The sequence below is a fragment of the Hemicordylus capensis genome, chromosome 3 (genome assembly GCF_027244095.1).
Source record: "Hemicordylus capensis ecotype Gifberg chromosome 3, rHemCap1.1.pri, whole genome shotgun sequence".
In the NCBI taxonomy this organism is placed as follows: Eukaryota; Metazoa; Chordata; class Lepidosauria; order Squamata; family Cordylidae; genus Hemicordylus; species Hemicordylus capensis.
Window position 1 is genome coordinate 267,032,910 of NC_069659.1, and position 239,566 is coordinate 267,272,475.

The 239,566-nt window shown below is 43.4% G+C and overlaps 6 protein-coding genes, 1 long non-coding RNA gene and 2 other non-coding genes across 22 annotated transcripts; 7 read left to right on the plus strand and 2 right to left on the minus strand.

The window, feature by feature from the left end:
- Positions 1-558: 558 nt before the first annotated feature.
- Positions 559-9,706, plus strand: PRDX3 (peroxiredoxin 3). The gene is made up of 7 exons (XM_053308989.1): positions 559-597; positions 1,549-1,684; positions 2,220-2,361; positions 3,565-3,700; positions 5,102-5,205; positions 7,147-7,312; positions 8,492-9,706. The coding sequence occupies exons 1-7, from the start codon at positions 559-561 to the stop codon at positions 8,540-8,542; spliced, it is 774 nt and encodes a 257-aa protein (XP_053164964.1). The 3' UTR covers positions 8,543-9,706.
- Positions 9,707-12,405: 2,699 nt separating this feature from the next.
- SFXN4 (sideroflexin 4) lies at positions 12,406-41,123 on the plus strand. Of its 5 annotated transcripts, none has more exons than XM_053304217.1 (14): positions 12,409-12,588; positions 17,437-17,502; positions 19,569-19,643; positions 21,318-21,344; positions 21,442-21,496; positions 26,675-26,700; positions 27,407-27,460; positions 27,553-27,618; positions 27,708-27,770; positions 29,908-29,998; positions 36,551-36,666; positions 37,572-37,657; positions 38,346-38,463; positions 40,793-41,123. In XM_053304217.1, the coding sequence occupies exons 1-14, from the start codon at positions 12,550-12,552 to the stop codon at positions 40,868-40,870; spliced, it is 960 nt and encodes a 319-aa protein (XP_053160192.1). In that variant the 5' UTR covers positions 12,409-12,549; the 3' UTR covers positions 40,871-41,123. The 5 variants fall into 5 exon arrangements, with proteins under 5 accessions (XP_053160195.1, XP_053160194.1, XP_053160196.1 ...); XM_053304218.1 differs by lacking the exon at positions 12,409-12,588 and adding an exon at positions 14,116-15,323; XM_053304219.1 differs by lacking the exon at positions 27,553-27,618 and having other exon boundaries at positions 12,408-12,588.
- Positions 41,124-42,397: 1,274 nt separating this feature from the next.
- On the minus strand, positions 42,398-65,520 carry DENND10 (DENN domain containing 10). 10 transcript variants are annotated; one of them, XM_053304208.1, is made up of 11 exons: positions 64,923-65,520; positions 61,194-61,360; positions 58,230-58,381; positions 56,975-57,171; positions 55,008-55,087; positions 50,329-50,477; positions 48,530-48,641; positions 48,222-48,322; positions 47,365-47,472; positions 46,456-46,550; positions 42,398-44,484 (listed from the first exon to the last, which is right to left on the minus strand). In XM_053304208.1, the coding sequence occupies exons 2-11, from the start codon at positions 61,250-61,252 to the stop codon at positions 44,308-44,310; spliced, it is 1,230 nt and encodes a 409-aa protein (XP_053160183.1). In that variant the 5' UTR covers positions 61,253-61,360; positions 64,923-65,520; the 3' UTR covers positions 42,398-44,307. The 10 variants fall into 10 exon arrangements, with proteins under 10 accessions (XP_053160183.1, XP_053160181.1, XP_053160182.1 ...); XM_053304206.1 differs by having other exon boundaries at positions 56,975-57,191; positions 65,427-65,463; XM_053304207.1 differs by lacking the exon at positions 64,923-65,520 and adding an exon at positions 62,512-62,637.
- Positions 65,521-65,570: 50 nt separating this feature from the next.
- Positions 65,571-119,334, plus strand: EIF3A (eukaryotic translation initiation factor 3 subunit A). Its single transcript, XM_053304204.1, has 22 exons — positions 65,571-65,726; positions 70,605-70,795; positions 71,159-71,295; positions 72,543-72,706; positions 80,158-80,357; positions 80,693-80,901; positions 81,568-81,739; positions 82,728-82,832; positions 83,937-84,035; positions 86,922-87,038; positions 94,462-94,647; positions 98,118-98,465; positions 98,597-98,701; positions 98,813-98,926; positions 99,218-99,340; positions 107,655-107,808; positions 108,062-108,246; positions 109,296-109,384; positions 112,075-112,856; positions 116,069-116,243; positions 116,698-116,885; positions 118,071-119,334. The coding sequence occupies exons 1-22, from the start codon at positions 65,678-65,680 to the stop codon at positions 118,304-118,306; spliced, it is 4,128 nt and encodes a 1,375-aa protein (XP_053160179.1). The 5' UTR covers positions 65,571-65,677; the 3' UTR covers positions 118,307-119,334.
- LOC128352694 (small nucleolar RNA SNORA19) lies at positions 83,373-83,499 on the plus strand. The gene has a single exon (XR_008320588.1). It is a non-coding gene; the product is annotated as a small nucleolar RNA SNORA19 (small nucleolar RNA).
- Positions 86,596-86,727, plus strand: LOC128352693 (small nucleolar RNA SNORA19). The gene has a single exon (XR_008320587.1). It is a non-coding gene; the product is annotated as a small nucleolar RNA SNORA19 (small nucleolar RNA).
- An 8,262-nt stretch (positions 119,335-127,596) lies between the features above and the next one.
- On the plus strand, positions 127,597-129,533 carry LOC128351084 (uncharacterized). Its single transcript, XR_008319580.1, has 2 exons — positions 127,597-127,681; positions 128,090-129,533. It is a non-coding gene; the product is annotated as an uncharacterized LOC128351084 (long non-coding RNA).
- A 2,782-nt stretch (positions 129,534-132,315) lies between these two features.
- Positions 132,316-134,225, minus strand: NANOS1 (nanos C2HC-type zinc finger 1). The gene has a single exon (XM_053310212.1). It carries the CDS (start codon positions 134,081-134,083, stop codon positions 133,253-133,255), a length of 831 nt encoding a protein of 276 aa, XP_053166187.1. The 5' UTR covers positions 134,084-134,225; the 3' UTR covers positions 132,316-133,252.
- A 174-nt stretch (positions 134,226-134,399) lies between these two features.
- LOC128351082 (uncharacterized) lies at positions 134,400-138,740 on the plus strand. Its single transcript, XM_053310211.1, has 2 exons — positions 134,400-134,561; positions 136,359-138,740. The coding sequence occupies exon 2, from the start codon at positions 136,411-136,413 to the stop codon at positions 137,359-137,361; it is 951 nt and encodes a 316-aa protein (XP_053166186.1). The 5' UTR covers positions 134,400-134,561; positions 136,359-136,410; the 3' UTR covers positions 137,362-138,740.
- The last annotated feature ends 100,826 nt before the right edge of the window (positions 138,741-239,566 follow it).

Sequence of the window (239,566 nt, forward strand, 5' to 3'; positions counted from 1 at the left end):
TCTGTTCTCTTTTTATTTCCAAATGTGGTAATTAGCTTTAGTGATTTGTGAGAAACTTAGGACACAATCCAGGCAAAATCAAGCACTTTTAAGCCCCATTGATCATTTTAAACAGGGCGATTAAGCAAGTAATGCTGCAATCCTTCTTGGAAACAAGTTCCACCGAACAAAGTTGTAGGCCATTTTTCATACCTTCATTGGGTCTTAATTTTATATTTCTTTAGAGAAACCTTCAGTGTGTGAGTGAGACCTAGGGCAATAGCGGCACCAGGAAAAACAAACTGAGTGGGGCACAGCGAGAGGGCCCAAGTGCATTCATGGATGGGCGAGCGAACGAGCTGTGCCTAGTCCACAACATATTAGATTTATGAAACAGTTACAGAACGCGGGGCGGGGCGATTACTCCCTTCCCCCCTCTGGAGCCTCCCTTGCCTAGGGGCGTCCCACAGTTCTTCTACCGCAGCCGCGGGCTACAGGCTTTCGTGGTCCCGCCCTGGCCTCTCCATGTGGCTCGCACAAGCCGGGTCCGCCCCTTTCATTCACGCACTGAAGCTGAAGATGGCTGCTGTTGCATTAGGAAGGTTACTGAAGCCCTCGGTAAGTGCAGGCTCCGTTTACCCTGCTGGGACTGAGCAAGCTCGGGAAAGCGATCCTCAGCGTTGCAGCCTCGACGTCCTTCGGGGATTTTTGCTCGTAGCTCTGCCTACACCTTGCAAACGATTTCTCCGTTGTTGAGCGGAGGCTGCAGGCCCGCTCACCTTTCCACTGCAAGGATTGAGGCTGTTTTATTTCTGCGTGCATAACTCGTACGGAAATGTCTACACAGCCAACTCGGGTAGATCGTTTCTCGTAGGAAAACTTGTTTCGTTCCCGGCCGCCGCCGCCCCCCCCCCCCCATTTCTGTATGATTGGCCTTTGTTGAACTTCATTCTTGGGGAATGAGGCCTTTTTATGTGACTATTTATTTACAGCCCACCTTGTCTCGAGGGCTATAGGTATGTAGTACTTTAGACTCACACACACTGAACCAGAGTAAACCCAAGGTGTCCCGTTGTTGTTGCTGCTGCAGTATTGGAAACGTGAGTACAAACAAGATCTCCCTGTCGTTCTCTTCCTTCGGAATCCGTACTGAGCTGGAGGCATTTTCGCTCTCTACTTGCAACAACAACGTGCTTTGTGCTTCCCCTTGCTTAGCTAATGCTGCAGATCCTTCTCCCTGTTAATGAAATGTGTGGGATCCTCCTGATCGTACCAAATTTGAGAAACCCTCTTCTCGCGTGGCACGTGGCAGGAGTTCTACGGGGCTACACTACGCTCCTTTTGCTTTTGATTAAGTGTGGTCGAGTCGGTGTCGACTCTTAGCGAACACATAGACAGATTCTCTCCAGGATGACCCTTTTCCACGGTGAAAAAGACCCCGCGCCGAGTATACGGGGCTGTGTACCCTAGCAGTACATACAAGACAATCCCTCCCGATCAGCGCTCTCTGCTGCAGTGCACTCCCCTTTTCTGGCCTGTATCAGTTCTCGGCCTTCTGCTTCCTTGCAGGTTGGCTGGACCGCGGTCTTCCCCTGGAGGGCGTGCGCAGCTGCCGGAAGACCCTTTACGACCGCGGCCGCAGCAGATGGGCGGAAGCTTCGAGCCCGCGCGGCACCGCTTCTTCCTCGGCTTCGTTTCAGTACTAGTGAGTGCGTCTCCTTGAGCGGGCTAATATTGGGTGGAGGCTATGTTGGTATTCAGGCCCCCATAGCCTTCAGCATTTCACAGAGGAAAATGGAGGTCCCATTTTCATAGTTTTCACTTCTTATAGTTGGTGAGGTTAGTCGTAAAGACAGGCTGGTAGTTTTAATTCAGCCTCAATGTCTGTGCATTTCCTAGAGACAACATGTGCGCACACAACACCCCTTGAGAAAGTTAACTGGTGGGGAGGGGAAGCTGAAGATGACTGTTATTGCTCTTCACACTAACCAATCTTTTAAAAAGATTTCCCTAAATCTCCATAAAAGGCAGAATAGGGATAAAAAGCAGACAGGTATGTATGCTGGTATAGGTCAAGTCAGTCTGAGTGTCAGGATTGCCAGCTGCCTATTCCTATTGTGTGTGCTATTCTTGCTTTGGGACAAAGTGGCATGAAATGAGAAATTGGGCTTGTCTTATTATATTCTACATTATTATTCCATACAATACCCATATCACATGCGATATCTAACTTCTCAAAGGTTCTTCAAGGTTTGTTCCTGCTGTCACCCAGCATGCACCTTATTTTAAGGGTACAGCTGTCGTTAATGGGGAGTTCAAAGAGCTGAGCTTAGATGACTTCAAAGGGAAATATCTGGTCCTTTTCTTCTACCCTTTAGATTTGTAAGTAATGTTTTTATATTCTGTTTCCTTAAACAGAAATAGCCTGCACATATCTTAAGTGGCAGATTCCTTTATCTCCAGAAAAGTTAATTATATGCTTGTATTCTGCCTGTCTTTCTGGAGGATACTGAATGTCTAGGCAGCTCTCTTTAGATAAAAACTGGGGATGCTATGCATGCATATAGCATCTCCAGTTTTTATAATGTCTGAAGAGGCCTTTTGTGTTAAGTGTGATAAACTGGCAACAGCCATATATGGCTGGTATATTATAGAAAATTAATTGTAACTTCATATTTAGTGTGACATCTTCAAATGACAGAGATGGATTAAGCAGGTGGATTGTTATGAAGGCAAATCAAGCTGTTGTCTTGTATGTCTGTATAAAATTGGATGGTGGCCCTTCATTCCAATTATTATTTAAATTATTTCTGACCAAGGTGAAAGTAGTGTGCTTCACAGTGCTGAGCTATTGAGTGACAATGTCTTTGAATGTCTTTTTCTAAAAGTATAATTAAGCACATCATAAAATGTATAATTTATACAAAATTATATAATTAAGTTTATTTTAAAATGCATCAGTCAGTAGTATTAAGTTTTCTAGAACAGAAAAAAGTGCAGGGACAAAACTAACAGCATTGAAAAAATTATTTATTTGGCTCCAACAATGTACTCTCTGGGTATCATAGAGGCAGTTGGGCTATCATTCTTGGTTTTTAATTACCCAGCTGAACCAAAATGAACATTGACATGTGGGAGCTCTAGGCCAGATGGTAGACTTGTGTGTGTCAGAATGTGTGATTCTCATAAATTTGTACCATCTGCCCAGTGCTTCATAGAGACAGCACTTCCACATGGTCAGCTCCACATAGTGTCTGCCCTTTCCAGTTCTCTGAGAGCTGCTTCTATAGATCTGGAACCCATGGGGACATCACTGATGTGACTTAATCCATTGGAAAAGTGCTGAGAGGAACTACATTTCCTAAATGTCCTTGCGCACCTTCCGGATGTCTCCTTGGGCTCTGGCTTCATAGAAAAATCTTCTGAGCTTGGTTCTTCATTCTAGATTTATATATGGTTTTGTTTTGCAGCACTATACCCAAGACAAGTACCTCCCCCCCCCCCTTTGCAGTAGGAAAATGTGTATTCTTATATCAAGGTTGGCTGGCTCCTCCTTTTCATTCTGGCTATGTTTCTTTCCACTAGCACTTTTGTATGCCCTACAGAAATAGTTGCTTTTAGTGACAAAGCTAATGAATTCCACGATGTGAACTGTGAGGTTGTTGCTGTATCAGTGGATTCTCATTTTTGTCACCTTGCCTGGATAAATACACCACGAAAGGTACAAACTAGATGTGTTGCTTCTTCTCATTAACATCCTTTCCTATTTTTTCCATTGGAAGGGGAGATTAGCACTCTCCCTTCACTTTGTTTAGTATAATTATATAACGGTCTAGGGTATTCTACAGCCTTTCTTTGCATCAGCATGGTAATGAGTTTCTCCAGCTGAGAAATTGGTTGCCACCATCCAAATCTAGATGTAGCAAGTTGTAGTTAGTGACTTCTGCTTACTTCCTAGACCGGAAGGTTTAAAGTTTGCTTATCCTTTGGAAGTGGAAATATCTCAACCTGACTGTTGCTGGCTTTAAGAGTATCCAAGAACAGTGTTTCCTGTCTCTGAAAGCCAATCTGCACATTGCACATGCTATTTCTAAATAAGATAGTGTTCTGTTTGCATATTGCTGTAGAGGTCAAGGGAAGACAGTAGCTTATCTGAAGCTTATTTGACATTTATATTAGCAATCATATAAGTGAAGTGAATTTTTAAAGCAAGAATGTAATGATCTATGTATGAGTCTCTCTTGACATAAACTAGTGTTGTTGTACAACTTTAGTTTTTACCTGATTGCTTTTAGCATAATTTTGCCCTGCAGCAGATGTCCCTGAACATTTTCAGGGTATTGGTTCAAGTACATACTCCAGAATACTCTGCCACAGTGCAAGTAAATTTAATTATTCCTTTAGTAGATGGGGAGGTAAGTTAGACCTGATGGCTGCATGCTTCTGTAAGCAAAGTTTTACTTTGCTTACGCATTCAGTTGCCTTGAATCCAGCATACTCATGTGGGTAGATTTATGCATGTGCAAAAGTGTTTGCAAAACCTAACTTGAAGTGATCACCAAGGCCGCCCGAGAAGGACCTTGGATGGTTTCTGAACACTAATGAAACTCATCAGCCTTATTTCAAGGATAGGCCGTTTATCTTCTTGGCTGTGAAAATGCCATGAAATTCAGTCAGTGCACACATCTAGACTGATATCTATAACGCTGCACCACTGCAGAGTGATAGTAGGCTTACACATTTTTAGTCCAGTCCTGTGTGTGTCAGAAGTAAATCTCACTATGTTTAGTGGGGCTTATTCCCTACTAAATAAGTTAGTATTGCTATCTCACATGTGCATACCTAATACCAGGATTGCAACCTTGAGGTACAAAAATGTGTAGCTTTAACCTTACCTATTTGTAGGTATAATTCACTAAACATAGAAGAGAAATATGATTTATTTTTATCTATTTTATGTAGTAGTCTGATAGAATAATCACACCCCAAATCTTAGCAGTATTGCTTCTGATAGGATTTTAACTGAATCAGTTCTGTGTTCATGGGGGATGGAGAGAGAGAAAATAGGATGGCATGGTAATAACCTGAATATATCAATACATTCCTCTTCCTATTTTATTAGAGTGGTGGCTTGGGGAATATGAATATCCCACTTCTGTCTGACTTAACAAAACAGATTTCCCGAGATTATGGTGTACTTTTGGAAGGACCTGGTCTTGCATTAAGGTGAGAACATATTCATTATTTATATTTCATGTTTTTGTAGTTGAACTGTGCTAAGACCAAAGCTTCCTGAGGCTTATTATTAAAGTGGGCCATTTAAAATTGCCAAAAGCTTTGAAGAGCACTGGGATGGATTTCTAGGTGTAAGATTCATTTCTCATCAAATTTAGAGGGAAGTTGCATTGTGTAAGGACTGCAGCATACAGTCATCAGACTTTTATGATGCATCTAGCCTAATCTTATCTCTGGCATTCTCGTCTTAAATGTACAGGGAGCTTTTTATACAGTGAGAATTCAAACCATTTCCCCTCCTGAAGAGACAACACCATGGTCCACTTCAGACAACCAAACTGTGATTTGTTTAGTTGTGAATATAGTAAAGGGCGATCGGAGGCCCGGTCTACCCAGCGATCGGAGGCCCGGTCTACCCGGCCCTTTCCCGGCGGGTAGACCGGGCCTCCGGTGAACGGCGTGCTTTGCGGCGCGCGCATGCGCGCGCAAAACACCATTCTGCAGGAGGCCTTCTAAACGAGAGGAGCTCTGTGCCGGAGCTCCTCTCGTTTTCTATACGGTGAACGGTGAGCGAGCCGGCGGGAGGGAGGGCGGGCGGCCAGCTAGCTGGGAGGGAGAGAGGGCTGGCTTGGGGAGTTCTTTCGCCGCCGCCGCGGCGGGGGTTGTGTGTCTGGTTTCCAGCGCCCCTATACTAGGAAATACGGGCGCTGGCGGGGGCAAGGAGGCGGGAGGGCTAAGCAAGCCCTCCCGCCCTTAAGGGCATACCCCCCACCCGGACCCGAACCAGGCAGGGCTGGACCGGTCTGGCAGTTCGGCCATTCTTTGGAATGGCCGCCGGACCGGTTCGGGCACACCACTAGTTATACCACAGCTCTGCAGCTCGTCCAAATCCAGAAGTGTTGTCTAACTCTGCAAACCGCAGTTAAACCACGTTGTGAAACCAGAGTTGAATCTTGGTTCCACATCCTCATTTCATCATGGACTGTAAACCACAATTAAATAATAGCTTCAGGTCCAAATGAACTGCATAAGTGTGGTTTAACAAACCCTTGATTCCCCTATGGTGCAAGCGAAATTGGAGGAGGAGGAAGCATGTGGGATTTGGAGCTTTTAAGACCATGTTCATTTTCTGAACTGGCTCCATATGAGTCTACTGATGATGAGTTTCGTCTATAAACGTGTGTGTGTGAGAGAATCTTTATTTTTTTGCTTGAGATAGTCTAAAGGTGGGGCTTAACTGAAAAGTGGCTATTATCAAGAACAGACAGGGTATGTTCTTGGTAAAAGACAAAATCTAGAAGGATCCCTCCACTAACATTAAGCCCCACCCTTACAGCCTTTTTAGTTCTGTGCCTTCTACTAAGAGTGAAAAGCTGGCATCTATTAGAGAGGTTTAATATTTCTTGCCTGTTTTGAAAAGCTCAGGGTAGCCTATACTTGATACAAAGTTACCACTTTAAAAGAGCAACTGAAGTGGCAAATCCTAGGAATATTGCCATTCAGACTGACACAAGCACAGAAGAAAGTTTTGTGTGTGCAACAGGGGAGGCATGACTTTAATCAACGTCCTCCCTTCCCTTTGCAGTCCTCTGTGTCTCCCAAAAATATGTCTTGGAGGGTTCCACAATGCTTTGGGACACATTTTCAAGAGAAGAGGGCTGCAGAGGCATGGATTGTTGGTTTCTTTTTTGTCTGGCATATTTTTCTATGCATGCATTGTTAGCCTGGATGTTAGCCCCTGTATCACCAAATGTATTGGATGTCTGTGATTATAAAAATAAACCCCGCTGTCTCTTAGCTGCTAACTAGTGAAATGATATGAGGATGATCCATATGCAAAGCCAGGGTGTGCTGAAAAGCAGTTTCTGTGAGAAGTGCTTTTTGGTACTGAACTTCTTAAAATGTGTTTATTCTACTTTTATTTCTCTAAAGAGGTCTTTTTATTATTGATCCCAATGGAATCGTCAAGCATTTGAGCGTCAATGATCTCCCAGTTGGTCGCAGTGTAGAAGAAACACTTCGCTTGGTGAAGGCGTTCCAGTATGTAGAAACTCACGGAGAAGTCTGCCCAGCAAATTGGACTCCCCACTCTCCCACGGTGTGTTTTTGTTTGTTTTTAACATTCTATATCCCACCTTTTCCCAAAAAAGATTCAAGGTGGCTAACACTTTAAAATGTAAAACTAATACCGCCATATAACCACATGATATGTGCTGGTAAACCTAAAGCTTCTAAATGTGAATGATAGCAAACCTGCCAACTAGGGATGTGCACGGAACCGCAGCGGGGCGGTTCGAAGGGGGCGGGGGTCTCCCTTTAAGAGTGGGAGGAGGGTGCACTTACCGCTCCTGTTGTTGCTCCTCCCCCGGTGTCGGTATTTTTAGCAGCTCATCGAGACAACAGTGTACCTTCCTGCTGCCCTCCTCTTCTGGATATGATCGGAAGTTGCTCACGCGCCGGCATGTCAGCAACTTCTGGTCATATCCAGAACAGGAGGGCAGCAGGAAGGTACACTGTTGCCTCGATGGGCTGCTAAAAATAATGACGTATGTGGGGGGAAAGCGGCGGTAGGGATAAGTGCACCCTCCCCCCACTCTTAAAGGGAGACCCTGAACCGCTGGTTCTGTGCACATCCCTACTGCCAAACTCAGTATGAAATAAGTTAATTTCTGGCTTACTAAAATTGCAACTTACAATTACAGATACCTTTCTGAGATTCATTGCACAATGTAATAGAAAAGGCTGTTGTGTTGGCCTTGCATTGTGTTGCCTATTCCAGTTCCAGCCAATGGGAGACATCTGCTAGTTTTTGGTCTTAATCAGCTATCGGTGAACTAGACATCATGATGTCATAATCCAGAAAATTACATTTTTCAATCTGAACATATGTATTTATTAAAGCAACTCCTATTTGCTACTCCCTTGACAAGACAGGATTGGAAGTGGAGTCTGTTGTGTCAGTAAAACACTGCCATTTACTATGTTACAGTGATAAATATATAGTGTTGCTGTGTCAGATCAGCTGTAGTGTGCAAGCTCTTGACTGAGGTGTGTGTGCATGCGGATCCTATACGTACAGTATTAAGAGAACCAGAGTTCCCCTTGCATTTCTACAACTCTGCAGCTCCACTAATAGCACAATTACCAATGCTTTGGTAATCCACCAGAGGTATATGATTCAACTTGACCTGCCATCTTAAAAACCTAAAGGAATTTAATTGGCATCTTCACAGAAAACAATTCAGTACTGATCCATACAATTTTATTTCTTTTGCAGATCAAGCCAAGTCCAGAAGCATCAAAGGAGTATTTTGAGAAAGTAAATTGAGGAGTTTCTTCAGATCAGAATCTAATTTCCTAAGAGAGCAGTCATGATTGTAATAAGTGCAAAAGTTATTTTAATATTTGTTTTGAAAGAATTATCTATTTTGAAGGGCTTTCCTCCCTTTCCCCTAGGGATGACTAATTCTTGCCCCAGAAAGATTTAAGCAGGGCTCATAAACCCTTGACTCTCCCTGTATGGAACAGCATACAAAGAGGCCTTCTCATTAGAAAATGTCTGAAAGAAAATGATGTCTTGTCCCATAATCAGTCAGGGATGAATTGATGCTCTTGGATCAGTCACAAAGGAGTATACAGAAAAGTTGGTTGGCTTCTAAACATATATAAAAGGATCTCTACACAACAGCATAACTTAAGAGGAAGAAGTAAATTAATGCTGAAAATTAGTTTTTGTACTTACCCTCCATGTGCTGAAAATGGATGACAGTCCATTTCACATAGGCTTTTAAAAGGCACATAGGCTTTTAAAAGGTTCACTAAGTTGAATTACTTAAACTTAGTTTAATTTAATTACTCCATCCCCATATATAAAACATGTTACTTGGTCCAAGGCTTTGTTTCATGTCCTATGCATGTTGAACTTAAGAGAGTATTCCCTACTCACCTGATCTGTCCCTGGCTTCCCCCCGCCCTGCCCATGGCCTGTGTGGGTGTGACATACTCACATGCAGAATATGCAGTACTTGTTGGCACAAGATCACCCAACATGTTTGACAAATGGGTTGTGTGTACACATGCATGAACCCAAGACCCCAATACAAGCAGAACCAACACACTGTGCCACTATGGGAATTGGCCTTAAGTGAGAGTAATAAACACCTGGCATCTGTAATTAACATGCTATGTAGGTGCTAAATATGTTGAAACACATAATAGAGAAAAATGAAGGATTAATGCATTTACTATACAATAAAGAAGGTGAGTTGTGAACCAAACCTATTTGGCAGTGAGTCCCATGTACTTTTGGATATTCTGTTAATCAATTTTTTTTATTGCTGCTTTGGATGCAGACTTTCAAATATTGTACTTTGGGGTATTTGTAATTATGTAGAAGATTGAGTCTGTGTGACTTAAGAGCTTATTTCCAAATGTTTTTGAATATCTGTATTAAAGTATGCAACTATGAATAAAAAGCTTCAGGAAAAAAATGTTTGGGTTCTACTGTAGTTGACTTCTGGGAATCAAGTACATGTGGCTTGTTCTATTTGTCATAGCTCTGGGCTCCTATTAATGTGAGAATTTCAGCTTTAATATTTTTGTAAAACAAAGGTGTGTTTCCTGCTCCAGTAGGGTCAGTACATGGGACCTATATGTGCTGCTGCTGTGGTATTCAGTACAGCAAAAACTCAGCAAAAGGATTTCTGGACTATGCAAATTATGGTAGCTGCATATATAGGCCCCCACCTAAAGGTTATGGTAGATGAATGGTGCCTCTATGATCTCTGCTGAGTTATAAACCATGCCACTGCCCAGGACAGTTGAGAGGGCTATTTATCTTACAAAACAGATTGTGAGGAGCTTTAAAATAATCTCTTCAAACTGGGGAAGTGAGTAACAGAATGGCAAATGCGGTTCAATATCGGCAAGTGTAAAGTGATGCATATTGTGGCAAAAACGCCCAACTTTACATTTACACTGATGGGCTCTGAGCTGTCAGTGACTGACCAGGAGAGAGCTCTTGGGGTTGTGGTGGACAGTTCGTTGAAAGTGTTGACTCAGTGTGTGGCAGCTGTGAAAAAGGCCAATTCCATGCTAGGAATCATTAGGGAGGGAATTGAAAGTAAAAATGCTAATATTATAATGCCCTTATATAAATCTGTGGTGCAGCTACTTTGCATGCAGTTCTGATCACTACCTTAAGGACATAGTAGAACTGGGAAAGATGCAGAAGAGGGCAACCAAGTTGATCAGGGGCCTGGAGCACCTTCCTTTTGAGGCTAGGCTACAGCATCTGGGCTTCTTTACTTTGAAAAAGAGGAGACTAAGGGGAGACATGATCAAGGTGTATAAAATTATGCATCGAGTGGAGACAGTGGACTGAGAATTTTTTCTTCCTCTCACAGCACTAGAACCAGGAGTCATCTCATGAAACTGAAGGGAAATTTAGGATCAACAAAAGGAAGTACTTTTTCACACAGCCCATAATTAATCTGTGGAATTCTCTGCCATGGGATGTAGTGATGACCACTAGTTTGGATGACTTTAAAAGGGGTTTCGGCAAATTCATAGAGGACTGGTCTGTCAATGCCTACTAGTCCCATGAAGGTAAAGTGTAGGCCACCTCTGTCCTCAGAGACAAGATGCCTCTAAATACCTGTTGCAGTGGAGCAACAGGAAGAGAGTCCTCACCTCTTGCCTGTGGGCTCCTTGGGCTCATCTGGTGGGCCACTGTGTGAAGCAGGACACTGGGCTAGATGGGCCTTGGACCTGATCCATCAGGGCTGTTCTTGTGGCACTATGTTGTAGGGCCCATAACCCTAGAGGCAATCCTGATTCAACCCTAACAATGCCATCATAGCTGCAACAGCAAGCAAATCTTGAAGGAATGCAGCTGGGAAGGATGTTAAAGAATCTGGGAAGCAGCAGGATGTGGGCCACAGCAACTGGACTGCATATTCAGTGTTGCTGAGTTCTCAAAGAGAAAAGCACCATCTCCAGGTGAAGACCTGACAACCTTAGATGTCAGCAACATCAAACATCTGTGAAACAGCAATTGCAGATTAAAACACTCCAGATTGAGCTTTTGTTATCCCACAGGTTCCAAATGCAATACTTTTCAACCAAAGTAATTAACATAATCCTTTGTTATGCTGAGGTACTAAGCATATTTAGATCAGACTTGTGTGCAGGATTACAGCCCTAGAAATCTACAGGGGGGGTGGAATTCAGAAAAAGGTAATTTTTGTGTGTGTTGCATGATTTAGATCAGAGGAACATAGGAAGCTGCCATATGCCCTATCTTGGAGAAGCCAGGGAGGGAACTTGAAACCTTCTGCTCTTCCCAGAGCGGCTTCATCCCCTGAGGGGAATATCTTGCAGTGCTCACACTTCTAGTCTCCCATTCATATGCAACCAGGGCAGACCCTGCTTAGCTATGGGGACAAGTCATGCTTGCTACCACAAGATCAGCTCTCCTCTCAGATTTAGATGATGGGGTGAGGGATATAAAAGCTGATACATTTTAACTCTTTAACAAACATGTTGAATAGTTAATAGGAGATGCCAAGAGAGATTCTGAATCCTGGAGATTGCACTGAAGGATACTTTCAAGATTGCAATTATTTGAATGCTTATTCTCTAAGATGGACCTGTGGCCTGACTCAGTATATGGCAGCTCCATATAGATATCATGTATTCAAAGGTGCGATTTTTTAGAATAATTTGATAACCTGAAAAATTGGTAAATTATTTCTGGCAGAGGTTCTGTATCTCGAATGCATAACAGGCAGGAATCCAACAGGTAAGGGTTTCTGTTGGATCTCTTCAGCTGTATCCCTGTTTTCATTATTGAATTTCTGCCTGTAGTGCAGTTATTAACACTTAAAAACACCAAGAAAAGAAATGTGGCAACTATGTTGCTCGATCGTAGGCATATTTGCTCCAAAGTAAATGCTACTAAATTTAGTAAGATTCACTTCCAAATAAGTGGGCACACAGAATCGCAGCTCTGTTTGCATACTGATATGGTTTTTGCTTAGTTTCTACGATAAATGGAAAAGCAGTAACACATTAGTGGAAGCACTGATTAATGCAATGGATCTTTTACGGACAGGATAGATATTAAGATTAATCACCCACTGCCAAACACACCGTCGTTACGGATGCAGAGAATGAACAGCGGGCAATAGCAGTCAACCAGCAGACCCTGCTAGTGACGTCTAATGCGAGAGACACAGCCTGAGCAGGGAAGGGAAGTCACTGCCCTGCCCTTGCGAGCGGCGGCCGGAGCTCTCCGGAGAAGACGCATTCTGGCGCGGCGCATTTAATTTCATCATGGATTTGAATTTTCAGTTTTGGAGAAGCGAGGGCGAAGTAGGACTGTGCTACGCTGGGTTTGCAGGGCAGGGGTGGGTGCGGGGGACGTTTGGAGAGCGGAGTTGCGGTCCCGGGGCAGAAAACAGCCCTAAAGAGACAGGCTGGGAAAGCGACGCTGCTCTCTCTGTTGCTTTGAATGGAAGCAGCAGGCGTTCTCGTGCATAGAAGGGGCAGGTCGAACTGTATGGAATCGGGTAGGGGCGGTCGCTTATTCATTTGTCCCACCAGCCCTCTGCGTTTCTGTAGTTGGGTGCGAATGACCACGCAGAGAAGCAAAACCCCCAAACTATAAAATGTCAGTTAAAACTGGAAATAAGAGATTTTAGCTATTGCTTGATTTTAACAATTGCTGCTCAAACCATGCCTCTGAAACCATGCTGCCCAAACTATGCATCTGAAACAGTCTGCCCAGATTGAATGAGATATCATGCACCCAGGGGTGTAGCTATAATTGAGCAGATGGGTTCTAAGAACCCATCCCGCCCACCTCCACCCCCTCCCTATTTTCTTCATTATTTCCCTCACTTCAAGGGGCCACGGTGAGAGGGGCAAACATGAGTCCTCTTTCCCCTAGCTGCATCCCTGGATGCACCTGAGTTCTGATAAGAGAATTGCTGCCTCCATTATTTGAGTTGTCCATTCTGAGCATCCATGGGCAGGGGTCAGGGGCAGTCTGTAGGGTTGTCCATTCTGTAGGATGGGCACTGTTTTAAGCTGCTTCCCTCATAAACATGAAGTAGTCTTGCGTTGGTTTAACTAAGACTTTATTCAGAAACAACTTCTCCTCCCTCCCTCCTCTTTTCTGCCCCCCCCACCTTACTGGATCCCCTCTAGGACAAACAAACTTCTAAAATCACAAAACATAAAAGCCTGCTAAATAGAACACAACCCATCCCTCATCTTTATAACAACAAGAATTAAAATTCAGTAACAAAGTCTTAAGAACATAAGAACAGCCCTGCTAGATCAGTCCCAAGGCCCATCTAGCCCAGCATCCTGTTTTACACAGTGGCCCACCAGATGCTACTGGAAGCCTCTCTCCTGCTGTTGCTCTCCTGCAACTGATATGGAGAGGCATCGTGTCTCTGAGGCTGGAGATGGCCCACAGCCATCAGACTAGTAGCCATTGATAGACCTCTCCTCCATGAAGTTATCCAAACCCCTCTTAAAGCTATCCAGGTTGTTGAAGTCTTGTCACGCACACTTCAAATTCTTGGGGTCTGTTTGTGGGGTGGTTTTTTTGGTACTGAGGATTGGTTATTACATCATCATTAACTACTATTATTATTATTATTATTTTATTTTATTTTATTATTTATTACTTTATTATTACTTTCATCAGCCTCATTTGTGAGGTCAAAACTGGAGGCAAGATTCTTCTCCAGTCCCTGTCTTGAGATCACTCCCTTCCCTCTTTTCTCATAGTATGCATGCTTGAAAGTCTTGAACTGTTTCACCTTTTTCCATCATCCAGTATGATAGAATCTCCTTGGATTTTGATTATTTGTTTTGGTACAGAATATTGGGAATATCCCTTTCTCACTTTATAAGGCAACTGTACTCAAACAAAGTCCACCACCTGAAATGTGCTGTAGTCATAAAACGTGTTCTAACCTCTCAATGGGAAGAGATTGCTTTGAAGTGCTTAGGTACACATGGAAGCATAATCTAGTTTAGTACAGTAGTTGCTATATGTGGATATTCTCTGCCCCTGCTATTCCTCCTTTATTTTTCATGTCCTGAGTAGTAAACAGTATGATTTTCTGATTGAAAGTGTCCCATTCCAGTCCATTTCTGATTGAAAGTGTCCCATTCAAGTCCTGCTATGCTGCCTCATCGTGGTGGTGGAGTGTTCGTTGGAGGGATGAGCAAAGTATGCCGGGAGGTATACTCCCAGGAGGGTCACCCAAAGTGCAAAGGTCATCCCAGCTGCCCAGCTAAAGCAAGCAGGCACCTATATTGGGCAGCAGCGATATAGGAAGTTGCTGGAGGCAGATGATCACTTCAGTGACAATGACAAAGGCATTGTTTCATACTGTGTGGGAGAAGGCAATGGTAAACCACTCCTGTATTTTTCCAAGAAAACCACATGGATAGACAAAATGGAATGATTGTCGATGTAGTGCTGGATGATGGGCCCCTCAGGTCAGATGGTACTCAACTACTGAAGAAGAGCTGAGGATCTCTCAGAGTACCAATGGCGTTTATGACGTGGTAAGACTAAAGCCTTTTGGACGTCTAGCAGCTGATGTTGCCATGTGGGAAAATAAAATCTGAAGCTGCAAAGACAAAATTACAGTGGGAACGTGGAACACAAGAAGCATGAATATGGGAAAGCTTGACACTGAAAGATGAAATGAATCGACTACAGATTGACATCTTGGGCATCAGTGAATTAAAATGGACTGGAATGGGACACTTTCAATCAGAAAATCATACTGTTTACTACTCAGGACATGAAAAATAAAGGAGGAATGGTGTTGCTTTCATAGTCAGGAAGGATATAGCATTGTCAGTACTTGGGTACAATGCAGTCAGTGACCGACTAATATCAATTAGACTTTGTGAACAACCCTTTAATATGACAGTTCTTCAAGTCTATACCCCAACAACTGATGCAGAAGAAGATGAAGTTGATGAGTTTTATGCTCAAGTTCAGTCTGAAATTGACAGAACATGCAAGCAAGATGTGATGCTGGTGGTTGGAGACTGGAATGCCAACGTTGGAAAAGGTAAGGAAGAAAACACAGTTGGCCTATATGGCCTAGGAAACAAAAACGAAGCAGAGCACTTATTAGTTTCTGCCAAGCCAATGATCTCTTCATTGCAGAGAAGAGATCCCAAAATGGGACTACAATAAAATGTAAAGAAGACTAAACTAATGACAACGGGTACAGCAACCAGCCTCAGAATTGACAATGAAGACACTGAAGTGGTGGATAGCTTCTGCCTTTTAGGATTGACCGTCAACTGTAAAGGATCCAGCAGTCAAGAAATACACCACAGACTAGCACTTGGTAGGGTTACCATGAAGGCTTTGGAAAGGATATTTAGATGCTGTGACGTGTCTACACCTACAAAGATTAGAATCGTCGTTCGGACCATGGTTTTTCCTGTGACACTCTATGGATGCAAAAGCTGGACTTTGAAGAAGCAAGATAGAAAAAGCATTGACGCTTTTGAACTTTGGTGCTGGAGAAGACTTTTGAGGATACCATGGACAGCCAGGAAAACAAACAAATGGATCATAGAACAAATCAATCCAGAATTTTCACTCAAGGCACAAATGACCGGGCTGAAACTATCATACTTTGGACACATTATGCAAAGACCCAGCTCCCTTGAGAAGTGCATTATGCTGGGGAAAGTTGAAGGAAAGAGAAGAGGATAACCAGAAGCAAGGTGGATGGACTCAATTACGGCAGCAATGAATGCACCACTGAGAGACCTTAAAGGCCAAGTTGACAGATCATTCTGGAGAGAATCTATCTTTGTGGTTGCTAATAGTCAACACCAATTTGATGGCACTTAATCAATATGTGGATATTATCACATTAATATTCCCCATGTGGATGATGGAAAAATCCCTGTGCAGCAATGTTTGAAAATGGTTCATCAATTGCATGAAGCATCTTCATGTCACTAGCTGTTAAAAATGCATGGCCTTGATGTACAGAGTCTCCACACAATTGGGGATATCCAGCTGGTGAGATATTTTTCCAAGGGTTATGGCGCAACTCCATGGTGACCTCCATGTGGGAACCATAATATTTTAAGTGACCTTGCTATGCAGTGTAACTTTCAAGAAGTATGTCAAGAACATAGTCTAGGTTTGCGGCTTGGTACAAATGGATTTTTGCTTTGGATTCATTTTTGTAAACAAAACCTCTTTTTAGTGCTAATAGTTGTGGATCTTACTCCGCATCGCAATCCTACATGTGTTTACTTGGATGTAAGTCTCACTGTGTTCTGTGAGATTTATTTCTCCCCTCAGGGGATGGGTCTGCTTTGGGAAGAACACCTTCATGCTTGTATGCAGAAAGTTCCTAGTTCCCTCCCTGGCATCTCTAAGATAGGGCTAAGAGATCCTCCTGCCTGCAGCCTTGGAGAAGCTACTGCCAGTCTGTGTAGAAATACTGAGCTAGATGGACCAATGGTCTGATTTGGTATAAGGCAGCTTCCTATGTTTGTATTGGATTGCAGCTTTAGATCTGCTTTCTGAACTAAAGCAGAGTTCAGAAATATCTAACAAATGTATCCGAAATGTTTGCTTAACAGATGATTGATAAGGGTCTGCCCTGGTTTGCATGTGAATGGGAGACTACATGTGTGAGCACTGTAAGATATTCCCCATAAGGGATGGGGCTGCACTGGGAAGGGCATCTACATGCAGAAAGTTCCAAGTTCCCTCCCTGGCATCTCCAGATAGGGCTGAGAGAGATTCCTGCCTGCAACCTTGGAGAAGCTGCTGCCAGTCTGTGTAAACAATACTGAGCGAGATGTACCTCTGGTCTGACTATGTATGAGACAGCTTCCTTTATCCCTTTATTTGGGTTCTGCCAGCAGAGCTACAGTGTTTGAGAGATGCTGTAGCACTATGTCTGTCCATGGGGCACACCCCAATCTTAAGGTGCTGATTTCAAAGGATGTGTGCATGTTGCAGTAGCCAGAGGAATTGGTTTAATTCATTGGAAGGCAGTTTAGGTACTAGAAATAGATGAGGTTGGTGTGCAGATAGTACAGGGCACAGATGGGTACCTAGCTACGTTTGCTAGCTCTATTATGGCAGCACAGAGTAATTAAATCTTAATGCTTTTTAAAAGTGAATTTCTTCTTTTTCTTTAGACTTTCCTCCAAAGATTTTGTCACTGGCTAGATATTTTGGACCCCCTACTCTTATTTCCATCTTATGTGAGTAGCTTGCTTACATATTTGAGTTTTGTGCCTTGACTTGTGTATGTGGGTGATGTGAGACTGCAAAATGCAGAGATTCAAGCTGTGCAGACCACTGCTATACATGTTTATTCAGAAGTAAGTCCCACTGAATTCACTGGTACTTATTGCTTAGTAAGTATGTGCATGAGTGGTACCTTAAATGCCTAATCCTCATGGACTCTTTAAAATGAGCTGCTTTTAAGTGATTTGTTTTTAGTGTGAAATGTACGTAAATTGTTTCTTCTTCCAAGAAGAATAATTTTTCAATTGAAAGTGTGTGTGTGTGTGCGTGCGCGCACGCTCCCTCCCCGCACTGCCTATTGTTCAACTGCAGTTTTTATACTGTCTAATTCATAGTGCTGTTTACATGTATGAAATTGCTATTAAATAAAGGTATTTAAGACTGCACTTCATTTAACAAATGCCATGAAAGTAAAAGCAACAGAATGAAAAAGTATAAATGATTGTGGTATGCATATTACTCCTGCACGGCCTGTAATCTTGGTAGGAAAAGGAATGGTGTTTTAAGTTAATGTAAGTCCAAAACGTCATTATATGCATAAACAGGGGTCAAGAAATGTTGGCTCTGTTCACCAGCCAGATAAAATATTTTATTCATCAGATGATTCCTCGATGAATCATGTTGGTACTTTACTCGTCTGGGCCTTTTTCACTTGACGGCATCATTTTTCACTCATCACAGACTAGTAGACTAGTGGATTTCCTGAGCTCTGTTCATAAAAACAAATATGGTATACAAAGCACTAACCCTGGTGATTCAGACTGATATATGCAGCCTGGAACTACATGTTGCAGTGAACACAGACTGCCACCAGAAATAGTAGTCTTGTGTTTCTTTCTCTTCTTGCCCCTGTAACGTATAGGGATACGCCATGTGTGATGTCCCATTATTATGTTGTATTTTTTTCTGTCCTCTGTCTCTGTTTGGCTTCTGCACCATGATGATGCCACATCACACTGACTATCCCTGAACTGCAAGACTGAAAGAGAGAACAATACAAAGCTACTGCTTCTTTGCAATAATGCTAGATCCAGTCTTGGCTGCCAAAAAGAAAGAGGTAGTAGTGTTCAGTGATTATTCACACACTTGCTAGATAGAGATTAAAAGCAGATATTCCACATGTGTGACTTTCAGTTTGCTTAAGGCACTTAGGCCTGAGCAGTGTTCTAATTTTTTTTAATCTGTGTGCAGAATGAGTTTTGTTCTGGGCAGGGTGGTTTTGATTTAAATCAAACTGATTTAAATCACGATTTAAATCACTAGCAGGGTGGATAAAAATAAAAAAAATCCGATTTAAATAAAAAAAAATGGATTTTTTTGATTTAAATCGGATTTTTTGATTTAAATCGGATTTTTTTGATTTTTATCCACCCTGCTAGTGATTTAAATCATGATTTAAATCGTGATTTAAATCAGTTTGATTTAAATCAAATCCACCCTGGTTCTGGGCGGCAGTATCAAGGCAGTGTGTGCACACAAGTTTTCAGAGTGGGGCCTTCCTGATTCAACCTGAGCGGGATCTAAAATTTACTGAGCGGACATCAAAAAACTTGTGAGTGTGCACGCCATAGAGGGAACACGGCCTGAGTGAGGACCAGTGTTCCTGTTAACGGATTCCCAAATGTTGACTGCAACTCCCAGAATCTCCAAGGAAAAGCCATTGCAGCTGGGGATCCTGGGAGTTGTAGTCAACAGCATCTGGGAATCCCTGTTGGAGGGAACACTGGTGAGGACCAAAACAGACCATGATTGGGTCTTCTGGCCCATCCTCCCCCCACCCCACACCCAGAAGGTAGCTGTGAGGAGTTCCAGTGTTGCTTTCAGCAATGGTTGGGGACTCCCTCCTCCATTTTTCTCATTTGAATTGCTCCCCTGAAACTGTTTTCCCTCTGCCACTGAATCAAGAGAATCAAGATCAAGAGAAAGTGGTGATTTTGTTGTTCACTGAGCAGTAGAATATTGGATAAGAGAAAGTGTATGACTTGCCTTGATTTCTGTTGGTGCTTTCTCAAAAATATAGGTGGAAATTGACAAATCGAGAATGCTTTTAGAAACTAGTCGAGAAAATATCACAGAATCCTTGCAGGACAATAAGGTATTTTACAGTAATAACTGTTAGCATATCTGTTTGTACTGTACTATTGTTTTAAATTGTCTGTTTAGGATGCAAGGGGCTTATACTCTTCTTTGCCTCATTCTGTTAAATAGGTTGGCCCTGAGGTGGTGAGTCCATAATTGACCTATAATTTTTTGAACATCTCCAGAAATCAGTCTCAATAGTTTGGGTACTTTCAAAAGTGACCCAACATGACAAAAAACATTTTAAAAAATTGTGGGACCAACATGCCTCTTCTTTGAACTTGTAAACATGATCTTCACATGGGAAATAGCTGTTTTCAAAGAAGAAGAATTCCTGCCTATCTATATATTTAATTTGAATGGCTTAATGGATATCTACTCCTCAATGCACCTGAACTTTGTACAGGTGTATTAGTAGCATTACAGGTATACAGTAAATGCATACATGGCTAGGGCACAGGAAACATCCAGCTTGCTTCCTTGGGGAGCAGCTTCTTCTAAACAAAAGTATAAGAACAGGGAGAAATTTATGTGAATTTGAATAATACAAAGACTTGTGACACCACTGTGAAGAGAAATTGCAGAGATGCAATTTCTTTATCTCCTAGGAAAAATGTCTTTCATCCACTTGACTATATTAACTCTGAAAGATGGTACATTATTATCTTTTTAGTTGTCTCATGGAAATGCTGTTAATTGTAGAAAATATTTTTAGTACTGAAAGTAGCTTACAAGGAACGGCTTACTAGGTTGCATAATGGAAGACAAAGAGGGTAGCAATTTTTGTTGATCCATTCTTCTCTTGGCAGCTTTCTGTGTCACATGACATCCTACTCTGGAGGGTCACTCAACCTTCAGGGGTGAATTTGTGGGGCTTTGGCTGTACAGCAGAGGGGCTGTGGAAGTCCACTTTTGGGAACTTTTTCTGTCTACATGTCTTAGGATATAACCCATTGTTTGACATGAATGCATTGTTAAGGGACAGCAATATTTTTTTGAAAAAGTTGGAGCACAAAAAACATATTTTTAAAAGCACTTGGCACAGTGAGTACTTGATTTCAGAGCAAATACCTCAGTGGAGGCTCCTTTGCCCCCCGCCCCCCCAAAAGAAGAAGTTTTAACCTGAAGCTTTCTGCAACACTATTGGCCAATCCTCTTGCAGACCAGGAATGGAGCTCATGTATCTTCTGGCACTGGGAGAGAGTAACATCTCAGTTGCTTTAGGAAACTGCCACAGACTTGTGAGTTATCCAATGGAATGTCATCTCCTTCTTAATATTGAACCAGCAGGCAAGGTAACTTGGGACATGAGAACATCTTAGAAGTGTTGTCTAATATTTGTATCATTGTCTACCCAAAATATCAACTGCTGTTTCAAGTGTATTTTTATTCATGTCCCAGTGGTGGTTATATGATGGGAAAAACTGTCATGAGGGCAGAAAAGCAAAATAACACAACTGAAATGACATGGGAAATGTTCTAGATGTAGGTATTTTAGTGGTAGGTATTGTGGGCATGGTTACAAATAATCACTGAAAACAGTTCTTGGAAACCTTAAACATTTTTTTCAACTGCCTAGAATCATTTGGGTTTGGTGATATAAAACAATGAATAAAAAACTCTCAAATGTATTCAGCTATAAAATATACTCTGAATATTATTTCTAAAATTTTGTTTTTCACTTGTTTAGCTAAAAAAAGCCTGGAAACTAAGTCTGGTGAGTTTATGAAATATTTAGAAATTATTTCAATATATTATTTTTTAGTAGAGAATTTCTAATTTGGGGGATTTTGTGTTTGCTTTTCTCCTTGAAGGCTTCTGTTCATCCTGGTACTGGTGATATAATTCCTCCCATGTTTAGGCCACCAGGTCAGTTTGCATATATACATTTATTGAAAACCTGTTACACTCCTTTTAAACATTTAAGATCTATTATTCTGAGTGGTATTAATACTGTTCAGTTAACTATAGTACACAACTCAAGCATTTTTATGCCGTCCGTGGGTGCATGTTAGAATGCGAGGTTCTCAGTTTTGGTTTAAATGTTTCTAGTAGTTTTGCTTACAATGACATATTAAAAGTATGAAAGGAATTTATTCCAGAAACCCAAGCCCATCTCATGATTTTTGCAAACCTGTCAAGCAATGTTTTTGGATTTTGGGGGTTAGTAATAGTTGCCTTGCTATTGCTTGCTTTCTGTTCTTGTTTGTTTCTTAATTTAAATAATTAATAATAGTTGCTAATAGATCTTGCTATTGTTTTCCACTCTGGACTCCTTAGAGAAAGAGTGGAATAGAAATGTAGTAAAAATAAAATTAAGAAATAAATTCTGTGTGGATGGAGCAACGTCCTCAAAATGAGTTGGAGATTTTGTTGCTTACTTTGGGAAATAACGCATTTAGTTCCTATACAATAACAATTTTCACATTATAGACTGACCGACTGACTGACCTGAACAGCTGCCATTTCTAGTCTTGTGGCAATAATGTAGCTTCTTGTGCTGGGTGGGGTTACACTCCCCCAGAAGGAAGAGGTACGCAGCTTGGGAGTGCTCTTGGATCCAGGCCTCACTCTGGTATCTCAGGTGGAAGCTGTGGCCAGGAGCGCTTTCTATCGACTTTGGCTGATTTGACAGCTGTGTCCATTCCTTGAGGAGAATGATCTCACAACAGTGGTGCATCAGCTGGTAACCACCAGGCTCGACTAGTGCAATGCGCTCTATGTGGGGCTGCCTTTGTACTTATTTTGGAAACTTCAGTTAGTTCAAAATGTGGCAGCCAGACTGGTCTCTGGGGTAACCTGGAGAGACCATATTATGACTGTTTTAAAACAGCTGCACTGGCTGCCGATATGTTTCCAGGCGAAATACAACGTGCTGGTTATTATCTTTAAAGCTTTGAATGGCTTGGGTCCAGACTACCTTAGAGAGCACCTTCTTCGGTATGATCCCCATTGCATGTTGAGGTCATCTGGAGAGGTCTGTCTCCAGTTACCATTGGTACGTCTGGTGACGACTCGGAACTGGGCCTTCTCTGTAGCTGCTCCTGGACTATGGAATGCACTCCCAGCAGATATCCGCAGTTTAAGCTTGCTGTCAGGCTTTAAGAGAGCCCTAAAAACTTACTTGTTTGGCCTGGCCTTCCAAGGTTTTTAAATGGTTCTTTAAAGTATTTTAATTGGTTTTAAATGGTTTTTAATTGTGTTTGAATTGTTTTTATATTGTTTTTAGCACTGTGTCTTAAATGGTGTGTGTTTTTATGTCTTTTTGGATGGGATGGTTTATAAATGTAATTAATAATAATAATTATAATATAATATTGGAAATAGAGGATGCCACTGTTGCTGAACTGTTTCAAAATCCAAACCAGGCAACCTCCCCTTTGCCTTCACCTCAAAAACCCAAATGCCGTTTAACAGAAAAGCAACAAGAACTAAAGCAAAAAATAACTGCGCACATGAACCAAACAACCACCAGGGTTCGACTTCCAGCTCTAAAAACAGTTGCCAAAAAACAACTTGCTCAGGCATTAAAAGATGTAAATGCTGCACTTGCAGAAATAACAACCAATAATTTGCAAGAAACAAACCAACTAATGTACAGTGCAGCAACAATAACAACACAAGAGCTCGGATATAAGATCAGTGGACCTGTAAACAGTATCTGATCCCAAAATACCACCTAGATTCAAGGAAAATTAGAGAAGTCCTGGAAATAATCAAGCAGCAAATAACAGCAGTGTCAAAGAAGATTAGCAGATATGAAGCCAGAATTACACAACACAGGCAGAATCTCCCATTCCAGTCGAATCAGAGACGTTTCTACCAAAGCATAGAAGGAGAAACTGCAAGAAACCTAGAAACATCAAATAAAGAAGAAACAGTGCAATTCTGGCGGAAATTAGGGGACAATCTAATAGATTATAATAAAAAAGCAGGCTGGATGAAAGAGGTCAAAAAATGTAACCAACAAATGCAAGATCTAATAATAACACCAGAATTAATAAGTGAAAGAGCAAAGAAAATTAAAAATTGGACTGCTCCAGGTGACGATGGACTGCATGGCTTTTGGCTTAAACACCTAACAAGCCTTCAAAAACAACTATCAAAACAGTTCAATCACATTTTGCAAGGAGGTGATATTGAACAATGGCTAACAACTGGGAAAACTGATCTCATCATGAAAGACCCAGCAAAAGGTGCAGTTCCAAGTAATTATAGACCGATAACCTGCCTGCCAACCATGTTCAAATTATTAACTAGAATAATAGCAGATGAAGTGATGCAACACTTATTAACTAACAAACAGCTTCCAGTTGAACAGAAAGGAAATTGCCCGAACACCAGAGACACAAAAGACCAGCTGCTGATTGACAAAATGATTTTAGAAAATTGCAAGAGAAGAAAAACAAATCTAAGTGTTGCATGAATTGACTGCAAGAAAGCCTTTGATTCATTGCCTCACACATGGATACTAAAATGTTTAGAAACAACTGGTGTCAGCAAAAACATTCAGATATTTATTTTAAAAAAGCAATGAGCATGTGGCGTACACAGTTAACAATCAATGGCGAGACACTTGGACAGGTTAGCATTAGAAGAGGCATTTTTCAAGGGGACTCACTATCCCCTCTGTTGTTTGTAATCGCCATGACCCCACTTTCACAAATACTAAACAAAACAGGCCTCGGATACCAAACATCTAAAACATCAAGTAAAATCAACCATCTGCTGTACATGGACGATACGAAGTTGTATGGAAAGTCCCAGTCAGAAATTGAATCACTGCTAAACACTGTCCGTATATTCAGTAGCGATATAGCAATGGAGTTTGGACTAGACAAGTGTGCTGCATTAATAATGAAAAGAGGAAAAATAACAAAAACAGAAGGAATAGAACTGCCCAATGGAAGCAAGATCAAGAACCTGAAGAGAAAGAACATTACAAATACTTGGGCATTCTCCAGGCTGATAACATCGCACACACTGAAGTTAAAAGAAAAATTGGAAGTGAATAAATCAGGAGAGTTAGAAAAATCCTCAAGTCCAAACTCAATGGCGGGAACACCATACAAGCCATAAACACCATGTACCTGTTATCAGATACACTGCAGGAATAATAGACTGGACCCAGGCTGAGCTAGAGATGCTAGATTGTAAGACCAGGAGAATAATGACCATCAATCATGCTCTGCACCCCTGCAGTGATGTAGATAGGCTATACCTCCCTCGCAGCTCAGGTGGAAGAGGAATGCTGCAAGTCCATCAAACAGTAGAGGAGGAGAAAAGAGGCCTTGAAGAATATATCAAGGACAGTGAAGAAGATGCACTTCAAATGGTCAATAACGTGAAACAATTCAACACCAATGAAAGAAAGCAGGCCTACAAGAAAGAACAATCAAGAACCGAGCAGAAAAAGTGGAAAAAGAAGCCACTGCATGGTCAATATTTGCACAATATACGTGGAAAATCAGACATCACCAAGACCTGGCAATGGCTTAAGAATGGCAACTTGAAGAAAGAAATGGTTTAATATTGGCTGCACAAGAACAGGCACTAAGAACAAATGCAATAAGAGCAAAAGTAGAAAAGTCAACAACAAACAGCAAGTGCCACCTTTGCAAAGAAGCAGATGAAACAGTGGACCACCTAATCAGCGGTTGTAAAAAGATCACACAGACTGACTACAAACAAAGGCATGACAAGATAGCAGGGATGATACACTGGAACATCTGCAAAAAATACAAGCTACCTGTAGCCAAAATTGGTGGGACCATAAAATTGAAAAAGTTGAAGAAAATGAAGATGTAAAAATATTATGGGACTTCCAACTACAAACAGAAAAACATCTGCCACACAATACACCAGATATAACTATAGTCGAGAAGAAAGAAAAACAAGTTAAAATAATCGACATAGCAATACCAGGGGATAGCAGAATAGAAGAAAAAGAAATAGAAAAAAAAATCACCAAATACAAAGATCTACAAATTGAAATTGAAAGGCTGTGGCAGAAGAAGACCAAAATAAAACCAGTGGTAATTGGCGCCCTAGGTGCAGTTCCAAAAGACCTTGAAGAGCACTTCAACACCATGGGGCCACAGAAATCACCATCAGCCAATTACAAAAAGCAACTTTACAGGGAACAGCCTATATTCTGCGACGATATCTATAACAACAGCAACAACATTGACAATAAAATTCAGCCATCCCAGGTCCTTGGGAAGGACTCGATGTCTAGATAAAACAAACCAGTCAATAACACCTGTCTTACTGTGTAAATAAATAATAATGATTTTGCAAATAGTATCCAACTGTTTGTAGTGATTTCATAGAAGATATCTCTGTGTCCTGGCATCCTCCATGTTGATTGTAATGTAAAACTGTACAAATTAGCCACACCGTTGTGTATTTCATGAATTTCCTGTGCTGTGCCTGATGCTGAACTTATCTGTTTCTCTGAAATATTAATACATTTCATATAATCTTGCTGCTATGGAAAGAAACACTCTGGATAATCAACAGCTTCTTGCATGAAATGACCCAAGTCCTACTTCCATTTTACATATAAAATGCTCCCTTCTGCATATGCTTGCTTCTCTCCTGGCATTACCAGTGCATTGTATACTGTTTAGACAGACTTGTTCCTTGTGGTTAAATTCTGGTGGATATGAAATATAGATCAACAAAACTCAGAGTCTGGTTTAAAACGGACATCGTTTCATGAAGTCTCTCTCTTTTCCTTTACTTGGGATAACTTTGTGGTGGTCATCAACCATGTGAGCACGTCAGAGTTGTTTCTAGAGCTCAGTTCTGTAGCTCCCAGTTAACTTTCTCCACATAGATGGTTGCAAGGGTCATGTTGGCCACTGAGTTGAATTGTATATCTGTTTTATCAATTTGACGAACAAAATGAGTATTCTAGCTGAGTTCCTTTTTTTATTTTTTTGCTTTTATAAATTCTTGGTTTGCTTTTCCTGTTAGGACCCTCAGAAATCACTCTAAATCTATTTGGTTTCTAAAAAAAATATGTACATTTATCTTTTAAAGCTTTGATGCCCTTTGCTGCTCCATTGGTGAGTAATAATGGAAGCTTCCAGTGTCTCTGTGGGGACCAGAGTTGCCATATGTCACTTGCTGTATTCCAGAATCCCACCATTCCATAGCCAAACTGGAATTAGGACTGTAATTCAATTAGAGAAATCTTAGCAGATTGTTTTTAATGGGTTTTAGTTAGCTAATTGATTAAATTTGCATGTAAGAACAATAGTTCTAATGGGAAATGCTTGTGTGTATCACCATATGCAGCATGTCCAAAGAGTCATTCCCCTTTCTCTCTTTTGGAATGTCCTCTTTTAAATATTAAGATGGCGCTCGCTATCTTGACTCTTGTACATATTTTCATTAGATTTCACTTTAAAAAAAAACTGCAGTCCAGCTAATTGGAGGCACCTGATTGTGTTGATCATAATGATTTTTAAACTGTCATATTAATAGTTCATACTTCACTAGGATGAACAAAGAGAGCCAACCTCCCCTCCCCTCCCCTTCCCTCCTGTGCCTAAAGGCTGTGCCTCAGTGGCTTCCACACCATGATCTGTAGCAAAAAGCAATTGGGCCTGAGAGAGCTGTTGCTGTGTCTGTGCTGCTTCTAGAGCAAAGGGCTATCTTTAAAATACTGTGATATCACAAATATCATCTTTGTAATGTACATCACTGGTGCTGCTATGTGTCCTTTTGATAATGTCCAGCCTCTCTTGCCTCATGAGGTTTTCTTTTCAGGCTTTTGCTACTTTCTCATTGCACAGAGGAGTGAAACAAGCATTTATTTGGCAGGTAGGAAACCGTCTCCTTTTTTGTTTTAAACACTTTGACGTCTGTTTGGTAAACCCAATTTACACTTATGTTTGCAATCTCAAATTTTGCAGTTCCTTTTCCATTCCTATACGGGTGCATTCAGCTTGGCAAATGGAAATTCTACAAAAATGGCAAACGTATGTGCTAAATATCATGTCACAAAGTTACCTTTGCATTGTAGAGGATGAATATTCTCTTATTTGTTGTTGTTGTTGTTTCCTTTTAGGAGTTTCTGTACAAACAGTTACTTCCCACCACAGGGACAGTCTTATATTCTTCATGTGTTGGAGTAAGTATTTCCATGGTTATTTTCTGATTATTATGCTTTTATCAGGATATAGCTCAGGACATGGGTAGCAAAACATTCAGCACAGGAAGCAGGGAGATGTAGCACTTCTGGAGAAATGTGGGAGGTTCTGTGAGCCTGGCTTTGCATAGAGCAGGGGTGCACAACTCATTGTAATTGTTACATTAAAAATAATAATATTAATGAAAGCAATTATTAACTACTTGTGGATACTGTCAGGGACTCACAATTTTAACCAAAATAGACCTTGCCCCTGTTCAGTCAGTGGGGTATCTGGAGTGTGCATGCCAGTCCCAAACAAATGCCACATCCTCTCTTCTCCCTAAATTGCTGTTGCCTTCAGGCAGCAATCTGAGACATGTTTACTTGAGAGTGAGCATTACTGGGTGCCCTATGGAAGGAATGTATTTCCATGTAAACATTCACAGGATGGCATTGTGGGAAGAGCATCTAGGTTTCAAGTTCCCTCCCTGGCTTCTCCAAGATAGGGCTGAGAGAGATTCCTGCCTGCAACCTTGGAGGAGCCACTGCCAGTCTGTGAAGACAATCCTGAGCTTGATAGACCAATGGTCTGACTCAGTATATGGCAGCTTCCTCCTATATAAGGCAATTACTGAAGAGAATGGCCCCCCTCAGAGAAGAGGAACTGACAGAGTAAAAGGATGTTAGCCTTTCTGGGGTGCTCTGCCTGTGCTCCTCTGCCGCTGCTGCTGTTCCAGCCCAATCCATCCATAGCTGCTGCTCTCTAGCAACTGGCTCACTTCCTTGCTACTTGTAGCTCTGGTCTCAAGCAGTCAAGTACATTGAGCTGCTGCTGCTGCTGCATGTCAGCTGGACAGGCCAAGAGCTCTTCATGGCTCCTGCTGTTGCTGCGGGATATTCCAACCTGTGTGCCAGCAAAAAAAGCTCCTGTGGGTTGGATCCGGCCACTGGGCCTTAAGTTGTGTAGACTTGGTACAGCAGCACATCTACAGTCCTATCTGTCTGTCTGTCTGTCTCCTTCCCTCCCTGTGCTGCTGTTTGTTCCAGGGCTTAGTAGACTACAGACAGAAATACCAGGCAAGGAGGGGGCAGGAGGTGACTATATCCTGTAGTAAGCAGTAGATTAGTATTGTCTTGTGCTTTGAACTTGTGAATTTACAGTGGAAATGTATGTCTGAAAACAAATTTCAAGATGTGGAGAATGGTGATCCCACATTCACAAGACGGTTTTATCACACTAAAACTGTGTGGAACGAGTCACCCTGCCATGCCAATCTCTCTTTGCCACAGAAGTGAAAAGATAATCAGCCATGTCTCTATATTGGCTCCAGTGTTCTCTCTAATTTTTTTCATCTGTGTGCAGAATGAGTTTTGTTCTGGGTGGCAATATCAAGGCAGTGTATGCACACGTGCATTCAGAGTGGGGCCTTCATGATTAAACTTGAGCGGGATCTAAAATTAACTGAGTGGACATCAAAAAACATGTGAGCGCACACACAGGCGCAAGCCTTAGAGGGAACACTGATTGTCTCTATAAGCTTCCTCCTTGTGTTCTTGCCTTATGTCATTTTGTTTGTAGTGATCCTTCTGTATGTACTATTTGTCTGCAACAACCAATATCCTCATTTGCTAATGATAAACCAAAGGATGACTCACAAGTCTGTCTTAGGAACATAGGAAACTGCCATATACTGAGTCAGACCATTGGTCCATCTAGCTCAGTATTGTCTTGTTCAGGTGTGTGTGTGTGTGTGTGTGTGTGTGTGTGTGTTATATTTTATTTATTTTTAACTGTGTACACCACTTGGGGAACTTTTTGTTAAAAAACGGTATATAAATATTCATCATATTTGAATATGATGAATTCAAATATAATCCCTTCCTAAAGTGGCTCAGGCTGGTTTGTTATGTGTCGATTGCTAATATGCAAATAGAAGCACAGGAATCTACAATGAAGGGTAAAATAAAATGTATAGAATTAATGAATTTTCTTCAGGATAGCTAAAATAATAAGAGCCCTTTATCGTTTTTTTAAAATAGGGATTATTTTATGGATGGCACAGAAAATGCAGCTGTGCCATTTACTGTACATAATACAACATTTTATGTAGTCTTGGTAAAACTTTGTTTTTTCTAGGCTCTCCCTCAATACTTTTTAAAACGCTATAAACTATATAATCCTATTGCACAAGTATTCTTCAAGACAATTGTACCAGGTCCACTTACAGGTGAGTAAATCAAAAGTATTTGAGGGCCATTGAAGTGGAAACCTGTCCTTTCTATTATTCTGGTGCTAGGACTAGAAATTGCCTCTGATTTACTTAAATTTTGATTTCGGCTTGGACAGTACTTTACAATGTAATTTTGTCCTTCTCTGTATGCTGGAGCCGAGAACATCTCTGATGGGATTATCCTTCCCATGTGCTCCCAGGCAGAACTAATTGAAACATATGACAAGCCTTAAGAGCCCGGGATGGATAACCCTGCCCAGGGCTGGATCCACTGGACGAGGAGGAGAGGGAATGGTCTGATGAACAGGTCGACCTAGTATCTACCTTGTCACAGAATTTGTTCTCCCAGGAGACTTTACACCTCTTGTGAGCAGGGCCATTAATACTTTGGGAATTCAGCCCACACTACCTACAGAGTCTGCCCCTCCCACTAAGGGAAATAGAGCATACAACCAGAATCAACAGAATTTCTCTAGACAAGGGGTCTTCTTACACAAGTGGCAGACTACCACAGATCAGTGGGTCCTAAGTACAATTGCTACAGGGTACAATATAGATTTAATAACTGCTCCTCCCAACAGATTTATACCCACGCCAAGGTCACGTTGGCCTGCCAAACTCAATACAACATCTGATGGAAATAAACACAATAGAGTTGGTTCCACCCTCTCAGTTTGGCAGGGGGATTTATTCAGTTCTGTTCACTGTACCCAAGAAAGACAAAGGTCTGTTCTGGACTTGAAGTTCCTGAACCATTGGGTTCCAAAGCACAGGTTTCGTATGGAATCTCTTCGCTCCATAATGCAATCCTTGCAACACCTAGACCTTTTATCATCCATAGATCTAAAGGAGGTCTACTTGCATGTTCCAAAACATCTCAACAGTCAAGGTCTACTAAGGTTCAAGTACCTCGGGGTACATTATCAGTATAGGGCCATTCCGTTCAGTCTGTCATCAGCCCCAAGGATATTTACCAAGGTGCTGGCAGTCGCTCACCTGAGCCTACAAGGTGTTTGCGTTTTTGCTCACCTAGATGACCTGCTTTTGAGGTCACCATCCATGTTAGCAGCATCAGTGGATTTTCAGTTAACGCTGTAAATGCTAGCTCAGCATGGGTTCGTTGTAAACATAGAAAAGAGCCACCTGATACCATCATGCCGGATCTTACAGCTAGGTGTACTAATAGATACCTGCAAGGACAAACTCTTCTTGCCAGAAGAGCGACTGCAGGTTCTTCAAGGAAAGGTAGCAGAAGCAATTTGGGCTCAGGAAGCAAAATTACTGTCATTGGCTTGGCTTAATGGTTGCCACCCTAGAATTGGGCCTTGGGCCAGAATCCTCTTCAGGACACTTCAGTGGTTCCTACTACGGTTCTGGAATCCTATAGCCAAGAAGACCAACATCACACTGTCTATATCTCAACACATTCTGGAGTCTCTCCAGTGGTGGATGATGGATTGCAATCTCCGTCATGGCAGGGAGTTCCTAGATTCACCCCCAAATAATCATCACAACAGACACCAGCAAGACCGGCTGGCGGGGCTCATTGTCTATGCAGAGCAGCCCAAGGATGTTGGTCCTCAACATTATCCATTCACAGCATCAACTGGCTGGAGCTACGGGCTATTCATCTGGCATTGCTGGTGTTTCAGTGTTTAACTCACAACAGACATGTGTTGATTAGGACCGACAACACAACTGCAGAAGCCCACATAAACACAGGGGGGACCAGGTCGAGATTGCTACAGACAGAAGCAGAGCTGATCATGGCTTGGGCAGAGAAACACCTAGCATCAGTCATGGCCCACCCAGAGACGTAAGTTTTGGGCGGCATAAAATATGTTAAATAAATAAATAAATTTACAAGGCACTACAAGATTGATTTGTATGCTTCCTCTCATGCAGCATTTGGTCGCAGAGTATTACAGCAGGTTCTTCCCCCGGAGTAGGCAAGGACACTCTCTCCCAGAAAGCGTTATGGCTAGAGCTGTGGTATGTCCCAATCAGAGATATCCTCAGCTCCAGAATACAGAGCATTGGTTCACTTACCATGAAGGCTCCTTCTTGGTACTGGAGCCAAGGACATCTCGGCCCTCCCAGGTGGTGTCCTGGCCTACTCCATGGGAATTCTAAGCATACCATACTGCAAACTGGTGTGTTTCTTTACTGTTATTTCTGTGTTACTCTGTTAATGGTTTCTATACTTATTACATAAGAACAGCTCTGCTGGATCAGGCCCAAGGCCCATCTAGTCCAGCATTCTGTTTCATACAGTGACTCATCAGATGCCACTGGAAGCTTACAGGCAAGAGTTGAGGGCATGCCTTCCCTCCTACTGGTACTCCCCTGCAACTGGTACTCTGTGTTTCGTTTCTGTGTTACTCACACATTCGGCCTAAAAGAATTGGGTGAGGTTATTCGTCCTGGGCTCTTAAGGCTTGTAATATGTTTCCATTAGTCTTGCCTGGGAGCACGTGGGAACGATAATCCAATCAGAGATGTCCTCGGCTCCAGCATTAAGAAGGAGCCTTCATGGTAAGTGAACCAATGCTCTGTTCTTCCACTGTATGTGCCTGGCAAAGTAGCAGTGACGTATCATGACATGTTCTCATAATGTTGGGTGGTTGGTTGTGATATTTCAAATAATAAATTTCCAACATGGTTTACAAATAAAATAGTACTAAAGCAGTTTTAATAACTGATAAAACAACAGATTAAAAACTGGCAGTTAAAAATGAAAACATTCAGAGGTCTGGGAGAATACAAAAATATTTGCCTGGCACCAAAAAAGGTACAAGGTGGACTTCTCTGGAGAAGGAGTTCTACAGACAAAACCACAAGAATATCATATTTACCTGAATTCAAGACTAGGTTTTCCGCAAGTTTTTTGATATTAGAAACCAGGAGGTCATCTTAAAATCAGACTTCCTTTCAAGTTAATGCAAGTATAACCTGTATTTAACTTCTACCTTTGAAGGGGATCATCTTAAATTTATGAGATAAGTGCGTGTATGTGTGATTATATTTTTTATAGATATTAATTTCATCAAGCAGTAGTGTAGCGGTTTATTGAATATATAGTTTTTCCTATGTCAAAGGCTTGTTTGCCTGGAAATATGTTTTCAAAATAATTCTCATGCACTCTACTAAGATTCAACATGGTGCCTAATAGTTGATATTACTTTCCCATACTTTCTGTGCTGGGATTTAACTGCTTGTGATCTCCTAATCTTGGAGGGTTTAGGGTATATTTGGTGAGAAGGACCACAGTGATGCCTACAAAGTCTGCATCTTAATGCCATAAAAACCCAAAAGGGAATGTCCTCGAAGTTTTGGATACAAAATATCCATGTATAATACATTTCAATCTCTATACAAGTTCTTCATCAGGGAATTCTAAAATTGCTAGGAGAACAGCCGGTGTTCTTTCCTTCTCTCAACCCTCTGGGTTCTATCAGCCTTGAGCCCACAGCTGGAACCTCAGTGGTAGGGATGTGCGAATCGATTCAGGTTCAAATCAATTTGTACCCGAATCTAGCTGATTTGGATGATTTGGAGACAAAACAAATCACCTCTGTGGTCCATTGGCTAGATTTGGGTACAAATCGAATCATGCCTGATTTGATTCGAATCAATTCGAGATTCAGATTCCTCCCATTAATTTCCCCAGATTCCCAGCTTTCATTTTGTTTTGTTTTTTAAAGTTAAGCTCTAGCCCTTGTCGAAGTGGAGTTATGGAGCAAAATGTGTGGTCACTATTTTTCAAGTGTTTGGATTCTTTGGTGTATAATCCCTCAACGAATCCCTATGAGGATTCATTATACACCTTCATTTCTTCTATTCATTTTGACTGTCTTTTGTACAGTGCCAAATGTCAACTGCCATGTGCCAACTACACCCCCCTCCCACCCACAAGGCAGTGGGGTACTACTCAGTTTATGTTCTAGGAATTTTAGTGTTTAGGCTCTCTGGTGTCTAATAACCTTTCCTCATAATGAATCCCTTTGAGGATTCATTACACACCAAAGAATCTAAACACCTCAAAAATTCCTAAAATAAAAACTGAGTACCCAGTGGCTTGTGGGTTGGGGGGTAGTTGGAGCATGTAATGCCACTAATTCCCCACCCCCACCAGCAAAGCAGTGGGGTCAAAATGGAACAGAAGAAATGAAGGTGTGTAATGAAGACACCAAAGAATCTAAACAATTCAAAAATTCATCAACGAATAAACTGAGTACCCCAGTGTGTGTGTGTGTGTGGGGGGGTGTAGTTGACACATGGCAGTTGACAGTTGGCACTGTTCAGTTACAGGCAAAATGAACAGAAGAAATGAAGGTGTGCAATGAATCCTCATAGGGATTCATTATAAGGAAAAGTTATTATACACCAAAGAATCCAAACACTTGAAAAATAGTGACTGCACATTTTGCTCCATAACTCCACTTCTATGAGGGCTAGAGCTTAGCTTTTTAAAAAAATGAAAGCTGGAGATGAATATTAGGGTTAGGATAGGGTGACTTTGAATCCCCTTATTTCCGATGGCAGAAATATACAAAATCAGTAAAAACTAATAAAATAAAATAAAATCACTAAATATCAACCAAGTGCCCCACTGCCTTGAAATTTGGGTGGGAGGTGGCTCCCATGGAGACCTACCCACCATCCAGATTTGGTGCCGCTAGGACCTTAAGTGGTCCAAATCGATCCTAATCCAAATTGAATTGAATCAAATCCAAATCAAATCAAATCTGGGGGTAGATTTAGATACAAAACGAATAGAATCAAAAAGACCGATTTCTGCACATCCCTACTCTGGGGCTATGAAAGCAAGGCTGACCAAGGAGACTGAAGGCAAGACAGGATGAAACGTAGGGGTTTTAGGACCATCTTGCTCCCGATAGGATTATCTTGCTGACTTGTTACAGCTGGGAAGGGCATGCCCCATCCAGGGGCATGAGTGATAAGGACATGGACAGGCAGAGAGAGTATTTGATCCAAAAGAGAATAAGTCAGGGAGGAGGGTGGCCCAGTGGGCTGTAGTGGAAGGAAATACGCCTCCCAGGAGATCTTGTGTTTCTAGGACTAACTGAAAAAGGAGTGCTTCCTGTTAGGATAGGCTGAGGATTAGGATAGACTGAGGATATGGGAAGAGGCCAAAAGATGCACCTAGGTAATTTTGGAGCCTGGATCCCAAGGCCTGTGGAGCCTCCCCACTCAACCCCTGGCTGCTTATATATATATATATATATATATATATATATATATATATATATATATACACACACACAGAGAGAGAGAGAGAGAGAGAGAGAGAGAGAGAGAGAGAGAGAGAGAGAGAGAGAGAGAGAGAGAGAGACAGTATAACATGGGTTTTTGAGGGCACTAACAGTAACTGAACTCTCAAGAATGTAAGAATATAAAACAGCTATATTCATGCAAATATGCATTAGCAGAAATATTTCAACATGCAACTTAACGTATTCCCACCCCTCTGTCTGTAAAGCACCTGGCGCAATATGGGCCGGCGGCATGGCGCAGCGACCACACCACAGGTGTGGATTTGGAGGCCCCCAGGGGGTGTGGATTCCCTGGACTTCAGCCCTGAAGTCCAGGAGTAAGGGCACCTCTGGAAGAGGCCATGCTGTAATGTGCCTAGAGCTGCCTATTCCAGATAGGCATCCCCAAGTGTATCCCACAGAATTGCCATTAAAAGTAAAGAAACTGCTATTACCATGTATGTGTACTTTTTGAGATGTGGGAATTCAGTCTCATATGATGTAGAGCTGCCCCTGTGAGATGGGACTTGACAGGCAGTAAGCCATTCAGAAGGCTGGGAGAAAGAAAGTTCTATCAATATTCCTGCTCCTTTGAACTTACAAAGCTGCCTTATATTGAGTCAGATCTTTGGTCCATCCAACTCATTGTTGTCTGTTTTGATTGGCAGTGACTTTCCAGAGTTTCAGACAGGAGCCTTTTCTAGCACTGCATGCAAAGTACATGCTCTGTCACTAAACTGTGGTCCCATCCATTTTGTCTTCTCCCACCTTAGTCTTCACCAGAAATATTTTGGATTTTATTAAAATTAAATCTGAAATGCAGGAAGGTTGTTTTGTCAAATGTGTACTACTTGTTCTAGGGATAGAGCTTGGGTTTAATTAACACACTTTGGGATTGGCTCCATTTTATTGATATTCATGTGAAGCCTAATCCTTGGGAGCTCTTGGTGTTTTGTTGTGGTTTTCTTCCAGCAGCATGTTATAGGCCAGGGTTGCTCAACTTCGGCCCTCCTGCCAATATTGGCCTACAACTCCCATAATCCCTGGCTATTGGCCACTGTGGCTGGGAATTATGGGAGTTGTAGTCCAAAAAACTACAACTCTGGGGGCACAAAGTTGAGCAAGCCTGCTATAGGCAGTGGCAACCACAACTGGTAAGTTTTACATTCACAGCTGATGCTATGATGATCAGATGCTATCTGATATTCAATAAATCGATTGTAAACAAACAATGCTTATTATCCTTACCAAACCTGTTCTTTTTCTTTTACAGCCCTCCTGTGCATGATGAACGTGATGGTAATAAGAAGCACTGAGTTGGTAAGTGGGATTGAGGTTGTGGACAGCAACGGCAATGTCATTGGACTGTCACGGAAGGCGGGAGAAAAGGTAAGCAAGGCCTTGTGTCTTTTTACTTGCATGACCCCCACTTGCCCCCACCCCCAAATCCAGCAAAGCTGCCTTCATTGAATTGGTAGTTCAGCCAACCAGTGGCTTTTTGCATACTTGTGGAATTGTGGGGCAGTGAGTTCCAGCTGTCTTGTGTCCTACACTGAGGCAATCTCTTTAACCCTGTCCCAACAGCTGTCCTTAAGTCTTCACATAAAGGAGGCTGCACTGACTTGCTTCTTCATATTTTCTCAAGGATCTTCCTCAGCTCCCCGCCTCCAGTTCTTACGACAGTTGTAGTCATCTTCTAGCTATTATTCTCTGTTCATTTGCCCTGGCTGTCTGGCTTTCTTTAAAGGGAGTGCAATTGCTGTGCTTCCCCTGTAGAGACAATTTTTGGTTTTCTTGTTGAGGCAAGGAGTTTGGCTCTTTTCAGTTTAGAAGTGCTGGTTGCTTTCCTGATAGCTAATTGTGGTGATGATTCACTAACCAGGCTGGTCTTAAAAGATGCCTGCAGCTCCTAGTATGTGTATCCTTTCCACATAATGAGGCTTTCCCATTTTGTCCCAGAGTCCAGTACAATATGATGGCAAAGGAGGCCAAGGGGCATCTCAGCAGAAGTACATCTCAGCAGAAGTGCAATTAGGATAAGGAGTATTTCTAGTAACAGTTACAAGAGGTGGTTTAAGTAAGTCATACTACAGCGCTTCATGTTACTGACTTTAAGGTTTCCCATTGGCTTACGTGGGGCCATTTTTGGTCTTTTGTAGAACAAACCTGACCTACATAATATTTTTTTCTTTTCTTTTTTTGGTCGGGCTGATAAAGGTCCAGGATCAATACAGCTATTGCCACCTAACAGGGTTCAAAGCCTAATTAGCTTTATTTTAATTTGTTTTTCCTAGGCAGTAAAAGAAACAGCATGGTTAAGAGCAGCGTTGTTTGGGACTGCAGTATTTATTCCAGATATTGCTGAGCACTACTTGAAACGGTAAGAGAGTTGCCTTGGAGCAAAAAGAACCTAAAGGGAGAAAACTGAGAGTTTTATTCATGTGACACATTTCATAACTACAAAACTACCATATCTTCTGTGATGGTTAGGGTGGGGTGAGGGGTCCCATAGGACAGCTATTCAAGCCACAAACCAACCCTCTACAATCTTGCTGCTGCAAGGGTGAGCTGGGCTGAAGTTACTGTCTCTACAGATTGCTGACTCAACAGATTGCTTCTACAAGCTGCTTCAAGAGAGAGAGGTGGCTTGCTTCCATTGGTTTCTGCTTCTTCTGCCTGCACTATTAATGTAGTCTCAGACCTCACATTGTGCACAAATATCATGGAACTCCAGTCTAAAGGATTCTTCCTTGGGTATTGCTGCAACATAAGCAAGGAACTATAGGACTGGAGGTGGCAGAAGACCCAGTGCAGGATTTCTGATCTTGTAGAATGCCTGTTGAGAGAATCCAGCAACTATCATTTGACAGCATTAGGACCTAATGGATCCCTTCAGCCTGAATCTCTGAAAGGGCCAGCCATTCTGGCAAAGTGTTAAGCTAACAGGAACAGCTTGTAAATTTCTTCCTCAGTTCCTAGTTTGTTCTTAATGCCGCCTTTTCTATCTCAACCTAGTTTTCTGCATATGTATCAACTACAGTAACCTGTCTTTGTAATCTCTTTGGCAGCACAAGAATTTTACTTCGAAATCCACATGCTTTGCCTCTACTGAGATTGATTATGACGACTGTAATCATTGGAACAATGATACCAGTTTCATTTAGTTGGGAGCCACAAGTAGGGAAGGTAAATATCATGTTCTGTTCTTTCAATTTTTAATGATCTTTGAAGGGCAAGTGGCAGTTCAACAAAGAACAAGAAGTTTTGGTGAGAACTAATCTGCCTACTTTTATTTCATGATTATCTTTATTAATAGTTTGGCCTCAAACATTTACACAGCAGCCATCTTGAATCAGGGTGGATGATGACATTACAAACTATGCCATTGAGGCATCCTTGTGTGTCCCAACAGCTGTAACACATTTGGTTCAAATTGGTTAGGCAGTTCACAAATTAGCCCACTTGCACCTCAAATGTTCACACATCCGCCATCTTGAATTGGAGTGGATGACACCATCAAACTATGGATGGTCTCCGGGAGAGGAGAGCTGGTCTTGTGGTAGCAAGCATGACTTGTCCCCATAGCTAAGCAGGGTCTGCCCTGGTTGCATGTGAATGGGAGACTTGATGTGTAAGCACTGCAAGATATTCCCCTCAGGGGATGAAACCGTTCTGGGAAGAGCAGAAGGTTTCAAGTTCCCTCCCTGGCTTCTCCAACATAGGGCTGAGAGAAATTCCTGCCTGCAACCTTGGAGAAGCCACTGCCAGTCTGTGAAGACAACACTGAGCTAGATAGACCAATGGTCTGACTCAGTATATGGCAGTTTCCTATGCTGTTGAGCCATCCCTATGTGTCACTCACTACAACTGTACTAAATTTGGTCCAAATTGGTTCCCACTTGTGCCTCAAACGTTCACGCATTCACCATCTTGAACTGGGGTGGATGGACATCTTCACAAACTATGCTGTTTAAGTGTCCCTACAACATCCAATTTGGTTCATATTGGTCCAGGCATTGTGAAGTTGATAGGGGGACTGCCAGGTGATCTGATAAGTTTACTTTCTTTAAGTAGGTTAAAAAGGTAAGATTAGAATATAGCTCAGCCAGGTTTTCAAGTGCAAGAGACATATATGACTATTTGGGCAGCTCCCAGGGTCACATATTGTTAGCCTTATGAGATCACTTGGTTGATGAGATCACATAAGCTTATGAGATCACTTGGCATTGTGTGCCTGTCCCCCTATCAACTTTGTAATGCCTGGACCAATATGAACCAGACTTGGTGCAGTTGTAGAGACACATAGGCACACCTCAGTGGCGTAGTTTATGATGGTGTCATCCATCCCGATTTGAGATGGTGGACATGTGAACAGTTGAGGCACAACCAGGTTGGGCTAACTTATGGACTACCTAACCAGTTTGAACCAAATTTGGTACAGTTGTAGTGAGTGACACATAGGGATACCTCAGTGATGATATCATCAACTCCAATTCAAGATGGTGGACATGTGAATGTTTAAGGCTGAAGTGGGCTAACTTGTAAGGATGGTAATTATCAATTAAGATGATAGTGAAAGGAAAGTAGGCAGATTAGTTCTTACCAGAACAACCTGTTGTCTTTTGGAACGGGAGTTTCTGTGAAGTAAACTTAGGTGTGCAGCAAGGGGTGGTGAGCATGAGTTTTAAATGTCGCCAGCTCCAGATGTCTAGATTCTGCATTTGTAAAATTTCTGGTTCTAAATGCTGAAATAATAAACACATTTCAAATTTTAAAAGTAAGAAAATAGGGACTTTTTTGGGTCGGGGAGGGTTAGAATATATGTGGCTTTGTCTCTGGTCTCATAGGGTAGAAGAGTCTGCATTTGCTAACATGCAGATTCTTCATTACCAAGATATGATGAGTTACCAAATTAAAGGCCCTTCCTAAGCACATTTCTATTTGTTTCAGGGAATTTAGGCAAATGTGAGTCAAACTTGCTGTTGCTTACTGAATAATTATCTTGGCTTTACTATTAGTATTTAGATTAACTGGTTCAGAGTTTGCCACCTAGATGGCAATACTTCAGCTTCCTGTGATTACAACATAGTTTTTTGTGTGATGGTTGACAAATGTTCACAACTGAACTCTAGGGGTAGCATCCAGACTAAGGTTGCCCTCATGGAAGTACGTTATTATCCCCCTTTCCCTTTGCTGTCTCTGAGGCCCCTGAAAATATCTAAGGGTTTCCCAACCTACAGGTACATTTTCAGGGGGCAGCAGAAAGGAGAGATAAGCTAAAACCATGCTTCCCGCACCCTGCATGAGTAGAACCTACTTCTTAGAGGGCAGTGTTTCTTTCTATCATATTTTTATGCTGCCTGATATACTATACTATAGATATACTTACTATAACTGCTTTGGAAACTTTTCTTGAAAAGCAGAATATAGTTGTTGTTATGTACATCTCTCTGGATGCTGTCCAAGTATTATGAAGCTAGCAATGGCTTGAAGTTGTCATGTTTGTGTGTTTCAGATACAACGAAGTGAACTTGAATCTGAAATTGTCTCCTCCACAGAAGAAACAGAATTATTTTACTATAGGGGAATTTGATGACAAGAACATTATGCTAACTTTTAAGCACTAGGGATATTGGGGTTTTTTTTAGGCTTGAACTATCATCTCAAGTATATTTATCTGAAACAGTGAATTATACAATGAGATATCCTGATCTATCTTCTGTAAGTTACTGTATATATATTTTGACACAATTATGTGAATCTAAATTATATCTAAATTTTGTTGGAAGAAAATCAATGTGCTATCAACTTATATAAACAATTAAAAGCCCATGATAGACAACTAAGGAACAGTTAATCTTATTTTTCCGTTGCTTCTTACTATAACTTAAGTGAAGAGAACATTAATTTCTGAATGAATGAATTCAAACTACTATACGGGTTGAGAAGAGCTGGATGCACTTCAGAAAGGCTGTGCAAATTATGCAATGGTTTATTCTGTGAAGAGGATTTTCTGTAACTTCCAGATTATCTTCACATGCCCGTGGGGCATCTCCCATCTGCTCCTGCATGTGACGCTGGCATGCAATGGCTGCTGAGTATGCGAAGGCCATGTGATCCCCATCGTCCACTGCATACATTAGGAGAGACTCGTCTGTGGCTACCTTCATGTCGCCTGGTGGCCACCCAGGGACGGGCCTTTTCTGTTGTCGCCCCGAGACTTTGGAACACGCTTCCCGTGGGAATGAGTTCCCCCGTCTCTAGCAGCTCTGTAGAAGTGTCTGAAGACTAATCTTTTTACCCAGACTTTTAAACTTTTTAAATTTTTGATTGTTTGATTTGTTTTAAACTGCATTTAATTGATTTTAATGTTTTGTTTAGTGTTTTGTTGGGAACTGCCCCGAGACCTTGGTTTAGGGCAGTATACAAATACGTTAAAAAAATATTTGCTTTGTAGAAGGAAATTCCAAGGAACATATATCCTGACAGAGGTGGTGATAAGCGTTTGGAGGTAAAGATGATGGTTTCTAAATGCACTTACCCTTTGCAATCATTGTACGTGTAGCCAGTGGTAACACATGCATACTTGTGAAAATGTCTGAAAGCTTTAGTGTTGAATGATCTCTAACCTTTTGCTTACTTCCAGCATCTTTTTGTTTGGTTTCACAGGAGAGGAACAGAAGATTATGGGGGGGTGGACAAAATCTTTCCTTGCAATAGGTATTCCTTAAACTCCATCATGACTTAATCTACCTGGTTACAATAGTCCATGTTAGTCACATAACTGGATCACACATGAATTCTTGGCTGCATCTGTTAGTCTTAAGCAATTCTCCAGGGGTTGCATACTGAGGAATCTGCTTTGCTGCTTAACATTCTGGAAATTGAACCACTTCGTTTGTCCTATATCATTCCTATGATCTCCCACTTTGGAATTTATTCCAGGCCATTAAAACAATGCAGATGTACCATAAGCCATCAAGCGGGTATGAATCGCATTCCTGTTGGGGTGTGGGCTGGCTTACTGTGACTCAACATCTACAGGTATAATCCTCGAGCACCACCACCTTTTTTTTTAAATTCTACCTTGTATAAGAGAGAAGCTCTTTTGTGATTGAACTCAGTGGAGGGCTCAGTTTAATATCTCAATCCATAGTTGAATCTGTATATGCAGCATTGCACATTACAATGAATATAAGCAACTGTTGGGCATGGCTGCATATTCTTTTAGAGTGCTGAATATTTTAAGGGGTACAGGGTACTATACATGTCTTTGAAGGGTTAGAAGTCAAATATTACCAAGATCCCCTCTAACAGCTATTCATTTGGGGAAAGAAAAAAGGAATTAGCCCTCCTTGAGGTAGATATAGTATTGAATCAGAGACAACCCTTTTTAAATTATGTAAACTATGTACTTTGAGCAGAGGCTAAGATATACCTATATTCCTACAAAGTTGCTTCCAGAGATTGTTAAACTCATGCTTGCAGAGAACAAAAGCCCTTGCCGGAACAGTTAATATTTTGTTCTCCTCCCTCTCTCCTTTGCAACTACATACTTATGGGCTAACTTAAACATGAGAGGTATATAAAAAAACTTGTGTAGTATCCCATGATTGGCATTGTTTCAACTGGGTTGCCTGGGCTTTTTAGGTGCTTGGAATGCTGTGCAGGTATCATGTTTACAATGAGGGGTTTTTTTTGTTTAAAATGCTACTGAGAGGAGAAATACACAGTACTTCATCTACATAATGAATGTGTTACTTTGTTAGTCTTAAAAGCTTTAAAAGCAAAATTAGTCAAACCAAAATTTAAAAAGTTGGCTTTGAGATGTACTGAAAAAATTATATAAAGAGAAATGACACTCCTGAAAATAGGGGAGCAGTAGTCAAGTTCAAACACATTAGTACTAATTTTTTATGTAATCGTCAATCTTGGTACTCTCCATACTATAACTAAGTCTAGATTCCTTAGTAGAAATACTGTTTCTGAAATTAATATTGCTAGCATACATCAGTGATTGTTGGATAATCATTTCAAAATTTATATTTCAAAAGTATTAGAAATAAGGATCTTACCCCCCCCTTTTTAAAACAATTTAAAAAGTTTAAATATATGATCTATCATATGCTAAGGCATACTGTTAAAGGTTAGAGGGGGACAGGTGATGAAAAGGTACATATAGCAAAGTGCTGTGGCAGAGACTTTTCAGTAGTTTTGTTTATAATATCTGTACTTTGAATTAAAGAATGTAAAGGGCTAAGTTCCATGTTACACCACACATATGTACTGTATTCAAATTGCTGCTTCAAGGGAAACATGATTTCAGTAGGAGAATTTTACAGGAAATAAGTAGCAGCTGTTTACAGATACAATTAACACTTGGCTTCCCAACTAATATCCATTCTGTGGGGTGGGATTCAGCTGCATGTTTAATCCTCTCAAATAAGTATCTGGAGCCAGTTGCAACATGCCCCTCTGTGACAGGTGTCCAGTCATCCCTTCCTGCTGCTGTTTTTCCTTAAAAGCAGCCACCAATGAGGTGCTTTAGATACACATCTGTGTAAAACAGTTTAGCACTTAAGTCTCTCCAGAAGAGAAGACAAAGCTGGCCTCAGGGTGGCTACTGGATATGAACAGTTACAAAAAACCTTTAATCTTGCCAGGCTTTCAGATGTCCAGGGTTTTTTTTTTTAAAAAAAGTCCTGTTTGTCTATACTATGTTCTTCCACCTGAATGCACAAGGTAATGCTTTTAGCTTGAGATAGCCATGCCCTCACTGCTTTTGTAGGAAGAACAGTAGATAAAGCTGCCATTTTGGCTGTGAAAATCTGCCCTATTTTTATAGAACAAGTCAGGGAATGGAAAAACAGAAGTGTATCCTACGATGCACTTAGGTGGTCCACCTGAAGACTTATCTTTACCATATCCTTGAAGATATTCTTTCCTATGTAGAATGCTTTACACATGTATGGGATACTCATTGTATTAAAGTTTGTTTTTTAAGTGCTATTCTGCTGTTCATCCAAGACATCAGATCTTAAGCATTTGTTCAGCAGCTGCCAGATGATAAAGGAAGTTCTCAGTTGCTGGTGGAAATCGCTTCTGTTTCAGTGCTTCAAAATTAAGTGATGGCTTCTCACCATCATGCAAGACCTCTGTGAACGAGGCAAGATTTGACAAAATTTCTTTCGTCTTCTGTGAAATATCCTATAGACATGAGTTCAGAAGAGAGAGCAAGAAAACATGAATAGTTATGATGGCCAAAGGTGCTTCCTATTACTGTGTTTACCCAACCCCAAGATGAGCCCCCCCGGTCCTTTCCTTTAAATATAGAGGGGTCATCTTGAATGCAGAGTCTTCTAACTTTTTGGCAAGTTTTATTCCACTCTTATACTGCCCCTCCTGAAGTGACTCAGGGCAGTGATACAGGTATAACCTGTATTTAACCTCTATCTTTTAAAGGCATCATCTTCAATTCAGAGTCACCTTCAATTTGGATGAATAAGGGTAATATATTTGGGTGGGAGAGGAAGGAGTTACAACAGTTTATAGGCACCTTTAGCATTCTTCACTTCTACAGTTGCAAGAAGACTGTGGGTGCTGTATAAGTGTCTCAGATGCTCTGCTACCTCAAATTAGGGAGAAGGTTTTTCTCCCATATCCTCATCTGTAACCCTCCCAATTTGCCTAAATATACTCCAAAAAGGAACTTCTAGTCTTGAGTTTCAAGCTCTTGTAAGGGGTGGCCTAATGTTCACAGCACATGCCCCCCACCCCCCACACGCTATCAACCTGCAATGCTACATGCCAGATGCTGGAGTCTGGGTGTTGCTGTAGGGCCTGAGGTGCGGGCTCCCATCCTCCTCTTGTGCATCTTTAAGCAATGAACTGGGCAAGTCATTGGAGATGCTGCTGCAGCTGGAGGTAGCCCTGAACAAAAACTACTGGGTGTATTTCCACTATATGGTCACAATGATCATGCAGTACATACGTGCCCTTGAGAGGTCACAGTGTCATCTCTAGTGCCAGAGAGAGGCTATATCGACATGAAACCCAGGCATGTGATCCCTAGATACGGTGTCATGGCTTCTTGCAGAGCTGAAGGTGTGGACAGTGCTCTCCTTTCAACCCCCCCCTCCCCACTTGTGCAGTCTGGTTGCATTTACACTGTACTTAAGGATTATGTTCAGTAAGTGCTATAGGATAGCAGCTGAAGTTTCCAGTCCAGCCTGGCCCTTTATTCACTGTTGCCAGTTGAAGCCCTGGTCACTGCCCAGTAAAAATGGCTGCCAATCCATAGCCCACAAGCCACTGCTGCCTTTGGAGTGAAAGGAGGCTGTCAGAGGAGGCTGCCTCCCTCATTGCACCTGAAGGGCTCAACTGCTAAATGAAGGAAGCATTCTGCAAAGATGCACATAGGCTTATGATGTAGAACAACAACAAAGAGTGAACAATACACCCTGCATTGAGGAAATACGTCTTCAGTTCAAAGCACTTTGGTTATGGACTTCCATAAAAGCGCCAGGCCAGCTGTGCTGTTGCCCTCAGTTTCCCGCCTTTGCAATAGGAGATGGGACCTCTCTCACATGACTTCTGTGAAGATAGATGACAAGTTTGCCGCAGCAGGCAGACAGCCACGAAGCTATTACCTCATTTAAAAGCCAATTGGATGTAACAAGATATTGTTACACACACACACACACACACACACACACACACAGAGTTAGCTTTACACAAGCTTGGTACCTTGCTTCTCAGAAGCAAGGTCAGGTTACAATGGCTTGGATCCAAAAGCTGCCCTTCCAGTAGTGGAAGGCCTCTTTTGCTCACGGTGGGGCTGCTTCCAACTTCCAAGAAATAAGTTGCATTAGAAATAAGTGACCCTAAATTCAGAGGCATTTTTCCATTTACACAAGCCTCTTTTCAAAAACCTTTATACACTAGAGTCTCTGTGCTACAGCTCCTATCTTCCTTAATAATCATGTTTCTTGTACTGCAATGTACTGCAATGTAAAGCCAGATATGCTGTGGCTCTGTAGTGCAAGAGTTCAGCAAAAAAGCACCAAGTCCTTTCTTCTCCACACTGTTATTTGGATCCAAGCCAATATTTTGCAAATATTCCCTCTTTCCGTATGCCAAAAAGTGTGTTAAAGATTAACATTAAATAAAATGCTTAACCTTAACAACTTGGCTGTTAGATTTGTCTGGATCTTCTGCAGACTGAACAATGAGTTGACCAATTTCCTTGTGCAATTTCCCCATTGTCATTGCCTCTGGGGAGAAAGAAAAGACATAATAATTCACTTCCATCATCGAGTTCAGTAAAAATGCACTACTATCACTCCTACCACCAATATTTATATACCGCTTTTCAACAGAAGTTCTCAGAGAAGTTTACATAAAGATTCCTTGTCTCAAAAGAAGCTCACAATCTAAGAAGTAAACTACTAATGATACAGTACCAGGAACCTAGTGAGAATATGGCTGTGAACAGATGCTAGAGATATCAGAAGGATCTCATCACCACAAAGTAAAGGCAAACTCCTTCTCTTAGATCAGGGTTTCTTTATACCAATATTCAGTAACTATATTGTTGCTGTGTTTGTCAAACCACAGGAGGACTGACAGAACCCCTCTTACTATGTTTTAGCACCCAGTCATTCTTGCTTCTTAAAAGTTTAAGTTTCCTTTTCCAGTCAAGAGGAGTTTTCTGAGTTGCAGCCTCACTTCGCTCATCCAGACTGGATAATCCTGGGGATTAGAAGAGCTGCTCTGTCTTCCTCCCACCACCTCCCCTTCTTGTTGTAACCTTCATTCCCTGTGCCTTCTTCAGCCATGCTGGCCCATTTAATACAACAGTTGAAGAGAAAACTGAACATTAGCTTTGGCAACAACATAAGCACTGAAGGTCACAAGACATATGAGTAACAGATCTGGAACAGAGAGGTATATACTAGCACACTGTCATGGGACTGATCTAGAGAGTAAGGTTTTACTCCATTTTTCAAGGTTAGAAATTTGCAAACATCTCACATTTAATTCTGTCAAAGTGCAAACAAGTTGAAATACAAAATGACATAACCAAACCTTTTGCTTGTTGAGAAATGGTGATTTCATTTTCAGCCAAATTCACATATACATCATAGAGGTCTGGTCTGTTGCTCACTTCAGAGTCTATAAATCCAGCAATGTAACCTAATTGGCAAAGATTTACAATGATCACCAAGTAAGAAAATTTTGTTTGCATCACAACTATTTTCTTGCCTTTTAACTAACTTGCATGCCAAGACTGCATTTCTACTAAATTTTACTGGGATGTAGCCAAATAACATTAGTTATTCAACATAAGTTAGTTGAATTCAACATAAGTTAGTCGAATTCAACATAAGTTAGTCATGATTAATTTGTCTTGTTGATTTCATCGATACTCAAGTCATGACTGAGTTTCTTTGGATACAAGCCTTTGGAATTTACATCATAAGCATTCCATCCCCTCCCAGGAGAGTTCCAGGAACAGGGACACCAGCCACATAACTGAGAATTCCATTACAATAATTCATTTCAAATTAGGAAATCTCCATTTAGTTTTTCCACCCACCTCCCTCCCTAGTTCCTAAAGGGAAGATGGATTGTTTGTTTTTAACACCAAGGGAAGTGAGGACACACTACTTGAACATGATGATTTCCAGATGCTTGATAGGGATCCATCTGAAAATCACAGCTAGCTCATAAAGTTGCTGGTCAGTGCAGCATTAGGGTACCTTCTTTGCAGGTCTAAAGTTAGGCTCCAACAACTATATTTGAAAAGCAGAACATCTGGAAACTGCAGCTCTGAGATCAATATTATAAAATTAGTAGCCATCTGTCCTTTGGTGCTGTTCAGTTCCATTACAGCAAAGGAGAATTCATCCACTATGTTTAGCTGATTGTACCCATTGTTATACCTGGGCACATTTTCAGTGCTTCCAGTTCATCATCATTTAGATGTACGTATGAATGAAGGATTGACCAATCTTGCCGATGCCACACTAAGGCAGGTAGAGTTCTAAAAACAAAACAAAAAAACCAACCTACAGTTCAGACTACCATTTTGCACTGCATCAATAATACAAGAACTCAGATGCATACCACAAGCATTATTGGTGTGAGTCACAGACCAAGAAAAGAAGTTGAATATAAGACACATGCCACAGACGAGACCTGAACACAAAAGAAAGTACGTCTAAATTTTTATTTCATCTGTATGTTGTACCTTGTAAATTCCTGGATGGCTTCTGTTCTAGGATGATACACTACAATTCTTTTCTTTAACATGAGTGCAGTATAGAGGATTACTGTCTCCATTCCAAATTGAGATATTATATCTGGAACAGATAGGGCGGGAATCAGATTTTTATATTATATGACAGCTGATTTCTATACATCTGGCAACATCATAAGCAACAAGTATTTGTAATAACTCTTTAGAATTCTGGTCATATATTAAGGACATTGTAGAACTGGAAAAGGCACAGAATAGGGCAACCAAGATTATTAGGGACCTTTTTTAGTTTAGAAAAAAGACAGCTACAGGGAAACATGAAACAGGTGTACAAAATTAGACTTTGAATGGAGATAGTGATCCCCCCCCCCCCACTTTCTCACAACACTACAACAAAGGGTCATCCCATGAAACTGAAGGCTGGCAAATTTAGGACCAACAAAAGGAAGCACTTTTTCACACAGAACATAATCTTTGGAATTATCTGCCACAGGATCTGGTGGTCCACTGTATGAAACAGGATACTGGTCTGGATGGATCTTGGGCTTGATCCAGCAGAGCTGTTCTTATGTAATGTCATTTTGATTTTGTTTGGCCTCTTAGTTTCCCAAACTATTAATTTATTTTTAGATTGTGAGTCAGGTCTAACAACTTTTTTTTTTAATGCTGCAAGCCAGTCCAAGTCAATGGGATAGAGTAGGATCTGAAACAAATAGTCCACTCACATAGTACAGTGAGGTAGAAGACTGGACTGTACCACTCCAATCTGAAGATGAGGAGCCACATGTTTGGATGTCCCCACACATTGAAGAACTCTTTGCAAAAAGAAAACCAGGAAGGCAAGGAGTTGGGCCAGAACTCTTTTCCTCATGTTTTTAATAATTGTAGAAAGCCTATTTTATTTTTAAATACAGGATTCAAATGTAGTATGCCCTACCTGTAGTTTGAAGTAGCACAGTCTATTCCACCAGCTTATAGTGGTGCACATAGCTTGGGTGTGGTGCCACCACAACTATTTTCCATTGAGAAGTGTCCATTTCTCTAAGACCAGACTAGTGGGAAACTACACCTCCAGACTAGGAGCATGATCCTTTTTAAAACTGTAATGTTCACATTGCAAAATCATTCTTAGCAACATGTTATGCAGAGATGATAGACTGATGTGGTGGAATTCTGGCCTGTACCACTTCAGAGTATAGGTGGGGAGTGACATTTGAGTATTCTCCACATAAAATACACCCTGCATTGAGGAAATACATCTGAGAGATGTATCCTCCCGAGGCGATCGTTTCTGCCAAGCAGGGATTACAAATACACACACATGCGCGCGCACACACTTCTGCCTTCAGTCTTTGAAGTTCAGAGTTCTCCAACTTCGTTCCTTAGGAGGCCCTTTCACAGCTGTATGTGAGAAGTGATCCACCATGCTACTGACTGTGCAGAGGTCAGGACACATCAGCAATCGTGACAATGGTTTCACTCTCCATGCATTTAACACACACTGGGCAAGGAGGTGAACATGTCCAAGGGACATTGATGGGCAGATAATCTCCAAAGGGGTTTCCAGAACAAGGAGAAGCCTCCAATGCTGCTTTTGACCTAAGGACCAAGCATTCAAGATTACCAGGCTACAAAATATGCAGCACAACCCTAATTTTAATATTGTTCACTTTTATTTTGGGGTTCAATTCCAAGTAAACTTACTGAGAAATAAATGCAATCAAAACAAACTGAGATTAGGTCCAAGTAATCATGTATGAAATCACGCCTTTCGAAGAATTACCCCTCACCTTTGATCGAGCCTGCAAGATAAGCTTTTCTGACATCAAAATCTTTGCTGAGAAAAGACCCATTTTCTTCACTCTGGCAGATGCCCTTTGTAAGAACAGAAATATAGCTCTCCATCATTTTCACAGGACTCCCATATTTCAGGTATATTCTGAAAAACACAAGTCTCCATCTTTTTAATTTACATAAACACATGTTGTTGTTTTTAAATGGACTCTCTAGGACAATTGTCCTAGAACAGAATCACTGTTGAGTATCCATAGTGCTTGCTCAAGGGGAGCTCTCAGGAGTAGGGGAAACATGGAACACATTTTTGGGGGTGGATGGGGTGGAGTTTACATTAACTGAGCAGAGGCACCTCCTACATTCAGTTGGGACTGCATACAGCTGGAAGGTGCCTCCACCCAGTTGCCAGGAATTTCCTCTTCCGCCTGCAACTAGCCATGCTGCATCCCATGGCACTGCTGAGAGTTCATCAGGTTCAAAAATGCCTGGGTGGGGGTGGTGCTGCAGTGAAGAGAAGCGAGCAGAGAAAGTGTCTTGCACAATGGTCCAAGTACCTCTGTGGATGCTACTTAGTGTTCATTTACGTGTATCACAATTCAGCACTTTGAGATTCACACACAAGCTTGTCTTTCTGAATTCTATGGCTAAGTTGTAATCCTCTTTGGATTTCCTGCTTTTCCAAATCACTTGAGACTATACAACGGAAAGCAGCAGTCTGTAAGAACCTAGAGATCTTGGAGGCTTTCAGGTCCAAGGATACATATCCCATGGCTAGTTGGAAAAGTTATTTTAAAATGTACTGAAAGGAAGTCACTATTTGCTGCACATACTTGTTTGTAGCCTAGTTCTCATTCAGAAAATAAACCTGTGTCCGGGCAATGTGACTGAATGCTCTTCTATATCATTGCCACCCTTGCTACACACATGTGCACTTATGCTTTTAGGCCAACATGGAAATTGCTCTAAACTGAATTTGCAAAAATGAACAGATAGACCACGGTCTAGACAGAGGCAATGTCAACATTATGATACCACAGAAGCACAACAGAATCAGAGGCAAGGCTCTTGAAAAATGAGAGAAAGTTGATTTGTAAAATGCAGAGGCACAATGTAAAGTGTGCCAATTAGCAACCTTGATACACTCCTGGTTGGGCAGGTAGTGAAGACAGCTCCCAGAATGAGATAAGGAAGAAGGAGAAGTGAGCAAGTGAAGACTGCGATATCCTGGAAGTAGGCGGGTATTGCAAAGTAGACAGAAGAGGGGAGAAGAAATGGGAGAGGGAGAAAGAGGAGAGAGATTAAAGAGAAGCTTTGACTCCTGTCTTCAGAATGCTGATTCCTGCACAGTGCCAAAAAGGTGACTTCCACCCTCTTAGAGCTCCCAGCCACAAAGATTCTACCAAAGCAGCAGGCAACGGGTTGCTGGTATAGCACCAAATTTCAAGCTTTGTGGCACTCTGCATGCCCACAGCTAGCAAAGGGAGCACTGCATTTCCCCTAGTCATCAGGCAGAGAGGCTGGCTCAAGGTGTTGGGGTCGAGTGCTCCCCTTTTAAAGCTAGGGTGGGTGTGGACTCAGAGCTCTGGCCCTTGTGGCTCATTGGGTCTGGTGCCTGTTGCCTTCACAGGAGCTCCAGGACAGCTGCCACCGCTCCTGGTCTCTATCTTCCAGGGTTCCCTCTTCTGGGGCAGCCCTTGCTAGTCTGGCCCCTCATCATCAGCCGGCCGGTCTTCATATAATACTGAGATCTTGCGGGTAATCCTGTGAGCACTGTTGATCTCGCGAAAGTCCGCCGCGAAATCTAGCGAGGCAAACCTGCATCTCGCAAGACCTCTCCTTCCCCAGATGACGCTAGGTCATCTGGCCAGGTAAGCCAGAGTGGTCTGCTTGGGCCTCTGAGGGGCCATGTTGGGAGGTTGGAGGCATGCCAGACGCCCCTGAGTGAGGGCTAAGGGAGTCACTGCTGCTTCTGGATGCGGGCAGGCATCAGGGGCTATCGGTGGGACCCTGACACAAGGATTCCTTTCAGAACTCCAGAGACTCTCAGGCAGTCAAGCACAGGGAGCAGCCTGTGGCAAGCTTACTCAGAAAGAACGGGGTAGTCTTCAAATACTGTGTCAGGACATCGGGCTTCATCATCATCATCATCAACTGCTACAAATATTTATTTACTGCTTTTCAACAAAAGTTCTCAGAGCGGTTTACATAGACAAAATAATAAAGATGCTTTCCTGGTCCCAAAGGGCTCAACATCAAAAAGAAACATAAAGTAGATGCCACTAGCAGATACTGTAGGGATGCTGTCCTAGGGCTGGACAGGGACAATTGCTCTTCCCCCGCTAAATATAAGATAATAACCACTAAAAGGCATTTCTTTGCTCAGTTAGCAAGGGTTGAAGTACCAGGCGGTACGTCCGGTATTTCCAGCCAAAGAAGAAGGGGCAGCAAGGAGGTACGCTGCTGTCCTGAGGCATTTTACAAAACTCCAGCACCAGCCGGGGGGCGGGGGGGATTAGGGGGAGGGGGAAGTGCACCCTCCCCCGCCCTTAAAGTCCTACCCCCCACCCCTTCAAGCCACCTCCTCCTGGTTCCGTGCACATCCCTACTGCTTTATATCCAAGCACAGGCCAACTTCCCTCCTGGCACCTAGTGCCTGTCCATGCTTTCTTCAGCCTTGCTTCTACAGGAAGAGAGCGTTTATGTACGTATCTCCCCAACTAGAATATCAGGGAGAAGGTTTTTACCCAGCCTTCTCCCCATGAGATATGAGAGACATCCCCCCCATTCTCTGAAATGTCAGCTTGCCCTGTCTGTGTGTGTGCTCGCATGGGAATGGAATGGGAAAACAGAGCTTAGTTCCATCAGAATTCTCTCCTTGAGCATTACACTTGACTAGCTAGAAGTCCATGCTTTCTAGATTTACTTTATTAATATACAGAGCAAAAAAACACAATAACCATGGCACAAATTAGCACAGCAGAAGAGTACTAAAATAACAAAAGCCATACATGCTACTTCTAAAATTCTAGACCAATAGGAGCACATGCTTTCTAATTTTTTAAAATAAAATGCAATATATATATTACTTTATAAAAGCATTTGATCCACAAAACATACAATTAGTTTATAAGCAACTCTTAATATGCCAAGTGCTTTACAATTCTAATTTCATCAAAAGGTGATCATTTACATTTTCCATATATGTTACATGAATCATGGGGTTGGTAAGGAAACTCTCAAAAGTCACTGTTCTGAAGCAAACCTAATCATTTAAACTGGCTTAAAGTTGTCCATTATATAGAAATAGGGAATAAATAATTCCAATTATTTCTACACCTAAATACTGTTTGCAATAATATATCTTGGTATATTTTCATATCATTAAGTAACTGAAAATGTGATATCATTTTGGCAAAACAAGGAATTCTCTTTTTAAACTGGCACCTGATAAGACACATACATTGAGGCATGCCCTTTTAAGATAAAAGTTCTCTCTCAAGTCAAAAGTTATTTAGTGGCTGCTCCATAACTATTGTTCTCTGGGCAGATATGTGGGAGTGTCTCCAAGATAGCATTGGTATGGATACTTTTTGTAAATACATTATTAAAAATAAGCCAACAGTTCATTTAAAGATCTGTTGCACACTTCAGGAGCGCCGTGGTAGTGGTGGGGACACACTTTTCTAAGTGAGCTGGTTTGGACAATATTGTTCGACCACTCACATAAGAGTGCGAGGAAGAGAATATGCATGCACATATTCCCCCTGTGCAGTGTACCATCCCCTCTACTCACCTGACAGGCAGAATATCCAAACTGCTGCTAATCTCACAGTAAAAATACTGTAGTATATAAGGCTTAGTCAGACTAATGCCCTCTCATGGAAGTACATTATATTCATACGGTGGGGGTGGGTGGATTTTTTGCCAGTTCGCCCTTCTTTTTGCTGTCACCAATGCTCTCCAAAAGAAAAGAAAAAGTCAGCGATGAACATTGCCTCTCCTCCTTCATGCAAGCCAAATGTACTTCTACAGGAACAATATTAGTCTGTATGTGGGCCTTATTATTTTAACCACCTAGTTAGGAATGGTCCAAACATTCCACTCCCTCTGACTATGCAGGGATGAGAAAATGTCCTAACTTGACAAAGAGGCACCTGCTGTGACCCTGCTAAGTGGACAAAGAGGCACGTTTCAAAGTGGTGATTCTGTTATCTGTAGCAGGGGAGGAGTAACTGGCCCTATTGAGACCCAGCACAGTGCCTTCCAGTGGCTGTTGCTGGTGTCAATTGTGTGCATCTTTTTAGACTGTGGGCCCTTTGGGGGAAGGGAATAATCTCCCCCCGCCCCTTAAACTACTTTGAGAACTTTTTCTGGTTGAAAAAAGTATACAATAGTAACCGTTACACATGTTGTGAGCCACCACGAGCAGTAGTGTACTCCAGGGGCAGGGTATAAATATTTTAAATAAATAAAATGATCCTCTTCGTGCAATGGACTCTTCGTGGTCCATGGATTAAAAACCTTTTGATCAGTCAACTAAATGTAGCACCTCCTCTAGTATACATAGGAAGCTGCCATATACTGAGTCAGACCACAGGTTCATCTAGCTCAGTATTGTCTACACTGACTGGCAGCAGCTTCTCTAAGATTGGAGAAACAAACCTGATATACATACCTACAGAGTATCCTAGTGAAGGCCGCGTATTTCTCTGGGTTAAAGTCTTTGGTTGTCAGGACAATGGAAAAATGGGTGACCTATCAAATACAGAAGGATATAAAGAGTTACTTTATATACACTATTACTATGTTGTATTACATAACCGATTACAAGATATTACAGCAATGCCAGGAGCATCTGACAGATTGGATAGCATGGAAATATAGCAAATGAAATAGATTTGTTCTTCATCCATTTTCACTGAATTAGAAGTTCAGTGTTCTGAACTATATAAGAATAGCTGCTTTTTCCTATCCTCCATTAATCCCACAAAAACTGCAGGAAAGGGAGAAGTGGAGGAGGGAATCACCTGAAAGATGGGAAAGCGTGGCAGTTTTCCCCTTTGGGACAAATGAGCAACACAAAAGGCTACTTTGTATTTCCGGCTATGAAATAAGCCACAAGCATCCTGAAATGGGAATGCGTCTGGGGTGTTGGAGGAAGCCAAACAAGCATCAGATGGAACTTCCACAGACAATCCTGCAATGGTCCTGAAAGCAAGTAGCCAGCAGGAAAATAACTACAGACCTGTACAATAGTGTTCCTGTCTATGGTCAATGTATATTACATCATTCTTCCTTCTCTCCTAACAGTACTTTATTTCCTTCACGTTTGTTTTTAAGAAGTCTTGCTTGTGGAATAGCTTGTTGGAATTTTTCAGTCAGTTTTTTCAGGGGACTATTGTAGTACAATCAGTTATCTATTAATAGATTCAGTCATACATTATCTTGAAACATCCAACTACTTTGGAGCCAAGAGAGTTATTTAGGTGATAATCAGGCTCTCCCATCCCAAGGTCTTAACCTCTACAAACTGCCTATGAATGAGTGGCTGGAGAAGCCTGGTAGCTAACTTGTGCCCCTCCCCACCAGCCCAGGCAGTCATATTGTAATACTGGAGACCATATTATGCTTTCCACATTGCACTTTGAATTTCAGGCAGGTTTTCCATGAAAAGTATACACTGGTGGAATGATGCTGCTCCTAAAGATCTGAGAGGAAGAAAGCGTACTGTGGCTTTTATTATCGTATATACCAGGGGCTCCCAACAGTGGGTGCTAGTACCCCAGGGATACTCGAAGGGTTCCCAGGAGGCATTCAGAACCCTCCTGCCTCCCCACAATATTTGTTCCCCCTCTGAGAACTATCGGCTTGAAGCTGATGCATCCTCAGTGATACACATGCTGCAAAAAAAGGGGGAAGGAAGAGAGAGTGAAGACCCTCTTCTTCTGGTCCTGATTGGCTGGCTACATAAAATTCAGCACACCCTTCTCTTCAGCTTGACTGACAGGATTAAAAAAATAAGCACCGAGTATGCCCACTGAAATTTATAGGATAAACTTGTTCCATTAATTTCAATAAGACTGCTTATGTGTAATTTAATATGGGAGCCAGTGACTGTAGTAGCCTGTCTCCCCAACTGTAACCATGTATATATATGTATAGATACAGACACTCACATTCAAATATTACAGTTACGAGACTGGCTATTCCAGTCACTGGCTGTTTTACATCCAGATTGTTACTAATAAGAAATCTGAATGAAAATGTTGTGTCAAGTTTATTTGTCCTATTAATTTCAATGGGAATACTCAAGAGTAACTCAGTCTAGAAGTAATCCAGTGACTGGAGTATATACACATACACCCCACAACTTTTGGGGGTACCCGAGCTGAAAGGTTGTGAAAGAAGGAGCTCACTTTTTTTTTTTAAAGAGTGAGAACTCCCAACATACACAGTAGCCACATTAGGCATGTATTTAGAATCTCTTATTTTTTCATGAAATGCATACACACACACTTTTTCAAGTTTACACAGTTCAGACATCAGCGTTATCTGCCCAATGCTCATAAATCTCATTAGTAAGCTTATAGGCAGAGTGGAAGGATGTACAGAATAAGATCCTTCTATATCAAGTTCACTTACCTTGTTCAATGTTGAAGAATCTGTAACTTCCATGGTTGTAACATAGAACCACGTCAGTCTGTACTGCCCAAATACAAAAGTGTGAAGCTCTTTGTTTTCATCTGTAAGGCAGCATTTTCTTAACAAGAGATTCCTTCGTTCAGCTGATGTAGAAGGGTAACACCAGACCCACAGAGCATCTCCATTGGTGTCTTTTTCTATGGTGGAAAGATGTTCACTGTGAGAATGCCAACAGTAGCAAGTTGATTGGTTAATCAGATCAGTTCACTACAATCACTGCAACACCTGCATTCTACACATACTAAATATATTAGTTCTACTCACACCTGTTATTTAAAGCTTAAACCAGTGCTACCATTTTAAAAAGCTATATTGCAATTTATATTATTTACAGATATATGAAAATGATACTCACCCCAGATATTCTGGAGTAACCTTATTAAAAATTGAAGCTACTCTTGAGTAACTTCCATATTTTTTTTTAAAAAACTATTAACTAGATAAAGAATTAATGGACTTCCTAAAATGTCAGTGTAGAAAAACTCTACATTCTGACTATCAGACCACATTTATCTAGAAGCCAAAAGTGCTTATCATTACAAGAATGTGTATACAACTTTTCACTATAAAAAGTTCACAAAGCAGTTTACACAGAAAAGGAAATAAGATGGTTTCTTTTCCCAAGAGGGCTCATAAACTAAAGATTTATATTATAATATGTTACAGTTCAGTTAGAAAGCGGTCTAGTTGTCCATACACAACATTCAGTTTTTTTTGTTTTATAAACATGACAAGGATGAGACGAGGATTGCAAATATATTTATCTAGATACCCATGATTTTATAGGTTTTTTTTAAAAAACGAATAAGCAAGAGAGACGACAAACACACACCCTGGTGCTCAATATTACTGAATCCAGAGTAGTTAACCTGCCCTTATCTCGAATCACAATCTATCTGCAGCTTTCATTCGTAACTCACTAAAAAGGTGGGAAAATCTACCCTTTGATCGCTCGCCCATCAAAGGGTCTTGAACAGGCCGCAAAGGCAACGTCCATTCTCTAGTCCGAGAAAAAAAGGAGAGAGGAAGACGAAAACTATCCCCTCCCTGTTGTTCCATCAAGACACGAGCTACCGCCTGCTCTCAAAAGGGAAACGGGATACTTCAATGGGAATGTGCGAGGTTGTGGGGAAATAATACCATCCTAACATTCATTTTCCTACAGAGGGTGGTAGGAGACAGAAAGCGAGCTTACCAATCAGTCCCACACCCAACAGCAGCTGAGCCTCCGTCTCTGCCATTTTCTGCGCCCTCCTTCCAGAGAGCCCGGCCCTCCTCTGGGACCCCGCCTCTTGCCCGAGAACCTTGCTTAGCCCCATCACGAGCCACATAGACAGCGGAGAAAGTCTAGAGTAGCAAAAACATTCCGTTTCCGGTTTGTATTGATCTCCATTTTAAGTGGTGATGAGTGGTGAAAGCCCCAACGTGTTTGCAAAGCGACTAGAGCACAAGACGCCTACACTTTAGCTGAAAGCTGGCTTTGTCTTTTTTTGAAGAAACGATGGAGGTGGCAATTCCACTTGATTTACCTTTCCTGTAATCCATATTTTTTTGAGTAGGATATATTTTGCTGTACTCATGTTACCCAGTTTTCAACAGGAATGTGTGGTTATTTTAGGCGATTTAGGGACTTAAAGACATTGTTAAGAGAAATGAGTTCACTTGCAACATCAGCATAACTTACTAGGTAATTGTTCCGACGACTGCCTCCATCTTAATAACAGATGTTTTCTGCCTAGTTTTGCAGTGTCTGTGGCACAGTCTTTCACCAATAAAGATCAAGGAAGTGGAAGGAAGCTGCCATATACTGAGTCAGACCCTAGGTCCATCTAGCTCAGTGTTGTCTACACAGACTGGCAGTGGCTTCTCCAAGGTTGCAGGCAGGAATCTCTCTGTCCTGTCTTGGAGATGCTAGGGAGGGAACTTGGAACCTTCTGCTCCTCCCAGAGCGGCTCCATCCCCTGTGGGGGATATCTAACAGTGCTTATACATCAAGTCTCCCACTCATATGCAACCAGGATGGACACTGCTTAGCTAAGCGGACAAGTCATATTTGCTACCACAAGACCAGCTCTCTTCTCAAAGTTCTTAAAGCCTTTATTAAACCACTATCATTTCCAGCTCCCAACTGAAATGTGAGGATCAAAGAGGGTAGCTGTAATTTCATTTCAGTCTGTACTATGAACATACTGGACAATACTGCAGTATTGTTTGTCATAAGCCTCTCTCTCTTTCAGCCTCCCATTCTGCAATATGGGGATGTAAACAGTGGACTACATCACATTACACGGTTGCCAATTATTCATCCTCATAAGTGAGCAATATGGGGATAAGAAATTGGCATAGGCCTCTCCAGATCTTAGATCTTGCGATATGGGCTAGATAACTCATTTTATTTTTTTATAATATTTACTTCCCACCCCTCCAGTGCAATTCTGCTTGAGGTGGCTCACAACAACAAAATAAAAAAAAGTATAAAGTTAAAAACAAAACAGTAAAACAAATAAAGCCAGACAGTATAAATTTAATACATCAATTAAAAAGAAAAGTTTGGGCGGTAGAGAAGTTCAATAAATAAATAAATAAAACAGACCCAATTAAAAACTCATCAAACTGTAGTAAAAGATATTAAAAAGTCTCACTAAACAAATGAAGCATCTCTAAACAAACAAGATATTTTTCTTTTAGAAAATCTTTTTAATAGAGCTCTCATATCATTTGCCATGTGGCAGCTATTATACTAGACAATTAATTCATCCACTAGGATAAGAGACATTTTTATAAACTCTCAAAACAGTCCTGTTTCCCCCAAACAGGAAAATTTTAGTGTGAAAGAGCATGAGTTTCTTCTCTCTTTTTGTTTATACAATGGAGAGTAAGGTGACACACTACTGCCTAATCACAGTAATGATTAAGAACTAGATTTCTGCATTGTCTTCTATGAACAACTGTTATTCTTACCTAACAAGAGGTAGTCATAAAACCTGAGATGAAGATAAAGGAATTAACAATCTAGTACTTTCTTGTACAAGTGGTTGGCCCTATCTATTATTGTTATTATTATTTAGGATAGTTATGTACCATTTTTTAACAACAACAAGTCCTCTCTGGGAGTAGATCTAGGGTTCTTACAGGCAGCAGTGAAAGTGTGATATTAAAGACCCATCTTTTTAGCCTGGCTTTTACTGATATTTAGTTTTAATGTTAATTTTCATCTCCTTTTAAATTGTTTTTGATTTTAATCAGTATGTATTTTTTGTTTTAGTGTAAATCGCCCTGGGCCACTTTGGGAAGGGCAGTATAAAAATTGAATGAATGAATGAGAATGAATGAGTTTATTTAGCAAAAGAGATGAGAAGATGGTTTCCTGTCTCAAAAGGGCTCACAGTCTAAAGAGCAATACAGGGGAGACACCAGCAACAACCACTGGAGAATTGCTATGCTGGGTTGAAAAGGGACAGGTGCTCTCCTCCTGCCAAATATAAGAAATCTACCACTTTAAAAGCTTCCTCTCTGACTAGTGAGCAGGTTAGACTGGTTCTCAGTGTTTTATTAGCCTGCCCAAAAAAGAGCATCCCATCTTGTTGAGGCTGGGCAAAAAAGCAGTGGTAGAGCTCAGCATGAATGTTCAGGCCAGTCATTACATGGATTTAATAGTTATTCCCTCTCCTCAGGGAACTGCAGACCTGTGATAAGATGAAAAGGGATGGTTCATAATTGCAGTCTGGAGGTACTTCCGAATCTGCTGCTACGGTCGGATGCTCATATGGGTGAGATGGCAGGGGTGCCTTTTACCAGCGGAGTCTGCTGTGGCCTTTTTTGGAGAACAGACCTAACCAAGGTCATTCATGCCTAACAGCATCCAGTTTGGACTACTGTAATGTATCCTGCAAGGACTGTGAAATTACCGATCTCCTAGCAAAACTATATAACATGTCCCTACAATCGGGCTCTGTACCAGAGGACTGGAAAGCAGCCAATGTGACTCCAATTTTCAAGAAGGGATCAAGGAAATTACAGGCCAGTCAGCTTAACTTCAGTGCAGGGTAAATTGATGGAAAGCATACTTAAGGACAAAATTGTTAAGCATATAGAAAAACAGGCCTTGTTGAAGGAGAACCAACATGGCTTCTACAAAGGAAAGTCCTGCCTCACTAACCTTTTGGGGTCCTTTGAGAGTGTCAACAGGCATGTGGATAAAGGTGATCCGGTTGACATAGTATACTTGGACTTCCAAAAAGCTTTTGATAAAGTTCCCCATCAAAGGCTCTTGAGTAAACTTAGCAGTCATGGAATAAGGGGACAGCATCATGTGTGGATCGGTAACTGGTTGAAGGACAGGAAACAGAGAGTAGGAATAAATTGACAGATTTCACAATGGAGTGAGGTAGGAAGTGGGGTCCCCCAGGGATTGGTACTGGGACCAGTGCTCTTTAACTTATTCATAATTGATCTAGAAGTTGGGGTTACCAGTGAAGTGGCCAAATTTGCAGATGACACTAAACTATTTAGGGTAGTGAAATCCACAACGGATTGTGAGGAACTCCAAAAAGATCTCTCTAAACTGGGGGAAGTGGGCAACAAAATGGCAAATGTGGTTCAATGTAAGCAAGTGTAAAGTGATGCACATTGGGGCAAAAACCACCAGACATTCACAAATATGCTGATGAGATCAGAGCTGTCAGTGACTGACCAGGAGAGAGATCTTGGGGTCATGGTGGACAGCTCATTGACAGTGTCATCTCAGTGCGTGGCAGCTGTTAAAAAAGCTAATTCCATGCTAGGAATCATTAGGAGGGGGCTTGAAAACAAAAATGCTAATATTATAATGCCCTTATACAAATCTATGGTGCGGCCACATCTGGAGTACTGCGTACACCTTTGGTCACTGTATCTTAAGAAGGACATTGTAGAACTGGAAAAAGTGCAGAAGTGGGCATTCAAGATGATCAGGGTCCTGGAGCACTTTCCTTATGAGGCAAGACTACAGCATCTGGGGCTCTTTACCTTGCAACAGAGGCGACTAAGGGGAGACATGATCAAAGTGTATACAATTATGCATGGAGTGGAGAGGGTAGACAGAGAGAAATCTTTCTCCCTCTATCACAACACTAGAACCAGGGGTCACCCCATGAAACTGAAGGTTGAAAATTTAGGACAAAAAAGCGGAAGTACTTTTTCACACAGCGCATAATTAATCTATGGAATTCTTTGCCACGGGATGTGGTGATGGCCACCAGCTTGGATGGCTTTAAAAGGGGCTTAGACAGATTCATGGAGGGCAGGTCTATCAATGGCTACTAGTCTGATGGCTATGGGCCATCTTCAGCCTCAGAGACACGATGCCTCTCCATATCAGTTGCAGGGAAGCAACAGCAGGAGAGAGGGCATGTACATAGCTCTTGCCTGTGGGATCCCCAGAGGCATCTGGTGGGCCACTGTGTGAAACAGGATGCTGGACTAGATGGACCTTGTACCTGATCCAGCAGGGCTGTTCTTCTTCTTCTTCTTCTTCTTCTTCTTATTTACATTTTCTATCCCGCTCTTCCTCCAAGGAACCCAGAGCGGTGTACTACATACTTAGGTTTCTCCTCACAACAACCCTGTGAAGTAGGTTAGGCTGAGAGAGAAGTAACTGGCCCAGAGTCACCCAGCTAGCATCATGGCTGAATGGGGATTTGAACTCGGGTCTCCCTGGTCCTAGTCCAGCACTCTAACCACTATAGAAACATTTTTCCAGATGAATTATTTTCTTACAAGGAACAGATTTGATTTTATAGTAGTTTAACCTTCATGGCTTCTCCCAAAGAATCTTGAAAATTGTACTTCAATGAGGGAGTTAGGAACTCTGTTAGCATTCTTCCTTATCTATTCTCACAGAGAATAAGTCATTCTTAGAAAGAGGGAGTGATAAAATCAGTGCAGTTCTATATGTAGGTATGTTTACCTTGCCTTTTTATTTTTATTTTTTAGAATGACTGAAAGGGGGTTTCTGTCAGTTTTGGATGCTGATTATCTGAATCTATTTCAATCTGGTATTAGGCCGTTTTGGGAATGGTCTTGGTCATCCTCGTCAGTGATCTGTACCAAGAGTGAGACAGGGGAGCACAACCCCCACTCAGCAGCTTTTGATACCACCTGGCCCCAGTCATAGGAACATAGGAAGCTGCCATATACTGAGTCAGACCATTGGTCTATCTAGCTCAGTATTGTCTTCACAGACTGGCAGTAGCTTATCTAAGGTTGCAGGCAGGAATCTCTCTCAGCCCTATCTTGGAGAACCCAGAAAGGGAACTTGAAACTTTCTGCTCTTCCCAGAGTGGCAGCTCCATCCCCTGAGGGGAATATCTTACAGTGTTTACACTTCTAGTCTCCCATTCATATGCAACCAGGGTAGCCCCTGCTTAGCTAAGGGGACAAGTCATGCTTGCTATCATAAGACCAGCTCTCCTCTCAGTCCAGAAACGAATTTCAAAAGCAAACCATTGTTAGAAGGTCAGGGATTCTCCCTGTGTTCGTTTTCTTGGTTAGGTAGTTTACACCAGGCAACAGTATCACACTTTCAAACAGAGCTTTATTAAAGTTTGCTAGCAATCAAAGCTCACTGGATGCGGCTGCACACTCTGTAGTTTCTACATCTCTTTTATATTAAGATAACAATACATTCCACACTTGCGCATTGCATACAAGCCTATATATTCGCTTTTAACTCAAAAGGTCTCAGATGCTTTCAAGTGTGACATCTCTCACCCACACTCCTCAAGGGATAGGCTTGTTTGACCACAATCTACAGGTGAAACTCGGAAAATTAGAATATCGTGCAAAAGTCCATTAATTTCAGTAATGCAAATTAAAAGGTGAAACTGATATATGAGACAGACGCATTACATGCAAAGCGAGATAAGCCAAGCCTTAATTTGTTATAATTGTGATGATCATGGAGTACAGCTCATGAAAACCCCAAATCCACAGTCCCAGAAAATTAGAATATTACATGGAACCAAGAAGACAAGGATTGAAGAATAGAACAATATCGGACCTCTGAAAAGTATAAGCATGCATATGTATTCAGTACTTGGTTTGGGCCCCTTTTGCAGCAATTACTGCCTCAATGCGGCGTGGCATGGATGCTATCAGCCTGTGGCACTGATGAGGTATTATGGAAGACCAGGATGCTTCATTAGCGGCCTTCAGCAATTCTGCATTGTTTGGTCTCAGGTCTCTCATCCTTCTCTTGGCAATGCCCCATAGATTCTCTATGGGGTCAGGTCAGGCGAGTTTGCTGGCCAATCAAGCACAGTACACTGTATACTTTTCAGAGGTCCGATATTGTTCTTTTCTTCAATCCTTGTCTTCTTGGTTCCATGTAATATTCTAATTTTCTGAGATTGTGGATTTGGGGTTTTCATGAGCTGTACGCCAAGATCATCACAATTATAACAAATTAAGGCTTGGCTTATCTCGCTTTGCATGTAATGTGTCTCTCTCATATATCAGTTTCACCTTTTAATTTGCATTACTGAAATTAATGGACTTTTGCATGATATTCTAATTTTCTGAGTTTCACCTGTATTTCTACCCTCCCCATAGCCGAGCACCTTCAAGGCAAGGGACAGAACATACCAGATATGAAAGCACCATCTATCTTAGCTAACAACTTCTTTTCACTGCTCAAGCACATTTTCAAATATCTTCTTACACCACGATCTGTGGACCAGTGTTCTCTCTAATTGTTTTCCTCTGTGTGCAGAATTTTTGTTCTGGACGGCAATATCAAGGCAGTGTGTGTACCCATGCATTCAGAGTGGGACCTTTCTGATTTAACCCGAGCAGGATCTAAAATTAACTGAGCGGACAGCAAAAAACATGAGTACGCGCATATACTCACGCCTTAGAGGGAAAACTGCTGTGGACCACCAATCATGGTTTCCTTTTGAATTTTGTTTCTGGAGTGGAGCACCCGTTGTAGTGGTTTCTCCATTCCTTCTTGGGGGCTAGGCTCCACAAGGTGATGCTGGGAGACTAGACTTGCTTCTCATGGGAATTGTTCTGTGGCTGCACCAATCTCTGGCTATCACAAGATTTAATGAGAGAAATCACCAGCATTTTAAATATATCTCGGAAGCAGCCAAGATTAGTCACTGTCTGAACAACATTCATGATGTGAAAACACAACTTCAAATCCCGATTCAGCCACGAAGCTCAATGACTGGGTGCCTCTGGGCCAGTCGCATATCTCTCAGCCTAATCTACCTCACAAGGTTGTTGTGAGGATAAACATAACCATGCACGCCACTCTGGGCTCCCTGGAAAAAGAGTAGGATATAACTGTAAATAAATAGAATAATAAGAAACAATGTAAGTATATAGCGTTAGGAAAAGCATTACAGACCGAGAATCGCAAGCCTAAACATACAGATTACGGCCGGTCAACACAACTACAGATCTGGCTGGGCTCGAACTCGCCAAACGGCCACTCTCAGAGGGGACCGCCGGCGCCGCGCTTTTTGTACGCCAAGCGCCTCCACTTCCGGACACGTTTGTGCGTGTGGGTCACGTGAGGTCCTTCCTTTCCGGCCTCGCTGCCTGCCTGGTTGGGCGCTTCTTGGGGCTCGTTGCCGCGTGAGGGGAGCCGTCGCCATCATGCCGGTCTATTTCCAGCGGCCCGAGAACGCCCTAAAGCGGGCGAATGGTGAGTGTGGGGTTCCCATCGCCCGCTCGCGTCCCGTCAGAGGCTGTCTCTGTCTGCTGGCGTCTCTTCGCCCCGCCCGGGCTTCATTATGCCCAGTAATGGAGGCTGAGGCCTAGGACGCTCCCGCCATGCTCAGAGCAACCCCCCCCCCAGCCCGCTCGCCCGTCCGTCTCGGTTTCTCCGGGCGGAGGACAGCCTCCCCTCTACCTTCTCCAGGGCCGGCTGGTGGGGTGCAGGACTAGCCCAATCCCGGCAATTGTTAGTAGGAGCCGAAGCCTGCCTGCGCCTCCTGCTTTCCTGCTTCTCTTCAGCGTCCACCCCGGGGGCTCCTCCCAACTCTTTCACTGCCCTTGGAGTCGGGGCCTGCGATGCGGAAGTGTGTGGGGTGTGTGAGGGAGACAAGGAATGTGCGTGGCTCTTCCCATTTTCTGCACTAATAATTTATAATTTTGCAAAATGCTTTTTCTGCGTGGCCTGGTGGTGCCCTCGCTGTCCCATCGGTGCAGTTCTTCGAGATCTTTATACATCCTGTTTCGAAATCCTGATTGCCCTTACACACAAGTCCTCTTCTTTTCTTGAAAAGTGGTGTGTGCTAGATTTCTCAAGTCTAATTACATAGTGTTGTGAATACAAGGCATGTGAATATGCCCTTCCTCGTTAAAATGCAGGAATAGAGTTGATCCATTTAAAGCTCAAAGTATAGGAGGCTGCCTTGCCTTATGTGATGAAATAAAAGAAATCATCTGGTGTACTTGATAAGGAATTAAGCATATTAAACAATACAAGATGTTAGGCAGGACACGAATAATCAACAATTCTTGTTTTCCAAGAATTCAGAAAGTCCTCAACTGCCTAAGATCCTTAAGATGATGCATAGAGGAAGGCTTATTCAAGGGACTGGGCCAGTGCTCCCTGTAGCATGGGTTCCTGGATGTTAACTACAGTTCCCATAACCCTAGCCAAAGGCAGCTGGGGATGATGGGAGTTGTAGCCAACATCTGGGAATCTGTTACAGGGAATACTGGATTAGAGTTTCTGAACCTCTGCGCTCACTTTATTTGTGTGTTGCTGGGACATAGGGAGATAGAGTGGGTTCAGCTGAAAGAACGAGCTCTATGCCTCTATAACTGTATGTGTACTTGTGATTGGGAATGTGCCTCATTGCACAGGCAATCCATTCTTGCCTTCAAAGTGTGCAAAAGTTGGGGACAGTGCCAGCTGGTGTAATCCCCCCTTTCCTTTTCATTTGTTCAGACAACAAGGTGAGAATAGGCTACTTCATTATGCAAAGCTATGGATTGTAGACATGTTCTTGAACATTTTAAATAGCTGAATAAGACAGTGTTTGATGACAGACAATAACATCTTAAAACAATATGCGGAAGGTTCTTGGACAATATACAACACATCTCCCCTGACTTCTGAGCCTCTTTAATGTGCTGAAAATACAAGTAAAGCGACTCATTGTATATGTAGAGAAGTGGAAACACCCGCTTTTAAAGATAATTTAATAAGCAAAATTGCTGGTAAGAACAAGGTTTACATGCTGAGGTTGGCTGGAGTATTAATGACGTTCAACCACATATGGTATAACTACAGACTGTATCCTGCACTTAATAAATATGTAATCCATTTTGGAATCTTCACACTCAGAACTAGGTTCTGACATTTCAGTTGAAACTATGTAGTAATGTTAGGATTTTTTGAATTGCTCAAACTTACTGCCTAATTGTTGTCATATCCTGCATTTGAAGGGCACTCCTTGGGGCTGTTCAAATGCTGTGCCAAACCGTGGTTTGTGTTACAAGAATAAGTCGCAGGCTCACACACTAATAGTTCTCCCTCTCATCTTCAGCAATTAATAACTTCCATCCTTTTGCAGTTAATCATAGTTTGCGTTTTGGGATGAAGTAGCAAACTATGGACAGGAAGGTAGTAATCACAGTGTGCAAAGAGAAGAGGGTGTGCGCAAGTCAAAGCTTTGTTGTTGTGATTCCAAACTGGTTGGCGTTAATGCTCCTCACTTAAACATTCTGGAAATATATACACTGTTAGAATGCCCAAATCTTAATATCACTTCATTACTTTGAATGCTAATTTACAAATGGTGACCTCAAAATTAAATTTCTAGGATCTTGAAGTTGTTTTGGAATCTATAGTATTATTACATTGATTTTTCTGAAAATAATTTCCTGAGCAGATCAGTTAAAGGAAATATATGAATTTCAAAATAAAATTGATTTAAACCATGATTTCATTCATTCTGTTTCTATACTGCCCTTCCAAAAATGGCTCAGGGTGGAGCCATTTATTTACTTACACAGAGAAATAATAAATAAATAAGATGGATCCTTGTCCCCAAAGGGCTCACAATCTAAAAGACCCGTAAGATAGACACCAGCAACAGACACTAAAGGTATTGTGCCGGGGGTGAATAGGGCCAGTTACGCTCCCCCTGCTAAATAAAGAGAATCACCATGTTAAAAGGTGCCTCTTTGCCAAGTTAGCAGGGGTACCATAGGAAAAGACTGGTTTAACTCAAGTTTCCCATTTTGAAATTCATATGTTTTCTCAGCAAGTTTATGTGTGCAATCAAATATGTGAAACCAAATAGGGCCTTTATACAACCCAAGTGTAATTCAAAAGCTTTGGCCATGCAGCCCATGTGTTCATTGCATTGCAGAATTATGACTGCTTAGAGATAAGGGTCAAATTTTTGTTACACATGCAAGAATACCAAGTAAAATCACTGGCTGACATTCTGACCAACTAATCAGGCACTTCTTGTTGTGATGTGTTCTGATCTTACAGAGCTCTCCAGAATGCAGGGAACACTCTGAACTCTAAGGGACTCTGGTACAACAGCTCACACATAGGGGGACTGGGACAGTTGTGTGAGGGCCGTGGCACGGCCCCATAGTTCTTTGAAGTGCACCTGCTTTGTTAGGTTATCAGCTGCTTACTTGAAGGCTAAGGGGCAAGCTAAATGTATGGGGTAATAGGTGTATATTAAGTTCATGTTTGCCTCATTTATTTATAGAGCCCCTGGTGGTGCAATGGTAAAACTGCCGCCCTGTAACCAGAAGGTTACAAGTTCGATCCTGACCAGGGGCTCAAGGTTGACTCAGCCTTCCATCCTTCCGAGGTCGGTAAAATGAGTACCCAGAATGTTGGGGGCAATATGCTAAATCATTGTAAACCGCTTAGAGAGCTTCCAGCTATAGAGCGGTATATAAATGTAAGTGCTATTGCTATTGCTATAAATGGAAACGAGAACCTACTTTTTAAATGGAAAGGAGCAGTACTGGACATGATCCAGCACAGAATCAATTGTTTAAAGCTGTGAAGCATAGTGGAGTAAGATGGGGGCTTGGTTTTATTCCCCTCTCACTCACACTTGGTTTTTGTTTTAATACTAGATACACACACACACACACACTTTATATGTGAATGGGGCATACGTGGGGCTATCTTTCACTTGTTCACCTTGCATGCTGAGTTTGGTCCTAAGCCCATGCTCACTTATTTGTAACTTAAGCCCCAGTGAACAAAGTGAGGACTGACTTGTGAATCAAAATGGATCAGGCACTAAGGAGTGTCCAGACAAGAGACAGTAGTTACTGGCAAAATAATGTTTCTCTGTGGGATGGAAGAGTAAGTTTCTATGCTTCCTGATTATAAATTTAGGCTCGGCAATTCTCAGGTGCTAGATTACCATGGCACCTGGAAATTTAAGTGTAGAACCTGAGCCAGGAGATGGATGAATGTGACCATGAGGAGAAGTAAGCAAACCGTGTGAGGGTGGGTTGCTCCTCTTCTTCCTGGTCACAGCTGTGTATCTTAGGCAGGCAGTGGACCAACACCCACCCCACCCAGTGATTTCCTAGTTGTCCATACCTTTTGAATTTGAGGTTGCAGATAAGAGATCACAGCTCATACTTGGTTTCCATGCATGGGGGCAGGAGGACTTGTGCAAGGAGCTAGAAGGGACAAGTGTTCAGATAGCTGTACTAGGATTGGCAACAACTCCCTTAAGAACCGTTTGCAATACTGAGGTTGCATCATGGCCATAAGCAGCCTTGCAAATTTGAGGTAAATCAAATCAATCTTTATTACGGTCGTGGACAAGCATAAAGTGTGAGGAGTGATTACATATTAAGAGTAAGAGTAGATAATAGAAGCCTAGGGGGTGACTAACACAATACAAGTATATGATAAAACTATACAAATCAGAAATAGAAGTAAAATTTAAAAGAAAACTATGGCTGGCTAAGACAAAAACAAGACCGCAAACTTTATTTTTATTCTGTTGTAAACTGCCCAGAGACGCAAGTTTTGTGCTGTATAAAAATATTTTAATAAATAAAAATAAATAAATGACCCTTAATGGCCAAAATCTGAAGATTGAAGTTAACAATAGTTAATATAAAAGATTTATAATAAGCTTCATTAAAAATACATAAAGGCATAAAAGCAAAAAGCAAACATGCATTATAAAGTTATATGAAAAGCGTGGAGGCATAAAAAGACATAAAATTATTCAAGGGCAACTATAGGCATAGTAAGATTTTTATAAACTTAAGGCAAAGTAAAAAGCCAAGGAGCTGCAAATTTGAGATAATTTGTGGTAAACTTGGGTTATGTGTTGAAAAGGACATAGTTTTGCTTGTTTACCAAAACTTCATTTTTGCTTGTTTACAGAAGCTTCTCAGTCTGGTTTTGTGCTGGTAATTCTTGCTTTCCACATGCAATAGAACATGTAGCTGTTTGTCCAAGCTTGATCATAGCTACTGTCCCCTGTTTCATTCAGGATATGTCTTGACATGAAAGTAGTTTGCGCTGGAAGTGTGCCTTAACCACAGCTTATTTTTTTTCCAGAATTTCTTGAGGTTGGGAAGAAGCAACCTGCTCTTGATGTTCTTTATGATGTTATGAAAAGTAAAAAACACCGAACATGGCAAAAAATCCACGAGCCTATTATGCTGAAGTACTTGGAACTCTGTGTGGATCTCCGCAAGAGCCACCTGGCAAAGGAAGGATTATATCAGTACAAGAATATCTGCCAACAGGTAGAGGCTTTAAAAAGTGTTAAAATTCTGATGTTTAACTTCATATTAAAAAGTTACATATGTATAGATGTTTTGAGAAAATGTGCCTTTTGCTCTCTTACTGTGTATGAGGTTTGTTATTAAAACAGCTTGGTTGGATTGGACTGGTTAGGAAGATTCAATGTAACAATTTATCCTTAATATGATAGGTTCCTCTGGAATCTGAAAAATAGAAGCGTTAACTCATTTGTTCTTCGATATTCTGCTCTGTTCTGCTATGCTTCATTGCCATAATATAAGCTTCCCAAAAAAATATCGTCTCCTGTTTAAAAAAAAAAAAGAGGAGGAAAAGGCGATACTTCATCTGTTTCAATTTTGGTATAGGTGAACATCAAATCCTTGGAGGATGTAGTTCGGGCTTATTTAAAACTAGCTGAAGAGAAAACGGAATCTGCTAAAGAGGAGTCCCAGCAAATGGTGCTAGATATAGAAGACTTGGATAATATTCAGACTCCAGAGAGGTAGGAGCTGTGCTGTGGTTTTTTTGTAAGGTGTAATTTTGTTTTTATGAAGTGTATGTATTGATAACATTCTTATCAGCTGATTTATGACCCAGAATTCCATCATATGAAAGCCTTTAACAAACTGAGCTTTTTCTGAACAACTCTCTGGTTCAGTTGGGTCAACTTTCAGCTGGAAGAATTGTGGCCTGTATTATAAAGTCCATAATGGGCTTAAAACAATCATTGGGTTGTACCTAAGGAATGCTAGCAGTATGGAAATCCATGCTATTCCACAAGCAGCTGGTCAAGCACATGTGGAGGATATTGCTTGACACATCATTGTTCAGCACTTCTACTCAGGTAGAGGAGGGAAGAAAAGGAACACATTGGCAGCTGATGGTTTATTATGATATGATGATACACATTAAATTAAGTCACATATCTTTGTATTCTGTATGACATTGATCTAGCCATACACATTAAGGATGTGTCCGAAACATTTCGGAGGCCATTATAGAGGCCTCTGAAATGTTTCGGCCAATGGGGCTGTTTCGGAGGCGGCAGGGGAGCGTGCACTTACCCCTCCCGCCACATTTCCCCCACCGGCGCTCCATTGTATCAAAGCCCCTTGGGGTGGCAGCGTACCTCCCTGCTGCCCCATTGCTGTCCTACCACTTCCGGCCGAGGAAGGCAACGGGGCGGCAGGGAGGTACGCTGCTGCCCTGAGGGGCTTTGATATAACGGAGTGTCGGTGGGGGAAATGCGGTGGGAGAGGTAAGTGCACCTTCTTCTGCCCCTAAGGGAACACCCCCACCGCTTCTGGAACGGTTCCGGGCACATCCCTAATACACATTAAGAACCTAGTGGATTTTGTGGCAATTAGACGATGGGAAGTTTTTTCTCAAATACGTAGGCAGAGTTTGATAAATTCAGGTATATGATAGCAGGCAGTTACTGACATCAGCAGGCAAGTTTTGTGTAAGATGTTGCTCTAGATCTTGTGCATGGGCAAATGAAAGTCAGCATTCCCTTTTGTGTGCAGTGAACTTGCAGAAGCATTTCCATGCATGCAGGAGCTGTTACATGAGCAGAAGGGCACCTTTGGACCAGACCATTATATTCCCATGACTTTGAAAGATGCTTTCAAAATATGCTGAGGTCTTGATAATAGTTCTTCATTGTGTTGTCTTACAGAGTCCTCAGCAAATGAGGAGTATGAGAAATAGGAATATTTTGTTCCATATAATCTTTCTGTTTCTTAATAGTGTTCTCTTAAGCGCTGTAAGTGGGGAAGACACTCAAGATCGTACTGATCGGCTACTGTTGACTCCCTGGGTTAAATTTCTGTGGGAATCATACAGGCAGTGTTTGGATCTTCTCCGAAACAATTCTAGAGTGGAGCGCCTCTACCATGATATTGCACAACAAGGTAAAATCCAAATTATTGTAGGACTTGTATACCCTTTCTAAAAGCAAGAGGCTTAAACCTGTTCTGTCTCTTATTAGTTGCTAGCTTGTACAGGTAGAGGGATGTCACAGAATTTATAAAACCAAATCAGAAACCTTGTTAGTTTAAAACAATTACCTTGTTACTATACCTTGTTAGAGTAAAACAATTCACATAATACTTGGCTTTTCATTAAGAAACTGTGTGGGGCTGGGTGGGTAGTAAACATTTTTTAAGAACTATGGACAGCACCCACACTAAGTTAGGCTTGATCACCTTGCCTGCTGTCACTGCTGCTTAGTCTGGACTAACTAGTTTAAAAGCTGTCCTGTGAGTTTAGCATGTTAAATTGTCTTTCATTTTTTACATGAATCCTGTCGGAGATGCAGCAGCTCCTGATGGCATCAACTCTTAGCACCAGCAACCCTATTGACCACTAGAGGTAGAGATAGTGAGCAAGGCAATTCCCTCTTTGACTACACTTTCTTTACTTCCTCTTTGTTAGACAGATAGTCTGAGGTTTCATTCTCTCATCTGGAGAGAGATTGCTGTTTTCTCCCCTCCCCTCTTCCTCTATGTATCTAGCAGTAAGGCATGTAGGCCTTAAGCTGTCTCCCTGATGGCTTTCCTAAATAAACTACTTTATTTAGAACTTTAACTCCCATGTCTCCTGACAATATTAATTAGCAGTGCTCTCCTTACCTGTGCAGTTCTGCTGCAGCTGGGTTAGATAAAGAAATCTCTCCTCCAAGCTTTCTAACAGGTTTATGGGCCCAGCGAACCCAGACAATGTACCCAGAGGCAAACAAGGCCCAGGGGAATCAGACAAAAAGGCACAGTAAGTAAGTGGAAAGCCTGCTTGATTGGAAAGGGGTTCAAGAGAAAAGACAGGGAACATTTTTGCCATGGAGACAGCGGCACAGGGACAGCCAATAATCCTGAGGCTGAAAGGATTAAATTATGAAACATGGTCATTCAGGATGGAGTCCTTTTTCATGGCTCAGGAACTGGAAAGCGTCCTGGAAGAGGACAGACCTGAAGCCGCTGGAGAACAAGCAGCATGGGATGCTAAAAATAGAAAAGTCTATGGACTCATCTGCTTGCATGTGAGTGACCCAATCATTGTTCATTTGAGAAAGACCAGGATAGTTAAGGAAGCTTGGGAGACTTTAAAATGCCTGTATGCTAGAAATCCAACTAATACTAGTGTTGATCTGATTGTCAGACTGTGTAATATTTATTTTATTTATTTATCATATTTTTACACCGCCCAAAACTTAAGTCTCTGGGCAGTTTACAAGAAGATTAAAAAGTAAAACAATTCAAAACAAAAACAAAACAAAAATTTGAAAGCAAGAAATGTAAAACACAATTTAAAATTTTTAAAACAATATTCTAAAAACAACATTCAAAACAATTAAAACAATATCAGTTAAAAGCCTGATTATGAATATTGAATTATGAATATGAAACTCAGAGAAGGAAAGAATTGAACTGAGCATGTTAATCAAATCCTAGACATTACAAGGAGTTGTGCACAAGAAAATGTAAGACCTTCCAGATGAAACAATTGTTGGATTTATTTTGAGTAGTCTGCCTGAGAGATTCAAGTGATACATTTTCTTTTGGAATCAAAAGAGGAGATTGACTTGGAATCAATAGACTTCAGGATTTTGATATGAGATCAGATGCAGCCTGATGCAGGTTACACCATTTCAAACCAGATATGAGCAAGGTGTAGGAAGCTTCTTAGCATTGTAGGTCACCAGGCCATTTGCATGTCAATAGTCCTCAGAACAAAGACCCTGGCCACAGCAGAGCTGCTGAGAGAAATTCCAAGAGGGATGACCTAGAATTTCTCCAAACCAGAAAAACAGGGCTAACAAGGATTAGAGCATAAAAGGAGTATGGAATAAACTCAGAATTTTTTTGAAATTCCTGAACCTTCTGAAAGTGAAGTTGAAAGTAATTGCAAATGTGACTGTGAAAATCTAGTTAATGGTGCAACAGCAAATCTGATTAAAGACAAGGAACTGTTAGGGAGTTAGACTTGAATCATAAACCCCCAGTAAGCCTGGTAGATGACAGAAAGATCATTGCAAAGAGCAAAGGAAGAGCACAAATCATGCAAGATGCCAAAGTTAAGGAGCATAACTTTGAGAACTGAGGAAGCTCTTTATGTCCCTGCACTTAATTTCAGTCAAATATGCCACTTTCAAAGGCTTTGAAGAAAAATTCAAGAATGATCACTGCTACATTAGAGACAAGCAGGAATTGTTAATGAGAGGTTATTTAAGAGAAAGTGACTTGTTTGAGATTGATTGCATTAATGAGAAAGCCAATGCTGCAAAAGAATGTTTGCATAATATGAAAAACTATGGCACAGAAGATTTGCACATAGAGAAAGCAAAGGAATCAGTAAAAGCTTTTACAAGAAAATAGTTGCAGCATCCCCTAAGTTGATTCATAGTGATGTCCGTGGACGAATGCAAGTTGAATCATCAGGAGGAAATAGATTATTATTATTATTATTATTATTATTATTTACATTTTATATCCCACTCCTCCTCCAAGGAGCCCAGAGTGGTGTACTACATACTTCAGTTTCTCCTCACAACAACCCTGTGAAGTAGCTGAGAGAGAAGTGACTGGCCCAGAGTCATCCAGCTAGTATCATGTCTGAATGGGGATTTGAACTCGGGTCTCCCCGGTCCTAGTCCAGCACTCTAACCACTACACCATGCTGGCTCTGATATTTCTTGAATACTCTAGATACACTTTTGCTTATACTCTAAAGAGAAAAGTCAAGTTCTGGAGAAATTTGAGGAGTATTTTGCAATAGTGAGCAACAAGTTTGGTAGAAAACCTCAAAAGACTAAGAAGTGATAATGGGGTTCAGTTTACATCAAAGGAAGGCCAATTATCTAAAAGAACAAGGCATTGAACATGAATGAATAGTGCCTTACATCCCACAACAGAATGGCATGGCAGGAAGAAAGAATCATTCCATAGAGTTGACAAGGTACATGTTGCAAGATTGGCAAGCAAATTTTGGGGAGAAGCAGTCATGACTGCCAATTATCTACAGAAAAGACTGTTGACCAAAGCAAGAGATGTCCCACCTTTTGAATTATCAAAATCAAATCTTTTATTGTGGTCTTAAACTAGCATAAAACATTAACTTATACATTACAGTACAATAATATTTGTAGTAAAGAGAATTCAAAAAAGCAAGATAAAAACAAAATAACAGACAGTGATACTTAATTGAAGTTAGCTATTAATGTTAGTTAGTTATTAAGTTAGCTATTAGCAAATATTTTGACTGTGGCCCGCCTTATTTTTAATGCTGCTGCACAGAATTTAGCATCTTGAGTAATATAAGGGCTTAAATCAGATAACAGAAATTCAACCATTTGGTAAGCAGCAGATTCCCCACGCACATCCAATAAAGGTGTAAGAAAGGTTGACCTAACATTGTTATATAGTTCACAGGAAAAAAATCACATGCTCTAGCGTTTCTACGTGATTAGCATTACAGGGGCAGAAGCATAGATGGTATGCAAATTTTTTATATTTACCCTCTACTAGAGCAGAAGGCAGGGCATTAAATCTTGCCAAAGAAAATACTCTACGATGGTGAGGGATATGTAGATGTAAGAGATAGGCGGCAGGGGTTACATATAAGGTCAGCATAGGGACTATGGCTAAGTCCACTTGACACTCAACATCAAGTATACACTGTTTAAGTAACGATTTAGCCCTCTCCAACCCTATAGATAAAAGCTGCTCAGACGAAAATCCTAGTAAAGAGAGCTTAGATTGAATTGCACTTTCCCAAGAAGAATGGAAGTCATCAACAAGTATAGAGGCGCAAGACTAAATGGGGAAAGGGAAAGCTTAAGCCAGTGAGTTAGCATAGCTAACCAAAATTTTGCGGAAATGCTCACCAAGATGGCTTCTAAGCATAAGGCCATATTAGAAACACAGCATGGGACCTGGAAAATAGTCCTCAGGAATTTTGACTGTATTCTGTCTAAAGTAGCAATATTAGGGGGTAGACCTTATTGGGCTCCATACAGAATCTGGTCGTTTTGATTTATGGTATGGGAACAAACTCTGCTTAGGATATATTGGAGTATTTGGGTCATAAGCATATACTGTACAATGTGTTCCTAAAGAGAAGAGAAATAAACTGAACTGCAAATATGAAGAAGGAATACTCTCTGGATATACAGTAGGAAGAAAAGAACCCTTGATGTGCTACTGGAACAGTGAGAGTATGCAATGTAATATACTTTAATGAAAGACAAAGGCCAGTCACAAGTGAAGTGCCAGAAATTGGACCAGAGATCCAGATGGAAAAAGAACAAAGAAGAAGAAATCCCCATAAGCCTGGAGCTAACCAGTGAACCAGAACTAGAAGGGGAAGCAGAAGTTGAGCCAGAAATGAGATGCTCCCAAAGATCCCACAAAGTGGTTCCACCCAGGAGACTCACCTACATGGCCATAAAGGAAGAGATCCAGTAACCCTGCCCATGGGAAGACTGCCAATACATCAAGCTAAAAATTGGAGAAAAGCTACAAAAGAAGATAGAATCTTTACACAAAAATAAAACTTGGACACGTGTGGAACTACCTGCTGGAAGAAAGTCAGTAGGATGCAAATGGATCTTCAAAACCAAATACAGTGCACAAGGAGACATCAAGTGCTACAAAGCCGGATTAGCAGCCCAGGGGTACTCTCAAAAGTATGGTGAAGACTATGGCGTTTGCACCTGTCATAAAGCGTACTTCTTCTCAGCATAGCAGCAGCAAGAAAGATGCAACTTGATCACCTAGATGTTAAAACTGCATCTTTGCATGGAAAAATAGAGGAAGATATGTACATGGAGCATCCACCAGGATTTGAAAAACCTGGAAAAGAGGCTAATATGCAAACTCCAGAAAAGCATCTATGGCTTGAAGCAAGCTGCTAGAGCATGGAATGAGAAGCTGAACCCCTGCTAACTTGGCAAAGAGGCACCTTTTAACGTGGTGATTCTCCTTATTTATCAGGGGGAGAGTAACTGGCCCTCTCCACCCCCAGCACAGTACTTCCAGTGACTGTTGCTGGTGTCTATCTCATGTTTCTTTTTATAGTGTGAGCCCTTTGGGGACAGGGAGACATCTTATTTATTTATTATTTCTCTGTGTAAACCACCCTGAGGCATTTTTGGAAAAGCGGTATAGAAATCGATGAATGAATGAATGAACCAGATGTTATTCAGGGAAGGGTTCACACAAGATAAAGTTGACCCCTGCCTATATATTCAAGGTTAAACAAAAATGATACATGGGTTTACATTTTGACTTACGTTGATCACTTGATTATTTACTATGAAAAGAAACAAGGCAGTCATGAGATTGTGAAGCACTGAAGTAGAAGTGAAAGAACTAGGAAATAGGGGTGTGCACCGGAACGCGGACCTGCGGCTCGGCACTGGGGTGGGGGGTTCCATTAAGGGCGGGGGGGGCTTTACTCACCCCTCCCGCGCTTTGCTGCTCTGGCGCCATAATTATTTTTAAAAATGCGCCGCAGAATTGCTCGTTGCTCGCCGCTCCTTCTTGACTTCAAAATCGGGCGGCAGGATACTTCCCTGCCGCCCCCAAAGCCCCCTCAAGCCATTTGAGCTCTTGAAATCTCGCCCGGACCGAGTGCTAAAGCGCTCGGGCGGGCGGCGGGGAGATGTCTGTCCGTCCGCCCGCCCCCTTCCCTGCCTTCTGCACTTCGCAGAAGGCAGGGAAGGGGGCGGGCGGACGGACAGACATCTCCCCGCCGCCCGCCCGAGCGCTTTAGCACTCGGTCCGGGCGAGATTTCAAGAGCTCAAATGGCTTGAGGGGGCTTTGGGGGCGGCAGGGAAGTATCCTGCCGCCCGATTTTGAAGTCAAGAAGGAGCGGCGAGCAACGAGCAATTCTGCGGTGCATTTTTAAAAATAATTATGGCGCCAGAGCAGCAAAGCGCGGGAGGGGTGAGTAAAGCCCCCCCCCGCCCTTAATGGAACCTCCCCCCCCAACCCTCCCGAACCAAAACCACCCCTTGTCCGGATCGGTTCGGAGGCCAGTGGAATGGCCTCCGAACCGATCCGTGCACACTACTACTAGGAAACATTTCCTATTATCACGGCATTCAGATAGAAAGAGGATGGAAGTTACCTTCTTAATCAGAAGCAGAAGATAAAGGATCTCCTAGACTGCCTGAAACTGACAGAGGCCAATAAAGGCAGTACACCAATGGAGACAAACTTCCTGAAGCAAGATCAGGACAGTAGCCATTATCAGACAACAGTCTATACAGAAGAGCAATTAAGTAACTTCTGTACATAGCCACAGCCATAAGGCCATAGCTGCAGCAGTGGGAATTCTGAGCAGAAGAGTAAGTGCACCAACCAAGAATGATTGGGCTGCAGAGAAAAGGCTGGGAAGATACCTGAAGGGTATGGTACACTTCACTCATGATACCAGCAAGCAGCAACCCCAGACTAGTGAGATACATGCATGCAGATTGGGCCAAAGACAGAACTGATCACAAGTCCAGAAGCAGACACCTGTTTTTCTATGGAGGTGGAGTCACCAGTTGGACTAGCCGGAAGCAGTCAATTGTTGCGCTTTCATTGACAGAAAGAGAGTACATATCAGCTGGCCAAACATGTCAAGAAGCCACATTGCTACACAAGTTACTGTTAGACCTTGGAAATGATGAGCCAAAGCTAACGAAGATGTTTGAGGCAACCAAGGGTGCATCCAACTCTCTTATGGAAAGGACTTTGTCTTGAACAAAGCACACAGATGCAAAGCACCACTATGTTTGAGTGGCTCAAGAGAATGGGCCAGTTAAGCTGAAGTACTGCCCAACTCAGTACATGATAGAGGATGGACTGACAAAGCCGCTATCAAGAGACCAGTTCCAGATTCTTCAAGAGAAGATGGGAGTCGTAGATTGATTCACCAGATGATGAGAAGGGGTGTTGGAGATGCAGCTCCTGATGGCATTGAATATTGGCACCAGCAACCCTGTTGGCCACTAGGAGTAGAGAGAGTGAGCAAGGCAATCCCCTCTCTGACTATACTTTCTCTACTCTATTTCCCCTTTGTTAGATTGATAGTCTCCTGGTTTCATGCTTTCAGCTGGAGAGAGAGAGAGACTTCTGTCTTCTCCCCTCTCTTCTTCCTGTATGTAGCTAGCAGCAAGACATGTAGGCCTTATCTATCTCCCTGATGGATTTCCTAAATAAACTACTTTATTTGAAATGTTAATTCCCATGTCTCCAGACAATATTGATTAGCAGTGCTTTCCTTACCTATGCACTTCTGCTGCAGTTTGGGTAGAGATAATGAACTCTCTCCTCCAAGCTGTCTAATAAATCCAAACATTGGACTCTTATCTTGCAGCTTTCAAGTTCTGTTTGCAATATACTCGTAAGGCTGAGTTTCGCAAACTCTGTGACAACTTGAGAATGCATTTGGGTCAGATCCAGCGCCATCACAATCAAAGTACAGCCATTAATCTCAATAATCCAGAGAGTCAGTCAATGCACCTGGAAACAAGGCTTGTGCAGCTGGACAGTGCGATCAGCATGGAATTGTGGCAGGTATGTGCTTACACAATGTTGAGGCGCTGTTTCTTTAGGTCTTCATTCTCCAAATTTATAAAACTTTGCTTTTGTTTCATGCATTAAGTGATCTTGACGTGGAGAACTGTACAGATGTAGACTGCAATTACAGTACAGTCCTATATAAAAGGAATATAACAATGTATTAAAGGGGTTTTCCAGTTGCGAGGTTAGATTCCCAGCCTTGGTGAAACAAGTTATGTATATAGTTATATATCAAATATGTCTGTAATACTGTGCTGTGCACATTTCATAGTTCTCTTTCCCTTTCTCTCACCCCAGTACTGTAACATTCAATTCTCTTCTTCTTTTAGGAAGCTTTCAAAGCAGTGGAGGATATACATGGACTATTCTCCTTGTCCAAAAAACCACCAAAGCCCCAGCTGATGGCAAACTATTACCACAAAGTTTCTACTGTTTTTTGGAAATCAGGAAATGCACTCTTTCATGCATCAACACTTCATCGTCTTTATCACCTCTCAAGGGAAATGCGAAAAAATCTCACACAGGAAGAAATGCAGAGGTCAGAAATTTTGTGGGGTTTTGTGCACATGTGTTGAAATAATATACAGTCATCCTTTGCCAACCATGGTTTTGAGTATATGTAAATGGGAAACTCTGACAAGTCTTGCCAGCCGTGACCTGAGTATCCGTGTTGGGTGAGGTTTTTTAGTTATTTTGGAGGGTTTTCAACGATTTGGGTCAGCGGGGGGTGGGGGTTGTCAGAGGTTCGATCTGCTAATTTCTCTTGGTGACTCTTGCTGGACTTGCTGTCCCTTGCCAATTTAAAATGCCTTTGAGTGAGTTTGCGGGGCGGGGGCGGAGGTGGTCCAAAAAATTTCCAGAGGTTTGATCTGCTCATTCATCTTGGTGATATTACAGGATTTTTTGGTGAATTTTAAATATTTTTTTCCTTTATTTTTAGGTCTTTTTGCAGCCGTGGTTTCCCTAACCCTGTTTCCCATAGACTTTAGTGCCTTGCCAACTGTGAATTTGCCGATGGCAAGGTTTTGCCAGAATGGAACCCTAGTGGTTGGGGAGGGATGACTGTATTACAAGTAGTTGCATTTAGAAGTCCTAAACTAGGTCATCCTATTTCATTCCAGTAGACAAATGTAGTTGGGTATAACTCCTTCAAAGTGGACACAGGGATATGATTTCTTGTTCATTTCTTATGTTTTGTCTGTAGAATGTCAACAAGAGTCCTTTTGGCCACTCTCTCAATTCCCATAACTCCTGAACGAACAGACATTGCTCGGCTTTTGGACATGGATGGCATAATTGTTGAAAAGCAGCGACGATTAGCAACACTTCTGGGCCTCCAGGCCCCTCCTACGCGAATCACTCTTATTAATGATATGGTAAGTGACATTTAGTATAATAAATCTTTTTAATATAGTTGGTTGAAAGTAGTTTTGGTGAAACTTAGAGAAGAAACACAGAACATTGTGACAAATGTATAATAACAGTAAGAACCAAAGGTTTCATTAAGGTACTTCACAAATAGGGGTGTGCAAGGTTCGGAGTCCCCCCCGGTCCGGAAGGGGGGGGGACTGTGACTTTAAGCGGGGGGTGGTAGTACTTACCCACCCCCGCCGCGCTTCCCCCTCCGGCGCTGTTCCTTGTTAAAATCTTCTTGGGGCGACAGAGCTCCGCTCTGCCGCCCCTGCCCCCGTCGTCGCTTGCAAGGCTTTCAGAAAGACGAGCGCGCGCACTGCGCAGAGCGCATACGCGCCACTAGCGCTCGTCTTTCTGAAAGCCTTGCAAGCGACGACGGGGGCAGGGGCGGCAGAGCGGAGCTCTGTCGCCCCAAGAAGATTTTAACAAGGAACAGCGCCGGAGGGGGAAGCGCGGCGGGGGTGGGTAAGTACTACCACCCCCCCCCCCGCTTAAAGTCACAGTCGTCGTCCCCTTCCGGACCGGGGGGGACTCCGAACCTCCAGACCGGTCCGGCGGTCTGGCCAATGAGGCCGGACCAAAACCGTGCACACTTCTATTCACAAATATTACTTTATCTCTACAATCCCAATCTAACGTGAAGGTGCAAGAGCAGCTCAAGTTCCTTAGAGTTGTACATCTACAAGGGAACATAGTTTGTGATTCTTGGCTTTCTTCCCCATGTAATTTAAGCTCTAAAGGTGACATTTTTAAAAATTGTTGCAGCATCTGGAATAATATGTTTTTGTCACATTTCTGGCAGATGAAAAATGTATTTCATAAACAGATATCTATCTGTCATATCTGGACTTTTGCTGTTACAAATATATTTAAGCAAACTTGTTGATATCCATTATTACTCTTTACAGCTGCTTTGATATTTAGGTTTTTTTTAAAAATCATATCTTATAGGTGAGATTCAATGTGGTACAGCATGTTGTCCCAGAAGTAAAGGAACTTTATAACTGGCTTGAAGTAGATTTTCATCCACTGAAGTTATGTGGTCGTGTATGTAAGGTATGTGTTTTCAAGTTTGTATTCAAAACGTCTGCAGATGATGGTTCAGTCCAAATGTTGATTTATAGGGATGTGCACAGAATGACATTTGTGTTCTGTTCTGAGTTCTGAATGGAATGGAAATGGCTGGAAACACTCGCAAAGTTCCAAGCGCCATTTTGGAGTCCCAAATGGTGCTTGGAAAATTTTGAGTGTTCGAAGCTCGGAATGGGGTTGTTCTGTTCCAAGCTCTGAACAGGCCCTTCATTTGAAAGGCACTCTGTTCCAAGCTTGGAACACTCAAAACAGACATTCTCGAAACGCTTAGAACGTTCTGCACTCTTAATGCTCTGCACATCCCTATTGATTTATAGCATAAGCACATCAGTCATACAAATTGAAGATTCCCTTTCTTTTGTTTGAAGGTAGTAAGGTTTTCAAGTTTGCAGTTAAGTAGGTAATTTATGCATCTGTGTTGAGATGGTATTGTGTTGCTGTAAAATGGAATCATGACCTCTTAGTGGACATGAATGATAAGTAATTCCTCTGAGGTGCACAGTGAAGCACATTTCATTGTCTTTTTCTTAATACTGTAAGAACAAAGATATTTCTGATGTGCAATAATAGCTGAAGGAAAATTAGCAGTGTGGAAAACCTATCCATCACTGTCAGTCACCTTCAAACAAAACTTAACATGACATACACATTGTGAAAAATTGAAACAAACTAGTTATTGAGAAGGCATTTTAAATGGAGGTGGTACTGTGGGCTTTACAATAAGTTGTATTGAAAAGATTTAAGGTTTGCCTTCGATTGTATTCATCTTCTCTTGCTTGAGCCTTCCCATGCTTCCCAAAGTATCTATGCACAAGAGCAACTGAAGCATATGAATTAGAAACATCCATTTCTTTACTGTAGAGATTCTCACATTTTTGGAATTTGGAAAATATACTTCTGATATTACAAAGGTTGCATTGGCCAAATATGAGTTTCTGATGCATACTGTAGTAACTCCTGCAAGCATACACTTGGGAATAAATCGGAAAGCTTCAAGCAATAGACTCACAGAAATGTATTGTCTGAATTAGCCATGCTACTTTACAGGCTTTAAATTATTCTATACAGGTTTTAAATTGGGTGAGAGACCAGTCTGAAAAGGAACCAGAACTGCAGCTGTATATTCCCCATCTGCAAAACAACACCATCCTCAGACTGCTTCAGCAGGTATGATTACAAAACAAAAACACTGACTGGAATGAAATGCACTGTTGGGGTGAATCTTACTAATTCCTTTTATCTTAAAATAATAATAATAATAATAATAATGTGTAAGAGAGATTAAAATCGGTTACAGATTTTTACACAAAACATGTAATCTAAAACAAAACCACGCAAATGTGTGGTTGTGATACACCATCCTCAGTATTCTCTTTAGCATGCCAGCTGATGGCACTTAAATACAGAAGCTGAAAACTGAAAGTGGCAAACAGACCATAGATAACACTTGAGGGAAGAGAAAGCAAACATTTTTTGCCAAGAAGATATCCATCTTTTCAGTGACTAATGTATTCCATGGCTTCTTTTATCTCATCATTAACATTAACATTAGGTCTCAATTGTTCTATGAACATTGCTTCCTTGTTACATTTTTAATTTTTTTAATTTTATTTTATTTCCATTTATATCCCACACTTCCTCCAAGGAGCCCAGAGCGGTGAACATGGTTATGTTTATCCTCACAATAACTCTGTGTGGTAGGTTAGGCTGAGAGAGATGTGACTGGCCCAGAGTCACCCAGTGAGTTTCATAGCTGAATGGGGATTTGAACTCAGATCTCCCCGGTCCTGGTCCAGTACTCTAACCACTACACCACACTGACTCTCTTCAACAGCCAGTATTGATACTTCTGTTTTGGTCACTTTTCCACTGTTTTCTTTCATATGTATTGCCCACAGGTACAGAAAACATTGAGTAGATGCAGAGTTAAGGCTAATGCAGGGGCGTAGCAAGGTTGGAGGGGGCCCAGAGACAAGATTTTAAAATGGGCCCCTCACTGATATACACACACAAACACACTTCACAATATATAGTGCACTCACACGCACATCCCCATTATGAAAACGGTGAATATCTAGTTCACATAAATTCATAGGGGGTGCAACATGGGCGGGTGGGGAGTCATGTGATGTGCCTCTGGGGGGGGCCCTCAAAGCAGTGGGCCCCCAAGACAACTGCCTCCCGTTGCCTAATGGTAGTTAGGGCTAATGTTGTTTGTACAGCGCCTGAAACTTTAAAACAACACTTAGTTAAATCCCAGTTGTATGATAATTGATATGAAGGAAGGGATTGTTCTATCTGTGGGGAGTCTGAGGGTTGGTGTAAGGTGAAGGGAGTAGTGTATACAATTGAATGTGTATAGTGTGCAGTGTTCTATATTGGAACAAGAAGACCACTAATGGAAAGATATAAAGAGCATTTGGCTGATATACAGCACAATAAAAGTCAAACAAAATTCTGGGTGATACATATGAAAGAAGAACACAATGGAAAAGTGACAAAAACAAAAGTCAATATTGGCTGTTGAAGGGAATTTAATAAGATTGATTGATTGATTGATTGATTACATTTATATACCGCCCAAACTTTCATCTCCTTGATGTAAGATCAAGGAAGCAATGTTCATAGAAGCCATGACGTAGTGTTTGTCTGTAGTGCATGGTATTTTTTGTGCATCCAAAATTGTTCATTTGTTCCTTATACCTGCCAAGGTCACCTTAAGTGACGCAGTGGGGAAATGCTTGACTTAGAAGCAGAAGGTTGCCGATTCAAATCTCCGCTGGTACTATATCGGGCAGCAGCAATATAGGAAGATGCTGGAAGGCATCATTTCATACTGCACAGGAGGTGGCAATGGTAAACCTCCTCTTGTATTATACCAAAGAAAACCACAGGGCTCTTTGAGCACCAGGATATGTCAAGTCAAAATTGATTTGATGGCACACTTTACCTGTCATACTTATTTTAATTATAAAAATGTATATTCCACCTGTCCCATCACTTGACTTCCTGAGGTGGCTAACAATGAAATTAAAAACCAATAATTCAGTTTTAAAAGGGCAGATAACACATTTTAAAAGCCTGTAGTTAAACATCATTCAATAGTTGGTTATGCCAAAGGCATGCTGAAATAAAATGGTTTTTAGTCAGGATCTAAAGGCCGTCACTCAGTTCTTCTGGGGAGGGATCTCCATAGCCTTGGTACTACAATGGTAAGGCCCCATATCTCTGCTGACGAAATAATGGAACTAGGCCTCTGACAGCTTTAGCAAGCAAGATATGTGGAGAAGATGGACCCCGATAAGCATCCAGGTCCTAAGCCACTGAGGGTTTTAAGAGTAGTGACAGGCAGCCCAAATTGGGCTTGAAATGGACTAGAATTCAGATAAGCTGGCAAAATAAGTCAGGTACATTGAAGAAACAGCTCTGGTCAAGTTAAACCACACTTTGCTGGCTGAAGCCTCCAAGCCGTCCCTTTCCCAGCAAAGACCGCTCTACACAAAACACACCAAAGCAATCCAACCTTGACACAGCTGCAACATACATTACTATGGTTGAGTCCATTCTCTTTAGGAATGGGCACATTCTGCACACCAGGTGAAGTGGCACAAAAGTAATCCTGGCCAAACAAGCTGTACCCATATCCCTGAATTGGTGGTCCTAGTAATCAAGACCATTCTGTCTTTTTAATGTAAATATGTTTGTTGTTAATGCTACTGTTTTCAAAATGCACATATCATTGACCTGCTTCCTTTGCATTGGTAAGCAGTGTTATTTCTGATGTGCTAAAGGAATAGTTGAAGGCTAATTAGCAGCTTTGCCCCATGTAGTAACTGCTGCCAGTCTCCTTCAGACACAATTGCTATTCCAGAGAACAGCCTGTTCTTTTGAATACATGTAAAAAGCATATGTTTAACATTCCTTAAACATGAGTTCATTATTTGTAATGGTTAAGTTGTCTTGAGTGATGATCACGCTAACTTTAAAAACAAACACTTATTCAGTGCTTGGAAAGATTAATTCGAAAGAGTTGAATATTCTTGTGTTATGCAGGTGGCCCAAATTTATCAAAGCATTGAATTTTCTCGCCTGACTACTTTGGTTCCTTTTGTTGATGCTTTCCAACTGGAACGTGCAATAGTAGATGCAGCCAGACATTGCGATTTGCAAGTAAGTGTTATAGAAAAAATATTTTAAATGTTTATATTCATGTATTTTGCTAAAGATAAAAGTTTGCTGGAACATAACCAATTCTGAAGAAGCTGTGACATGTTCCTGATCTTAGAGAGTACTTTTGGAGTGCAGGGAGCGATCCAAACTCTAAGATACAACAGTGTGTGTGAAGGGGGACTTGGAAGAGGTGTGTGAAGTAGGGATGTTGACCCTTTACAGGCCTCCGAACCAGTTTGAATGAGCGGCGGCTTTGCCGGTTCAAAGGCAGGAAGGGAATACCTTTTGAGGGTGGGGGAGGGTGCCCTTACCCCACGCACTGCATTTCCCCTGCTGGTGCTCCATTTAAAAAGTCTCCGGGGCGGCAGCATATCTCCCTGCTGCCCCAGTGTCGTTCTTGGCTGGAAGTAAAAAAGGAAGTATCCGGTACGTGTACATTGCACGCGCTCGCATGCCAGGAATGCATGCGAGTGAGCTCAGCGTGCGCGCACTCGGTACTTCCTTATACTTCTGGTCAAGGAGGACACTGGGGCGGCAGGGAGGTACGCTACCGCGACGGAGACTTTTCAAATGGAGCGCCCTTGGGGTAAATGTGGTGGGAGGGGTAAGGGCACTCTCCCCCGCCCTTAAAGGTATGCCCGCCCACCTTGGGGACCCCCCCCGGCTGGTTCCATGCACAACCCTAGTGTAAAGTCTCCTCATGTGTCCTCACAGGCCTTCAAAGTATAAATTCTTTGTCAGGATGTCAGCCAGTGTAATTAGCAAACATTTTTTTTACTTAACTAGGGATATTTAAAATAAGCTGGAAATTGTATGGTAAATTCATGTGATAGCTGCAATAAGCACTTAAAATAAAAATCAATACTTGGTGTACTTTGTTTTCCAAGTAAAGGTTTTTGTATAGTCTAATAAAATTTGCATTTGATCTGGATGTCTAGAATAAAATATTGCAAATTGCAGGGTATGTTTATTAGATAATTGTGAAGTATACAGAACATCTTGAATATTCTCAATTATAAAATTTTAACCAGAGATCTTTTATGTTTGAGATCTTCTGACTAGTTTGAGTGCAAGAACATTCAGGTTGATTTGTTCATTTCAGAGAAATGGACAATTTTAGCTAAATGGAGAAGTCTCCTGTTTTCCAGCATGGTGACTTTTCCCAGTTTGAATATGTTGGGAATTTCAGTATGTTCATCACAGCTATTGAATGAACATACCCTGCATTTTTCAATTTTCGTTCTAAACATCTGAGTCACATGCTAATTTCATTGGTTTACTTAGTGGAGGAATTGGAGGAGTACCCCATTCTCCCTCAGAAGAGGGTTGTATCTACCAGTAGTATGGGTTGTCTCAATCTCCTGCTCCAGACAGGGCCAATCACAGAGTTTTTCTCATGATCAGGAGAGAGGAGCAATCTCCTCAACCTCAGTTTTTTGCCCTGTCTCACAGGTTGCTAAAATGTTTGCTCTGTGAAATTTTTGGCCTGTGCTGAGGGTCTGTGGACTTAATTTCTCCCTCCTCTGAGCCTCTCCTTTTGTTGGCTAGTGGCAGTCAGGGGGAACTGGGGAGACAGCTGCGAGAACGCACGATGGAGAGCCTGCTGACAACCTACACTGTGGCACTTCGCGGCCTCTCTAACATGGCCGATAGTGCCCCGTGCAGTGAAAGAGAGGCACCCCCCTCTCTTTCGGAGGACTCGACATCTCCATCAGTCTGTCTGGCCGAATGGGTGGCGACGACTTCTCCTGCCCCCTGGCATTCAGAAGAAGAAAGCCGATAAAACTTAAAGATGTGGCAAGAAAGAAGGCGGGAAGCCACAAAAGTAAGACCCCGGGAGAGCTTGCTGGCGGGTGCTTCAGCTGTAGCTGAGCAGAGCTCATGCGGGACCATGCCTGGTGGAAGGACAGGCAGTCAGGAGGCAGGAGAACTAGCCCTGCACTCAGCCGAAGGTCTGGCCACCAAGCCAGACCTTTGGGTGGATCTGCATGTGAATGATGGGGGGAGGATGATATACCCCCAAGCTTTGTGGCCTTGTTCCGCCGATTCATGGTGGAGGAGCTCCAGAAGTTGCCCTGGCCTTAGGTTTCCTTTCTCGGTTCCTGCCATTTCCCCTGTGGTGCCCTTAATGGGTATAGGAGATAATTAGGGGAATGGGGGCACAATGCAGACAGCGGGACCCCAGACCCTCGAGTTTCTGGCACTTCCTCCAATGGGGATAACAGTGACCCACCACTTCTTTCCCTACATGGTCCTATCGCAGTTCTATCGCTGCCCACAATGCCCGCATTGTTGACTGAGCCCGACTCTGATTCTTCATCAGAGCCTGATTTGGAAAAGGAGGAGGAAGAGCTGTTGGGGTATGAGACAGTTGGTTCTCAGTCCACATCATATAGGCTCTTTGATCAGTGTGACTTCCCAGTTCTTCTACACAAGGCTTGCAAAAGCCTCTGCTTAGAGGGGACTATCCTGCCAGCACCTGAACAACAGGACGAGGATCCTGACATCCTTCCATCCATGCAAGCGCCAGAAGTCAGCTCCATGCCCAGAGCTTTTTTCTTATCTTATCCAGTCTGAGTGGGACAGACCTACAGAAAGTAAGGGGCTTCCCCTTACTGTTAGGTGATGCTATACTTCAACCAAGCCAATGATGGAAAAGTTAAAGGTGCCCCCCCCCCTCACATAGATGCCGAGGTGGCTGCCTTGATGATCGGGGCCATGCTCCCCAAGAATCGAGATGAGGTACTTAGAAATCAGGAGGACAAGAAATATGACACTGCCTTGTGCAGCCCTTTTGATGCAAACCTCAGTGACCAGCTCCATTTTTGCAAGGGCATCTATTTTGTGGGTGAAGAAATTGTTGCCACTCGTTCCACCTGAACTCCCTAAGTTACACTGGGGTTAAACAAGCTGGGCAAGGCAGTGGCTTTTTGGCTGATTCTTCATTGGAGTCCACCTAGTGTTCTGCTAGATCTCTAGCTTTGAAAGTTACCGTTCATAGGATGCTATGGTTAAAGAACCGGAAGGTCAATCAGAGGTCTAGAAGTAACCTAGCCAATTCGGCCTTTGGGGGTGGGGGGAATTGTTCGGTGAGGCATTAGAGCCCCTTTTTGATAGAGACAAAGGATAAAAAGAAGTCAAGGTTCTCTGTTACCCAGAAGGAAGAGTGCAAGTCCTTTCAGTCCATGCCTTCGTACTCCAGGGGGTTTGAGCGAAATTATCAACGTTTTTGGTCCCCAAAGGGTAGACAGGACAGGTTTGCCTGATCCAAGCAAAATTTTTCCTTTTGAGACAATGCCTCTCACAAGTCCCAGCACACCGGTCAGTCCAGCAAGCCCGGTTTCAAGTGAAACCTAGCCAATGACTCTCTTCAGTCCCAGTCTCTGGACCCTATGCTGGTTGGGGGCAGGTTGCAGGCATTTGCACACATTTGGAGGTTGGCATACAAGGATGCCTGGGTATTCCAAACCATCTCACAGGGGAACTCCTTGGAACTTGCCTCCCAACCTCCAGATTGATTTCTCCCATTTCTGAGGTTGCAAAGGAGGGCCAAACATTCCCTGATGTGTGCCATTTGCTACTTGCTACAGATTCCCCAGGACCAGCGGTTTCTTTGCTTTTCTTACTGCAGTGTTCACTACTTGTATTGGGTGCTCTCTTTTGGTCTGTCTACTGCACCACTAGTATTCACAAAGATCATGATGGCGCTCATGGCACCCTTGAGGGGATTCACACGTATCTTTATCTGGACAATTTGTTGATCAGGTCTCAGTTAGCCCAGAAGAGCCTAGGGGACATTCAGAGCACTCTTTCAGTGCTCAGGTCCCACAGTTTTGTAATCAACATCCAGAAGAGCTTCTTGTAACCCAGAACCAGGATCCTACATCTGGGAGCGGTTATAGACACAATTCAGAGGGTGGTTTCCCTTCCAATCACAGGAAGAAATTGGTGGCCAAGTGCCAAGTGCTGATTCAGCGGCCCAGGGTCATCTTTCTCCTCAGCCAATTGCAGGGGATAATGATTTCTACCATTGGGATGATTCTATGCACGTCAACTCAGTGGTTATTCATGCGATGGCAGCAGCAGGGAACGGTTTAGACTCAAGGTCACCCTGCTAGGATGCGTACGGCGCTCTCTAAGGTGGTGGATGACATTGGCCACCCTAAGGGGTGTCATGTTCCTTCCAGTCACTCAAATCCAGGTCACAACTGACTCCAACCTGCAGGGCTGGGGGGCCCATTGTTGGAATGTGCATGAACCGGTCCGGAGGGCATTTTAGTGTCTTTCCATTTCTGCGCATATACTATCCTGGCCACCATGGTTGCATACATAAAAATGTTAAATTTCTTCTGGAGAACTCTCCTTGAGTTATTTCCAGCAGGAAGGATCCTGGCCTCTTAGGAAATGTCACTTTAAAGATTTTCTTCAACTCATTATATATCATATCCCAAAAAGCCTTTGCCTTCCCGCATGACCACCAGATATGGAAAAAAGTTCTTTCACATTGTCCACATTTCCAACATTTGTTTGAAACATTCTTATACATTAATGCTAATTTTTTCGGTGTCAGATACCACCTATACATCATCATATAACATGCAGTAAACTTTAAATCAGTTTTTGACAATTTTTCCCCAATCAGCCATATCTATATTATGACCCACATCTTGAGCCCATTTTATCATAGTCGTTTTAACCACTTCATCTCTTGTCTCCTCCAAAAGCAACAACTTATACATCTTAGAGACTAATCTTTCATCATTTTCACACAGCTCCTTCTCAAATCTTGACATTTGATCCACAAACCCAACCCTAAGAGCGTTTTTATAAATTTCATTTAGCTGATGATACTGAAACCAATTACTAACCAAATTTTGTACTTCATTTAAATTTTTGAATTTACAGCCCTTTTCTTGAAAACATAACAAATCTCTATAAGTACCCCAATCAGATTGCATATATGTGTCTTTACGTGTCAGAGCATCAATCGGGGATACCCATAGTGGAGTTTTACACTCCAACCATTTTTATATTTTGCCCATACTCCCATCAGACTCCTCCTTACATAGTGATTAAGAAAGTCTTTATGCACTTTGCTTTTATCATACCACAAATATGAGTGCCAGCCAAACCTTCTATCGAATCCTTCCAATCAAGTATTCTGGGATTTCTTAATGTTATCCATTCCTTCAGCCACGTCAAACAAACAGCATCAAAATACAACCTTAAATCAGGCAGGGTAAGACCACCGGCGCTTGTTTTTTTGCAACTTTTTGGGGCGGCAGCATACCTTCCTGCTACCCCTGACCCCGTTCCTGGCTGAAAGCGGCCAGAAGTACCGTCTGCACATGGTGCACGCATGTCACGCGTGATGTGCATCTGTGTGCTGGGCGCACATGCAGATGGTACGTCCAGCCAGAAATGGTGTCAGGGGTGGCAGGGTGGTATGCTGCCGCCCCAAAATCTTAGCAAAAACTGAGCGCAGGCAGTGGAAGTGTGGCGGTGGGGTAAGTGCACCCTCCCCCGGCCTTAAAGAACCAACCACAGAAGGTGTGGACCCGTTCCTCCATGGTTCCATGTACATCACTAGCCCATTGTCACACCTGCTGGCTCAGGGGCTCTGGTCCAAAGCAGAGAAAGCAAATTCCATAAATTGGCTAGAGCTATGGGCAATAAGTTATGACCTTCAAGAATTCTTACTGGTTCTCCAAGGCTGTCACGTTCTGGTCCGAACGGACAATGCGACTGCAAAGGCCCACATCAACCACCAAGGGGGCACAAAGTCCCAAGCTCTGATGAGGGAGGTGACCAGGCTGCTGTCCTGGGCAAAGCTCTGTTTGCTGTCTCTGGAGACCCAATCACGTCGGGGATTCTTAATATGGTGGCAGACTGGCTGAGCCGGTCCCAGTTAAGCCAGGCGGAATGGGTTCTGAGCAACCCGTCATTCAAAAAGATCATTCAGAGGTTCAGTTTCCCGGTGCTCGATCTGTTCGCCACTCAAGTCAACAACAAGCTACCTCGGTTCCTGTTGAGATATCTGTCCCCGGGGGTCAGAGGGGTGGATGCACTGACGATGACTTGGCCAGAGGGACTAACGTATGCTTTTTCTCCAGTGGACATAATTCCCCAGACAGTTCCCAGAATCCATCAGGGGAAGGCAGAGGTAATTTTAGTGGCTCCGTATTGGCTGTGGTTTTCGGACCTGGTGGTGTTGTCCCTAGAGTCACCAGTGGCTCTGGGGTTTTATCCTCACCTTCTTCACCAGAGAGACCAGTCTTCCACTCAGAGCCCAGATAGCTCAATCTACACACTTGAAAATTGAGCGGGAGGCTCTAGTGGCTACTCGGGACAGTCCGGAATACAATCGTGGCCTCCTGTTGCCCCTCCACTGTTAAAATCTATCAGGCAGGAGTTGAGGGCATGCTCTCATTTCCCTGCAACTGGTACTTAGAGGCATCCTGCCTTTGAGGCTGGAGGAGGGCTATAGCCCTCTGACTAGTAGCCGATGATAGACCTCTCCTCCATGAAGTTATCTAAATCCCTCTTAAAGCCCCTCACGTTATTGTGGTTAGTGTCTTTTTCTGTTTGTAAGTTCCTCTAGCATTTTCTGGTTAAGGAGCATCAGAGTGCTGGCTACATACTGAGGTTGAGGGGATTGCTTCTTCCTCCTGATCATGAGAAAAATTCTGATTGGCCCTGTGTGGAGCAGGAGGTTGAAACAACCCATACTATTTGAGGATACAACCCATACTTCTGAGGAGAACGACCTTTCAGATAAGTGCCAGCGATTCATTATAGCATATCCTCTGCCTATCAAAAGTAGATCATGTTAAGTGAGGCCTTCAGCTGGTGCAAATTTAAAATATGTACTCATAAAATAGCAAATTCATGGAGTGCAAAGCCACCTTTCTGTTAATATACTTAGAAACTCAAGCTGCAGTGTTTAATTGGTTAAACCGGTCAACTAATGGAAAAACACTTTGCATGATTAACATGGTGGTTGTTCCCGATTAATTTTGTTACTGTATGTGTATTGTCATTGCGCTTAACATAAAATTAATACATAGAATTGTCACAGACTTATTTCTTGCATTTCATGACTATTTGGCCTCGCTGTTGAGATTTTTGTGTGTGGGCTTTTGTTTTTAGTTTACTAACTGAAGATAACAGTTCATGCATCTGATGAAGTGGAATGCAGTCCATGAAAACTTAAAATTGGTTAAGATTCACCAAATTGTTTGTTTTACTGTTCTTTAGTTTTCCATTGCATATGAGCAAGATTATTCAGAAATCTTTGTATATGCAGTTGCAGTAATTTGGGGGAAATAATAGTTGATCAGGAAAACTTCTAAAAATTTATAATTATATTATAATTAATGAAGAATTAATAATGAAATTCTCTATTTACTTTTCATTTTTAAAGGTTCGCATTGATCATACTACTCGAACATTGAGTTTTGGATCGGATTTGAACTATTGCACTCGGGAAGATGCTCCTCTTGGACCTCAGCTGCAAAGCATGCCCTCTGAGCAGATTAGGAACCAGCTGACAGCTATGTCAGCTGCTCTTGCAAAGGCTCTTGAAGTGATTAAGCCTCCTCACCTACTGGTAAGTCATATGGAATGACTTAAAAGAATACTTGTGTTTCCTGGAAAACTGATTTGCTCAGTTTTGGTTTGAATATTTCTTCTCTTCCCATTTTTAGCCTTCTTTCCTAGCATTGTGTGTGTGTGTGTCCGTTTATCCCGTCCTTTCAGTTTCACAACACCTGGACCAATATGAACCAAATCGGGTACAGTTGTAGGAACACATAGGGTCACCTCGATAGCGTAGTTTGTGATGATGTCATCTACTCCATTCCAAGATGGCTGACACGTAAACTTTTGAGGCGCAAGTGGGCAAACCTGTGAACCGCCAAACCAATGTGAACCAAAATTGCTACAAATGTAGGGACACATAGGGATGCCCAAACGGCATGGTGTGTAATGATGTCATGCACTCAAATTCAAGATGGCGGCTGTGTGAACAACTGAGGTGCAAGCGGGCTAATTTGTGGACTCTCTCACCAATTTAAACCAAATTAGGGACAGTAGCAGTAAGTGACACATAGGGACACCTCTACGGCGTAGTATGTGATGATGTCATCCACCCTGAACCAAGATGGCAGACGCGTAAACTTTTGAGGCATAAGTGGGCTAACTTGTGAACTGCCTAACCGATTTGAACCAATTTTGCTACAGCTGTAGAGACACATAGGGATGCCCAAATGGCATGGTGTGTGATGATGCCATCAAATCCAATTCAAGATGGTGCACATGTAAACATTTGAGGTGCAAGCTGGCTAACTTTGGAATCGCTTTACCGATTTACACATAGGGTGTAAATCAGCGTAGTTTGTGATGATGTCAATTACCCCAAACCAAGATGGTGGGTGCATGAACGTTTGAGGCACAAGTGGGTTAACTTGTGGACTGTCTAACTGATTTGAACCAAATTATGTATAGTTGTAGTGAGTGACACACAGGGACACCTCAGTGGTGTAGTTTGTGATGATGTCATCCACCCTGATTCAAGATGACGGAATCATAATCTTTTGAGGCACAAGTGCACTAACTTGAGGACTGTCTAACGATTAAAAGCAAATATGATAGCTGTAGTGACTGACACACAGGGACACCTCAGTAGTTCTGTTTATAATGATGACATCAACCCTGTTCCAAGATGGCAGACACATGAACATTTGAGGTGCAAGAGATCTAATGTGTGGACCTCGATCACCAAATTTAGTCCAGTTGTAGAAACAGTAAAAGGAAAATAGGCTGATTAGGTCTTACTAGAACAACTTGTTTTTTATTGTTCCCAACTTATTTTTGTTCATTCTTGTCTAATGCAATACATGCTTGAATAAGTCTTGTTTGTGTATTGTAGTACCTTTTAGAGATCAAGAGAGAGAGGCTGAACAAATAAGCATATGAGCATAAGATAAATACCACTGATGCCATTGGAATGGAAGAAAATCTTTTTAACCCCTTGATTAAAAGTCTGTCTTCGTGTCTTTAAAAGGCTGTCTTTACCATTGAACTAAATTGAGAACATACCTCAGTGTTCTTTCTAAGTTATTTAGTGCTGTCATAATCAAGAGAAAAAAAGTCTAGTGATGAACTGTACTTAGAGAGTAACTTTTTGATGTCTACAAAACCTCTGATTAGTCTGGCTAAATCTCATGCTTTTATCAGATCCACCTTTTATTATTTAATTTCTGCGTGTTAGAATAATAAAACATGTGAGTACAATAGTAGCAGTATTCAGTGTTTCAATGACAAGTAACTTAATTCTGTTATCATTCAGAGTCAACACTGAATGAAACATATATATCCACTTTATATAAAGCCTTTCTCTGGTAGTGCCTCTGATACCTAATCATATTCCTTTTTGTTCCCACCCTTCATATTTTTACTGTGCTGTGGTTTCCTCCTGATCCCTTAGCTTCTTTAGTCATGATGGAGTCAAGTGTTCAGCCTTAAAGAATTCTATTCTTCTGGGTTAAATACTGCTTGGTGTGTAGGATTTATACAAATACTTTTAGAAAATATACACAGTACAACAAGAATAAAAACAGTTATAAAACAGGAAACAGAAGTCACAGACAATCTACTACAATGAAATCAGCTTTAAAACGATCAACAACCAGAAAGTCTAGAAACCGTATGAGGCAAAGGCCTGTCCAAAGAGAAGGGTCTTATGCTTACAATGGAGGGCCAATGGAGAGGAAGCATGGCATTTTTCTTTTGATAGGAGTTCCACAACAAGGGCACAACCACTGAGAAGGCCCTCAGTATATATACTGGTGTTTTCTTTTCAACACTGATATTCTCAGTAATTTTCAGTTGTAACTAATGATGTAATCAGGGACTATATTCCTTGTTGGGAGGGAAGGAAGGAGAAGAATGACTAAGGAGAATACGGTAAGATTGGGGCTGAACCATCTTACGATGCTGCTTATCAGCTATGGTCTCCCATCCCTCTTAGGCGTGGATTTATCTGTTTAAATATAGAGAATGTTAGGAATGAAGGGCAAAATAAATGGGCTAGGGGTGAACTAGACCTTAACTTACAGACATTTAAGTGTGATTACTCTTACAACTTGATGATGTCCGAAAGTGTTGTTAACAAGCCAGTTAGTATTGGAAAGAGAGACTTTTCAGTTAATCAATTCTCTGTTTGTTTAAAATTTTATCTTGCCTGTCTGTTGCTTAAATATAGAGTTCTTCTGGCAGCTTAGTTCTGGGCAACTTATTTTCAGATCTGACACTGTTTCATTTTTCTTAAATAAGCTTTAGGCTGTAAATGCTCACAAGCTCTTCTCTGTGGCTAATATCTTTTACCAGCTTTGATTTAAATTCTTATATCTAACAGTTTAGAACTTGAATTTAGGGATGTGCATGAACCACAGTTCTAGCACCAGTTTGGTGCTGCAAGGAGCAGAAGCTTTAAGAGGAGAGCAAGTCCTTACCTGCTCTCTGCCACCCCATGTAGCTTCCAGCTGGGGCACTTGGCCCAAGTACCCCTGCGCAGCATCAGCACGCACAAGGTGTCCCGCATGCACCATGCAAGGGTACTTGGGCTATGTGCCACCCCAGCAGGAAGTTGCACAGGGAAGTGGAGAGCTTGCTCTCTTCTTTATTAAAGCTCCCTCTCCCCTTCCCATGGCACCAAACCAGTGCTCGAATCAGGGTTTGTGCACACCCGTTTGAATTAATATTAGAGTTTCCCTTTCAAATGCCTGTACTGTTTACTTGAGCCTTGAGCTAATCAGTTTATTGTAGTATGTTCTGATAACTTTGGATACCACAAATTTTGGTGCTCTGATTCTGGAAATATTTATACATGTGACTTAAAATGCTCTGGGATAATGTTTGTTCATGGGGTGATAGTTGTTTGATTTGAATCTACATTGATAAGCAGTTATAAGCACAAGGCAAAAACTGCATTAGTAATTCCTCAGAATTCAGCAAGGCTTTAATTTTTCCTGGCAGTTGCATTTAAAGGATATCTGTTTGGCTTTAATTTTTACTCAGCTGGAGAAGGAAGAGCAACATCAACTGGCTGTTACAGCTTACTTAAAAAATTCAAGGAAAGAACATCAGCGTATCCTTGCTCGCCGTCAGACTATTGAGGAAAGAAAGGAGCGCCTTGAGAGCTTGAACATTCAGCGTGAGAAAGAAGAATTGGAGCAGCGTGAAGCTGAACTCCAAAAAGTTCGCAAAGCTGAAGAGGAAAGATTACGTCAGGAGGCAAAAGAGAGAGAGAAAGAGCGCATTCTGCAAGAACATGAGCAAATTAAAAAGAAAACTGTTCGTGAACGTTTGGAACAGATTAAGAAAACTGAACTAGGAGCCAAGGCTTTCAAAGATATCGATATTGAAGTAAGAGACTTGTTAACCTTGTATTCATTAAGGCTAAGTGTGAGGCCACAGAATAATTAAAATATAGGATGTGTTTTTATTAAGAAAAGCAGTTTGCTTTTTATTTTTTAACGTCTAATGTTTGCTTGTAGGATCTTGAAGAACTGGACCCAGATTTCATTATGGCAAAACAGGTTGAACAACTGGAGAAAGAAAAGAAGGAACTTCAAGAGCGTCTTAAGAATCAGGAGAAAAAGGTATAAGAAAAAGACTTGTTAAAAGCTGAGAACTGGATGAGAAAAAAGCATCTATTGATGTAGTAAAAAGTGCTTGTCCTGCTATATTTCAGTGTTTCTTCTTTTTGACAGATTGACTATTTTGAAAGAGCAAAGCGCTTAGAAGAAATTCCATTAATTAAGAGTGCCTATGAAGAGCAACGAATAAGAGATATGGAGCTTTGGGAGCAACAAGAAGAAGAAAGGGTGAGGTTTTGAAATAGAAGTAACAGTGAATATCTTCTTCTCTGTATAAGTAAGGTTTTGAGTTCATAATTTATTTCATTCCAGTGGTCAGTAGTATTTTTTTTGCCTGCATATTGATGGCAGAAGTAATTGCTGTCATAAGGAGTGAATAGTGTTTGTGTATGTATCTCAATGGTCAAGAAATTTCATCTCTTTAACTGCGCTTGGTAGAGCTCTGAAAACAAATCATATTTTAATCTGATTCTGACGTGTGTGTGTGTGTGTGTGTGTGTGTGTGTGTGTGTTGTACAGATCACAACCATGCAACTGGAACGTGAAAAGGCCCTTGAGCACAAGAACAGGCTGTCAAGGATGTTGGAGGACAGTGAATTATTCGTAACTAGGCTCAAGACAGCGAGAAAATCAGTTTATGAGGTAAATCTGATTTTTCTTCACATTTTCTGCATGCTAAGGGGTTTTACCTTGTAAGATCATAAATCAGAACTTAGAAAAGTGATTGAGAGGTGATATTGAACCCTCTCTTTCTCATTTTAGCATGTGTGTGCACCTCAGGCAGGAAAGATACCCCATCAGCAGAGAGTTTTTCCTAAAGAAAGAATTGGCTTAAAAACCCTCATTTGTGTCAGTCAATGGTCCTTTATCAGAGGGCGGGTTATCAGAAACTAACTTCAACCCTCTCATTCAGATTTCAAATTCTATGAAGAAAGTACTTAATAATAAGCCGAGATTGGTGGGATTGGATGTTGTGACCAATATCGGCTTATCCCAACCTAGAAAGGAAATAGATGCACAAGGATGGAAGTGGGGGATGCATGCTTCTAGGGCTGAGGAATGTCACCTGGATCTTCAACTGCGGTTTTGCGCTCTGTCTGAACCTGCCCTGTTTCATTTGTATCATACTCTTCTTCCAAGGATTTCAGGGTGGCATACATGAGATTATCCTATTTTATAAGCTGCTTCTAAACCTTTGAAAACATAATGTTTGACACCTGTGCTCCTTATGAGTTACATTTTTTGCTGTAAAAATCAATAAAGGAAATAGGACTTTTAACTTTCCTTGTAATGCATTCAGTTATTTGGAAAACAGATATTGTTGGCCTGCCTGCTGTTTTGTGTAGCATCAGGGATTTTAAACTATTTGAAATGTTACTAACGTAATAAAGGTATAAATAAAATATGTGTTATATATATACTAGCAAATCATTGCTGTATGATGGTTTAATATAAACTATTAATTTTCAGGGCCCCCCCCCAAGCTTGGGGTGGGTTAATATATCCAAAATCTATTCAGAATATCTCTCTCTCTCTCTCTCCAAAATCAGTTCAGATTACAGTAATTAATATATCCTAAATCAGTTCAAAACTAATATATCCTAAATCAGTTCAGATTACAGTAATTACAGCAAACACAAATCCTCTTAGAACAAACCATTTAAAACTAGTTCAGGTCTTGTAACAGTTCTGGCAGCTTGTGTGTTGCTGATGTGAAACAACCTCACTGCTCTTGTTCATGGCAGCACACAGGAAGTTCTGACAATTATTTTTGTTTGTATGAGGACTTTGAATTTAGCACTGTTTTATAAGGAGAATTATGTATTTACAATCAGAACACAGAACCAAAAGTAGACCTCTTCTCTTTTGTAGAGCAGTGTATATCTTCCAACTAGCTGTTATAAAGAACCCTGTTGATCTGGATCGAGATTGGTCGAGATCCATAAGAATGGGTAATGTGCTTGCACATGACCCTCACGGTAGAATGCTGCAGCTCACCGAGCCCCACGCCTACAGTGTGCTATTTAAAGGCAGGCCGGGCACCTGTTCTACAGTTCTTTTCCAAGTGCTGTTGCATTCAATCTTTAGACTGCCGCTCCTTGTTGGTTAAGCACATTCTTCTTTCTGAGTTCATCTATAAAATAAAATATATCCGACTATTTATCAGTTTTCACTTGGAAATGACTTCCAGATTTGCTGGTTTTTTAACTACAATTTGGGATGGATTTTAACTACAAGTTGGGATATCCCTAAAATGACTGAGGAGAAACGGAGCTTCAAGAGGTACAGAAGCTGTAATGCCAAGCTTCCCTCAAAAGATCTCCATGACCTATGCTTAATCTGCCTGGGAGAGGAGCACAATGTCTCATTGTGCAAGATATGCTTAACTTTTTCAAAGCAGATGAGAAAAAAAAATCAGGCTTTGTGGTTTCACGCTGCCATTTATAATGAGATGCTAAGTCCTTTGACATCAGGGGAACCCTACTCTGCGTCCTCATGTTTAACTTTGAAAGCTTCAATGTCAGCATCTATGCTGCCTCCTACAAAACCACAGCCATCAATATCAAGCTTGATGTTGGCATTGTTTTGAATTCCAAAGATCTCTTCAAAGTCTTCTCCCCCTTCGACACCGGAGCATTCGAAGTTGAAACACAAATAGTCAGGATTGGAGGATCCTTCCTCTTCTCCAAGACCAAAGAAATCCAAAACAGTGGATTTGACAAGGGATAGGACACCATCTCCATCAGGCCTACAGATCCTGCCCTTGAAATTCTCAACCTCTGATGTCAGGGTTGACAGACATCATTTGACATTGAGAACTTCGACCTCAAAGGAAAAGTAACAACCAACATTGGAAACGCTGGGAGTCCTTGATGTCGACCACTCTTCGATGCCAAGATTGTCAGTTTGGAGATCACGCTGTCTCCAGCTCCCAATAAAGTGTTCAGCTCCGTCGACACCTACAGATTGACGTCAAGAGGTCAAGAGACCTCTTTGTTACCAACCCAAATTCCATCGACTCCAAAAGTGCGAGTTCCATTTCCAACTTTAAATACGCCAGTGCTGTCGGTATCGAGGTTGGTGACTCCATGATGCCAAGCCCAGATACTGACTTTCAATGTTGAGGAGGAGGACAGGGATGCGGTATTAGATTCTACCACTGTCCAACCTTGCTTTCAGTACTCTATTCCAGCTCCAGCACTCCCTCAGTATCCACATTTACATGGATGTTTTCCTCCACAAACATTGGAAGTGGGAACTCCAAGGGAATCAGTTGCAGCACAGTACTTGGTCCACCATACCACAACACCAGGTACACTGCTGCCTATTTGGCAGACTTCTCACCATGGCATACATGTAGCTTTGCACATTCATCGGCTGCTGGGGCGACACTGGCATCGGCATGTATGGGGATTAGATCTCCTGGTTTCCCTTACAATTTTCAAGGGGACCAACCCTGGAAGTGCTCACACACTAAACCATATCTACCGCTAACGGCAGTGGTGACTCCAATCCGTACTGTACACACCCTGGCTGGGGTGATAATTTAGCCATGCCATCACAACCTACAATTAAAACTGTTTAAGTGGCAACACAAATGGCTTCTTGGCCTCCTGTCAAAGTTTTAAAAGATACGGCTGCAAAGACTGTTTATAAAAGCCTGGAGGTTGGGACACAAACACTGAGTATTCCCACTCCGCAGAAGACAACTACTGTTGAGATACAAACATATGTACCATCTTCCCCATCTCATTCACCCTCTGATCACCATGGCTCCTCTGACTTCGAGTCTGTTCCAGATGATCCAGACAACAGAGTGGGTCCTGCAGTTGATGTGCCCCCAATTACCCATGTGTCCCCTAATGAGGAAATGAAAGCGTATCACCATCTCATTAGGGAGATGGCTAAAGTGCTACGTCTAGATCTCAAATCTGAACTATCCACTATTGATGACCCTGTCTATAATTTTATGACTACCATCTCATTAGGGAGATGGCTAAAGTGCTACGTCTAGATCTCAAATCCGAACTATCCACTATTGATGACCCTGTCTGTAATTTTATGACTAAGTCTGAATCAACTCAGCCTGTGGCTCTGCCTGTTCTCCCAGTCATTTCACGGGCTACATAATGTGCATGGGAGGTAATACACACCTCAACCCCCACATCTAAGCAACTGGAGAGTTTATATTGGGTTCAGGTGAAAGACAATGAATATCTTCTGAAGCATCCCACTCCTAACTCCCTGATTGTCGATCCCTGGTTACTTCATCCTCCTCTAAGTCTGGTCACAGACATACTACGTCTGCAGACAGAGGGGAGAATAATGGATTTTGTGGGGAGAAAGATTTATTCCACCTTGTGCCTATCTGTTAAGATAGTGATCTATTTGGCATGCACTGCAAAATAAACCCTTGGCTTATGGGAAGATCTACAAAATGCCCTGGAGGTCCTCTCTCCAGAAGAATTCAAAAAGCAATTCCAATAACATTTGGATAAGTCAGCGGCACTTATCTGCCGGCAGTTGAGCATTGCCAAGCATCTGGCAGAGTCTGAATCGTGCTCCTTGGCAGCTGCACTCTCCCTGTGGAGGCACTCGTGGCTTCGCTCCACCAACCTGCAGGGCGATATGAAAGAGAGAATTGAGGGCTTACTTTTCGATGACAAGAGCCTTTTCAGCGAGGATACCAACTCCGTGATGGAGAAAATGAACAAATCTAAATTCACTGCCAAAACTTTCACCACGTCAATGTCTACCTCTTCCTATGGCTCCAAATACCATCCTTATTCGAAACAGAGGACCACATTCAGATGGCAAGAGCTCAGTGACTTTAGGAAGCAGTACCAACCTTGTCACAAATGCCCTTTTCACGGCAAGGGGAAATCAAATCAACCCCAACATACAAAGCAGCCTGAGCCTCAGAAACATCTTGGAAGTTCAGATCCCCACCCACTATAACCACTACACTCCTCTCTTTTCCTGCCACCAGGGGCCACAACATCTTGGCAAGTGAGGGACAACACCAGTATCACGTACTCTAGTGTCCTGCAAGTGTCCAACATCAAGCTGGTGTGCCATGCCCCCGCATGGCACCACATAACATCCGACTGCTGGGTCCTGAAGTTCATATCTTCAGGCTATGCTATAGAGTTCAGAACAACCCCGAGATTTACAGGGATGAAGTTCACTCAACCCTCCCAAGAGTTATTGGAGGAAGTGAAGGAGCTTTTAGCCAAAGGAGCTATTACCTCGGTACAGTGGGTACATAGATGGGAGGGGTTTTATTTCTGTTACTTCCTGATCCCAAAGAGGGATGGCGACATACGACCTATCATGGATCTATGCCACCTGAACAAATTTGTCCATGTGTGAAAATTCTGCATGATGGTGTTACAAGAGATGCTACCTCTTCTATACCAAGAGAACTGGCTTGTGACGCTGGATCTCAAAGACATGTATTTTCACATTGGCATTGGGTCACGACAGAGAAAATATTAGAGGTTCACAGTAGGAAATCACATGTACCAATACACAGTCTTACCCTTCGGGCTTGTCACCACCCCAGGGTATTTACAAAATGTATGGCTGTATACCTGCAGACCAAGGGTATGTTGGTCTATCCATACTTGGACGACTGGCTCCTGACTTCCAAAGACAGAGAAGAGTTATGTTCTCAGACGAAATACGTACTATCCTCTGAGACTTGAGGACCCAAGTCAATTGGAAAAAATCCAAACTGGAGCCATTTTGTGTAATCAACTACATTGGAGCAGTCCTAGACACAGAAACTAGGAAAGCGTACTTAGCTCGGGAACGCTTCTAGTGTGTCAGGGACCTGGTTCTCCATTTCCAGCACCATCCATCTTAACCAACTTGACTCATTCAAAGACTCCTAGGTCTTACGGCATCCTGAAACACAGTAGAGCAATATGCCTGGTTAACAATGCACAAGTTACAACTTTGGTTTCTGCCGGTCTTCTGCCTGAATGTGGAGTGTCAAGGCCTACGTCTAGTGCTCCCAGATCAAATTCTACGCTCATTTCCTTTTCAAATGATGACTTCTATCTGCTTAACAACGGACACCTCTCTGGGCTCCACTGCAGAGCACATCAGGTTTGGGGCAAGTGGACCCTTCAACAAACATAATTACATATCAATTTCCTGGCGCTTCTGGCTGTCTTCAAAGCAACGGAAGCCTTCCTACCATTTCTACAGAGGGAAGTTGTACAGTTGCAGTTAGACAATACCACTGCCCTGGCCTACATCAACCGTCAGGGAGGGACAGTGTCTTGAAGTCTTTGTGCACTCAGCCTACAATTATGGCATTGGTTCATCCGGCATCAAGTCTGTCCAATGGCCATACACATAAAGGGCCTAGGCAACATCCTGGTGGTTGACTGAAGTCAAGTTTTCCCACAACAGCAACAGCACAAATGAGAAATTGAGACAGAATATGTTACACCTCTCTTCACAAATTGGATACGTCCAACTATAGATCTCTTTGCCACCTCAGAGAACACAAAATGTACTCATTTCTACTCCAGGGCAGGTCACGAAACACGCTCACTGGAGGATGCCTTCCAGCTTTATTGGCAGCAGGAGATCTCGTATATGTTTCCTCCATGACCGCTGATCAGCTGAGTGGTTGCCTTTTGACTGTCCCAACATTGGGTATCCTGGTGACTCCATGGTGGCCAAGACAACCATAGTTTCCATAGGTACTCAAACTGTCAGGGAACTACTACCAGAGGCTACCACAAGAGGTAGCTCTCTTAACACTGGACAATGGCAACATACTGCATCCAAGTTTTCTCACATTCCGCCTAACAGCATGGTGAATCAGCTTTTGAGTAAGATCCTTCAAAACCAAAGAAAGTCATCCACTGGATCTAATTATAAAGGCAAATGTCTCCGATTCAAATCCTATGGAAGGATGTATGGTTTTCATCCTACCCAGGCCAAAATGAAGGATGTTCTCCTCTACCTGACTGATCTGAAATTACAAGGACTGGCAAATGTATCTTTGAAGGTACATCTAGCAGCACCATCTTCAAAACATCCAGGCTATGATGGAAAGACAGTCTTTTCACATCCAAAACATTTGAGCTATGATGGAAAGACTCTCTCTTTACATCCAGATAGTAAGGCTTTCCAAAAGGCCTTTTGAATTTGTAACAACCGATTTGCACAACCATTGAACCATGGAGCTTATCCTTGGTCCTGTCAACTTTGTCAGAGGATCCATTTGAACCTATGGGTTCTGCCTCTATCAAGCTAGTAACTTTGAAAACTGCCTTCCTACCAGCCATAACTACGTCTAAATGCGTTAGTGAATTGACAGCTTTGCAGATAGATTCACCACACACCAGAATTTATCCTGATAAAGTGCTAATGCGTATGGACCTGGACTTCCTACCCAAGGTGGTGTCCGACTTCCACCTCAACCAGGACATTGTTCTTCCTATGTTCTTCAGGAGTCCATCTACCCCTTTAGAATGTGCAATGTACTCCTTGGATGTGTGGAGGGCGCTTTATATTACTTGGATCACACTAAGGACTTCAGAACCACCAAGTGCTTGTTTGTAGCCCAAGAGGGCCCAGTGAGAGGCTCCTGCATTTCCAGACAAAGAATGTCTAGATTCTAGTTGAGCATATCATGCTGGCCTACACAACACAAAATATATAGCCACCTAAAGCAATCAAGGCACACTCTAATCGTGTCTACGCTTCATCAGCTGCACACCTATCGTGTCACCTTCACGGACATCTGCAAAGCAGCAACTTGGTCCACTGAGTTACCCTTAGTGAGACACTGTGCCATAGACGTGCGCTCTGCTGTTGAGGTTAACTTTGGGAGAATTGTTTTGAAGCAGGTGTTACAATAGCACTCTCCCTTTTTGGGGAGCTAGCTAAAAACCCTTTCTTATGGATCTCAGATCTTGATCTAGAGAGCCAGTGTGGTGTAGTGGTTAGAGTGCTGGACTAGGACCGGGGAGACCCAAATTCAAATCCCCACTCAGCCATGAAACTAGCTGGGTGACTCTGGGCCAGTCACTTCTCTCTCAGCCTAATCTACTTCACAGGGTTGTTGTGAAAGACAAACTCAAGTATGTAGTGCACCGCTCTGCGCTCCTTGGAGGAAGAGAGGGATATAAATCAGACCTTCCCTGACCACCCCTCTGCAGTAGTGTTGCGCTATGTGCGTACTGGGTGTATATGCTATTCTCCTGCGATGCTGATGAACTCTCCTACTCTGGATGATCGTCCTCCACGGCAGTTATCCAAGAACTGAACGGGCACCTGGCCCGCCTTTAAATAGCACACTGTAGGCGTGGGGCGGGGCTCGGTCACCTCAACGAGCTGCAGCATTCTACCATGAGGGTCCTGTGCAGGCACATTACCCATTCTTGTGGATGTCAACAGATCTTTACCAGATCAATAGTTACAGATGAGCAACTTGTTTTTGTTAACTTCAGCTGCTAGCAGTTGAAAGCCTCTTAAAATTGTGAAGTGGGCATAGAAGTAACCTGATTTGAGAAAAAGTTGCTCTTGGGTTTTAAAACTAGAAGATACATACTACTACACATGCTACCACACCAGCGAATTGGTAGTAAAATGGCTGGTTATAAAACTGCTTATATACTCATGTATTTGCTTTGTGCGGGGAGGCAGTTCTCCCTAGCAACTGGCTATGGTTTATCATGCATCTTCTGCTCTGCATTTCTATGCTGTTGAAAGGATATGGTAATGCTTGCCTTGCTCAATATAGATGACTGATTCTTTGGTTTGAGCCAGCATTTGGTAAGTTTATAAACAGCAGCCAAGCTGCAAAACAGCAGCCAAGCTGCATCTGAAACCACACTCCTGGGTGCTTCAAGGCATGACCAATGCTCTGTAGGTTGCTTGTACCATTTCTAGTGCTTAAGATTAAGTATGCTGCTCATACATATTTCAGGAAAAACTTAAACAATTCCAAGAGAGACTAGCAGAGGAAAGATGTAATCGTTTGGAAGAGCGAAAGAGACAGCGCAAAGAGGAGAGACGTATCACTTACTACCGAGAAAAAGAGGAAGAAGAACAAAGATTGCAAGAGGAGAAGATACTTAAAGGTAAACTCTGAAAGGCTCTCACTGGTGAAGAAAAACTCACCCTGATCTTTTTGCTTCTACTGCACTTTGTTTTCCAACAGCAGTTTGCCTGGATAAAGGTGAATCTTGGTTGCTACTGGTAGAATTAAATTTGCTTCTTTTAAGATCATGTAAAATATTTGATGTATGAAATGCAATCTGTACAATGTCATTCGTAGTAGGCATTTACAAGCAGGTGATACACTTCTTAAATCTGCATGAATTGTGTTGACAGAACAAGAAGAAAAAGAACGCGTTGAACGTGAAAAACGTGAGCAGGAAATGCGTGAATATCAGGAACGTGTCAGAAAACTAGAAGAGACAGAGCGGAAGAAACGCCAACGAGAACTAGAGATTGAAGAGAGGGAGCGTCGCCGAGAAGAAGAGAGGAGAAATCTTGAAGATCCGCTTTCAAGGAAGGTAAGTGCTATTTCAAATAAATGGAACTCTCTGGATATACAATTTGTAAACAATGGTAAAACTGAATTAAAACCAACATTAAAACAAGTAAGCCCTACAGATTTACTTGTTTGGCCTGGCCTTCCAAGGTTTTCAAATTGTGTTTAAGTATTTTAATTGGTTTTAAATGATGCTGAATTTTTAAAAGTTTGTTTTTACATTGTTTTAAGAGGCTTGTTTAAATGGTGTTTGCCGTTTGTTTTTTACTTGTTGTGCACCGCCCAGAGCCTTTGGATGCAGAAGCAATTTAAGATTTAAATCTTGTCAGATGGTTTTGTGGTGAACAAAGCAATTGGCCTGAAATAGTTCTAACAAGCATTAGTAAAATTTGGTGTGTGTCTCTTTTAAAACACTTAAGAATTAAGACTAGGAAAACATAGGGCCTCTGCTTCTTTTAAAGGAACACATTGAAGCTGTTCTCACATGCACCCAGGCTAGGGAAGCCCACCCAGGGTTAGGCTGCGCGTGAGAACCACTGGGACCGGCACCAATCCCAATGTTGCAGCACCACCTAGCCCAGCTTTTTAACCCAGGTTTTAGCCGGGGTTAAAGGCTCAAGCGAGCCCTTAAGCTGGGCTCTGGGGTTTTGTTTTCGCTGGGGCTGTGTTCAGTCTCAGCAGTCACAGAGTCAGGCCTCTAGAGCTCCCATCTTCTGCAGGAATCCCCCAATGCACCATGCATGTTCTGTGGTGCATTGTGGTCTATCCAGAGGCTGGGATGCACCATTCTGGCCTCCGGAGCTCTGTGCTGCACCACACACAGATCGACTGGGAGTATTATCCGCACTCGCAGCAACATTTCATCTGTGTGGATGGTGAGTTGGATCAGCTCCCCCAGCCCGGTCATGTGAATGGCCCCTTGACAAAATGTACATGTATCACCCTTTTATATTTTTGAGACTAGTTTGACGTGCCCATGGCACAGTTGTATACAATAAAAGCTTGAAGTATATACAAACCTTTTTGGGACTGTTCTTAAAGATGATTCTTTCTGATTTGCTTTACATATAGGAATCTCGCTGGGGTGATAGAGACTCTGAAAGCACCTGGAGAAGAAGTGCAGAGCCAGAATCGGAACGGAGGCGCGCCCCACCAGAAAGGTAGTTATTGAAAAATGTTTAAAGAGTCTATACCTTGTTAACACTTTTGTGATTAAGGTGTTCTGTGCAGGACTGAGAATTGTTACAGACTTAAAATTATTTGGTTGGGTAAAGGATTATTCAACTGGCAAAATGTGGTGTGCTGCAATTATTGCTTTTCAAGCTTCAAAAGTTCTTAGGGCGGTTGGTCTCTAACCATTCACTTATCATTTGATAATGCAAAAAAGGTCCCGCATTCAGGTGTTTATATAAACAGACTGGATGTCTGGTATGAGTTTTTGGGTCTGAAATAAGTTTGTGGAATGTCCATTTCTTCTACGTTGCCACCCCTGTACCCCCACACACTTCATGGTACCTTAGGAATCAGTGTCTGACATAATGCAATCTCCCATTGACACTAGCGTTGGTGGGAGGTTATGCATCATGTTGGTTGATGTTTTTTGACCTGTACCATCGCAGAAAAGATTGTTTAAAAAAATAAATCAGCTTCATCAATTCTGATCTCCAGGCCACACTTTCAGTAATATGCACTTTGATAGAACAAAGAATGCATGGCATTTGCTCCTCCTTCATTTACCAAGAATTCTGACAAAAGAAGTACTGTTAAGTATACCTTGGACAAAGAGTGTTTCTCCAATAGTACTTTAACTCAGGATGAAAAAAGCTCCTAGTTTCTACTGATAGACTGGTTCTCGAAAACAGCTTATTGTTTTCAAATAACCATAATTTGTTAATAGAAACCAGCCCCATCCAGGTGAAGCCACTTGTCCTTATAAAGTACCATAAAAGACAATGATGGAGAGCTACAGTCTTAAAATCAAGATCCTTTCATAAATCAAATCATCTTAAGTCTAACGTAAGTTGTTTTGGTTATTTTAGGGATAATTAATCTGAATCTAATTACTGTGTCCCCCCCATTGCTAAACCATGGAATAGAGTGAAGAAACATTTCTTTTAGATAGACTTTCACCACTGGCAAGGTCAACCCCTTTACCTTCTATGCAGTCTGTTGAACTTGGCACATCAAGGACCACCTCTCCTCGGGAGATCCTCACTAAAGGCAACAGTGGCAAACTCTGCCACTGGTCATCTCTAAGAACCCCTTTGGGCTATTATTTGCCATTTTCTTTCGACATCAAATACAGAGGTCAAATTATTGAGTAAATTCTTTCTTCAAAGCAGTTTGGAACATAGAAGGATGGGATTCCGAGTTCCTTCAAAACCTGCAGAAAATTGCTATTTGGCTGCTATAGTGTGTTATAGCCAGGTTTGCCTTTGAAGACAGCTTAGAAAATGGTATCGTGCAGATATTGGACTATAACTCCCATCATCCCTGCCTATTGCCCACTGTGGCTGGAGATGATGGGAATTGTAGTCCAAAAATAGCTGGAGGGCCGAGGTTCTTCAGCCCTGCTCCTTTTGTGACTGATTACTAAAGTCTTGACATCAAATGGTATGCCGACGCATTATGTGTTCTGTGCCTTCTATAGCTCCACATCTAGCTTAAGCTTTAGGATTCCAAGAAAGTTTTTTTTTTGGGGGGGGGGGGAGGAGGGCGATCTGCTTTGCTCAGCAGAAAAGAGTTGCCAGAAAATAAGATGGCAAAAACCCAACAGCTGCAACCTACTCTTCTTAAAAATGCTTAAAATACAGTATGTAATTCACATAAAACTGCAATGCAAGCACTGCAAGAATATTTACCCTGCCTCCAGACTGTTGGCATGAATCCCAAGAGGAGGGCACGGGGCACTTAAAGCAACCAGCTTCACTCTCCTCAACTCCAAAGTATAGCACACTGCTTTTCTTCTCCCCTCTGTCTTTCCACCGTCTTCTCTTCTTTGTCTGGCAACAGAGCTCTTTGTACCACCTTAGCTCTTCCCTCTTATCTATCCCTCTTGGAGATTTGTATCTCTCTCTAACTGTGTGTTTCATAATTTCTCTGGCTTGAGAGACAACTTTATTCCTCCACCTTGCTAGGTCATTCTTGCATGGGTTCATTGTGTTGGTACAGAGAGAACGCAGGCTGCAGTGATTAGCTGTTGGTTATGAGAGGTGAGAACAGGGAGTTCCTTCTCTGTTAAGTGCAGAACCAGACAGAGATTTTGACAAGGAAAATGCTTGTTCTTGGGCTTAAAACCTTTCAAGGGGGAAAGTGAGCAGGGGGCAAGAGAACTGATTGATCATTTGGAATTTGGAACAGGGTATCACAGTGGTTGTGGTGATTCATATTTATCCAGTAAAATCTGTTGTGAAAAATATTTATGACCAACACAACAGAATATGCTCTGAGCTTAGAATGTGCCAGGACACTCAGTGCAAAGAACCACCAGCTGGTTAAACATGTCCTTGTTATTTAAATTAGGTGACATGTTACCACACTTCTGATTTTTTGGTAAATGTATGACACTTTTTACATCTCTCTTTAGATTGCAAGCCCTTTTAGATTGTAAGGAAAGCATTTTTCTTGTTCATTTTTCTCATTCCTTTTGCTGTATAAATGTTTTGTAAGCAAAAATGTTAGAAATCCAACCTGCCAGCTGTGGGGACAAAGCCAAACCCCGTGATAGACTTGAGATCAGATTGGAATCTGACATGTTGGGCCATTCACAGGCCTAGCACCAAGTGGCTTTTGGAAAACTGAAAACAAAAAAAATTGTTTTTCAAAATGGGTTGTTCTTGTGTTTGTATAGAGAGTGGCGGCGTGGAGAAGCACGTGATGATGACAGACCTTCCAGAAAAGATGATCTGACTCCACGTACCACTGCAGAAGATGAAGCACAATCTCCCTCTGAAGCATCGGAAGACAAAGTCTTGAGGCACGACCTTGATGAAGACAAAGGTCCTAGGAAAGCCCTGGATGAAGACAGAACAAGTTGGCGCTCAACAGCTGACGACAGGGGCCCCCGGCGCGGCCTGGATGACGACAGGGGCCCCCGGCGCGGCCTGGATGACGACAGGGGCCCCCGGCGCGGCCTGGATGACGACAGGGGCCCCCGGCGCGGCCTGGATGACGACAGGGGCCCCCGGCGCGGCCTGGATGACGACAGGGGCCCCCGGCGCGGCCTGGATGACGACAGGGGCCCCCGGCGCGGCCTGGATGACGACAGGGGCCCCCGGCGCGGCCTGGATGACGACAGGGGGCCCCGGCGCGGCCTGGATGACGACAGGGGGCCCCGGCGCGGCCTGGATGACGACAGGGGGCCCCGGCGCGGCCTGGATGACGACAGGGGAAGTTGGAGAGTCACAGATGAAGATAGGGGCCCTAGACGTGGGCTGGATGATGACAGAATCACAAGGCGCGATGAGGATAGAGGACCATGGCGTAACACAGATGACGATAGAATCTCAAGGCGTGATGACGATCGTGGACCAAGACGTACTGGTGATGATGATAGAGGTCCTAGACGTGGAGATGATTCCAGGCGTGGGGATGATTCCAGACCTGGACCTTGGAGACCATTTGGTAAACCAGGTAAACTGGTGAATATGATGAGCCAGCATGGTGTAGTGGTTAGAGTGCTGGACTAGTTCCGGGGAGACCCAAGTTCAAATCCCCATTCAGCCATGAAACTAGCTGGGTGACTCTGGGCCAGTCACTTCTCTCTCAGCCTAACCTACTTCACAGGGTTGTTGTGAAAAAGAGAAACTCAAGTATGTAGTACACCGCTCTGGGCTCCTTGGAGGAAGAGCGGGATATAAATGTAATAATAATAATGATAATGATGATGATGATGATTGCTAGCTATTGGTCAGAACTACATATATTCTATTTAATGAGTTGTCCATTTAGTTTTGCACACAGATAAACTTGGCAGTCTTGGGATAAGGGTCAATCATGGGATAAGGGGACAGGTTCAATTGTGGATTGGTAACTGGTTGAAGGACAGGAAACAGAGGTTAGGAATAAATTGACGATTTTCACCGTGGAGGGAAGTAAGAAGTTAGGGGCCCCAGTGATCTGTTCTCTTTAACTTATTCATAAATGATCGAGAAGTTGAGGTAAGCAGCAAAGTGGCCAAATTTTCATATGACACTAAATTATTTAAGGTAATGAAATCCAAAACTGATTATGAGCAGCTCCAAAAGGATCTCTCCAAGCTGGGTGAGTGGGTGACAAAATGGCAAATGCGGTTCAATGTCAGCAAGTGTGAAGTGATGCATATTGGGGCAGAAAACCCATATATGCTGATGGGGTCTGAGCTGTCAGTGACTGACCTGGAGAGAGATCTTGGTGTCATGGTGGACAGCTCCTTGAAAGTGTTGATTCAGTGTGCAGCAGTTGTGGAAATGGCAAATTTCAAAAACTAGGGATAATTAGTAAGGTGATTATAAAAATTAAAATGCTAATATTGTATTATGCTCTTATACAAATCTATGGTGCGGCCACATTTGGAGTACTGTGTACAGTTCTGGTCACCGTATCTTAAGAAAGACATTGTAGAACTGGAAAAAGTGCAGAAGTGGGCAATCAAGATGATCAGGGTCCTGGAGCACATTCGTTATGAGGTTAGGAAAAGGGGCAACTACAGGGAGACATGATACAGGTGTATAAAATGATGCATAGAGTAGAGAAAGTGGACAGAGAAATTTTTCTCCCTCTCTCACAACACTAGAACTAGGGGTCATCCCATGAAACTGATGGCCAGGAAATTTAGGATCAACCAAAGGAAGTACTTTTTCACACAGCCCATAATTAACCTGTGGAATTCTCTGCCATGGCATGTAGTGATAGCCACTAGCTTGGATGGCTTTAAAAGGGGCTTGGACTAATTCATGGAGGACAGGTCTATCAATGACTACTAGTTTGGTGGCTATAGGCCACCTCTAGCCTCAGAAGCAAGATTCCTCTGTATACCAGTTGCAGGGGAGCAACAGCAGGAGAAAGGACATGCCCCCACTTCTTGCCTGTGGCCACTGTGTGAAATAGGATTCTAGACTAGATAGGCCTTGGCAGGGCTGTAGCAAGGTTGTAGTGGGCCCAGAGACAAGATTTTAAAATGCACCCAACTCACTGAAGCTGAGCTCATGAAGTAAACAAATCTTAAATGTAAATTGTGGATGATGCAAATCATTTAATGGTGGTAGAGAAAGACATGCTGTTCTGGTAGCTCTAGGTCTTAACACTCACATCAGTTTCGGAGGATGAATACAACTGAAGGAAGCCCGGGTGGGTGCGCAGCTGGGGGAGTCATTCATGTGACGTTCTTCAGGGGGGGCAGTGGGCCCCTAGGCAACTGTCTCCCCTTGCCCTATTATAGTTATGCCCCTGGGCCTTGGCCTGATCCAGCAGAGCTGTTCTTATGTAAGTGCATACGTTTTCTGAGATATTACTGCATTAAATTCAGATGGATCTCATTTCAAATGGTTCCGTTTAATATTGCCTGAAATTTAATGATAGCCATACACAGTTATTTAATCTGAGAGCCAAAATGTGTCAAAATTGCATTTAAAGTTTGTCCATTTGTTTTGAAATTCCTTTAAAAAATAAGAATTATTATAAATGCGTGTGTTAAATGGATGTAATTAAATCTGTAATATGTAATTTGACTCTGATTCCAGAATGAGTGTGTGATTGCTGGATGGTTAAGGGGTGCAGTGGGGGTGGAATCCATTTCCCCCCTTACATATAACTATATAAACATGGATCAAGTTGTAACACATTATGATTCATTTATGCCATTCATGTTTCTAGGAACTCCAGCTTAGAAATTTATTTTATTTGTTTGTTTGTTTATCATTCATTCATTCATTCATTCATTTAATTAACATTTTATATCCTGCTCTTCCTCCAGAGCCCAGAGCAGTGTACTACATACTTCAGTTTCTCCTCACAACAACCCTGTGAAGTAGGTTAGGCTGAGAGAGAAGTGACTGGCCCAGAGTCACCCAGCAAGTATCATGGCTGAATGGGGATTTGAACTCGGGTCCCCCCAGTCCTAGTCCAGCACTCTAACCACTACACCACGTTGGCAATAAACAAAAGGCTGTTAAACCAGAGTAAGAAAATATTTCACATTCCTCAATACCATCATCAGATTTCTAGGTCTCTTGGCAAAATTTATGCAGTCCTGTTGGTGATAGTGGCTGTCCTTCATATTGGTCACCTCCGTGGCAAGCCAACTAAGAAGCAAGGAGCTTACAAGCCAATTGGAAGCCAGTGCCAGAAAACCAATAATCAAGGACAGAACAGGTCTCCAAAACGGCACTCGAAACATCAAAATGTTTCAATTGGAACACGGTGGTTCTGCTCCAAGCTCAAAACAGGCTCTTTATTACAGGGTGTTCTGTTGGTCCATTGGTCCATCTAGCTCAGTATTATCTACGCTGACTGGCAGTGGCTCCCTGAGTTTCAGACCGGGATCTTTCCCAGTTCTACCTGTTGATGTGAATGATAGAACCTGAGACCATCTGCATTCAAAGCAGATGCTCTAGCATTGTGCTATTTTTATTTCCACTAGTGTTTTTAGTAGAAGAGGACTTCATGTTCTTGATTTGTTTGAAAGCCTCTTTAGTTGTGTCAGACATTTCAGTAATAATTTACATTCAGCACTCCTCTGAATCTTTGATGCATATTGTGCCACTAATCAGGAATAGTGGCTTTCGTCACATAAGATACTTGCACACCTTATGTGCATTCTTATAAATTTGAGATTAGTACACACAAATTTGACTTGCTCTTGGTAGGTGGATGGAGAGAACGAGAAAAAGCACGTGAAGACAGCTGGGGGCCTCCACGAGACTCCAGACCTTCAGAAGATCGCGAGTGGGACAGAGATAAAGAAAATGATGAGAATGAAAAGGACCGAGACTTTGATAAAGACCGTGATCTTGATAGGGAAGATCGTTTCAGGCGTCCTAGGTTTGATTTAATTGCTTTTTATGATGTTCATAGATTATTTTGTCTTATGGACCAAAAGACGTTTTCCTCACAAGTTAGTATAGCATCCAGTACCTTAATATAGAGAAATCTTGGGCACCACATTGTAACATGTAGATAATTTCTAAGAGTCAGTCAGCAGTCCAAAATACATGATTTTATTTGGTTGGTGGATGGAGTTTAAATGGAGACTTTAAAAACTTCACATCTTTGATTCAATAAAATTTTAATTGATTGCTGTGAAGATACATATTTTAACTAGCCATTATTTTTAATGTGTCTTCTAAATCAGTTTAAATTTTATTTCAGTAATAGTTTACATTAAGGTAGCCTCTCGATTGTATAGTCCAGTATTACTGCATTCTCTTGCTATATTAAGGGGGTTAAAGACTTCTCGTTACTAAATATATATATATATATATATTTATGACAAAAGGGATGATGCTGGTTGGAGAAGAGGACCAGCTGAGGAAGTTTCCAGCTGGAGAGATTCAGGTCGTCGTGATGAATGGGATCGAGGTGGTCGCGACTCTAGAGATGACCGGGCCACCCGTGACCTTCGAGATCGGCGTGGTGAAGAGAGAGAAAGGAGAGGACCACCTCCCAGAACAGATCGGGAGGAAGGTAGAATTGTTTCCGTTATTCAGTTCCCCACATACAACCTAGGGGTGTGCAGGTTTGGTGGTTCAGTTCAAATTCAAACCAAACCGCCGGCCTATGAGCCGGTTTGATTGAACTGGCCAGTCCTTTCAGTCGAATCGAGTTGACCCGATTCAACGGCTGCTAGTAAGGGGAAATCCGGGGAACGCTGCCTTTAAAAGGATTCTAAGGGCTGCCAGAGGGAGCGGTGAGAGGGCACCTTACGGCTGCTGGCTCCTCTAAACCCCACCAGTGCTTTCTCCCAGCAGCCACCAGCCTGCAGTGCTGAGGGGGAGTTCTGGTGGTGTTTAGAGGAGTTGAAGCCGGTAATGTGCCCTCTCTCCAACACCCCCCGCCACCTTTAGAACCCTTTTAAACGCAGGGTTCCCCTTATCCTCAACAGATTCCTTTTTACAAGCATAACCCTCGAACCAGTCCATATCAGACCAGGCCCAGTCCGATTCGGTTCTGCACACCCTCTGTCAGAGAAACACTGAGAAATGGCACTCCTGTTGTTCAGATATGTAGATGGTTTGCATGGTTGGATTATTGTGCAGATAGGACAGATGAGGGCAAAACTTTAAACATATTCTTTTTAGAACGAATACAAGTCAACAATGCATTTAGAAGTGTCCTAATTTTGAGGAAAAGAGAGCATATTTGCCAGAGTCCAGATACCAGCAGATCAGAGACCTTGTACTCTTGTTTGAGAGGATGCCGCGGCAGCCGGCAGAGTCCATTCAGAGGCTGCTAGGGTTGATGGCGTCCTGCAACTCCACTGTAGCCTATACCCGTCTTCACATGCACGACCTCCAGTTATGGTACCTGCGCAGTTTTCATCCAAATTTAGACAATCAGAAGAAGCTGTTGCTCATGCCAGATTATGTGTTGGAATCACTTCAATGGTGGACCCAGAGCAGCAACTTTTCATTATGTAAAGATGTTCCAAGATTATTGTGTCCTTGCCTTTTCTTTTCTTTTTTTAAAGTTTACATTTTAGGACGGTGTTTTATGTATTACAGCAAAACATAGTCTCTGGCTCTCTCTTGTGAATTGCTATAAATCTGTGTAGATGACCTGGATTCCAATGTAGTTAAGCTTTTTCTGTTGGATGGTGATGGTACAGGATAGTGAATGAGCCAAAGTTTGAGTATTGTCTGTTATTTTTAGTGAACTCTTGGCGACGTGACGACAGAAAGGAGGAACGTGAAGAACGTGAAACAGTAAGACGACCACCTGCTTCTGTTGCTGCTCCTGCAACTGCTCCTGCTCCTTCTACTTCAAAAGAGCGGGAAAAAGATGGTGAGAGAGAGAAGGGGGCCTGGAGAACAGAAAAAGACCGAGAAGCTCTTCGGCGCATGAAAAGTGAAACTGATGAAGATGGTTGGACCACTGTGCGACGTTAAGTCCCGAACATAAACATGGTTTTTAGTTGGTGTTTAGCATTGATTTGATAACAGATTGTTAATATTGGTGCTTTAACGCTTTGAATTGGAATTCTTTAACAAAATTTTCTAGGTAATGTGAAAGCATGAAACTCTATTACTCGTATGTAGACTGATCATGCACAGAACTTGCAACTAAAAGTTGGAAATTAAATACTGGTTATCTGAAATTTCAATTTGTTGTATATGTCACAGATCACTTGATGGTAAGAGATAATAATCTTTAAAAAAAGAACTCTGTAGGTATCTTTCAATGTGTATATCAATCAAAAACCAATCTGATTTTTATTTTGACTAGCTCTTCACTTGGAAATTGTATGGTCTGCAAAGCACACATGTAAAACGATGTTTCTAGTTATATTAAGTGATAACTTTGTAAGACCATACTATCTAAAATACACATGAGAGAACACTTTTCCGAGTTGGGTGTTTTGATGGCGATAGGTTTTTGCTGGTGGTATTATATGAATTCAGTATGTTTTCATTTGAACTGCATACAGTAAATGTTACGGACACTTTAGCTACACTGGGGTTCTTTTTGGTAGATTTTACTTGAATGCATATACTTATCAAGCCATGTTGAAATTCTCTTTCAACAGTGAATGCCACTGCAGTGTCAAAACAACAAAACACAAGGCTTTAAAAATGAAAGCATTTAAGTAAGCATATTTCCGGGGTTTCCCCCCACTGTTGCTATAGACTCTGCTTTTTTTGTTTATGATAATTCATGCCTTTGAAAGCATTTATATATAGTGTCATATTTCAAATATGTGAATTGGAGGAACTGCTCGCTCTTCCCTTCCTTCTTTCCCAATTTTTTGTCTTCAGGGTAAGTGCTTTGCCTTTAACCAAGTGCTTTGTAGTAAGGGCTGGGTTGACTTCAATTTTAGTGGTGAAGTACCAATGTTAATGATCGTTTTTAATTGAAGCCAACACAGAACTTGCTGCTGTGTGTTAACTTCAATGATAAATAAACATTAACAAAATAAGTGCTGTTTTGTTGTGGCTTCTTAATTAACATGGTAGCTTTGTGTAATAGTCCACCTGGGCAAAACTGTGTCATTGTCAGTTGACCATGCTGTTATGATTAAAGCATATGTGAAAAATTCATATGTGAATAATACTTTAAAAGTATTTAAAGCTTTTAATTTGTTCCAAGAATGTGGCTTCCATTGGCCATCTCTGTCTGATGAACTTCCTTTCAAAGTCTAAAGCTTTAGTCCTAACTGTAGTTAGGGATGTGCACGGAACCACAGCAGGGAGGCTCAAAGGCGGCAGGAGTCTCTCTTTAAGAGCAAGGGAGGGTGCACTTACCTCTTCCACTACTTCCCCCCTGCTGGCGTCCATATTTTGCAAAGCCAATCGGGGTGGCAGCATACCTCCCTGCAGCCCAGTTGCCCTCGTCTTCCGGATATGACTGGAAGTCACCGATGCATGTGTTCATGTGCATCGGTAACTTCCGGTCATATACAGAAGATGAGGACAACAGGGTGGCAGAGAGGTACGCTGCCGCCCCAAAATACAGATGCTGGCAGGGGGAAAGCAGCAGGAGGGGTAAGTGCATCCTCCCCCGCGCCTAAAGAGAGACCCCTGCCGCCTCCGAACCGGTTCTGAGCACATTCCTAACTGTAGTTTATCTGTAATTGGGTGGAATTGCAGTCTCCAGAAAACCTAACTCAGGCCTTAACCATTTTTCTTTGAATCTAGGAGCAAGCAATTTGGGAACTAGACAATGGACACTTGACAAAATTACTTGACCTTGTTGACAGACATTGTTGAAGGAGAGGGTAATCAGGCCCCTCTTTATTCCCTTTACAAGCAATGGAACAGAAACAGGTTTGCCTGGGACAAATACTATTTTTATCAAATAACCCCACCTCTGAATATCCTAGTCTAGGCTCCACAGTTAAACTTCTAAGTGCCATGGCTCCCTGGCACCAGGAATTTATCAAGCCCTGACCTAACCAGAAGCCCTTATAACTCAAATTTTGAATGGGATAAAATAGTGGCGTCGTCAGGAGAGAGCAGCAGAAAAATTTTCTCTGCTGAGCTTTGGGAGATAACAATCTGGGGCATTCAATGCATTTTTGAGATGGTTTAAGTACAAGTTAAACAGGATTGGGCATGAATGCAGCCCTCTGGACATTAAAATGTCCTCAGTCAGCTACCCCAGAGCACTACATTGGGTCCGGAGAATACTGTTTCCATCTTAAAATGGAACAATCTCTTATCAAGTCAGGACTTCGTCAGGTTTCTGCCATAACTTGTTTCTGGAAATAGTATCAAAGCTGCCTTCATATCCATGAAGGCTGCGGAAGGTTTACCTTGTAAAACATGGAATATTGTCTGTTACTCAGAAAACCAAAGCATATGGTTTTTTCAAAATGGATATTAAACTGATTGACCTGTAATTACCAGGGTTATCTGCCAGGCCTTTAATAATGATGACAATATCTATCTATCTATCTACACGCACGCACACACGCGCATGGGCACACACACACACACAATTGCCTGATTCCAACTTGTGGAAATTGGACCAGAATTATTAATTGTGGTGAATAAAGCTGCTAAAAAGAGCGTCCACCAATGTATGTTCAATTTAATTAGCTCAGTGAGGATATAATTACTCCCAGGAGACTTGTCTCATTTAAGTTGTTGGATTGTACTCGGAACTTCTCTTATAGTAGCTGTTGACCATTAGGAGATGACAGAAAAGTTTCTTCAGAGACAGCTTCCAGAAAGGTAGATAAAGTTCCTTATGAATCTAAAAAGATAGCTCTACGGCAAAGTTCCTACAGAACTTCTCAAACCAGCATCCGGAAGGTTCCAGAATCATTAAGGAAGTGTTTAACAATAAGGTCCTGTGTCGAGTTTTGATGAAACAAGCTTTGTATTCTTTTTGAAGATATAAAGGAAGTTTACTTGACCCTGTTATTGTATAACAGACATACAGGTCTCTTAAAGCCCCCCCCCCCCCCCCGTTTTGCCTTTGCACGATCAGTGTCAAATCAATTAGGAGACCCATTTATATTTGAATGGGAAGTTTTATTAGTAGAATTTAGATCTATTATTAGAACATCCTTGAGAAAGACTTCATTAATGAAGAAAGTTCTTCATTAGTCGTGCAAACCTCAGCTGGTGACTTGCTTACCAAAATACTGAATCTCCATTGAACTATAAAGCCAGAACTTAGGAGATGAGAGCTGATCTTTTGGTAGCAAAGCATGACTTGTCCTCTTAGCTAAGCAGGGTCTGTTCTGGCTGCATATGAACGGCAGACCTGATGCCTGAGCACTGTAAGATGATGATTTTATTTTACATTTATATCCTGTTCTTCCTCCAAGGAGCCCAGAGCGGTGTACTACATACTTGAGTTTCTCCTCACAACAACCCTGTGAAGTAGGTTAGGCTGAGAGAGAAGTGACTGGCCCAGAGTCACCCAGCAAGTATCATGGCTGAATGGGGATTTGAACTTGGATCTCCCCGGTCCTAGTCCAGCAGTCTAACCACTACACCACGCTGGCTCCCTTGGGAGATGGAGCTGCGCTGGGAAGAGCAGATGGTTCCAAGTTCTCTCCCTGGCAACTCCAAGATAGGGCTGAAAGAGATTCCTGCCTGCAATCTTGGAGAAGCTGCTGCCAGTCTGTGTAGACAATACTGAGCTAGATGGACCTATGGTTTGACTCCGTATATGGCAGCTTCTTATGTTCCTATGTAACTCAGCTTAGCTTCCACAGTGACAAGGCAACACCCAGTCTGATCATTTTAACTCTATGTTTATTTAAATAATTAGATGAAACAATAAGTTTTAACTGAATTACTGACTCTGGAATGTGTAACTACATTACACTGATGATTGCTGGCAACTTGGAAATCAACCAGAAAAGGTTCTAGAGACCTTTTTTTTAAAAAGCCCACTATGCTGGCTGGAAAAACGTTCTCTCTACAGGTGAAACTCGAAAAATTAGAATATCGTGCAAAAGTTCATTAATTTCAGTAATGCAAATTAAAAGGTGAAACTGATATATGAGATAGACGCATTACATGCAAAGTGAGATAAGTCAAGCCTTAATTTGTTATAATTGTGATGATCATGGCGTACAGCTCATGAAAACCCCAAATCCACAAATCCCAGAAAATTAGAATATTACATGAAACCAATAAAACAAGGATTGTAAATAGAACAACATCGGACCTCTGAAAAGTATAAGCATGCATATGTATTCAGTACTTGGTTTGGGCCCCTTTTGCAGCAATTACTGCCTCAATGCGGCGTGGCATGGATGCTATCAGCCTGTGGCACTGCTGAGGTGTTATGGAAGACCAGGATGCTTCAATAGCGGCCTTCAGCTTTTCTGCATTGTTTGGTCTCATGTCTCTCATCCTTCTCTTGGCAATGCCCCATAGATTCCCTATGGGGTTCAGGTCAGGTGAGTTTGCTGGCCAATCAAGCACAGTAATCCCATGGTCATTGAACCAGGTTTTGGTACTTTTGGCAGTGTGGGCAGGTGCCAAGTCCTGCTGGAAAATGAAGTCAGCATCCCCATACAGCTCGTCTGCGGAAGGAAGCATGAAGTGCTCCAAAATCTCCTGATAGACGGCTGCGTTGACCCTGGACTTAATGAAGCACAGTGGACCAACACCAGCAGATGACATGGCTCCCCAAATCAAAACAGACTGTGGAAACTTCACACTGGACTTCAAGCATCTTGCATTGTGTGCCTCTCCATTCTTCCTCCAGACTCTGGGTCCTTAGTTTCCAAATGAGATGCAAAAGTTGCTCTCATCAGAAAAGAGGACTTTGGACCACTGAGCAACAGACCAGTTCTTTTTTTCTTGAGCCCAGGTAAGACGCTTCTGGCGTCGTTTGTTGTTCAGGAGCGGCTTGACAAGAGGAATACGACATTTGAAGCCCATGTCCAGGATCCGTCTGTTTGTGGTGGCTCTTGATGCACTAACTCCAGCCTCGGTCCACTCCTTGTGAAAGTCCCCAACACTTTTGAATGGCCTTTTCCTGACAATCCTCTCCAGGCTGCGGTCATCCCTGCTGCTTGTGCACCTTTTTCTTCCACACTTTTCCCTTCCACATAACTTTCTATTGATGTGCTTTTATACAGCACTTTGGGAACATCCAACTTCTTTTGCAATTACCTTTTGAGGCTTTCCCTCCTTATGGAGGGTGTCAATGATGGTTTTCTGCACAACTGTCAAGTCAGCAGTCTTTCCCATGATTGTGATTCCTAATGAACCAGACTGAGAGACCATTGAAAGGCTCAGGAACCCTTTGCAGGTGTTATGGATTGATTAGCTGATTGCAGTGGGACACCTGGAGCCTAGACTGTTGAACCTTTTCACAATATTCTAATTTTCTGGGATTGTGGACTTGGGGTTCTCATGAGCTGTATGCCATGATCATCACAATTATAACAAATTAAGGCTTGACTTATCACGCTTTGCATGTAATGCGTCTATCTCATATATCAGTTTCACCTTTTAATTTGCATTACTGAAATTAATGAACTTTTGCACGATATTCTAATTTTTCGAGTTTCACCTGTAATTGTCATGTGCTATACCATTAAGAATAGTCAAATCCAGTCTATATAAAAACTTCAGCATACAGAACCCTATGAAATTAGATTGAGGGGCTTTAGAATTCCTTCAGGGGAAAGATCAATCTTCAAGTTCTGACAATATAGCACATTTAGCTTCAATGTGTGGATCGTTTGGGCCCGTCTTAGCATTAAAATTGCCAGAAACCAACAGTTGTGTCTCTGGATGACTGATAGGAATATGTTCTTCAACTTTCTCCCAAGCCCCGAAAATACAGGTTTTGAGCTTAAAAGTTGAAATTTATGTTAGGTTTTAAAGCAAGATTTAGTTCCAAAATAAATCCAAGGGCAAAGAGTTTGCAGTCTTCAAGAACAGTTAAACTGGCAAGTTTAACTATATACCGCCCAAAGACAAAAGTTTGGGCGGTATATAAATGCGATAAATAAATAAATATTAATCAAAAGTGCCAGACCAGAACTAGAGTTACTTTTATTAACTGCACAAATGGTTTTAATAGAGGAGGCTGAAAGCCCTTCCCTGACAATCACTCAAACCCAAGTTTTTTGCAACAAAATATTAAGAGTTTAAAGTGTTTTAAAAGCATTATATTTCTGTTTTTTAAACCACCCTGTAATATTCCAAGAAAGAAACTTCAGTTCGGACTTGATCTGCAAAATCTATCAAGTCAAGATCTCCTGTAACATTGGTAAAGATACTGCTATTGCCAACTGTTATCCTATTTCAGCAGCTGCAGCTCCCTGATCTGCCACAGAAATGGGGGAGCTCAATTCTTGTGAATCTAAAAATCACAGTTAAGGTTAACAGGTAAGAACCTTGGAAACAGCTGCCACCTGGACTTTATGGATCCAAGGTCTGTTCTTTATGGTCAAGTAAAGGAAAGGGAAAGCCATTAGACTGCCCAGCAGTAGCTAAATTAATCCTAGGACACTAGCTAATTTAAGCTGATTTTCCCCCATTTTTAAAGGGGTAGTTGAAACAAAATCAATCAGGTCTTGATTGGCAGATCACACTTCCATTGAAACTGGCCAGTTTAAGCAATCTGTTCTCTAGGGATTGCAATCTATTTAATATATCTCAATCTCAGAAGGAAGTTCAGAAAATGTTTGTTTAATCCTCTGCAAATTCATCAACAGTTCTCACTATCACGACATAAGATTCAGCAAATTTAACTTGTTTGGGAAGCTTTCTGTAAATGTTATTTGGCAAAGTATTCTGGGACAAAACTGTTTTCAGATTATATTTCTTCCCATTTCCTTCTACCCAAGAGGAAGGAAGGAGGACTTCATCTTGGGAGAGCTCCAAGAGAATCTGTGGAATACTGTTTTACTACTACTTAGGAAACAATGGCTTTAAAGTAAAATCAAATTTTTAAAAAAAACTTACTGAGAAAATACCAAAGGACTTAAGAAACTCCTTGTTCTTGTTTAAAAGAGGAGGAACAGCTAAAAAATCCAACCTCAGTAAAACGCTGACAAAATTTGCTGTAAAAACTAGAAGCTCAACATGGTTTAAATCCACAAATTTCATATCCAAGAGTTGTCTTAAGTTTTGTTTTGTACTACCAAGTGAATCCTAACAAGGAATGTTTCCTTGAGAACAAATGAGAACATTCAATACTATATGACAAGCTTGAAACACCAGACAATAGTCTGCCTTGCTAATCGGTTATCATTTAAAAGATCGTTATCCAAAGCTGAGATAGATTTAGCATCAGAGGTATCATTTGCCAGATTGGATTAAATGATTATTTAATTTATTTCCATTGGCTACATCTGTTATATATTAAATACACTAAATGATTGAGTCTTCACAACAACATATATTTGGGAATATATATGTTTGAATAGATTGAGTTATCAAAATATATTGCCGAAAGGTCTAATATCGAAGAATGATATTTATTTATTATTCATTTATTTGCTTTCTATATGATAGCGGAAGAACCTATAGAAACTTCTTAACAGAAGGCATTTTGACACCTTTGGACACAGACAGTGACTTGTCAGAGGCAAGTAGTGAGAAGCTGTTTGAAACTGGGATTGAGTAGACAGATTCAAACTCCTGAGCCAACTGTCTGGGGAAATCAGTTTTGTACTGCTTAAGGTTTGGCAAACCTGGCTCTCAAGCTGTTGTTGAACTACAGTTCCCATCATCTTCCGCCACAGGCAGGGGATGATGTAGTTCAAGAACAGCTGAAGGGCCAAGTTTGCCCACCTCTGGCTTAGGTAGAGGTTAGATCAGGCCTGCTCAACTTTGGCCTCCCAGCTGTTTTTGGACTACAACTCCCATAATCCCTAGCCATAGCAGCCAATAGCCGGGAATTATGGGAGTTGTAGGCCAACATCTGCAGGAGGGCCGAAATTGAGCAGGCCTGGGTTAGATGGTCCAAGATCAGGCAGCCAACTTTCAGGCACCTTCAGATTCATCTGGCCACGGCACCCAAATAGTTAAATGGATTTATAAATGGCCAACTGAATCCTATCTATTTATCTATCTCCTGGGTGTGCCAGGGAAAATGCGTCCCAGCAGCCCAGCTGATTGGCTGGCGCAGCACACCCAGGAGAATTTGACCAGCAGCAGGCCAGGCTGCGGGCAGCGACGGTGGTCGGAGGCCCGGCCACAGAGGTGGGCCTGGCCACAGCAGCGGGACTCGGCCCGGCAGCGTGGGGGTGGGGGGGGAGAGGTAGCCGGCCTCAAAGAGGCCGTCCGTGGAGGCTAGCAAGCGGCGGCAACGGGCCTGGCAGGCTCGATTGCAAAGGCGGCACTCGGCCCGGCGGTGGGCCAGGCCGTGGAGGCGGCTCACGGCCAGGCGGAGAAACCGGCTGCTGAGGCCAGTCGCCCGTGGGAGGCTGGGGTGGGAGGGAACCGGGCAGTGGGACTTCCATGGTCGCTGCCTGGGCAGAGGAGCAGCGGCTGCCGCCGCCCAGTAAGTACTATAAAATGAAATGCAGGGGGCGGGGAAAGGGGGAGGGCAAGTGAGTGGGGGGAGGGGGAGGGCAAGAGAGTGGGGGGAGGAGAGGGCAAGAGAGTGGGGTAGGGGAGGGGAGGGTAAGAGTGGCTGGAGGGGAGGGGAGGGTAAGAGAGGGGGGAGGGCAAGAGAGGGGGGGAGGGAGGGCAAGAGAGTGGGGGAGGGGGGAGGGCAGGAGAGGAGCAGGGGGGAGGGTGGGAGAGATGGGGAGGGGGAGGGCAGGAGAGGAGCAAGGGGAGGGCAGGAGAGACTGGGGCAGGGAGGAGAGGGGTGAGCAGGAGAGAGGAGCAGGGGCGAGGGCAGGAGGGAGGGGGAGGGAGGGCGAGAGAGGGGTGGGAGGGGGAGAGTGGTGAGGGAGGGAAGGGGGCAAGAGAGTGGGGCGAGGGAGGGAAGGGGCAAGAGAGTGGGGTGATGGAGGGGAGGGGGCAAGAGAGTGGGGTGCGAGGGAGGGGAAGAGGGGCAAGAGTGTGGGGCAGAAGGGAGGGAGGGAGGGGGATACAGCTGGCCCCAAACAGAGCACAGATGCTCTGTGCGGGTTGGCTAATCTATATATATAATTCTCCTGGCTGTGCCTTGGAATGTATGTCCCAGCGCCCAGCTGATTGGCTGGGGCGGCGGACGCACGTGATTGGCTGAGGCGCACCCAGGAGGATTGGTTGCCGTGGCAGTGGGCCTGGCCTGGCCGCAGAGGCAAGGAGGGGGGAAAGAAAGGGGGGGTGCATAAGTGGCAGTGGGGAGGAGAGGCAGCTGGGCCCGGAAGCAGAGACTGGGGCAGAAGCTGGGGGAAAGAGGTAACCTCCGGCCCCAAAGAGTGCACAGATGCTCTGTGCGGGGTTGGCTAGTTTATATTTATGCACAAATTCTGTTCTTTGATTCCCTCATTCTTACACTGCTAGAATTGGTTTAAGGGAATGATTTATCCAGTAAAAACTTTGCTTTCTTTTCCTTACTCTTCCACTTGCAATTTCTTCAAGATATCGCTCTCCTCCCCCACCCCCATATCTTTGGAAGAATAAATAGGAAGGTTCCTTCATAGAAATCAGATACAGATATATTGAGTTGCTTTTGGGATTCTTAGTAGATTTGAATTTATATCTTACCTACTTATGAACGTTTGAGTGGCTTGTAATATATTTAAATTACACTAAGAAACAATCGGGATCTTAGAGTCACTCATTAGGCAACTTTTTCTGTCTTAGGCTGCCAGTGATGTCTTATGGTTCTCAGTCTCAGAGGACATCTACAAGACCTCCCCGCCAGCCCTCAGTTGTTCCGACTGCCACTCTGCTCTGAATCTCTTCAGCCACAATTCATAAATTATCTCATCTGGACATGGCTGATAAAGTCTTTCACAGACTGGGCTTGCAGTGTCTCATAGCTCCTCATGGCAGGTTCAAGAATCACTAGGTGTTTCTAAGCCTCTCTTGTATCGGATTCACAGGTAAACCCACATGTCAAGCTTTCCCATGCAAAAAGAGTTTTTCCATTTGTGACAGTGGCAAATGTAATACTGGTAGTTCTACCGCTAATAATCTAGAGTGTTGCCACTGCTTTTGGGTCTGCAGCAGCAGTGCTGCAAGTTCTAATGGAGATGTTAAAACTGTGATCATGTTAGCCATTCATACTATGCAATGTCTTTTAGTGGGTGAATGGTGGGATGTGAATGGCTTTGCGTAGGCTATGCCTAGTAGTTGAGAGGTAGTATGATACTTTTCCTGACACCCCTCTTCAGTCAACTGAAGAAAGATTTTGGGGCTAAACTTTGCCTAGTCATCAAAATGGACTGTAGATTCTGCAAGATAAAAAGAGCAATTGAATCATAGGTTCATAACATTGCTTAATAGTATTCTGATTAGCAGGCTTCCCCAAGTGTCAAATTTTGGAAAAATCAAGCTATCTTTTTGAGTGTCTCATTTCTCACCATTCTCAAGTCTGTATCTCAGCCAGTGTTCCCAGATGTTGACTACTGCTCCCAGCATCTCCAGCTGCAGTGGCCTTTGGCTGGGGATTATGGGAGTTGTAGTTAACAGCATCTGGGAATCCCTGTTTCAGAGAGCACTGATCTCAACTACAGGATTTTAAAAACTGTATTTGTTTGAACATAGTGTAACTGTAGTATTTTAAATACTTTTCAGTATTAAGTGAGCTCTGAGTTAATTTCACAGCTCTGTGAGCATTTGAAACAGGATCTATCTTTCAAGTTTGATTTTTTTCTATACTAACCAGCTCTATACTTTGAAAATGTCATAAAAAATTAGACATGTGTCTACCATTTTGGCATTGAAGAGAATATTCCTGAAAATGTTACTGGCTGACATTGAGGAAAATCACTCAAAATAGTCCCATTGAAATTGGGTTAGTAATGCCAAATTTTCTTGGGACTATTTTGAATAATTGTTCTGCAATACTGTATGTTAGCTGGTGGATTTAAGGAAAGTAATAATTACTGTGTTATGCTGTTCTAGGAATTTTCAGTTTTCTTCTTTTAGGCAATGGCCCCTTCTAGTATTGTGAAATGAATCACATTACGGTATTAGAACACTGGCTTGTTAGGGAGCAGGAGACCATGAAGTTCAGAATCATGGCTTAAAACTGTGAAGATGTAGCAAACCACTCCTGGAATAAACCAACCAGCAGCTGTCATTTTGATTGACTCCTGAATTTCATTACTTTGATTACATGCAAAGAAAAATGCTGCTATTTAGGTTTGATACTTACATGATTGGTTAAGCTCAGTCATCAGGTAGCCACTTGACATTGTTTTTGTGCCTGAGTACATTAGTGGCTATGGGAAAGAGCTTTCAGCTCTGTGGCACAGGGCCAGATTCAATGTGTTGGCAGCAGTTCATATGTTTGAACAAAGGAAAAGGGGTGCATGAGAGAGAATACTCTGGAAGTGATGTCAGCTGAATGAAATGCCTGTGGGGAGCTAAGCAGTGACTATAGGGAGGATTCTGCATCTCCACCCATATTCTCCATTTACTGTTAAAATGCTCTGTTCTGTGTTTATGCTCAAAATTGCCACCATCACATCCAAATAAGCTCTACATTGACTTCCATATCAGAATGGGAAATAGAGGCAGCCCCACCATGGAGCAGGGTGAAGGAGGCAGCTTCAAGCAGCAGACTCCATGACTGTTCTTAGGTATAGCACATAAGCTGCCCACTTGTCCCCTCCCCCATGATGGTGAGCAGAAGGCGGCAAAATGGCAGCAAGCTGCTTGTTCTCAGCCATGAGAAAAACATCTTTCCTATTCATGTAGAATCAGGAAGCGGAAAATACAAAAAATTTAAATACTTTAAATACAAAAGGGGAGCTGACCCCTCTCCCATATGCTCTGTCTCTGCAGCCCTTTCTCCTAACCCCTCTCCTTTATCAGAAGGGTGAGAAATGCTTGAGGCAACAGAATGAAATTAAGGTCTTCCTAGCCACATCAGTTATACTGTAAGAATTAGCTCCACTCACTACCTATTTTAGAGGAGACCAAGACAGACTCAAACAAGTTTTCATTTTCATCAATAGCTCAATGTATGGATTTCAAGTGGTTTAGTTTTGTAGAAAAGATCAGCTGTTTGGTGTAGTATTTCACTGGAAGCTACATACCTGTTCAGCTCTAGCTTGGAATCCATAGTAGTACTATATCACACAGGCTGTACCTAATCACAGGCTTGTCAACCTTGCTCTGAAAATACCACTTTGACAAGCACCTCTGCTGTGCAGAGTGGTACATATGTGTCCAAACAGTTTCCAGAACCCCAACAGGGTGATGCTACAATCCCATGCAAACTTAGTTGGGAATTGCTGCCACTGAATTTCATAGGACTTGCCAGTAAGTTTTCCTAGGACCAGACTACAAGTTCTTAAGAAGTTCCTCCTCAGGTCCTCCTCGAACACTGGACGTTTTAAGTGTTATTAAATGCCACGCTACTTTTCTATATCATAAGGCATATCTGCCGTGGAGTACTATTAAAAACACGACTGCTCACTCATGTGCATTTTGCAAAAAAAAGTCTTATTCCCCACAGATAGCCCTTCTTAGAAGAACATTTATGGCTTTGGGAGGGAGAAAAGCAAGAAATAATTTTATTTTGGCCTATACTTAAAATTTAACTTGGTTTTGTGCTCTAATTCCTCCCACAGAACACCCCCAGCTGCTTTTAATTCATCTCATTCTGTGGGACCCAAACAGACAACCTGATCTATTGTACCCACATAGCTTTTAAATAAGGTACATAAATTCCAGTTATGTTTTCTCCTCCAGTAAAAAAACCCCATTTTGGTAGTAAGCCTTTATCAACAAAACACACTAAGCAAGCTTCACATACACTCAGAAGTTCCAGTAGAACTTACTTCAGAGCAAGCATGCAAGTGTACCTTTAAAAATTTTTTTTTATAAGGGCTGTAAAAAGTATTCACTAGTACATACTATACTGGGTGAAGAACCATGCTATTGTCCATTTTTTCACGTTCTGGAATCTGCTGCACACTGCAGCATCCAAGCAGATGCACGATACTGCTTGCATGTAAACAGGCATCATGTGTAGCATGCATTCCACATTAGCAGAAACAAACATCATGAAGCAGCCATTCTAGAAGGCCAACTGAAGCACCCACAACTGTTAGCCTAATAAATCCATCTAAGGGACACTTTATCCCCTTTGCAAAGTTAATGGGAAAGCTTTGTGTTTCATTTACATGTTTTTAAGCCTCTTTTCCAACTTAGACTAGTGTACACATTATGGTTTTTATTAATAAAGACCAGAGAGCCCAAATTAGGCCTATCTTTGAATTTTTACTTATTTTGTATGGTTAAGTATGGACTGGTGACCTGCTGCATTCCATCACTGTAATCCTCACTCTTGTACTAACTTGGTCATGAGATCTTGATACATTAGACAGCTACACTAACCAGTATTCTTTTCAAGCTGTCCCATAAGACAAAAGACTAGAAATAAGACTTAGAAGTTTAAGACTGATGTAGATAGCAATGCTGTTTTATTGTCATTAATGTAGGCATGATCATGCTTGGGTTCATTTTAGACACTGAATTGGATCTAAACTTTTTGCTCAACTCACAGAAGCTTCTTCCATTCACAGAAGGAGCTTGCATGAGTGTAGCAGTAATTCTGGATCCAACCCACTGTGTAGGAAGAGGAGTTTTTGCAATTATTGCCTTTGCTTTGAACTCCAGGTTTCTTCAGTTTTTTGCTACACAACTATAATATGGGAAAGGCAGTGCAGGTCACCTCAAAGACATCGACAGCAACTCAAGAGGATTTCTTGCTTCTGGTAAACGGACATGCCTTCAGATCTTTCTACCCAGTGCTTGCTCCCTAGGGCTACTAGTTTTGAATTATGGGTGCAAATGTCATTGTGCAGGGGAAGGGGAGAGTGTCAGGATGAAAAAAATAAGCACAAGTCAGATCTCTGTGACACCTTTACTTCCACTGTCAACCAGTTAATTAGAAAGTATCATCAGCTGGGCTACAGGGAGATAACTGGCATTTAAAATAAAGGCAAAGACAAGGCAATGGAGAAACTCATTGTAGGAGTGGCAACAAAAAGACACACTCCAGATTGAATATGAAAGACTTACAAAACCACCAACTCCTTTTGTACCATAAGAAATCCCCCCCCCCAACATAACAGTAACCGCCAGTTCGGACTTGTACAACCAATATTGCTTATAGACAAACTAGTGAAGACATCAATAGAAACAAATACCAGTCCAATACATTGAATTCCTCAGTACCCTTTCAGCCTTGCCTGAACCAAGGTAGGGCCCATCTATTTGATAAGAGTTAAAAGTGTTTGGGGGTCACATACACATCAAAGTCCACCTTTCATGGCTAGAGGAGCTCTTTCAAGGACCTCTTGAAAGTTTTTCTTTCCAGCCAAGAATGTAATATTGAAGAAAGCCATACTGATCAGAGCATATACCTAAAGGATAACCCTAGTCCCATTTAAAAATTTGATATGCTTTACAATAAACAAATACAGTACCTCTAAAACGGTATGTTATAATTCTTATAGAGTTAATTCAGAGGCCAGACTTCCTGGCCACTACGTATACAAACTATAAACTATACTCGATTATTTGATACATAAATCAAGACCATTTCTCTGTACATTCTACCGTCTTCATGTTTAAATATATTAAGTGTTAAAGAGAAACATCATTCAATTTAAGATAATTATTTTAAAAAAAAAATCCAAAAAGAAATGTCTTTCTTTTCCCCTGTAGAGGGCGGACACGCGCAGAACTCCCCCCACCGCCCCAAATTAAAAGATTTGTGTGTTTATGATCCAATGTGTCCGCAGTCACTCCAACGATGAAGCCCAGGGACTCTAGGCGCTCCCCCTAGCGGAGCTTCTTGCCCAGAATATGCCGGGCGTTTTTGAGCGGCTGTTTGGGTGCGCTGCCGTGCATTTTGGACAAGGGGCAGTACTTGATCGTGTGAGCATTGTCCCCGCTCGCTCCGCACAGCGGACACGTGTATCTCCGCAGCACTGGGCACAAGACCCGGCCGTCGGGTCCCTTGAGGATGTGAGTGGTGTACAGGGCCACGGCTTCCTTGTTATTCCTGCAGAAGACGCAGACTTGCAATTCCGGCTTCAGCAGCCGGGAGCCGCTTTTCTGGGGAGCCTGAAGCCGACTGTCGACCACCAAGCGGCCGCCCCAAGCATGGGGAGAGCGATCCCTTTCCAGGTGATCCGCGGAGCAGTTGAACACAACAGAGGCTGGGCTAGAGCGCCCAGAGAAAGGGCTGAAATCGGCAAAGCGCTCTTCCAGTAGGCTCTCACCATGGTTAAGATGGTGGTGGTGGTGGGTGCACAAGTCGAAGTCGTGCAAATCCAGCGAGTTCTCGAAATAGGGGGTCCCCACATCTTCTTCTTCTTCCTCCTCCTCCTCCTCCTCCTCCTCTTCGTCTTCCTCCTCCTCCCCTTCCTCGGCCGCCTGGACCTGCTGCACGGTCGCCGCCACCACCACGGAGGAGGGCCCGGTCCTGAAGCCCTTCTCCTGGCTCACAGCTTTGGTGATCAGAGTGGCCAGCCCCAGGTAATCATTCCACGAGTTAAACGCGTTCCCGTAGGCGCTGTGGCTCTTCGCGCTGTACCTGCTGGCTCCCTGCAAAAACTCCACGGGCTGGTGATGGTGCTTCTCCAGCTTGCTGGGGTGGAAAGTCTCCATCAGAATCGACGCCGATCGCCTGTCGGTGCCACCGACGACGCCTCGCTCTTCCAAGGCAAGCAGCTTCGAGACCAGCAGCGCGACCAGCCTCCCGTTCACCAAAACAGCAGCCTCAAACTCCTCCTCTGCGAGCCCTTTAGTGCTTGCAGCTGCTGAAATAGATACAGTCGGGGGGCGGGAGGGACGAAGGAGGCGCAGCCCAGGGGCTGCGCTCTAATTGGCCGGCAGCCAAAGCGGTCCCACCGCCCTGGCCTCCTATTATTGGCTGCTTAGTTTTAGCACCCTTCCATCTCTTACGGCGGGGTATAGAAGGCGGTGATTTGATGTTTGATCCGGAGCACGTAAGAAATCCAAAATGCTCGAACCTGGTGATGTACAGCTTTCTTGCGCAATGTATATACTTTTTTTGGGGGGGGGTGTCTTGCCAATAGGTAGCCTCGGAACTCGTTTCCAGAATAAAAGCTCCACCTAAGACTTGGTGAGTTATAAATATGAGAACAACAGTCACTTAGGCATGTACAGAGTGCTTTTCTCTTACCATGGAGTAATCACAAAGTAGCCCTCACACATCTGAGATTAAATACCGCTGATACCTTGCCAGAGACCTTTCTTAGCATTCCCAGAGTAGTCAGTAATACAGGGCATGGTGAGATCTAGAAATTTCCACAGGAATTAATGGTTTTTGCATATAGATGTGGTCAGTGCTGTTACTTTTCAATGTTTTTAATAGACAGTGACTCTTATTTTAAGAGCTATATAATAGCTGAAAGTCAACAGATGAAACTTCCTCACACTGCGATGCAGGAGTAGAAAAAGCATTACCTGTTGATCTATGTCTGTTATGCAGATGTTAGGGCACAAAGCCTCCATCCAATTAAAAAGGAGTGGTACCCTAACAAGAACCTGCTAACCTTGTGGTTCATTATTCTAGGGCTAAAGAGACAGGTAATAGGGCAAAAAGCACAAACTGTTTGTGTGTGCATGCATGCACACACCTGGAGTGCTTCTCCCTCTCCCGGGTGGACTGTGCATAATGTGCATAGCTTTTGATTCTCTCTGTGCATTTGCTGTATGAGCAGAGGTGGGATGGGATCTCTGTGGGCTGCATAGGGGAGCTATGTGCTTTGCAGGGATTGGGTGCACCCAGAAGTGCCTACTGACAAACAGTGCTGGCCCAAGGTAAGAGTGTGCGTGTGTGTGTGTGTGTGTTTTGCTCTCAAGCAATAAAAGTCGAGTCCTCTCCATCCTCTCACCCCTAGTATGCTGAGGAGCATGACCATAGCACATTAAGTGATTAAAAGTTGATCAGCTATTATGTTCTTCTTTTTCATTTTGATTGCTTTTTACTTCTTCTGTGCACAACTGTGCCTATGCCCTGGGGGGCTGATGAAGTTCAGAAGGCTCTTGGATCACACTTTGGAATTTCCTGGAGTTTTAATACTCCAGAAAGTTGCTTAGTTTGCATCTATGGTTAGGCCGACCCTGCTGTTCAGGCAACCACTGTGTTAAAAAATAACCAGGGATCCAATTGCATGGTCCTTATATACAGAAGCATACAAAAAACCCACCCTCTATGTAATATTACATAAAACATATTATATCTTGAATGTAAGAACCTAGTATTTATTTTCACTATGTATCCAATAGCCTGAATAAAACCAATAATCTGAACTTGCATTAATTGCAATCTGAAATCTATATAAAATCACAATAATGCTTCCAATGAAATGTGACTACATGAACCAATCATTCTTCCATTATTGCCAAATAGTTCATTTCCCACAAAGTTCATGTAGAAAGAACCCACTGCTGTTGTATATAGTTGGAGTTCATCTGAAGAATGCAGATTTCTGTGTAGCTTGTTAATCTCTGCCAAAATGCGTTTCCACCTTTTTGGTCTTCCTCAGTGGCATTTGTAACAATGTTCATGCAAATTCTTCCTCTAAAGTTTCAACAACAGTATCAAAACCCCTGCTGACTGGGCAAAGAGGCACCTTTTACCATGGTAATTCTCTTTATTTAGCAGGTGGAGAGTAACTAGCCCTATCCAGCCCCAGCACAGTACCTCCAGTGACTGTTGCTGGTGTCTATTTTATGTTTCGTTTTAGAATGTGAGCACTTTGGGGACAGGGAGCCATCTTATTTATTTATTATTTCTCTGTGTAAACCACTCTGAGCTATTTTTGGAAGGGCAGTATAGAAATCGAAATAATAAAAATAAAAATAAAATAATGAAAAGTAACCTTATATTGTAAAACTTTTTGTCTTGCATTAGAAGAGGCATTTTCCAAGGGGACTCACTATCCCCTCTGTTGTTTGTAATCGCCATGACCCCACTTTCACAAATACTAAACAAAACAGGCCTCGGATACCAAACATCTAAAACATCAAGTAAAATCAACCATCTGCTGTACATGGACGATCTGAAGTTGTATGGCAAGTCCCAGTCAGAAATCGAATCACTGCTAAACACTGTCTGTATATTCAGTAGCGATATAGCAATGGAGTTTGGACTAGACAAGTGTGCTGCATTAATAAAGAACAGAGGGAAAATAACAAAAACAGAAGGAATAGAACTGCCCAATGGAAGCAAGATCAAGAATTTGGAAGAGAAAGAACCTTACAAATACTTGGGCATTCTCCAGGCTGATAACATCGCACACACTGAAGTTAAAAGAAAAATTGGAAGTGAATACATCAGGAGAGTTAGAAAAATCCTCAAGTCCAAACTCAATGGCGGGAACACCATACAAGCCATAAACACCTGGGCTATACCTGTTATCAGATACACTGCAGGAATAATAGACTGGACCCAGGCAGAGCTAGAGACTCTAGATCGTAAGACCAGGAAAATCATGACCATCAATCATGCTCTGCACCCCCGCAGTGATGTAGATAGGCTATACCTCCCTCGCAGCTCAGGTGGAAGAGGAATGCTGCAAGTCCATCAAACAGTAGAGGAGGAGAAAAGAGGCCTTGAAGAATATATCAAGGACAGTGAAGAAGATGCACTTCAAATGGTCAATAATGCGAAACTATTCAACACCAATGAAACAAAGCAGGCCTACAAGAAAGAACAAGTCAAGAACCGAGCAGAAAAATGGAAAAATAAGCCCCTGCATGGTCAATATTTGCACAATATAAGTGGAAAATCAGACATCACCAAGACCTGGCAATGGCTTAAGAATGGCAACTTGAAGAAAGAAACAAACAGAGGGTTTAATACTGGCTGCACAAGAACAGGCACTAAGAACAAATGCAATAAGAGCAAAAGTTGAAAAATCCACCACAAACAGCAAGTGCCGCCTTTGTAAAGAAGCAGATGAAACAGTGGACCACCTAATCAGCTGTCGTCCAAAGATCGCACAGACTGACTACAAACAAAGGCATGACAAGGTAGCAGGGATGATACACTGGAACATCTGCAAAAAATACTAGCTACCTGTAGCCAAACATTGGTGGGACCATAAAATTGAAAAAGTTGAAGAAAATGAAGATGTAAAAATATTATGGGACTTCGGACTACAAAAAGACAAACATCTGCCACCCAATGCACCAGATATAACTGTAGTTGAGAAGAAAGAAAAACAAGTGAAAATAATCGACATAGCAATACCAGGGGATAGCAGAATAGAAGAAAAAGAAATAGAAAAAATCACCAAATACAAAGATCTACAAATTGAAATTGAACGGCTGTGGCAGAAAAAGACCAAAATCATCCCAGTGGTAATTGGCGCCCTGGGTGCAGTTCCAAAAGACCTTGAAGAGCACCTCAACACCATAGGGGCCACAGAAATCACTATCAGCCAATTACAAAAAGCAGATTCACTGGGAACAGCCTATATTCTGCGACGATATCTATAACAACAGCAACAACATTGACAATAAAATTCTGGCATCCCAGGTCCTTGGGAAGGACTAGATGTCTGGATAAAACAAACCAGTCAATAACACCTGTCTGACTGTGTAAACAAGAAATAATAAATAATGAAAAGTAACCTTATATTGTAAACCTTTTTGTCTTGCCTTCTTCGAATAGTACTAGTAGTATTCACCGTATTCATATTCCCAATCCTAGTTTAGCTTGTGGACTACTATATGAAGGACTGTGTAACATTCCCTTTGCAGGAGCTATTGCCAATTCCCTCAGGCCTCCAAAGATTTTCACGTAGGTCTAATATCCACAGACCTATATGTCATTTCCTTTGTAGATTCAGTACCTGAGTAAACAAGATGAGTATCCCTTTTGGGGGGTTGAAACCATCCACATCCGTGTCTCCTGAACTTCATCCCAGCATGTGGTTTGCAAGAAGTTGCTTGCAAGAGGCCATTGCCCAGCTGAGCAACTTCTCTCACTTCAGCAGCGTGCAGTTATTAGCATAGCACTTTGTAGTCAAAGGCATTGAGAGCCTACCATGATAAATCTAGGAAATGGCTGCAAAAATAAAGTTCATTGATGCAGTTGGTCCAGCAACCTGCTTGGCAACCCTCTTGGAATCAAGACACATTTTTAACACTAACAGCTGGCTGGTATTTTTAAAGCTTTTCTTAACACTAACGTGACAATTATAGGATTTGTTTGGTTAAAAAAATGTATGCCTTATTTTATATTAGAGAAACAATTGGTTTAACTATTAAACCACCTTTTTTGCATTAATTGTAAGCACGGGAAAGGCTTTTATTTCATCTTGTGTTTAACTGAATTCACTCAAGTTGTGAGTTGTGTGTGTGTGTGTGTGTGTGTGTGTGTGTGTGTGTGTGTGTGTATATATATATATATATATATATATATATATATATATATATATATATATATATATTCTTAGCAATGCTACATGGAGCCAGGAAACTTGCTTGCTGGGTGAGAAAAGACAGAATTATTGGGCCAAATTCACAGCTGTGCTAGACATCTGTCTAATCCCACAGGACAAGCTCATAATGCAAGCTGCAGAACCAGCCACCGGGAAGTGAGGACTGGAGATGTTTACAGCTTGTGGGAACCTTGCCTCTTCCCGACTTCCTAAGGCAGCCCTTCTCCTGAGGAGACATCTGGGTCGATTCACCCCTCTTCCTGAGGAGACCAGTCACAAAGGAAGCCTTGAGTAGCCAAGAATGCACTCCACCATTGAAGTATACCTGCCAACATGTCCCTATTTTGCCATTCAGGTGAATAGGAAGAATAGGAAAACTGTGACATTTGGGCAGGTATGTTGAAGCTGGAGCTTGGCTCTGGCCTGGTGTTGCTCTGCTCTTGGGGACCTAAGGGCAATGGAGAGGCCTTGACAGCAGGGAAGGGATCCTCTGAGCTCTAAGATGACTTTGAGGGGAGTGGCTCTGACTGTTCTGCACCTAGTGGTTCTGCGGGGCTGCTGTCAGGGGTGGAGAACTGGGCTGGGACAGATTCTCCTTGATCCTCAGACTTGCCATTATCTGGGATGGTGTCTGGTTAAACCCTGAGAAAATCACAACAGTGGGGTGTTGTGCATGATGTGCGTCCCTCCCATATTCTTCATCACAGGCAAACTCCTGCCATCTTTGGAGTCAGGACTACCCGACTATGCAACTATTGGTAACATTCATTGGAGCAGCTATATCAGCCCCCTCAACAAGGAGGCCTGGGCCTCGCTAGGAACTGTTGCAATTGCTTTGACCATTTGCAACAAGGCCAGGAGTTTCATGGATGGCTGCTATGCTGCCCTCAACCCCAGGGATGGCTGAAGTTTACATAGACTGGTGCAAGGGTGGAGTTATGCCAGAAGCACAGCTAGCCCAATCCCCTGTTGGACTCTTCATCCACTTGTAGCACCTTCCAGAGGTGCACCTAGGTAAGTTTGGAGCCTGGACCAAGTACTGCACAAAGAATACAGTACACCAAGTACTGCACAAAGAATGTCCTACAACTACACAAAATACAGGTCTTGCAAATTCATCTGCACTAAAGCAAGAGAATTTCTTTCTAAGTATTTCCAACACATCAGCCAATATATACTTATATGCAAATTATACTTTTGAAGATAGGAACAGCCCTGCTGGATCAGGCCCAAGGTCTATCTAATCTAGCACCCTGTTTCCCACAGTGGCCCATCAGATGCCTCTGAGAAGCCCACAGCAAGAGGTGAGAGCATGCCCTTTCTCTTGCTGTTGGTTGCTCCCCTACAACTGGTATTTAGAGGCATCCCACCTCTGAGGCTGGAAGTGGCCTATAGCCACCAAACTAGTAGCCATTGATAGACCTGTCTTCCATGAATTAGTCCAAGCCCCTTTTGAAGCCATCCAAGCTAGTGGCCATCACCACATCCCATGGCAGAGAATTCCATGGATTAATTATGGGCTGTGTGAAAAAGTACTTCCTTTTGTCAGTCCTAAATTTCCTGGCACAGTTTTGTGGGATGACCCCTGGTTCTAGTGTTGTGAGAGAGGGATAAAAAATTCTCTCTGTCCACTCTTTCTACTCCATGCATCATATTATACACCTATATCATGTCTCCCTGTAGTCGCCTCTTTTCCAGATTAAGAAGCCCTAGATGCTGTAGGCTTGCCTCATAAGGAAAGTGCTTCAGGCCCCTGAACTTCTTGGTTGCCTACTTCTGCATCTTTTCCAGTTCTACAATGTCCTTCTTAAGATACAGTGACCAAAACTGTATCCAGTACCCCAAATGTGGCTGCACCATAGATTTGTATAAGGGTATTACAATATTAGCATTTTTAATTTCAATCCCCTTCCTAATGATTGCAAGCATGGAACTGGTCTTTTTCACAGCTGCCATCCAGTGAGTTGACACTTTCAACAAGCTGTCCACCACAACCCCAAGATCTCTCTCCTGGTCAGTCACTGACAGCTCAGACCCCATCAATGTATATGTGAAGTTTGGGGTGGGTTTTGTTTTGGTTTTTTTGCCCAGTGTGTATCACTTTACACTTGCTTACAGTGAACCCTGTTTGCCATTGTGTCGCCCGCTCACCCATTTTGGAGAGATCCTTTTGGAGCTCCTCACAATCTGTTTTGGATTTCACTACCCTAAACAGTTTTAGTGTCATCTGCAAATTTGGCCACTTCGCTGATTACCCCAACTTCTAGATTATTTATGAACAAGTTAAAGAGCACAATAATTTGGAAATGTAAATGAATTTTTAAATAATAATAAGTAGTCACTCCCCTGTAAAATGTATGAAGCAATGTCAAATAGAAAAAAGGAAAGAAAGAAAAAATAGCCCAAGCCAACCAAGACTTTTGTGTGCCACAAGCAGAAAGCAAGGGTGATCAGGATGCTCCAGGGATCAATAATACATTTTACAAGGCCAGCTCAGTTTTGAATAATTTTAATCACATTTTTGTATCCAGTTCTAATATATCAAATACTATTTTTGCTTTCCAGCTCTACTGGACGGCTGGCCATGCGCAGCAAAGCAGGCTCTCAGAAGTTAGATTTCTTTTCTGTTGCTAGGACAACCTTAATTCCTAGGCCTGACACAAGTGTCCTTTATAATCAAATACAGATTACTGTATATTATTGGGCTCTAATCAACTGAAATATCAAACAATGTCAAATAGGACAGAAGTCTAAGGATAAAGCGTGATTACTGAAATAATTGAGTTTTGCAGAGGAACTTACGAAGCTGACTTGTACTGAGTCAGAGCACTGGTCCATTTAGCTCAGTATGTCTTCTCTGACTGGCAGTAGCTCCCCAAGGTTTCAGGCAGCAGCCTCTCCTAACCCCATCTAGAGAGGTCAGGGAGTGAACCTGGGACTTCTGCATGCAAGTATGCAGATGCTCTTCCACTAATCTATTGCCCCATCCCATAAAGGGAATATCTTACAGCGCTCACATGCGCTGTATGTCTGCTGTCCATCCAAGTCACATGTTTTGCTGTCACAAGTATGTTGTCCATCCATCATTGTCCATCCAAGTGCAAACCAAGGTGGACCCACCTTAGCAAAGGGGACAATTTGTACAGGGGATAATTTGTACAGCCACAATACCAGCTCTTTTTATCCAAATTGCTAGAATAATTTCCTACTACTTTAGCAGCTACAAAGTTAAGTGTGTGTGTGTGTGTGTGTGTGTGTGTGTGTGTGTGTGTGTGTACACGTATGCACACGTGCGCGTGCCTCGGACCCAAACCCAAGCTGCTTCAGTTGCACAGTCAGTTTATTCCATCTACATGGACTTCCAGCTGCAAGTCTGGAAATAATCCTGCTGGATCAGGCCCAAGGACTGCCTAGTCATGGCATGAGTCATGGTTGTGGGCTTCCCAGAGGCATCTGGTGGGCCACTCCATGAGATTAAGGCATGCCTTCTCTCCTTCTGTTGCTCCCCTGTTGCCATCCCTAGACAGAGAATTCGATAGATTAATTATTTGCTGTATGAAGTACCTAGAATGCCCCCTGTCCTGCTGTTGCTCCCCTGCCACTGGTATTCAGAGGCATCTTTATTATTATTTTATTATTTTTACATTTATATTCCGCTTTTCCTCCAAGGAGCCCAGAGCGGTGTAGTACATACTTGAGTTCTCCTCACAACAACCCTGTGAAGTAGGTTAGGCTGAGAGAGAAGTGACTGGCCCAGAGTCACTCAGCTAGTTTCATGGCTGAATGGGGATTTGAAATCGGGTCTCCCCGGTCCTAGTCCAGCACTCTAACCACAACACCATGCTGGCTTTCTGAACCTGGAGGCAGCTTATAGCCATCAAGACTTGTAGCCATTGACAGACCTGTCATCCATGATTTTAATTTTTAAATGATTTTAATTGTAAACTGCCCAAAGATGCACGTTTTGGGAGGTATAGAAATATGTTAAATAAAATAAAAAATAAATGAATGAATTTGTCTAAGCCTCTTTTAATCCATGAATTTTCTAAGCCCCTTCATCCAGGCTGGAGGCCTTCATCACATCCCATAAATTAATTATGTGCTGTGTGAAAAGGTGCTTCCTTTGTTGGTCCTAAATCTCCTGGAAATCATTTTCATGGGATGACCCATGGTTTTGGTGTTGTGAGAGAGAGAGGAAAATTTCTCTCTCTCCACCCCATGCATAATTTTAGAAACTCTATCATATCTCTTGTTGTGCAAGAAGCAGTTAGAGATGTGCCCGAACTGGTTCGGTGCCTCCTTCGGGAAGCACCGAACCGGTTTGGGTGCCGGCATTTGAACCAGTTCAGCGGGGCAGGGGGCAGTTCCTTTAAAAAGCAGGTAAGCAGGAGCTTACCTGCTCCTCTGCTGCCCCCCTCTGCTTTTCTGGGTATAGTGCTGTTCAAAAGGCTGTGCATGGCTGCAGCACTGCTCCCAGCAGCCTGTGCCTGCTGATGCAGCACACAGGCTTCTGGGAGCAGCACTGCAGCTGTGCGTGGCCTTTTGAGCAGTGCTGCACCCATAAAAGTGGTGGGGTGGTGGAGGAGCAGATAAAGTCCTGCTTACCTGCTTTTTAAAGGAACCCGGTCCCTGTCCTGTCGAAACAATTGCACAAGCTGTCCGTGCACATCCTTAGAAGTAGTGCACAATGCAGAGCTCCTCCATCACACCAAACTACTTCTGACTTGCAAATAGGTACTATTTATATAGGTACAAAAAGGTACTATTTGCAAGAACAACATAAAAACATCTGCAAGTCTGGAACTGGACACTGGGCACAGCTCTTTCCCTGCTCCCCTACCTGGTAATCACTTCTTTGTCAGCAAATGATAGTCCATGATTTGTGACATACCACCTCCATACAAAAACTGGATATCTTTGCCAGCATATGCCTCGTTTCCAAGTTGTGGCATTGCGGCATGGTCTTGTAGAAAGATAGTCAGATTCCTGCTAGATGAAAGGGGGTGGGCCACAGGTCTCTTCCTGAGAGTGTAGACCTGCTGGTCTCTTGCCTGGGGCCATTAGATATGACAGTATGTAAGTATATCATTATACATTTATAGGTGTGTTTTTTGTTTAAAGGAGTCACATAGGTGGCATTTGTCTTCTTCAAGCACACTGAACTTTAGAAAGGATCATCACTTGTAAATTGCCCTGTTGTCAAGGTAAACAAAAGCAACTCTGACCAATCTGTTTTTTTGACAACTGCATGTATCACAGCAGCATTTTCTCACTATCTTTTTTCCATTTACACAGGTATTGATTTACAGTCGGTTTGAGGAAGCGAATGAACTTAGACATATAGAAAAGAAGTTAGAGAAGAAAAATCTGTCACTGGCTCTAAATCAGTAAATCAAGAGGAGCTCAAGCAATACAGAGCATCATAAAAGACATCACTATGATGAAATATATGCTTTGGAATTATATATCTGTCATTAATGCTGACAGATGTGGGAGTGCTAATGTACAGACAGGGACAATGCAGTTATATTGGAATATTAAAATATTATTCCACTGACTCCCTCTGTCTGTATTTTAATTCAATAAGCTATCATGTATCATATAGTGAATGAGACACACTTCCAGTGATATGTGTTACTGGAGTGCCAGTACCACTCATAAGAATTTTCCAGTTCACCTTGAGTTGGTTACCTGGGGAGATGTTAACTATTGTGTGAATGTAATGACTCCACCAATGTTGACTCTGATTTATTTATTTTTTTAGACCCATGAATATTGGATCTTCAATAGCTCTATCAATTTTCTCCATGCTGCTGATGGAAGGGTCATGCTGAAAAGTAGTTGGCGGGGCAAATAAGTACTTTCAGGAATTATAAAAAGGAAAGTGCCAGCTTCTAAAACAGAACAAAGATGTACTAGGCCTATAACAAGGTTAAATTCTTGAGACATTGACATATCCTACCCAATGGAGCACACATGCACCCACCAATACAAAACCTAATCTTTGTAGTGTTTTTTTTTTAAAAAAGCTTAAACTATTAAAATAATTCATTGTACATATGACTTTTGAGGTCTTGAAGTCTTTGTGTCCAAACCAGGCACCTCAATCCTAAATTTTGATTTCACTGTTATAAGCAAAGTTTTGGTATTGCTTCATCAATACCCCACCAGGGGCAGAGGGAGGCCAGCGGCCACCTGGGTCCAGCCCACTGCAGCGGCCCCCTAGCCCCACTCCCTGCCTCTGATGGCAGACGCTAAGCCATGCCCCCTGCATTGGATGTCAGATGCAGGGGGCGTATCTTTGCTTGCAAATGGGGCCATGCGGCCCCATTTGCAGGCAAAATCCCTGGCCAGCTCAGTGTTTGCAGAGTGGCCGGAGTGGTTCTCCCTGCCAAAAAGACGAGTAGAGTTGCTCCTGGCCATGCTGCGAACGCAGCGCTGGTTAAACTCACAAACAGGGCCACACAGCCCCGTTTGTGAGCACAATCCTCGGCCAGTGCTGCATTCGTAATGTGGCCGGGAGCATTTCCCTGCCTTTTAGGGAAGGCATTTCCCTGCTGCGAACGCGGTGCTAGCCGGGGATTTTGCCTGCAAAGGGGGCTGTGCAGCCCCATTTGAAAGCAAAGCTATGCCCCTTGCATTTGACATCAAATGCAGAGGGTGTGGCTGGGGTGCCAGACACAGCCCCTGATTCATGGCAACCTGCATTCTTTGAACCCTTTCACTCAATGGTGGCTCTGCCCAGGTGCAGAGCCTGACCACCAGTGGCCCGTGTGCAACCACGGTGGTGACCCCGCTGACCCCACCCCCTGCATCTGACTGCAGACACGGGGGCTAGCCACGCTCCTGTGTCTGGCGTCAGACATGGGGGGCGTGGTCTGGCTCCTGAATGGAGCCTTAAGCCTCCATTTGGGAGTTAAACTAAGGCTGGTGCTGTTTTTGCAGCACAGCCAGGAGCGGCTCTTCCCTGCAGGGAAGAGCCGCTCCTGGCTGCACTGCGAACGCAACGCTAGCCTTTTAACTCCTGAAGGGGCCGCACCCCACCCCACCCCCCCGTTTGGGAGCTAAACCAGCACCCCCGCGCCTGATGTCAGACGCGGTGTGTGTGTCAGGGCCGTGAGGTGCAGCCCAGGTTCTTTGAACCCGTTGGCCCAATGGTGGGTCCACCCCTGGCTCTGCCTCGTGGCTCACCAATGAGGCCAAGTGAGCCAATGGCCTTACGTGGCACCTGCAGATGAGTGGTGGTGGGGTAGAATGCCCCAGATGACATGGTTGTTTGCTTTAGTTGGCACAGGCTCTTGAGCCGGCCCCGCTCACAGGGCACCTCATTTTAATTGACTGTGGAAAATAACCCGGTACAGACTTAGAAAACCTGCTCTCCCTCTCCTGACTGAAGTAAAGATATGCTACAGTTTTTGCTGCCACCATAGAAGACACTTCATGCAACTATAGGTCACCTTTGTGGAAAAGCAACCAAGGAGAATAGGAGAGCCTCATGTGTATATAGTGCTGATGCTGCAATGCTGACCTGCACTATCTGCTGTGGTCAGGAGGGTGCCAGGATGGGCAGTGTGTGTGTGTGTGTGTGTGTGTTTGTGTTGTGCTCGGGTGGGTGATGGGGCAGGTAGGGGGTGCCCGGGCAGGCTACACCTGAGTTGCCCCTCACCCTTGGGCCGGCCCTGAGCTATAGAGCCTAGCGAAAATACACTTTCACCAAGCTATGCAGGCTGTGTTTACTGAAAACAAACCCCACTTGATTTTACCAAGCTCTACAGCTGGTTACTCATAAGTAAACCCCAGTTGCTAGCAGCAACAAGCAACCCTTCCGCTCCTCCTCAGCCTTCCTCCCCTTCTTTCTCTGGTTGGCCTCAAGGGTCTGGGGCCTGAGAAGGTGCAGGCAGCAGGGGCTGGATGCATGCAATGAGCAGAAGGGGATGGAGGCGTTGGCTGTGTACCATGGGCAAGAGGGAGGGCTTGGCTGGGCAAGATGAGTCAAGAAGCAAGAAAACGAGCTTGAAGTTGCTGCAGGAGAGGTTGGGGGTAATCTGAAATTCGTGGGGTGTGTGTGTGTGTGTGTGTGTAAATCAGTAAAACAGCAGTGGGGTGAGGCATTTCCACACGGTCTTCACCCTGGCCTTGGAGACTTCAGCAGAGGGCAGCCCTTGTGCTGCTCAGGCATTACCAGGGAATCTGGGGTTTTAAAAGCAGGGTGCCTCTTGTCCACAGCAGGTACTCTTGTACAATGAGGATGGTGGACATTTTCAAAGTAAGATTACTTCATTTTATTTTGTCTAGAGAAGGCCAATTAGATTTGATCTCTCCTCCCCATGCTCTGTTCTCTCTTCTCTGCAGAATCCTCTGTCCTGTCCCCTAACACCAGGAGGGTACACGGTGGAAGCTGCCTTTAGAATGCCTCCCCAAAGTGGTTTATCCACTGCCTCTATAGTAGCTTTTTTTTTTTTAAAGGAAAAATCCCTTTGTGAACATTCAACATGCACACAGCTGCATTTGCACGTATTGCGAAACAGAGGTTAAATGGGGCAGAAGTTTGAATTTGTGGATGTCCGAATGTGGCCAACCATGATTTCGCAGCAAAAGCGACCTGAGGTTTGCTTCACCAGACTCCAGTTTGAACTTTCGGTTTGTATTGAGTCTCGCCGCTGTAACCTGAGATTTTTTGGAAGCAGCATTATGGTATTTAAATGCCCTTTCACTGCTAAGAGTAGGCGAACCATCTGAAAAGGCATGATCGTGTTTGGCACCCCCACGTTTGAAGATCGTGGCCAATGGCTGCCACCCTGGAGACATGCTGATGCCTTGCCCACATCTGGCAATGCAAGCACTACGGAGCTTGCTGGGATAAGGCCTTGGTAGACCAGGAAGTAGAAGAGGCTCCCCTGCTCTGAAAACAGGGATTGCCAGACTGTGGTTGGACGAATGTCTGCAATGCGATTCATGGTTAGAAAAATTAATCGTGGTTTCGGCAACCTCTGGTTTCACACTATGTGTGAAAGCAGCCAATGAGATGCAGCATGAGAAGTGCTGGTGCTTCTGAAAGCACTCGCAATCATGTGGGGTGGGGAACATTTCTTTATCTGCAGACTTATACCTTTATTGTATATTTATTACAGTTACCATAAGTAATTAAAAAAACTTTGTGTCCAGTATAAGGTATTCTCTTTTGGTGGTGGTGGTGGGGGGTCACCCTAAATTCAGGGTCTTCTTCCCTTTGGATAGATACAAGTATGACCTTCCTTCTTAGGGGAGTTGAGTCTTACTGTAAATTCTGAGTCATCTTAGATTTACATAAATATGGTAATAGGGGCCCCTCCTCCCTGCTCCTTATTGGTCTGGTCAATAACCTCACAGGCCTTCATCTCTTCTTTAGCTGCTCAGCATTACAGCCTGAAACTAAAGTGCTATCTGGGAACTTAACACCAACATATTTTTAATTTAAATTGGATTTTTCCTCCTTTAAAGTTCACAAAAGCATTTAAAAAATCATTTTCAATTTAATTTTTTTTTATTTAGCTCTTTGGAGATCTTGCACCTGTTTCAAGGAAGTGAAAAAACTAGACTGATTAGCTTCACTTCAGACAGCTTACAATGTGAAATTAGTTAATTTTTAAAGGGTTTCTGGTAAGTAAAAACATTTTAATTTAGGATATCACAATACACAGATATTTAGAAAAAGGATTTTTTTGTCAACATGCAGCAAGTCCATCTATAGGATATGCAGTTTGCTGTCTTTTAAATGAAAGACACAAATACAGATTTTGAAGGGTAATAGAATTTCAGCTTATCATTTGGAGCTACATTGCCCTGAATATGAGTGCAATCCAAAAGCTAACGTTTGTCATGAAAACACTGGGTTTTTTTCCAAGAGGAGACTATAACTCAGATAGCTTGGGGGTAAAGTGAAAGTGGCATAGATATTCATATATTCTCTTTAGATGGAAACCAAGCAGCCTTCCAAAAAATGAAATTCCAAAGGCATCTTTTATTTAAGAGTCATTTGTGTAGATTTATTTTGCAAATATGTCAGAAGAGCAGGAATACGACATGTTCTGTAAGAATGTCAATCTTCAGATGTGGAAAGAGATTTTCATTTTACCAGAAAACTGATCAGAGCATTCAACATGAAGAGCTGTGTACTCCCTGTTAGTCTGCTTGGTCTTCAGTAGACCCTGGCTTCAGGCAGTTAGATAGGGAAGGAGAATATAGTACATTTCCTCAAAGATGCTATGTGTCCTTTACCTCCTGTTTACCCATTTTGAAAGACCTGGCCTGGGCTGAACTCAATGTAAACTGCAGTTTTTTCTTGCCTTTCCAGGACAAACCCTCAGAAAGGCAGATATGAATGTACGAAGCTGTCAGAACTATATGTGTCCTGCTCCTGGACTTCCTAGAGGTATTTGGTTGACCACTGTCAACCTTTGGTCTGATCCAGATCAACCTTTGGTCTGATCTTATGTTTTTAGAACATATGAGTCCACTGCCAAATTCCTAAAAAATTAAATGTTCTATTCTTTAGAGTACATATGCTGCCCTACACAGAGTCAGATTATTGGACTGTGTATTGTCCACACTTACCAGAATTGACTTTCCACAGTTTCAGATGGAGGTCTGTCCCAGCCCTACCTAGAATTGTCAGAGATTACCTGGGATCTTTGACATGCAAAGCATGAGCTCTGCCACTGAACTATCCTTAACAAGGATACTCCCACAATTCCATGCTTTGCACAGTGCTAGAGGTCAATGAATACAATGAGTGTGTGTGTGTGTGGGGGGGAGAATTACCATTATGGCCACATTTGCACATAATGCAGAACTCCCGCCCCCGCACTCCTGTCCACATTCAAATGAAACGGAAAGCTCCCTCTCTGCAGTCAGTGAGACTGCAGGGAGAACTGCCTGTTTGGGCTTCCTTCTTGCTTGAAAGACAGCCCACAAAGCCAATCACACAAGGAGAGAGGGAGGAACTTCCTCTCTCAGCTCTGGTCCAGGGGAATGCAGCCTCCAGTGCTACATTCGGATGCATCGGAGGCCCCATTGAACCCCACTTTTGAGCAGTGAAACTCACTACAAACTGAGGATTCAAACTGGAGTCTACAGAGTGAAACTTCAGGCTGCTGAAGGAACGGGAGCTGAGTTGCACTCATTCAGATGTCACGGTAGGGAAACCTGTGGCCTCTGCAACTCTGGTTCCCCATTACATGTGAATGTGGCCTAGGTGTTCTGACAGTATTCCAGACAGTGGTAATGAATATTGGTGACAAATACTGCAGATTAAAGGGAGGGGCAAGGTCACCACTAAAACATCTGATCCCGGACAACTTTCTTAATTCAGGCATTCTTATTTATTTAAGAAATCTATATCCTACTAAAACAAACCAGAAAATCACAAGACATGAAAGCCATTGAAGTTAATGAAAGCTTGGAAAAGGACAGTCTTAGCCTGGAACTGAAACAATAGTACCAGCTGAACCTATGCAGGGAGAGTGGGCCAACATCTGAGTTCTGGTACCCAGTCACCTGCTTCTGGATGAAGGAGTCAGAGAAAGCTCCTCCCACTTCTGGAGGCACCCAGAGAAAGGCCTCAGCAGCCGCTAATCTTAACTGCTGGGCAGGTTCATACAGGGGAAGACTAGATTAGATTTCCTCATTCCTTCTATCATGCCTTTCTTCCAACGCACACATTTGATGCCTATATTCTTCCCTGTGCTCACTGAATGCAGGGTCTTTGCCTCCCTCTCCAGTCTCCAGATCAATAGAGTCTGTCTTGAAGTCATACCTTCTGAGCTGGAAATTGTGCCCCTAATCTCAGGATGGGCTGTGGTTATTTGGTGACCAGGGATAGCACTCTGTACTTGCTCAGAGGTTTCTTGGCATTACTACATCATAGTCTGAGCTCCAGTGTAGATTAATAACAACAGTCATTACCATACTGAACATTTTTCTACTGCTTTAGAAAAAAGAATGTTGAAAGGCGTTAAAATTTATCGCAGTAATCATTGTGGCAGCTCTATATGGTCAGTATTATTAAGCCCTTGCCTTTGACCCCTTGTGCTTTTTACTAGGCTGTTTATGTTCAGAGAGTTTGTAATTTTAAAAAGTCTTTGGAAGTATTCTTCCCAAAGACTAGTTGAAAAAGAACTTGGGCAATAAAATCCAAATTCATTTTATTGATCTGTCCTCTATGAAAATGAGACCCTTGGAGTATTTCTGGGAGGTTTAATGCTTAAATTGGGAGTTATTGCTGCTGTTAGTTTCAGACTTCTGTGAATGCTAATGCAGATTTCCTATGTCTTCTGGGACGGTTGTGCAGATTTTCTCAGCTTTGCATGACTGTTTAAGCCCTGTAGGGACTCCTGTAATGCTCCAAGTGGAACCAGTCAAGGTAAAGGATGTCAAGAAGCAAGTAGATTTGGATTTAGCTTTTAAAATGGACCCAGTCCTTGGGAACAGAAGACCATTAATATATGGGGCATTTAGTAGGTGACTATAGATGATCACTTGCCAAGTGGTAACTGGGACCAAACTAGACATGATGAGAAATGTGTCATTTTATTTCTGGTTTTTTGAATCCACCCCCACCCCACTTTATTTATTTATTTATTTATTTATTTATTTATTGGAGCCATGGGGCATCTGAATCGGGACTGCAGCATGGAGTGGGATGGAGATTGCACATAGCAACTGTGAGAAGGGAGACAATGTTTGCCATGAATATGGTGCAGAAGGAAAGAGTTTACCATGCCTGCTATCAGCATGGAGCAGCCCTGATCTAGATGAGGGCTGGGTTTGTAGCGTCTATTTTAAAAACAAGTTCAATAAGATGAAATGCAATGATGCTTTTCTCCTTACGCCCAGTTTGGCCTTTACCATGTGAGGAGCTGATGGTAGCATCCACTCCTAGGGTGAAGTATCAGGTCTGGGAGTACCTGATACTGCAGCATGCTGAAGTTAAGTAGGCATGAATATGACTTGTTCCTTGGAAGACCTGCTGTCAGTGGTGTAAGAGCAAGAGAGAATAAATACATTATTTTAAAAATTGAAATTGAAATTGAAATTCAAAAGTTTCAATGGGTTTCCACCTCCATATTTTCAATCAGTGTCTGCAACAGCATCTACATGGCAAACTTGTGGGGTCATACTTACAATATGATATCAAGCAGTAATGCCTCAAGCAGAACACAGGCAAAGAGGAAGGACCTTTTCAATGAATACTTAGGGTGACATTGGTAATTGACATGAATGGTTTTAATGAGCAAGTGTTGTGTCATTCAAGACTAAACAGCTTAAGCCTTTCCTAAGAGTTGTACTTAAGTAGCTGTGGCTTATTCATTCAGGAAAAAAATTGTGCAGTGGCAAAGCCTCCACAAAGAAACAAACAATAACATTTTAGGGATGAGATACTAATGCACAGTAAATTTCACCCCAAAATGACCCCCCAATTTTTATGCAGTGGTAAGGCCAAGGCAAGAAATGATTCAACAGGGGAGGGAATTTTGAAAATAAGTACTGTGGGCCACAGATCCAATCATAATACAGCAGTGCCATGGCCAAAACACACCAGATATAACAAGGATGTACAGGGCACTTTCCATATTGGACACTACAGTAGTGTCCAGTAAGTGTGCTTCCGTATTGCCTGTGTATTAACATTGCAGTCCCTGCGCTGTCAGCAAGGTGCCATTCACATTTCTGATGCCTTCTTTTGGGTTTTATTGCTGTGTTACAGTCCTACAGCGTTGTACAAAAATAGCTGTATTTTCCAATTGTAGGATGGTTCATGGATGCTAGAAAAGACTGCTCCCCCTGCTGGTGGCTTTGTGTAACATCCTTTATTTACGGTTTCAATACAATTCTGCCAAGCCGAAGTAATGCCGTGTAATCTGGAAAGTACCCTGGTGACTAATGGCTTCAAACACTGGAAGAGATGCATTTCTTTAGAGAGCATGGAAATGTTTAATCATTAAAAGGAACTGAGGTTATGGATCTGGGGCAATACAGTACCTAGCAGTACAATACAATACAATACAATACAATACAATACAATACATACAATAGTATTGCCTCTTGTGCAAGCAGTGTACAAACATTGTGAGAATGATGATCTGCTGTTGCAGGCATATACTGCATATCAACATGTACTTGGAAGTAAAACTCCAAAGTTGGAATGCAAGCGTATTACAGAATCAATAGTGAGCAATGCATCACTGAAGTGAAATATAGCTGTGACTGCATCAAATGGAAAAGATGTCAGAGTGGTAGAAATATTTAAACATTGTTCCCTTCCCTTCCCTTGATACTCGAAGAGGACCTGAAAGTCGTTTGTGACACAGAGCTGTATTACTATGTTAGATCTCTTTGTGAGGACTTAATAACAGCTGCCAACTTTGCCATTATGGAGTGTGACTGATGAATCTAGGCATAGTCTTGGGAAATATCACAACATAGCGTTGCAAGGAAATGGAAAGATGTAAAGTTATTTTATAGTATGTCCTGATCATTTGAAGTCTCATAATCTCTGAAGGTCAGAATTACTACTAAAAGGAAACAAATGAGATTTAATTAATTCTCCTTGAAATAAGCCAAATGAATGAAATTCACTTGATCCCACTAAGTGTCATCTCTCGTGGTTATGATGTGCTTGCAGGATGTTCTTTAGTCAGAATTTGTTACTGCTGTGGGAGTTCTACAAAAGGTTGGCTATAAATATTTGAACATAAAAAGATATGCATACATGCCGGCTTCTGGCCATGGAATCTATCCAATGCTCTGTACATGGTGGCTGTTCCATCAAATACTTTTTTGATTAGTTCACTCATACACAAAGTGTTAAAACACTACACTGCGTCCCTACATCAGTTGGTCCTTTCCTAACTGAATCACACGTGTTACTCCATTTTACATGTATTACATAGATTTTTCTGTGGACATATACAATTGAAAATGTGGATTCCTTTTACAGATGAAGACCAAAGATCTACAATCATGTACTTTAATTTCCAAAATGTTCAGGAATCATAGACAAATGTATTATAAGCTTGTGTTTCCTACAAGACTTCTGTCTTTTGTATTTTGCGGCTTTAATCCCCCCCCCCCCGCTTTAATGAATATATTAATGGCCCTAACCATCCCCAGCACAGTATCGCTCCAGTGACTATTGCTGGTGTCTATCTTATGTTTCTTTTTTAGATTTTGAGCCCTTTGGGGACAGAGAGCCACTTTATTCATTTATATCTATGTAAAGCGCTTTGGGGACTTTTGTTGAAAAGTGGTATATAAATATTTATTGTATTCATATTAATCTTTCAAAGGTTGGAAGTCTTGTGACATCACCAAGCCCTGCCTAAGTAATCCCAAGGTTTGGGATGCATTTGACCTGATAATTCTATACCCTCATCGTGGCATGACAGTTTTTGACTTAAGGAACTATTTTCCCAAAATGTTGTGATTTATCTGCATGTGTGTAGCCACATTCACACGTAAGGTGGAACCAGAGCTGAAGGGGCCAGAGGTTGTCCTAAAGTTATGTGCGAATGCGTGCAACTCCAGTTCCACACGGTGATGGACCTGAAGCTCTGTTTTTCAAACTCTAATTTGAACCCTTGGGTTGTAATGAGTTTCATCACTGCAACCCGAGGTTAGATGCTGCTCACACAGTCAGTTCCCCCTCCTCTTTGCAGTCTCACTGACTGGAGAGGGACTGCTCTCTGTCACATTCAAATTCGGACAGGATAGCAAGGGTGTCGGAGCAGAACCATGAATCTACCGGACCTGTAGTTCCGCATTACATGAGAATGTGTCCAGAGTGTTAGAGGGTTCATACTTCTGATTTAATATGCCACAAAAGTTCATTCAGTTTTACTTCTGCTATACTACAAAACTGTTATGTGATTCAGTGACACAGAGATGTTGGTCTCTGCTCTGAGGCACCAAAAGGGCCCCAACAATAAGTAGTATATCAGAGAGGATGTGTAGGTGACAAAATATTGCCTACAGGAACATTCTTCTAAGCCTTTATGATGGCGACCAGTTTGACTCAAACACAGAAGCAGGCTTTGTCAATAAATCCTACACAAGAGAACATTTTCCTGGTGTTTTAGCTATCTGGAATTAAAGCTCAGTGGAACACATTGCAGATTCTACAGGGACATTTGTCAAGTAGGTTAAGCTTAAAAAAAAATAATTGACCCACATTTAGAGGAAAAGAAAAATTGTCCTGAGGTTAAGTTGAAGGAGATAGAGCTGATAAAGCTGCCTGCATAAAACAGGTGTGTTGCAAATTTCTTATGGAATATATTATTTAGGTCATATTATTCTTTAAAAAACCACAAATATTGGGTACGTGCATTGGAAGCTTTCGTCTGAAATATGAAAGAGAAGGATTCCGCCAAGGCTGTTTCTCATGTAGCATTCTCAAGGTGTCAGGTTTTAAAAATCATCCCTGAATCAATAAATGCCTAGTGGGAGAGTGACACTATACACAACTGTCTCAGAAGGAAGACTGGTGAATGGCAAAACAGGCGGAATCTGACAGGATGTTCATTTTCTCTGAGCTAGAACATAAGAACAGCCCTGCTGGATCAGGCCCAAGGCCCATCTAGTCCAGCATCCTGTTTCACACAGTGGCCCCACCAGATAATCATGTGAATTGTCATTCTAAAATTACAGACACGATCAAGTTATGCGCATCTGATGCCATTGATTTTTGTGAGAGAATTCGGCACAGAGAAAGGTGCTATTCAGGGAGGTCAGCAGCAGCGCCCAGGTGTGGGGGAAATGAGGTCCAGGGGAGCATTAGCCCAGATCTAGGCTAATGCTCATCACTCTGAAGAAGGGCGGGGGGGATGAAGCTGCATTGTAGCTCATGCTTGAGGACATTTATGAAAACGTATTCCTTTTTCTCATATTTTAGATGTCCAGATTTGGTGAAATTGCTGGAGCTACCCAGAAGCAGTGTACAGTTAGCTGAATAGTTAGCTGTTGGCCCAGCTGAGAGAGAATGCTTGTAGCTGCAAACAAATATGTTTTAATTGTTTCTAGTAAGTAATCAGTTTGTAGGCAAGCTTGTTCAGTAAAACATTATACCTGCCAATATTTCACAAATCAAAAGAGGGACAAGCCTGTGAATCTGTGGGAGGTATAGTGGATAGTTCTGATTACAAGCATGCCACAAATGGAAAGCACGGTAATCAAATGCATGCCAAACAGATTATTCCAGATGTTCCAGGGTCTCTACAAGTGCACCAGACTATGGACAATGCAGGGCCAAGCAGAGCAACACGGCTGGGTAATGCAACATAGAATAATGTAGTTCTAGTGAGGACTAGCAGCACACAGTGAAACACTGGAATATAAGAAGCTTCCATATACTGAGTTGGACCATAGGTCCATCTAGCTCAGTATTGTCTACACAGACGGTGGCAGCTTCTCCTAAATTCCAGGTAGGAATCTCTTTCAGCCCTATCCTGGAGATGCCAGGGATGGAACTTGGAACTTTCTGCTCTTCCCAGAGCGGCTCCATCCCCCGGGGGGAATATCTTACAGTTCTCACACATCAGGTCTCCCATTCATATTCAACCGGGGTAGACCCTGCTTAGCTAAGTGGACAAATCATGCTTGCTACCACAAGACCAGCTTTCCTCTCAAGCAGTTCTTATAGTTGCTGCCTAGGTCAGGTGACTTGGCCCCACCCCTTTCCTTGGAAATGCTCAGATCCTTAAAGGGGCACTGAGTGATTCCATTGATGCTGTCTGTGTCTGTGTCTGTGTCTGCTACAACTGGCTGGACCTCAGGGAATTCCTCAGAGTTGAAGACAAAGGCAGGACTGTATCTGCAGGACAAGGTATGGGTGCTAGCCTGCGTTGCACCAATTCTCTTAGAGTGTGTGTGTCTATGGTGGGGGTGGGCGAGGCCTTAGTGGCAAGGAATTACCTGCGGCCTGGATCCTTGGTTGTTTCCAGCTTGTCACATCCCCTGAACTCTCCATGCCATCTCCCAAATGGAGAGAGAATACCTCGATCTGGGGCATGACAATTACCAAAGCAGTTGGCAATTACCAAAGATGAACCAAGCCCATACCCTTGAATATTTCACAAATGAAAATAGAGATAACTTGTAACATCCAGTTCTCATACCAAGGATTATTGCAAAAGCTCCTCACCCGTTATTACACATAACTAATGCCGGATTTCACCTGCTATATTTTGTGCACTGCATAGTATTTTAGTGTTGTGCATCCATTTACATGTAAATGCACTAGAGATACGATGTATCACCATCGTATCTCTAGTGGCTTTTATTTCTATGTATATGGGGAGGGCAGCAGACTTCTGAAGAATGACAATGCTATGTTCACAAAATATAGCAGGCATCTCCAGGAGGTAAAAACAGGAACAAAAGGAAGACAGTGGCTCACATTTGCTGCAGCCTTATGAGAGCAAACGAAGAACAATGCCCTTGCATGGAAGCAAGGACACTATTTGCATTGCAGGCTTGTGGGGAGGGGGATTAGGAATCAATTTTCACTTCTATGTCTTAATAAGAAGCCTTATTCACAACCAGGAGTATGTCCCTGAGGGTCATGCGTCCCTCAGTACCATATTTCTACAAGCAAACAGGGTAGAGGAGAGAAGCAAGAATTGATTCCTGATCTCTCTCCCCACACTCTGTAAGGCAAGCCTAGAGTGCAGCTAGTGTCATGGCTCCCACTGAGGGTGGAGCTTTTGCTCTGCCTTCATAAAGCTGAGGAGAATGTGGCCCTAGAGGTGAACCTAGGTAATTTTGGAGCCTGGACCTAAAGGCCTTTGGAGGCCCCCTGCTGCAATTTAAGCATCATTTTTTTAAACACATAGGTTCTTGAGGGCATAAACCATACAACCCAGGACAGACTAAAGAGTATTTGGGGGCCCCCAGTAGGTGTGGAGGCCCTGGACTTTGGCCCCGAAGTTCAGGGTTGAGAGTGCCTCTTTGTGGGCCAGTGGTTTACCAGAGACAGACTCTGGAAAACAGTAAGAGCCTATGAAATATATGACCTAGAAAGTTTGAAACTTGCTTTAAATCAGTGTTTGATTATCAACTTCTTTTCTTGGTGATTTTCATTAGTAATTTAAATAGCTTTGATTTATATCAGTTCACTTAAACTGTGTTCCTATTATCTACAAGTAAAGGACTTAGGCAGAAAGACAGAGAAACACCCCTGGAAGCGTGGCTGCTGGTCTGGGTAGACTATGGCCTCGTTCAGACATTTAGTTCAGGCCAGTGTGTGTATGTGTATTGGAGAAATGATTACAAGCATGCCACAAATGGAAAGCAGGGAAATAAAGTGCATGCCGAGTAGATCGGATCAGACATTATTCTAGATTACTATCCTGTTCCAGGGTCTTTGTAAGTGCACCAGACAATGGACAATACAGGGCCAAGCAGAACAACAGGGCTGGGTAATGCAACCTTACCCAGGGCTCCTTCCTTCCTTTTTATAGATAATATCAGATATGATGGACACCTGATCATATGAATACCACATTTGAATGATTCTTCCCCTGGTTGTGCATCTGCATGGGAGTACCTACCTCTACTGAGTTAAAACAGTGGGCAACTAAGTCAAAACACTGGGCAATGAAGGTTGCCAATGGTTTGAATCAGTGGGTTGGTTCACACAGTCATTTGAATCTAGGTTTAATGTGTGAACCCACAATCTTCCCTCCCTCCATAGAGATAACATCAGATAACATAAACTACCTTGGTGTGGGTAGTTTATGGCCTGAGATAACCTCAGAATTCAGCTAGGTTCACACAATCATGCTAATGTTGGTAAACCTAGATTCAAACGATTGTATGAAACAGGCCAGTATTAGGCAACTTCAATGTATTTTAAATGTCTCAATATACTTTCAAAATGCTAAAAGACCTGCAAACATCTGCGGTGCTATGAAAATGTCTGCACTGTCCACTCTTTCCATTTTAGTTTCTTGCTTCAGAAACAGCCTGCAAAGAAAACCCGGCTAAACTCTAAACCCTAATCCTAGAGCTGTGGCAGCTTCCAAGCTGCTTATGAAAACACAAAAAAGTAAAACAAAGAAAATCCATGTTGGCTCTTTGTTCTATAGAAAAAACAGAGTAATTGAAGGGGAAAAACTGCTGAATGAGAGAACAGACAAGAAAGGCACAAAAATATTATATCCCAGTTTCAAAGGATCACCAAGCAGGATTAAAAAAAAAAATAATAATTTTTTTTTTAAGTACTGCAGGGCTTGTACATTTGAGACAGGCTGTCTTGGTCCATTGCAATCAATGTTAAACTGGGTTATTTGCAGATGTGACTTTGCTAATGTAGGGCAGACCCTAGTGTTTCTCTGGAGAGGCCTTTCTCACTTCACGACTTGGCTATGGCTAATGGGCCTAGTTCCTGGTTGCTTTCTGACTCTTTTAAGTGTAAATGACCTAGAAGGAAACACTGGCACAAAAGCTGTTGGAAATGCAGCTCCTGGGCATTTTCCAGATAACGAGGTTTGCGCCGGTAAAAAGTGTTGTAAGGTGTGATGATAAGGTAAAATGGCTTGAAACTGCAAGTAAAGGGTGGCTTCAATGCTTCATGGTAGGGTTGTGGCCATTCATATTCCCGTCCACAGCAATGTATTTTACAGGCAAGGGGGTGTCCATATTCCTCTTGAAATGCATTATCTGCTTCCTCCTCCTGTTCCACTTTGGGCTAATGGGGTCACGGAGGGGGTGGGCCGATGAAGTGACAGGGTTTTTAAAAAAAAAATTCTCGGTGGTTTTGTGCAAAGCCACCAGCAGAGGGAAGTGCAGTTCCAAATCAATAACAATAAAATTCCAGTATCGCACCATTGCGCTAGCGCTCCTGTGTATGAAATCCTCCTAGTACTGCTGCCTAAATGTTTTCCTATAGTTCTTGTGAATGTGAAAAAAATGTGAATTGTTGCTTGTTGTGTTGCATCTATTCTACCACTGCATGTACCTTAGAAATTATCCGTAAGTCTTGTTGTAGTCTCCCACCCCTCATACAAGATGGTTGCAGAGGAGTAACAGCAGGAAAGAGGGCATGCCCTCAGCTCCTGCCTGTGGCTTCCAGCGGCATCTGGTGGGCCACTGTGTGAAACAGGATGTTGGACTAGATGGGCCTTGGGCCTGATCCAGCAGGGCTGTTCTTACGTTCTTATGGCTTATTGTGGTGACCACTGATATACAGTGGCGTGTATATCTGTAAAAGATGCCACATATTGTGCATGCTCCCCACTTCCCTGACTGATGAGAAGTTCCACTAGCAGCACTGCTTGATTCTCACTTCCTCAAGATCACTGGAGGGTTATTGTGTGTCTTTGTACAAATATACAATTTGACAATTTGAGCGTTAGATGGGGCTGAAAAAACAGAGCACTCCCATAAACAGAAACCGCTTACATCAGATTTGCAGAGAGAAAACTCAGCACTCAAAGATGCTTTCCCTCTCTCCTCAGCTTCTCTATTCCAGCTTCTCCAAACTTAGTCTATTTCTTTTGCTGTTTCACACCTAGCTTGTAGCACTTGCTTCCTTTGTTTGTGTTTACACAAGGACTACACACTCCTTGTTCCTATTTACACAAGGCAGAGTGGGGGTGGAGGATGAGTTATCTTACACTTCTCACATCAACTCCTTTCATCAAATGGGTACGTTGCACTTTACAAGGCTCAGATGACTTCTCACGTTTGGATAGGCCATCCATACTCTCCCATTCAGAGACATTCAAGGGCATTATGCTAAATAAAGAGATGGCCAAGTAACATTACCCAGTCTGTTAACACACATACTTACTTGTCTTCTTCTATTAAGGTCAGTTATATATCCATGAAGGGATACCATATCCAAGAACAGACGAGCCTTTAGTGCTGTTAGAGCCTAAAAAGAGCCCTGATGGATCAGTTCAAACAGGAGTGTAGCGAAGCTGGCGCCAGCCTGTGTGCGGCCGCCGCAGCCCCTGGCCCCGCCCCCGCATCTGGCGTCGGACACAGCCCGGCTAGCCCCTCCCCCGCGCCTGGTCTGACTCCCTCACAGCAAATCCCGTGTTGCCCTCCTGTTCAACCGTCCCAGACCAGCTCCTGTGCACAAGCCACATTCCTTCTTCCACACTGACCAGCCCCAAGCACAGCACAGCGCCCCCCCCCCACAGCAACACAAACCCACTTACATCCCCCACGCAGGCAGGCCACAGGGAGCTGCAGCCTGGCCCAGCCCCCTTCAAAGCTGACGGAGCCGCCCCCCCCCCCGGATTCCTCTTGCTGGCCAGTGGCTCTGCTGCTTCCTAGGGGCTTCAGCATCACAGGTGTGGGGACCAGGGAGAAGTCAAAGGCTTGAATACAAGCCCAGCGATTCCCATGTAAATGGAGAGAATTGAAATGATAGTTTTGTTGCAGCTGCCCCCAGCCCCCTTCTGATTTCTCTCTTAATTCTTACCACCAGAAGAGTAGGGAAGTCGCAGATCAATCCTGGGCTTACTCAGAAGTAAATCCCATTCTGGTCAATAGCGCTTACTCCCATGTAGGTGCATACATGCAGCTTTAGCTACATAGGCATGGACGGATGACAACCTCCTCGCCTTTCCTGGGGATAATCCCTATTGAACTCGGTCAAACTTACTTCTGAGTAAACCTGCCTGGGACCAGGTTGCCACCAGCTCCTTGCCGCCTAAGTTTCATCTCGTCTTCCCGGGATCGGGTGGGTCCTCCTTCCCACAGCGGGAAGGGGTGGGGGAAGCTGGCAGGCATGCGAGGAAGATCCACCCATAAATGTGTTTATGGACACATTTCAAACTTAGGGTTCATATCTTAGTTTCAGAGTCCAAAATAAAGCCTGGTTTGTTGCCTGATCAGGTATGGACAAGCAACCCAACCCATGTTTTATGAAATAACCTTGGATTTGGCATGATGCCTGCACCTGCCTACTGATATACTTGGACTCCATTAATTTGTCTGATCCCGCTTTAAGGCCATTTAGGCTAGTCATTACAGGGGCGTAGCCAGGGGAGAGGGGGCCTGTGTTCCTCCCTCTCTCTGGCGGCCCCCCAAAGTGAGGGAGATAATGAAGAAAATAGAGATTGGTGGAGCTGGAGGGCCCTCAGGAGCTGGGAGCCCGTGTTCTTTGAACCCTTTCGCTCAGTTATAGCTACACCCCGAGTCATTACACCATTTCCTGTGGCAGCAAACCCTGCCTGAACAACAGGTTGTGTGATTAAGCACTAAGCTGAAAGTCCAGGACACACAGCTCAGAAAGAACAGAGGCGGGTTTTGTTTTTTTAAAGGTAGAGCTTTGTGTCATAATCCTGCATTTGCACTACATCTCTCATGCCAACCCTGCTGATTCCATGATCTATCTTCCATATTATCAGGTAACAGAACAGGCACTGTCTGTAGTTGGTTGCACAAAACCAGCATGCCTAAAACCTGAAAATCCTCCACTGCTGCCCTATATAGGTGCTTCCCATAGTCTGAGAAACATACCAGTGGGGATTCAAACTGGCAACCTCATGCTTACTAGGCAAGTCATTTCCTGCTGCGCCATTAGGTGGCTTATCTCTTGAATAGTATCGTAACTAAATATTGGTCTTCTGAAACATGAAGCTTTCTAGTCTGGTTAAGATATGGTGCAGTTTTTGAATGATAACATGCTTTTTGCTGCTAGCTTTCTTTCTGCATTAGATGCTTGCCGGTTGCAACCCAGAGATTCCCCTGTGCCTTTTCTGCAGCTGAGTCAGGAGATGAAGTGGCACAGCAGTCCAGCACCTGTTTCCCTTCCCCCATTTCCACCTGGTCCTTTTGTTTGCCCAACCTGCTGTAGAAAGCAGGACTCCAGGTGTGCTAATGGAGGAAGGAGGGAGACGGATGAAAGGACGGTTGGAAATACAGGTGGGAGAAGCCTCAGCTCTGAGTCCGTGGCAGATTTAAGGTTACAGCACATTTCTGCAAACTAGAAACATTAAGCTAATTGAATATTCAGTTTGCCTATACATTTGTTTTCTTTGACAGGTGTATTAATTTTTACATCTTATCTGCCTGCCAGCCAGCTAGCCACTTTATAATATGTTTAAACAATAGGGCATAGAATCCAGAAATTCAAAGCAATAGCAAAGAAAATAATTGAAGGGACAGTGATGTGGACCTGACAATATACTCAGTGGGATCTTTCACAAGATTGTGCAGGCAGGCAGGCGTGTAGGTGGGAGGGGGGGAAGACAGGGTTAAACCTACCTTTCCTGTAGACAATCTGGACTGGTCCCAGCCACACGGCACCCCTGTGCACACAATTGCCACAGCAGCAACCAGCATGGCGTTCCAGAGGCCGGGGGAATCCCACAGTGCACCACATGACAAGCGCGGTCTGTTGGGAGATTCTCTCGGGAGACCGGTGCTCTAGGTGCTTGTCCCTGTGTCAGCATGGGTTGCAAGCATCCTGCGCTGACATGTGATCCCGGAGCCTGGGTTAATGGTGTACTCAGTCCGTTAACCCAGGCTAAGAGCTGGGCTTCACCGCTGGGTTTCATGCCACAGCACCACTGGGACCTGTGTGGATCCCAGCAGTTCTCATGGGCAGCCAAGCCTAGGCCCAAGCAGCTAAGCCAAGCCTAAGACTGGGCTTGGCTGCTTGTGAGAACAGTTTCCGTATCTTTTATGAAACCGACTTTCATGCAAACTGCTTTTGATTGAGGGTATGTTTTTCTTTTGGCTGAATAGGGGCTCTTTTGAGTCTATAATGAAAATGAACCTTCGTTTTTACTCTGAAGCCTAAGCTGGTTGCATGACTGAGATATCACAAGATCTGGATTATAAGCTTCTCTGCAGGACAGAGTAGGGAAACCATAGCTAGTGATTAACATTCTTAATGGAAAACCCTAGTACCTTAAAAAAAAAAAAACCAACGTAAAAAGAGGCAGCGTATATTATTCAAAGTGACAGGAGAGTGGATTTTACTTTCTGAAGTCTTTGTTCACATCAGAGTCTTTCTTAGCATCAGGGACTATAAGAGGGAAGTGGAAAATGCAGCTTTTCTCAAACTAGGGAAGCAGTGATGATAAAGGTTGCACATGGTGAATGTCTGTTTGTCATGAAGAATTAAGAACACAGAGCTTCTGCCCTCTCTTTGAAAAAGGGTGGCAACCCTTAGCTAGAGAGGAAAGGAACACCACATTTGACTCTGAAACAATATGTTCTCCTTGGATAGTATTATGAGAGGTGAACACTATCTACTTCCTCTACCCCATACACAGTTTTCTAAACTGTAGACAAAAGGTGGGCAGACTGAAGGCTTCCAGGAGCTAATTCTTCTTTCTTTTTGTCAAAGCCAGCACAAAAGAGCAGCTTCAGGAGGAGGAGCCAGTCACAGAATGGCAGCTTGTACAAAAGTGTACATCAAAAGAATGAGGGATTTTAACATCAACCCCCCGGAATTCATGGATAATTTTGTTGCAGGACAGGAGGAAAGCACATGAGGCTGCTTTGTGGGAGAAAAAACTGGAGAGAGAAATGAATGGAAGAGAAAGTAAAGGTAGCCCTTTACTTTCACTCAAAGAGAGAGAGATTAAAAGTGGCATAGCCATGCCACCACTCATGCAGTCAATCCGATCTGCAGTATTGGCTGGAAGGGACAGGAGGCATTTGGACAGCAAGCCCAAATGCCTGGAGAGTGACTTCAGTTAAGCCTGGGAGCTACTAGTACCAGACTACCAGTAGTTCCGAGCTACCTAATGTCTGCCCCTGTGTAGGCCTTTGAGGTAGCTCATTTAACCAGTTCTCAAGGACTCATTCAGTTTAAGGAATAAACAAGGTTTTGAATCCTGTCCACACACATCGTTCACGTGATGTCCAGTCAGATTCTACACATTCATAGTACATAAGAAACGGTCTTCTACTAAGGCAGACCACTGGTCCATCTACCTCTGTCTTGTCTACTCCAAATGGCAGCAGTTCTACAGGATTCCAGACATGCTTTTCTCAGCTGCTGGGATCAAGGACATCTTTGCATGGGTTATCCTTCCCAAGTGCTATAGGCAGGACTCTGTAAATTAGCTAAAGAAAAGCCTATAAAGCCGGGGGTGGGGGGGAATAACCCGCCTCAGTTATTCCAGTCCTGCAGTGCTCCAAGCAGCTTCTCCAGACTTCTCCAAATCTTAGCCTTTACCTTTTCAATACATATCCAATCTCCTCTCTATTTTCTATAGCTCTTCTCTGGCTCTCATCCTTACTTCATTACCTATTTTTTAAAAAAGATTTCCCTTTTCCTGATCTTGCTTTCTTTCCTGCCTTCCCCACAAATGGAGCATGTAGGAAGGACTTGCATGTTTTTAGTCCCTAAAGGGAAGGGACAGAGGAGCTTCCCTGTGGCCTTGAGGACCCCAGGAGCACTGCCATCTGCCCAGGCGATGCCGGCCGCTTCCCAGCCACCCAGCTGAGCCCAGGACGCTCCAGCGCTTGGTTTCCCACCTTCGGGCTGCAAAACACACAGTAAGTCAGAGCGATGCACATCCAAAAACGGAGGCCAGAGGGACCAGGGGGGATCCTCCCAAACCGCCTCCCTGCTAACAGCGTGGCTTTGGCAAGCCGCTCGCCCCTGTAGTCCAGAGGGCCATGGCAGGTGTGGAAGCCTCTCCCGCCACGTCCAGAGAACAGATGCTGGTGGAGCAGCTCCAGAGCGAGGAAGAACCCTCTCAAACAGCAGGAAACTCGCAGCTTTCCACAGCGGAGCTATGCGCCCAATTGCTCCTGCAACCCACCTAGGGAGAGGACTGTGTTTCCAGTGACACACAAGAACTGCTGAGATCCACCTCAGCGGAGCAACCCCCCCCCCAAGACTACTCCCCTTCCTGCCCCCCTGCCTAGGTATATTCCTGCTGAGTGGCAGGATTGGTTCAAGACTACAATTTCAGAGACTTTGCAAAACTTAAGCACACCCCAAAAGCATTCCAAGAGGCGCAAATCATGTAGGAGGGAGACCTCTTATTTGGAGAAGTCATCTTCCCCTGAGCCCAGTCCTCCGCCACCTAAAAAGGCAAAAGGGAAAAAACACAACATCTTAAGGGGTCTAAAGCAACTAAAGAAGGCATCTCTGGGGGTCCAAAATGCAAACATAGAGAGCCTCACTCAACAGATCTATCTGGCCATGATTTGGATGACCCACCTATAATGCCTAACCGCACAGTCAGACCCGATAGGCCATGCAATCCCACCAATCCCATTATAGACCTAGATGTAGACCCAGATGTGGCACCAGATGCGGAGGAGGACTCTAATCAGGACCTGGACAACTGTCCTGACAGGGAAGAGGGTGAATGGTCTCCGGCAGAAGACCCAGATGCTGCTGGCACATATTCTCAACGTTTATTTGTGCCAGAAAACCTTAACCCTTTATTCACCAGAACCATTGCCACCCTTGGGTTGCAAGCAAAGCCTGCTGCTGAGATACCACAAACTTCAAAAGAAGACCTGGTGTTTCCTAAGCCAAAAAGTTAAGACATGCTGCTTCCTATGCCACCACCACCACTCAATGAAGCTGTCAAGCAAACAGAATGGTCCTCTCTGTAGCAAATAAATTCTACTCCTTTCAGGAGGAGCCATCCAACTTACACAAAACACATCTGCTGATGCCCCAGTGGTCCAATTGGTATCAGGCTCCCTGCTCCCTAGAGATGGTGAAGCATCCCTAAAGGATCCTTCTGATAAAAGGGTGGAGTTTGCCTTTAAGAGAACCCATGATAACTCATCCCTAGCTACCTGGGTATCTGCCACAGCCTCGATGGTAGCCAGGGCTGCACTACTTTGGGTGAATGACTTCCTTCAAGACCCTCCTTCATACCCCACCAGGTTTATTAATTATTATTATTATTTAAATTTTATATCCCGCTCTTCCTCCAAGGAGCCCAGAGCAGTGTACTACATACTTAAGTTTCTCCTCACATCAACCCTGTGAAGTAGGTTAGGCTGAGAGAGAAGTGACTGGCCCAGAGTCACCCAGCAAGTATTATGGTTGAATGGGGATTTGAACTTGGGTCTCCCCGGTCCTAGTCCAGGACTCTAACCACTATACCATGCAGGCTTAGGCAGCAACTGGTTAAAATTCAGAAAGTACAAGCCTTCGTAGCTGACACCACCCTAGACTCCATCTGTTTTTCATCTACGGCTTTGGCTGCCTCTGTAGTAGGTAGATAACACCTGTGGCTTAAAAGCTGGCAGGTGGATGCAACTTCCAAGGCCAACTTATCAGCAGTGGCCTTACAATGGGGCTAAACTCTTTAGGGAAGAGGCACTTAAGGACAGCCTTGTGGAGTCCAAGAAAAAAAGAAAAACCATGCCTTCGGCACCCCAAAAGCTGGACAAAATACCCAGGAGGCCCTTTCTATCCTTTTGTGCCTCCAGACCCCCTCCCAGACTTAGAGACAGGGACTTCAGGTCTCAGCGAGGCGCTTGGAACAGACAATGTTTGCCCTCCAAAAAGTTCAGCCAAAACAGGCACTCCTTCCCCGCTCTGGCCAAGCAAAACAAACAGGCCTGACTTGGGGCTTCTCAGGCTGGGAGGGCATCTGTCAGCACACTTCCATGCTTGAGAGGCGTCAACCATGGACAGATGGTCTACATTACGCAGATTTTCTTTCATCTATAGACCTAAAGGAGGCATACCTCCACATACCTATACACCCCAACAGCAGGCAGCAACTTCAATTAAAGTACAATGAGATGAATTACCAATATGTGGCCCTACCCTTCGGCCTCTAGTCCACCCTGAGGGTCTTCACCAAGGTCCTTGCCCCCCAATAGCTCGTCTTCACCTACAGGGGATAAGGATTTTCACCTGTCTAGACAATCTGCTCCTGCAATCACTGACCTCACAGGCAGCCAGGCCAGATCTCCAGACTAGGGATATGAACGGAACCAGTGAGTTGACTGCCAGTTCGAAGATGGGGGAAAGGATAACTTTAAGGACTGAGGAGGGTGCTTTTACACACACCCTGTCTCCACTGCTGGCTGTCATTAAAATCGGTCCCAAGGGGTTGCAGCATACCTCCTTGCTGCCCCGGTACATCGCGGACTGGAAGTGGGTTATCCCCAAGGAGGATAACCCATTCAGAGATGTCCTTGACTCCAGCAGCCAGAAGAAGCCTTCACGGTAAGTGGCCAATGCTTTGTTCCTAGCCCTGCATGGAGATGCCAGGGATTGAATCTGGTACCTTTTGTATTCAAAGCAGATGCTCTATCACTGAGCAATGGCCCCATCAACTCTATGGTTTATTCATAACGTGAAGCCTTCTGTTCTTCATCAAGGACAATCGTAGCTGCCACCACTTTAGCCATCAGGAGCCTTGCACCTTTTCAACAACTGGAATTCATGCTACTTCCCTCTTGTTTCAGTACTGAACATATTTTGTTCTCATTCCTTCATAAAAGGTTAAGAGAGAGAGAGATGGAGAGAGAGATGGAGAGAGGGGCACAGAAGAAGTGGGTGAAGGAAAGTGGATTAAAAATTGGGAACAAATGATAGCCAGATCACTTCTTACAATTTCTAGTGTGCAAGCCCCACCTTTCTATTGTCTCCTAATTCATTGTCCTGTAAAATTGTTTTGGCTGCAAGACAACTATGGCAAAGAAATATCTCAAGATCTCATAGTGGTTTGAGAATTCAGTTCTTTTAACAGAAACGTTTTCTGTTCATTTTCTGTTGACAGTACCTGCAATCAACTTTAAATCCATACAGTGATTCCTAAATTACAATGGCTCTCTGTGCCCACAGTAGATATGTAAGGGATGGGGAAAATTATGATTATTTGATATTCCTTTTCCTTCTTTTCATTTGGTTTCTGATCATGTAACATCTAAATAAGTTAAATAGGCTAGCTGTTAGAACGTTTCGTTTACCATATCTAGAATCTTTTCCTGCAGTTTCCTAGTACTTAATCACTTGAGAACTCACATCACGGACCCTCTAATGGAATTCTCAAATAGCTATTAAGTGTCACAAGATACTAGTATTGACTTGAGAAACTGTAGATTATGAAGTACAATTGATATTATTCATACATCTAAACCAAATGTATATGTTCTATTTTAACTTACAATTAGAAAGGAAAAGAACCAGTGTCCCACTGTAGGGTTTACAAATGCTTTTTGTATCAGGATAAAACACAAATAAAACATGGGCATGGTCCAATAAAGACAGGTGGGGCATTGCCCACCCTGCATTCTGCCACCATTCCTCTCTCTCCCTCTCCCGTCTCCTACTTGATGGAGTGGACGCTTCCACTGGTTTCCAAGAGAGGGCTTCCTTCTCTCTGGCTCCTTGACTGGATATTTCAAAATAAATTTGTGCAGGGAGAATGGCTGCCTTCAACACCCCCAAATGGCAGTAATTAGCATTCTTACTCTGCCCAGTTAGTTATTCACTGCCCCAGAGCCAAGGAGGATGTCCCTTTATTGTTGTTCTAGGGATGTTAGCTTGCCAATCCTAGCCAATCAGAGAAGTAGGCAATGCTCCTAACCAGTCAGAGAGGTAAGCAAAGGAACCAATTAGTGAGGTAGGCAGAAAGGTACTCTTGCACCCTGCCCTTGAGGCAGGCACAGGGCAGTGTTGTATTCCATCTAGTAATAAAAACATTTTGTTTTTGTTGTTTAGAAATTTGTCCTAGTGGGGATTCTCTCTCTCTCTGTGTGTGGTGGGATGGGGGGTGGAGTCAGAAAGGGAAAGGGAAAGGGAGGAGGGGGGGAGGAGGGGGGGGAGAAAATTGAGTTGTTTTTGAATAAATCTTTAGTTAAATCTATATAAGATGATTTTGTGATCTATATTTGGCAATGAGATTTTGAACCAGCTAAGCGTGTGAGCCTGCAAAGCTTGTGAATGTTCTTGCAACCTTATTCCATTGCATTACTGGGTCCACATTCCTGAATTGCTTTCCCCTGCCGCTGCTGCTGATTCTGTCTCCAGCTTCCTGACCTGCACAACCCTGGGACACATTTTCCTTATCAGTCCTGGACTCTGTGGTTCACTGGATGCCCACTGCACCATGGCTCAGATCCCACCACCACCTTTTCCCTTGTCCACCCCAGAAGAACCTGCTCTTCCTTGGAAACAATGGAGGTCCTATTTCGGCAATTACCTCTTCACCATGCAGACCCCCAATTTTACTCCAGCAAAGCAGAAGGCTATATTGCTTCATTTTTAGGACTCGGTGAGTATTATTCTAAACTTGTTAGACAATTTGCCTCCAAACTTGTTCCATTGCATCTTCTTTTTAAAAAGAATGTAGCACTTAACTGGGCTGCATCCTGCAAGGCTAGTTTTCAAACTACCAAATTGGGCATTGCCGAAATCCCTGCTCTTACTTATTTTGACATCAACAGGCACACTAATGCAACCACTGATGCTTCTGATTATGGTGTTGGTGCTGTCTTGACCCAGCAAAAAGAGAACAGGGAAGTTCCAGTTGCCTTTGCTTCCAGAGTTCTTACTGCTTCAGAGGCAGGGGCGTATCTAGGGTGAGGCAGGCAGGGCACGTGCCCCGGGCGCCACTTGAAGGGGGCGCAATTTTTCTAAAATCAAAAAATTTAAAAAAATGGCTGCTGAAAACAAAATGGTCACTGTGCATGCTCAAATGGCCTCTGTGAGGCCCTAGGCCATGCCAGGCCACACAGAGGCCATTTGAGCATGCACGGTAGACATTTTGTTTTCAGTGGCCATTTTTTTAAAAAATATATATTTTAAAAAATGGCCATCACACATGCTCACATGGTCCCTGTGAGGCCCTAGAGGCCAACAGGGGGAGGGGGAACCTTTGCATGCCCCCCACGGCCTTTAGGAAGCCCCCAGAAGGGGCTACAAGTAATTTTTTTAAAAAATTAATATAATATAAGTCATTGTACACATATTCAGTTTGGCACTATGTACAGGCTTGTGAATAATGAGCTGAAGCTTATGTGCTAGAATTGTATTCATTTGCTCTTACTTTGCTTCTTGTGATAAGTGAGTTAAATGTGATGTCTTAATAATATGGCTGTTAATGGTGAGTTTGTCTTTGAATCGGTGTGAAATCCTTAGTATTAAGGCACACTGGAAGTTTCTTGCTCTCTTTCTCTCATTTTAACTGTCTTTCTGAAAGACTAGAATATATTCCAAGCAGAGACACAGTTTACTTTGCATATCCTTTAATTATTTCCAGAGTATCTGGGGAAAGTCAAATTCTCCATTTATTTTTAAAACTTATGTAATAGTGATGCTACAATGCATAGTGGAGAATTAGACAGGCACTTCTGTTTAGTTTTCCAAGTACACCTCCACATAGTATTTGGGTATTTCATGAGCTCCAGCATATTGAAATTTGTAGTTTCCCAACATTATTTTGGTCTGGCTACATCCACAGCTAAATAGTTTTTGAAAGATTAAAAGATTAGCGAGCTTGACTTGTATTTTTCAGCTAATATTATTGTAAAGTTATCTGAAAGATGTGTGTCAGATGTTTGGACAGGGGGCGCAATTTCAGTGCTTGCCCTAGGCGCTATTTTCCCTAGATACGCCTCTGTTCAGAGGAGATGTATTCTGTCATTGAAAAAGACTCTCCAGTATGTTTCTGGGTGGTGAGGCACTTCAGGACTTACTTGTGGGACAGAAAATTCACTTTAAAGTCAGACCATAAAGCCCTATCTGCTTTACTACTACTTGGGGATTAAGTTGAGCAACCCCAAGAATAGCCAAATGGATCACCAGACTTATGGATTTTGATTTCCAAGTGGAATATCTGCCAGGTCTTTGGAATACAACTTTAGATTATTTCTCTCGACTTTTACTTCCAGGCCAGGAGGAGATCCCAGAAGACAAACATGAAGGAGTGGTAATTGTGAAAATAGCTTCATCTACTCATTGAGTGATCATGTCCTATGAATGGAAAACAGCCCTCAGTGCTGATCAAGTGCTTATTGAACTTAAACCTTATATAACTAATGGATGGCCATGCAAAAACAATCTACCTGAACATCTTCAACCATAAATGCACATAGCAAGTGAGTGGTCTCTTATTCATTTATTATATTTATATACTGTCTGATATGCATCTCTTTAGTTTAAAACAACAAATATAAAATGGGGTAAAAATAATTAAAACAATTCCACAGAATAAAATGTTAAAACTATTAAACAGTTTAAAATTCATTTCAGTCAAATGCCAGAGAAAACAGGTGTGTTTTGAGGGTCTTTCTAAAAGCAACCGGAGAGATGGAGATGCTCTTATTTTGGCAGGGAGCATATTCCAAGGCTCTGGGGCAGTCACAGAGATGGCCCAGTCCCATTCTCTCTTCTCAATGAGCTGGTGCTGAGGACTGATTGTTGTTTGGTGTTGCCAACATCCTTAAAAGCAGAAGTGATCAAAATTGCTTATGAAGGTTGCAGGCAGGAATGTCTCTCAGCCCTATCTTGGATAAGTCAGGGAGGGAACTTGAAACCTTCTGCTCTTCCCAGAGTGACTCCATCCCCTGAGGGGAATATCTTGCTCACACTTCTAGTCTCCCATTCATAAGTAGCCAGGGCAGACCCTGCTTAGCTAAGGGGACAAGTCATACTTGCTACCACAAGACCAGCTCTCCTCTCCAAACATATTGAAAATGTAATTAGGCACTATATGGCTTGTGTTGTATCTGACAAATTGCAGAAGACCTTTACCACCCCCTAGACTTCAGTAGAGTATCCCAACGGTACCTGGGGAAAACTTGCTCTGGATATAATGGGGCCTTTTGATAACCAACCCACAAAACAAAGATTTGTCATAGTGATGGTGGCTTACTATTCCAAGTGACCAGAGGTTTCGTTTGCTGTCAACATTACAAGAAACAAGGTGATCCAGTTCATGGCTGCAGTTTTTGCCAGAGACGGTTTTCCTAAAGAACAAGTGACTGACAATGGGACACAGCATACCTCATTTGAAATGGAGCAATACTTGCATAACTATGAGATAAAACACAATACTATTTCCTTGTACCATCCTCGAGGGAATGGCTTAGTGTAAAGAATGCACAGGTTAGTGAAGGTATGTTTACAACTGTCTACTTTGCAACAAGAACTCTGGAAAGAGGCAACCTGTGAAACTCTATTTGTTCACTGAGGAACTACTCCTCATTCTACTACAGGAAAATAGAGGATGCAAAGCTACCACCAAACTTACCCAATGGCAACAACTGATAGGGCTTTCCGTGCCATCTCACCCTGAGGATGTAGAGATTCATGACTGGGTAAGGGAGAAGCAATACAAATACTAATTGTATGTGAATCAGAAACAGTAAATATTTCAGGTACTTTGAGTCAGGTGTGGCTTATGAAAGCACCTCCGGGGGGTGAGCCCCCGCCAGTGGCCAGGTAAGTGGCAGAGGTGATTCCCTGCTGCGGGGGCTGCTGGGCGGCATGGAGCACCGGCTCTCTTTACCTTAAAGAAGCCGCCTGCCCCCCCCCGAAGAGAGTTCACGAGCTGCGCCTGCTTTGAGTATGGCTGCTTTATAAAGTGAGAAAGGGATTAGTGTTCCCTCTAACAGGGATTCCCAGAAGTTTTTGACTACTGCTCCCAGAATCTCCAGCTGCAATGGCTTTTGCTTGGAGATTATGGGAGTTGTAGTCAGCAACATCTGGGAATCCCTGTTAGAGGGAACACTGAAAGGGAGGTTCCCAATATTCTGGACCAAAACAAATAATTAAAATCAGAGGAGATTCTGTCATATTGGATGATGAAAAGAAATGGAACAGTTCAAGACTTTCCAGCATGCATACTCTGAGAAAAGAGGGAAGGGAGTCTGATCTCAAGAGAAGAACTGGTGAGGACTTGATCTTGCCTCCAGTTTTGACCTCACTGAGGAGGTTGATGAAAGTGATGGACAATCCTCTTTACCAGAAAGATCATCACTAACAGCTCGTGTGCCAGAGAACCCCAGGATTAGGAGGTGCATGATGGGAGACCACCTAAAAGACTTCAAAAATTTGTCACTTCAAGACTTTGTTAATTCAATTCTTGTTATAAAGGGGAGGGATGTGTTGTATTGTATCTAGTAACCTTTTAGTATCTAGTAACCTTTTATGTTTTGTTGTTTAGAAGTTTGTTCCAGCGGGGATCCTGTAGAGATATGGGGTTGGGTGGGTGGGGGGTGGAGGGAAAGGAGAAGGAGAAAACTGAGTTGTTTCTGAAGAAAACTTTAGTTAAATTCATAAAAGATTACTATGTGTTTCTGAGGGAAGCAGCTATAAAACAGGAAGTTACTCACAGTCTCTTTGCTGGTGCACCATTGAGGAGGGAGGCAGCTGGTCAGAGTAAAGACTTGGTAGCACATCACCACCATCATGGTCATTTTACTGGTTTTTTACACTCTCACATTTTTTAAACTCTCACATGCAAACATTAAAACAATTAAAACAAGTATATAATGTTTGGTCTTGTTAAATGACATATAAACGTCTTTTATAAATATAGACAATGCTTTCTTACAGTGTTCTGTTAAGTTCTGCTCCAGTTCCAGCTGAAGTTCACAGAATACCTCCCTCTGACTTGGAAACCTAAGCCGTCTAGCAACGAATGATGGGTGGCATGGGCTGTCATCCAGGGAACAGCTGCTTATGTCATGGGCACAGGCAAGCTGGCACTGGTGCACTGCTGATGACCTCAACTCTCAATCCCACCCTGAGAAAGACATATGTTAAAAGCTTTGACATGGTGCATTTTTATTGCACATGCACAGTTCTGACGTCTGTCATTGCCATTCTCAAATGCCAGTTTGCTTGCACATAAATAGTGGATTTCACTGAACACCTGGGGTACTCCATTGAAAACAATGAGCCAGCCACACATGTGCAGGAAGGGGGTGAACAGACTGCCATTAATGCATTCCTATGAAAGAGAAGTCAGTGTGCTACCTGTTCTCTGAGCACCTGCATATTTGAAAGGGAGGATAGGAGTGCCGTTCTTGGAGGCAGCTCTTGTGAAGGCTGACTAGCCAATGAACAGGCCATGCCATTTGTTTAGGCACCTCTGCAGGCAGCGGAGGGAGAGAGAGCAGGCGGCGTGGCTATTACTGAGAGGCTTCCTTGCTGAATTTCAAGCAAACAAATGTCTGATGCTTTTGGGGGGGGCACTATATTGGGGGTTATAAAAACTGTTAGAGCTCTGTTGAAAGCTTGGTACAAAACACTCAAGCATAATAGCATTTGGACCACAGCCAATGTGCCTGATATTCTATGCACTCACAGAGTTCACATTATCTCACAAGGATCAGTTCTCTCAAAAATAATGAGATACACTGAATAGAAACAAGAGCAATGTCAATTCAGTTCACTTTGGGGACACCCAGAGGGGCTGGATTCACAGGTGTTCAGATAGACACAAGAGCTGCCTAGCTAAGGTTTGTATTCCTGCTGATCTTGATTGGCAGAGTACAACATGGTTACATGTGATAGCACCCCTAGTCTTCCACTCAAGGGCAAACAAATTCACAATCACACCTGCCAATGACACATCAGGAAGGCTTTCCCCCTGTAGTCTCCTGCACATATTACTTTGCCCCTTATAGGGCGTGGCTGAGATGAGATTCATCAAGGCTGAGCTATGAACACTGATTTGAATGCTGGGTCTTGGATCTGAAACAGAAAGTAAGATTGGCTTGACTGTGCACAATGCCTTATCCTCACAACCTCACAGCCTTCTAAGATGATAGCCACTAGTTTAGGAGGCTTTTAAAATTAGACAAATTCATGGGTGACAAGTCTATTGATGTCTGCACGCTGGCTGCTGCCTCCAGGTTCAGAGGCCGCCTGCCTCCAAATACACCCATTGCTAGGGAGCCATGGTAGGAGAAGGAGCGTGACATCCCCCTTTAAAACTTGTGCGCAGGCCTAGTTCAAGCCCCTCCTGGTGCCTGGGGCAGAGTGATGAGTTTGCAGAACCCATCGTGCACCAATCTCATCCTCACACCTGATTTTCCCCTTTCCCTCACACATCTAATCCCACCCCCCACACCTGCAGCATGCATAATGCAGGTCACATCACACTGCGCACCATTTACCTGGTGGCAGCCACTGCTGCTCTTGTGTCTCCCACTTCCCCCACCTCCTCCTGCTTTTTCAGAAGCCAAAGAGAAGAGAATAGGGTGGAGTGGTGGGCTAGAGTATGTTCCCTCATAAAACTATAAGAGGAGAGCCCAGATAGGCTGGGAAGCTCAGACAGCAGATGGGCGGAGGTGGTTGGGGCACCCTTTGTCGGTCTCCTCCACCAGCTGCTTCACATAACTTCACCAGGCTGCCCTGCTTCTACTCTAGATAGTAGCAGCAGCACCAGGTAGGGAAGGGGTGGGTGACCCAGTGAGATGGTGTAGCGGCGAGGCAGCCAGTGGATGCAGGTGCTGAGCATCTCCTCCTCCACCTTGACCAATCCACTGCCTGAGGCAGGCACTTCACCATGCTTCATTACTGCATTGGGCCTGTTTGTGAGTTTTCCAAGAGTCAACTGGCTGACCACTGTAGAAATCAGGATGCTGGGATAGATGGGCCTATGTTCCCTATGGGCCTCACATTTTAATGAGGGAACATAATCTAGCCCACCACTCTAGGACGGAACAAGCATAAGCTTCAATTGTCCCTATTTACCAGGGACAAACTCAGGGTTTTTTGGTGTGTGTGTGTGGGGGGGGGTTTAGGACTGCCCCTGGTAAATAACTGATCCTTTTGCGACTATTTCATCCCTGATTTCATCTGTGAAATGTGGGGGTACTATGTATATGGCTTCAGTGTATGAACGAATGTCTCCCTTTTGCTGTGGCTGCTGCTGAGAGCAACCTAGGTTGGAAAAGTGTGACACAAGAGTCATTGGTTTGCTGAAACCCACATAAATAGCTGGAGGCAGATCTGGGATGAAGAAACAGCAATCTGCCTTATGCTTTTATCACAGGCCCTTCCTTCCTTTCACATTCAGGGAATGCCTATGAATGCCTTAGACATAACTGCCAGTGTGACTCACTGCATTTGTGCCTGAGTTTGTAGACCTTCTGCATTAAGTAAGTCACATGCTCTTTTAAGCACCAAGCCAATTTTTCAAGCATTGTGATTATTCACTGGAAGTGGAATGTTGATTTAAGGGGGCTGGGGAAGTGGAAAAACTCAGTTGTCATAACCAGTTGATTCAGACTGGATAATCACACTGAGATGGTGAAAGAATCTGCAACTATCCAAAACCTGGTAGGCAGGAGGTATTTTTTTGGCAACACATTTATCTATTTATTTATCTAACATATTTATATACCGCCCAAAACTTGCATCTCTGGGTGGTTCACAATTAAAAAGTAACTGGCCCTATCCACCCCCAGCACAGTACCTCCAGTGACTGTTGCTGGTGTCTATCTTATGTTTCTTTTTAGATTGTGAGCCCTTTGGGGACAGGGAGCCATCTTATTTATTATTTATTTCTGTGTGTAAACCGCCTAGAGCGATTTTTGGAAGGGTGTTATAGAAATCACATAAATAGATAAATAAAAAAAAATAAAATCATTTAAACATTAAGATCAATTAAACAATTAAAATCATTAACATTAAAAAATTTATTATGCTTTTTATAGGTCCTTACTTTCATAAGAATTCTGCTGCTTATTATGGACACATCCAATCTGAGAACAAAGATTCTGATCAGTTTCAAAAGCATGGGCTAACTTGTCTTCTTAATTTCAGTGGGATAACTTTGAGTGATTTTCCTCATCATGTCAGCCAGTCAAACCCATCTGCTTTGTAAAGAATTCTGATTTTGGGAAAAGATTTGCATGGGTGGCTCTGCATTAAAAAAAATCTACAAGCCATAAAATACATTTGTGAAAATTCACTATTAATCTTTAAATTAAAAAAAAAAAGTTTGAAAAAACTGAATTTACTAACTCTACCAAAGAACCACCATTTTTGATTGATTTCCAGGTTAAGTGTTGGGAATCATAGCCACTGTATTGGTTCATCCAGGATATCTAGAACTGGGGAGGGGGGATGAGGATGAGGGGGCTACCTGTATTTTTACAACCTGAATTTCAAAAAAGTTGTAAAAAACTTTTACTGAAAAGTTTACTGAAACTTTTTTTTTGTTTACAGAAAACAGCAACATAAAAACAAGTACATAAGAAGACCTCTGCTGGACCCCTGCTAACTGGGCAAAGAGGCACCTTTTACCGTGGTGATTCTCTTTATTTAGCAGGGGGAGAGTAACTGGCCCTGTCCACCCCCAGCACAGTACTTCCAGTGACTGTTGCTGGTGTCTATCTTATGTTTCTTTTTAGAATGTGAGCTCTTTGGGGACAGGGATCCATCTTATTTGTTTGTTATTTCTCTGTGTAAACCGCCCTGAGCCATTTTTGGAAGGGCGGTATAGAAATGAAATCAAATAAATAAATAAATAAATAAATACATACATAACCAGGCCAAGGCCTATTTAATCCAGAATCCTGTTTCCAACAATGGCTAACCAGATGTGCCTGGGAAGCCCACAAGCAGAAGATGAAGGCATGTCCCCTCTCCTACCATTATTCCCCTGCAGCTAGTATTAAGAGCCACACTGCCTCTGAACCTGAAGAAAGCATAATTTTATTGATATAGACTTCTTATCCTGTTCCAGGCTGAACTGCAGCCTCTACTAAGGCAAGGATCCAGAAGGGACACAGGGAAAGTAGGTCAGGACAAAGCAGGCAATCAGGAGAGCAGGATACAGCAAGCATGAGAGGGATACTTGGGGCTGAATGCTGATTTTTATCATTGTTGTCTGGGTAGAGTGGATTAGAGTGGTTATTTAAAGGTACCCTTGTTCTCCTGTTGTGGGGGTCTTGATGATGTGCAGTCTCCCAGAGTCTGGATCATAGGGTCTTCCCACCTTGTCTAATCCTCTGAACTGTCTGCCTCATCCCCCAAATGTTGGGGTGAGGGTGTCTTGGATTTGGGGAAGTGGCATCAGTGTTCCACAGAGTTGTATCTTCCCCTTTGAAAATCATCTACGCTAATGGCCATTACCTGATCTTGTGGCATCAAATTCCATAGCTTAATTATGTGATATTTGAAAAAGTACTTTCTCCCCCTCAGATTTCTCTCCCCCGCCCGCCCAATTTCTTGATGCCAGAACAGGGTTTATGTCACTGCATTATGTAACATAATGTGCATTATACCGTAGTCTCAAGAAACTGGTACCAGAGTTTGCTTATTTTCCATTTTCCTCCTCAATGCTTGTGTACCTTGGCTCTTAGATTGGAAGCTATTATTATAATAAGTAAACTTTCTCAAGTGCTTTGGAAGAAAGGCAGTATGTAGATGTAATAAATACAAAAGACACATTGATTTATTGCCACTGTATGTGAGCATGTATGCTACAGTGCTCCATGGGTCAAATGCTCCAATATGTTGTTAAATAGTTCTCCATACAGTACCATGAATAAATCCATGCATAATGGCATACTGGCATCTGCTTACATCAGTGAAGATATACCACCACCACCACCCCCACTCTCCTCCTGACTGAATACATGATAATACTTCTTGTTTTACCATGCCTTAGTATTCTATTTGTATATATATTTTAAAAGTCTTAAACAGGACTGGCAAAGATTTAATGAAGTTTTCCATGAGCTCACCTGGCTATGCACCTACAGTTCTGTTTCATTTTCAGCAATAATACTTCTAATGGTTGTTAGGGGAAAGGAATAGAATGACCCTAGCTAAGATGTAAGTATTACATTAAATCATTTCCCAAAACAATTTAGCAAGCTTCTAAAGCTCACCATTTCAAGAAGCAAAGGTTTTGTCATCTATCAGTGATCTGTGGCAGAACATCACTAGCTGAATGTTTGGCTCCTGGGAATGAATATATTTAGGCTGGGTCCAGAACTGCGTGAGGAAAACAATACCTCAAGAAACAATACCTCAAGAAAAAGACAAACTAGTACTGTGCTAGGTGGTGCCAGGGCTAGTTTGGATTGGGCCATCTCTACTGGACTGGTGGCAATGAGCATGTGGATTGGCACAATTCCTGAGGGCTTGTGGGTGTCAGGTGTGCTTGTGGGATTCAGTGTGCTTGAAATTCGTAAGCCACACATCTTGAAATGCTCTTAGGACCATGTTTATATGAGACATGTTGTACACTGATGCAAGCACAAAACACATACATATCCTATCAGTTATAAAGGCCAACTTTGGATGTAATGCTGAACCACGGGTCCAATGGCCCTGTGGTTCTGTGCCCCTCCCCTGCTCTCCCGTCCACATTCAGACGAAATGGAGAGCGCTCTCTGTGTGTGCAGTCTTGCTTACTGCATAGAGGAGGGGGAACCATTCTTTACTGAAGGAAAGCCCCGGCAGACAATAGCAGCTGGAGTGAGGGAGGAGCTTCCTCCCTCAACTCCATTTGCAGAAGGGGGAAACTGTGGTGCCGGTGTTTGGATGTAATGCTGGCACCGCAAAACTGGAGTGGAAGGCAGCAAAACATTCATTCAGACCAAAGGTACAAATCGGAATTCGGGGAGAGAAACCACAGTCCATTTTTGAATAAAACTGAAGTTGGCTTCATTCAGATTTGAATCAAACCCCACCCCACCGGTTGGTCTGGGGGTTCTAACAAAACCTTAAAAAAAAAAAACTCACTGCCTCTGGGGTGTGTGACCGTTGACATGCAGGTGTCTCTGGCAGTGTGCCCCCCCCAGCCAGCCTCTCCCGGTCTCAATTTGGCCTGCATTGGGTGGTTTTATGGCCATTTCTGGCTGATTTTGGCCCATTCTGGGGCTCTTCATGCTGGCAGCATTTTGGAGGCTGCCGCACATGCACCCTGGCCATCTGCATGAGCTGAACCAGGGGTGTGTGTCTGTTTGTGGGGGGAGGGACCTAACATGCCCAGTTCTGTTCGAGTCCACTTTGGACTTGAACCAAACCGGGCATACTGGTTTCATGAACATCCCTTGGGGTTATCAGCATATGTCCAACTGTTTTAAGATCATTTGCCTCCAGAAATAGGCACAGATGACATAGCCAAAGCTGATAAAAAGTGCCCCTGGCCACTTCCTCAATCTGAGAAACCAGAGAGAGTTTGGGATCCAGGAGCACTCCCAAGCTATGTACCTGATATTTCAGGGGGAGTGTAACCCCATCAAGAATAGGGAGATCTAAACCATCTCAGGGATCTTGAACCACCATAATCAGTAAAGGTAAAGTGTGCCATCAAATTGATTTTGACTCCTGTTGCCCACAGAGCCCTGTGGTTTTCTTTTGGTAGAATACAGGAGGAGTTTCCCATTGCCTCCTCCCATGCAGTATGAGATGATGCCTTTCAGCATCCTCCTGTATTGCTGCTGCTCGATATGGTACCAGCAGGGATTTGAACCAGCAACCTTCTGCTTGTTAGTCAAGCATTTCCCCGCTGTGCCACTTAATCAGTACCTCCATCTTATTTGGATTCAACCTCAGTTTGTTATCCTTCATCCAGCCCATTACTGCCTCCAGGCAGACATTTAGGGAAATTGTAACATTTCCTGATGAAGTTGATAGGGAGAAATAGATTGGGATATCATCAGCATATTGATTCCTTTATAAAGAATTAATTGTTAAATCCATGTGTTTCAATCAAAGTTAAAATGTTTTATATGGAAAGGAGAATATATTTTTAAATAAATAACAATAAAATAATAGTAAAATAATAATGTGTGGATTAGTATAACACATGGATTAACCTATTGTAAGTAGGATATATAGTACAATATTGGATTGTTATCAGCTTTAGATGTCAAGGACTACAATTATTACTTACACATACAGGTGGTCTTGGCACCTGCGGTTTTGTGAATCTGCGGTTGGGCAATGGAGGCCCAACCTTGTTATCCGTGGATACAAAAATACTGAAAATGTGCCTAGCTACAGTTCCTGGGTGGTGGGAAATGATCTCTGAGGTAATTTCCAGCCACCATTTTGCTGAATAGAGCCACGTGGTGGCTCTTTCTTAAGAAAAGAAAGAGCCACCACATGGTGATTTGGGGGGGGGAGGAATAGTGGAATTGGGGGCTTGGGGTCATTGCTGGACAGCTGGAGACCCAGAGAGCATGGCATGGTATGTTATTTCACTTATTTCTGCCTCCCTGTTTTTGTTCTAATTTTTTTTTGCCCTTTTTTGACCCCAGGGAACCTAACTCTTCAATTCCCATTGCCCTCAGTGTCTTGTGATCTGTGGTTTTGTTATCTGCATTGTGGCCCAGAACAGAACCCTCACATATTATGAGGGCCACCTGTACCCAGTCTGAAATGCCAGGAGCCATATGACAACCAGGGTTATAATTAACAGGAGCAATTAGGGAAATAGCTCAACTGTCAAAAACATCACATCATAACAATGAGCATTTTGCTAAATGTTTATTGCTATTCTGATTCATTGTTGTGCAAGCTTTTAGCCTCACAGAAGGAATAAATCACTGCACCAATTTCTTTTCTACCATGAGAAAACAACTCAATATCTCGATGGAAAAATATGTAAAATGAGGGAAAAGAACACTTTGCACCTGTTCTGCTTATTGAACAAGAATCACAGCCTGGCTTGAAATTTTGCTCTGCCTTACAAAAGCATCTTTTATCCTTCCTATTGCTTTGGAGGTCTTCCTCTTTTAGTGAAAAGGTGTCCTTTCCTCATCTACCAGTACTTACATATTGCTTCAGAATTAAATATAGGTAATGCGAATTTTCCTTTAGGCTTTAATTTTCATAGCATCCAAGCAAATGGAGTGGGGGATTCATTGCTATGACAGTCAGTTGCTTTAAAATAAACTTTTGCAGATGGCAGGCAAAACAGTGTGTGGAAAGAGAAAGAGAAAAGTTTTTGCTTCTAAGTGTGAATGCAGCCCATTTCTTCATAAAATAGTACACTGTAGACTCTCAGCGAGGTTATGTTGGTTTTTTAAAATTCCTTTGTCAGATGGGGCTGTCTTGAGACTTTCAATTTTTTTTTTAAAAAAAAGAAGACGCTTACAATAGTATCAGCAATTTGCAGAGAGTATGTGGCTCTGCTCTGGCTCCCTGTTCGCTAGAAAGTGCTGGCTAGTTAGAAATTATTATTACAGGCAGATTGAGAAAAATATCCCTGCAGCTGTAATGTTTCCTTACATACTAATGAGTTATTACAGCAGGTTTTCACCTGGGCAGCTAACCGGTCTCTAGAGGAGCATTCTCCTTTGAGCACTTGTGTAGAGGTCATATTTTATATGAATATTGGATCACAGAAATGATATGATGCTTGAGAGGATATTTTGCTTTTTGACCTATGCTTTTCTTTAAAATGGAGCCGGTGTTTTTTTTCCAGCCCAAAGAAAACAACAATTGAATGTAAGTTATTCAAATTTGACTCCTCTCAGTTTTGCTGGCATCAGAAGCCAGATTCTAAAAGGTGCTCACTGGACATGATGACTGATACAAGCAAAATAAATGAATGGCCAGAAAAATGAAATGGTTGCAAACACATAAGTCATGTGGCGTTACACAGCATGGCTCTTTTCTGGTTGTTGGCCTGTCTCTCCTTCACTGTCTGAATCCTTTTGCATTCCGGAGCAACATCCATTTAGCCCAGACATCTTGTTAATTTCTTGGTATAAAGTGCTGTTTCTGACCCGGCTTACTTTAGTCCTTTCTTGAGGTTGCTTTCTCCCTGCTTATATATATATATACACACACACACCACTGTTTCTGGGTCCCAGAGCATGATCTAAGGGTATACCTTGCTCAAGCTAAGCAGGTCTTGGAGTGATCAGTGTCTGAATGGGAAACCCATGTATGCCACCTTTGCAGAAGGTCCCACGTTCACTCCCTGGCATCTCCAGATAGAGCTGGAAAGACTCTTGCCTGAAATCTTGGAGAAGCCATGGCCAGTCAGTGAGGCTCTACACACGATCTGTGTGTAGAGTCTGGGAGGGTTCTGCGGGGAGAGTGGGCTTAGCCTGCTCTCCCCACAGACGAGCAGCAACTCATTGCTTGGTGGCCAGATCGGCCGCCCACATGACTACCCCTCCATCACAGACTTGGTAAGGGCTGCAGGGATCGGGGGCCTCCTGGCCAGAGGCGTATCTAGGGAAAATAGCACCTAGGGCAAGCACTGAGATTGCGCCCCCTGTCCAAACACCTGACACCCATCTTTCAGATAACTTTACCGTAATATCAGCTCTATAATACAAGTCAAGCTCGTTCATCTTTTAATATTTCAAAAACTATTTAGCAGTGGATGCAGCCAGACCAAAAAATGCTGGAAAACTACAAATTTCAGTATGTGGGGGCTCATGAAATACCCAAATACTATGTGGAGGTGTACTTGGAAAACTAAACAGAAGTGCCTGCCTAATTCTCTACTATGCATTGTAGCATCACTATTATATAAGCTTTAAAATTACATGGAGAATTGGACTTTCCCCAGATACTCTGAAAATAATTAAAGGATATGCAGAGTAAACTGTGTCACTGCTTGGAATATATTCTAGTCTTTCAGAAAGACAGTTAAAATGAGAGAAGGAGAGCAAGAAACTCTCAGTGGGCCTTAATACTAAGGATTTCACACTGATTCAAAGACAAACTCACCATTAATAGCCATATTATTAAGATATCACATTTAACTCACTTATCACAAGAGCAAAGTAAGAGCAAATGAATGCAATCCTAGCTCATAGGTTTCAGCTCAGTATTCACAAGCCCTGATTCTCTGTACATAGTGCCAATGTGAATATGTGTACATCAATGACTACCAGTCATTATGGCTATATGATACCTCCATGACCAGTATGCCTCCATGACCAGTATACCAGTTGCTGGGAAGCAACTGTACAGGAGGGCTGTTCATCCTCTATTTTTGAACTCCCCAGATGCATTTGGCTGGCCATTGTGGAAACCAGAAAGCATGACTAGATGGATCCAGCAGGGATCAGACCAAACTTTGTGCCTAAGAACCTCTTCTTAGGTTCTTATACTGGTGCAATTGCACCAATTCAGCATTAATTTTTGTGTTTCAGGCGGTGGAACCCTATGATCACAATCTCAAAATGAGAAAGTGTGTATGTATTGGAAATATATGAAGACCAGTAGCAGGACAATGAAAGGCAATCTGAAATAACAAGGAATTCTGGCATATCCTAGTCCCATTTTTTCTTCTTCCTTGAGCCAATATAATTATGTCACATAAAAAAGGTACATGTAGCTAGATGTCCTTTTTGTTTCAGAAAGAATCAGGGCTAATCACACTTATCCGCATATCAATTTATTTCTTAATGTCATTTGCTTAATATATTCATATTTCACAAATAATCCTGAAAATATTCATGTTAGATTGATTCCACTATTTGGGCAGGCAAAAAGTACAATGAAGCCTATTTCTTACTTGGTGCTCAAAGTTACATCTGCCATAAAAGCAAAGCAAAACAAAACAAAAACATGAATGGAGTATCTAGGCACAAAAATTAAGTCTCCTAGGAAGACTTAGAAGCTGTAGCTTCATAACAGAAATCCTGTCCTGTCTTTTACTTCCAAAGCGCAGAGAGTTATACAGATCTTCCTCGGTTGCTTTTAAAAAAAAAAAGTCAAACAATGTTGCAAATATAACTGATGATAACCAGGAAGGAAAATCTGTACTGTCATGTCTTTTCAGGCCATTCTCTTTGCTTTTACGATATCATGTCATTTAAAAGCACGGCCTCAAATATGAAAATACTCAAAGCCAAATCTTTGCTTTGTCTTATGTTGTTGGAAAATGGAGGCAGTTGAAACAAGAGGAACTTTTTGGTTTGGGGGCATATTGTGAATGTTCTGTTCTTTCCCCTGAAGAAGGGCATCAGTTTGAAAAAGGCTGGATTCTTCAATAAATTTTTTCACAAGAAAAATCTCATTTTCATACATCCTTTGAAACAGTTGATCTTTCTTCTTCTTCTTCTTCTTCTTCTTCTTCTTCTTCTTCTTCTTCTTCTTCTTCTTCTTCTTCTTCTTCTTCTTCTTCTTCTTCTTCTTCTGTTTTATCTTTGGTGCTGCCCTCTTGTTTTCCTTATGGAAAATGGAAGTTGCCTGTTTACCTCTAATGCTTTCTGGTTTCTGTAAGCAGATGCCCTGCATATTCCCATTAAAGTATTATCTCTCATCTTAGTTTAGGAGAGTAGAGGTAAGATGTCTGTATTATTGAACTCTCCAGTTACACCAGCGCTTTACCTCTGCACTTTTAAACTAAGGCAGGTGAGAGATGATAGTTTTTCTTAGGATGAAGGGTATATGACACAGCCATTGTTATCCACAATGCACACACTCACCCTGCTATCATCTGGTATCACAGGTGGAAGGGTTTTGTTCTGCTTCATAGACCTGCAAAACTTGTTTGATCAGAGCTGACAGGAGGGCAAAAGAAATGAGCATATATCAACCAACCAAGGCCAATAATGGCTATATTATACAGGGGCGTAGCAAGGTTGGAGTGGGCCCAGAGACAAGATTTTAAAATGCCCCCCCCCACTGAGGCTCAGCTCATGAAGTAAAGAAATCTTAAATGAGGCTGAATAGTGGTAACTATTTATATATTTATATATAAGTTATATATAAACCTATATATAGAACATCAAATTGTGGATGATGCAAGTCATTTAATGGCACTAGAGAAAGACATGCTGTTCTGGTAACTCCAGGTCTTAACACTCACATCAATTTCGGAGGACGAATACAACTGAAGGAAGTCCGGGCGGGTGAGTGGCTGGGGGAGTCAATCATGTGACTTGCCTCTGGAGGGCCCCCCAAGGCAGTGGGCCCCCAGACAACTGTCTCCCCTTGCCCTATTATAGTTACGCCCCTGATATTATACCACCTTCAGTTCTCTTAAAACTATTGTCTGTCTCCAGCCTAGTAGGGCTGCTTTCAGTATAATATTCTGCACAATTGCTACAAATAGATTTTAAAAAGCAATTAGGTGGGCAACTCCAGATAGAAATGTTATGTTTGTGTGTGGGGGGGGTGGGGTGGGGTGTGGGGTGGGAGTTGCACCATTGCACTAATAGATTTGCAAAATGTTGGATTCCAGAGTTCTACTGTTCATTGACTCGGCTCTGGAAAAGTTACATGGATGACTAACCATTCCCTTCCCCCTTACTCACAGAGTGGGTGGAGTGGGTAAGCCATGCTGTGTGTGACAGAATAATATATCCTCCCTTCCTCAGTGAATCCTCATTTTCTGATAAAATTTAGAAAAGAAGGGCGGGGGGAGAGAGAGATGTTGGCGCTTTGTTATAAATTGCAGCCATCTGAATATTACCATGGGCCCTAAAAAAACTGGGTAGAAGAAAGAGGGCTTGACTAAACAGCAACCTCCTAAAAGACCTCTGTCTCCATTGTTTTCTTCTTCTTCTGATGATGATGATGATTAATAATTCAATTTCTATACTGCCCTTCCAAAAATGGCTCAGGGCAGTCTACACAGAGAAATAATAAATGAATAAGATGGATCCCTGTCCCCAAAGGGCTCACAGTCTAAAAGAAACACAAGATAGACACCAGCAACAGTCACTGGAGGTACTGTGCTGGTGGTGGATAGGGCCAGTTACTCTCCTCCTGCTAAATAAAGAGAATCACCACATTAAAAGGTGCCTCTTTGCCAAGTTAGCAGGGGTTGATGAGGATATGGCAGACATTTTGGCTTGGAGTAGGGCTTTGGCATTGTAGATTTGGAGTTCTTGCCTACAGAACACTACTTACATGAGTTAGGGCCAAATTATATGTGTTCTTTCTAGTAATCTTTTATGTTATGTTGTTGAGAAGTTTGTCCAACTAGGGATCCTGTAGAGGGTGGGGGGTGGAGTAAGAGAAGAGAGGGGGGGAAGAAGGAGAAAATGTAGTTGTTTCTTAATAAACCCTTAGTTAAATTTACATAAGATTACTTTGTGTTTATGAGGGAAGAAGTAATAAAACAATATGTTACATGGACCTCCATGACTGGATCACTGCATTTCTTTTCCCTGGAGAAAGCAGCTGAGAGTATGTACATGTGTGAAATCCAGGTTGGGCCCATGGCATGGGTAAAGGAGCACCTTTGCCTCCTGCCAGTTTTCCAACCACCTCCCTCATGCGTCTCTTTTCCTTGTTAGGGCTATCTGTCTAGCTGACAAATAAATACTAACTATTATTACTAAAACACTTTGAAAGAGTCACCGTTATTGAATAAACACAATCCAGTTAATCAAAGGGCCTGTTCAGATGATACTTTCAATGTGCGTTTAGCTTCCTCTGATTGATTGATTAAGTGCTGTCAAGTCGGTGTCAACTCTTAGCGACCACATAGATTCTCTCCAGGATGATCTGTCTTCAACTTGGCCTTCAAGATCTCTCAGTGGTGCATTCATTGCTGTTGTGATCGAGTCTATCCACCTTGCCATCCTCTTCTTCTCTTTCCTTCAACTTTTCCCAGCATTATGGACTTCTCAAAGGAGCTGGATCTTCGTATAATGTGTCTGAAGTAGGATAGTTTGAGCCTGGTCATTTGTGCCTCAATTAAAAATTCTGGATTGATTTGTCTATGATCCATTGGTCTGTTTTTCTGGCTGTCCATTGTATCCTCAAAAGTCTTCTCCAGCACCAAAGTTCAAAAGCGTCAATATTTTTTCTATCTTGCTTCTTCAAAGTCCAGCTTTCACATCCATTCAGTGTCACAGGAAAAACCATGGTCCAAACGATTCTAATCTTTGTATGTGTAGACCTACATAAGGTCTACACCTTACAATTGCTCATAAGGAGGCAATTAGTAGACCACTTCTAAAGAAGCCTGCCTTAGATCCCTCAAAGTTGGGTAACTACAGGCCTGTTTCCAACCTTCCATGTTTGGGCAAGGTAATTGAGAGGGTTGTGGCTTCTCAGGTCCAGACAGTCTTGGAGGAAACCAATTATCTAGACCCGTTTCAGACTGGCTTTTGGGCGGCCGGATGGATGATCTCCAATTGGGAATTGATAAAAGAAGTGTGACTCTGTTGGTCCTTTTGGACCTCTCGGCGGCTCTCGATATTATCAACCATAGTATCCTTCTAGGGTGTCTGAGGGGGTTGGGAGTGGGGGGCACTGCTTTGCAGTGGTTCCACTCCTACCTTTCGAGCAGGTTTTATATGATGACCCTTGGAGACTGTTGTTCTTCACACTTTCTAATGGTGTCCCTCAGGGCTCTGTATTGTCTCCAATGTTGTTTGCTAGGGATGTGCATAAAACCGGTTCTCCCGGTTCGGTTCGGATCCGAACCGGGTCCGAACCGGACCAGGGTGGTTCGGTTTTGGTTTTGCCGAACCACCCCCCGGTTCGGATCCGAACCGAACTGGTTCGGATCTCAAAAAATAGCTGGTTTGAAAGGGGACCTTGTGTTCTACCTGCCACCCAAATTTCAAGTCGATTGGACCTTCCTCTGATTTTTGGCGATTTTTTAAAGTTTTAGTGACTTTGGGGCAGTTCGGGGGCATAGCCTGGGATCTGGGCAAAAGAAGTGGGTGGGGTGGTAGTGCCTAATGGGTGCAGGCTACCACCCCAATTTCAGGGGGATTGGGCAAATGGCTGATTTTTGGTAAATTTCTGAAAATTTCATGTCTTTGGGGCAGATTGGGGCATATTGGGGCAGAATGTGGGGGCTGGGGCAGAATAGTGGGGTGTGGTGGTAGTGCCTAATGGGTGGAGGCTACCACCACAATTTCAGGGGGTTTGGACAAAGGGGTGATTTTTTGAGAATTTTTGAAGTTTTAGTGACTTTGGGGCAGTTTGGGGGCAGAAAGTGGATCTGCCCCAAAATAGTGGGGTGGGGTGGTAGTGCCTAATGGGTGGAGGCTACCACCCCAATTTCAGGGGGATTGGGCAAAGGGCTGATTTTTTGAGAATTTTTGAAGTTTGGGTGTCTTTGGGGCAGATTGGGGGCAGAAAGTGGATCTGCCCCAAAGGAGTGGGGTGGGCTGGTAGATAGTGCCTAATGGGTGGAGGCTACCACCCATCCCCAATTTAAGAGTGATTGGGCAGAGGGGTGAATTATGGTGAATAGAAAAGGTGTGAATTCTCATTCTATCATAGCAAATGAGATATTTTTCAATTAAACAACTCTCATGACCCCACTTTCACTTTTTCACACTTTCCTTTACTATGAATAATATGAGGAAGTAATCAATTTAGCACACTTCACCTTATGAAGACAAACCTCATACAAATAAATTCACCATAATTCACCCCTCTGCCCAATCACTCTTAAATTGGGGATGGGTGGTAGCCTCCACCCATTAGGCACTATCTACCAGCCCACCCCACTCCTTTGGGGCAGATCCACTTTCTGCCCCCAATCTGCCCCAAAGACACCCAAACTTCAAAAATTCTCAAAAAATCAGCCCTCTGCCCAATCCCCCTGAAATTGGGGTGGTAGCCTCCACCCATTAGGCACTACCACCCCACCCCACTATTTTGGGGCAGATCCACTTTCTGCCCCCAAACTGCCCCAAAGTCACTAAAACTTCAAAAATTCTCCAAAAATCAGCCCTTTGTCCAAACCCCCTGAAATTGGGGTGGTAGCCTCCACCCATTAGGCACTACCATCACACCCCACTATTCTGCCCCAGGCCCCACTTTCTGCCCCAATATGCCCCAATATGCCCCAAAGATATGAAACTTTCAGAAATTTACCAAAAATCAGCCCTTTGCCCAATCCCCCTGAAATTGGGGTGGTAGCCTGCACCCATTAGGCACTACCACCCCACCCCACTCCTTTTGCCCAGATCCCATGCTATGCCCCCAAACTGCCCCAAAGTCACTAAAACTTTAAAAATTCACCAAAAATCAGCCCTTTGCCCAATCCCCCTGAAATTGGGGTGGTAGCCTCTACCCATTGGGCACTACCACCCCACCCCAAAATTTTGCCCCTGGGCCCCTTTTTACCCCCGAATCGATTCAGATTCGGATTCGGATTAAATCCAAATCCAAACCAAATCAAGGGTGATTCGGGTGACCCAGATTCGGGCACAAAACAGAACAGGGGTGATTCGGTTCGGGTCCGAGCCAAATCACCCGAAATCCCAAATTGCACACCCCTACTAAGCACACACACAGAGAAGAAGCAGGAGGCGGAGTGTGGATTCTATGATAGCATATTAGAGTGGATTGATGGTGTCTCATTGAAAATCTCATTTGCTATCATAGAATCCACACTCAATACCTCAGAAACAAGAGAACCCTGTACCCATGGGGGTGCCCCTACCAGAGATCCCTGTACCCCATGGGTTAGAAACCCATGGGGGTGGTTGGCACCCTATGTGCACTACACCACCACTTGCTCTGGGCCACCCCAGCACCCCCATGTGCACTTATAGGGCTGCTGAAAGCTCCATTATAACTTATTATGGGGAAAAACCTTAAAGACGCGTAAACTTCAAAAATCACTTAAAAATCACCTCTTTGCCCAATTCCTTTCAAATAATTCTGATAGCTTCCTTGCCCACCCTAGGAACTACCACCCACCACACTGCACTCTACGACACCCCTTTCCCCCCAACGTGAAGCTATACATTTGCTGCAATCCTAATTATTCTCTATGAGGAATTCAAAAACACTTAACAATTCACCAATAATCAGAGGAGTGTCCAATTGCCTTGAGATTTTTTGGGTGGTAGGCACCCATGCCTGTCTACCACCCACCCTGCTTTTGTGCTCCTAGGTCCTCCACAACAGGGGATATGGACTGGTTCGGGTCCCATTATACTCAATGAGAAAAATAATTAAAAATATTTCAAATATTCATAGAAAATCATAGGGGTGTCTGATTGCTTCAGGGTTTGCATGGTTGTTGGCACCCATGAGTGCTCCACAATAAGAAATAATGGCCTGGTTCGGGTCCCATTATATCCTATGAGAGAAAAATAAAAATATTTTTCAAAAATTCATAAAAAATCGTACGAGTGTCCGATTGCTTTGGGGTTTGGGTGACAGGTACCCCTGGGTGCCAGCTACCATCTGACCAATTTTCAGCTTTCCGAACCGATCCAAACCGGTCCGAACCGGTTCGAAACGAACCACCCCCAGTTCGGTTCGGATTCGAACCGAACCAGGGGTGGTTCGGTTCGATCCGAATCTCCGAACCGGAACCGGTTCGGACCCGAACCGGTTCGGATCCGAACCGGTTCGCACATCCCTATTGTTTGCTATCTACATGAAACCGCTGGGAAAGATCATCATGAGATTTGGTGCAGGGTGCTATCAGTATGCTGATGACACCCAAATCTTTTTCTCCATGTCATCCTCATCGGGAGAAGGCATAACCTCCCTAAATGCCTGCTTGGAGTTGGTGAAGGGCTGGATGAGGGATAACAAACTGAGACTGATTCCCGATAAGACGGAAGCACTTATTGTACGGGGTCGAAACTTGGGAGATGAGTTTGATCCGCCTGTTCTGGATGAGGTCACACTTCCTCAGAAGGAACAGGTGCACAGTCTGGATCCGAGGCTCTCTCTCTCTGGTGTCCCAGGTTGAGGCGGTGGCCAGAGATGCCTTTGATCAGCTTTGGCTGATACGCCAGCTGCATCTGTTTCTTGAGAAAAATGACCTCAGAACAGTAGTACATCCAGACTGGATTACTGCAATGCACTCAATGTGGGGTTGCCTTTGTGTGTAGTCTGGAAACTACAGCTGGTTTAGAATGTGGCAGCCAGGTTGGTCTCCGGGTCATCTCGGAGAGACCATATTACTCCTGTATTGAAAGAGCTACACTGGCTGCCAATACGTTTCTGGGCAAAATACAAAGTGCTGATTATAACCTATAAAGCCCTAAATTAAGTCTCCTTTATGCTTCCTCTACCTATGAACAAATGCTCATTCGAATGGAAAACTGGATTTAAATACTAGATGTAATGTAGGATTTACAGTAGAATGTGGGATAGTCACTGTCACGTGTCCCACCCTTATCATCTCCATTTTGTAAAGCTTGGATTCCAGCTGATTCAGCAAGTGAATAGTGCTCAGCAGCTGCTTGCTGACCTAGGAAGTAGATAGCCTTCAACAAGATGCTATGCTATCTATTAGGGGTTTGCATGGAACTGGTTCTGTGCACACCTGGGAGGCAGGAGGGGGGGTCTCTTTTAGGAGTGTGCATGTAACCGCCACACTGCAGTCCGGCACTGGGGTGGAGGGTCGCTTTAAGAGCGGTGGGAGGGTTTACTTACCCCTCCCGCTGCTTTCCCGCTTGGCGCCGTAAGTAGTACTGGGAGCTTTGCAGAGCCGCAACGGGGAAGGGGCGGCAGGGAGGGATCCTGCCGCCCCAATTACTCTACTACTTACGGCGCCAAGCGGGAAAGCAGCAGGAGGGGTAAGTAAACCCTCCCGCCGCTCTTAAAGCAACCCCCCACCCCCAATCCGAACCGCCCAGGTCTGGACCGGTCCGGGCCCACCCCTAGTCTCTTTAAGGTGCAGAGAGGGTGTTCTTACTGCCCCCGCCACGCTTGCCCCTCCAGCGCTGTGTTAAAAATCACTCGTGTGGAGCAGCTGTATTCCCTCTTGCTGCCCCAGTCAGCGTAATACCAGAAGTGGTGTGCATGGGTGTGCACACCACACACATGCATTTGCACACCATGCACACATGTGCACTGTGTGGCATGCACATGTGCACACACCGCTTCTGGTATTATGCTTACTGGGGCAGCAAGAGGGAATACAGTTGCTCCACACCAGTGATTTTTAACACTGCACCAGAGGGGGGAGCACAGTGGGGGAGATAAGAACACCCTCCTCGCACATTAAAGGGACCCCATCCCCACGTTCGAACCGGTTCAAATGCGGGGGTTCAGAACTTGTTCAGCAGTCTATGCATAGACCGCCAAACAGGTTCTTGCACATCCCTACTATCGATTGCATTTTATATCAAGCTTATCCTGGTATCCCAACCTAACTGTGTTGGCTGTGTTGGCCTTTCATCCACCTGGAAAGGAATTTGATGAGCAGATTTTTCACCATTCAACTTCTTTATTGTTCCTCCTGTTCTCGTTGCCATGTGTTCCTGAATTCTGGTTTAACAAAGATAATTTCTAAAATCACTCACTCCCAGAAGTGGAGTATACAGTTTGCTGTAGCTTTCAGTTCCTTCCATTCATCTGGTTCTTCTCTTCTTGATTAGTGATTTACACATGCACATTGATAAACTACTGCAACAACAACAATATAAACATTATTTTTTGATGTGATTGTATGTATTTTTTGACTGATGATTTATTGATGTGCTCCTGCACGTTAATGAAAAAACTTTAAGACACATTCGAACATCTGCAAAAAATACAAGCTACCCGTAGCCAAAGATTGGTGGGACTACAAAATTGAAAAGTTGTAGAAAATGAAGGTGTAAAAATATTATGGGACTTTCGACTACAAACAGATAAACATCTGCTACACAATACACCAGATATAAGTGTAGTCGAGAAGAATGAAAAACAAGTCAAAATAATTGACATAGCAATACCAGTTGACAGCAGAATAGAAGAAAAAGAAATAGAAAAAAATAACAAAATATAAAGATCATCAAATTGAAATTGAAAGGCTGTGGCAGAAGAAGACCAAAATAATCCCAGCAGTAATTGGTGCCCTAGGTGCAATTCCAAAACACCTTGAAGAGCACCTCAATACCATAGGGATCACAGAAATTACCACCAGTCAATTACAAAAAGCAACTTTACTGGGAACAGCTTACATTTTGCAACAATATTTATAACAACAACAATATCAACAATAAAATCCAGGCATCCCAGGTCCTTGGGAAGGACTCGTTGTCTGGATAAAACAAACCAGTCAATAACATCTGTCTGACTGTGTGAATAAAGAATAAATAATTTTTTTAATGTGATTTTATGTATTTTGTGAATTATGATTTATTGATATGCTCATATGCTCCTGCACAGGGTTTCTTAACCTTTATCCCCCAGATGTTGTTGGACTACAACTCCCATCATCCCTAGACATGGCCTTTGTGGCTGAGGATGATGGGAATTGTTGTCCAATTAACATCTAGGGGCCCAGGGTTAAGAAACCTTGCTCCTGCACTTTAATGAAAAAACTTTAAGACACATTTGCATGCGATCACATCAAGATTGCTTATTTGCAATGCTTTATCAATGCACATATATCCACACTGGTCCTGTAGAGAGGGAGGAAGACAATGAATGAAGTGAAACTTGCAGCAAGTTATATAAACAGAGCACACTGCACAAAAATTTGATATTAAAAATGAAATTGAAGGGGAATTCTGAATGTATCGACTACTTCAAAAACAAGTCCATGTAATTCAGAACCCTGAAATCTGTGGAGAGAATTTCAGAAGCACCATCTGGGGCAAAATGTTATTACACTGAATTTATGGTGGGGGCAATATAATTCAGTACTACTAGCTATGGCAGTGGTATTATCTGCAGTGTTCCTGAAATAATGCTCATTAAGCATGGTTTTGTTGATTTACTGAACATTGATTAACTTGGTTTGAGAGAAACAGGTCCAGACGAGTACAGGTCTCTAAATTAGAAGACTGCAATGTTTGTAGAGAAATCACTTCTCTCTTCTGCCCTGCTAGCTTGTGGTTATGCTCACAGTTTCCCTGCTTCAGCCTCTATGGCCACAGCCTGCAGTCATGCTCTGTGAAAGTAAACAGAAGGAGACTGCTGCTAGATGGTTGGTCACCTCATATCTGGGTCTCATTTCTTCTTTGAGCTTTCCAGTGTTCTGTACTTCTAACCTGTCTCTTCTGTTTCATTGTTCCTGTTTCTGCCTTGTTACTTACATTAGCCTGTATCCTTTGCCTGATTTGACAGACATCCTGAACCCATGATTTGACAAACATGCGGCTTCCTATTTCTTTCCTGAACTCAAATCTGTACTGAATCATGCCCAGGCCTGCTCTTATTCATGCCTACTCTGATCTGATGAATTCTGATCTTGCCCAAATGTACATCTCAGATTTCTAATGCAGTTATACCTCTTAAATCCCAGCACCCATCACGGTCCCCTATAAAGAACCAGATATTTTGCACAGTTATACATTCGCTGCTGCTCTGACTGAATGATTGTCAAAGGATTGCTATCATATTACAGTTTCTGATTTTTAAAGATGGCAGTTTTACTAGCAGGAGCACTTAATTTAACTTTTTTGGAGATGGAATATATTTGTTTTCAATACACTCGCAGCCCACTGAGTATATCCCATGGATGTACTTGGAAGTGGATGTTCTTGGATGTACTTGGAAGTGGAAGAGTACATGCTTTTCACATGGAAGGCCCCAGATTCAATGCAATCTCTGACATCTGCACTCCACAGGTAGGTGAAAACTCCTCCAATGCCCTGTGGATCTGTTGCCAGACAATGCAGACAATATTGAACAAATGTCTTATGGAAGGAGTGGACATGTTCACTGTTTCTCCTGGAGGCCTCTGGGTTGAAAAGACTCCCACCTCCAGCAGATTTAGCCTAGACATTAGGAGCAATTTACTAACTCTAAGAGTTGTTTGACAGTGGGTCAATCTTCCTCACACAGTGGTTGGCAATCTTTCTCCAGAGGTTTTCAAGCAGATGCTGGACAGCCATCTGCCAGGAATGCTGTAGAGGTTTCCTACACTGAGCAGGAGTTGGACTAGAAGACCTCCAAGGACCTTTCCAACTTTAAATGTTCTGCTTTTGTTAAGCTAGACAGAGATAAGTGCTTTCTGGAAAATTCTGAATCGAAAAAATTTGCTGTGCACATTTTTCCCTTATCTGAATACAATCATCAATATATATAATTCACTAAGACATCCCCGTGGCTAATCCCTTGTGTGGCAGCTCTCGCAAGATTTTGCGAGTGAGGGGAGGGGGAGAAGAAGGCGAGTGGCCAGCAAAAGGAAGTGATGTCACAGGCTGCCTGGCGGTGAGAGATAGTGCTGCCCGCCGAGAGGAAGTGGAGTGGCAGCCAGGTCGGCTGCCAGGCAGCGAGAGGAAGTGCCACCTGGCAGGAGGAAGTGGCAGACAGGATGGCGGGCCGGCTGCCGAAAGAAAGTGGCGGCCCGGGCTGAAGGGAGGGCAGGGAGAACGGCTGAAGGGATGGGTGGGAAGAGACAGGGCAAACTAGGGGCCAGTGTCTCCACTAATTTTTTTTCATCTGTGTCCGGAATGAGTGTTGCTCTGGGTGGCAGTATCAAGGCAGTGTTTCTGCACATGCATTCAGAGTGGAACCTTGCTGATTCAGTCTGAGTGGGATCTAAAATCAACTGAGCACACACCAATGAATGTGTGTGCACATGCACATGCACATACCTTAGAGGGAACACTGCTAGGGGTGCAGATGCTCTGCACCATGTCAGCAAAAAATTACTATACACTTTCCCCTGATGCCCTAAATAACTGGCTCTATCCACCCCCTGCACTGTACCTCCAGTGACTGTTGCTGGTGTCTATCTAATGTTTCTTTTTAGATTGTGAGCCCTTTGGGGACAGGGATCCATCTTATTTATTTATTATTTCTCCATGTAAACCACCTGGAGCCATTTTTGGAAGGGCAGAATAGGAATCAATCAATCAATCAATCAATCAATCAAATAAATAAGAAAGATTGTGTTTAGGCATGTTATTTGATCCACCGTATTAATTTTCCCTCATTGTAATAAATATTTTCCAAGTAGCCAAGTAGACATTGTAGAAATGACAAATTTTCCATAGAAAAATTAAGTGTGGGAAAATTTTCCATCCCACATCTCTGGAGTGAGATGGACCAATGCTCTGACTCAGTAAAAGGAAGCTTCATATGAAAGATGTACCATTAAGTTCAATGGGACTTACTTCCAAGTAAGTGTAAACTGAAGTGTAGGCCTGGCATTTAAGTGATCAGACACAATGGTCATGTCAACATTAAAGGTATCTGTCAAATCACACACAGACAGGAGATGCTGATGCATGTTCAGTGCATGTACACTGTGTGCACATGTACAGATCTGTAGACATAGGGTCGGTTTAGACGAACATGACCTCCACTGCCCCACTACATGTGATTAAGGCAGGTATGAGCTGAGAATGTGCCTGCCCTGATGTCTTTAAAGGACATGCTGCAATTGCATTGCCACATCTTTTAATGACACTGGGGTGAGCCCGTTCTTAGTGCATCCCCACCTTAATTGCACTTAATTCCAGGGCAGTGGAGGCTGTGTTTGTATAAACTGGCCCTTACAGCTACATTACATTACAATAGTTATTTCAGGCCCGTTAAAATAACGGGTGCTAGGGGAGTTGTGCGCTCCGGGCCCCGTGCCGCCATTCCCCCTCCTGCCGCCGTCAGCCTCCATGCCGCGGCCGGTCTCCCGGGCCGGGCAAGGGCCCCCCGCCACCATCGGCCTCCCCTTTTCTGCTTCCCCAGCCGCCTCCTCACCACGTCCATTGGCGGCGGCCACGGTGGCGGCTCTGCCACCGCCTCACCTGGCTGCTTCCTCTCCCTTCTTTTTTCGCCGGCCGGGCAAGACCCGTTGCCACCTCTCCTCTCCCCGCGGCTTTTTTGCGGCTGGGCTGGTTCCGCCACTGCCGCATCTGCCCTCCCCCGGTCTCCGCTTCTCCTCAACTGTTTTAGCGGCAGGGCTGGTTCCGCCGCTGCCGCCTCTGCCCTCCCTGGTCCCCGCTTCCAGTTTCTGCTGCTGCCGGACGGGAGCCAACATGGCCGCCGTGTCCCTGCGGCCGTATCTTTCTCGGACGTTCTGGGTATCACGGCCAAGAAAGACAAGGGCAGGGACACGGGATTACACTCAAGGGCTTTATTATAGAGGATTATAAGGTCATGCACATGACAAAACTTGGGCTGGCTGCGGGGAAGGCAGGATTCTACCTTCCCACACCCAGACCATCCAAGCCCTCTCCTGCCACTGCTGCTTGCACGCCCACACGGGTAGTGTGGCGGCGATTTCTGGAGCAGGGTTCTGGAGGAGGAAGTCCTCCAGTATCCCACAATGCATTGCGGTCCAGCTGAGAATCTGCCCATGTCCTGTTTTCCTGGCTGCCCTGAATGTAGCACTCCCTGGTGGAGATTGCGCCCGGCTGCAGGAAGCTGCTGAGAACAGCCCAATCATATGGATGATCAAGACTGTGAGGTAAGATGGGGCTTTTACCTTGGTAAAGACCAAGGTAGAAAAGTCAGGACAGCAGGGTAGGCAGCAGTCCTGTGGCTCCACATGAGCCTGTGGAGGTGTGTTTACTTCCTCCTACCCTGGAAGAAGTGCTGGTCATGAGAACGACCTTGTTATGTTGAATGCACATAAAGTTCGGAAGAAAGATCATTTCCATACGCCAACATGAAATAGCCTCCCAGGATGTAAGAGCATCTGAAAAAAGTGGTTAAAACAGGAGTAAAATTCTTTGTGATTTAGCCAATATGTACTATGAACTGGCCAGTTGCAACAGGAATAAAGAGTCAAAATAGTTTCAGTAGGTACATGGAACATTCTGAGAGTTTCTCCTTGCTCTATCTTTGTTGCTGATTCATTGCTCATGTTTCCAATGTTGTTTTTTAAAAATGTACTGCATTGAGCATGCCTAAGAGCATGTAGCAGCTGTTAAGTTGCTGCCTTTGATAGTGTGTCCCTTTGAAAGGACTGATTCAAGAGTTATTTTCTATAGCTGGTGGGTCTTCTTTTAGGGGGAGTGGTGTGTTGCTCTGTTCCAAATGGAGCTGCCACAAAGCACCTGAGGTTACAGACAAGACTTATTAGCATAGCTTCGCAATTAAACCAAAGCTCAGTCTGTTGTCCTGAGATAAAGAACTCCCAGTTTATGGCCTGGTTGACTTGCGCCAGAGATGAATTGGCTGACGGCTTGGCGTGGTAACCTTGTGTCTCTTGTGAGCGGCTGCCCACAAGGGTGATCTTTCAGACTTTTCCACAGGCTAGCTAAGGCTATTAATGCTAACTAATTATAAGGATAAAGCCAGTGGCAATGATTTTTTAAGAGTGGGAGCATCATTGGCTCTAAACAGCTGGGATGTGTGTGTTTCTGTCCTCTAAAACAATGGCCCTGCTGGAATATTGCGACCCATCTGGCAAAGCCTTCTTCTTCTGCTCAAATATGCAAATGATACTTGCTTTATTTTATTTTTGCTGGAATCTAATGGAGTTGGAAAGAAGTTGAATAGCTGCAATCATACACTGATGGATATATTTACATAACGATACAGGTTGTTCTGCCTCCGCTGTGTAACAGCACACGTGTAGAGCCATTCAGCAAGGGAAGCTACAGCAATGCTTGATTAGATACTCTATAGATACCCGCCCCACCGGAAGAGCGGTGTACTAAGCCAAATAATATTTGTGTTCTTGAAAGGTGGTACTCTTCTCCAGACCCCAGATGTGGCTGCCCCATATTGACTTTTGTTTTTGCTCCCTCCCCATTGTGAGCTGTCAAGCTCAGTTCCATGGGACTGATGTCTAGGTCATGGTCTATGGAATCTCTTTTGTACATACCACAGTACAAAAGGTTTAAGAAGGCACATGAAGTAAGGACAATCACAAGACCAGCTGTCTCAGAGAGTGACCGGGAGTGTTACATTATTCAGACATCCTAAATCAGGTCAGCCCTCATTTTGGGCATTCAGCTGGTGACTTGTGAGCAAATCAGGACATTTGTTCTCATTTCAGGATAAGGCCCTTAGTCAGTACCCCTCCTCCCATCTTCATGTTCATAGTCTTCTCCTGCAGTCTCATTCTAAAGTAAGTTAGATAGACCTCACTTAAGGCCTATTTGATTCCAGGGGCACCCTTCCTCTTGGATTTCTGGGCGGGAGCCCATTCCCCCATACCCTTTGGGGGGCCCCCAATTCTTTTTGAAATGTCCCGGGGGTGGGGTTGGCTGCACCACTTCCCACTGCTGGCCTGCGCTGTGCCGGACAGCTGAGTGTATGTGTGCTGAGGGCAGGCTGCAGCCAGTCCGTAGCCCACCCAATCTCTTCTTCGGCGGGGATGGCTGGCGGGGGGGTCTGTCTAAGGGCTGCCGCCTGCCTCCTCGGGCCTCTAGCAGCCACCCGGGCCTGGCTGGGTGACAGGGTGAGCAGGAGCAAGCAGCCCAAGTCACTTCCCTGCCTGGCCAGCACTGCGCCAGCACAGTGTGTGAAGAGCACATGTGATGCACACATGATGCATCAGATGGCGCGAGGGAGCAGAGCTGCTGCAAGGGAGCACTGTCTGAGCAGGGCGGCAGCAGCCGCAGGGCTCCAGCTGGGTGCTCTATATATCTATATATCTACGCATTGTATGCTGGTGTGTGTGTGGCTATTCCAATATAGTTACTTGCTTTGTCCTGGCTTCGCCTCCTTGTTTTCTTCTCCCCCTCCTCTTCAATCTGAGGCAGCCTCACAAGCTCCAGGGTTAAAAGGGCTGAGATGCTTTGTATGAAGCCCTCGCAATAGGGGTCGAGAGAATTGACAGTTTCAAAAACAAGGTGCTCTGCCCATTCCAGATGCCGGGACCACTTCCCTCTTTCCTCCTCTCCCCTCTTGCCTTTCCTGCACTTCTCTTGCTGCTTATGGCTTTCTGATGCATTGTCAATATACGGCAACAGCTGTGTTTGTAAACAGGGGTAGTGGGGGTGGGAGTTCAGTGGGAGCCAGCAACACTTTATTTCCCCCTTTTTGCAAACGTGTGTGTGTGAGAGAGAGAGAGAAAGGGGGGAAGAGAGTGTGTAGGGGGATGATGCTCATCTTGTGGTGATGGGGGGTGGGGGGTGGGCAGCAGCAAAAGGCCCTTAGGTCCAGGCTCCAAAATTACCTAGCTTCTGCTTGATTCCGACTAATTTAACCTTCCACATGGTTACAGACCTGCACGTGGTCACAGAGAACAGAGTCAGTTTCAAGCTTGGGACGCCCTTCGCAAGATGCCTTCCGGTGGCGCCTGTGGTTTACCATGAAGATGGCTATTGTTTTCTTTAATTTTTGCCATCCCTAGGAAGGTAGGTTCCCTTCTCTTCACCATGGTGGCAGACATGGCTTTTCTTCATTCTACCCTGCTTCCATCCCCTGCAATGCTACACACAATATTAAATGTGAAGTGAAGTGAAGTGAAGTTGTGCTGTCAAGTCAGTGTCGACTCCTGGCGACCACAGAGCCCTGTGGTTTTCTTTGGTAGAATACAGGAGGGGTTTACCATTGCTGTTTCCCGTGCAGTATGAGATGATGCCTTTCAGCATCTTCCTATAGCATTGCTGACTCATTTGAGATGTTTCCCATAGTCTGGGAAACATACCAGCGGGGATTCGAAGCAGCAACCTCATACTGGCTAAGCAAGTCATTTCCCACTGCACCATTAGGTGGCTGGGAGGTGTAGGCAATGGTAATCAAGAGCCTGAGTATCAGTGACATATGTGCTGTTGAATTATATTGCTAATAATGCTGCTGAATTATATTAATAATTATTATTATATGAATTATATTTTCAGCTGTGGGCTGAAAATTAGGTCCTTTATTTTTGCTAAATATGAGCGAACCCCCACTTTGGAAGGTGCCCTTTCCCCCAATTAGCAGGGGTTACTCGGATTAAGTTACTCCATAGGACTACTCAGAAGTTTCTCTAAATGATAACTTCTTTCTGTTGGATGGGGCTATGGCAGAGCATCTGCTTTGCATGCAGAAAGTCTCAGGTTCCCTTGCTGGCATCTCCATGGAAAGGAAGACTCCTGCCTGAAACCTAGGAGAGCTGCTGCCAGCAGAGGCGTATCTAGGGAAAATAGTGCCTAGGGCACTGAAATTGCACCCCCTGTCCAAACATCTGACACCCATCTTTCGGATAACTTCACCATAATATCAGCTGAAAAATACAAATCAAGCTCATTAATCTTTTAATATTTCAAAAACTATTTAGCAGTGGACGTAGCCAGACCAAAAAATGCTGGAAAACTACAAATTTCAGTATGCTGGGGCTCATGAAATACCCAAATACTATGTGGAGGTGTACTTGGAAAACTAAACAAAAGTGCCTGTCTAATTCTCTACTATGCATTGCAGCATCACTATTACATAAATTTTTAAAATAAATAGAGAATTGGACTTTTCCCAGATACTCTGAAAATAATTAAAGGATATGCAGAGTAAACTGTGTCACTGCTTGGAATATATTCTAGTATTAAAGACAGTTAAAATGAGAGAAAGAGAGCAAGAAACTCCCAGTGGGCCTTAATACTAAGGATTTCACACTGATTCAAAGACAAACTCACCATTAATAGCCATATTATTAAGACATCAGATTTAACTCACTTATCACAAGAAGCAAAGTAAGAGCAAATGAATACAATCCTAGCTCATAAGCTTCAGCTCAGTATTCACAAGCCCTGATTCTCTGTACATAGTGCCAATCTGAATATGTGTACAGTGACTTATATTAAAAAAATTTTTAAAAAATATTTCTTTACCTGTAGCTCCTTTGCATTTATATACCGCCTTTCGTTAAAAAGATAACCCCAAGGCGGTTTACAAAAGTTAAAAACATACAATAAAAAGACAATAAAAACATCATGTTAAAAGTATTAAAACATATAAAAACAGGCATAAAAACAATACAACAAATACAACAAATTTATATTATAATTCCCAGGATCAAGATTCTTTGGCAAAATCCCTGGCAAAACATAGGAACACAGGAAGCTGCCATATACTGAGTCAAATCATTGGTCTATCTAGCTCAGTATTGTCTTTACAGACTGGCAGTGGCTTCTCCAAGGTTGCAGGCAGGAATCTATCTCAGCCCTATCTTGGAGATGGCAGGGAGGGAACTTGGAACCTTCTGCTCGTCCCACCAGCTCTCTCTGCTCTCCATCACCTAAGGGGAATATCTTGCAGTGCTCACACTTCTAGTCTCTCTTTCATATGCAACCAGGGCGGACCCTGCTTAGTTAAGGGGACAAGTCATGCTTGCTACCACAAGACCAGCTCTCTTCTTAAACAAAATGATATAAAGCAAAGTCTGTATTGCATGTATGCTTGAACTGTCCGGTTCTTCATATAGCAATTAAGGGACACCAACTGGAGGGGATGGGAGTCAGGAAACAGCAGTGGCTCCACCAAGGTCCAACCATTCTGCAGTGTAGAGAAGGGAGAGAAAATGACACTACTATCTGCCTGTTTGACTCAACTGCCATCTGGCCCTTCCCTTCTTGGACTCCAAAGGCCAGCAACAGATTGGGACTCCTTTGTCCAGGAACCAACATTTCCTGAAACAAAAGAAGTCCCCCCACCCTGCCCTACCATTTTTAAAAAAATTATGAACCCCTTGGGGACAGGAAAAATGGAGGAGGAACATTAGGGAAAAATGCTGTAAGCTGCTCTGACCCAATGGTCACCTCTTGGGATACAGAGCAGGATATAAATAAAATAAATAAATACTCTGAGCTCTCTTTCCCTGCCCTGCCCCTTTGAAATCCTTGGAAGAACTTTGCCCTCCAAATTATTTCTAACCATTTCCCCTCCCTTATTCCACTTACCCTTCCCGTCAAAGAGCTGTGGTGCAGTTAAAGGGGAAACCCGTGGGACTTAAGCAGTTTAGGAATGCAATTCTTTTGTTGATGGCATTCCGAGTATATTGGAATTTGAATGACAGCCCTCCTTTTCTCTTGCCTCCTCCCTCCTTTAGTCTCTGTAGTTTGAAAACAGATGCATCATTCAAACTGCTGGTGATATAACACCAGCATGATATAACATTTTGCAAAGTATGGAGCTTGCCTGGTTGCTTTTAGCAGTCTATCTCACCTGTTGGGGCTCCTCCTCCTCCTCCTGCAGCTCCAACTCCGAGAGGGCCTCTCGTGGCGTGGCTCTGCTGCTAGATGTGTGCACATGTCCATGCAAGGAGGAGGGAGCCGTGGTGCTGCTGCTGGCCGGACAGAGGTGGCTGGCGGGCGGGCAGGCGGGTGGTGCAGCCGTGCTGCTGCTGTTGGCTGCGCACACCGTGTCACTGTCTTGGCTGGCTGGGGGAAGGAGGAGGGAGGAGCAGCAGCCAGGCAGGCCGCAGTGCTCAAAATGCGGGGGAAATGTGGTCCTACATCGGTCAAACAGTATCTCCAGTAAATGCGGGGTGTCCTGCATAAACCAGGACGGTTGGCAATGCTATTTTCCACACAGTATGAGATGATGCCATTAGGTGGCTTAAAATTAAAGGGGGGGGGGGAGATGGCAGCAGCTGTAGGCTGCCAGCTAGAATGTTGTTGCTGCTGACCTCCTGCTGCAGTAAGGATGAAAGTGTCCACTGCAATGGTAATGGGATGAGGCCCAGCCAGCCAGCAGCGAACAGTTGGCAGGGCAAAATTCTCCCTGGAAGGGAGAGCAGGAATCGGCGATTGGGCCCCTTGGGATGCCAGCTACCTGAAGTTGATATGGCGGACATGGAATCTTAAAGATTCAGAAAACTACTGGCATCATTCAAAAGTGGCACAAGAAAGGGGGCGGGAACAAGCACCCCCTCAAAGCAGTTTGCTTTCCCACCTGCCCCCACATTTTTGTTTCAGAAATGTAGCATGTGGGACACAGCTCATCCACTCAGAAATGCACTCTGCACCTTCTGTGCACCCCGCTCAATTCCCACCCCCCAGTGTTACCACTGGCTTCATTGGAATTCTGAGACTCATATCACCCCTTTAAGGACTGCTTCACACATACTTGCTTATCACTCACTCATTATTGTATTCCTTGAATGTGAGATTGAGCCATCACAGTGAACTTTCATATCAGCCAAGATTAACTGAATCATAATACTTTTCATTGGAAACATTTCCCACATTCAGCTGAAAGCTATTCAGTGCTTAATATTCCAGTGATGAAAGAGCAGGGGTTCTGATGATACTTCCCCCGCACACAATTAAAAGAAGGACATCCCATCTGATTGATTGATTGATTGATTGATTGATTGATTTCTGTGTAAACTGCTTTGAAAACTCCTGTTGAAAAGCAGAATATAAATATTCATTGTATCGTGCTGCATACTACTACTACTACTATTAATCATAATCATAATCATAATAATTTGATTTCTATACCACCCTTCCAAAAATGGCTCAGGGTGGTTTACACAGAGAAATAACAAATAAATAAGATGGATCCCTATTCCCAAAGGGCTCACATTCTCAAAAGAAACATAAGATAGACACCAGCAACAGTCACTGGAGGTACTATGCTGGGGGTAGATAGGGCCAGTTACTCTCCGCTTGCTAAATAGAGAGAATCACCACGTGAAAAGGTGCCTCTTTGCCAAGTTAGCAAGGGTTACTGAGAGCCCACCTGTCCTGAAGTTTATGTGGATGACCCAATGTCCTCCTGGAGTGTCCTTTTATCATGTAGGCAGGCAGTTTAGTTGTCTTGCAACTCAACATGTGACTACCCGACTAGTATTTGAATTACATGTTGAGTGGCAATTCAGATTAACTGCCTCCCAAGAGATAAAGAGCACTGAGAGGATGTCTGGATGTCTGCAAAAGATGTGGCAATGGGCTCTCAGTGCATCCTCCTTATAATTGTGCGCACGGGGCGGGGGGGGGAGTATCGTAGGAACTGGCCCATTATGTTATTGTTGCATAGGGTTCTCAGCTGCCAAGATCTAAAAGAAAGTGCAGGAAACATTTTCATTGGTGTCCCCATGTGGTGTCTCCCTTTTCTCACAAGGTAATATAGAAGAGACAAGGAAGGAAGTGTTTTCCGGTCATATCTGTGAACACAGAAAATGTGTTACTAACACAATCCTGACTCCTTAGCTCAAAGTTGTGATTTTGTATGCTCATGCTCTAGTCTTAGACCAGGGGACAGGGGTAGGCAATGAATTGCAGCTGGGGGAAATGGGAGTTGTAGTTCAGCAATGGCTGGAGAACAAGGTTGCCTCTCCCTGCTTTAGAATGTTTTCAGAAGTGTAGGAACAATAAAAAAAAAAAAAATTCAGAATGGACAATGTCAATTATCCTATTACTGTTCACAGGATCCATGATTTGTTACACTATCTGTACAGAATCCGTTAAATACTCTGACGTGGCAGCCAAATGGCTGGAACACTTTATCAGGAAGTTTTGAATTTCATTTTCTTTTACCCATGATTCATCCAGTTGCAACTGAGTGTTGCAAAGCCAAAAATGATGCAACTTGATTGCTCTCTTGTACACAGCCCCATAAATGTGATATAAACACAAGGAGGAGATATTCAGCCCCAAATAACAGAGAGCATTATCTGAGCAATGATTCACTTTGAAACTGGTGTGCCTTAACCATATCAATCCACCTTGCACTGCTAAACATAGAAACAAAGGATATTAAGGATGAAGGTATAGTTACAAGAGATTTGTGACTGCCACCAAAACAGGGAATTGACAGAGGGAGTGTGATTCTGTTTGACAGCATCAACAACGGCATCTTTCTGGAGCTTCTGTGGGAGGCACTGCTTTGCAGTGGTTCTGCTCCTACCTCTTGAGCAGATTCTAAATGGTGTTGCTTGGAGACTGTTGCTCTTCAAAAGAAGGACTCTGATATAGAGTCTCACAAGGCTACATACAGTCTCCAATGCTTTTTAACAACTACATGGAATTGGTGGAGAGATCATCAGGAGATTTGGTGCAGGGTTTTATCAATATGTTGATGACACCCAAATCTATTTCTTCATGTCAACAACATTGGGGAAAGGCATTACCTCCCTCAGTGCTTGCCTGAAGGTAGTGATGGGCTGGATGAAGGATAACAAACTGGGACTGAATCCAGATGAGACGGAGGTACTTATTGCGTGGGGTCAGAACTCAGGAGACAACTTCAAACTGCCTGTCCTGGATGGGGTAGTACTCCCTCAGAAGGAATAGGTACGCAGTCTGGGAGTGCTTCTGGATCCTAGCCTCTCTCTGGTGTCTCAGGTTGAGGCAGTGACCAGAGGTGCTTTCTATCAGCTTCAGCTGATATGCCAACTATGTCCATTTCTCAAGATAAATGACCTCAGAACAGTTGTGCCTATGCTGGTAATCTCCAGACGTCACTACTGTAATGCGCTCTATGTGGGGCTGCCTCTGTACGGAAACTAGAATTGGTGCAAAACGAAGCAGCCAGGTTGGTCTTGAAGAGACCACATTACACCTATACTAAAAGAATTGCATTGGCTACCAATATGTTTTTGGGCAAAATACAAAGTGCTGGCTATAACCTATAAAGCCCTAAACAGCTTAGGTCCAGGGTATTTAAGAAAACGCCTTCTTCATTATGAGCCCCACTGCCTATTGAGATCATCTGGGGGGATCTGTCTGCAGTTGCCGCCAGCTCATCTGATGGCTACTCAGGGATGGTCAGGCCTTCTCCATTGCTGCCCTGAGGCTTTGGAATGTGTCCCCTGTTGAATTAAGAGCCTCCCCATCTTTGATAACCTTTTAAAAGGCGGCTCAGACACATTTGTTTACCCAGGCTTTTAATTAGACTCATAAGCATTGTTTTAAAGTTTAAATTGTTTTAATGTTCTAATTTTGTTTTAATTTGTATTGTTTTACTGTAATCTGCCCAGAGATGTGTGTTTTGGGTGGTATATAAATATGTTTAAATGAATGAATGAATGAATGCAGCAGTCCCACTTGTCTTTTTCTTCCTCTCCTCTAATGTCTAATAAATTTAAAAAACTATCCTGCTTCATTATCTGTGGGACTAGTGAAAAGCAAAGATGTGATGGCATAATATGGGAAAGAGAGGGAGAAATGGATATGTTTACAAAGGAAAATTTGTGATTCTGATGCTGATACACAGCTGTGTCTTGATGGGGTGAAGAAGGGATTTTCCCTCCTGCTTTGGAACTTGATTCAACTTGATTCCAAAAACCAGCACAAATCATCAGTACTGCCCTAGGGAAATGTTGAATGGAAAGTCCAGAGAAATGTCATCAGATAAGCAATTCAGTGCATGCAGAGGCACTAGTTATCCTGCACTATACTCATCCCTATTTATCAGGGTTGGTTCCTATTTTCTGGTCCCTGTTCCTGGTAAATCCATGTCCTTTATTTTGTCCCTATTTGTATCTTTTCGGGCTACCATTTAAAAATTGTTGTTAATGTGAATCAGTTGCTACAGTTTTCATTCCCCAAAGTTTAGATTCCCCCTAAGGGTCTATTGAGTAGATGCAACTTTAGTTGGTAGGGCACAGGCATGTCAATGCATAAGCATGAACACTAAAGCACCATGCAGTGCACTGCATACTATTCAAACATTGCAGCTGTCGAGGTATAGTTTTAACCGATGTTAACACATTAAGGTAGTTATCACTTCCATAACAGGAATGGGGAGGGTGGGTGGGTGGGTTGGAAGCAGGGATCTACCTCCTTCCCCCCAGATATGAGTGATGTCATCAGTTATGAGTGATGTCATCTTCAACACAACACACCATCGCATGCCCACATGATCAGTGCTGCAGCGCAGATCTCTGGAGGCTGGCACTTGTTTTTCCAGCTTCAGGTAATCCCCCAATGCACAGAGCGACAAACACAGTGCTTTGGGGGATTCCCCTGGGAGTGCAGCCTGAGCATAATCATGACTCTGAACCTGGGGTAAATTCCCAGTTTTGTGTGGAGGGATAGACAGCATTAAAGACAGGTAACTTTTCATAGACCTCATAATGGCCTTGCCTTTTCTTTTCAATGGCAAGAGTGAGAAATGGTGCCTTTAAATTTTCCCATCTATGGCTAATAGCAGCTTTGGGGCAGAGGAGGGATTTAAACTCGGGAATTTGCCTCTCCCTTCAAGCCCCAATCCAAATATCCTCCCAGCTGCTTTTTGAGAAAGAAAAAGATGTTAGGGATTCTGGACATGGAGTTCTCAGAACACACACCTCGTTTGGCCCTTATGTGATTTATTAAGTCAGTAGGTTGTTCTTGTGTCTTTAAAGAACTTTGGAAACTGTAATTTTGGATGGTAAAAATCTAGCCTTAATGAGCTAGTTGGAAGCTTGGTCATTCTCTCCCTCATTCATTAGGCAGACTCTACCAGGACAGAAATCAAACATCTGAACGGTTCCCATGCTGTTTAGAGTGTGCGTCAGGAATAGAAATGGATTCTGTTTAGATGAAAGCAAGGCCCATTATGTGTCTGTAAACCTGTACTGTCCCCTTTGCCAGTCACCTTCTTAGTTTCTCTTTTTGTTTTGGAAAAATTCAGATGACTTTCATGTTGTTTACTTCAGGAAACATTTTGAGCATTCAGTAATAAAACGAAAGGGGAAATTCTTTACTTCCTTTATGCCTCCTAGCTACTAACCACATCAATGTGAAGCAAGTATGTTTTTGGTACTGACCCAGCACTACAGTTCAAAACATAGCCGCAAATACATTCAAGATGTCTCTGAATCAGATTGGTGACTGAGGAAAAAACCACCATGCCTTGGAAACAAATTCTTCCTTTCTATGCAGAGGCATTTCCTAAATTGTACAAATGTCTAATCATAAAAATGCAGCAGCAGAAGCAGCAGCAGCAATCCTTAGGCTGCTGTTTTATTCTGTCTAGTGATCTTTTATTTTTTGTTGTTTAGAATTTTGTCCCAGTGGAGATCCTGTTGAGAGTGTGGGGGGTGGAGTCCAAAAGGAAAAGGGAGGAAAAGGAGGAGAAAATGGGGCTGTTTAGAATAAACCTTTAGTTAAATCTATTCAAGATTACTTTGTGTTTATGAGGGAAGCAGCTATAAAACAGCTGCTTCTTCTGGAGGAGTACCAGAGACTTGTATATGATTGTTCTGGAGCACATCAGATATGCACTGTAGCAAAATGCATTCATTTCATGATCATTTCACATGTCAATAGGACATTCCTTTGCAATGTTTAATAATAAGGCTCATTTCCTTTGGTGGGAAAACAGAGACCCCGTTATGTTTGTACTGCACAAACTACCTGGAAGCAACAAAGCTGCATTTTATCATGGTTATTAAATTACATTTAATGCATACATTAATACATTTAATACGTACATATCTTTTTTTAAAAAGAAAGAAATCAATTCTGTTGTTGGTAAATAGCAGACCATCTGTACAGATTGTTTTCTAACATTATGTGCATTTGTATTCTTTAGAGGTGTAGGATAAACTTTGCCCGTAATTAGGGATGAAACAAAGATTCTCAGTAAATATCAGTTATGAAAATTTGAAACAAATGATGTCTTTCCAGACTAGAAAGGTAATGTTGATATTTTTAGACATATTTCCAGTATTTTGTCAAAGTACTTAAAAAAAAAAAAGTTCACGGTGATGTCATTGTTAGACAAGCTGCTCAAGACTTATGGATGTTTGAAGGGCTCACTGCATACCTGCCCATTTAAAGGAGGAGGAGAGCGTGGTGTAGTGGTTAGAGTGCTGGACTAGGACCGGGGAGACCCGAGTTCAAATCCCCATTCAGCCATGATACTACCTGGGTGACTCTGGGCCAGTCACTTCTCTCTCAGCCTAACCTACTTCACAGGGTTGTTGTGAAAGAGAAACTCAAGTATGTAGTACACCGCTCTGGGCTCCTTGGAGGAAGAGCGGGATATAAATGTAAAAATAAATAAGTAAGTAAGTAAGTTGGCAGGTATGCTACTGAGCTGAATCCAACCCTGCAATGTTGCCTAATGCACTATTTCTGCTGGTTTCTTTGATCCCAGGAGAAAACCTGGGAGCAGTGTTAGTGTCAGGGCTTGGCATTGCTGGCCAGCTGCTGAGGGTCCAGGGACTGCTGCTGACCCCTGAGACCACTTCTGTGCTAACTGTATGGTGGTGGCAGAATGAGAGCTCTTAGGATTCAACTAGCTTGAAGGGGGTCCATGGAGGGCAGTTTTCTGAGGATTCTCTGGAAACTGGAGCCTGGGAGAATGGACTGAAGATGGCAAAAGTGATTGTTTGGAGGAAGCGCCTCTTGATTGGATGGCAGGGAAGCTAACCCTTTCTCCCTGCAGTGCATCACATCCCCAATCCAATTTGTCCCTGAAGCTACTATTAGTAGCTTTGTAAAGGGGGGGGGATTTGTTTGTTTGTTTGTTATTTGTTTGTTTGTTTGTTATTTGTTTGTCTGTCAAATTTGTTAATTGCCTCAAACTTTTGTCTCTGGGAGGTTAACAATAACATACAACAAGTTAAAACATGCATAAAACTTAAAAACAATTTAAACAATTTAAAAAATCAAAACAGAGTAAAACCTAAAAATTTAAAAAGCTGAAAAAGCTTGGGTGAAGAGGTGGGTTTTTAAATGCTTTTTAAAAATTGTCAGAGATGCGGAGGATTGTATTTCAGTAGGGAGCATATTCCACAAACTTGGGGTAGCCAGCAACCAAGAAGGCCTGTCCCCTTGTGGCTGCCAGCCGAGCTGGCAGCAACTGGAGATGGACCTCTCCAGGTGACCTCAATGGGCGGTGGGGCTCATCATGAAGAAGACATTCTGGGCCCAAGCTGTTTAGGGCTTTATAGGTTGTAACCAGCACTTTGTATTTTGCCCAGAAACCTATTGGCAGCCAGTATAGCCCTATCAGCAAAGGAGTGATATGGTCTCTCCGAGATGACCCAGAGACCAACCTGGCCACCGCATTCTGTACCAACTGGAGTTTCCAGACTACATACAAAGGCAGCCCCACAAAGAGCGCATTGCAGAAGTCAAGTCTGGAGGTTACCAACAGATGTACCACTGTTTTGAACTCCTTCATCTCAAGAAACGGACACAGCTGGCGTATTAGTTGAAGCTGATAGAAAGCGCCTCTGGCCACCACCACCTTAACCTGAGATACCAGGGAGAGGTGTGGATCCAGAAGTACTACCAGACTGTGCACTTGTTCCTTTTGGGGAAGTGTGACCCCCATCTAGAACAGGTAGATCAAAATTGTTTCTGGAGCTCTGACCCCGCACAATAAGTACCTCTGTCTTATCTGGAATCAGCCTCAGTTTGTTTTCCCTCATCCAGCCCATTACTGCTTCCAGGCGTGGTCAAGTTCTGCCTCATAGCTAGCAAAATTCATTTAGAGTTTAATAAGAACTAAACACTTTAGCGCCTGTATGTATGTTGCACCCACTTGTTGGATATGCTGTTGCCAAACACAGTATAGAATATAATATGGAATGAGATTTAACACATTCTGTATTAGGAACATAATTTTGCTGTCTTGCCCTCTTTATATTCAGTATCATTCTGATACCAGTGTTGATTAATTTTTACATATAGTTTTATGTTCATAGTCTTATCTTTTAGCTTCTTCTATGCACTGTACTATGTTTTTAGGTAATTTTATAGAGATCCCTTATTACTTTGTAGGAGCAGATTGTCTTAACTGTTTTTTGTTTATTTTGCTGTAATGCTGGTCATAGACTGAAATAAAGACTATGCCTATGCTTCCAGGCAAGCATTTAGGGAGATTAAGCCATCTCCTGATGAGGTTGATATGGAGAAGTAGATCTACCTCCCACCCCCAACTCTCTCAGACGTTCCAGAAGGATACTATGGCCGATAGTATCAAAAGCCACCATGAGATCCAAAAGGACCAACAGAGACACACTTCCTCTGTCAATTCCCAATTGGAGATCATCCATCAGGTCGACCAAGGCAGACTCCACCCCATAGCCTATCCAGATGCCAGTTTGAAATGGGTTTAGATAATCAGTTTCCTCCTAGTCACCTTGCCTAGCCATGGGAGGTTGGAGACGGGCCTATAGTTGCTCAACTGAGGGATCTAATGCAGGCTTCTGCATTAGAGCTTTTAAGCCATCATGCATTTAAGCTTGGGAATTCTTCCCAGCTTTCTGCATTTAAGCTTGGGAATCAATGTGAGGATAAAGGCTTAGACCCCATCCCCCGGCACTGTGGCCCTGATCCAAATGTGCTCTTCAAGCTACTTTTTGAAAAAGAAAAAGATGGCAGGAGTTCCTTCCAGTCACAGAACTCTCATGTCCCTTCTGCACAGTATTTATATGAAAGCAAATCTCCATGTGATCCCCAAGCAGCAAGAGCCAGGATTATATGAGCATTTCATGTTTTGGAGAGCGAGCGGGAAAGTGAGAGCGAGAGCGAGAGTGATCACAGTAGTGCACCTAGGGCAAAAAGGAGCCCAGATCTGAAGGGCTTCAGAGCCCCCAACCCCTGCTGTGAGGCCCCCCCATTAATTTTTCTTTTACCTGTGGCTACCACCACTGCTGCTCCTATCATGGGGGGCAAGGGCTCCAAATGATGGGGACCTCCACTGCACTGCTTCCCCATGCCCGCTCCGCTGCTGCCCCACACCCACCACTGGCCTGCCGATATTTGTCATCATCACCGCCAGGGGGTGGGAAGTGAGCAGCTGAGCGGAGCAGGCCCCTTGGTGGTGGCAGCGGCTGGCAGGGAGCTTTTACACAAAGGTACTGCGTATTGACAGCAGGCCTGCACCTAACGTCCTAATGCACCTAATGTCCTAATTCAAAATCCTATTGAATTAGTAGTGTCTCCTCCCCACTCATTCTGACTTCAGTGGAATGAATATTTTGGCCTTGGTAAAATATTTAAAATAAGTTAAAGCTGAGTACTTAATTCTAAAATTAATTCACCAACTTGTTTTTTTTTGTTCAAATGTTTCCATAAATGGAAAAGTGAGAGCAATTGTCCATGGTGTTATTTAACTTAATGTCAGTTCAGGACCATAAAGTGAGTTTAGCCACTATGCAAATTCATCTTAGCTATGACTACCAAAAAACACACAACCTCCATTATATTGTGGGTAACACTGTGCGTCAGAGTTAACAACTATCACTGTACATCAGAGATGTAACTGATTGAAGTAACATATGTTAGAGAAATTGGAAAGCATGATAAAAACTGTGTTTGCAAAATGGCCAGGGGTTTTCTAAAAGGCATTTAATTGAATAACTGCCTCTTTTTAAAAAATAGATGAATAATTAATTTAACAAGCTATTTAGAAATCAATATTGCACTATTTCAGTAAGTGATATTTTGGGAAGACTTTAAAAAGTAACAGTTTTCTTCTTGACCAAATCATGTGGAAAATATATTTAATACTTGGAAATGGTAATAACTGAATTAGTTTTTTTATGAAAGAGGCACATGAATGGTTTGCAGCATTTCTAAAAGTCTTGAAGCATAAGTTCATGGAGGGTAGATCTGCCTAAAAATTCACAATTTGTGTTAGAGATAGAGTTCCAGTGCATCGACCTTTTGCACCAACTGTCCTAATGACCACTAGGGGCATAGGAGCAGAGGTGAGGGTCTCCTTACCTGTCCCTGCTTTCCTCTGCTCTATGACCCCTGCTTTGACTCAGGTACTTCCTGTAGTGAGTCATTCCTTTTCCTTTCCTCCTAGAGAGAAGATGGGAACTTCTCTCTCTCTCTTTCAATCTCTCTCTCTCTCTCCCTCTCCCTATTCATTATGTAGCTAATAGCTACAAATGTATTTCACCAATAAACTAGTTAAGTAACTTACTCTACAGTGATCTCCATGCATGTTATTGAAATAGATGCAACAACTAAACTCTGCACTCTATAACTGGAGTGGTAGCTTCCTTGGCGCTTTGCTAAATAATCACAAAACCCCAACAATCTGTCTGTCTATCTATCTATCTATCTATCTATCTATCTATCTATCTATCTATCTATCTATCTTTATTTCAATCGAATATCAAATACAATTTGAGTATCATCATGATCAGGGCCATCCCTAGAGGAGGTGTGGCACCCAGGCAAGAAGCAGCAGTGGTGGTGTGGAGATGCAGAGCCTCTTGCTGTTATGCTCTGGACCATGGGCGGTGATTTGGTGCCAAGGTGGGGGTAGGCAAGGGCACAGTCAAATGGAGCCAAAGTCTGAATCTTGAAGTTCAGGGTGAGTCACACAGGGATAATCAAGGAGTGTAGTCAAACGGAACGAAGGGTCTGAAACCAGGAGTTACTATGAGGGCCACACAGGAGCAAGCAAAGAGCGTAGTCGAACAAAGCTGCGGGCCGAAAGCCAGGAGTCAGTACAGAGTCACACAGGGGTAGCACAGAGTAGTCAAACAAAGCCAAGTTCAGAAACCAGGAGTCAGAACAAGCTAGGGACATCAGGCAAGGCAGCTTTTTAACAATGTTGCTCCAGCAATGGCTCTTACTGTATATAGACCTGCCCTCAGATACAGCCTGAAGTCCCACCCTTCTTCCAGAGTCTGCGGCCATTTAAAAGGGCCACACTCTATTTTGCAGGCTCCAGCAGCGAGATGATGAGCCTTCAGCCACTGGAGGTGAGTCCAGGGTATCCTCTGAGTCTGAGGGCCTGGGCAGGGGAATATCCTCTGGGTGAAGTGCAGCCAGTGATTCTTCTGGATCAGGTGTCTCGTTTAGTTCTTCATCTCCAAAACTCTTGTCTTGTCACCTGGTCCAGACTCTGCTGGTGATACGATCGGGTTCCTGGACAGAGTCTCAGGATCAGGTTGTGCATCTGTTTCCTGGGAACCTGGGGTACATAGTGGTGCTCCATCATCAAAGCCAGGGGCGTAGCAAGGTTGGAGGGGGCCCAGAGACAAGATTTTAAAATGCCCCCCCTCACTGAAGCGCAGCTCATGAAGTAAAGAAATCTTAAATGAGGCTGAATAGTGGTAACAAAAAGCAGTTTATATATATAACCTATGTGCCACAATAGATCATCATCCTAAATTATTTTTTTAAAGGTTTTGTAAATTGTGGACGATGCAAGTTATTTAACGGTACTAGAGAGAAAGACATGCTGTTCTGGTAGCTCCAGGCCTTAACACCCAAATCAGTGTTGGAGGATGAATACAACAGAAGGAAGCCTGTGAGGGTGCGCGGCTGGGGGAGTCAGTCATGTGACTTGCCTCTGCCCCCCCCCAGGGCAGTGGGCCTCCAGTCAACTGTCTCCCCTTGCCCTATTATAGTTATGCCTCTGATCAAAGCTCTTAAGTTCGGACCCCTGATGGACCCCAATGGTTGTGGTGACAAGTTTGGGTCCATGACACCCTCTCCTTCTGGTTTTTTTTTTTTTTTTTTTGCCCCTTCACAGCTGTAAGCGAAGCAGAAAGAGAGGAGAAGATGCAATTGCGGCCATTTGCACCTGCCAGTCTCTCCAGAACTGCCTGCTACTGTTCTCTTGGGCCAGTCTGTTCTTCTCCTCGGGCCAGTCTGGCTTGGGGCTTGGGTGCTTGCCCCAATTCACAATCCTTTGAGGATGACCCTGACCTTGATTATAGATAGTGCTTAATTTAAAATAAATTTTTAAAAAGCAAAAAGGAAGATATGGCTGTTAACCTATTACAGTAGGAGAGAACAGAATATGTCTAAATATGGAAGTCTATGGCCAGGTTCTCACATTTGCTGCAATGTTAGTTAAATGCTGGTTACCAATATTGGCTTGATAGAACCTGCACCAAGGCAAGAATCCCAGTTTGCTCATGGGATGCAAACTGGCATTGATCATCTTAGTTCTGATCTTGGATGAAGGAAGGTAGGGATCTCCAGCTCATATCTTCAGATATACTCCACTTTGCTCCCAATCACTGCTGGCCACCAGTTCACATCAAAACGGTCATGAGAATCTGGCCTATATGAGCATATGAGTTAGTGGTGATATTCTGCCCTATCCAGTTCTGAACTGGGGGCACCAGTTCAGAAGATTTATGGCAATCAGTGATATCACATTCTGGAACAGCGTCCCTAAAACACTTATGGAACTAAATGCATGCTGAAAGGCATCATCTCATACTGCACAGGAGATGGCAATGGTAACCGACCCCCCACCAGAGACAACCACAGGGCTCTGTGGTTGCCAGGAGTTGACACCCACTCGATGGCACACTTTACCTTTACCTCACATTATCATTGTTCTTGCCACTGATGTATGTATATCTGTCTATAGTCTTGTGGTAGAGTTTAGAATGTTCATGCCAGTCATCAGTTCAGTATTTCTTACTGGATGCTTGAGACTGTTATTTTTCTGTTAGGATGTTCTTTCTCTTAGAGTAGGACTGCTGTTTATAATTTGTTAATAGTTAAGTATAAACCTTAATAACTTTGATCCATAAACTTAACAAGCCTCAGTTTCCACTCTGTTGCTCTCTGCTACATGGTGTTGCTCGCGCAGAGTGATGGAAATAATAAAATAGTCAACAAGAAGTTTATGAACAAGAAATGACTACTTTTGGGGCTACAAAGATTCATTCAGCTATAGAGATGTGTTAATGATTGGCCTGTACCCCCTAGTTCGGGTGAATGTGGGGAATTTAGCTCAAAAAGGGAGACAGTTCCAATCAGACTTAATTTGTGCAAGCGTATGAAGAGAGGTTTGAATTAAATAAAAAAAGGAGTTTATTAAAAATAAAATTAGACTAAATTACTATGTGGCCCTAGTTTAAAGGCACCACAAATATGCCAAGAAACAGACTATTGTAAGGCACATTTAGCTTAAAGTTCCAAATTATGTATAAATTCCCAGGCGGGCTAGAGAAGTACTTTAAGACAGAGGGGAAAGATTTCAGAAATAAGAGAAAGGGATAGGTTGAGCCCTGAAGAAGCTGGGCAAGAAGCTATATCACCTGTCCTGGAGAGGAACACCAAGGTGGTCTGCTGGGGTCTAGAGTGAGAGGCACCGAGATGTTTCACAGTGGGAGTCCCAGGTGAAATAATACACGAGGAAGCACACCAGGTCATGGAATTAGGGACATTTATATCCCAAAGTGTGCCTTGAGGGCACTTGTCTTTTGTCCTGCTCTGCTGAATAGAGATATGGGTTGTATAAATAGAGCATACAACGCATACAACCTTTTTTTTTTTGGTCTGTGGAGCATGGTAGGGTACCTTATTATGTTGGAGCAGATGAAATAAATGAAGTAAGCATGTTTGCAGAATAGTTTATTGAGTGTGAAAACAACTACAAAAAGGGGCTGCAGAATAATTTTTAGAAGAAATTGTCAGACTCCCAGGGGATAGGGTGGGCTCCTAGCCCTTCTTGGACTCTAGAATGACTGGGTCAGCACCAAAAAAAGGGTCAGTCTCAGGAACAGCCAGGGAAGGAGATTAGTTTGTCACTTGAGTCCTCCTCCTGGCTTGCTGCATTCAGCCAGGTCCCTCTTCTGGAGAACTCCTGGCTCCGATACTCAGAAGCAGCTCCTCCTCATCAGCTACCTTGTCTTTAAATACCCTAGTGCAGAGCTGACAGGGCTTAAAGCCTAGTTCTAGCCCCACGCCTTCCTGACCTTGCTTCCTGCCACACCCAACCTAGCTGTATGGGCAAGGTCTCCCTGGAGCTGTTTCCTGAAGCTCTCCCTGCCTTGTCTTTTCAACCCCACTGGGATCCGACCAGCCTGGACCCTTCCCATCCCTACTGCTCCCTGAAAGGAATGAAAGCCCCACAGGAGGGATGCCATGCCCTTCTCCAGACTCCACAGGGCCACCTGAGCAACCAGGTTACATGGCATCCTGACATAAAGTATTGTTTTGTGTTTTGTGTTAAAACCATGCAAGTATGAAGACAGGTGCATTGAGTGTGTTAAAGTGAATGCTATCAGAAATACATACTCTCCAAACATGGAATCTGTTAGTGATGTTTTGGACTTAATCCATAGTGATGTTTGTGGTCCATTCCCAGTGAAAACACTAGAGATGTGCGAACCGGCTCGAGTGCGAACCGGCTCACCAGCTCGAGTTCAAACCGGCTCAAGTTTGAACCGGCTCACCGGCTCGAGTTCGAACTGGCTTGTGTGCCGTGGTACAGAACAACAGAAACTGCGTTCTCTCTCTCTCTCTCTCTCTCTCTCTCACACACACACACACACACACACACACACACACACACACACACACACACATTTCTCTCCAGACAAGTACAAGCAGCACAGACAGACACAGACCCAATTCCCTCCCCTCCCCCGCAAAGAACCCAGACAATCAATCAATCAATCAATATGTTGTGTTGACAAGTAAATTTCTACGATTATAATTTGTCAGTCAACATCAGCAGTAACCATAATCAACAACATGAGAATTCATTCAGCAAGCATTAAAAAGATAATTAAACACATTTTTAATGAAAACCAACCCTGCACATGATTTCTTTGATGACATATTTTTTAAAATCAATACTTTTTGGAGTCATCATTTTTTACAATATGTTTGGAGGGTCGATTAACAAAAATGTTTTGGAAATTATTATTTACGTATTTACATATTTACAGAACATGTGATCAGCATCAGGTTTCTTACGTGGGTGTGTGTGGGGTGTGTGTGTATAAACGTTTGGCCAGTAGCAGCACCAGTAGTAGGCATGCTGCGACTTGGCTGGCACAGCATTTTCTAAGGCATTAAATAATAACTCATAAGGATTGATGGCTTAACCTTTCACCCAGTGATACACTTGCAAGCAATTCCCTATGAGATATATTTAATGCCTTAGAAAATCCTAAAAAAACTCATCACTCCTATCAATCTGGGGATTTCTTGGAGGGACTGAGGCCATTTTTGCCATGGCCCCAGACCCACTTTGGGGTGCTGCCACCTCACAGAGGAGGGGTTCGGGGCTGCCCCAAATCCTCATTAAATCCTATGGAAAAATCCCCCCCCCAATTCACCATGCATACTAGGGGCAACCAATTGCCTTGGGAATTTGTGGGTGGGGGACAACCATGGGTGCCTACCACCCACTCCAGCTTTTTGCCCCTAAGTACTCCACAGAGGGAGTTATGGGCAACAATGGAAAATACTTTTAAAATTCATAGAAAATCATAGGAATGTCCAATTGCTTTGAGGTTTGGGTGGTAGTTGGCACCCAAGGGTGCCTACCACCCTACCTACTTTTTGAGGTCCAAACCAGTTCAAACCAGTTTGAAACCGGTTTGAATTCAAACCGAACTGGGGGTGGTTCGAGCAAAACCAAAACTGAACCAACCCCCCCCCCCGTTCAAACCTGGTTCAAATTCAAACCAAACCGGGTAAACCAGTTTTATGCACATCCCTAGAAAACACCAGGGAGAAATGTGTGTTTTCTTACTTGTAGTGATCACTTTTCTCGATACACACACACACACACACACACACACACAGAGAAATGTGAAGTATTGATAAAACTCAGAGAGTATGTGAGCACAGTCACTAACAGATTTGGGAAGAAACCTAAGACTTTGTGTACTGACAATGGTGGTGAATATTGAGGAAATGATACTGAGCAGTATTTAAAAGAACTGGGGTTTAAGCATAAAAGAACCACACCCTATACTCCAGAGAAAAATGGAGTAGCTGAGAGGAAAAATAGGTCTTTACTTGAAATGAGCAGAAGCATGCTACTTAATGCAGGACTGTAGAATAAGTACTGTGAGTGGGTGGTGGGAAGCAATTAAGACAGCAACTTATCTACAAAACAGATTACCCACTAAAGCCAGAGATTTAACTTCTTTTGAATTGTGGAATCGAAGAAAACCCAGTTTAAAGCAAATCAAAGTGTTAGGAAGTTAAGTGTATGCATACATCCCCAAGGAGCAGAAGGGGAAATTGGACTGTAGAAGTGAGGAAGAGATTTTTGTGGGATATGAATCGGGCAGTAAAAATTATAGAATACTTGACCCTGCTATAGACACTACCAAGTTGTGCAGTGTGGCTTTCTTTGATAAGAAACAATAATCTAATTTCAATAAAATGTCTAATTGTGACTTATTTTCCCCAATAGGTAAAGAAGCTGAACAGAAACTATTGTATAAAGCTGACTATATATCTGTGGCACAAGCTTGTCAAGACGTTATTTGGTTGCATAAATTTCTAGAAGTATTGCATTGAAGCCTACTATAATGTATGAAGACAATCAAAGTCGTAGTATTCTGTCACAAAGTGAGAAGGTCACACAGAGAGGTAAAGATATCAATGTGAAATATATTGTAGGAGAATTAAAAGAGAAAAATATTATTGATATAAAATAATGTGCTTCAGAAAAAATGGTTGCAGACATACTGACAAAACCATTAACCAGAGAACAGTTTCAAAATGTGTGGAAGGCAATTGGGCTTATAAATGAAGGAACAAGACAACAAGAGGGAGAATGTTGGGATTTATGTGTATATACATTGTCCTTACCAGTGATATATTGTATGTATATCTGTGTATAGGCCTGTGGTAGAGTTTAGAATGTTTGTGTCAGTCATCAGTTCTATAGATTGATTGGTCAGTTTGGACTCTTATTTTTCTGTTAGGATGATCTTTCACTCGGAGTAGGACTGTTTATAACTTGGTAATAGTTAAGTGATAAACCTTAGTAACTTTGTTCAAGCCTCCATTTCCACTCTGTTACACTACACTACACTAACTAGCCCCATTTGTTCTGATAACCCTAATGCCGGGATCTTCTACCTGGTGTGCAATCGCTCATTTTATTCCACACTAGAGGAGACAGGTTCAAACAGCTTTATTTGCTTTGCAAAGCAGGAAGAAGCACTGGTCCCTGGGAAATAGTTTTCCAACAAAAACAGGGCAGCCTAAAATGGCATTTACTTAAGGTTTATATACAGAAACAGATACAAAAAATGGAACCCCCAAGCAATAGCACCTTGCTAGGATGTCCAACACTCCTTTACAATTGCATTCTTTCAAAATCACAAAACAGTCTTTGTAGTAACATCTGCATGCAAGACTCCCTACTGAGCTAATCTCTTATCTCTGAAGAGGCCATTCCTACCCCAATCACTGGGTCCCAAGGAAGATTCAGTGTCTTCTTTGATTGTTACAATATTATTATTATTATTATTGTTGTTGTTGTTATTATTTTTACATTTATATCCTGCTCTTCCTCCAAGGAGCATATTCATGGAGCATATGCAAGGAGCATATGCATGGAGGCAACATGGGAGTGTGAAAATATGCAGTGGGAAAGCAATTAAGGCAGCTGTCAGCAGTCTGTGGACATGTTGGCAGGCAAACTAGGGAAGGTGGAGAGTCACACAGCTCCTAGTACAGAACTTCCTAGGAAGGGATATGTATATGAGGGCAAGCAAAGGATCCTGGGGTCTGTTCCACTGCAACAGAGGATGCTCTTGTGATGGCAGACCCAATCAAATCAATCCAGGAATCCTCAACAGACTCGGGCCTCCATGTCATCTTGCCTGCTGGGGATTAGCTCTCCCAAAGGGCCAGTCAACTGTGGAGACCAGAGGCTCCATGAGCTTTAGATCTCCGTTGGTCTGCCCCCTCATGAGTTAGGTCATCCAACTATAGGGGCCCTTGCTGATATTGGCCCCCTGGTATATCTGTTTTAGAAATAGAAAATCCTTTCCCTCTATGCTCAACCCCTACAGACTCCCAAGGAGGTAAGGCTTCTCCATGTGTTTCCCTGTGGGTTCAGTCTGGCAGATCAGAGATGGTTCTTAGTACATATTCAAAATTTCTGGGCTGGGACCTCCATTGTGGAATATGTAGACTGGGTGCCACAGGAATCATGGGTGACGGAAGCCCCTGTTTTCATGAACTTGCCCATTCGCCTCTGGTTTGGCAATATGTGCAAAGGCAGCCATAGCCTTTAATTCCTATCTGTGACTTCCACTGCTTGAAACACAACTGCTTCAACAGTGCAACCCTTTTGCCTTGGCTTGGTTGAAATCACTGCATCTGCATGGGGAGCTAGCTGGTCTAAGGGCCGTAATAAATTTACTATTTATTCATGGGGAGCTATTTCTCACAAATTCACACCTGGCTGTGAGATCAGGAATTGTTGTTAAGATATGCACATCAGATTGTATCTATGCAAAAATGTCGCAAGGCACCTGTCCTTCAAACATGTAGAACTTTTTTGTTTTACTGAACAATCTGGCAGGTTTCCTCAAGGAGGCAGTTTGTTAAAGAACAGCCTCCCTGGGTTGTCCTGCCAGATTAGGCCATAGTTAAATATGTCACCATCCACCACTAATAAAGCCCTGTCCCAAGTGGCACTCAGCCTAACTGCTTGGCAAGAAGGCAGTGTGAACAAGGCCCCCAAATGTCAATTTTAGGGCATGGGGGAAAGTATATGGGACAAGGCTTTCCTGTAGATCTTCTGAGACCAGGCTGGATAGAACTTGCAGATATTTTCCAGCTCCAAGATTTTGTCAATAAACTTATTAATAATGCCATTTAACGAAAAAGATTTTTCAGCCTATTGTACATGCTTGTGTATATATTCCCTGCCTGTGTTTAAAAACTTGGTTATTTAAAAGAATTCTAACTGCTTGTGTTCAGTCAATAAAGCAGTCTGTTGAGTAGACTACAGCTCATTTACCAAGAGGCTGTAATTTAACTGTAAACAGAATGATTTCTCTCAGCATTCAGCTGATTCAAAGCCTTGCAGCCAACATCCAGAGAAGTATGACTCTGTTTTGCGGGCATTGCTGTCTTTTGTGTAGTTTCTTTCAACCAGCAGTCTATCACAGCCAGGTGCAAGACATTAATGGAACTGCTAGCAAAAGCCTTTCCTGCCACTCCTGCATCCACACTCAAGCAGTAAATTAAAGGTAATCTATTTCAAGCACCAATAAATCTTGTTCCAAGTGAGCTGCCCAGCAGTTACCAGTACACAATATGAAGGCCCTCCATTTACAAGATATTTAATGTGTAATCTGTTTTTATACATAGACTTTCTATACAAGAATTTGATTCTGTAGCCAAGTTCACGTGAGACGTTTGCTTTGTTACTCCCACCTCTTGTATTCAATTGAATGGCTGCAGAGTAGTTGATAATGATCTTTTTCTACTTTGTGGGGTCCAGATTAGGTCTGCTCTTGAAGTATAATGGGCCACCAGTGCTTGAGTCTCCACAGGGCTACTTTTGACCTATAAATCCATAAGTGGCTGCTGGAGCCCACATGTATCATGGCTTCCACTTCTTCCCAAATCCCACTGTGATTTCTGTTGTCAGCCTAAGACAACTTTGGAGCATGCCTTCTGTAAATCAAATGCAAATGTTGAGGGCACATACAGAAAAGTTCTCAGTGGCTACTGTGCAGCTCCTCAGTCCTCAAGATCTGGCAAAGCCTTAGCAGCATTTGGAGATAATTATATACTTTTAAAATTGGACAATCAATTGTGGGCAAGTTATTGAGGAAAATATCCAGTTCATACCTTGAGCCTTTTCTCACAAGCAGTGAGAAAAGGCTGCAGGGTTTGAGGGGAGAAAGCCCTGAAGAGCTTACCTCCCTCAGATGATCGGTTGGCCTTCCTTGGGCAGGCAGATGGCCCACCCAGATGAGTACCGGTTCTGGCTGGTAGCTGCAAGGGTCAGGGTGTCAAGATGCGCCACCTCACCCCACCTCTCGGAGTTCCAATAATGCACTGTGTGAGTGCACTGTGCATTATGGGGGCCTCCCCCACCCCGAGTTTGTCAGCCATGGCTGAAAGCAGCTGCAGCTGACACATGATCAGATAAATGGGGTTAGGAGAGGGCTTGCTCTCCTAATCCCATTTAAAAGGGTGGCTCCACAAGGGGGTTTGCCACCGTGGTGCTGCCAGCATCAGGCCCAATCCTAGTGGTTCACATGTGTGTGCAAACCTGGGCTGGGCTCCCTTAGCCCAGATTTGCACGCCCATGTGAATAGCTTCCTTGAGTGGCAGATTGGTTGCAAAAGTGTTAATAGTTTTTAACATTGTTTTCAATTTTAAATTATTGTAATGTTTTTAACCTTTTTATTTTGGTTTGTTTGTATTGTTTTGTGATATTTTTGTTATTGTTTTTTAATTGCTTTGTTTGTAATGTTTTTAACCTTTTTATTTTGTTTGAATTGCTTTATTGTAAACTGCCCAGAGACATAGGTTTTGGGTGGTATATAAATATGTTAAATAAATAAAATAAATAAATAGTGTACAGTAGACTATGAAGTAGAGGTGCCCCAAAAGAGGTAGCCTAGAGGCACAAGTTCTAAAAGTGAGCTGTTGAACCAACAAAAGGCTGGTGCAAACTGAGAGTTTATATAGTTGGTTCCTTCTTAGATCCTCAGGCCAACCCTACACTGGAGGAGGCACCTGAGCTGGCCTCCCCCTCCCCCTGAACAGGCCCATTGGGAGGGAGGTCCTTACAACCAGGCAAGCACTCCACCTTGAGTTGGAGCTTTGCTGGGCATGACATTGTCTGTTCCCTGGAACTTGAGGGCAATGAAAGAGGTTCTAAGGCAGAATTGGGAGCCTCAGGGGGTCAACAGTGCCCCAGGGCTCCTCCAAGGGGACAGCCAGCACTGGCTGCTCCAGTTCCAAAGAATCAGGAGCTCTGACATCGAGATCAAGGATCTAGCCTGGGGTGGGTTTTCCTCTGGGTGTCCTCTGAATCACAGTCCAGGTGAACCCCAACAATAAAGAAGAAGCACATAACTGTGGACACACACTAGGAAGCTGCAGTCCATCTTGATTCCTTGGCACATACAGTGTGTCACCTCCACTATGTGTTAACAGACATGTATCTCCTTTCACATGCACAGTGTCCACTGAGAGACACCACATGCACACCCTGCAAGCCCATTTGCTCTGTCAAGTGTGAATGTGTGGTTGGTTACACAAATATTTTAGTATGTATTAATTTATATATTAATCTTTCTGAAATAGAATCGATCACCCTAAGTGGTGGAAACAGAACAATGTATAACATGGAAGTGCTTAAATCAAAAGGCTTTCCACTTTCTGCAAAAATGCTGGCATTAAAATGGTTGGTGGTTCTGGTAACATACCATTGCCAGTCTCACCACAGGCTTCATTTCTCCAGACATACTGTTGCTATCATGTGCTGTGTAGGATGGAAAGTGAAGGAGGAGAGGGGAAGGGTCATATCCTGACATTCCATACCCCCATGGTACAGCAGTAGCATAAATGCCCTGCTATTTCAACAATGACCTCCATTCACACAGAGAAAGCACAATAGATTTTTAAAAAGCGTTCAGACCTTGCATTAATTTGACAAAGGCTGTGTAAGAAAAATTCAAATTAAATCCTCAGTTGTACTCTATGCAACACTCTTCTTTGACAATTGAGAAAGGACCGGTAGATGCTACATATTTAGCAAAGTGCTCTGTGGAATTTACCCTATTCAGCCCAACCCTGTGCTGCCCAATGTAAGTTAAGTCACAATGGGCCCTATGCTGTATAGATGTAGGATTTTGGTGCTGAATTTAGTCCTGTTCCCTATGCAAAACAGCAGTCATCAGCACAACTGTTTAAGTGGAAGGGGAATTCTTAGACAGCACAGGAACTGTCAGCCCTTGTCACCCTATCTTAGTAGGCCTACATCTCCTAGTGTCATCTATCTATCTATCTATCTATCTATCTATCTATCTATCTATCTATCTATCTATCTAATTTCTATACCACTCAAAACTTCTCTTGGCAGTCATTGCAAACCATTTTGTTTCCAGCATGGAAGCAAAAGGATTTGGGGAGAATAGTACATTGCTATGATGTGTGTGTATGTGTGTGTGTTTCTAGGGGAAACCTTGGCCGAGGCAAGTGTATCCTTAGCTTGGAAAAGGTGGTGTGGAAAACTGTTACTGTTCTCATGTTGCCTTAGACATGTTGTTCTGAAATAAGTGATGTCGGAACAGTAAAAAGTAGGAAGATCCAACAGATAAAGGTTTTGCTAACATATAAAAAATGAGAGTGAGAAATGCAATATATCAGCTCTACTAAACAAACTCCTCTTATTCTCTCATATAAAAATGTCCCCGTTCCTTCCCAGCTTCAGCTCAATGTGATTAATTCTGAACACTCTTAAAGCCTTATGACACCATGTGCAGCAAGACTAGTAGCACTGTAAGAATGAGCCCTTTGTGGATCTTGAGCCTCTGGCAAATGCCGGATCTCATTACCCCCTGGGACTGGCCTATGGAAAGGGAGGGCCGGCAGAACAAGAATCACAAAAAAGTTTGAATGTTCATAGTTGAATACAGGAGAGCCTAATTAATAGCGGACTCGCTATCCAAAGTTTCGTGTATCTGCGGTCAGGGAGGGGGAACCTTTACACCCCCCATGGCCTCATAGAAGTCCCCCAGAGGTGGTAAGTACTAAATATATATATTTTTAATTGACTTGCAAACCCCCTGAACAGCCAGGGGGAGGGGTTCAGTCCAGGGTCAGACCGAACAGGGGGTGCTTTGGTTCTACCCCAAACTGTCAAACCAAACCGGTTCTATGTTGAACACATTCAACATCAAACCTATTTGCACATTCCTACCTGTGAATACTGAGGATCTCTTACATATTAAAAAAAATGGCGAAAAAGGTAATATAATATAAGAGCATGTGTTGTGGTTATTTTGTTATACCTTATAATATAAAAAGTCTACTAGGGAGGTGTCTAGCAACTCCTCTTATGGGATCAGATTGGATCACTTTCAATTTGTGACTCCTGAGCATGTGGACAAGCTGCTTCCGACTATCACCTGTTCTCTCTTTGTCCTTTTGGATCTCTTGGCAGCTTTCAGTATCAACCATGGTATCCTTCTGGGTCGGCTGAGGGAGTTGGGATTGGGTAGCACTATTTTACAGTGGTTCATTCCTACCTCTCTGGCAGATAGCAGATGGTGATGCTTGGAGATTGTTGCTCTGCAAAGTGGGAGTTAATATATGGAGTTCCACAAGCCTCATACTGTCTCCAATAATTTTTAACATCTACATGAAACCAGGGGGAGAGATCATCAGGGGATTTGGTGTAGAGTGTTATTTCAGAGATGGTTTAGATCTGCCTGTTCTGGACTCCCCCAGAAAGAACAAATAGGTAACTGGGAGTGCATCTGGATCCAATCTCTCTGGTTTCTCAGGTTGAGACAGTGGCCAGGGGTGCTTTTTATCAGCTTCGGCTGATACTTCAGCTACACCCATTTCTGGAGATAAATGACCTTATAACAATTGTACATATGCTGGTAACCTCCAAGCTTGACTACTGTAACACACTCTACATGGGGCTGCCTTGTAGTCTGGAAGCTACAATTGGTGCAGTATACAGCAGCCCGACTGGTCTATGGGATAACTCGAAAAAACCATATAACACCAATCTTAAAATGACTGCATTGGCTACAGATGTTTCTAAGCAAAATACAAGTGCTGGTTATTACCAATAAAGCCCTTAATGGCTTGGGTCCAGAGTATTTAAGAGAGTGCCTCCTTTGTCATGAAAGCTTCCACCTATTAAGATAATCTGGGGAGGTCCAGTTATGGTTACCACAAACTCATTTGGTGGTAACTTGGGACCAGGTCTTCTCTGTGGTTGCCCCTGGGCTCTGGAATGCACTCCCTATCAATATCAGAGCTTCTCCATCTCTGGCTGTTTTTAAAGGGAGCCTTAAGACACACCTGTTTTCTCAGACATGTATTTAATTAATTCAAATGGTTTGTTTTTATATCGTAAAATCATTTTAATCATTTAATACTGTTATATTTGTTGTCTTTTAACTCATTCATTCATTCATTCATTCAATTTTGATTTCTATACCGCCCTTCCAAAAAATGGCTCAAGGCGGTTATGTACCCTGCCTAGGATTTTACATGTCAGGTGGTAAATAAATAAACAAATAAATAAAATAAAGGGAACATCTCCACCCATATAAAGCCTCCTGCTATTTAGATCTTCTGATGAATCTATTTCCTTTTACTTTTAAAGGTGAGGGGTGGAACTGACTGCCCTTGCCCATCTTTGCCCTGATTCCCTTGCTTCACATGGGAATATGCAGCAGCTTTTGTGGTGCAAGCTTTTATTTGTACTGTAACAGCTGCGGAAGGGGATAGGGTTGAGCTGTCCAATCTTACAGATAAGGGAATTGAAATGGGAGACTTTGCTCAGGGTCATTTAGTGAACCCATGGCTGAGGTGAGATTTGTTCATGAGGTCCACTGTCCTGCACTGGCTCTTGGGATAAATGCGTCTACAAGGCACCATGAAGGGTCTTAAATGAAAAAATGTAGCATTCCTGTGGTAGAACCTAGGCAGATGTAAATTACATTGGTGGTTACCATGGGAACAGTAGGAACGGTAGCAAAGTCCTACAGCTGTTTCATTTGAATGCATACCTTAAAGTGAAGTGGTGATGAAATGATAGTGATGCTGAATAGACATCAGGTTTCTCATCATGACCATTAACAGTATCACGGGATAAAACAAAAAATGCATAAAAACTCTCGTACACACAAACAAACATCACTGGCAGGGAATGTCTACTACAGATCGGCAGGGCTTTCAAACTTCTGCTAATAACAAAAAGCTGTTGCTTCAGTGTGTGCAATGTTCTCTAACAAGTTTTAGATACTATTTTCTATGCTGGTATCATGAGAGTGCATTTCAGAATTGTCACATCAGAGAAAACTGTGAGTCCTGACTTTATTGCATACATCCTCATTAATCAGGGGCGGAGCTACTATTGGGTGACTATGTTCGAAGAACATGGGCCGCTTGTGTGCTGGGGGCGCAGAGGGGTGCCGCTGCAGGCCCTGCCATTACCCTCTGCCAATTAGCCTCCTCACCTGCCCTGCTCGTGGCCTGCTCACCTCAGCCTACTTGCCAGCTGCTCTGTGGCTCTCATTAACTGCTGGCACCACCTACTGGAACCACTGGCTGACACAATATAATAATGCCACTGCTCGGTGCTGACAGTTAGTGGGGACTGCGCAGCAGCTGGTGAGCAGGCTGAGGCAAACGAAGAGGGCAGGCTGAGGCATGTGAGGCAAGTGGGATGGGCGAGCGGGTGGGCTGAGGTAGCAACAGCAGCAGTAGTAGATGATCAGGCAAGTGAAGGGGTAGGAGAGGAGAATGGCCACAGCATTGAGATGAACATCTCCACACGTTAAAGGAACGCACCAGGAGGGCATCAGGACATCCATAGAAGATATTCTAATGAGTGTGCTGTCAGTGCATCCCTTTCTAATCATGTGGGCCAGTGAGATATTGTCCAAATTGGCCCAAGTTGAACTAAATGAATTGAAATCTTCTGTAAACTGCATACACACAGCTCCTATAGACATCTAGAATTTTTTTTTTAATGCAGCAATGGAGAATTCCTAATGAATTGGTTTCACTTTGGAAATAAGAGCAGGTCATTTGGAGCACCGAAATCCACGAAGCAGTTCAGATTAAGAGAATTTGGAAGCATCCCTGACAGACTCACAGTAAACAAGACAGCTGAGCAATGACAGTGGGCACAGGAGAAAGGCAGCCTCTGCAAATAGAGCATTCTTCATGTCCTCAAGCCGTCTTCCTCGCTTCACAATTGCACACTTGCATTTTTTATTTTAACTAGATTCTACTTGAGTAGAAGGTTATGAACTTTCTTTCTTTCTTTCTTTCTTTCTTTCTTTCTTTCTTTCTTTCTTTCTTTCTTTCTTTCTTAGAGAAAGTCTATTATTCCAGATCCAAGAGTTATTACAGAATCTGCATGAAAGATTTGGGGATTTGCTTGCCTCTGTTTTTTTCCACTCAGAGCTGTAAACGGTTTAATGCTTTTGAATTATTGCTCAGGCCTTCTCATTTGGTTTCATTCTGACCTTGAGTAATACATTGGCAGGAGTTTTGCTAATGGCCCTTTAAGAACGATAGCAATGAGACACACCAGGTTCTTTGATAAGAAGACTGGAGTTATGTTGCATATTATTTTAATGTTATTTTTATGAAATCTCCCTTATGATATCATTATAATTTTTCATACTTTGAGGCCGTGCCTTTTGTCACTTTGATGCTATTTCCCCCATTTCTGCAAAATACATTTCTCAGCCAGAGGTAATGTAATGACCAGGCATTGACCTCCATTTTTATGTTTCTCCTACTGTGAGGAGAAATTGAAGATGAAATGTATAGAGAGCTAATAGCTGTCTAGCTTTAGTCAATCTAGGAAATATAAAGACCCCAGCCATGGGACACAGTTCAATATTAAAATTATATTATGTGCTCCAAACAATTTCTGATGCAGCTCCTCAGCATGCTTCTAACCATCTAAGAAGGTATTGCATTATGTGGCTTTAACAGTAAAGTTTCCTGTCGCTGTTGTTATTATTATTATTATTATTATTATTATTATTATTATTATTAAATAACCCCCAGTGAGGCACTATCTTGGCCGCCAGTGAGGCACTACCTTGGACCCCAAAGAGGCACTACCTTGGTGTGGTTGTGGAGCTTGCGTGCTCTGAGGAAGGTGAGAGCTATGTCAGAGGTTCAACTATACTGGACAGGTCTCATCAGAGGAGCCAGACAAAGAGTGCGTCTCCCATGAACAATATGGTGAGACGTAACTTTGATAAATCTATACCGGATCGGTCGTCGCCCAGGTCAACAAGGACTGTGCCAGGTGCTGGAGTCCCTGGACATCTGGTGGCAAGTGGGCTACAGGACTCAGGATCTTCAGCTGAGCAACGAGGGCTGGAGTCTGCAGGGTTACTGCAAGAAACATTGCTTAACTGGAAAAAATACATGGAAAACACCAACAAGGAAATAATGATTTGCTATTACAAGCCTAGTCCAACTAGAAGAGGTAATTTTAAAAGAATGTACCAAATTTGGAAAGAGAAGCATCCAGATACAGAAATAACAGAACAAAGGCTAGCAGACCAGAGAAGATTCATAATAAGAAATAAAGTATTCACAGGAGTTGAGCTGGAAGAACTGCAAAGAGCAACACAGGCTCAAGATATGGAAGAAGAATTACCACCAATTGAAGAAGTTGCTCAGGCGCAGGTGGAGGAGGTGCTGGAAGTAGAGGATGCCACTTTCGCTGAACTGTTTCAAATTCAAAAACCAGGCAACCTCCCCTTTGCCTTCATCTCAAAAACCCAAATGCCGTTTAACAGAAAAGCAACAAGAACTAAAGCAAAAAGTAACTGAGCACATGAACCAAACAACCACCAGGGTTCGACTTCCAGCATTAAAAACAGTTGCCAAAAAACACAACTTGCTCAGGAATTGAAAGATGTAAATGCTTCACTTGCAGAAATAACAACCAATAATTTGCAAGAAGCAAACCAACTAATGTACAGTGCAGCAACAATAACAACACAAGAGCTCAGATATAAGATCAGTGGACCTGTCAAAAAAGAAAGTAGTACATAGTGATGTGCGGTTCGGTCCGGATCCGGATCGGTTCGTCCCGAACCGGTCCGGATCCGGCGGTTCGATCCCGGACCGAATCGGGCCCTTCTGGGACCGATCCGGACCGAATCCGAGTCGGTTCGGCTCCGAACCGGCTCGGGTTTCCCGAACCGGTTCGGGAGTTCAATTGAGTCTCTGGAGTGTCCCTTTAAAGTTTGAAGTGTGTCCTCCATTTTGTGGCTCATTCCTGAAACTTTTGCTCCTAGCATCCATTTTGTGATGCTATTTTCAGGCATTGTATTGGCTGCGCTATTGATCCTTTGATTGGCCAGAATGAGTCCTTTGGTCTGGTAGGCTGCTTGGCTGTTGCACTGTTGAGAGCTGGCACCCTGTTGGCCGTGGGGGAGTGCAAAGGTGGGGGCTCCCAAAGGAGGGAATTTCAAACCTATATAAACCCAAGCCTCTTCTCTGGAAACTTCTCTTGGCTGCAGTTGTGGGATCATCTCTGAGACCTTGCTTGCTCTTTTGCTGCTGGTGTCTGCTGTGAGTCCCTGCTGACTGTGTGTCACATTAGTGTGTGTCTGTCTCTCTGCTCTCTGTGTGTGTTGTTGTGTGCCACCTTGTCCATCTGCCCTCTGTCTGTCTCTGTCCAAACCTCTTTAATACTTTCCCCTCAACTTTTTCCAACTTTTCCTGTTGTGTGTTTTCTGTTCTCTTCACCCTTTCTCTCTCAACCCTTCTTCCAAAGTTTTGGCTTTCCCTCCTTCCCCCCCCCCCCACCCCCCTCTTCTGCATTGCTTTCCTGTTTTTGTGCCTTGCCTGACTTTTGTTCCACTTTTTGAGTTGCATTCAATTATTGCTTCTGTGTAAATTTATATATTTGCTGATTTTGGTTTTTAATTAATAGCTATTGTTATTGCTGGCTGCCTGTCTGAGTTGTGTTTCTGAGGATTTAGTTTATATTATTGCTGCAATTTGATTCCTTGTGTTCTGATTTTGATTGTTAATTTGTTCCCCTCTGGCCCTGCTCCTAGCTTCCCCCCTCCCTCCCTCCCTCCCACCCAGATAAGATTGTTTCCCTCCTGTGCTGCTGCCTGTTGAGCCTTGCATTCTTTGGATTTCTTTGTGGAATTAGGTTCTGGTTTTGGTTTTGCTCCCTGTGTGTGTCACCCACTCCCCCAGTCCCTCCCCCTGGTAGTTGTAAACCCCCCCCCCCCGCCCTGAGACTTTCTGGCTGCCCTTTGGTTTCCTTTTTTTTACTTTGTGTATAGATTGTTTGGATTCAAATTTGATTGTTCCCCTGTGGTCCTGCTCCTAGCTTCCCCCCTCCCTCCCCTCCAGAAACCCACTCCCCCCACTGCCACCTCCTCCTCCACTCCTGCCCTGCCTGCCCCCTCCCACCCAGACTGAGTGTTGTTCCCCATCCTCCCTGGTGCTGCTGCTGCTGCCTGTTGAGTCCTGTCTTAGTTACTTTGGTTTTTTGTGTGAAATCAATTAGCTTCTTTTGGTTCTGGTTTTGCTGTGTGTGTGTCCCATTCCTCCCTGCTGGTTGTTGTTGGTTCCTCTCCCCCCCCCCCCCAGACTTTCTGCCCATTGTTCCCAGGTGTTGTTTTTTTTTTTTTACCCCAGGCCCCCTGCCACAGACTAGCCCCCAACCACACACACCCTCTCTGCTCCCCCCACCCCACCTCTTTTCCTCCTTGCCCCCGACTCTCTCCACTCACCCCAGGCCCCCTGCCACACACTAGCCCCAACCACACACACCCTCTCTGCTCCCCCACCCCACCTCTTTTCCTCCTTGCCCCCGACTCTCTCCACTTACCCCAGGCCCCCTGCCACACACTAGCCCCCAACCACACACACCCTCTCTGCTCCCCCCACCCCACCTCTTTTCCTCCTTGCCCCCGACTCTCTCCACTCACCCCAGGCCCCCCTGCCACACACTAGCCCCAACTACACACACCCTCTCTGCTCCCCCACCCCACCTCTTTTCCTCCTTGCCCCCGACTCTCTCCACTTACCCCAGGCCCCCTGCCACACACTAGCCCCCAACCACACACACCCTCTCTGCTCCCCCCACCCCACCTCTTTTCCTCCTTGCCCCCGACTCTCTCCACTTACCCCAGGCCCCCTGCCACACACTAGCCCCAACCACACACACCCTCTCTGCTCCCCCCACCCCACCTCTTTTCCTCCTTGCCCCCGACTCTCTCCACTTACCCCAGGCCCCCTGCCACACACTAGCCCCAACCACACACACCCTCTCTGCTCCCCCCACCCCACCTCTTTTCCTCCTTGCCCCCGACTCTCTCCACTTACCCCAGGCCCCCTGCCACACACTAGCCCCAACCACACACACCCTCTCTGCTCCCCCCACCTCTTTGGACCGCTGCTACTGCTGTGTCCTCCCCCCACACCTGAATCCCCCCTCCCTGCTGCGCTGCGCTTCTCCTCTCTCCTCTTTCTCTCTATCATCTCTCTTTCTCCTCTCTCTCTCTTTCTTTTCTCTCTCTCTCCTCTCTTTCTCTTTGTCCCTGCCCCCCCTCTCTTTTCTCTCTCTCTTAGTCTTTTCTCTCTCTGCTCCCCTTCACTTTCCACCTCCTCTCCCACAGCTGCAGCCACACACAGTAGCCTACCCACCTGGCGGCTGCCATCGGTTTTTTTTTCTTTTTATAGTTTTTGGTTGATTTTGTCTCTGCTTGGGGGTGAGTTGAGCGACACAAACAGTGTTGTCTCCTCACTTCTGCCCCTCCATCGTTGTTGAACTACCCCGGTTGCCTGTGTGCCTCGTGCGGCCGCCCTGCTGTGTCTCAGCCCAGGGTGGCTGGCTGGCGGCGGCGAATCCGTGACCAGCAGTGAGCGGCAGGAGAAGGACCGGAAGAAGAGGGGTTAGTGCGTGTGCGATTGTGCACCTTTTGTTGCCCCTTTCTCTCCCTAGCTGGCGGTTTTAAATAGGGACACCCCTATTCTGAAATGCATTTGGGTGTGGGGAGGAGGGAGGGAACCTTGGAGAGGAGATGTACTGTTGTAAAACTTGTGTCTTCATGCCCATGCCCAGTAAAGAAATTGCTGCTGTGTGTTGCGTTGCATTGCATGCGTCTTGCAGGTGGTTTTTGAACAGGTGCCTTCCAGAGTGCTTCCTTGCCTCTGGGGCAGTCTGAGTGGGGTCCAGGGTTCTGATGCGATGCTGCCACTGCTGGGCCCATGCCATGCCAGAGTGCTTCCTTGCCTCTGGGGCAGTCTGAGTGGGGTCCAGGGTTCTGATGCGATGCTGCCACTGCTGGGCCCATGCCATGCCAGAGTGCTTCCTTGCCTCTGGGGCAGTCTGAGTGGGGTCCAGGGTTCTGATGCGATGCTGCCACTGCTGGGCCCATGCCATGCCAGAGTGCTTCCTTGCCTCTGGGGCAGTCTGAGTGGGGTCCTGGCTGGTCTCTGATGCTGCCACTACATGCTGGGCCCATGCCATGCCAGAGTGCTTCCTTGCCTCTGGGGCAGTCTGAGTGGGGTCCTGGCTGGGCTCTGATGCTGCCACTACATGCTGGGCCCATGCCATGCCAGAGTGCTTCCTTGCCTCTGGGGCAGTCTGAGTGGGGTCCTGGCTGGGCTCTGATGCTGCCACTACATGCTGGGCCAATACACACGCATGATGATGATCATGATGTTCAATCCATGAGGCTGCCATCAAGTGTTTGCTGCTGCTTGCTTGCCATGGCATTGGGCAGGCAGAGTCACAGAGTGGGTGGGTTCAACCTCTGTGTTGGTGTGACTGGGTTCTGGTTTTGGTTGTGTGCAATTTAGAGTCACTAAATAGGCTGCATTGAGTTTGAACCACCCCCCAGAACCCACACTTTGTGTTCCAGTTCACTAAATAAGGGTTTCCTCCTTTGATCTGCAGGTTCCCAAGCGTTGACTGCATCCCTCCCCCACCCCCGGTAGGTGCTGTGCCCTCCCCCCATCCACTCCCCCCCCCCCAAAAGCTAAAAACTTGCCACCCACACCACAACTACTCCACCCAACTGCCCGTGCCACCCTCCCACACCGGGGTTCCACCCTTTAACCCCCTATTTTTCTAAAAAAAACCCCTCCCAGACCCATCTCCCCAATTGGCTTGGTGGTTGACTCCCAAATTCAAAAAGGACACCCTCCCCCTCACTTCGATTGGCTTCCCCCCCCATATCAAAAAGTCTTCCTTTCCCCCCCATTGGCTTCCTTTTTTCAAAACAAACTTCCCCCCCGCCGCCTCCAAATCAGCTGCCTTTTTTTTGGCCCCTAAGCCCCTCCAAATTATTTTTTTGACCCTGTCTGGCCTTCCTCCTAAAGTCTCCCTCCTTCTGACCTAGCAGCATGTCTGAGCGCCGTGTGGCGGGCAGGGCTCGCTCAAGGCTGGCAGGCAGAGGTGGGAGAGGCCAGGTGCGGGGTGCGCCTGCGGCACGGGGAGGGAGAGGACGCGGGGAGCCTGAGGACACCCCAGTTCTCCCCATTGGAGAATTCTTTGCTCCGGCCCCATCTTTGGTGCGCAGGATTCAGTTCCCCACGCCTGCTGCCGCCAATCGCGGCAGAGGCAGAGGCACCGTTAGGGCTGTGGCGGGTCCCTCCTCGCCGGCGGCACCAGGTGCTGCTGAGCTACCGCCAGTTGTTGAGGTGGAGGAGACTGTGGAGTTGGAAGAGCAGGTAGAGGGCGGTGAGGACCGTGCGGCTGGCAGCGATGCAGCCAGGTTCTCCCTCCCTCTGGGGCCCCTTCCCCCTATCCTTTCGCCGCTCAGTGGGGCCCCCCCTCGTGAAGCCCGACACTCTGGTGGGGAGCGGTCTGGCGAGGTGGTGGAGGAGAGGCCTGCCTCTCCGATGCCAGTTGAGCCGGGCCCTTCCTCCGCTGTGGAGGGCGGAAGGGGCGGGTTGGGTGGCAGCAGTGGGCAGGCAGCGGCGGCCGCCCCCCCCCTAGGACTGCAGCCACCCTGCGAGAAACGGCCTAGGACGGCGCCCAGGGCGCAGGAGGCCAAGGGCAGTGGTGCATGGGTGCATTTTGAGGTTCCTCAAGATGACCCATTCCACGCCCGCTGTGTCCACTGCAGGATGCTTGTCAGCCGTGGAAGGGACCCTGCGCACCTGGGTACGACGCCTATGTGGAGACACCTAGAGCGTCACCACCCAGGTCTCAGGGGACAGGCTGGCAGCGCTAGTGCGCCTTGTGCATCTGCCACTAGGGCGGGCAGCGGCAGTGTGCCAGCCAGCAGGCAGGCTACACTGCCCGTCCAGCGGTGGACGCAGTCCTCGGGCAGCCAGCGTATTGTTCGCGTGGACCATCATCACCTCACCCGCCTCATAGGGGAGATGATTTCCACCGATGACCAGCCGTTTCAGGTGGTCGAGAACAACGGCTTCCGCCGTATTCTCCAATACCTGGCTCCCGAATACGTCATCCCCTCAAGGACGACGTTCAGCCGGAACGTGGTCCCCTCCCTGTACCGCCGGTGCAGGGAGCTCGTGTCGGCCGAGCTGCGTGCAGCTCCGGCCGGGACAAGCGTGCATTTCACGACTGACCTCTGGACCAGTGTCAGTGGGATGCACGCTTCTTTCCTGGCCCTCACTGCCCACTGGTGGGGACCGGAGAGTGAGGGGACCTCCGCGGGCGATGCTTCCGGGTCCGGCGCGGCTCCCGATGCACTACGGCACAGGTGGGCCGTCCTGCACGTGGAGACGATGGACACGAGGCACACCGCGGAGGAGGTGGCGGCCGTACTCGACCGCCAGATAGAGGAGTGGATTGGCGGGTGTCCACACCTCTCCCGCGGCTTCATTGTCACCGACAATGGAGCCAACGTTACCGCCGCTGTCGAGACAGTCATGGACTGTGTGAACATACGGTGTATGGCACACACGCTCCATCTGACCGTCAGGGACGCCCTTGGCCTTAAGGAGCTGAGGGCGTCCCAGGAGAAGGGGGCCCGCCCCATCGCAGGTGCTGTTGCTGCCACCGGCCACGCTTGTGGATAAGTCCCCGCAAGCTGGCCGCCCACTTCCACCCGCAGCGAGAAGTCCCAGGAGACTGCTTCGCCAGAAGCAGGATGACCTTGGCCTTCCTCGCCATCTCATCCCTACGGATGTGGAGACGCGGTGGAACTCCACCTTCCTCCTGTTCCCAGGCGCCTGTTGGAGCAGGAGAGAGCCCTTGTCGCCCTGGCGAGGGACGAGTCCTTGGATGTCTGCGACTTCTCGAACGCAGAGTGGAAGCAGATGTCCGAGGCGGTGTCGGCACTCGAGCCCTTCCAGCTTGCCACGAAGGGCTTGTGTGGCGACACCACCTCCTTGAGCCAGGCGCTGCCCACAGCTGTTGGTCTCGAGAAGCTGATGGGTGGACTCCATATCTCTCTGACCACGCCAGAGGGTCGTGCTCTGGCTGGGAGGCTGAGGTCTGGGGTTGACAAGCGGCTCGTTGATGTGCTGGAGAGACAGGGAGGAGTATGTCCTCGCTTGTCTCTGTCACCCAGCCCTCAAGGGCAATGCCGGTGAGTGCCGACGACTTGCCCAGGTGGAGAGGGCATCCTGGTCGAGAGAGGTTAGGGAGGAGGAGGCCGCTAGGGCCCGCAGAGACCAGGGTGTTGGTAGTGGTGCGGGGGCAGCCCTCGCGGCCCCAACCCGCACCCAGCAGCAGCATGGGCGGCCAGCCGGCGTCAGCTTCCCCTTCCCCTCCCTCTTCCCAGTCCAGCAG

What these genes read in the sequence shown, in the direction of transcription:
- NANOS1 (XM_053310212.1), bottom strand. Translation starts at nt 134,083, where the DNA reads ATGGAGACTTTCCACCCCAGCAAGCTGGAGAAGCACCATCACCAGCCC.
- SFXN4 (XM_053304217.1), top strand. Translation starts at nt 12,550, where the DNA reads ATGGATTTGAATTTTCAGTTTTGGAGAAGCGAGGGCGAA. An exon ending in TATATTCTTCATGTGTTGGA is followed by an intron (nt 27,771 to 29,907) that starts GTAAGTATTTCC and finishes TGTTTTTTCTAG; the next exon opens with GCTCTCCCTCAATACTTTTT. An exon ending in TGTACCAGGTCCACTTACAG is followed by an intron (nt 29,999 to 36,550) that starts GTGAGTAAATCA and finishes TTTCTTTTACAG; the next exon opens with CCCTCCTGTGCATGATGAAC.
- DENND10 (XM_053304206.1), bottom strand. Translation starts at nt 65,448, where the DNA reads ATGTTTAGGCTTGCGATTCTCG. An exon ending in CTCTCAAAGGACCCCAAAAG is followed by an intron (nt 58,382 to 61,193) that starts GTTAGTGAGGCA and finishes TTGCTACTCTAG; the next exon opens with ACTTTCTCCGCTGTCTATGT. An exon ending in ATTCTTCAACATTGAACAAG is followed by an intron (nt 55,088 to 56,974) that starts GTAAGTGAACTT and finishes TGTATTTGATAG; the next exon opens with GTCACCCATTTTTCCATTGT.
- LOC128351082 (XM_053310211.1), top strand. Translation starts at nt 136,411, where the DNA reads ATGACCCCACTTTCACAAATACTAAACAAAACAGGCCTCGGATACCAA.
- PRDX3 (XM_053308989.1), top strand. Translation starts at nt 559, where the DNA reads ATGGCTGCTGTTGCATTAGGAAGGTTACTGAAGCCCTCG. An exon ending in GGATAAATACACCACGAAAG is followed by an intron (nt 3,701 to 5,101) that starts GTACAAACTAGA and finishes CTATTTTATTAG; the next exon opens with AGTGGTGGCTTGGGGAATAT. An exon ending in GGACTCCCCACTCTCCCACG is followed by an intron (nt 7,313 to 8,491) that starts GTGTGTTTTTGT and finishes TTTCTTTTGCAG; the next exon opens with ATCAAGCCAAGTCCAGAAGC.
- EIF3A (XM_053304204.1), top strand. Translation starts at nt 65,678, where the DNA reads ATGCCGGTCTATTTCCAGCGGCCCGAGAACGCCCTAAAGCGGGCGAAT. An exon ending in AATATTCAGACTCCAGAGAG is followed by an intron (nt 71,296 to 72,542) that starts GTAGGAGCTGTG and finishes GTTTCTTAATAG; the next exon opens with TGTTCTCTTAAGCGCTGTAA. An exon ending in AAGATCCGCTTTCAAGGAAG is followed by an intron (nt 108,247 to 109,295) that starts GTAAGTGCTATT and finishes CTTTACATATAG; the next exon opens with GAATCTCGCTGGGGTGATAG.